Genomic DNA, 244048 nt, shown 5'->3' with positions numbered 1-244048 from the left:
ATATATATATATATATATATATATATATATATATATATAACAACTATATCAATGCAAATGCGAAATTTAAAAACGGAAACTAAATGCTGTGTAATTATAATTAGTGGGGTAGGGGGTGGCTAAGTGGCACAGTGAGTAGAGCACCAGCCCTGGAGTCAGGAGGACCTGAGTTCAAATTCGGACTCAGACACTTGACAAACTTACTAGCTGTATGACTTTGGGCAAGTCACTTAACCCCAATAGCCCTCCAAAAAGCAAAAATAATAATAATAATTACTGGGGTATAAGGCACTGTATCAGTTATTGATGTGTTGGTCAGTTTTGCTGAATGGCTTTTCTTCTTCCTTTTGTTATTACTTGTTATAAGAAGTGGCATCATGGTGAGGGAAGGGAGAAAGGATATGTTGGGAAATGAAGGTAATATAAAACCAAAAGACATTAATAAATATTTTTTGCAAATATGACTGCCATAAACAGGTATTTATGGCCGTTTAAGTCTGTTTCTTCAGAAAACTTTCCAATTTAATGATTTATAATGCTACAGCAACTGTGAAATAAAAATTTGGAATGGTTATGCACACATACGTGAAGAAAATATGACTTTGAGGGTAAATTAATATCTATATAGAGCTAGAGATCACAGTATAAAGCTTATGTGAGCATTACTACTTGTGTTGGAATAATAAAATGTTCGTAGGATTATAGCATGTAGAGTTTCAGAGGAAAGGACTTTAGAGACTGGCTAGTCCAATTTTCTCATTTTATAGAGAAAGAAACTGAGGCCCCAAGAAGGAAGGTAGCTTGATCAAGATTATGAAAGTAGGACTAAAACAGAATCAGGATTTTAACCAAGGTTGTCTGATTTTAAATGCTGCTCTAAATTCAAACCTGAGGTTTTTTTTTCCCCATTACAATTTACCATCACTGTTATAACTAAATGATAGGTTGTAACTCACTGTTGACTGAGTTTTTTTGTGTCCCTTTTCAAAAAACACACATCTCATGAACTGAAAAAAAAAAAGTATTGTAAGTACTTAAAAGCACTTAGCACAGTTCCTGGCTTATAGTAGGTGCTTAATAAATGCCTGTTCCCTTCCCTTTCCTTACTGGACCATAAGTCTGTCAGATGATAGATCAGTCAACAATGTTTTTGTGCCTACTGCATACTAAGTGCATAGGAAACCTTGACATATAGGTGTTTCTGCTATTTAATCATATATATATAGAGAGAGAGAGTCAGGGAATGTCTAAGTGCCCCTTCAAGTTGAAAGCAAAACTTAGAGTGCTAATTAGCCAAAAATAACAATTTATGTTCCCAAAATGAATTCTGTGATTGGAATCAGGCACTGGTCTGAAAGCATCTCTACTAAATAATAGCCTGATATAGAGTACATAAAATTCTATTTACCTAACATTCTATAAGCAGTGGGCTTGTACCTTTCATCTGTATTAAAAAGTCACTGAATCAGGAAAATTATATTCTCTTTTTTTTCTGGCCTAGGAAATATCTAGGACTGCAATCAACCATTCAGTAAATCTCTCACGTCTTCCCTTTTGTAAAGTGAGTTCAAAATGAACAAAATGATAGTGGATGTCAGTCAAAAATGTAAATTCTCACTTTTATTTGTATGGAAACTTGATTATTAATTCAGAACCTTATGGATAGTCAAGTCAATCTGAATTATATATTATTTTCTTTTGGTCTTGAATCTGTCTTTTCACAAATGATGCTTGATACAATGTCAAAAATGAAAGGGTTGCTCAAATGAAAATGGATAATATATTCTGTATCTCATTTGTGTTTTGTTATGTTAAAGGATAGACTAATACAAGCCAGTGTTTATATAAAAGGCATGGAGCAGATTATATATTTCTTTGTCTTGAAAAGCTAGGGAAACCCCTTTTTTGAATATTACATTTCTGAAGATGATATAATTTAGAATATGAATTCTTAATTTAGGTTATTATCAAAATTAAAACCTTCCTAAAAGTCTTCAAAAGGAATATGTGGGAAAAAAGACTTCTTTTAGGAAAATAAAAAGTCAAGGAATCAGGAAATTTGGAAATCAAGGTATCTTAATCCTTACATATTAATTCTTTAGTTGTCCTAACTAGAAAATAAAGTATAACTGTCTTTTTTTTTTTTTTGGCAGTGGTTATGGCAATTAAGAGTACTGGTTTTGGTCTGGGAATCCCTGACGACACCCAAGAAATACAGAACAGTGTAGGGGAAAGGTGGAGGTGGAACCAATGCAATCTTTCATGGGTACATACAATGAATAAGTCAGATAGCATTTTAACTCACTACATTCATCTCTCCATTGAGACACCAGCATAAACCTGGTTCTAAAGAAGACAGTACTGAAAAAGAGAAAGTCTCTTCTCCCTTTTTATAAGCTTGTATTATTTATTAATTCAAACATTCAGGTATTTTTACCATAAAGGTGATACACTAGATAGAAAAACTGTACCTAGATCTGGCCTCAGGAATGGTGCATAACCCTGGACAAGTTATTTGACTTCTGACTCAGTTTCTTCATTTGCAAAATCAGGATAATAATAGCACCTACCGTCCAGGGTTGTTGTGAGGATTAAACGAGATATTTGTGAAGTGCTTTGCACGCTTAAAAGTGTTATATAACTCTTAAAACAAATAATATACATAATAGCAGGAGAACATTGAGTTACAATGACATGTTCCTCTTTAAATATATGTTTGATAAGGAAAGAGGAGAGTTGGTTTTCATCTACTCACCAAAATTCCTTGTTGTCTCTTTCAGAGACAGAATTCTAGGCTACACCTATTGTTGTTCTGATGCATAAAGAAACTGGATTGCTACTTAAACTTCTGTCTTCTCTGATAAGATTCAAATAGAGAGAGGGGAAAGGAAGGATATTATCTAAAGCATCTATTTTGTTGAAATATTCCAATGCTGCTCTATTTCTTCTTGAAATTCTTGAAATAGAAATGCATTATTCAAGATGCCTAAAACCCCACATCTAAGGATCTAGATAACTCAAAATCTATAATAAATTAAGTTTCAAATTGCCTTGCTTCAATTTGCTCTTTAAAAAAAAGAATAAAAGAAGGCTAATTTTTTTTTTCTTAACAGAGGATGGTTCACTAGTTAGGAAAGGGATATATTTGGCAATAAAAGTGGTGAGAAACAAAATATATCAATAAAAAATTTTTAAAATTAAAAATAACATTCACAAAACCTAAATACAAGAGATGTAATTTATAAATCATTGAATGGCATACAATTTTTGATGCCAGACTTTATTTGAAATGACTAGCAACTGATATGAACCACCAAAATAAGAAAGGATGTACTCAAATCATCTCAATGTACTAAAAGTATTATTTCCTCACAATTTAGAAACTTCTCCATTAAGCTTGGCTATAAACATTTGTCCAAAGAGACAACAGGACAATTAAAAGTTTCCTGTGAGAACAGTAACAAGATCTTAGAGCTGTGGTCTTTGAAGTTTGAAATGCTTCCATGGAACTGCCACATTCTTCACCCCCCCCCCCCAGATGGGAAGATTTCAAAAGCAAATTCCCTTTTGTTTCCACTCTCCTTTATCCTATCAAGGAGAGACAAGCACTGATAGAGCTGATCAATGATTCGTTAAGTGAAATGCAGTCTGGTGCTTCCAACATAAATGACATTTGAAAAAGATTTATGTCCATTTTATTAATTCATTGCAGGCAATAAATAGCAATTGATGATGCCAATAATGCTTTGCCTATCATACTGTTAAAACTAAGATACTGCTGTACAAAAAGAAACAAAATTTCCAGGTCTTTTTTCTTTCATGTACACTCTCCCACCAGCAAATGGTATTGGCTGATCTTTAGAAAGAACAATAGGAAGATGTATGTATACATGCTTTACACATAATTGCCTTTCCTTTTATCAGAACAACTCTGTTTCCTAGATGTGATTCCTGAGCTGATTTCAGTGATCTTCGAAAGATGAAGGTGAATAGAAGAGAAGAGGACTAGAAAAAAGCAAGTATTCCCCAAATATAAAACAAAACAAAACAAAGAGGATAATGTCACTAATTTATAAGACAGTGAGATTGACTTCCATTTTTGGCTAAATTCTGGGACTTCTTAGCAGAATGGTTAGTGCACGTTATAATAAAGGAAATGATCACAAAGAGTCAGAGTAGCTTTATTTAAAACGGGTCATGCCAGACTAACTTCATTTCCTATTTTGACAATGTTACTGGACTGGAAAATCAGAGTTATGTTGGAGATGTGGTTTACATGGATTTCACCAAAGCATTTGACAAAGTCTCTCTTCCTCTTCTAGTGGACAGAATGGAGTGATGTGAGCTGGATAGAAAGGAGTGATGTGAGCTAGACAAAAGTAGAGTTCCTTGGCCTTGTGACTGGATTATTGCACTAACCTCCTAACTGCTCTGTCTGCTTCAAGTCTCTCCCTGATCTAGTCTATCTTCTGCCTGGCTATCCAAGGGATTTTCCCAAAGAGCAGATTTCATCATGTCACTCCCCCACTCAATAAACTCTAGTGGCTTTTTGTTGTCTCTAGGTTAAAAATAGAAACTCTTCTGTTGAGCTTTTAAAAGCCTTTTCAACTTACTCCAGCCTCATCATATATTATTTCCCTTGCCACGCTTCTAGGCAAACTGGCCTTCTCTCTTTCCCTCCCACACGGCATACCATCCTCATTCCTTTGCACTGAATGTACCCCATGCTAGGGAATGCACTCCCTCCTCACCTCTGCCTCACAGAATCTCCTCCATCCTCAAGATGTAACTCAAGTCAGTTACTATTTAGATTATACCCACCTCCCAACCCTCCAACCATTACACCCATGCATTAGCAGTTATTCTAATCAGCTGGATTAAACCTCACTCATTAGGCCCATAATTTATTTTGGAGATGAAATGGAATGTTGCTCAAAATATTATTGTTGTTATTGTTAATTGTTACTATTAGCAAGAATAGCTAACATTTATATAGCATTTACTATGTGCCAGATAGATGGCACAGTGGATAAAATGCAGGGCCTGAAGTCAAGAAGACTTGAGAGTTCAAATCTGGCCTTAGTCACTGACTAGCTGTGTGACCCTGGGCAAGTCACTTAACCTGTTTGCCTCCGTTTTCTCCTCTGTAAAACAAGCTGGAGAAGGAAATGACAAACTGCTCTAGTATGTTTGCCAGGTAATGAACAGTTAGACAGGACTGAAAAATGACTGAACAACAATAAAAATGTGCCAGACACTGTGCTAAGTCCTTTACAATTAATTCATTTAATGTTCACAACAACCCTAGGACATAGGTACTATTATTATCCCTATTTTACAGGTAAGGAAACAGAGGCAAACAAAAGTAAAGTGCCTTCCCTAGGATCTAATAGATAGCTTGTAAGTGTTTGAGTTCAAATTTGAACTCAGATCTTCCTAACTCCAGGTCCAACACTCTGTCCATTGCACCATGAAGCTACCCCTGAACTCTGATGTCTAAATCTAGCTCATGAACCATCACCCAATTTGAGGTCCCTTCAGCTCACAGCCTGTTTCATTCACAGGACTCTGACATTTGCTATGATTTAGTCACAATACATTAAGATTACAATGAAAAGGAAATAAATCAAGCATTCCTGTATGGAGGCATCTGAAAAAATTATTTAAACCTTCTTCCAGTTGCCATTCCACATCTAGAGGTGTGGATGAGATGCACTTGCCCATGTATGCCCATGTTTCATGAGAAAGAAAGACAGGAAGGAGCATCCATATTCCATCTCAGGATCATAGACTAGAAACAAGAGAATGCAGGGAAGATGGTGAGATCATCTTACCAGTTCAATGGGATTCACAGTAGTTGAGAGTTCTCAGCAGCCCTAGGATCTTCTCTCTTTGTGGCTCCTGGTCAGTATAGGATCCGAATCTGTCCTGCTTCATTGGCTTCCTGGGTCATCTTACTTTCAGGCAGGAGTGTGCTGGAGCCAGCTTAAACCAGGAGCTAATTGTCACATTTTCCATGTAAACACTTACACCTCAGAAATCAACAAATACTACAAATCAGGGTTTGATTTTTGTCTAGACTTAAGAAGTAACGGAGAAAACATTAATAATGCAGATTACATTTAGAAGTGTGCTGTATGTGCATGTTTGTTTCTCTAAGAACTAACTGTTAAACATTGGCCAGAACATCACTGATACAGGGCACCACAGCTCCAGGAAAGCCCAGACATGGTTTTGTCCCTTCTCACGTGGTCCTCGTCATTCATGTCTTTGGCAGCAAAAGTAATAGTGACAGCAGCCACTATAGCCACAGTCTCAGAGCTCCCATGTCTGTCCTAAAAGATACGTACAGCAAAGTTAAAAAAAAGGAAGACAGGAAGTCATGAATGAATGACAAAAATAAATGAATGAATTTAAAAAATCAATATATTAAGTACTTAACATGTGCTAAGCACAAGGAAAACATATACTAAAGCAAAGAGAGTCTCTGTCTTCTAGAAGTTTACATTCTAAGAGAAAGAGAAAGACAGCATATGAAAGGGAATGGTGACCAGGCAATCATATGTGGTTCATGTTACACGTTTGAAAAAGATTTGGAGGTTTTAGTAGACTTTATGCTTAATATGGGAAAACAATATCATATGGTACTCCAAAAAGTGAACACAATCTTGTGGTCATTGAGAGTCATAGTATCCAGAACAAAGGAAAGGGCAATTCTATAGTTTTTTATCAAGACCAGATTGCACATGGAAGATTGCATTCAATTCTGGATTCCACATTTCAGGAGGGTAAAACACTGGGTAGAAGAGAGCAACTAGGATCATGAAGGTCCATGAAATTATACCATATGCAGAACAGTCAAAAGAATTGAAAAGAGGAGAACTTGGGTTCAAATCCTGGTTCAGCTTGCTTACTTGCTATTTATATGAACTTAGGCAAGTTACTTAAACTCTCTGGGATTCAGAATATAAAATAAGGAGGTTGGGCTTGATGACCACATAAAATTATTTCTAGTTCAGGATTTATGATTCTCTATTTTCAAGTTTCTGAAGGTCTGTCACATAGGGAATAGATTTCCTTTCTTGGCCCCAGGCAACAGAACTAGGAATGGTGGGTAGAAATTTAGAGAGGAAAATTTACCATAAAAATAAAGAAAAACTTTCTAAAATATTACCCATAGCAAAAATGGGAATGTGCTTCCTCCAGAGTTAGCATGTTGCTCACATCAAGGAAATTCTTATTCAGGTCTATACAGGTTGTCCTAAAGTCTTCTCCAATGATTAGATTCTACTGTTTTCCCCTCCTCCTTACATCTGAAATGCTGTGAGATTCTATACTGATTAAAACAATAGTTTTAAAAATCCAATTTGAGTTTCAGTATTTACCTTTGTCACTACATATACTGCACCAAAATCACTGCCATCAGAGAGAGTGAGTCAATGGAAGATATTTCCATATAGGAATACAGGAGTATAATACAGACAAATAGATGTGGCAAGACAGTCATCCAAGGAGGAAGTTAGCTTCATGACTTCTTGACCCATAGAATAATGCTGACCATGGATTTGGGAAACCACTTACAAGCTGCAAGGCACCAGGAGTCACCTCTTTGTCATATGCATATCCTGCTGGTGTGTCTCATTTTTACTACACTCCAAAGTTAAAGCCCACACTTTCCATAGACCTGTGCGTGTTTATGGGCAGACTTTACCATGCTTCAAGTGTTTTTTTTTTTTTTTCCTTAAATTTCCCTACCCACTCGGGGGTTTTTTTTTTTTTTTTACCCTGGAATGACCCTCTGTCAGCCTACCCCCCTCCCATTGGTGGTTTCCTTCTATGCTTCCATTTTGGGGAGAGCAGCGATCCTTTGTTTTCCCCCAAGCTGTGCTTAGGACTCTTTGGACCACCATGATACTTTCTCACCCTTTTCCTTCAGATTTTCAGCTTCCTTCTATATACTGTCTTCTATTAGAAAGTAAGTTCTTTGAGAGAAGGGACTCTCCTTTTGCTTATATATTTATTCCCTTGAACTTAGACCATTGCTTGGCACTTAGTAAACACTAAATAAATGATTATTACCTGTCTTCCAGGCTTTGGGGAGAATGTTTAGTATCAATTATTCTTACACCACCTTAGTACATACCTTTGCTAAAGCAATTGGGCAGCTAGGTGGTGCAGTGGATAGAGAACCTGGAGTCAGGAAGACCTGAGTTCAAATCCAGCCTCAGACACTTACCAGATGTGTGATTCTGGGCAAGTCACTTAACCCTGTTTGCTTCAGTTTCCTCATCTGTAAAATGAGCTGGAGAAGGAAATGGTAAACTGCTTTAGTATCTTTGCCAAGAAAATCCCAAATGAGGTCACAGAAAGTCAGATGTGAGTGAACAACAAAAGACAATTAAATCTACTAGATGATTGTTAATAGAAAGCACAATGGTGGGGACTTGGGAGAGACAATATTAGAAACTCAGGACTTCAGGATTACTCCAGAATACTGAAAGTAATAGCCAATCCTGGAACGACCTCAAAACATGAGTATGAATGTGAGTTGGGGGTCTGAGCCACAGATCCAGTGGCAAAATGGATAGAATGCTGCTACACTCAGTCACAAAGACCCAAGTTTAAGGGTTCGCACTCCTGAGTGCTTCAAGCACTTACCAGTCATGTGACTTTGGGTAACTCACTTTTATGTCAGTTTGTTCATCTATGAAATGGGGATAATAACACTACCTCCCAGGGCTGTTGTGAGGAAAACATGAGATCATATTTGCAAAGCACTTTGCAAACCAAAAAGTACTATATAAATGCCAACTATTATTACTATTATTGCATATTTTAAAAAAAATTTTCTCATGACACATAGGGAAAAGCCCATGGAAAGCCTGGGCTTAAACATAGATCACAATCATCAAATACACAGTTTTGTTTCTAGGTTTATTTGTTGTTATCATACAGTTGTGTTCTTTGCTCCCTTTTCTTGGAGGAGGAAGGGATTTAGGCTTTGATACTAATCAATTAATCAATGAATATTTAATGAGTGCACACTATAGTTTGGAGGTGGGTAGAGAAAAGGTTTCATGCCAATGATTATGTGATCCACTGAGCTACAAAGAAGCAGTTCAATTTAATATGTTCCCAGGGGATCCTGCTTGTTCACTGGAGTCTCTTCAGACCTCTCTAGGCATTTGAATCCAGACCAAGGCAGCCCTTGGGGAAGTAATTCTCACAGAGTCAGCAACTGCTGCAGCTTCCCAAGGCTTCTTTGTATTATAAAAATGATTTAAACTAGAGTTATTTCACCCTTACCCTGGGCCCACTATAATTAGGTCTGATAGCCTTGATGTGGCCCAGGCTATCGAAGAGACACATACTTTTGCTATGAGCTTGGGAGATAACAATACCCAAAGATGTGCTGCTTCTCCAGGAAGATAAGCAGTATATAGCTGCTTTTACTCAAGCTGCTGAAACCCCAAAACGCTGCTATTACCTCTAAGAGAGAACAATGACTATTTTGCCTTTATTAAATGTGTTAAAGTAGATGAAGGGGCAAAGAAATGAGGAAGACAGGGAGAAAGCATCACTAAACTCTGATCAAAGCCAAAGAGGATGACCAGGATAGAGTTGTGGGATAAATGCTGGGATAAAATGTGGGATAAAAATCAGAGGACCTTGGGTCCCATCCAAATTTTGCCACTTGGTAGGTGTGTTATTCTAGGCAAATAATTTGATTTCTCTCAGTCTCTTCATCTGTAAAAACGAAAGGTTTGCGTAGTCATAGGGTCCCTTACAACTCTAAATTTATGTTCTTACTCAGACATGATTTGTACACACTTGTAATCCCTGTTCCTGGGGAGCTTGAGGCTGGTGGATCACTTGACCTCAGGAGTTCAGCTGGGCTAAAAGTCATTGATTGGGCATGCAGCACTCACTAATAAGGTGAGCCTTCTGTGCTGATTGGATGTGTGTTGTTCCTCCTTTTTGAAGAGGACCAATGACATTACAAAGGTAATCAGTCTTGCTTGTGATTGGTATTTAAGTGAAGCAGAACTGTGTAAAGTCTGTCAGCCGCACTGTCCTCCAGAGTCATCAAAGTCCAGTCTTCAGGTCCATGAGTGGTTACTGTATTTCCAGCCTGGTTAAGATAGGGAGACCTACCCTCAACAACAACAACCCCTGCCCTCTCAAAAAAAAAAAAATTCTATGATTCTTCCACTGGCAAGGTGAGAATCAAGGGCCAAAGGTCAAGGAGGTAGTATCTCTGAGATATACCACAAGAACCTGATGAAAAAAGATCACTGCATTGGTTTCTACCGCCAATGCTGCTACAGCTCCTGTCCCCCTGCCCATCCTTTTTCATGCTTCAGTTTCGGTGGCTACATATTACCCATGGAGTGGAATTCATAGAATAAGAGTATCACAGAGCTAGAAGGAACCTTGGGGATCATGTTATGTACCACCTTTATTTTTCAGATGAAGAAGATGAGATTAAGTTCTCTAGTCTGGCTTTCAAGATTCTTCACACTCAAGTACCACCTTCCAGTTCTCTTTCATGCTACTAAAGCTACATGTCATAATGGTAAAAGTAGAGTTTGGAAGATCTGGGCTCAAATACCTTCTCAAATACCTACTAGCTGTGTGACTCTAGGCAAGTCACTTAACCTCTGTTTGCCCCAATTTCTTCATCTGTAAAATGGGGATAATAATAATACCAACTTTATGAAGCTGTCATTAGGAACAAATGAGATATGTGTAAAATGTGTCATAGATCTTAAAGTGTCACACAAATGTAAGCTATTATTGTTGCTGTTATGTGATTACTATTTCTGTCCTGGTACTCCATACTTCCACCAAAGTGGAATACTCTGTCAAATAATCTGGGGCCAGCTGTGGTGAGAGATAACTAATTTCAGAAAAGTAAACTGAGACAGTGAGGAAAATGATGTCATCAAGAGCCATTTATCATAATTTGGTCATCCCATCTATTATGCTGGTCATCATACTATGCTAGTTTTCTGGTTTCCCTTTTTAATAAATGCTTTTGAGAGACAAAAAAAACATATCTGTATTGTGTCTGTTGTATTAATATTGTGAAATCTATGCTCTTTTGTGTTGTATCAACAAAATGGTGACTTCATCTCAAATCCCTCCTTTTCCATGAAGCATTCATTCATTCATTCATTGGTTCAATCAACGAATATTTCCTGAGTATCTATTGTGTGTAAGACACTGTGCTTGGTGTTAAAGAGACAGAGGGAAAAAAAAATAAGGAATGGTCTTTGTCTTCAAGGATTTTACAATTTATGAATATTCCAGCTAGCAGTAACATTTCTCTCTTTTGAATTAAGGTATACTGAGGTAGCACAAAATAATGGAGTCTTGGATGAGAACTCAAGAATTCTTGACAATGAACTCAAGACAATGCCTTGTTGCTCCCATATTCAATAAACTCCACTGGCCCCTATTACTGTCTTCATCAAATATGAAATCCTATTGGGCTTTCAGGACCCTTCATAACTTGCCCCTCCCCACACTTTTCTAGTCTTCTTATAATTTACTCCCCTCCAAATACTCTGTGATCCAGTGATAATTGGTTTTCTTGCTGTTCCTTGTATGTGGCACTCATCTCCAGACCCTTCAGCTTGTTCCCCCTGCCTGGAATTCTCTTCCTCCTCATTTCATCTTCCTGGCTCCCTTGATCTTCAAGACTCAGCCTAAAATCCCACCTTTTGCAAAACAAAACAAAACCCTTCCTGATAACCTTTATTACTAGTGCCTTCCCTCTGCTGAACATCTCCAATTTATCCTATCTCTTGTCTGAACACATTTGTTTGCATGCTGTCTCCCCATTAGACTGTGAGGTAGCTCCTTGAGAGTGGGGACTATCTTTTGTCTTTTGAAAAAAAAAATCCTCTGCACTTACTTAGCACAGTGCCTGGAATTATAGTAGGCACTTAATAAATGCTTCTTGACTTGATTCATATCACTCATGCTAAAGAGAGGAAAGAGAGAATGATGAATAAATTTTGGTTGAAGGAATTAATGAAGTAATAAAGCATTTATACTTACCATGTGCAAAGCACCATCTCTGGGCATACAAATAGGAAAGTGAGACACTTTTTGATTTTAAGGAATTCACATTCTAATTCAGAAGACAACACATTTGGAAGGTTTCAGCTTCAAGTTAGATGGAAAGGTTTCACATTCCTTAAGTTGGAGGCCAAGTAGGTTGGTAATGCCACATCTTCAATGTCATTTTTACTGATAAAGTCATATTAGTTTCTGACGCTGAACTATGTGACAGTACAATGGGTGGAGAGAAACTGCAATAGGGGCTAGATTAGCTCAACATATGGAAAAACTGTTCAGAGGTAGAAAGGTCTGCCTCATCAGATGGGGGCTCCCTATAAATGGAGGCTGGAAGATCGTTTGTTAAGGTATATTGGATTCCTTACTATTCAAAGGTTCTTTCATTCCAGTTTGTAAGAACCTAGTGGGTAAGGTCTACATCATGCCATGAATTTTTATATCATCCACGACCTAATCAAGGAATGACCTCATAACTAGGTGCTTAAATTTAATTTGCCTTCTATGACTCTGAGTCGGCCTGGCAGAGCGATATGGTTCAAGCCTTTCCTCTGGCACATGCTCTGTGACCTTGGCAAGACGTTTAAAGGTCTCAGTGCTCTGGGCATCTCTTTAAGACCAGGAACTGCGGAGGTGTTTCCTTACCCTGGAATTCCCAGAAGGCTGATGAAGAATGCTACGTGCCTCCTGACCAAGAAGTGATAGACTAAATATGTAGAAAGAGACATACTTTTTGGACGTGATCAGTGTGGGAATTTGTCTGGCCATGCATATTGGTTAGAAAGATTTTCTTTTTCTTTTTTAGGCGGCGGGGCTGGTGGGAGGGGAGGAGGGAGAAAAAATAAAAGCCAGTTATTTGAAAAACTACAATTTAAAAATACTAATGAAATCACAGGTTCAGTCCTTATCTACGGTTGTAATTCAGAACTGCAGTAAAGCCATGCTTTGATTTTCATAAAACATGTGGTGCCTTTGGAGTCAAAGATTTTTCTAAATAAAAAAAAAAAAGCGCCGTTTTTCTTCCTTAAAATCCAAGTCTCTAAACCACGAGTCGCGGCAGAGTTCACGCAGGTCTCCCTTCTCCACCCACCAGCCCCCGGATGCACGATGCCGGAGAAGTCAGAAGGCAAAGCGCCAGCGAAGTCTCGGAAGTCGCCGCCCAGGGCCAGAGCCAGCGAACCTGCAGGGCTCGCGAGCGACCACGGCGGCATCTGCACGAGCCTAGCCATTAGCCCCACGACGCGCGCGAGCTGCGGGGGCAGAGCGAGGACCGGGAGCGGGAGGGGCGGGGCGGGGGCGGGACCGAACGTGGGGGAGGGAGAGGAGCGAGCGGGCAGGAGGAGCGCCGCGATTGGAAGAGGAAGGACCCTGGGCAGCAGAGCCTCGGGGAGGCGGAGACAGAAGGTGGGCTAACGGGTCGGGTGGGAGAAGGGGCGGGCTCCGATTGGAGGGAAGAGCGTGGAGGGCCGGGCCCGGGCTCTCGCGCTCCCTTTCCCCTCCCCTCCCCTTCCCCTCGGGGAGCCAGGGCTGAGTGCCGGGCTTGGGGCGCCCCCTCGCCCCCGGCTGCTGCGCCGTTAGCTTCGGGGCGGGAAGGAAAGGCCGGGAGAAGAGGAGGAGGAGGAGGAGGAGGAAGAGAAAGGAGCGGGGGAGGGGGCAGGAGGAGGGAGCCGGGGCGCCAGAGGGCCGCGCGCTCTCTATCCCCCCACCCCCAGCCCCTGCGGCCGCCGCGGGTCCCCGGGCTCCACCAGCTCCGCGCCGCCGCCCGCACTATGCATGCGGACTGCAGGCCGGGATGGAGAGCCGGGGGATGGTGAGAACCCAGAGCAGCCTGTCGACGCTTCCCCCGGTCCGGGTCCCGGCCCGGGTGGCCGCCTTCTTCCTCTCCCCCTTTCCCTTCTCTTCCTCCTCCTCCTCTTTTTCCACCCCCCTCTTTCTCCTCCTTGTACTTCTGCTGCTGCTTGAAGACACCGGAGCCCAACTAGGTGAGCTGGCCGGGGCCGCCCCCTCCCCCAGCGGGGGGGTGGAGGAGCTGTGCATGGTGTTGGGGGTGAAGGTTGGGGGGGGGGGCAGCAGGGCAGCGTGAGATTGGGTTGGGGTGTTTTCCACACCCCTCTCCCGCCAGGCTGTAAGAGCCGCAGATGTGCGGTCTTTGGGGGAGATCCGCACGTCATCTCCCCGGGGGAGCGGGCAACTTGCAGCCCATGCTTGTGGTCTCGTAACTTGCTGCCCCGCATCAACTCCGGAGTAGAGGCGGGGGCAGGGATTCCTAACCTCTTTCGGGTCCTGAGCGCCTTTGGCAGTCCAGTGAAGCCTGTGCACTCCCTTCTCTGAGTAATGTTTTAAAATGCATTAAATAGAGAATATAACATTGCGAAGCAAACCAATTCTATTGAAATACAGTTAGTAAAATGTTTCAAGGAAATAAGTTCCCCGGCCTTAGGTTAGTAGGGAGTGGGTGTTGCCAGTTGAATGTATACAGTATTTAGGTAGGAGTGTGTCTAGTTGTGCCTGTGGTTGTGTGTACATGTGTGACCTCTGCTTATTTAAAAATTTTTTTTACATCAACAAGCATTTATTTACTTTCCAACCATCCATTGAAAAAAAGAAGGAAAAAAAATTCTCGCAGTAAATAAGCATAGTCAAACAACACAAATTCCCACATTAACCACATCCAAAATAGGTGTTTCACTCTTTATCTTGAGTTCATCACTTCTGTCAGAAAGTGGGTCCGTGCTGAGTTCTCAAAGTTGAAATTTCTTGGCTGTTTCTTGCTGGTAATGAAGCTAATAAGGACTGATTAATTAATCATTCTGGAAGAAAAGGAAGGATGGAGATCTACTCATCTTTCAGTAGAAAACTTAAAAGATAAAAGGTTTCAAAAGGCATGGAGAGGGTAATATCTGGAAGGGTTACAAAGTCAATTGATAAAAAAGATTGAATACTGATGAAACTCAAATCATGATAAAAAGTTTGGTTTCCTAAATCTAAGGCTATCTCTTCTGTACTTCCACATCAAACAGACCAAAAGGAGAAGTTTTTAGTTAAGAAGTGGTGTTTCCTACCCAAATTACTATTAAGACTGGTCAAGATTACTTTGGTCATATGCTGGTTTCAACCCAAGTTGCAGTGTTATATTGCTCTAATAAAGTTATTTTCCACATTAAGAGGCTAGCCAAATCTTTCCAAAAAGCAGCAAAACATTTTTTTTTCTTATTAAAATCTTTAAGAAATATATTTCAAGGGGTGGCCAGGTATCACAGCGAGTAAGAGCACTGGCCCCAGAGTCAGGATGACTTGGGATTGAATCCCAGCTCAGACACTTAGTACCTACCCATCCAGAAACCCCTGGCTGTGTAACCTTGAGCAAGTTACTTAACCCCAATGCCTTTAAAAAAAATATAAATACATATGTATATTTCGGAAGTAATCAAAACTGTAATGAAAACCTGCATAAAAGTTTGAAGGAGGAATAGGAAAGAAAAAGTAAAGGCTAATATTTTCCCCAGTTAAAATGATACTATGAGTTCTCTACTGAATTTACTCTTTGATAGACGTTTTAAGTTTTTTTGTATTGATTTCCATGCTTGAGTCCAGCTGTCATTTAAATGTTGCTCCCATTAGTTATTAGTGATGTGGACAAGAATTGTCATAAGCAGGTTTTTGTGGAGATGCTGAGATCTTGACAATCACAGGGTCATAGTTACAGAACTCAAGGGAACCTCAGAAAAGTGTTGTCCAACCCTTCATTATATAAATGAGGAAACTAAGGCAAACCAGGTGAGGTCTATAAAGCATGTGACTTGTCCAACAACTTCACTAGGTAAGTTTAGTATCAGACATTGGGTTTAATCCTAGGTCCTCTACAAGAGCTTCTTTTCATTGTATCAAATGATCATAGGATCTAGAGCTGGAAGGTACATCAGAGGTCGACTAGTTCAGTCTCCATTTTATAGGTCAAAAAATTGAGGCTCAGGGGTATTGAGTCTGTGTTGTAATAAAAATATGCATTTAGTAATATATAACAGATAAACTACTCTCTCCAGAAAACTGCCATATAGGCATTTTTGTACCCAATCTTGTGAGTTCTTTTGTTGTTGAGTTGTTTCAGTCTTGTCCTACTCTTCCTGACCCCATTTAGGGTTTTCTTGGCTAAGATATTGGAGTCGTTTGCCATTTCCTTCTCCAGCTCATTTTGCATATGAGGAAACTGAGGCAAACAGTAACTTGCCCAGGGTCACACAGCTAGTAAGCATCCGAGGCTGGATTTGAATGCGGGTCTTAACTTACTCCAGAGCTGGTTCTCTATCCACTGCACCACCTAGCTGCCTTCTTCTAAGTACAGGGTACTTATATTAGAAATCTTGAAATACTGAGGAATACATGTAACCTTTAGTGAATCATTTAACTTTCTTGCGCCTCTTTTCGTCATTGATGTAAAATGAAATGGACAGGCAAGTTTTTCTCCAGTTTTCCCCTTCCAGCCTTAATAGTCTGTCCTAATTTAAATAAGTCTCAGTCACTCTAATAGGAATGCTAATGTATAACATGTAAATACTAAACATTCCTTTACCACTACCACCTCCCCCCCCAAGAAATTAAGGAAATGTGATTGATTTAATCATCTGATTGTCTTTCCAGAAATGCTTCTCAGAGTAGAAAACAAAAAAGAAAAATGTTGGAACAATGAAATGGAAAGCCATTGCTTTTTCTATGGAGTGGATGGCTCATGCAGTCAGTTGCTAAATACTATTCCTATCTATACAGTATCTCCTGAATTGACCCATCCTGAGTTGATGCTAGCTTAATTTAGTATCCAATCACCTCTCACTTGGATTATTGCAATTGGTCTCCCTGCCACTAGTCTCTCCTCTCCCCACACTAGTGCATCCTCCATACAACTGACAAAGTGATTTTCCTTAAGTGCAAGTCCAAGTTTGCTACTTTCCTATTCTATAAATTCTAGTGGTTCTCTTTGCCTATAGGACAAAATATAAACTTTTTAAATTTGACTTTTAAAGTTCTTCACAACCTGGCCCTAACCTATCTTTCCATTCTTGTTATGTATTACTTTCTTTCCTGCACTCCATGATCCAGCCAGATTGACATTCTTTCTCCTGAGGTACATAGCACTCCATCTCTGATCTCTCTACATTTGCATTAGTGACTCCCATCCTCAAGTGAATCCTTCCTTATATTGCAATATAATTGCAATACCTCTGCAATTTATAATTATTCTCTTCTTTCAGGAAGCAGATTATGTATATACCACCTTCTACACAAGCCTTTTCTAACCCCTCCCTCCAACTTCTAATTCCCTCTCTTGCTAACTACCCTGTATTTAACGACCTTGTATTTATTTTGCACACATCCTCTCTCTATTCTTTAAGTACTTCTAGATGTACAGTTCCCCCATGGAATATAAGCTTCTTGAATACAAGAAATCTTTCAGTTTTTTCCTTTGTATTTACTGTGCCTACCAAACAAATAGCTGAAACTTTATAAATACTTTCTGATGACTGTATTTTGGGTAGAAAATAAAAATAGAATATAACTTGAACAAAGAAGGCTGGATGAATTCAAGAGATTGAATTGTAGGGGGGGAAGTATCCTAATTTGTGATGAAATTTTCCAGAATAAAATCAGTGGATGGTGTGTGAGATCAAGTAGAGATAAAACATGCTGAGTGAATTTGGTACTGTCAAAGTCATCTTTTCTCAATCTAGGCTCATTTTTCAAGGGTTTCAACTTATTTTTAAATGTCATTATTACTGTTGTGGAATGAGAGCTGGGTGGGACCATAGAAGTTTTTTTTTTTATCCAAATGGACAGTTGAGAAAACTGAAATGACTTACCAGGGAGAGAAAGGTGAGGGGGTTTGTACTGTGGGCAATGAACAAAGAAGCTTAAGGAGTTGTCAGAGAGGAGAAGACCCTGGAAAGAGTAGTTTTACAAAATCCCAGAAAGAGAATATCCAGGAGAAGGGTGGTCAGCAGTACAAATATAGCAAAAGAGGACAGGTAGGATAAGGCCTGAGAAAAGACCATCAGATTGGGCAATTAAGGTATCATTGGTTTACTGGCTAAGAAATAGAATGGTGGATCAATGGAATAGGTTAGGTACGCAAGACACAATAGTCAATGACTAGTAATCTACTATTTGATAAACCCAAAGGCCCCAGCTTCTGGGATAAGAACTCACTATTTAACAAAAACTGCTGGAAAAACTAGGAAACAGTATGACAGAAAATAGGCATAGACCAACATCTTATAGCATATACCGAGGTAAAGTCAAAATGGGTACCCAATTTAGATATAAAGGCTGATACTATAAGCAAACTAGGAAAGCAAAGAATAGTTTACCTGTCAGATCTATGGAAAAGGGAAGTATTTGTGACCAAACAGGAGATAGAGAACATTATGAAATACAAAATGGAGAATTTTGATTACATTAAATTAAAAGTTTTTGTACAAACAAAGCCAGTGCAACCAAGATTAGAAGGGAAGCAGAAAGCTGGGAAACAATTTTTACAGCCAGTGTCTCTGATAAAAGGACTCATTTCTAAAATGTATAGAGAACTGAATCAAATTTATAAATGAGTATAAGTCATTCCCCAATTGATAAATGGTCAAAGGATATGAATAGGCAGTTTTCAGATGAAGAAATTAAAGCTACCTATCATATGAAAAAATGCTCTAAATCACTATTGATTAGAGAAATGTAAATCAAAACAACTCTGAGGTACCACATCATACCTATCAGACTGACTAACATGACAAAACAGGAAAATGATAAGTATTGGAGGTGTGGGAAAATTGCAACATTTATGCATTGTTGGTGAAGTTGTGAACTGATCCAACTATTCTGGAGAGCAATTTGGAACGATGCCCCAAAGGCTATAAAACTGTACATATACCCTTTGATCCAGCAATTCGACTTACAGGTCTGTATCCCAAAGAGATCATACAAGTGGGAAAAGGACCCATATGTACAAAAATAGCAGCTCTTTTTGTTATGGTCAAGAATTGGAAATTGAGGAGATGCCCATCAGTTGGTGAATGGCTGAACAAGTTTTGGTATATGAATGTAATGGAATACTATTGTGCTGTAAGAAATGATGAGCAGGTGGACTTCAGAAAAACCTGGAAAGACTTAGAAGGACTCATGCTGAGTGAAATGAGCAGGACCAGGAGAATATTGTACACAGTAACAGCAACATTATGTGATGACCAACTTTGACCAGCTTTCCTCAGCAATGCAAGGATCTGAGACAACTCCAAAAGAATGGAATGGAAAATGCTATCCATATCCAGAGAAGGAACTTTGGAGTCTGAATGCAGATGGAATCATACTATTTATTCTTTTTCTTTTGCTGTTTTGTTTCTTCTTTCAAGTGGTTCTTCCCATTGGTTCTAATCCTTTTTTACAACACAACTAGTCTGAAAATATGTTAAAAATAAAAAGATATCATTGGTAAGTTTGGAATGTGGTTTCATTTGTGATGAGATTAGAAACCAGACCTGGAGGCCCTCGAGTAGCTGGTGTTAGGCGGTTGGCAGCGTGGGCCTGGGGTCCCCCGGGAGAAGCGGACATGTCCATCCCACAGGTGGGAATAGTTTCAGTTTTCCAGTGAAGATAAGATTCTCCTCTTATCATACTATTTACTAACTGAGATGTGTGATAGTAATAGGAATATAAAGATTCCCCTGTATTGGCTTGGTTTTCAAACTGATTGTGTTAAAACCCAGAGCTTGTTAATCTCACCTGTGGGATGGACTTGTTGATGTGAAAAGAAAGTCCTGAACTGGGAGGAGCTGGTGAGTAGATTTGGAGAGACAAGAGAGAGGCAGAAGAACTTTTTGGAAGCAGCACCTCGGGGAGGCAGAGAGAGAGAGGATTGTTGAGTGCCACTTTGAATTGCCCTGGACTTTTGAGACCTGCCCCCAGAGCTAAAAAAGGCTATTTTTGATGTATGATCTCAATTTTTAAAGTAAAGTAGGGGTTGAAGCCCTCAACTGAGAGAGTGAGGGGAGAGATTATTTTAAGATGCTCAGGAAGATACGACTTTGAACAGTTGCTGTATGCTGAGTAGGACAGAAAATCAGTTAAGGAGTAGTAGATTATATTACTCTAGTTAAGTCCCCAATGAAAATAGATAACAAATATATATATATATATAAAATCAGCATAGTTTTGTGACTTCCTCCACTCTGTTTTGCAGCTTGTGAAAAGGAACAAAACAGGAAGGTGGGGCTATCTGAAGTTACTGATGGGACAAAAGGAGCAGACTATTTGAGTTTAATTGATTTATCAAAACATTGACCTTGGGAAAGGTGGAAGGCATAGCCAGAGAAGAGTTGATACCTGGGAAAATACTTGAGGAATAGAGGGACTGATGCTTATGGCAAGGGTGAAGAATAGGATTAGGGATAGTGAGGCATAAGGAGAGTTAGAAAGATAAAATGTGATGATTGGATAAAGGGATTTTGGAGATTATGAACATGGAAGAGCTATGTACTTTCAGGTACTGGAGCGACCAAAGATATGACTATCTCTCTGTATATAACTGGGGGAGGAGTAGGTTATGGGAGTTGAATAGATAGAGGAACTGAGAAGTAGAAGTCCATTAGTAGGAAGGCAGAATTTGGAGTGAAGAGGGAAGGAAAAGGAAGGAAACAAACATTTACTAAGCACCTATTACATCCCAGGCACTGTGCTAAATACTTTACAAATATCTCATTTAATCCTTATAATAACCATCGGGGGTAGATGCTATTTGCTTCTAAACTTTGTTAACCTATAGGATGTCATTGAATTTTCCTCCCTCACCTTTCCAATCCAGTCAATTGCCCTGTTGCCCTGTCTTAGTTACTTTGTGTTCCTCAACGTCTTGCGTTATTCCCTTCAATCCACCTGAGTGTGTGTTTTTTTTTTTAACATGTTCAATGTTTGTTGAGTAATATACCATAAAACATGATTGTTTTATTCTTTCTCAATGAGTTGAGAATTTATTTGTTGAGTTTGAAATATGACACTACAGGACGCATTTTTATTTTGAAATAGCTATAATTTGATCAGCGGCTGAATCTAATTCATTCTAAGCTTCCCTTTCTGCCACATCCCAAAACATATTGTGTGGGATAGAAACCACTGCCAGATCTTCAAAATCGGAGTCTGAGTCAGAGATCAGAAAAGGTCTTTATTCTTTCTCATGAGAAAGGGCACAGTCCTTATTGCTCAAGGAACATCAGCCAGGGAGTGAAAATTGGAGAAGCTCAAAGGTTTCTGTTATCCTATCCCAACCCAGCCCACTCCCCTGTCCAGTCTCACTATTGGTGGGGTGAGGTGGGCTCACAGTCTCAAGCTAATTGGTGCAAAGCAATCTAAATCCTTCATTACCATTATTATTTGTGAATTAGTATCCTATCAGAGGATGGTGTTTTCCAATCCCTCATTATGCACCAAATTTGGAGACAGCCAATGAGAGTTACAGTTGACAGTCCTTTATTATCGTAATTATTCATTTGACTCGTGGACCCAATCAGAAGGAAGCATCCTTCAGTCCCTTGTGCATATCTACACACCAAATTGTGTAGGGGGGAGGCGAAACCAAATGAGAACCGCTAGTGTTTTCTTTAAGTTTCAGTTACCTCATTCTGGGGCCTGTGGAAACTTAACCCTTTGCTATCTCTTACAATATTAACATTTTTATAGTAAGTTGAGGATAAATAGTATACTTGAGACATATTGCCAACAACATTCTAGCAGTACTCATTGTATTGGGCAGTTGAATGATGATTATGAGGTGAACCTTGGTGGTAGAGGAATGATATAAAGTAATACAATATTTAGTAAGTATTTTCAGAAGTTAGCAGAATTACCTCATTTAAAGAAGAACTACAAAACTAGTATATGTCATTTTAAAGAGACTTTATTAAAGCTAAAGAAAATATTCTTGTCATAAGATTTCTGTATGTTTGAGGATTTGGGTCCATAGCGCCATGCTTTGCCTGCATATCATTTTGGAGGGAGTTAATTTTCCCTTAACTGTTTTCTTCAAAATTAAAAAGAAATTGTTTATATCGTCCTCTTTTTGAGAGGCAGGATGTTGTAGTGAACTGAGAGTGTCAGAGTCAGTATGATCTAGGTTCAAATTCCATCTCCCACACTGCCTTTGTGACTGTGAATAAATCACATAACTTTTCATTACCATCCTTGTTTCCCCCCCATCCTCCCTCCCAAGGCAACTCTCTTAAGATCATAAATTATGGAGCAGTTCCCAATCTTCATTAGTAGAGGGAATTTCTTCATCCATAATTTCCTTTCTGAAGTCTTTATATTCATCTTTAAAAAAAAAAAAAAAGGCACAGTAAGATTCCATTACATTCATATACCACAGTTGGCTTAGCTATTTTTCAATTGATTAACATTTTATTTCACTACAAACCATGCTGCTATGTTTTTTTGTGTATGTGCATATAGACTTCTTTTTGTCTTTGACCTCTTTTTGGGTAGATATCTAGTGCTGCATATATTTCTAAGGAATCTCTTGTTTCAGAATCTCTCAAGGATGGCCATTATAGGAGAAAAAAAATCTATTTTTTTCTGAGAGAAAGCCACTAGGAATAAATTCTTCATCACTAAAGCATAGTAAAAATTTTGAAATTCTTGTAAATATAGTAGAATTCACTTCTAGGCTATTATTCAGTGGAACTAAGACTTAAAAGTTTTGTCACTATTTTGGACTGGTTTTTGATCAATGAAATTTGTTCCTTCTAGTTAAGTACCTAGTAAAAGAAGGAACTAGCAAAAATAAATCTGCTTCTTTTCCTATAATAAAATCATTTAAAATGCAGAAATTTGCATCTATAGAACATTAACCATAGGCTTCATAGAATTAGAAATGGAAGAGACCTTTGAGTACATCTAATCCAAACTCCTTATTTTACAAATGAGGAACTTGAGGCTCAGAGACCTTAAATGACTGATCTAAAGTCACACAAATTAGTAGAAATCAGTGCCAAGATTTGAACTCTGGGTATTCTGACTGCAGACTGAGTGATCTTTTCACAGAACCATGCTGCCTCCCACTATAGTTATTAACTAAATAAAACAATCTGCTGGAGGATTTTTGACTGGGTTTTTGGACTATTTTCATTCTTTAGTGGAGATCATAGATTTGGAGCTGGCCCTCAGAGGGCATCTAGTTTAATCCTTTGAGAGAGGTGTAAGGATTTGCCACTAAGATATGATGCTAATGTATAATAAGTACTTGATGAAGATTGTACTGATGACCCATTTTGAGTTTTCTAGTAGTAGTTATTGGTTTTCACTGAACCTTGTGTCTTGTTTGGTAACAGAATACAATTTTTTGTTAATTAAAAGCCCAGTCAGATTGGGGACCCAAATCCATTACTTTGGCCCTATTGAAATCCAGGAATGGGAGAGAAGGACAAAAAAGTAAGTTAAAAACTATATACTACTAGAAAGGGATTTAGTTTATGGTTTTCTATCCCCTTAGAGAAATATAACACTTTTTACTCACTTTTAGAATTAAGAACATGGAGCATAAAATTTTACTCACTATAACAGTAGATCCCCTTGGGTAAAATTATTCTGTGGCCTATAACAGCAGTAACCAAAGTAATATTGTCCTAAGGGCTTGATAAAATCAAACTAGCTGCTGAGTTAGGACCCTAAGCTTCCAATTCTTATTCTAATCCAGTGTGTTAAAGAGCGAATTACAAATTAAAAAAAAACAAAAACTTAAGTATCTGTTGCTATTATTGAGTGTCATATATTGCAAAGTATACTTTGTCATTAAGGATTGCAATCAGATGTGTTTGATGACTGATTTGTGGAAGAAACAGAAATATATGTTGAGAATTCTATAGTATGATAATGCTTTGAACATACACATTTTAATACAATTTATTCATCCTGTTACATTTGGGTTTACTTGAAAATTCAAAGAGCTTAGACTCAAGCAGTTAACTGACCATCTGCTAGAATCCATGCCACTTAAACCATTATCTGGTTAATTTTACTTGGTAGAAAACGTTTAAAAATCTAAGTGAGAATATTGTAACTTGTTCACTGCAACAAATTTGAGACTGCTTTTTTACTTCAGTTTTCTGCTGCATGTCATCTAGGAAGCACTGAACTCCATCACACATTTCAGGACTTTCTTGCCATTACTTATAGACTGTTCATGCCTTCTTCCTATAAGCTTTTGAAAGTGAGAGATATAGTTTAATTATTGTCTTCATCATCATGCATGTAAAAAGGCCCTTTTCCATCTGTTCTGGCAGTATTTTGTTCAGCAAATACCTTATGTTAGAGAAAAGGGTTAGAAAGATTTGCATATATTATTTATTCACTCAGCAAGCATATATTAAGTATCTGCTATATCCCAGAAATTGGAAACACAGAGCCAAAAACTAAGAAGTCTTTTCCCTCAAGAAACTTGTATTCTGCTGAGGGAAACAACACATAAGTTAGTACAAACTATACATAAGGTAAATTAAAGTTATTTTGGTTGAGTGCTAGCTAGCAACTGTGGGAATCAGGAGAGGTCTCACATAGGAGGCTTAGGCTGAGCTGAGCTTTGAAACAAGCTAGGGGTTTTAATAAATAGAGGTGAGGAGGTAGTATATTTTATTGGGGTGGAGGCTATGAATTAGGGTTACTCACTGCAGCAAATTGAATGAAAGATCTCTGTGTGAGCTCAAGTTCTAAAATGAAATGATGAAAAATTTCCCCTACCCATTTAATTTTCTTCATTTTATAGCAAAAACCTCTTTAAAAAAGTGAATATGTGATAACTCACTTTTCTTGCTTAAGGAAAGGAAAAGAAAACTCATAATAAGACGTATGTGTCCAAATGGATTTTGTTGAAAGATATTCTTTACAATCACCATGGTCTTTTGGATCTGTGTCCAGATTGGGGTACTGGGGTAGTAATTCGAAATCATCTAAAATGGTTTCCCAGCTTTCCCCTTTTGTATGGGAAAAACCCCACCTCTGATGCTGTAGAGGTTCTTTTCTGTTGACACAGTTTGTTATTTGGAAGGTAACGTGGTATTGTCTATTACTTCTACTGCAAAATCTTTGCTTTGGTATCTGAATGCAGTAACCATGTAAAGGATTGTATTGCCAACAGAAGGGATATGGAAGCTCTTATACAGGTATCTCAAAAGTCTGTGTGCAGTTTTAAACTGTAATCATTTAAATACCTTAAGCTTTCATAGATTAAAACTACACCGAGACTTTTGAGATACACTGTATATGATTACAGGTGCTCTGGGGCCATTTGGGGTCAGCGGGCCACCTATCAATGAAGTTATAATTGGAGGAGTTAAGAGGAGGTGAACCTTTTGGTTCTAGTTTTAGGAAATAAAGAAAAAAAAGGGAGAAGCAATTATAACCATGTAGGTTTACAGTGAGTATATCACTTAATAAACTCCAGTGGTTTTGTGGGAAAATCAATAAAGTTGCAACGTTACCCTGTGCAGTGAAAGACTAGACTTGTTTAGACCAGACTTGTTTATTGCTTAACCCAACTTACTGTCTAACCCAGGATATGCTCAGCTTACTGATCCCAAAGACCCTCCAGGTCTAGTAGTCAGCATGCCTTGCTTCATACAGAGATTGTGTGCCTTATTTGGAGAGTAGCTTTCTGTTCACATGTTGGGGCCAGTCTGCTTCATTCATTTCCCTATGTTCCCTGTAACCTGAGCTCAAACCCTATAAATGTGTAACCCATAGAGGCTCAGAAGTTGTCCTTCTATTTAAGCTCTCCCTTCTGTCAGAAAGCTTAATAATTTTCCTCCCTCAGATTTTCTTAATCTGTAATTCATTCTCAGCTGACAATTGGTATCAGAAGTGGGATCCCTAGGGCTTGCTCTAAGTAGCCCTCCAAGACTCCAAATATTGAGTGAGTCTCTGGGACCAGGGAAGGTTAGAATGACCTATACAGGATGGATTGGCACTCAGTGAGTATCTTAGAACTGGGGAGGAACACAGTCAGGTCCTGGCTCCAGACTAGGTCTCATAGCTGGGGATTCCAGATGACCAGAATATGTGCTTCCTTGACCTGGGAGCTATTCAGGACAGATTAGAACTAGTCAGGCCATCCTTATCCACAAATCCTCTGAGAGTGATCACCTGAGGGTCCTGGTAGCAGCTGAAATCTGTTAAATTTGACTAATCCTCCAAGAGATTTAGCTTGTTCTCTGTGTAAGTGCTCTCTCTGTATCTTGCCCTCTCTCTCTGTATACCCCTCTCACTCTCTCTCTAGCACTCTCACTCTGTCTTTTCCCCTTAACTCTCCCTTGACTAATATAAATCGGACTGAAATCATATGATAGTTGGTAGCTTCATTGATAGCCTGATAAGCATGGCATCATGATCTATCTCTCAAATACAAGGTTGTGACCCATCAGGAGGGACCCTTTTATTAAAGATTTGTGTCTTGTCTCATTCTGATGCCCTTTTAGTTGATTGAGTCACTTTGACAATTTGTGTCCAATGTAGTCCTACATTCATCGACTTAGGACAGTCTCAGAATTATGAGGGAAATTTGAAGTGTATTAGTCCAATGAGTTGTTGACCAATGCCAGGTACTCTCGGGCTAAATACGTGAACTGCAAAGGCAGGGACTCCTTTTCTTCTTCCTCTTTTTATGCTCATGATTTTTCTAGGGAATTCCTTGTCTTAATATGTCTTTGATATTGTCTGTGGATTCTTTTTGCAATGAACCAATCTATCTCTAAGACCTCCCTGGGATGTCTGAGGAGATGTTTTAACTTTATGGCCTGTACACTCTAAAATATCTTTCACAGTGGCATATTTATACCATGGATGATCCTACTTTGCAGTTCCCTGTGGAATGCTCCTCTGAATAATAAAAATTAGTCCATCTGAAAGGAGCAATCCAGACCAAACAGCCTCATCAGATGAACACTCATTTTTTCTGATATAAGGAAGCAACCAAGAAGAAAATTCAGTCTGTTGTTTGTAGTCCTGAGGAAAATGAAAGAAGATTTAAGGAGGAGGCTTAGACTAAAAAAAGGAAATAACTAATTTGAAGGGCTGGCTAAAAGATAAAGAGGTATTATTGACAGCTGCCACAGAAGACTGTGAAGCACCTGCTGAGTTCCCCAGCTCCTTGCCCACTCTATCCCATACGTCTAAAGACCCTACCCTGTTCCCTGAGGACCTTCTGGGTCTATGATCTGGACTGTGGAAGATAACTCCTATCCCCAGGCTCTCAACCCTTCCAAAAATTGAGTCCTTGGATATTATAGGACATAATGGAACCACAGGAGATCCCTGGGACTCTTATAAACTCTGGCATAAGGCTATAAAACTGTGCGAACCCTTTGACCCAGCTACTAGGTCATTATCCCAAAGAGATCAAAGGAAAAGAAAAGGATCTGTACATATAAGAATATTTATAGTAGTTTTGGGTTTTGTGTGTGTGTGTGGTGGCAAAGAATTGGAAACTGAGGGGACGCCCATCAATTAGGGAATGGCTAAGCAAGTTAAACAAGTTATGGTATAAGATTGTGGTGAAATACTATTATACTGTAAGAAATGATGAGAGAGATGGTTTCAGAAAAACCTGGGAAGATTTGTATGAACTGATACAAAAGGCGATGAGTAAAACTAGGAGAACAGGGTAACAGCAGTGTTGTATTAATCATAAGCTCTGAAAGATTTAGCTATTCTAATCAGTAAGATGATCTACAACAATTCCGAAGGACTCATGATGAAAAATGCTATCCACTTTACAGAGAGAACTGATGAACTGAGTACAGGTTGAAGCATATTTTTTCTTTATCTCTTCTTTACAACATTGCAAATGTGAAAATATGTTTTGCATGACTTCATATGTATAATGAGGATCATATTTTTTGCCTTCTCAATAGGTGGGAGAGGGATGGAGGGAGGGAGAAAATTTGGAATTGTTAATAAATTTTTTTTAAGAAGATGTAATATTCAAACACACTTCCTGCTTGATGACTTTCTTCTTTTCCCCAAGAGCTTGTACCCTTCCTTCCAAACTACCTTGTTGTTAATTACTATGTATTTATTCCTTTTATATTTCTTCTTTATATACTTATTTAAGTACTTATCTATCCCATTCAAATTTAAGCTTCTTGCAAGAAGGGATTGTTTCATTCATTGTATTGTATCCATAGCACATACCATAGTTACTGGCACATGGGGAAGGGAAGGGAACAAACATTTAACACTATGTACCAGGAACCGTGCTAAGCATTTTACAGATATTGTCTCACTTGAGCTTAATAAATGCTTATGGATTGATTATACAAGATAGTAGACAATATGAGTATGAGTTTGACTATTGCTGAGAGTATTGCCTTGAATTATGTTTTGAACTTACTGAGTTTGAGATGCCTGTGGGCTATCTACTTGAAAGTATCCAGTAAGTATAGTTTGTGATGTTATACTTGAGCTTCAGAGAGAGATTAGGGCGGATCTATAGATCTGGAAGTCATCTACATTAAGAAGATAATTAAACCCATGGAAAATTCTGGTAACTAAGGAAGAGGGTGTATGGATAAGAGAAAAAGGCCCAGAAAAAAGCTTTGGAGTATAACCACAATGAATGATTATTAAGAATCAAATATTAGTATCATTGCGTAGTGCTGTGACTTGTATAGAGTAACATTTGAGCAATGCTTGTTGATCGATGAATATTGACATGAAGACCTCCATGATCATTATCAAAGTCTTGCTATAATTTTTTACATCAAATTTTATTTATTAAATGACAAGTTTTTAAAAAATGAAAAGTGTCAAGATGCCCTTGCTAATTTGTGGAATTAACCTGTTGTGGGAATGCTTTACTATTGAAAAAAACCAGTATTTCTCAACTACTTTAAAAAGTTTTGTTGTTGTTTTCCATTCATTGGTGAAGATAGATTTTTTGTTTTGAGTTTTCATTTCATTTGATCAGTGGTTTAATTTTTTTTTTAAAGCAATTGGGGTTAAGTAACTTGCTCAAGGTTACACGGCCAGTTATTTCTGGGTGTGGTGCTAAGTATCAGAGCCCGGATTCGATCCCCAGGTCATCCCGACACTGGGGCCGGTGCTCTTACTCACTGAGCCACTTGGCCGCCCCCAGTGGTTTAATTTTTGAAGATACCAAAATTACATTTGGCATTTATTTATCTTAATTCAAACTATTTCCCTTTTATTAAAAGTCCAAGTAATTATTATACAGACTAAGACTTAATAAGGAAAAACAAGTTTAAATAATATTTTATCAGAATAATCAAGTAGCAGTACCTATAAATCCTTAGGAGGTATGTTCTGAAACAGCACTTTTAGGGAACTTAATTTTCAGATTTTAATTGTTTAATGTCTATGGTCTTCTACTTTAGGAGACTTGAAGTTCTTGGAGACTGCCAGTGGCACATGAGTCTTGGGCAGGCCCTATTACAGGCTGAACTGGGATGGCTCCCCACCATGGGGGCAGGACTAATTCATTAAAATTTTTGAAATAACATTCTATAAAACAAGTTTGTTTGTGTTTTGGACTAGACCCCCAGTTTCATTGGTCTAGTGAATTCTTGGGGAAGAACATTTCCTTAACCAGTGCAAATCAGCTACTGTTTTATTATCATTTATAATCTTGAAGAGTTGAACAGGGCCCCTGTAAGGTGAAGTGCTGTGTTCATGGTCATAGGTGTAAAAATCTGAAGCAAACTCCATTCGCTATAGCATGTTGCATTTCACAGAGCAGAAAAAGAACAAAGTAGTCCTCAGACCTATAAGATTGCTTTCTGCTTCCACAGGAATGCTGGGAGAAAAGGAAGCAGAATATTCTAAGAAACATACAGTTCTTCTAACCATCCACAAACATTAATATAATTATTATTGCTTAGTTGTTTCAGTCATGCCCAACTCTTTGTGACCCCATTTGGGGTTTTCTTGGTAAAGATACTGGAGTAGTTTGCCATTTCTTTTTCCAGCTAATTTTACAGATGAGGAAATTGAGGCAAACAGGTTTAAGTGACTTGCCGAGGGTTATACAGCTAGAAGGTGTCTGAGGCCAAGATTTGAACTCAGGAATATGAGTCTTCCTGACTCTAGACCTGGCACTTTTACTGTGCCACCTAGATGCCAATTTAATTATTAGTACCCTTAATTTAATCACAGAATCATAGATATGGAGATGGAAGAGATCTTGGAGACCATCTGGTCCAACCTTCTCATTTTACAGATGAAAAAATTGAGAGTCAGGGAGATAAAAAAGCTAATCATACAGGTAAATGTCCAAGATAGACCTTGAACCTTGCCCTCTCACTCCAGAGAAAGTGCTCTTTCCATCATACCAATCTCATGTTTGGTTCCCCTACAGGATAAAAGAGAACGTTTCCATGTTTGCATTTTCAATGTAGAAGAAATTAAAAAAAAAAAACATAAAGATGTTGCCAGTGAATGGAAAGATATGTCATCAAAGATTTGATGAATAGTGTTGGCAGTGTTGATTTTATCACAAAATCAAAGGCAACCAGAAACATCATTTCATGTTTGAGATGCATCTGCCCTTGCAGTGCTCAGGATGAACAGAAACAGACCATCATGAATACAATATTTTGCAGTGTATATGTCAACAAATGTCATAGTTGAGGTGGACAAATTCTGTGATGAATATGACAAATTTTACTAAACTGTTAATGTGAAAGTGTGCAAAGGAGAGGACATCCAAACTTACTAGAAAAAAATTAGTTAAGGATCAGGAAATGAAAGAGGTCAAATGCTTAGTCTACTTATGAGTAGTATAACTGTCTACAATGTTAAGTACAATTCTAGACGTTCCTTTTCATAATAGCTATGGGTTTATTCATTTTACTTAGATTGTCCTTTTAGAGGGACAGTTTAGTTGATCTTCCTAATACTACTGGAAAACTAGAAGGACACCTGCTAGAAAACATGTGTTGAATTCTCTTGTGTTTTCTCTTGACTCATAGTAAAGCAGGGAGAAGCACCTGTTTTGTGGTGGCATTATATTCACACTTACGAATGAAGACCTTTCAAGAGGAATTTTGTCAGCTAAATCTTTAACCTGTTTTAATTTGCTTCTTTTTGACTGAAATCCTCCTTCTCACCTGCTAATCAATAACTAGGTCTAGTGACATTTATATTCTGTGGTGTGGTTTCCACAACAATTATCTCAGATCCATCTGCTCCTCATAATAGGCTGCCTTTTAAAAAAAGGAACCTGAAAACCTTTTCAAGCTACAGCCTTTTAAAGGTATTGTGGATGACTTAAAAGATTTTCAAGGATAATTTTGATTATGGGATTTTTTTTTCCTTTTGAGCTAACTTTAGAACCTAAGATAAACTATGAGCTATATGGATATCACTGAATAGTATCACACAAACAAATAAAATTGGATTGACTGCATGTCTTAATAGGCAAGAAAGAACTGGTTATAAATATGGAAATCATTTTAGAATCAGTTCTTTGTATATAGTAAGATCATTGACTATTATAGCAGAGGTCAAAATACAAAATGAGAAGAAAAGATAAAGATGGGATGAAGGCATTTTGTGAAATTACATCATCTCTAACTCCAACTTTTAAATAGACTGTGGCTTTTAAAAATGGAAAATGGACAAAAACAAGAAAATGACTTATTTTCATTTTTAGAGGTTTGAATAATCTAAAATAGTTTCCCAACAAGGGGTCCAAAAGAGCCTAGGAACTGCCTTATGTGGAAAACACTTGGCCTTTTTCTGAAGTGGAGAGAAGAAGCCAAGGAGACTACCAGTCAGCGCCAAGGTACAAATTTATTACACAACAGTAGAGGAGCTTGTTGGAAGTATCATTTCTTAAATTATTGAAAAGCATTTGAGGGAAAACTAAGTCTGTAGAGACAACTTCTACTTTAAGATGATGATGTGAAAGGTCATAGAGGTGCTTAGCTGTCATATATGTACTTTGGCAAAGATGTGCAAAGGATATTAGATGAAATAATGATCAAAAAATCTAAAGAAATAAAAGTTAGCTTTTTTTTTGAGGGGAGAAGGCAGGGCAATTAGGGTTAAGTGACTTGCCCAAGGGCACACAACTAGTAAGTGTTAAATGTTTGAGGCTGGATTTGAACTCTGGTCCTTCTGACTCCAGGGTCAGTTGCTCTATTCACTGTGCCACCTAGCCCCCTCCCCAAGTTAGCTATTTTCATCCATCCCATACAAAAAGACCATTAGAGGCATGTCCACTTTGGGAAAACAGACCTCCCAGGATAGCCAGCAAGAATACCAGTAAACAGACCGACAGCCTGCCTGCACTTGGGAACACTCCAGGGGAACCTGAAGTGCATGGCCCTCTGACCAGGACCCTGCTGGGGACCAGACTCCTGTTATGAAGTAAGTATGGAAATTCCAGGTCAGCTGGAGGTCTGTGGCTCTGAGCAAGGGTGCTCCATGGGAGGCAGGACCTCTTGGTGCTCTGATTACGGATGCTGTAAGGCAATGGTGCCACATTCAGATAAAAGCAGATCTTTGCAGCCTTGAATGTTGCCATCAGAGTTTGACAGCGCTGCTCAAAAGGGCCTGTAGTATGATGCCTACCTTAGAATCATCCCTATTAGCGTTCTTAGTACAGACACAGACTTGGAGGTTGAAGCCAGTGTCAGGAGCCATGGGGTCTGACCATCCCATCAGAGACTTCAGGAAGAAGCAGAACCTGACCTTGGCACAAAGTCCCAGGTAGGAACTGAGGCTAGAGTTAAGAGTAAATAGAAGACACTGCATGCAATAAAGAAACTCAGTGGATGAAGAGACCTACATAAATCCAGAAGAATGGTATAACTTCACAACATAGGCAGAGTCTTGGGGGAGGAGGAGGAATAGCTTGACTAGAAGGATTTAAAAAGTAGCTGGAAGGAATTTTTAAAAATGTTTAAAGTGAAATTAGAAGTGAAATGAGGGCTCTGGAAGGAAGAATTGGGAAGAGATTAAATAACTTAGGAGAGAAAGTAGAAAAATTTATCCAAATATCAAGCTCCCTGAAAATCAGAATTAACAGAACTTTGTGAATTCAGGAGACAATAAAAAAGTTAGAACAAAATCAAGATTGAAAAAAAAACAAGAAAATTTAAGGTATCTAATATCAGGTCAGCAAGAAATAATTGTCCACACAAAAACCTAGATGTTTTATATTAAGATATAATAAAAGAAAACTGCACAAATTTACTAGAACTTGAGGGCAAATAGAAAACAGAAGCCACCTGTTGCCTCTTGAAAGAAACAACAAATTGAGAACTTCCAGGAATGTCATCAGATAACTTTAGGGCTTTCAGGTCAAAGAAAAAGTACTGTAAACAGCCAGAAAGAAAATTTACAAGTGTCAAGTAACTGTAGTATGGATCACATAAAACTTTGACAGAAACTACTGTGTAGGAGATAAATTTTTAATACGATATTCCAAAGGGCAAAAGATAAAGGCTTATAACCAAGGCAAAACTGTTTAATCCTACAGGGGGAAAATGGATCTTTAATAGAATAGAGGACTTTCAACCATTCATGATAAAAGACCAGAGTTCAGTAAAATCTTTGCAATGTAACTACACAAAAATTATGAGGAAGCTAGACAGGTAAATACAACAAAATGAACTAAGTGGTAGCTATATGTCTATAACTGAAATGGGGAGAAAAGACAAGTGTTTCTTCAGAACTCACTTTCTTCAAAGATCAGTCACAGAGGGAGTTGAGAGTAAACTCTAGGCCTAGGGATGGTTTTGTTCTGTTTTGCTGGTTTTAAGAAAGAGGACGAATAAGGAATACACTAGGGAAGGACTAACTTTTTCATAATAGTGTTTGCAATAGAAGCTTACAAATACGGGGAGATGGGCATCTCATGACCCTCACGCTTAACTAAATCAGACAGGAGTGGGTTGAACACACACATATACATACACACACACACACACGCACATGCACACATATACTGTGTGTGGTGTAGAAATACATTAACTCAACGGAAAACAGGTGGAAACTGAAGCAAGGGGTGCTTAAGAGGCAGAGTGCCTAAAGTTGCCCAAATATAGAGTATTATATGAAGCATCTGTGATTTTATAAGTGAAGATTTCAGTCTGCTTCAGCACTAATCCTTAGCATTCAAATGACTTGTCAGCTAGCAAGTGTCAGAAACTAATCTGAACTCGTGTTCCTTGCTTTAATGCTATCACTACTTCTTGACCAAATATGTAACAAAGGAATTTGTGGCAGAAGCAATATAATTCTGAAGGTACCAAAAGATGAATTTTCAGGACATCTCAAAGCTTCTAAAAGAGTACAAAAGATTATTCATAAAGGGTACTTTTATCCCTCAAAATATGACATAACATTAGCAGCTACCAACCTGTATGCTTACTTTCCCTCTTTAAAATCTAAAATCTTTATGAAAACAATTTGTTCATACATTGAAAATAGTTTTGATGAAAAACAAACAAGAAAAAAAAGTTTTTTGAAGATTTATTTTCATGCCAGACTATATAGTTGCAAAAGGAATTATATACTGTTCTTTGATAAATATGATCATGGAGATAATTCTTTAAAATTATATAGTAGGTATCAATTGAGTCATGAAATTGGAAGACATGTTGGAGAGTTGATGTCCTGCACACATAACAAAAGAATAGTGTTTTTCTGTTGATCATGAGACTTTCCAAATGGAACATTAGAGGGCTTCCCAGATTATAATCAGTAGTCCTTTGGAAGAAATTAATTTAGCCATCTACACTGAATAAAATAAATGAAAAACATATGGCCTTGATTATGATGTGTAGTATGTCAGCTGGCTTATGGGAACCATTCCTTGCAGCACATGCAGATTTTCCTTGCCTACTTGTAGTCAGCTACATGGAACCTTTGAGGAACGGTATTGGGGGGATGCCTGCTTCTAGACATTTGGAGGAGTTTAAACTGTATCATGATGAAGTCTCATAATTGGCTGTTGAGCCCAGGAGATCTGATGACTTATTGGAAGAGCTATAAAGGGAGCATCCTTCTCATCTGCTTGCTAAATTTCTAACATCTAGAGAATCAGATTCCCTTTCCCTGACTTGACTGTCCAGAAAATCTTCTTTTGTAGATCCATATGCTAAGCTATCAGTTCATTTGGCTCAGCACCTAATTTGGAGACTTTAGTCATTACATAGTACAAGTCCCTCAGTTGTGAATAGCTGGAAGCAGGTGTTTTCCTCCACCCCTAAGCCTTCAAGTAATTTATGGGAAACAGGGAATATCTGTATATGGCCCCAAAGAATGGTTCCTTTAGGACAGCTAATTCACATTGTACTCATGAGGATTTATGTATCTTGACCCTACATGTGTCACCTTTGGAGGATGAGTGTTCAGGGGGAACTAGCATGTCTGGTGTGAAGGCTTGCCAAAGCCTTTTCTGGACTGCTGACTCACCTCTGGTGTCCACCTGGCACTCAACTCTCACCTTCGGCTCCAAGAAGCTGTAGCATGTGCACTGTCCACACCCCAGTAAGCCATGGTAACTGACAGGCCTCAAACCTTTTGGTGAGTTAGGGGAATGTCCATCCCCAACATGTGGACTTCCTCTGATGGAATGGGAGGATGAGATTTTCATTCTGGTGGCCATGAAGGTGACAGAAACAGGCGCTGTGGAGCACTTAGAGCTTACTTAGACATAGAAGATGCCAAGATCATCCACTATGTCCAGGCCATCACCAGTCATCTTGACTTTTTTGGTCTTGCCACTGGACTTAGATGACTCTGGAAGAGAGAGAGAGAGAGAGTGAAGACATTGTACAACTCTGCCTCACTTAAATCCAGTTCACCCCCAACTCAAGACAAGGATGGACAACATCACTTCGAGGAATTGATCATGCTTTTTATACCCTAGGCTTCTTGTGTCTCTCCAAACCTATTTTTAAACATTATTCTCCTAATTTACTATATGGGCATGACTTGTCTGATTGACTGAATAAATGAAAAAAGCATTTGTTAAGTGCTTACTATTTGCAGAGTATGCTGTTAGGTGGTACAGTGGATAGTGTTAGTCTGGCTTCAGGAAGACTTGAGTTTAAATCTAGCCTCAGACACTTCCTAGCTGTGTGACCCTGGGCAAGTCATTTAACCCTGTTTGCCTCAATTTCCTTATCTGTAAAATGAGCTGGAGAAGGAAATAGCAAACCATATCAGTATCTTTGCCAAGAAGATCCCAAAAGGGGTCATGAAGAGTCAGACAGGACTAAAAACAACTAAAAACCAACATTTGCAAAACGTCATGTAAAGCAGGAAAATAAGACAGTCCCTGCTCTCAGGAGTTCACGGTTTAATGGGTACAAATATTTTCAGCTGCACATCATATGGAAAGGTCCCGTTTACTCAGGTTTTAGTGGCAAATCAAATATAATGCATCTTCTAGCAAAATCATCAGGTTCTGATGCTGAATGCTGATGCTAACAGTGCTAAGGACTTTGGTCATGAAAGCTTTCTTTTCTGGGTCTTCAGTAGATGTCTGGAACACCTTTAGAAAGCAGTTACTGGGCCATAGGGGGCCCCCTCCTTCCACCTCAATTCCCCACCCCAATGTTTCTCTACACAGGGCAGGTGGTTACCTGGACTAATCAGACTGATAAGAAGAAATGGATTCTACCCCCATCCCCCAGGACATATATTCATTTAGGGAACCACAAATTAACATTATATTGTATTCTTATTTGTTTTGTTAAACGTTTCTCAATTATTTTTTATTCTGGACCTCCAGTGTTACTCCTCCGCTCAGGAGGATGCTGCTACACTCATTGGTCAGCAGTTGTTGTTGGTGATGAGGAAGGTAGGCCCGTTCTCCACAGGAATTGCTCCCCCCCAGTGATAACTTAGAACTACACTCCCCCAAAATTCAAAATTACATGTGACTGCAAATGCAAGGGAAAGCTTTACAGTGCCTCTTACAGAAGCAGCTTAAAGTACTGATATCAGTAGGGCATAAATCTCCAGCAAAGGGAAATGGGCTAGCCACTCTATAGAAATGAGTGATTGTGATATTCAACACTTATTTTGCTTAGCACATTTTTTTTGGGGGGGGGGGGATTATATATTTTACTTCCCTTGTGTCTAAAGAATATCCTAATCTTTTTTTTGGGGGGGGGCAGTTGGGTTTAAGTAACTTGCCCAAGGTCACATGGCTAGGTTTTTTGTTTGTGTGTGTTAAATGTCTGAAGCCTGATCCAAACTCAGGTCCTCCTGACTCCAGGGCCAGCGCTCTACTCACTGTGCCACCTAGCCGCCCCTTCTTTTAATCTTTACAAAACCCATTTAAAAAAAATCAAAACACAAGTCTCTCTGTGTTAGGAGACCGTGAAATAAGAGAAAGTGCCAAATCATTCATATCAGTTAAAGTCAATTTTTGGGTAAGAGAAGAGTTTTGGAGGGGTCTTCTTTTTGAAGTCCAGAGACTCAGGTATAATATATCTTTGATGTTTTTCAGATTATATTGAACAGTCAGAATTATGGAAATATGTATATAATTGTTGGTTTTGTAATAACTGAATTTAATGTGTAAGTTAACATTTTTATCATTATTTTAAGAGACTAACCCAAATCTAAAATTTTTATAGTACTTGTTCATAGAAATTTGCTCTTGTGTATTTTTACAATAAGGAGAAAAAAAAATCACTTCTTAAAGTGAGAGAGAAAACTAAACAAATTACTAAAGTATATATGTATATTGAGTTAAAAATCCAGCAGAATTTGGTAAGCATAGGACAAATAGAAATGTCATTCTAAAAATCTCTTACTCTAGGAGCCATCATTTTAAAATAACGTTTTCAAGGTTCTGTTGGAAAAGTATTTACTTGCTTCTCTCATTATGGAATTTTAAACAAAAGTGACTGCAACAGCTGGGAATTTTGGATTAACCTAAATTTTTTATCTTGTAGGTAAATAGGACAAAGTCCAACTTTGATAGCAGGGAATGTCACTTTTTTAAATGTTAGCGTCTTAGGTCTTCTACGTACATGTCCATTTTAGTTGTGACAACATAGTTTTCATTTCCAATCCAAACATTGCTAGAGAATATGAAATTTACAATTATTTATCAGCTACTAATTACCTGCCTTTTAAGAAGTGATACTATCACCAATGACAATACTATATATCTACATGTGTATATGCATACATATCTATGCTTATATATGTATATGCACACAGATATTTACATATATATGTAGATACATATTTGCACACACATACATATTCACCCACACATATATGAACAAATATCTTTTGGATATTTTTCAGGAAGTGTCCAGACTTAGTGAAGATTTTAGGAGGTATTTCACATGTGAATGAATTATTAATGTTGATGGTATCCTTTTGAATGTGTATTTTACTCTTATACTTAGAGAAATCCCTCTTGGATTTGCTTTGTTTTTTCAGTCACTAAAATGAACATTATGTAATGATAATATTCAGACCTTTATGTCAAGTTATTTTTGTAGCCTACATAGTAGAGTAGAAACAGCATTGGATATTGATTAGAAAACCAGAGTTCATCTTGGGTTTACCACTTAATAATACTCCTGGGACCTTGGCCAAATTTTCTGGCTTTTATAAAATGAGAATAATACTTGAGCTATCTCCCTCACAGAATTGTTAGGAAGAAAATGCTTAATATTATTATTATTAATGTGTGTAAAACTTTTTTAAACAGTTATAAAATATTGTTTAAGTTATTTGGAAAAACTTAAAAGGCTTTGAATAAATGGATCGATTTTAACCCAGGGTTTCTGTTTAGTACTGTGAATACAGTAATATTAATACTACCCATTTGTATTTTTCTGGTGTAGATAAATCTTTCTATATATTAACATTTTATTCTAAATTTTTCATTTTATTTGAAACCTGATTTAATTGTGTTATTAATTTTAATTGTGTTATTCTCTAGCAGTACAAATCACAAGCTATCTATGTATTCTCAGCTTCAGCTGTGATTTTTTCCATGTTCTCCCACAAATCCTTCAGAGGCCTTACTCTGTCTCTTAGGTTTTAAAAAGAGATATTTAAAACTTGCATTTCATATAAACAACAGCAAAATAAAACTCACAAACCCTTATACCTCATGACTTAATATTTTTAAGCTAAAAATATATAGAAGTATAATTGAAAGTTTTTTTTTTCTTTTTTAGGTGATGGATGTGGACACACTGTATTAGGTCCTGAAAGTGGAACTCTTACATCAATAAACTACCCACATACCTATCCTAACAGCACAGTTTGTGAGTGGGAGATCCGTGTGAAGGTGGGGGAGAGAGTACATATCAAATTTGGTGATTTTGACATAGAAGATTCAGATTCTTGTCATTTTAATTATTTGAGAGTTTACAACGGAATTGGACTCAACAGGACTGAGATAGGTAAGAATCTTATATTTTTTTTCCCTATAAATGTATTTGTAATGCTTCAATAGCTTGATTATTACTGGAAGGACTAGAATTTAACAATATTGTGTTATTTGAACAGAGGATTTGCTTTTACCCATAAGGCAAAGAAAATAGAGATAGGATAAAATTTTTTATTTCAGAGTAAATTATGATAAAATTTTTGCATCAATTAATACATACCTTCTCCTTCTAGTGTTAAAAATAATAAAATTTGACCTTTGGTTGTTTGTCTTATCTTTTAATTGTTAAGGTTTTGTTTTAAGGATATTCTTAGGGAGTTATTGGTATGAGTGTGAATATTTCAGATTTAGGTATTTCATTGAGAGAAAATATATTATTTTATGTTAGTTTTTCATCATCCTTTGAAAGCATTTTTTTTTTGTATTCCTAGTACTTAGGAGAGTGCTTTTCTCATAGTAAGTGCTTAATTAATGTTTTATTAACTCATTTATTGAAAATTGTACTGTTTTCCTTTGTGCCTTTGCACACTACAACTATCCTTTAGCTGTCAGAAGTATAGAAGTTAATCATCCAACCATCAGATTTCTTGACAGTTGATTGTATTTGTACTTAGAGTAGGGGGGCCATCTCTAGTTGTCCTGATGGATATCTGGCCACTGGACCCAGATGGATCCCTAGGATAAAGTGAGGCTGGTGACTTTACACAGCCTTCCCTCACTTAAATACAGTTCATATGCAAGTTATGGCATCACCTTCCTGATGCATTGTCCTCTTTGAGAATGAAGGACAAGCAAAACAACTTATAAGAAGTATAATTTATTCCGGGAGGTTCATTGGTATTATAAAGATATTAGGTGGAAAAATATTATTTATTTTTATTAAGAAATAAAGTGCCAAGATCAAAATCAGCCAAGAACTATTTCCCTACTCCCCACCCCCTTTTGTTTTTATAAGACTAAGATATTTGGTGTATCAACTTAGCTGTTGACTGAATAAAAATGAAAAAATGCTAAAATCACTGTGTGTGGACTTAAAGAGTTTCTTTCCTTGGGTACCTCCTATGAGTAAGGTTACTATACTTCTTTGGGTGCCATCTATGGGCAAGGCAACTATATATATTTGTGTGTTACAGGAAAGTTAAGACGTATGTAGAAGTGAAGAAGCCTCAGTTACCTCCTTAATTTAGAGCCTCTTTACTAGAAACTTACTAGAGAGCGGTCATCTTAACTGGTAATGACAATAATATCCTAGTTTTTTAGTTGTAATTTATGAAATTATTATTAAAGACAGATTTTTGCATTAAGAATTCATGTAACATTTTCCAAATTAATGATCTTTCCTGGCCCCCTTTGTGAAAAAGGTTAGTAGAGCTGCTTCTGTTTCACATTGAGAAAGTGTAGCATAGAACAAAAGCTGTTAACTGCCTCTGTCCCACAAGTTCAGCAGTACAGTTAGCAATAGAAGGTGTTCCCCACCTTTGTGAGAATGCTTTCTGTTTTTAGACCAGACTGGCTATGGGAAAGTGAACTCCACATTTATACCTCATCTTTAATTCTCCTAAATATGGTAAAGAACCAACACTTTTATATGAGGGAAAGCTGAACTAATCACAGGCTGTCTTCCTGGGGACATCTGATCCCTCCAGGATTTCAGCAATGCAATTCAACAAATATACACTAAATGCCTCTTTGTTCAAGGCATTGCTCTAGGCACTTGGTGATTCAAAGGCAAAAATTGAAATGGTTCTTATCCTTAAGAATTTGTATTCTGCTAGGAATATGCAGATTAGTACCAGACTGTATGATGGTAGAATAATAACAATCAGAGGATTTAGGAAAGGCTTTCTGTAAGAAGTGGCAGTTGAGTTGAGCCTTGAATGAAGCTAGGTATTCTAAAAGACCCAGGTGAGAAGAGAGTGCATTTGACATATGGGGGATAGATGGCTCGTGCAAAGGCAAGGAGGTGATACATGAAATGTTGAGTTTGGGGATAGCTAATAATCTGATTTGGCTGGAATGTATTGTATGTGAAGTGGAATGATTTGAAATATCTTTAAAGGCAAGTGGGAGTAGGATTGCAGAGGGATTTAAAATACCAGGCTTTGGAGTTTATATTTCTGTTACAACCCATTGGAAGCTAGTTTGAAGATCTTTGAGCAGAAGAGGCATAGTCAGACCTGTGCTTTGGGAATACTAATTTGACAGATGTGTAGTGAATGGATCAGAGAGGCAAAAGAGATTTTAGAAGAAAGTAGGCTGCTTCTTTCTCAGAGACTAGAGCAAAGGAAGAGAACATGATAGAAGCTGTAGGAGAGTTTTGAGGTGTCTTGTGAGGAGGTATAAGGAAAGACATGATAATCTCAGTTTTTTCAGTAAAGTAAGGGTGATAGCTTCTGTAAGAAATGGGACATAGGATGATTCTGAGGTTTCCAGGAGAGAGGGGAAGGTTTGGAATTGCCATTGTCAGGAGTGTGGCAATTATGTTGGATTGAATTGGATGAAGGAAGGCAATTGAGAGGCTATTTTGACAGTTCAAGTAAGTGCTAATGAACAAGAGTTTGAGTGGGGAGATAAGGATAGATTTGAAAACTAGATGAAGTATAATTTACAGGATCTTGTAGCTGACAGGCTATCAGATGGGAGAGAAAAGGAATATTAGGGATGACTTTGAGGTTGAGAACCTGGGTGACTGTGAGAATGGTGGTTCCTTTAAGAGACATAATAAGACAGTTTATGGGGCAGGTAGGCAGTTTTAATGAATTCTTTTGTACACATGTTGAATTTGTGGTGCCAACAGGTCATCTAAGTGTAGATAAATTCAGGAATGTGCTAGGGTCAGCTTGTACTGGCTCAGAAAGCTGACTTAAATTTTCAGTGTGAGCATTTATACCTCAGAAATGCTAAAAATCAGGACTTGATTTATTGTTTTGTTGATTGTCTAGATAAAGTGTTGAAGAAAATCTTAATTCAGATTAAATTTAAGTGTCATTTTTGGGGAGGGAAGGAGGCAGGGAGAGCAATTTACTATCACATTCCTGGAGCTAATCTAGCAAGCAACTGGGGAGGTGGGATTCTAGTTCAGGAGAGAGATGAGATTATGAATATAGAACTGGGCAGTCATCTGGATAGAGAAGATAATTGAATCAATAGGAACTGATAAGATCATCAAGAAAACTGGAGAGATAGCAAAGTCCCAGCACAGATCTTTGGTAAATATCTGTTTCATATAAAGGAGAAGATTGATGATGAACCCTCTGAAGAAGCTGAGATAAGGGCCAGAAAGGTAGGAGGAAAGAAGAGAGTAATGTCAGGAAAAGCCAATGGAGGAGAGTATATTGGGGAAGAGCGTTTGGTTGACAGTGTAAGAAGCTGTCCGTTTAAGAGATCTTGGTCGTCTTTGATAGAACAGTTTATTCGTGGTTGGCTTCGAGTACAGTTTGCAAGAGGACCAGAAACAAAACGAGTAGGCAGGTGGGGAAGAAATAGAGATTGAGCATGGAGAGCTCTTTTTAGGAGTTCAGAAGGGAAAGGGTAGAGAGATGTAGGATGTATGATGGTGAGGTCTAGTGAAGTTTGTATTTGGGATGGGAGAAAACTGAGTTTGTTTGCAGACAGTGGTGAAATAGCCAGTGGAAAGAAATCTCAAGATAAGAGAGAGAAGAGAAATGATTGTTGTGTCAAGCCCCAAGTGATGTGAAATAGAGAGTTTGGAAGAGAAAAGTCTTTTTCTTTCTCAGAAACTAGAGCAAAGGAAGAGAGTGTGGTAGAAGATGTAGAAGAATTTTGAGGTGTGTAGTAGGACGCATGAGGAAAGTCATGCTAACCCCAGTGTTCTTGGTAAAGTAAGGTGATAGCTGCTGTAAGAAAAGGGACATGGGATGATTCTGAAGCCTCCAGGAGAGAGGGGCAAGTTTTGAATAGCTCTTGTCAGGAATGTGGCAATCATGTCATTAACCTTTCATTTAAATAAAACCTCACGCTTTGTTCATAAAGTCTGATTAATTGAGCTCCCTCTATCAGTTAATTCAGTTGGTGTACAGGATTCCTGGTAAGGAAACTTCTTTCAGTGTATATTGGCTTCTCTCCAACTTAATTAATTGAGAGTTAACTTGCCCAGGGTCACATAGCCAATGTGACTCAGAGGTGCAGCTGGAACTTGGGTCTTCCTGAGTCAGGCCAGTTTATCTTGGCTTTTGTGCAGTTTATTTTTGACATATAAAATCTGGAAATTTTTATTGTCTCTAAGTTCTTTCTAGCTCTGACCTTCTAGAGATCTACAACTTTACATTTAAACATATTCAGTTTCATCTTGCCAATGTTCTAACTTGCTATGATCTGTTTGAATCTTGATTTTTATATCCAGAACTCTGTCCCACAGCTTTGTCTCATCCACAGATATGGTAGCATGCATTCTGTGTCTTCAAGTCATGATGAAAATGTTGAACAGGACAGGACCAAAGGACATAACCTTATGGCACTGTTCTGTTCAATACAGAACCTGTATCTGCTTTGTCATCTGTCTTTCAGAAGTCAGCTCCAGGTGTCCTAAATTGGACTTCTGAAAGCATTTCCCATACAAATGGTATTATGAAGTTTCATAGTATGATTCCATAGCATACTTAAGGTTCACTTAGGATTAAGACTTTTGGGCCATGTCTTAGAAACCTATCTTCTATGTGTCATATTGATTCTGTGGGAAAATGCTTTATAGTGACTTATATGTGAACTTCTGGAATGAATGCTGGCTGTTCCTAAATTTGGGACTCCCTGAGCTGGACAGTGCCTTTATGCAAGGGGCTTATTCGAACTTTCTCTGCTTCATTGTCAAGGAGCAAGGTGGTATTACCATTTTGGGAGTGGGAGAGAAGCAAAGCACAAAGATAACTTTCATAAAATAAGAATTTGGGATGCATAGGGGAATTGTGTCAAGATTATACAGTGCTGAAGACTGATGTGACACTAAGACCGCTTTATTTGGTAACTTATTGAACCACTTCTAGACCCAATATCTGTTTCTTAGGAAGGCAGTTTGATTTGGTGGAAATAACACTAAGTTTAGGAGTCAGATCTGAATTCAGGTCCCATTCTCTAGTCCCAGTTCTCTAAGCCATTGTGCACCTTGCCTGGCCAAGTTATATACTTCTCTGAGCCTCAGTATAGGCATCCATAAAATTAGTTGTTTTTTTTTTTCTTTTTGGAGGGGGGAATGCAGGGCATTTGGGGATAAGTGTCACAGGACTAGTAAGTGTTAAGTGTCTGAGGCAGGATTTGAACTCAGGTCCTCCTGACTCCAGGGCTGATGCTCTATTCACTTCTTTGGGGGTTTTTTTGCCTTTTTTTTTTGGAGGGCAATTGGGGTTAAGTGACTTGCCTAAGGTCACATGACTAGTTTTTGTGTTAAGTGTCTGAGAACGGATTTAAACTCAGGTTCTCCTGACTTCAGGGCCGGTGCTCTATTCACTGTACCACCTAGCCACCCCCCTCCCCCCAAATTAATTCTTTATATTTGTACATCCATGTACTATAATTTGTTTAGCCTTTCCTCAATGAATGGGAATGTATTTTGCTTTCTATGTCTTTACTGTAACAAAAAGTGCTGTTATAGATATTTTGGTGTATAGGCAACCTTTTGTTCTCCTTGGGGTATATTCTTAATTGTGGAATCTTTGGGCAAAGAGTATGGACATTTTTGTTACTTTAAAAAAAAATAATTTCAAATGGTTTGACAAGTTCTCGTAGTTCCATCATGTATTTGTCTTCCCATTCCTCCTCCAATCTTTTATTATCTTTATTTTTGTTTGTACTTTACTTATAATGATTTGTAGCAGTCTTTCATAATTTTGTTAATATTTTGAAATTCTTTGGATAATTATTTGTTCATATCCTTTGACCACTTAACGATTGGGGAACTGATTTTGGTCTTAAATATTTGTGTTCATTCCTTATATCTCTTAGGTATACTTATAGCTATTTTAAACAAACTTGATAGAGGTGTAGTACCCTATTGGGCACTTCTCTTCAATTCACTGAATGGGTTCCTCAGGGTCAGGGTACTCTGTGGGTCTGTGCTGCTAAAGCTATAGCTCACAGGCCCCCACTGATGTGTTTACCTTTCAGTAGTTAGCCAGAAGACACAGCTCAAAGTAAAAGTCATTTCCAAGAATATAGTAAGATGATTTGCATCCGAAGACTCTGCTATTTAATACTTAGGGCACGCCCTCCAACCAAAATACACACATCATCAAAAGGGAGATTCTGCAGATATAAAGATTACATATGAGGAGCTTGCATACATGAGTAATTCATGTTTTAAATGAAGCAGGACCACTGATGTTTTCTTACATTGTCCCCAGTGTCCCTTCCTTGCTGTGTGTGATATTTGGGCTGGATGTATTGCCTCTACAGGTTCACTGTACCCATTCTTTGCAGACATGTTCTTCCATTGGGTTTAGTGACTTGCTTTCTGCAAAGCTTGTTGCTGTCCAGGAGGACTATAGTTTCTGCCGTCTACAGCAGAGATATCAAACACACATCCTGCAGTACTACAGAATGCAGCCTGAACCAGAGTGAAATGTAATTGGGAATCTTTTTTAACAAAACAAGTAAAAATATTATGAAATATAGACGACTTTACTTTTTAAAACTGTCAGTATGCATCCCAAAATGATCCTTTTTTCCTCATTTGTATATGAGTTTGACACCGCTGGTCTATTGCTTTTGTTTGGCAAAACTGAAATTCTTTTGTAAGACACTGCCAAGACTTTTTGGAAAGAATCAGAACCTTTATTCTAGGAGTGACAGGAAGCCTTCTTAGTTCTGTTTCTTCAGTGCCCTGGCTCTTAGGTTGATCTTCATTTGAGGTCCCAAACTCTCCTTCCAAACTTTGACATTCTTGGTGCAGAATGAATGTTTAAGTTCAGAAAACAGTGACTTTAAATTCTCATTCCAGGCTATATACAAATTAGATATAAATGGAAAAGTAAGTTCGTTTCTGCTCTCAAGGAGCTCGTGTACTAAAAGCTATCAGCTATGTCCTTAAATTTACCCATTCCAGGCTTTTTGTTGTTTTTTGTCCTTCATCCTTGAAGAGAATCATTTCATCAGGAAGGTGATACCATGACTTGCAAGTGAATTGAATTTAAGTAAGGGAGGTCTGTGCAAAGTCGCCAGCTTTTCTCCTCAGGAACCATCTGAGTCCTGGCAAGACAGATCAAGACGACTGGAGATGCCCCCTCATCCCTCCCACCCTGTTCAGGCTATATGCAAGCTATATATAAATGGAAAAGCAAGACCATAGTCTAATAGCCAATAGCTATGAATCAGATGGAAGGTCACTATGGCCCTCAGAATGCCATGATGCAGAAGATAGTAAGTAATGCGTCAGGTTTAATGTCATTCCCCTTGATAAAACCATACACATTTTTGATGTTGAATTGTTTGATAGTGCAAACAGCTTTTGCTGGGGAGAACTTGGTTTTCCAGGTCTTCATTAGCTGGGGCTGATGAGCACCTGCAGAAGGAGTTTCCAGGTCTCATCTTCACGAAGTTTGCTTTCCTGAATGATGGCTACATGGAAGCAGGTCCTGGTCTGGTGTGGCTTGGCTCTGCTGTTGGCGGGAGTCTTGGGCTTTCTTGGCAGCTGGTCATTGGTTGGTATTGACAGTGACGAGGATAGTAGATCTGAAGCTTCATGGTGGTTGTGGGGGGCCAAGATGGAGGAAGGACACCTCCATTTCATCTGTGGAGAAATGATGGTCAGGATTGTAATTATGCTTTGACTTACCTGGCACATACTGCCTTCTATAAGTAACTCCTTTTTGCTGATGAGGAAGGAGCAGGGAGAAATTACCCTTTCCCCCTTGCTGCACTCTGCAGGAGGTGTTTTTGAGCACCTGGTCTTCCTAACTGTCTCAGACTTGGGCCAGCTTGGTTGATCTTCTGAGGCAGTTTTTAGAATAATGATGATTATAATGATAGTAATAATAATAAGTTAACATTTAAATAGGATTTAATTTACCATTATTATTTAATTTGATCCTCACAACAACCCTCGGAGGTATAGCTGCTATAATTATCCTCATTTTGCAGATGGGGAAACTGAGGCAGATAGATGAAGTGATTTGCCCAGCATTATACAACTAAGAAGTGTCTGAGGTCCAATTTGAGCTCAAGTTTCCCTGACTCCAGGCTCAGCTCTCTGTCCATTGTGCTTACACAGCACATTGTGCTTACCAGGTCCTTGGACATCTTTCATGCTCTTCATCTAGTAACTAACATCCTTTAATCCTTTAAGACTTGCACAATTTGACAGTAGGTAGGGGCCAAAATTAATGTAGGCTAAACTTCCTAAGGCAACAGATAGGTTAGACTAGACTGTCTATTGTTGTTTGCTGCGGGCCACATGAAGAACAGGACTGTGTGTAGTGGCAACCCTACATTTTTCATAGACCCAAAATCCTTTGACTGGCTGCATGTTGTGCAGGCCTGCTCTAATCCTATCAGCTTGATTGAGGAACTGATTCAGTTTGATCATTTGCTAACAGTGGCTCATTCTTTTATGTTATTAGACTGTTTAGAAGCTCCTTTATACTTTATTATTGAATGGCTTAAGAAAATTCTCCCAGTTTAGTCAGGAAATTCCCCTGGTCCACTTTCTTTGCACAAGGTTATTTCCACTGTCCTTCAGAGATGGAAATGTTGGAATAACAACATGAGATCAGATATTACAATGGTTCTTTCCACTGTGTTATTCTTCATTTAACACATAATTCATTTTTACCACACACATCAATTTACATTCAGCAGCTATAAAATCCTATGAAACCCATCTTTATTAAGCTTCTATTAGTTGTATAAAAGTGAAATACTTTAGTACTTGCCTATAGCTATCTTCCTGGGGTAATAAAAAAAATTCTGTTCTTTAATATTCAGTTCAAACCACTTAGTAAGACATGATATTTAAGTTGATCTTGCCTACAAATTGTTTGAGCAGCTAGGTGGTGCAGTGGATAGAGAGCTGGGCCTGGAATCAGGAAAACCTGAGCTCAAATTTGGCCTTAGATATTTAATAGCTATGTGACCCTGAGCAAGTCACTTCACCCCGTTTGCTCAGTTTCCTCATAGGTAAAATAGGCTGGAGAAGGAACTAGCAAACCATTCCAGTATCTTTGCCAAGAAAATCGTCCTACATGGAGTCACTAAGAGTTGAACATGTCTGAACAACAACAATACGTTATTCAAAGATATTCAGTAAGAAACAGTATATTTAGGGGCGGGTAGGTGGTGCAGTGAATAGAGCACTGGCCCGGGACTCAGGAGGACCTGAGTTCAAATCCAGCCTCAGACACTTAGCACAAAAAACTAGCCATGTGACCTTGGGCAAGTCAGTTAACCCCAATTGCCCTCCAAAAAAGCAAAAAAAAATAAAAATAGAAACAGTCTATATTGAGAGTTATTCCATCATTACTTCTGAATCGTCTTTGTATGTTAAGGTTAGAACTCTTCTGAGCATCTGTAAAATGCACTTGAAAGGGGCTTTCTTATTATCTTTGCATGCTTTAGTTTAATAAGTTTTAAAGTTCCAGAAAATTCTTACGTAGTAAGATAGAACTGTTTTTTTTTTTTCAAAATTTTTTAATGTTTTTATTTAAACTTAAAGTTTTTGGTTTCAAGTTCTATCCTTCCCCTTCTCCCTCTCCAGGACAGTAAGTGATCAGATACAGGTTATACATTTCCATATTAATCATTTTGTATAAGAAGACTTGAATAAAAGAAAAAAATGAAGGAAAATGAAAAGAAACATGCTTCAGTCTGTGTTCAAACAATATCAGTTCTTTCTTTGGGATTGTCTTGGATCATTGTATTACTGAGAATAGCTAAGACATTCACAGTTCTTCATTGAACAGTATTGCTGTTACTATGTACCAATGTTCTTCTGGTTTTGTTCACTTCACTATATATATCAGTCATGTAAATCTTTCCAGGTTTTTCTGAAATCATCCTGCTTGTCATTTCTTATAGCACAATAATATTCTGTTACAATCATATGCCACAGCTTGTTTAACCATTCCTCAATTGATGGGCATTCTTTCCATTTTCAAGTCTTAGCTACCACAGAAAGAGCTGCTGTAAATATGTACGATATAAATATGTACAAATATTGTACAAAAATGATCCTTTTCCCCTTTTTTTTGAATGTTTTTGGGATGTAGATTTAGCAGTGGTATTGCTGGATCAAAGGATACGCAGTTTTATAGCCCTTTGGGCATAAGAACTGTGTTTTTAATATCGATTGACCTCTGTATTTTAGTTGAGTTTTTTTCAGAATTTAGAATTTCTAATAAATTTACTGTTTGGACATCTTTCTTCACTTGTGATTTACTTTATGCTGACTGGATGCAGGGAGAAGTTTTTGGTTCATAGGAAAGTAGATCCCAGAGCTGAAAGGGACCTTAAAAGTCATTGATTTTATTGAATTGGAAATGAGGCAAAGAGAGGTTTAGTAACTTGTCCCAGGCCCCAAGGTGTAGTCTGTGTCTGAGGTGGGATTGTTAACTGTCTTCCTGACTCTCAAGCCTAGTGCTACATGTACTGCAGTTTTCACTTTTAAATTTTCTTAAGTGAGTAGCTTTTCTCTAGTATGATACATGATACATGATATAATTTCAGTTCATTGAGGTTCACTTTGTGTGATCTGGTAACTTAAAAGCATTTTTCTGTTTTGTTTTTTTTTATTGTTACCCAGGAGTGTGAGATAAATTAAGTATTTCTACTCTGCTAGTGTAATGTAGACTTGACAAGTAGGGATGATATGTCTGTCTTTGCATTCACAGCTCCACTTAGTGCTTTTTATTTGGTATCTTTTTGTAGTTACCTTTTAATAAATTTCACTCAGATCCTGATGAGTCTGGTTGAAGTTGTGCACTTTAATAAGAATCAGCTGGCTTATATAAATTTTTTTGCTTGGTATGACTTATCTTGCTTTTCAGCTGTTTCTAACTGGTTTGAAAATTTAATGTGCTGGGCAGTAACTTTAGGTTCCACTTGCTTTGCAGCTGACAAATTATAAAGCAGCTAATAAAGCCAAAAAATTGAAGTCATATTACAGTACTTTGGGTGGTGGTTGAAAGGAGTGTGAAATACTTCTGTGTTCCTATTTTCAAAAAATAGATTTTTATTTTTAGTATCCAAATACTTTCTTCCCTAGAATTTTTCACTAGTAATTCAATATTTAAGAACCCTAAGCCTTAAAATTTCTTTACTTTTTTCTCTTGTGGATTAAAATATAAAGAATGTTATTACTGCTACATGATTTTTTGGGGGGTGAGTGGTGGTGTTGTCTGTGTATATGCTAAGTCAAAACCTGAGCGTAAAAAAGAATCCATGTAAAGACAACTAGGTTAGGTTTGTACTCAGTGATTACCTGTCAGAATGGTATTTTTAAGAGTCATACCCCTCAAGGGGTTTGTATCTCACAGAATGGTAGAGGTACTGGCATACTAGAGAGGGGTGTCTGTTCTTTGCCTCTTAACCTTCTACAATAAGATATTAGGTCAAATCTCTTTTGGGGATTTTCAGAGCACAGTAATGTGTTCCCTTTGAAATGATGAAAATGAAATCCTACTATGGGAGATAAACAACGAATACAAATATTTTCATCTATGTAAAATTCATGGCATTATTTTTGTGTGTAGGTAAGAAAATTGGGCTGCAGGTGTCTGATCCAGATGAAAATAAACAGAAAAACAGTACAGTGTAGTACAGAAAGATGATTTACAATGAAAATGTTACTAGATTAATTTTCAAGAGCAGTACAGAAGTGGTCACATTATTTGAATTTGTACTATTTAAAGTTATGATTATATGTAAAATATGGCCATTGTTTCTAACCCAATGAAAAAAATTAAAAATAAACTTATATCTCTTTAATAATGTAATATGACAAGAAAGGATAAGAAGACTTTCTGATTAATTTATTACAAAGTAATAGAAAGCAGAATTTTTAAAAATAAAAAATTACCAAATATCATAAACTATATAGTAATATGACAAAATATTATTAAATATTTTCAGTAGTATAGACTGAACTGTGTTTTCTTTCTGTAAATCTTCATACATATATGTACTATCCCCATATCTCAAGAGAATTTGCATGCTCTCACATTCTTACACAATGTATCAAGTGTATTTGGATGACCTGGAGTATTTTTTTAAATCACTAATGCTTTAAAGTCAGTAATGTTGTCCTTGCAATATATTTCAGCTACTAGGCTAAAATAACTTGAAAACCATTCTTTGAAAATAGCATTAGTCATCCATGCTTTCTTTTTTTTTTTTTGACCACTAAATACCTGGAAAGCAATCAATAGTAATATTTCAATACCAATAAACAAACATTACTTTCTTATTTAAAGTCCCTTTCTGCATTACCCCCCAGTAAAAGTGTTAGGCCATCCTTAGGCAATTTAAAAGAAAATTCAGTTTTTTTCTCTTAGAATTGTGAGTTCTAGAAGGTAACCTTTCCCAGAAGAGACCCATTTTATCTAGATTAAAGATGGGTTTATGAGTGTATCCTCCTCCTTTGATTATCTTGTTCAGAGCATGATATATTTAACTGCCATGTCCTCATCTGTAGTGGCTGCCTCTCTAGTAATTTTAATACTATTCTATTGAACTCAATTTTGAAAGCAATTGAACCAGCCATGGCTTGCAGTAAAAGTTTCTTCACTATTCCACTTCATTCTCATTTTCTTTCACTGCCTTAAAGAAATTTGCGTCTTTTGATTGAGTGACTACTCTAAAAGCAGGATTTTTGTTGTTGTTTTGTTTGTCTTTTTGCGATCTTCAATCCCTACAGCTAAAAGCTTTACATTTCTATCCCTGTAACATTTCTATTTTTTCTGATTGTTTGCAACCCACAAAAAGCTGATGTAGCATTGCTCTTTTATTTACTTACATGTTTTTATAATATTCCACACAATGGATTCAGGCATCCTGGTATTCTTGTCTTATTTTTGAAATTAAAAGTAATGACCTGAACTACATTGGTAATCCAGTGAGAAGAAAAGGGGATGGATAAAAGATACATTATAGATATCAAACTGACAAGATTTGGCGACTATTCAATGTGGGAAGGGAAGAATAAAGAAGAGTCGATGATGATTCTGAGGATGTAAACCCCTATTACTGGAAGGATGGTGATTCCCCTTGACAGAAATAGGGAAGTTGGGGAGGGGGATGGATCTGGACTGCTGGAATAGCCTTTTTTTTTTTTAAACAGTTGGGGTTAAGTAACTTGCTCAAAGTTACACGGCCAAGTGTTTCTGGGTGGGTAATAAGTGTCTGAGCCTAGATTCGATCCCCAGGTCATCCCGACACTGGAGCCAGTACTCTTACTTGCTGTGCTACCTGGCCGCCCCTGGAATAGCCTTTTAATTGCTCTACTTCTTTTTCTTTTGTTTCTCCAATCCATCTCCCAGACAGCTGCAAAATTGATATTCCTGAAATACAAGTCTAACCCTATTACTCCTCTGATCAAGAAAATAAATTGGCCCCGGCTTGTCTTGTTTTGTCTGTAGGATAAAATACAAATTCTTAGGGCATTTGAGGCCCTTCATAATCTTGTTCCAGTTTATTTTTCCTTATTTCACATTATCATTATTATTAACAATTATAATAATTATCATTTCCATACTGTTACTTGCTATTCCCTGTTCTACTTTATTGCCTTTATATAGGCTGTCATATCTTCCCCACATTCCTGTCCCACCCACCCCTCCATCCACCCATTTCCCCCACATTGCTGGAATCCTGGAATGTTCTCCTGCCCTCATCTCTGGCTTTTGAAATCTTTGGTTCTGTTCTAGACTCCACTCAAGTGCCCCCTTTTATAGAAAGCCCTTCTGGATCCTCTGTTGTTAGCATTCTTTCTTCCTTTCTGTCACCACCCCTCAATTTAGACCTGGATGGGACCTTAGAGGACATGGAGTGTCATTTGTAAACTAAGGGAAGTGAAGCTGAGAAGGTTAGGTGACTTGCTGAAAGCAATTCTTTAAATACCTACTTTGTGCTGGCTGTGCTAGAGATGCAAGTACAAAAAATGAAATAAGCCCTACTTTCTAAGGACTTTACCTTTTTAACAAGTACATAGAAAAACATATGCTGTATGAGTATAAAGTTAATAAATACAAATGTATTCAAAATAGTTAAATAAAAGGAGTCATGAGCCGATGTGGGGAACAAAAATTTAATGCAGAAGATGGTTCTTCAATTTCATCTTAAAGGAAGAAGGACATTCTTTGAGGTGGAGGTTGGGAAGGAATGCATTCCAGACCAGGAGACAACCGAAGCACAGAGATAAGAAGTCAAGTTTTGTATGTGAGAAGGAAGTGTTGGGGGGCAGGGCAGCAAGCATTAGCCACCCAGGCATTGTGCTAATTGCATTACAAGCATTTTCTCATTTTCTCATCTTTTAAGTAGAATGCCAGTTTGGATAGATCAGTTTGGAAAGGGGTATAATGTTCAGTGAGGCAGGAAAGGGTCCATGTCGCTGAGGGATTTAAAAGCAAAATACAGGAGTTTGTTTTATATCAGAGGCAGTTGGAATCCCCTGATTTATTGAGTAGATCTGTCACATCTGCCTTTAAGGGAATCCCTTAGGCAGTTGTATGGAGGATGGATTGAACTGCAGAAGATGAAGCAGGAAGTCCAGTTGTAAGTAGTACAGGTAGAAGGTAATGAGAGCTTGAACTAAGGAGGGAAGATAATGAGTTTTTTTGACACCCAGAGTTTAAGGTGTCTCCAGGACATTTAGCTTGAAGTGTCAAATCTGTAGTTGGTAATGTAGAACTGAAGTTCAGATTCAAGTGAGAGAATGGGATAATTTTAGAAATCATCTGTGTAGAGATGCTAGTTAAATCTACAGGAGCTGATAAAGTTATTGAGAGAGTGTTAAGGGAGAAGAGAAGAAAGCTCAGGATAGAACCCTAGGGGAACACTCTCCACAGGTAGGAAACATGAATTATGTGCATAATATCCAAAAAAGAGATGAGAAGTAGTCCTCAGAAAGGTTGGAGAAGAGCCAGGAAAGAGAGTTAACTAGGAGGAGAGGGTGGTTAATAGTGTCAGAATCAATATTTGCATTTATTAAGCACCTACCATCCTCTGACCATTGTGCTAAGCAGTGTCAAATGCTACTGGTAGGTGGAGAATGATTAAGACTGAGAAGATACCATTGGATTTAGCAATTAAAAGGTCATTGATACCTTTGGAGAAGATAATTTCAATTGAATAAAGTTTGAAGACAGCTTGTAATGGATTAAGGAGTGAGAGAAGAGGAAATAGAAGCATTGAGTTTGATTGTGAGAGGGAAGAGGTCTTGATGGAATGGTTTGGTGGTCTAGTGAAGATTATATTTTTAAAGTATGGAGAAGACATAGGTCTTGAAAGGAACTAGTTGATAAGGAGAGGTTGAAAATTCCAGAAAAGTTGAGGGTGGAGTTGATGATTAGACTATGTAATCTGCTGGAGACTATAGGAAGATGGGATTAAGTGCACACATGCCTTTTGTACATAGACTGGGGTAAAAGATGCAAAGGGTGGGAAATGATATCAAGCAGTTTTGACATGAGAATGGCAAAAGGTAGCCATTTTTCTCAGTAAAGAGACGAGGTCCTCAGCTGTGAACAAGGAGAGGGGGCTTGAGTAGGGAAGGTAAATTTTACAATAGTGTTTTAAGGAGGGGTGATAGGGAATTAGAGAATAAATAAAAGGAATTCTTTGCTACATTGGTTGCCTAGTTGAGACCAGATAACACAAATTTATAATATACCCAGTCAGTGCAATTGAGCTTTCTTCTCATAGGTTCCCAAAGTGTGTGATGCTACCCCTTGGGGGATGCTGGAATGATCTAGGGGGGGCTGAATTTTTTAAATGATTCATATATATATTTTTTAAGTTAAAGGGTTAAAGACAGTAGATTTCCAGGGGGTGGTGCTGAGTAGTTTTTTTTTAAAGGGGGCATTAGGTCAAATATGTTTGTCTGCTTAACTTCTCAGTGACTAATGAGTAGTAGTAGTGGAAGAGGCAAATAGTGAGAGTAATAATCCAAGACAGGTTTGACTTGAGAAGAGCAGCGATAGGAGAAGGAAGCAAGGATCTCAAGAGGAGAGGAGAGTCATACAGGTTGAAATGGCTGACTGTTGGAGGAAGATGAACCCAGAGCCAGGGGTAATGAATTAAGAAAAGTGTTGAGAGGTAACAAAAAAGGACTGGAGGATTCAATCATCTGGAACAGGTTGAGATAGCGGTGAGGTATAGAGAAAGATGGAATGGTAAGTGGATGTGGTCAAGCCAGGAATGATACAGGTCAAGGCCTAGGTCAGCTTCTCCAGCTGGGTGGCTATTGGGGGCAACATGGGGCAGTGGTCCCCTGGGTTCCAGAGTAGGTGCTGTGGAACCATGCTACCCAGTATATAAGGCAGGATTTAGACTCTGGTCTTTCTGACTTCAATTCCATTACTTTGCATATATTTGCATTTAAATATCTTTGTACTTGCTGTTTTTTGATCAGCAACTCTTCCATTATTTCCACTGTCCAGTACAACATCTGGCATATTAAGTACTTGTTAAATTGAATTATTGAGCTTTTTTTAAACAGACATATCAGGGTTTATGTATAGAAGGAAATTAAAATGTTTTCCTTAGTAGTCTGTACACTTAATTCAGATGATACTTATGTTGTTTTAAACTTTTTCGAACTCATTTTTTTGGAATTGCCTTTTATTTTTTTATAAGAAAGCATTTTAATTTTTCTCTAATACTATTGATTTCCAGTAATTTCACAACTATTAAAAATCTCAAGAAGGAACACAATTATTTCCAGAATAAGTGATAAACCTCAGCATTTTTTCTTTTAATTATTTTAGAAAGATGATTTTCTTTTTTTTCAAATGCTTTATTAACTCCTGATTTACATCATTCATTTCCGCCAGATTTTGAGTTACAAATTTTCTCCCCGTTTTTCCCCTACCCACTGCCCCAAAATAGAAGTCCCACAGGATATCTCCTCCTCCAATCTGCTCTCTCCCATAATTTTTCCCATACCCCTTTCGATTTTTCCAGTGGATCTCTATGCCCCAGTGCCTGTATATCTTATTTCCGAATTACATGTAAAATAGCATTAATAATAGTGTGTGTATGTATATATATGTATATTATATATGTATATTTTAATATTTGATTTTAAAATTTTGAATTCCAGATTCATTCCCTTCCTCCCTTGTCACCCACCCTTACTGGGAAGATAAGCAGTTCAGTATAGGTTGTACATGTGTGGCTAATGCAAAACGATAACATAGTAGATATATTGTAAAAGACTGACTATATTTCCCTTCCTCCTATCCCACCTCCCACTTGTTCTATTCCCTACTTTGATCCAGTCCCTTTTCAAAAGTGGGTGCTTCCAACTTCTCTCCCCCCCCCAGCCTGCCCTCCCTTCCATCATCCCCCCTCTCATCCCCTTCCCCCGCTACTCTCCTGGAGGGTGAGATACCCTATTTGGTGTGTATTTTATTCTGTCCTCAAGCCACATTCAATGGGAATAAGGTTGACCCCTTCCCTTTTGCCTTCCTATTCTTCCCCTTCATTGTAACCATTTTCCCTTGCCTCTTCTATATGAAATAGTTTACCCCAATCTATCTCTCCCCATCTCCTCTCATTATATTCCTCTCACCTCTTAATTTAACCTTTTAAGTATCATTCCTTCCTGATTAAATTGGTCCTGTGCCCTCTATCTATGTATACTTGTAAACATATATACACACATTCACATATGTATTCATATGCCCATATACCCTCATATATAGACATATATATGTATGTCTATATATGTTTCTAGTCCCTTCAACTACTGAGAAAAGTTTCATAAGTTACAATTATTGTTTTTCCATGTAGGAATGTTAATAGTTCAACTTTGATAAGTTCCTTATGATTTCTTTTCCCTGTTTACCTTCTCATGCTTCTCTTGCTTCTTGTATCTGACTGTCAGATTTTCTATGCAGCTCTGGTTTTTTCAGCAAGAATGCTTGAAAGTCCTCTATTCCACTGAATGACCATATTTTCCCCTGAAACATAATACTCAGTTTTGCTGGGTAGGTGACTCTTGGTTTTAATTCCAGCTCCTTTGACCTCCGGAATATCATATTCCAAGCCCTTTGATCCCTCAGTGTAGAAGCTGCCAGATCCTGGGTTATCCTGATTGTGTTTCCACAATATTCAAATTCTTTCTTCCTGGCTGCTTGTAATATTCTCTCCTTAATCTGGGAATTCTGAAACCTGGTTATAATATTCCTAGGAGTTTTCTTTTTGGGATCTTTTTCAGGAGGTGATCAGTAGATTCTTTCAACCTCTATTTTGCCCTCTGGTTCTAAAACATCAGGGCAGTTTTCTTTGAGAACTTCCTGGAGGATGAATTCTAGGTTCTTACTTTGATCATGACTTTGAGGTAGTCCAATAATTTTTAAATTATTTCTCCTGGATCTATTTTCCAGGTCAGTGGTTTTTCCCATGAGATATTTCACATTGCCTTCTATTCTTTCATTTGTTTGGATCTGTTTTAACAGCATCTTGATTTCTCATAAAGTCATTAGCTTCCATTTGCTCCAGTCTAATTCTGAAGCAATGATTCTCCTCATTGCCTTTTTGAGCCTCTTTTGCCATTTGAGTGTATGTTTTTTTAGGTGTGATTTTCCTCAGTCAGGCTGTTGACTTTCATTTCATAATTTTCTTGCATCGCTTTCATTTCTCTTCCCAATTTTTCCTCCACTTCTCTTATCTGCTTCTTAAGGTCCTCTATGGCCTGTAACCAGCTCGTATTTTCCTTTGAAGCTTTTGGTGTAGGAGTTCTGACTTCACTGTCTTCCTCCTGTTCCATGCTTTGCTTCTTTTTGTCCCCAAAATAGGAGTCTAATGTTGGAATCTTCTGTCTGCTTTGTTTCCTTTGCCTTGTCATGTCGCCCCTCAGTCACTTGACCCCTGGGCTTTTTCCCACAGTAGGACTTTGCCACCAGACAGGGGAGCTTTCATCCCAAATGCTGGGGTTTTCTCAGCTGCTGGAGGTATTAGATTGGTGCCCTCTCTGAGGCCTCCACATGCTCTGGCAAGCTGGACATACACCCCAGGACCTCTGCCCTAGACTGCAATCCAGATCCAAGCAGGTTAAAGCAAGAGTGATTACCCCTCAGACTGGTGCTTGGTCCCCCTACACTCTGCAGGCCAGGAGCTGAAGCTGTCATGTGGCAGCCAGCGTCTCAGAGGCTTCTTGCCCTGGGGGCAAAAGCCATGCACTCCCACTTACTGGGTCCCAAAGTCCAGACTGCACTGACCTCTCACTTTGTCCTTCACATCTATGTGTTGATAAATCTGGAAACGGCCACGGCTACTGGTGATCTGGGGTCCCTCTGGCTGGTGGCTGGTCAGGCCGGTCCTGGGGCCAAAACCTCAGCTTGGAGCTGGGCTCAATTCCCAGAGCGCTGTGCTGGCCGATTCCTGCCAGCCTGCTGGGCTGTCCTCAGTGGGAGGTTAGCTTCTCTGTGTCATTTTGTGGGTTCTGCAGCTCCAAAGTTTGTTTGGAGTCCCCCTTTTACATGGATTGGGAAGGGTGGAAGGCGGGGCAGTGGGGAGGTCCTGCTTCTGCTGCGCCACCTTGACTCCGTCCCCCACAAAGATCTGGAATTGCCTTTTAGAGCCAGTTTACTAATCACATATTATTTGTCAACCACAGACATTTATTTAGCACTTACTAAGAGCCAGGCGCCATGCATCAAGACACTGTTTAGGTCCCTCACCTTTATTTTTTCTCATTCTTTCTTCTTCACTCTCTACCGCCCCCCATGCTCCTCCTTTGATCCTGCAGTCTGAGGACCCCCAGAAAGATGGCCCTTGTGAACTGAAACACCCCGGTGGTTGGCTTGAAACAAAAACCAGGAAGAAAGTCACTGAGCATATAAAAAAGCAAACTTACTAAAAGGTCATTTGTGTGATTTCTGTCTGCCACAAATAAATAAAATGGAGCACTGATTAGTAGAGAATTTGAAATTTACTGCCTTCACTGTCTCTTCTTTGAATGAGTTACTATTTATTTTTCTTCAATAAAGTTAGAGTTTACTTACCATTTCAAAGCTTTGAATGGCTGCTGAATATTAATTATAAATACATTGCTGATATCTATATTCTGTTATGTTATGCACGGTGAGTACATAAGCTAATATACTTTTTAAAATTTCTTAGGCAAATATTGTGGTCTGGGGTTGCAACTGAACCATTCGATTGAATCAAAAAGCAATGAAATGACAGTGCTATTCATGAGTGGAACCCATATTTCTGGACGCGGATTTTTGGCCTCCTATTCAATTACAGATAAACCAGGTAATTTTTAGTTTTCACAGTTTTTCACGTATTGCCAATTAAAAAAAAAACTTCTCTAAATAGTTCATAAGTTCAAGATGGAAGGGAGATGTTAGAGACTCTGTCAAAACTTTGTTCTGTATATTGGTGGTAAGAACAGTAAACCTCTTCCAGACACTAAAAATGTTGCATGCTATCCCATAAAGTATTATCTTCAACAGAGGAATACCTTTCAATCTCATGAAAAATCATAATATTGGAAAAGATTTTAACATAATGGAAATGTAAAACTTTTATTGTTTGGATATAAACATACCACTTTATATCTGTGACAGTGGTAAAATAGAGTATAATTTTTTTATAGAACTACAGGGGCGGCCAGGTAGCACAGCAAGTAAGAGCACCGGCTCCAGTGTTGGGATGACCTGGGGATCGATTCCGGGCTCAGACACTTAGCACTCACCCAGAAATAACTGGCTGTGTAACCTTGAGCAAGTTACTTAACCCCGATTGCTTTAAAAAAAAATAAAAATAGAACTACATTTATATTTATTTTAAAAACAAATTTGACTTTCTGTTTATTTTGTAAAATGAATATATGTAATGTTTATTCATCTCACAGTTAGTTGGACATTAGGAATACTGAGGACAGCTACATGGGTCACATAGGAATATCAAATGAAAGAAATGAAAGTACCAATGGAACCAAGAAAATGTGGCTTAGAAGCCATAGGAAGAGAGGATAAAAATAACAAGGACACAGGGGGTGGTCACAAGTGTCACTTGCTGCAAAGAAATTAAGGGGACTGAGAAAAGGCTATTGATTTTAGCTAGTAGGAGATGGCCTTTTATGAAAGGAAGACAATCTGCAAGGGTTTGTGGGAGCAGTTTAGATGTATTTATTAGAAAGATTACTATGAATATTGAGGTCAGAGAATAATGGCAGATTCTGGGAGGGATGGAGGGAAGATGGGAAGGGGACAGATAGAGCAAAGAGAGAGAAACTTGAGATTGGTATATTTTAACACTCAAAATGGGAAGACAGTGACATTTTTAGATTATGTGAGATTATTGAGGAATAGGATCAAAGTAATGATCTGGAAGTACTAGTAGGGGATAAGGAGTATGTTGATGCCTCACTTGTTCTTCTCCAAGGGAAGCTGGAAAGAGCAGTTTTTCTTTAAAGAAAGATAAAAGGGCTGTGTTATCCTTAATGGGAGGCCAGGATTCTGTTATGCAAAAAGACAGAGGATATGCTCAACAGAAAGTTTAAGATGAAGAATAGTTTACTTATAATGGAGCAAGAGGATTCCAGGGGTTAAAGAAAACTTTGAGAATGAGGGAAATTTGTGTAGAATATAGCAGGGGATTCTAAGCCAGAGGATGGGAGTGAACGTGAGGAGAGAGGAATAACAGTCGTAGGTGCTAGCAGAGCTGGGAGGTATTTGAACAATTGCCAAGTCTTGAACATTTTCTCATTACAAAATATCTTTTATCCATTACTTTTAGTATCACCCCAAAATTTCTACTTCCATTATTTTTAACTCAGAAATTCTTGTTTATGGTCATAATTTCCTGACCTTCTATCTTTCCCTTTGATTCCCTCCTTTATTTCTTCCTATTTTCCCATCCACCAGTTCTCTTCTGGCCTCTCTTTTCTCCCTTTCATAGCCTTGACCTCAAAGGTAGCCAGTTCAGTTTTGCACCATTTTCTATCTCTGAATCACTTGCCTCACTTGCTTTGTCATTCATTCCCTCTCAGTCTTTGGTCTTGGGTTACACTCACTATCTGTCTCCTCCAAAGCCTAACTCTACTACTGGAGCAAGTCATACAACCTTGCCATCTGTATCCATTACAGATTCACGTTCTCCAACATGAACTAGGCCCTAACCAGTCTATTTGAATCCTTTTATTCTTCCCTTAATGATTCCCCAGTATGACTCCCACAGTTGCTTTCTCAGACCTTCTTCATAAGTTTCTAATGCTGCAACAAAACCTTGTCTCTCAGCAAATGACCTTGACTTTTACTTTACTGAAAAAGTTGAGGTCCTTTGTTGTTTACTAGCTCGTATGTACCTCACCCTATTTACCTAGGTTAAACTCCAACTTCTTAAAATGGCTTTTCCCCTTTCCAAGATTAATCCATTTTATTTCCTTTATTGCTTGGCAGCCATTCTCTCTATTTTTCTCTCTCTTGAAATTTTTTACCTCTTCCTCTTTTTCTTTCTTTTCTTCAATTTCTTCCCATCTACTGACTCCAGACATGGTCACATATTCTCTCATGATTAAAAACCTTTACTTGATCCTGCCACTCCATGTTATATATAGTACTATTTCTTCCCAAATTTCATTCCCAAACTACTAAAAACCTTGTCTACTCTTGTGTCTTTACTTCCTCACTCTCCATTCACTTCTCAACTCCTTATACTTGATTTCTCAACCTTAATATTAGACTGAAACTCTTTTTTTGAAATTATTAATGAGCTCTTTAAAAAATTATGATGAACTCGATAAATATCAACAAACATGATCATTTCCATATGCAAAGAAGAATAGGTAAAAAGTATTTTGTATGAAACCACAAATCTTCACATACCTTGGATTTTTACACATACGCACACATACACATAAACATATATACATATAATATGTATATATGTAATCATGCTAGTTCCAAGTTTTTCCTGTTTGTGTCTCCTGAACCATTGCTGCTGTCTTTTGTGTATTTTCAGTGTTTCCTTGATGTTCTTTTCTTTCTTTTTTTCTTTGCATTATCATCATTTCTTCCTGAAAACAAAACGAAACTTCTCTTGAAACAAAAGAATATAGTTCTGCAAAACAAATCTATGCAGATTGATCTCTTAACTTCTAAATCTGATGGTCTTCTCCAAATGCTTATCCTCCTTAGACTTTATCCTTGACCTTTCTGCAGTTCTAACACTGTTTTGTTGATCACACCTCCAGGACATTCTTTTCCTGGGGCTTTGAAAACTTATTTTCTTCTCAGGACTCCTCTTTTCTATCTAACTGTTCCTGTCTCCTCCACTGTTCATCTTTCATCCAGTACCCTTGAAATATAAGTATACACAAAGTTTCTGTTCTGGATTATGTTCTGTATTCTCTTTTTATGCTTTCTCCTTTTGTGATTTCATCTGCTTCCATAGGTACAGTTTTTCTTTCAGCAAATATCCAGTTATGTTTTTTTTTTTCCTTAGGAACTATAGTCCTGCATCTCTAACTTCTTCTGGAGATACCAACTAGATGTCCCATTGGAATCTCAAAACATTTGCCCTATACTGAGTCCAGCAGTTTCCTCCACTTCCCTGAACTCATCCTTCCTCTTATTTTATTGAAGATTCCACTACCCTTCTTAATGACCCGGATTTGTAATCTCAGCCATTTTAGACTTTTCCTTCCTACACATCCATTAATTTACTAAATCTTGTTAATTTTACATTAATAATGTAATGTAAATGTAATAATGATTCTTTTTCCTCCACTCATGTGACTGTTACCTTAATTCAGTCCTTTATCACTTAGCACCCAGTGATTGTAATTACCTCCAACTTTATTTTCCTGTTTTCTAGTCTTTCCTTTTAATCCCTCCTTCCCATAGATAACCAGAATAGATCCTTTTTAAGGAACCAGTCTGAGGATATTCATAGAAGCCTCATTCAGGAGTGAATTGTGGGAAGGAAAGTTATTCCTTCAATTCAGCAAATACTCATTAAGCAGAACACTGAAGATCAATAGGAAGATTTAAAAAAATAGTTCCTGGCATCTAGAAGTTTACAATTTAATAGCATGCAACCTGAGTATTATAATCTAGGTGATAGTTAGACAAATAACTATAATACAAATTAGAAAGTGATTAACTGATTAGGAGAAGTCAAATAGGGAGTGGTCTCCTCTGGCTAAGAGGCTCAGGGAAAGGCTTCATTGAGAAATTCATAACTGAATGAAGAGAAGGATTTCTACAGGAGGGAGTTTTCTAAAGGACGGAGTTTGTTTCAGTCATGGAGTATAGCCTGTGCAGATACACAGTGATGGGAGAACAAAATGATCATGGAGTGCCTCATAGTCCACTCTGACTAGGATAGAGATGTTGTAGACAAAGGAAAATAATGTGAGATGATAAGCTTGGAAAAGTAAGTTGAGCCCAGATTTTGGAGGGACTTGAATGTTAGGAAAGGTCATTCATATGAAATAGTGTACGTTTGTAAACTATAAAGAACTATATAAATGTTAGTTGTTATTTTATGGTATAAGGCCCAGGGATGGGGAACCTATGGCCTCGAAATCACCTGTGGCCCTCTAGGTCCTCACGTGCTGCCCGTTCACTGAATCCAAACTTCACAGAACAGATCCCCTTAATAAAAGGATTTGTTCTATTAAAACTTTGACTTAGTCAGAAGACCACACTCAAGGACCTAAGAAGCCACATGTGACCTCCAGACTGCAGGTTTCCCACCCCTAGTAGGCATGAAAAGTCATTGATAATGTTTGAGAAGGAAAGGTATGTTGTTAGCCTTACTTATCAGGAGGATGGCAGCAACTGTGTGAACGGTTTGGAGAAGGAAGAGACCTAATGCATGTAGATCCAGTTAGGAAGTCCAGATAAAGAAAATTAGAGAAAAAAATCCAGATAAAGGATTAGTGTAAAGTAGAAAAGAGCAAACATAATATTCCTTTAAACAAGAGAATAGAAGTGAAAAGTTGAAGAAGTTCACATTGATTAACATGAATCTCAGTGAAATAAGAGGTGAAATCATTTGTTAAAAGAAAGAACCTTGATGTTGTGGGCAGCAGAAGTTTAAAGTAATCTTATTGGGAAAGTTAGAAATGAATAAAAGTATTTCTTTTCAGCTTTTGTAGGCTCATTTGAGTTTAGTAGTTAGCATAAATTTTAAGCATACCCCATTAGCCTTTCTTGAGAAATTCTTCCAGTAAGGGAAGGAAAGGGAATTAGTATTTATGTGCCAGACAATGTGCTAAACTCTTTACATATATTATCTTGTTTGATCCTGAAAAATTTTATTGTTAAGGAAATGCAGGCAAAAAAGGTCAAGTGACTTGCCTAGGGTTACACAGCTAGTATATGTCTGAGGCTGGATTTTAACTCAGGTCTTCCAGACACCAGAGCCAGTATTCTTTCCACTGTGCTACCTACCTAGTACTTAACAATTTGGAAGCAGTATTAGAGGGTGTTGGGGGAGGGGTAGAATTCCATTCCTTGTTGTTACTCCATTAATTACCAACCTTAGTTAACATGGGACTAAAACATCCCCAGAGTCCCAGAATCTCAGAGTTGGCAGGGAGCATATAAGACTCTAGTCTAACACATACTTATCCAGCAAGTAATCATCAAACCTTTACTTCAAGATCTCCTGATGTATCCCATTCCATTTTTTATCAGCTTTAATTGTTAGGAAACTTTTCCTTACCTCAAACCTAATTTTTTTGTTTTTGTAACTTTTACTGTCTGCCCCTGGGGCTCTGTCTCTTTTACTTTTGTACTCTCTGCCCCTGGGGCATAAGTCTCTTTAGACTTTCCCTATGGCAGCTCTTTCTAAAGCTAAAGATCATTATCATGGTCCTTACCCCAGCCCCCACCAAGTCTTCTATTGTCCAGGTTAAACATCCTCATTTCTTTCGATCAGTTCACTTAGGGAATAAACTTGAGGTCCCTTGCCATCTGGATTGCCTTCTCTCACCACCTTCAAGATTATCAGTGTCCTTCCTAAAATTTGGTGCCCAGCACTGAACACAACATTCTAGATGTGATTGGATCAGAGCGCAGAGTACATTCCAAGGGGGAGAGTTATTTCAGTAATTTACTCTGTGTTTAATATTGTGATTGAAGGGATGTGAAGCTAGAATAGGTAATGAGCTAGGAGGAAAGAGAGAGGGATCAAGAAATATTAGGTAAAATGAGAATGAAGACAGGTGTAGAAGAAGAAGACTTGTGGTATTTATGGAAGGGGAGGAGATCATGGTGAAAGAGTAAAATTTTGGAGTAAAGACTCTTGAAGCTGAAGGAGTTCAAGCAATAATGAGTTTCAGTATAAGCAATTCTACTCCAGCCACTGACATAGTCAGTAGAGTGTAGTTAGAAGTCATGAGAACTAAGGAGAGAGACCACTGTGCTATGTCTCTTTGGAAAACCTATTAATTGGTGAATTGAATAAAAGACCAAATTATATTTTGTATGAAGAAATTATCTTCCTGTTCTGTCTTCTATTATTTATTAACTAAGTAATTATAATAACTTTTATCATATTAAATTTGTTTTGAAGTGTGAGGGAAATATAGACTCAGGTTTTTCATTCTTTAGAGGCATATAAATCAGTGTCTCAAGCATGCAGAGTGCTCTGTCAGCTTTGTAAAATAGCTAAGTTGCACTTATAAAACTAGGAGAGTTGGTTACAAAAACTTTAAATATATTTTGATTATGTAATCGTTTCAGGTAGCTATTATGCTGTCATTTGGCTATTTTTAAAAACACAATTTTATGAGATTATATTTTATGCAGTAATATGTTCTTTGGATTGATTTGTTAGTTTTCATCTGATGATATTTCTGAATTTAAGTCAAACTAAACTTTTAAATAAATATTTCATCAAAGAAGTTATTAAATTTCCAGCCTTTTTCATTTTTCTCCCATTTACGACTTTACAGTTTTACTTAAAGTCTTGCTGAAAGAATATTTACTAGCATCATTAAAAATAATTGCTTTCGAAGTATAGAAGCTTTTCAGAAAATCTGATGTTTGTTGACTCAAATTACCTAATATTAGAATTGCTTAGTTGTGAATACAAAACTAGTAGAGTTGATTCTGAAAAATCAAAATATCAGTTTCATTGTTATGTAGTCAATATGGATATTTGTACCCAGACTTGTCTTATAGCCTGTGCTTCAAAAATGAAAAATTTGTCTGTTAAGTATTGTTGATTTGTCATGTCATTCAGTCAATAAACATTTACTAAGCACCTACTATGTGTCAGTCACTTTGCTAAGCACCAGGGATACAGAAAGAGACAAGAAATAGTCCCTGGCCATATACAGGATAAATAGGAAGTAATTAACAGAGGGAAGGTCTAGAATTAGGAGGTGTTGGGAAAGGCTTCCTGTATAGAGTTTTAGCTGGCTCTTGCAGGAAGCCAGGGAATCAGTAGGCAGAAATGTGGAGGGAAATTGTTCCAAGCATGGGAAAACAGCCAGAGAAAATGCCCAGAACCAAGAGATGGAGTATCTGTTCCTGGAACGGTCAGGAGGCCAGTGTCACTGGATAGAGGAGTATATGATGGGGAGTAGATATAAGAAGAATAGAAAAGTAGGAGGGGGCTAGGTTATAAAAGACTTCTAATGCAAATAGAGGCCTTTGTATTTGGTCTTGGAGATCATAGGGAGCCACTGGAGTTTTATTGAGTAGGGGGGTGACCTGATCAGACCTGTAAATCACTTTAGTGGTTAAATTGAGGATGCATTGGAGTGGGCAGAGTCTTGGGGCAGGCAGACTCCCACCAGCAGGCAATTTCAGGAGTCCGGGCTTTAGGTGATGAAGAGCTGCACTATAGTGGTGGCAGTGTCGGAGGAGAGACGGAAGCATATTCAAGAGATGTTATAAAGGTGAAATCCATAGTTCTTGATCTGGAAGGTGAGAAAGAGTGAGGAATATAGGATGACGCCTTGGTCAAGAGCTTGAGGGACTGGGAGGATGGTGTCACTCTCTGTAGTAGTAGAGTAGGAAGGCAGTGGGGAGGGGTTAGGAGGAGCAACAGGAAGTTCTCCTGGATCTGATGAGTTTGAGATGTCTACTAGATATTCAGTTGGAGATATAGGAAAGTCAGTTGGAGATACGAGATTGGAGGTTAGCAGAGAGACTGGGGCAGAAAAGATAGATTTGAGAATCATCAACTTAGAGATGGTAATTAAATACAAGGGAATGGATGAGATCATCAAGTGAAGTAGTAGAGGGAGAAGAAAAGAGAGTCCAGGACAGAACCCTGAGGGGTACCTACAGTTACAGGTCATCATGGTCTGAGTAAGGATCCACGAAGTCAGAAAAATTGGAAGAGAACCAGGAAAGAGTTTTGCCCTGAAAACCAAGAGAAAGGAAGAGACACTGTCAATAAGGAGAGAATGATCATCAGTGGCAGAGGCTGTGAAAAGGTCAAGAGGAATAAGGATTGAGAAAAGAGCTTTAGATTTGGTACCCAAGTAACTTTAGAAGGGGAAGTTTCACTGGGATGATAAAAGTCAGAGGCAGAATTGTAAGGGGTTAAGAAGAGAGAAAATGAAGGCAGCTATTGTAGATGACTTTTTGAGGAGTTTATCTACAAAGGACAGAAGGGACAGAGGATGAAAGTGGGGATAAAAGTCAAATGAGGGTTTTTTCAGTGTTTGGGAGCCATAGACATATTTGTAGGCAGTAAGAAATGAACCATTAGATAAGAAGAGATTGAAAATAAATGATAGAGTAGGGATGATATTGGAAGGGACAGAGTGGGATGGAATCACTTTAGCAGGTAGAGGGATTGGCCTTGGTAAGCAGTAAGGCCCCTTCATTGTGTCAGGCAAGGGGTGAGGGAGGAGAGAGTGGCAGAAGATACCTGAGTGATTGGAGATGAGGAAGAGAAATGAAGAGGGAACTGGTGGTGAATGGCTTCAATTGTTTCTGCTAAATATGAGACAGGGCTGATAGAGTGGGGGAATTGCGAGCCATGGGAGGTTTGGGCAAAAAGGTCTGGAAGAGCCCCTGTGGAGAGTAGGATAGTGAGTTGTTGATAAGGCAGCTATAGAAAGATTGTCTGGCAGTATTGAGAGCCCAGTTGAGATTGTATAAAAATAAATTTGTAGTCAGAATGGTTTTGTGATTTTCAGGATATATTTAGGATTTAAGAAAGCGAATGGTTAGAATGATCCAAAGATGAGGTTGGGCAGAGCATTATAGACAAAATGATAAAGGCACCTGGGGATTCAAGAGAAGAGAACGGTTTAATTGAATTGGTGACATATGGTGATTAGCCTTTTCTTTTGCGAAGAGTAGCTTCCTATCATAGGTTTGTAACATTTTTGCCTTCAAAACTCAGCAAAACAGGGGTGGCTAAGTGGTGCAGTGAATAGAGCTCTGACCCCGGAGTCAGGAGGACCTGAATTCAAATCCAGACTCAGACATTTAACATTTACTAGCTGTGTGACCTCAGGCAAGTCACTTAACCCCAATTACTCTGCCTTCCCCCTCCAAAAAAAAAGTTCAATATGAGAGTATCAACTACATCTTATACATCCTTTGAAATTTTTTTTTTTTAATATTTTTAAGCAATTGGGGTTAAGTAACTTGCTCAAGGTTACACGGCCAGTTATTTCTGGGTGTGGTGCTGAGTGTCTGAGCCCGGGATTTGATCTCCAGGTCGTCCCAACACTGGAGCCGGGTACTCTTACTCGCTGAGCCACCTGGCCGCCCCTAAGCAATTGGGGTTAAGTAACTTGCTCAAGGTTACACGGTCAGGTGTTTCTGGGTGGGTGCTAAGTGTCTGAGCCCGGGATTCGATCTCCAGGTCTTCTCAACACTGGAGCCGGTGCTCTTACTCGCTGTGCTACCTGGCCGCCCCGCATCCTTTGAAATTTTTAATAGAAATTACATCTTCAGCTTTAATTAAATACTCATCTACATCAATTAACAATGTATACATTATGGTACTAGGTAGTATGGCGGTCATTAGATAAAATGTATGGGGCACATGGGAGAAAATATTTTCCTGATGATCAAGAAACTTAAAATATAAATGCTGTTTAAATCATGCAGTATTTTCTTGAGTCTTTCTTTTAATAAAAGATTGAAGGTTCCTAAGAATTATACATTTTCTGTGAGACTGCTCTCTACCTTATTAATATGATTTTTTTTCATTTTTTTTTTCCAGATCTAATTACTTGTTTAGATACTGCAGCTAATTTTTTGGAGCCAGAGTTCAGGTATGACCAAATTTCACACTTTGTTTTATTTTGTTTTTGATCATACCATTTTGATCTAAACATTATTAAATTGATAGATTCATTGCATGATATCACCATTCTTCCAAGATTCTTGTATACTTAGATGAAAGTGTTCTTGCGATAGTTCAAAAAAATATGTTCCAGAGTCTACCTTCATTATAATATTTTGTATGTTTCTAAAATTGGAATTAAGATTAAGATGTTATATCATTCCTTCATAATAATCGTCTTAGATGGGCAATACAGGAATATTATTATCCCCATTTTACATATGAATAAATGGAGAAAAAGAAGGATGACATGAATTTAAAATTAGGAGAATTATTTCTTTAGAGCTTTGAAAAAACTTACAATGTAAGGGGAAGGTATAGAAATAATTTTAATGGGTTAAAGTACATTTACATATGTTTTATAAAGATATAAAGCCCTATTTTGAATTTGTGATTGATCTTTGGAGCTTCTTACTTTCAATGCAACTTATTTCTTTTTCTGCTTTTTACATTTTTAAATAATGTCATGTGTACTCAGTTTATTATCCCTTTAAGTGTGTGCCTTATAGGTAGTATGTCTATCCACAAAAGGTCTACCTCCCTAAATCCAAATTAAGAGTAACACATAGGGTTATTATGAACTGTTAGGTCTCTTTAATTGTACTTCAATTAGTGATATTTTAAATTTTTTTAAATTGGGAATTGGTTCTACTGTTTTTTTTTTTTACTTTGGAAGTTCACAAAATAAAGTGCCTTCTAAACAGATTAAATATTTTGTTTTTGTTTTCCTTAGGTTACCATTTTATATTCCTGATTGCCCTTTTTCAAAGTTTGTTGACACTTCAGTTACTTATTATTTCCAGATTTTGATATGATTTAGCCATTTACAGGGAGAATGGCAGACCATGGCATATAAATACGAACACTACTGACTTCTGATTTCCAAAGTGCAAGAATAGTGGTAGTCAGTTTTTTAAGTGGGTGAATGCTAAGTTTATGCATCACAGTTCATTAAATCATGTCATTTTAAGCAGGGAGAGGACGTTTAAGATGTAGCCGATACTCTCATATTTTATAGATTGAGCAAGTTAGAATGTTTTTCAAAATTCTTCAGTGATACAATAGAGACAGCAGGTGGTGGTGTAGTGGATAAACATCAGATCCTTACTAGCAGTGTGACTCTGGACAAATTGCTTAATCCGTGTTTGCTGTGGTTTTTCTCATCTGTAAAATGGGAATAGTAATAGCACTTACCTCCCAGGGATATTGTGAACATGAGATGAGATCATAATTATGTAATGTTTAGCCCAGTGCCTGGCCCATACGTAGTAAGTGCTCTATCTATGTAAAATGTTACTATTATTGTTAGCAATAGTGAATGACTGAGAACCATTCATACCACATTATTCTTATTTACTTTTTTTGGTAGATAATTTGGATTACTCTTTTCTTAAAAAACAATCAGATAAAATCCCTTTTTATTTTTATCAACAGTGCTCTTCTTTTTCCTTTCTAAAACTTTTTTTCTTATGAACTTAACCAGCGTCAACAAACATGATCATTTTCTTATAAAAAATAATTTTTAAAGAATTTCATAAATGAAACCATAAATTTCCTATATACAACTTGGTTTTAAGTATACATTAAATTTCACATTACAGCACCAAACACTGCCCTGCTTGGACTCCTCTCCTGTGTATTTTTAAAGCCCTTTCACTGACACTTTCTTTCATCCGTCACTACTCACCTACTCACCTCCACAACTCCCTCCTCCTCTAATATAGTAAAAGCTGTTCCTTGTAACAAATATAGTCAAAACAGGTTCATCCATAAGCAAGTCTGAAAATGTGTACCTCACTCTGCATCTCAGATCCATCACCTTATCCATATGTTCTTAGAAATGTATTGACTGTATCTCATAACATGAGATTCACAGGTGACTAGCGGCCATGGAGAAAATATGACTGCTGAGCCATGAATACTGTTTACAATTTAGATGTAGAATCAGGACACTTAATTGATTTAAAGTAGTGTTACTGACTGAAGATGTACCAGCACACACTCTTTAAATGGTTTTTGTCTTTCAGTAAGTACTGTCCAGCGGGCTGCCTTATTCCTTTTGCTGAGATTTCTGGAACTATTCCTCATGGATATAGAGATGTAAGTTGGATGTAGATTTTATTTTAAGAGTTCTACTTTTTTTTTAAAAATAAATATATTTTTTTTTAAAGTTCAGAGTAGGTGAGTATACATTTTTTGTACCTTTTTATGAATACTCTTTTTTAGGAATTGGTGCTTTAGTGTTTTTAATTTCCTTACTTCTGCTAATGGCAGCATTCTTCCAGTCACCAAAGTTTGCAACCCAGGATTCATCCTTGACTTTGCACTTACCTTTGCAAATCTAATAATTTCCATGCCTTCTCAATTCTACCTGCTAAACATCCCTTGCATTTGTCCCCTTCTGTTCATCACCTTAATCTAGGGAGGACTTCACCACCTTTTGTCTAGATTTTTGCTGTAGCCTTCTGTTAGTTATCTCCTCTCCCCACCCCCATTTGTTCTCCCTCTGCTCCATTCTGTCTTCCACATGGCTACCAGACTGATATTCCTAAAGTGCAGGTCTGCCTGACACTCCCCTTGTCAAGAAGTTTCATTGGTTTTCTCTTGCCTTTAGGACAAAATAAAACACTTTTGGCATGTAAAGCCTTTTGGATTCTAGCTTCACCCTATATTTTGAATATGATTAAATATTATATTTACTAATTGCTGTTCCCTGTGTAAAGATGTTTCATTTTCTGAAGAGGTATATTTGCAAAGACTGTCTTGCCTGCTTGGAATGCCCTTATTACTCACTAACTGTTGGAGTTTTTAGCACCTTTAAAGTTTTACCTCTGGTGCCATCTCCTTCAAGATTGTCTGCCTGATCCCCCTAGTTGTTAGTGTTCCTTGTGACCCCAAACCACTGGCTATTTATCTTGTATGTATCCTCTATTTACCTGTCTATGAACAAGTTACATCTGCCCAATAGAATGTAAACCCATGGAGGACAGGGAATGTCTCTTTTTTATTTTGGTGCCACCCCCCTGCCCCCAATGTCTAGGACAGTGCCTGCCATATAGCAATCATTTAATAAATTATTAATTGATTCAAATTGGTATGTATCTATATATATTATTCACAGAAAATTTGTCATATTTTATAAACCACAGACCAAACAATTAAAATAGACTAAATATGTTGTTTATAATAGAAATAATAAGACTAATCGTGAGTATTTTCCATTTCTTTTCCCCAAGTCATCTTCACTTTGCATGGCAGGTATACATGCAGGAGTTGTGTCAAATAATTTGGGAGGCCAGATCAGTGTTGTAATCAGCAAAGGCATACCATACTATGAAAGTTCTTTGGCTAATAATGTCACATCTGTAGTGTAAGTATTATTCTTGCTGTGTTGTGGATATTTATTGGGAGTGTTGGGGAGAGTTTATATTCTAGTAATAAGAAAGTTATACATATCAAATGCTCATAAAATAAACACTTGAGAGTAGCATACTTTTTACATATTTTATGTTTTTGTAAATCAAAGGTTCTTTTTGTGTCATGGATCTCTTTGACAGTCTGGTGAAACCTATAAGTTCATTCTTAGAATAGTATTTTTGCTTCTGAAAATTCAGAATTGAAGGAAGTACTAAATTTCTGTTAGATTAATGAAAAGTAAAGATCTAATTTTTTTTTCTCATTCAAATTCAGAGCTCCTCTGATGGTTATGGACTCCTTTGGGATTCTATAGGGAGCTTAGGTTAAAAACCCTTGTTTTAAATAGAGAATAAATGGATCAATATTCTAGTATGGTATTTCCAAAAGTCCCCTTGACATTTTTATGGAAGTAGCATCAATGAGAATCAAGATACCATGTTTCCCCGATAATAAGACACTGTCTTATTACTTTTTTTGGACAGAAAAACACCAGAGGGCTTATTTTAATGAACATTGACAGCAATGACATGTGACTCCTCTACAATTGCTTTCTTATACTCAACAGTATAGCTCTTCCTTTTTGTACTCATGTCTGGGGGTCAAAACAGACAGAATAATAAAATTATGACCATTAGTCCTTCTTTTCACTCCATCATGCCTCCTGAGTTCTTCTTTTTTCCTCCATCATGCCCTTTTTATCCTCCATCATGCCCCCTCACTCCCGCTTACATACCGGGTTTTTATGTTGTCCTGCCTCAGCTCTCCTTCGCGGCACTGCTCTCAATGGCGCCAGCAAGCAAATCACTGGGGAAGAACAGGATGACGCGCTCACTGCTGCAGCTCTGATTGGATGCAGCTTGGAGCGTGGTGTGCGTTTCACCGGGGGGGGGGGCGGTGCATACAGAGGGTACCGTAATGTAGCGTGTAGCGCAGGGGATCACCTTCACTACAGTAGCGATCTCAATAGGGCTTATTTTGGGGGGAGGGCTTATTTTAGAGGAATCTTACACAGTAAGGGGAGGGCTTATTTTCGGGTTAGGTCTTATTATCGGGGAAACACGGTATGTATGTTCTAATCATGACTGTACCTCTTGTGACCAAAAGTAATTGCATAAAGTGCTTTGTACTTATTTCCAATCAGTAAATAATATCACTTGAGGGATTTTTGAGGCTAAGCTAAAAACTCCTTCAACATTTAGTAAACATTTATTAAGCCCCTACTCTCTGCAAGGCCCTATGCAAAGTAGCAGGGGGCATTCAGTTATTTATGACATAATTTTTGCCCTTCAGATGTTTGTGGCATGAGCGATAAGACATGTGCACACCATCCTCATCCATTTATATATTACTTTAAAGTTTGCAAAGTGCTTTATATATATTAAGTCATTGAATCTTCCCAACACTGTGATATTGATATAGGTGCTGTTGCTATCCCCATTTGATAGGTGAAGAAGCTGAGGAAGCATTGATAGATTTAGAGCTTGAAGGGACCCCAGAGGTCATCTAGTAGAACCCCCTATTTTGTATGTGAAGTAACTGAAGCCCATACAGATTATTCATGTTGTCACATGGTAAATAGTAGAGCCAAGATTTAATAGCATTTACTTGAAGTGCTGTTAAATTAGACAAGGGTGTGACGTTACTGATTTGGTGAAATCAGAGAAAGCTTCACGGAGGAAGTATTATTTAAGCTGAACTTTGCAATACAGATATAGAGAAAGAAGACATCCCAAGCTCAGAAAACACCATGAGCTAAGGCAAAAAATTATAGGCATCAGTCAAGAGAAGTCATGTACTTTATCATGTGATTGGAGGAGAGAGTATGGTGAGGTAAGACTGGAAAAGGTAGGTTGGACCCAGTGCTACCTCCTTCAATAAGCCAGATTGTGGGGGGTCTTGAGAGATAGGAGTTTGATTTTCTTTTAATACAGGGGAAGGCCATTGAAGATTTTTTTTTTAAGTCATGGTATGATGTAATCAGTCATTCATTAGGAAATTTACTTTCTATAGGATCATAATATTTTACAACATGTAGGAAGAATTAGTAGTAGAGATCATATAATATAGTTCCTTTATAGATGACAGATTTGCTCGGGTTTTTTTACTCCAAATTCAATATATTTTATGCTATACCATGTTGCTCTTTTTTGTGCATTTATGTAGCATCTACAGTTCCTTGGCTCTTCTCCAAATATAGAAATAAGCATCCTTGCAGGTATTCCAAACAAGGAGATGTTGAGGTAGAACATTAGTATAGTAGAAAATTTTCCTTGTATAGATCGTGTCTTCTCTATGTATTGTCATGTAAAGAACACTTGGCTAAAATAAATGTGGTTAAAGCTTATTGAAACAAATCCCTTATCAAAGTTATCAAACCAATTTTTTATTTGAAACAAAAGCATTATATCACATCCTAATTGCATTGAGTCCACTTTCCCTTTTCTGTTTTCCTCTAGGCCCATAATACACATTTATTTAGTCCTTTTTTTCTGTTCTAAAGACAGATAATTTTCCAGTGTCCTTTGGAGAGTTATGGAAAGGATAGGACCTTACTTTTCAAGAATGGTTTGAATGCATTACTCTAGAAAGGGGTATATATTAGATGACATCTCAATGTTTCTCTAGTCCTATGATTTTACCACATTGTGAGATAATCATTAACTTTTCCCTTGCCTAGATTTACCTAAGTGATGTATATCCATTACTGAAAATTCCAAACCTAATATTGAATTGCAAAATCAAAACTAAAACTTCTTTTTGGTTCTCAATTTATATGGCCATGTTCTCAAGAATATCCTGGTTGTATTAAGAATCAGGTTTTATTCTGCCTGTACTAGTAAATAGTGAATCCTGCTCACTTTTGGTAGATTTCAAAATTTTTGGAGAAATGGATACTCAGTTTATTTTGTGGTGGGTTCTCCCAACCCCCCATTTTTCACTACATAATCTGAATTGTCATAGGCATTTTTTTTCCAGTTATAATGTCTGACGTTTTATTCATTAGAAGCAAAAAATACAGGGGAAATATTTTTTTCTTTTTTTTTCAGTATAAAAAATAATCTGGTGTTACATTAAAGCAGGTTTACTTTTGTAAACAGTGATGTGAAAAGTCTAGGTTTTCATGGACGTAGATTTGAATAAGTGCATTATGTGACTCGGTGAATTTCTGTCTTTTGTTTTCTGTAGGGGACAGTTATCTGCAAGTCTGTTTACCTTTAAAACTAGTGGTAAGTCTGTTATTGACTTTAACGTTTAATTAGAAATTAATAAAATGCCAATCTTAACGATTTAGGAATAATCCTGCATTTATTTGCCATGGTTTATCATTGAATTGACCAAGTACTTATGCAGAGATTTCTGCTTAAACACCAAGGAGTAAGTGATAGGGAAAATATAAAAGAAATATAAGACATATAAGACAAGAGCCTTTTTCTAGACAGGCAACTAAAACATGCAAATATGAAATTACTCAAAAACAACAATGTATGCATGCATGAAATGCAAGCCTGCTTTACTGACATATTCTCAGTTATGTATGTAAAAATGCTGAAAAAAATAATAAAAATTTATATATGTAGCGGGTCCCTAGCCCTTCTTCTCCCCCCCCCCCCAAACTCATACCTGTCACAGAGATCTCAGCAGCCAGAGGCCCATCTCTAACCTGGTGGCCACAGATCTCATATGTAGCCCTCCCTCACCAGTCCCAAGGGACCCTGTAGTCATAATTTTTACCTATTACAATCCACCAGAAAATATTTAACAAGTGTATGGTATGTGTTAGCCACTGTTCTAGGCACTGAGTATAATAAATATAAAGAACAAAGTAGTTTTTACTCCTAAGAAGCTTACTGTTTGCACTGCTACCACTGAACAAAGGTAGATTTAATCGGGGCTGGGGACCGAGAGAGAAAAATTAATTAGGAGAAATTTGCAGGGATTCAGAGGTCTATTACTTTAGTAGCTATAGTTATAATACTTAAGAGTAGGAAGTAAGGTATGTGAATTTTTGTAAGTGAAAATTAAGGCATGAGATACAATATTCTGATTAACAGATTAGAATTAAAATATATACTTTGATGGATCCATGATATCATTAATGGTTGTAATCCCTCCTCTAGTACAGTTCACCATCCTTAAGTATCTTCATTGGGATCTGCCTGACATGCTAGATGCCTTCTTCTGGTCTTTTAGTTACGTAACAAGTACTAGTGTAGTACTCTAGCTGTCATCCCTTGATTTCAAAATAAGATCAGCCCACAACCTTTTCCGGTCATTTATGTCTCAAGGATGTCTTTACTAACACATCTTGTACACAAGATACTGTTGGCCTTATGCTGTAGCCTGCTTACATCCCTTTTGAGTCACCTGTAGATTTGATTCTTCTCTGATAGTGTTCAATGATCCACAGCTTGTGTACTTTGTGTACATTAAATTTGTGTACTTTGACAGGAATGAGCAGTTTGGAATAACTGAGAGTGATGTACAATTGTCCATCTTCAGTGCATATTCAAAAAATGCTGCTTGAGTGGACAGATTGTCTAATTGCATATCATAAGCTTGGCAGTAGACCTTGGTTTTTCCTGGGTGGGTTATGAGTGCAGTCACTTTTGAGTGACTCTGAATCTCCCTGAAGAGATCCTGTCATGTTCCATGGTTCATGCAGTAAGCACCACGTCATCTGGAAACAGAAGTATGGTACACATCATTAACAGAGAAACTCTTTCATTTGCACTTTGCACAGTGAATGCTCCATGATACTGGTAAAACACGTGATGGAAATGTCTTTTTGTTCACATATCTATCAATAAAATAACCTTTAAAATTGGTCAAAAATAAAAAGTGGGGAAATGGTGGATGTTAGTGATCCTTGAAAGCAAGACCATTTGTTTTTTATGAAAGAGACTACTGAAAGTTAATCCTCAAGGAATCATTACAAATTTAATAGTTTAATTTAATTATTTTGCATACTAGTTTTTCCAAAGAATGATTTTACTTCCTCCAGACACAAGAAGGATGTAAATAGAAAAATAAAGAATTGATAAATTAAATTTAGCATCTTTAATGTTAGATGTGAGTGGTTTGAATTCCCATAAAATAAATTAGTATGTCACTTTCAAGAATCTTAATGTATAAAGTTTTAACTTGATTAAAATTGAATAGCAGACAGAAATAAAATGGAAGGTTGTGGCAGCAAGCACCCCAAGCCTCCCCAGAGTCGCTGCCACCACAAGTTCTTGGATCTGTTTTGATAAAGGAAAGCAACTCAAAATGGGTTAACAAGCTTACTTTAATCTGTCAGATATGTATCATTTACCTAGTTTAGGGGAAAAAGGTCAGCACCCCAAACTTCAGAATACACAGACAGAATTATCAAGTCAGAGAAACAGATCAAGTAGACATATTTCCAAACTGTCCAACCATTACATCCATACCAAACAACATCTGGGTTTCAAAGCGGGGGGGCTCTGGACAACGGCTTCCCAGAGTTTCATCAAATCACAGAACACTTCTCAAAGTGAGCCCCAAAACAAAGCCTCACATCAGGGCTTATATAGCCTTCTTCTGGCTCAGAGAATGTAACAACCTTTTGGACCCACTGGCCAATCAAAAAGTATCTGCTGAAAAACAAGCCTCCCACCCCAGGCTCCAGGTGCACTTTAGCCTAGGGGCAGGGAAGATCTTTAAAATTTACATTCCTATTATGAAGGTCCTTGAGAGAAAAAGGGGTATTTTGTTTTTGTGTCCTCAGTGCCTGTCCCAGTGCTCTGCATATACTTGGTACATATTTGTTGAATTGTAAATAAAGATCATCATCTAAAACAAAGGAGAACTTGCTCCACTCTACCCTGGCCAGGCTCTGTCTGGAAAATTGTCTCCAGTTATGGGCACCATATTTTACAAAGGATAGCCAACAGGGTGGTAAAGGCGTTGAGAGATGATTTGAAGGAACTGGAAAGTTCAGACTGAAGAATATAAGACCTAGGGAGGACATAGTTACTGTTTGAACATCGAAAGACTATCATGTAGAAGGAGGATGAAGAATGTTTCGGTTAAACCTCAGTAGACAAGTCTGGAAACAATTAGGCTTAATGTGATAGAAGGGGATAAAAGGATTTTATATAAGATTATATAAAATAAAAGGATTATATATAAACATAAGGGCTTGTGGCAAAGCTGAAAGGAATAGCATGTGTGTAACTAAGTTGCTAGAAATATTTATATGACAAATTTAATTTTTATAAATGTTTTGAAATGTATTTAAGTGGGTTTTTTGGTGTTTAAATCTAAGTTAATAGTAAACCATTTTAACTAAAAATAATAAAAGACAAAGTAAGAGTTGATAAACTTGACCCATGTAACATTTTCAAGCAAAGATGGTTCTTGAAGCAATCAGAAGTGATTGAGCTTTGATTGAATTGAAAATTTCTGTTTGTTGGATGAAAATATATTTGTTGGAGCAGCCAGGTAGCACAGTGAGTAAGAGCACCAGCTCCAGTGTCAGGATGACCTGGGGATCGAATCCGGGCTCAGACACTTAGCACACACCCAGAAACACCTGGCCGTGTAACCTTGAGCAAGTCACTTAACCCCGATTGCTTAAAAAAAAAAATCTTTGTTTCCTTGTGGGATAGAAACTTAAATTTTTACACTTTGGAACTTGTAGGTTGGAAACATGTATATAAATATGTGTAAGCCAAAATTCAAAATCTGACAGTAGTACAATTTCAATGCCTATTTTTTGTTTGTTTTTAAATTTGAGGATGTTATGGAACACTGGGAATGGAATCTGGAGTTATCCCCGATTTTCAGATAATAGCATCATCTGTGTGGACTGACTACACAGGGCAGCAGAATAGTTGGAAACCTGAAAAGGCTAGACTGAAAAAACCTGGACCTCCTTGGGCTGCTAGTGACACTAATAAATATCAGTGGTTACAGATAGATATGAATAAGGAAAAGAAAATAACAGGTAAGTGGCACCTCTTATTTAAGAACAAGTTGTAATAGTAATATTTAGGAACTCATACAGAAAGGAAGCTTCGAATGACACACTATAGTTTTCTCCTTGACTCTATTGTTTGGCGTTTTGATGGGTGATGTGAAGAACTGGGAGGCTTGCTTATAAAGTTTGGGGTTGATACAAAACTAAAAGGATAATAAGAACATTGATGACAGAATCAGAATTAAAAAGGATTCCAACAAGCAGGAGTTGATGGGTCAAAATACAGCTATGAAGTTTAACAGGGGTAACTTTAAAATATCTTGCCCTTAGGTCCAAAATTTTAATTATACAAGTGTAGACTAAAAAGGTCTAGCCTAACATGAATTATCCTATAAAAAAGACAAAGTAATTTTAGTTGATTGCAAGTTCTATGTGAATCAACAGTTGCTGTCTATTAGAATCGCTAATTCAGTCTTAGGCCTTATTAGTGGACACCTAGAGAACTGGAGTATATGTATTGAATATTAGGAACTACACTTTAATAATTACTGACCAATTAAGACTAGATTGATGAAGAGTCAATAAATTATTTATATGTGCAGTAATTAAAGAACCGGTTTTTGTTTTTTGTGTAAAAAATATTAATGTAATACAAATTAGTAATCACAAACATTACGTATACGAAAACCAAAAAAACATGATTGTATATTAAGCTATTCATTTTTATTATGAATGATGTTTTTTAAAGTATATGTTAATTTTTTTAAATTAAATTTTACTTTAATTAACAAAATTAATTTTCTCTCCTTATCTCCTGACCCATTGTATCAGCAATGCCATATTCACAATGCCTATAGAGATTACAAATATGCTGATATAATTATCCATCACAAAATACATCAGGTTTGCCATTTGGGGAAATAAACTAGAAAATTTATTAAGATACCAAAAGACTGAGTCCCAAAACCAGAAAGTGAAAGCCATCAGTGTAGTTATGATATTGGCACAGGTAGATAAAGTAGAAAGCACCTACATTTTCAAGCCTTTAAAACAGAACAGGCTACCTCAGGCAAAGGTCCTCCTCTCCCCACTCACAGCAACCACCCAGCGTCCTGGAAGAGCACTCCCAGCAGCTCCGGCCCCTGGCAGTGCTCAGCCGGAGTCCTAACTCAAAAAAAAAAAAAAAAAGGCCAACTCCCCCCACCTCCCACCACAAGAACCATAACCCGGCTTTTTTTTTTTTTCTTGCTCTGCTATGTCATGGGGCATGGGAGATCTTTAAATCCCATAACCCTTACACCCATTTGGGAAAAAGAAAAAAGAAAAAACCCTTATAACAAATCTGAATAGTCAAGCAAAATGGATTTCTCCATTAGTCATGCCCAAAAAGTGTTTATCTCATTCTACACACCCTTAGTCCTTCACCTCTGTCAGGAAGTGGGTAGCATGCTCCATCACATGTTGGAATCATGGTTGGTCTGATCAGAGTTCTTAAGTATCTCAAAGTTATTTATCTTTATCATGGTGTTGTTATTGTGTTCCTATATACTTTAATCTCCTCGTTCAGCTCACTGAACTCTTCATCAGGTCATAAAAGTTTCCCAGGTTTCTCTGAAATGGTATCATCCCTTTCATGATTTCTTATAATACATGTTCATTATAGAATAGATTAATTTTATTCATGTACCATTTGTTCAGCTATTCCTCAAGTGATAAGCATCCCCTTGATTTCTAGTTCTTTGATATTAAAAAAAAAAAAGAGCTCCTACAAATATTTTTGTATATTTGAAGCTGTCTCCTCACTGATCTCTTTAGGGAATAGACCTACTGGTGTGTCACCAGGTCAAAGGGTATACATAGTTTAGTGACTTCTTTTGGACATCGTTCCAAAGTGATTGCCAGAATGGTCAGACCCATAAGAGAAGATGTGTAACTAGTAAAAGAGAACCCTTGGAGTAGAAAGGACATAATTGGTGTCATAACATTGAAAGGCTGCTATGGGGAAGAGGAGAGTAAACTTGTCCTGTATTGTTCTAGAGGATAAGAGTTAAGACCAATGGATAGGATAAGGGAGAGGTGGGGTTTTTAAACTTTTAAACTTTGGTTTTTAAACAGTTTCTAACAGAGCTCTCCAAATGGAATGGCTACTTTTTGTAAAGTAAAGTGACTTTACCATCATTGGAAATGTTTAAGCAGAGGTTTAGATTGCTAAGGTAACAAGCTTTAATATCAAAGCATTATGCTAGGCATGGAAATTTGAGCCAAAAAGATCTTAGTGATCCTCTAGCCCAGGGTTCTTAACCCTGGGACCTGTAAATTTGTTATTTTTAATATTTGATTTCCTTTTGAATCTCATATGTTTTATGCATTTAAGAAGACTCCCCAAATTACTAAGTACCCTTGATCTAAGCAAAGTAGCTTATCCAGGGCCAGCCGGCAAGCAACAGAGCTGGAATTTATGCCCAGGTCTTCTGATTTTAAAATCAATGTCTCTTTCCACTTCTGCCTTTTGTCAAAAACACGTGTAGGTAAGGATAGATGAAGTTACTTCTAAGGTCCCTTCCAAATTTAAGATTGTGGTTCTGGTTCTTGGGGTAAGGGAGAGGAAGTTCAGTTGAAATTAGCACACTGGCAATTAAATGATATGGTTTTAACCTTTCCTCAGACAATACTAAAATTCTTAGAATTTTTAAAAGAAAAGTAGAGTTGATATTGTTTTACTATCCATTTCTTTTTAAAGTAATTTAACTGCTTTTTAATCCTATATTCTGATACAATTCCCTAAAAGGATAAGCCCTTAAACTCTTAAAGGCAAGTGTATGTTGGAGGAATGAAAAAGAACTTTATTTTCCATTTGTCTTAATTTTGTCAGTAAACATTGTTAACTTTATAAAGATTCTCTATTAGAAATAATGAAATTAGACTGGTTCAAGAAAATTTAGTTAAAGGAGAAATGGGTTTATTTTGCTTTGAAGCTTAAAGGTATCAACAAATCAGTTGAATGATTACATCTGTTAAATTTTATTACTTATTCTTAAATAGTGTGTGATCTCATAATCAAAATATATTTCATAGTAGGAAAAGACTTGATCATTTGTTATTGCTTGAATACTTCAGTTTTTGGAGGTTGGGCATTTATGAAAATAAACTTTAATGTTCACAGGCATTATAACCACTGGATCCACCTTGATAGAGCACAACTATTATGTGTCTGCCTATAGAATTCTGTATAGTGACGATGCACAGAAATGGACTGTGTATAGAGAACCTGGTATTGAACAGGATAAGGTAAAATTATTACTGTTTACTCTTTATTACAGATATGTTTACAAATAAATGCAGTATTCAGAAATGGAACATATATTGAGAATCTAGAGCATCTTTCTAAATGACATGTTGGATTAATTTTTTTCCTTTTCAGGAATGTTATTTCAGTAAGTTTGTACAAGTAAAAATGTAGATCAGTGTAGTCTCTATACATAATTAAAAATAAAGTCTTGGAGAGTTAGAGAGAATGTTGTCTTATATCTCCCTCTTCTGGTTATTTTGGGTAAAATATTAATCCTTGGCCTTTACCAACTTGATACAAAATGTTAAGTAATGTTTATTTTCTTTGGGATATATAATTGTCTAACACAGGATGAAATAAAAGTTCATGTAGACCTGTATTGAAAATAACTCATAGTACTATATAGAGATTTTGAAATCCATTCTGTAGACTAAAGACTAAAGTTTTGGTGCAGTGAATAGAGCACCAGCCCTGAAGTCAGCAGGACCTGAGTTCAAATATGACCTCAGATACTTAACATTTACTAGCCTTATGACCTTGGACAAGTCACTTAACCCCAATTGCCCTACCTTCCCCCCTCCAAAAAGCAAAAAAAAGAGAGAATAAGACAAGATATAAGAAAAAAAGAGGGTAATAAAGGCCTTATTATTAAAAAAGACTAAAGTTGTAATCAAAATCTGAAATTTAACAGCGTTGTTTTGATTCATATTATGTGTTTACATATATGAATTTCCTAATTTTTCTTACCAACTTTTTAAAATAGTTGATCAAATATTAGTTGAATTTATCATAGCTTTTATAATTGCATTTTTTAGAAAATAAAACCCAAGGGTAATTGAGACCATAATTTTCTGGCTTCCTATTATAGATTTAGAGCTGGAGGCCCAGAGAAATTAAGTGAGTCAGCCTACACTCCCAGGGTGCTATGTAGCAGAGCTAGGATTCAACCCAAGTCTTATATAACTCCAAATCCATAACTCTTTTCTAGTGTATATCTGACTGTTGACAATAGTTGTCCTGTTACTTTATCATACTCAGATTAATTACTTTATCATACTAAGATTAATTCTGCAGGTTAGAGGAATATTAAAAAAAAAACTCCATTATATTTCTCATTACTAGTAGATAGAATTGTTAAGTAGCTTAACTCCATTAAAAGAATGATTAACATGACTTTTTGTTTAATTAACTGATCCATAGCATCTTGCAGAATATATTCACAAATCTTTTAGGGTATTCGGAAGCTGAAGCCCATTTACAGAATTATAAAGCATTTATTAATCATCTACCACAAGCCAGGCATTGTGTTGGGTGGGGATATAAAAAACGGTCCCCACTCTTGAATTCACAGGCTCAGTGGGAAAGAACATGCAAACAGCTATAGGATATATTATAGAATAGGATAGGATATATTGTAGGATATTATATTATAAGATATTATAGGATAATTTAGAGGTATTCACAGAGGAAAGGCACTGATGTTAAAGAGGCCTGGGAAAGACATCTTGCGGAAGGTGAGACTTTATCTGAGACTTGAAGGAAGCTGTAGAAACTAGTACATGGTGAAAGAGAGTTACAGGCTTTGGAGGTCAACCAGTGAAAATGTTTTGAGTTGGGTTAGAGTATCCTTGTGCAAGGAACAGCAGGGAGGTCAGTGTCACTGGATTGTAGGAAAATGGATGGAGGGGAGGAAGGAACGGTAGGAAGGGGCCAGGTTATGAAGGACGTTACATGCCAAGCAGACGATTTTATATTTGACCCTAGAGGTAATAAGGAGCCACTGAAGTTAATTGAATGGGGGTAGAAGGGTGCCATGATCAGGCCGGTATTATGGTAAGATCAGTTGGATGGTTAAGAATGGATTGAAGTGGGGGAGAGATTTAAGGTAGGGAGATGAACCAGCAGACTGTCACAGTAGCCCAGGCCTGAATTGATGAGGGCCTATATCAAAGGGAGCATATACCAGAGATGTTAAGAAGTTTGGATCAGTAGGACTTGGCAAATGCTTGGAAACAGGGGATAAGAGAGTATGAGGAGTTCAGGATGACACTGAGGTTATAAATCTTGACAACTGGGAGGGTGATGGTACTGCCGACAGTAATAGGGAAGTTGAGAAGGGAAGGGGAGGGTTTTAATAATGAGTTCAGTTTTGGACATTTTGAGTTTAAGATGTCTGAGACAGACAATTTGGGCAGTTCGGTTGCAATATTATTTTATTTCATCCTCACAATAACTCTGGTAGAGGTAGGTGCTTCTTCCTGTTTTACAGATGAGGAAACTGAGGCAAACGAGTTAAATGAGTTGCCTAGGGTCACACAGCTAGTAAATGTCTGAGGCTGGATTTGAACTCAGGTCTTCCTGACTTCCATCCCAGCTCTCTATCCACTACTGCCACCTTGTTGCCCATAGATATACAACACTGAATGACTACCCAGTTTATATTATTTCTGTTGTACTACTGCTCCTGTTATCTCATTTATTCCACATTTAGTCTATCTCTTATAGATGCCCAAACTTTTACACCTCACCTTGTATTAGACAATTGTGTTACATAAAAAGAATAATTCGAGTTCAAGGTTTTCCACTCAGGTGATTTCTAAGGTCTTTTGGGATTTATAAGATTTGAGTCACAGAAATTTTTTTTCTTATGTCTGCAATGTGTTTGTAACACATATACCTCATAATTCTTTATTTATATATATTTTTAAAAGTTCTTTATTAATTTAACACACCTACTTATATGAATATACCTGCTGTCCCTCAACATGGCACCTGTTCCTCAGTCATACTTCTTTTTCAACCCCAGCAAAAATTATTGGGGACAGGGTCCCATTATTAGCAATGTTCTTCTGCTGCTACTCCCTCCCCCCTACTTCCCTCCATCTTTTCCCATACCTTCATCCTGGCTATTTACTCTTCCAGTGCCCTCATACCTCTCTCCACACATCACAAATTCATTCAGGTCCTCTTTGCCCTTGATGCTAGAGCCTTGTTCTCCATTCTTCACTTTCTTGTTCTAGATTCCCTCTTCTTGTCTCTGTACTCATTTCCTTTTTGATTTTTCTCTCTGTAAATCTTTCTCTAGACCACAGAAACTTTTAAAATTGTAAATATTATAAGGAGTAGATAGAAGTAATTTGAACTTGGGTGAATTTCTATTCCCAAAGCTGACATATCAAGAATCATGTTCTTGGTCACCCAGGTTGGAATTCTAAATACCACTTTCACTTAGTGTTCCTTAAAAAAAACAAAACAAAACCCCAGACTAGTATGATAAGTAGGTTTTATTGATGCCTTTTGCTTTTAGCTCATTGCTATTTCCTGATAAACTGTCCCCTTTCTTTGAAAATGCTTAAGCCAGCCAACCAGTAGTGACTATGACTATATTCAGATTTAAATTAAAATTCAAACTAAATTCAAAGTATATTCAAATTTCCCAGTTCTATTGCCTTGTACTATCAAAAGGGAGGGAGTGTTTAATCAGAACTCTTAGAAATATTGTCATAAATATTGATTAGTTATTCTAGTACTACGAGTACTATAACGTAACCAAATCCTGGGAAAATAGGTTTCCAGACTAGTCTGTAAAAGCCACCCAATTATTTGTAACCCTGTTTTTATGGTAGAAATGCTTTCCAAATGGCTTACTTTAGAGTAAATGTTTGGCACACAAATACGTGCATAAGCTGGGTACTGCTCATAAAAATTGTCCTCATGGTTGGATGACCCATTTATCAGGTATAGTTTAGAGGGGATTCCTTTTGGGTTACTGAGTTCCCTTCCAGCTCTCAAATTCTCTGATTCTGTGAGTGATCATCCTTATCATCTCATGCCTAAACTGTTGCATCAGTTTTTTTTTAATCTTTTATTTTTATACCACCTTCCTTAAAATTTTATTTATTTATTTTAGCAAGCATTTATTATCTGTCCTCCCCACTTTCCTTCATCTTACTTCCTCAATTGAACATTTAAAAAAAACCCCAATAAAACCTTTATAGCATAACAGATTCCCACAATGGCCATGTCTAAAAATTATTTATATCTACATCTATCTATCTATCTATCTATCTATCTATCTATCTATCTATCTATCTATCTATCTATCTATCTATCTATCTATCTTATCCTATCCTATCCTATCCTATCCTATCCTATCCTATCCTATCCTATCCTATCCTATCCTATCCTATCCTATCCTATCCTATCCTATCCTATCCTATCCTACCTATCTATCTATGTATCAGCATTCTAAGGCTAGCCCTTCTCCAGCAGGAAGGGAGTAGGACTAAATATTCTGTGAGGCCTGCACATTTGGTCTTCAGGAAATGGTGATTTTTTTTTTCATTACAGTCATCATCAGTATTTTAAAGCCTTTCAAACTTAAATTTTCATTAGTTCACCCTTCACTCTGCTTCAGTTCATTGAGGTCCTCCCAGTTTCCTCTGAAACTGTCCATTTCATCATCCCTTTCACAATATTCCATTTCATTCATTTACCATCATTTATTTATCCATTCCCTGATAAGTAGTTTAGGGCTATCATGAAAAACTGCAGTATGGATTTTTGTACACATTGGTCTCTTTCCTCTTTCTTTGGTCTGTTTGAAGAATAGACCTAGTAGTGTTATTGTTGGGTCAAAGGATAGGCACAGTTTAGTTATTTTTTTTAATCATACTTCCAGATTGCTTTCCAGAATGACTGGACCAGTTCACAACTCCACCAAAAGCAGGATTTTCCTGAAGCTCCTACAGCATTTGTCATTTTCTTCTCTTGTCATCTTTGCTGATTTGATGGATATAAGATAGAACCTCGGTTGCTTAATTTGCATCTCTTTAGTTATTAGTGATTTGGAGCATTTTTTTAATATAGCTGTTGAATGCTTTCCTGCCTCTCCTCCACCTCTTGGATTCTCTGGTTTCCTTTAACACCTAACTTAAATGCTTCCTTAAATCCCTCCACATGCTAGAGCTTAATTATTCTTCATCCCTTTTCTGTTTTATAGTTCTTTTTCTGCAGGTTTTTTCCAGTTAGATTGTAAGTTTCTTGTGGGGAAGGACTGTTTCTCTTTTTGGCTTTGTATCTCTACTGCCTAATTATCATCTTCCTGATTCTGCTCTCCAAAGCCAGAGTAAGGTTAATCCCCTTAAACATGAAGATCCTTCAGATTCTTTGGATAGCTATCATGCCCCTCCTATGTCCTCTATTCTTTTTTTTCTTTTCTTTTTGCTTTTTGGAGGGCAATTGGGGTTAAGTGACTTGCCCAAGGTCACAAGGCTAGTTTTTGTGTTAAATGTCTGAGGCCGGATCCAAACCCAGGTTCTCCTGACTCCAGGACCTGTGCTCTTTTCACTGCTGCCACCTAGCCTCCCCCTATGTCCTCTCTTCTACAAGTTAAACATCCCCAATTCAATTTTCATGACATAATATAGACCCCTTTATTATATTATTTGCTCTATGATTCATCAGTATTTTTTGAAACAAAAGTGTGTTTCATATTGATTTTAGGCTACTGTTCATGGTTACTTGTTTAGCATCTCAAGAAGTGTTGTAAGTTGGTTATTTGTCTTTGTGGAATCTGTAGTTAAGGATATTTTTAGCATTCTCTTTCTGTTGAATGTGTGAGTTTTGAGAAGTTCAGTTAGAAGTAAAACTTTATTCTCACCCGAATAGCTAATTTTCCTTGAGGTTACTTGTAGCCTGCCTTTACTGTAGATTAGTGGCTATTTTTTATTCCTAGACTACCTGATAACACCATCCAGTTGGAGTGCAGTCCAGCCTCAGTTATATACTAGCTCTGTGACCCTGGGCAAGTCATGTAACCTTTCCATTTGCCCCAGTTTCCTTATCTGTAAAATGAGAATGATAATAGCACCTATGTTGTGGGGTTATTCTGAAAATCAAATGAGATAATAATTGTAAAGAACTTAGCTCAGTGCCCGGCACATAGCAGGCACTATATAAATGTTAGCTATTATTTTTGGTCTCTTATGGAAAATCAGCTTAATCAAAAATGAATTGAGTTGAAAGAAAGGTATAATTGTGAGAGATGTAGAGATAAGGATTCATAAGATTTGGCGACTAACATTTTTTGTGTGTTTTTGATGTAAATGACTTTTGTGTTTTGTCAGAAGCTTTTCTGCATCTATTGATATTACTCACTTGTATCAATATGACATGTTCTATATAATTTTTAATGTTGAAATAAATTTCTATCTTTTGGCTAAGCCTGGAAAAAAAATTGACTGGGAAATTGTCTTGTTTGTCATTTTCCTGTAGGGGGAGACATATTTCTAGTGTGTGTGTGTGTGTATATATATACATATATATATCAGGTGAGAATAAAGTTTTAGTTCTAACTGCACTTCTCAAAACTCACACATTCAACAGATACAGAATGCTAAAAATATCCTTAACTACAGATTCTACAAAGACAAATAACCAACTTACTAAATATATATATATATATTTATATATATTGTATATTCTAAACTCTCACTTTTAGTTTTCTTAATTCATACTGAGGGATTACAAAAAAGCACATGAGCAAACAAAACTCCCCCTGCCCATGACGTTTAGTCTTTATGTAAACTGTTACTTAGAATTAAAATTAATGTGTTTATATCCCTGTAAATTGCTGGTGTAAGCACATTGGTATTTTTACTTCCAAGTCTTCTTCACTCTAATTAGAACCTTTAAAGCTGCCAATCCAAAAGTCTCATTAATTTCTCAGGTCATTTGAAGACAGTATGCATGTTCCATATTGAAAAGAAAATTATAAAGCATCTTGCTAGTTTTCCAATTATTAGTGTTCAGTGTTTTTTTTTTTATTCATTTTTTGTTTTGCATCACTTTCATTTTTGAATTTATACTTCCCCCTTTTCCTAGCCAGTAAACTATCTTTTGTAACAAAGAATAAAAGGGGGGAGTGGGGAGAGGGGAGGAGCAGTTCAAAAGAATTAACTAGCCTATTAAATGAGTCTGATAGTATAAGCAATGTTCCCCAGCCATGAACTCTACCTCTACATAGAAGGAAAGGGGGATCATTTAAAAATTTTTTTGTGGGGGACCAACCTTTGATATTATAAGTGCCCAGTCAATGTTAAGTTTTGGTTTTGATTTTTCATTTACATTGTTGGAATCACAATGTATATTGATTTCCTGGTTCTACATCTTTATTCTTCCTTAATTTATATAAATATTTTCATGCTTATCTGAATTCTTTCTATTTGTCATTTGTGAAGGAGCTATAATAGTCCAATGTTCTTATGACATACTTATTTATCCTTCCTCAGTTGTTGAGCAACTTCTTGGTTTCCAGTTCTTGCTACTTACAAAAAGTGCTATTATGAATATTTTGATTCTTTGTGTATTTTTAAAACTGTTTAGTTATTGTCATAGTTGTTGATTAGCTGTCATTAAGGACACAGAGAAAAAAGTAATGCATATTAAACCAGATCTTTGGAGTCCATATGATTCTTATTGGTATAAAACACAAATTTTTGGGTTTTTTCCTAGATCTTCCAAGGAAACACAGACTACCATCAGGATGTACGCAATAACTTCATCCCACCCATTACGGCACGTTTTGTTAGAATTAATCCTGTACAGTGGCAGCAGAAAATTGCAATGAAAGTAGAATTGCTTGGATGTCAGTTTATTCCTATAGGTAAAGAACAGTATATAGTTGTATGTGTATTTAAGTTGAATTTTGTTTTGTTTTGGCTAATCTTACCAAAGAGTAGAGGGAAAGTAGTTTCTGTTTTGAGGAATTATGATTGTATTACCTTAAACAGATGTAAAATTATATCATTTTGTCCTGTGAGCTTTCAGTTTATTTGACAGGATGTTTAGTTTTCAAATATTGTCATAAGTGACCATAAAATAAAGTGGGAGGTGGAATCTTAAGTGGTGAAATTGATGTTTGTGTATAGCTTAGAATTATTAGATCATTCTCTGTTTTTAGTTACATCCTACATATATAGCCTTTGTTTCTATCTGTAAAGTTGAAGTTCCCAAAAGAAGGCAATATTCATGTGTTTTGAAGAAACTAAACCATGAAACCACTTTTTATCATTACCATTTGCACCTGTGCTTTTGACAGTCTGGTACAGACAAAATTTTCTTAACCAAAAAGCTCATTAAATTCTTAGTAAACTTACAACCTCTGTATGAGAAATATTTGATAAATTAGTAGGCAAACTAGAAATCTGCATTTTTAAAAATGTGGGAACTCTTTCTGCCTTTGGTTATTTTAATAACTAAACTCTCTTTATAGGAGAAGACAGGTAACTTATAAGGCAAAATGAAGTTTTAAAAAGGCATCACAGTTTATATGTGAAACTCCTAGAAACTTAATTTTTTTTTCTAGGTAGTAATAATTGAGGAATTATGAGGTAGTGAAGACATAGTTAATGTTTGAGTCAGAAGACCTGGGTTCAGATTTTGCCTTTGACACACTCTTTGTATGATCTTAAGAAGTCACTTGACCTCTCATCACCCCAGGGAACTCTGAAGATTATGTAGTTGATCTTTATTTGTAGATGCAGTAAGCAGCTTACTTGGAGTAAGTTGAAATATACATTTTAGATGTCATCTACAGTAAAATCACAGATCCAGAACATTTAACTGCCTTATGGACTTTTCTGTTTTGTCATGTGTAGCACTAAAATAATGATCTCCAGATTATATTTCACTTTTCAGAAAATTGGAATTTAGAATTTGTATGTAATGCAAAATACATTGTTTTTCCTTCTGCTAAGTTTTTCTTTGAGTATTAAATTTTTATTTGTAAAGTAGTCTCCTAAAAACATTTTAAGGACTTGCAAAATCCTTATTTTTTAACTAAAAGCTAATTAAAAAAAAAAAAACTTCTTTCAAGGTCGTGCTCCAAAATTAACTCAGCCACCATTTCCCCGGAACAACAATGATGTAAGAAACACAACAGTCACTACACATGTAGCCAAAGGTGTGTATATTTTAAAGGTAATTGATTTTAGCAGTTTTTTATAGTCAGACTTGGTCCTTTCTGAAATAAGAGCATTTGACTGTAAAATCTTTTAAGCTTTTCCAAATGATTCTAATTTTAATTCATTTGATATTATGTAATCAAAACGGAATAAACTTTTAAAAACTATTTTTCCCCCAGGTCGTGCTCCAAAATTCAATCGGCCACTACCACCTCGGCATGGAATTAACTTTCCTCTGCAGACTGATCAAACAACAGCAACTCCAGATATCAAAAACACTACAGTAACTCCAAATTTAACCAAAGGTATATGTTCTGTAAGCTTTAGAAAATCACTGAACATGATTTTTTCCAAAGTTTTATAGATGAAAAATAATAGTATATAGGACTGTTTCTTAAAAGTCAGGGTTTTCAAGAGTATTTCAGGTACATTCTAAGCTTGAGCCCTTATTTTTGTCCTCCTTTCTCCTTCTACAAGCTATTCTTTTAGTAGTTGACCTTGTCTCATACTTAAAAATATTACTTTTCCTACTTTGGCTATATTACCCATTCCCGTTGTCTTAGGGGAAGTTTCTTTTCTCTAGCTTTTTTTCTGCATCCATCCCTTTGAACTTCTTCCAGGTTCATGTTCTCAATTCAGTTCAGTAAACGTTTATAAAGTGCCTACTTTTGTACTACAGGATGCTGTGCTTGATAATGGGGATTCAAAAACAAAAATGAATCAGTCACTGTCCTCAAGGAGCTTTCATTCTACTTATAGGATAATATAGATCCATAGTATATAGACATGTAAGGAGACATTATGTGTTTACAAAATAATTGGGGAGTGGGACATGGAGTGGAGACCACTAACAACTGGGAGCATCAGAAAGGCCCCATTTAGGAGACGACACCTGGGTCCATAGTTGAAAGAAGTCTGAGATTCCAGGAGATGGAGATAAGTAAGGGAAGCAAGGGATATGTATGGGAAATATATATAGGACAATTTGACTAGAACATAAAATGGATGTTGTAGAGCTTCTTAAAGTATAACTGACATAATTCCTTTCATAGTCTCTTAATTGTGGACTGCGATCTTTCTTATATGTATAAAAGCACATATTTTCTTCTTACAGTTTTGAAACTGCAGATTCTGCCTTTCCTAACTCCTGGGAATGTAAAGGGATTCATATTGCTTCCTAGAAAATATATATACATGCATGCACACATATATAGTTATATTAAAAATTGAAATCTTTGTCTCCATGTTAGGATTTTAGTGTTCAGAAAAGTTTATCCTCCATCATATAGACGTTCTGAGTTAGTATTCTGTTGTAGAAATCCCAGGAAAGGAGTCATAGGAATGTCTATAAGGCTTTTAGTTCTCATTCTGAGAAGACAACTCATTCTCTTAGCACTAGCTAGGCAGTTTTAGAGATAGCAGTCCCTGGGAAGACCATGTCCACATTAATGCCTGCTTATGTAGATTTCATTGCTTATAGCTTTTTTTTTTTTTTTACCTCTAAAGCCATTTGAGACGGTATCCTTTTTCCTCAGTTAAAGCTTCATGGTTAAGTATTCTTCTGCATTCAAACAGCCACATAGCACCTAAGATAAATAATAGATACATTACTCATTATCTGCTTTATTTGCCTGCCTTGAGTAAATTGGGAAATATTCTAGTCACATAACAGGATATGCCTCTTGACCAGTCTCTGTCCTCAAAGATCCCAAAGTGTTTAGCATAAATAGAAATAGCAAATAACATTTTGCTAGTGTTGGGTGTTTGGGTATTCCTAGAACACCCCAAAAGAAAGGAACATTCCTAATACATGTCGGAGATGACACTTCATACTTTTCAGAAGGCGAAAGCTAGGAAGTCATCTGAGTAGGAACTACCACACCATCATATCACTCCAGTCTGGGCATGTGTTTGTAGAAATGCAGTGCTCTCCTCCTGTCTTAAACTGCTGTAAAGAACAGCCTATGATAAATTTCTTTTGGATGCATAAGTCTTTTACGTGGACTTTTTCCTGCTTTACCCTGTAGTGCAATATTGAGTTATCACATAATTACTCACTTGGTGAGAAGCATTTACCCACAGATATAAAAATATAAATGAGTAGGAGAAACTGATCAAGTCTCCTTATTTAAAACTCATTAATACTTATACATTAAGATTCAACCCATATTCCAACAGCTGTATTGAGTAGCCTTAACTTAGCACAATGCAAAGTAGTGTAATGTGATTTAAATTACGAAAGATAGGATTGAGCCAGATGGTGAAGGATTTTAAATGCCAGACAAAGGAGTTGGTATTTTATCCTAGATGTGGGATAATGAGGTGATAGATGTAGAGCCGGAAGGGAACAGAGAGGCCATCTAGTCCTGATCCTTCATTTATAGATGAGGAAACTGAGTTCCAATAAGTTTAGGTGAATCACACAAGGTCACACAGTGATTACTGAGAATTTGAATTCATATCTCACTTCAGAGAGAGCTCTTCTAGACAGGAGAGTGAAATGGCCACATTCTAGTGTTTTAGAAAGATTATTTTGGCAGCTGTATAGAGAGTAACTTGATAAGAAAGAGACCCTTGCAGGGAAAACAATTAGTGGATTGTTTGTATTAGTTCAAGTAAGTAATAGGTTATAAGGCCCTGAACTATGGTGGTCTTTTTGTGGAAAGAACAGTATATGAGATGTTGTGGAAATAAGGTTGACAAGACTTGGAAATTAACTGGATAGTTAGAGATGAGGAATTGAGGATGTTATGAAGCTTGATGACTAGAACCTTGATGGTGGTACCCTACACAGAAAGGGAAAAGTTTAAGGAGAAAGATTAGCAATTCTGTTTTGGACACATTGAGTTTTAGATGCCTCCAGGACATCCAGTTCGGAATATCCATAAGGCAGTTGATGACATGGTCCTAGACTTCAGAGAAAGACTAGGGCTAGATACAACTGGGGATCATCTGCATAGAGATAATAATTATTCCTATGGAAGCTGATGAAGTCACTGACTGTACAGAAAAAAAAGAGGATCCAGAACAGAGCCATGGGGTATACACTCAAGTTAGGAAGTGGCATATGGGTGTGCAAAAGAGAGAACCAGGAAGGAGCAATGTCATAAAACCCAGAGAGGAAAGAGTAGTCAGCAATGTTAAATCTTGCAGTGAGGTCTAGAAAAGAACATCATAATTAGCAATTAAGAGTTAATGGGGAGCTTTATGGGCATTGGGAGGGAGCACTTATGAAGGATATGTATAGTTAGTGACTTTCTTGCATAATTCCAAACTATTTTCTAGAATAATTGAATCATTTCACAATTCCACTGACAGTATAGTAGTAAGCCTAGCTTCCTTCATTGTGGAGAGGGGACCCACCTTCCTTGTTACCACTAACAACAATTGCTGACCAGCTACCACTGGCAGGCAGATTGGTACAGAAATCTGAAGTGGTAGCACCTCTCAGACCACTAGACCTGCTTTTAGCCCAGCCCTCATAGTCATCATCCAGGGAAGCAACTTGTGTTGAGAAGAGGCCAGCCATCCCCACCAACTATGAACCATCTGCTGAACACAGAGCAGGCAAGCCAGCCTTGCTGAAGCAAATGGCATCCTGAGAGAGACAAAAAGCAGCATGTGGCAGGCAAGTCAGATCACCCAACTTGGACCAACATCTCCCCTCAGATGCTGGTGGAGGCAGTCTAGGATCCATCATTCTGGGAAGCAGTGGAGATGCAGCTAGTAACTACTTCTATAGGGACTGTAGCCACAACGACTGGACACCAAGAAAGTAAAGTTCTTGCCACCAAAATCCTTGGCTTTGTTAAAGGGTTCAGCATCAGAAAGGGTGCCATTTTATCAGTGAAAATGTAATTTAAAAAGAGGTGTTATGGAGGTGGGGCAGAGAGTTTCCCTAAACTTTAGTTTCCTTAAAACCTTTTTCACAGTGACATAAAAAATATGCCAAACTGAACTCTGAGTGGGAACATCAAGAAAAAGTCATAGTATATCATGTTTCTAGCCCAGAAAAGCTTAGGAAGACAAAAAAAGATCTGCAGACACTGGAATCAGGTCCAGCTAGGAGTGCAGCAGTTTATAGAGGCCACAGAAATGGCAGCCCAGTGCCCAGGGACAGACAGTAAGGGTACTAAAAAGCTGGACAGAAAGAAGTCTCCTGAACTAGCATTGGGAGATGGAATGGAAGCCATCTATCAGCTCTGATACCCATCCCCCAGATCTGGGTCACAGTTCCAGGGTGGAGAGAAGTGGTCACAGTCATGAGGGAGCAGGTATCCTACCCAGATAAGAACCAGAGCACAGATCAGTAGGATAACTATACCTATCTCCAGATCACACCACTTTGGAAAAACCAAAAAATTTCCTTGCCCTGAGGTTGAACTGTGAAACCAGCAGAAGGACATATAAGAGACAGAAGTTTAGGCCAGACACACCCCTACCCCCACTCCCACCCCACCAGAGGTGAGAAGAAGCCAACACAACAAAGTACAAAGTCAAGAAATAGGCTGGAAAAATGAGAAAGCAAAACAACAAAAGGATCTGACCATAAAAAATTACTTTGGTGACAAAGAAAGATCAAGACTAACTAAAGAAGACAATGACTTGAAAACAACTACAAGCAATGCCTTAAAGAACAAGTGCAGATTGGATAGAGGTCCAACAAGAATTCCTAGACCAGTTAGAGAAAGAGATTTTTGAAAAGAGCAAAAGAAATTTTTTTTAAACCAAGTAAGAGCAGTAGAGAAAAAATTGGGAAAAGAAATAATCTTGCAAGAAAATTATGAAAAGAGAATTAACAGCTTGGTAAAAGGAGGACACAAAATACTGAAGAAAATATTCCTTAAAATTAGAATTAGTCAAATGGAAGATAATGACTCTGAGACACCAAGAAACAAAAGAGTCAAAAGTTAAAAAATAGAAGATGTGAATATATCATAGGAAAAACAACTGACCTGGAAAATAGATTGAGCAGCAATAATTTAAGAATTATTGGAGTCCCTGAAAGCCATGATCAAAAAAGAGCCTGGCTATCATATTTCATAAAACTATAAAGGAAATTACCTAGATATTTTAGAAATGGGGAAAATAGAAACTGAAAAAGTCCACCAGTTTCCTACTGAAAGAAATCCTAAAATGAGAATTCCTAGCGATATTATAGCCAAAATCCAGAGCTCCCAGGTCACAAAGAAAATACTGAATGTAGCCAGAAAGAACTAATTCAGATTTCATGAAGCCACAGTCAGAATGCACAAGATTTAGCCACTACCATGATAAAGGAGTGGAGAACATGGAATATATTTCATACATATTATAAGGTTTTTATACTATATAGTGCAGAAAAGTAGAACAGAAAGTCTAAATATTAAATGCATCTTTTTTTCTGAACATAATGCAATAAAAATTACATTCAATTAAGGGCCTTGGAAGCATAGATTAAAAATCAATTGGAAACTAAATCACCCAATCCCAAAAAATGAGTCAAAGAACCAATCTAGAAATAATCAATTTCATTCCAGATAATAACAGCATTGAGGCAATATGCCAAATTTTGTGGGAGGCAGCCAAAGTAGTACTTAGGGAGAAATTTACATCCCTGTCAGCTTATAGCAGGGAGGGTATGAGCAGATCATCTAAAAAAAACCCCAAACCTAGAAAACCAAGAAATTAAAAACCTCCCCTTAAACATCAAAATAGAAATCCTGAAAAATCAAAGGAGAGATTAACAAAATTGAAAGTTTAAAAAAAGCAGCATTCCCATCTGATTTACTGCTACACCCTAAGGAATATGGAACCTTTTCATCTAACTTGCAGCTGAATCCTGTGAGCTCTTTAATACTGGTCATTTCAAAATGTTTTTGGAGTTTTTATATGATTTGAGGTCCCAGGTATGTTGTGGTATATTTTTACTTTTTAAAGGAATTAAACTTAACAATTAGATAATCCAGATATTTGTATATTTATATAAATATATATTAAGATAAATTTGTGGTGTATCAAAATTAAAGTTAACAATCACTAGCTTAGATATTAATGCTCCTGAAGGCAGGGAGATAGAAGAGATTATTTAGTTTAGAGAGCCCTTCCACATCCACAATTTGGTGATTATAGGAACAAGTTCTCACATGATGAATAGTATTTACTATACTTTACATATATGTATATTATTGAAGAAAAAGAGATGAAAATGTGGAAGTAGAATACCGTGTTTCCCCGATAATAAGACACTGTCTTATAAATTTTTTTGGACAGAAAATCACCAGAGGGCTTATTTTCAGGGGAGGGCTTATTTTAATGAACATTGACAGCAATTTTAATAAACAGATAAATGTGAACAACAAAAATGTACCTTTATTCAATAAGCAGATTACTGGGGAAGAACAGGATGACGCGCTCACTGCTGCAGCTCTGATTGGATGCAGCTTGGAGCGCGGCGTGCGTTTCACCCGGGGTGAGGGGGGGAACGGTGCATACAGAGGGTACTGTAATGTAGCGTGTAGCGCAGGGGATCACCTTCACTACAGTAGCAATCTCAATAGGGCTTATTTTGGGGGGAGGGCTTATTTCAGAGGAATCTTACACAGTAAGGGGAGGGCTTATTTTCGGGATAGGTCTTATTATCGGGGAAACACGGTAGTAATAGTAATAATAATAGTTAATATTTATATAGCACTTACTATACACCAGGAGCTGTTAACCACTTTTCAATTATCTCTTTTGATCCTCACAACAACTCTGAAAGATAGGTTCTATTATTATCCCCATTTTACAGATGACTAAATTGAGACAAACAGGCTTAAGTGACTTCCCCAAGATCACACAGCTAGTAAATGTCTGAGGCAGGATTTGAACTTAAGTCTTCTTGCTCTAGGGATGGTGCTCTATTCGCTATACTAGCTAACTGCCGACTAATACTGTTGTTGTTCAGTCATTTCAGTCATGTCTAACTCTTTGTGACCCCATTTGGCATTTTCTTGGCAAAGATACTGGAGTGGTTTGCCGTTTGCTACTCTAGCTCATTTTACAAAGGAGGAAACTGAGGCAAACAGGGTTCAGTGACTTTCCCAGGTTCACATAGGTAGGATGCCTTTGAACTCAAGTCTTCCTGACTCCAGGCCTGGAGTTCTCCACTGTGCCACCTAACTACTCAAGCCTATAATACTAGACCTTCAATAAAACACTCTCCATTACTGCATGGTATCCTATGTAGGGTGGATTAAAAGAAAATGTAAAAAGATCGAAAACTTCATCAGTAGGAATGTTTTTGTAAAATGTTTTGAGAATTCTTGCAGACTGTTTTCTGGTAGTAGCTTGCTAAGTACTAATGTTGTAGACTATAGTTAATCACCTAAATTCTAACTTTACTTTCTTCACTTCAATGTCTTGGCCATATCTTTCACCAGACATTTCAATAATGCATTCTTCCCAAAATTTGAATCCATTGTCTTCCTTTCCTCCCATAGTTGCTAAAACATGCTAATTCTCAATTCTGAGTAAATTTGAAAGACATCCTTTTCTTCTACTACTTCTTTTCCTCTGCCATCTTGTCTTCTTTCTTTAAACAGTTCATTTGGTGGTTTCAGCTCCCGTGAATTCAGATATCATCTCAATGCTGATGATTCTCAGATCTACTTATCTAACCCTAACCTCTCTGCTGATCTCCACATGCCTTTCAGGCATCTTAAACTTTAACATGTCCAAAACAATTCATTGCTCTCACCCCAATCTCTCCCTTTCCTAATGCCCCTATTGCATTTCAGGGGACCACCATGCTACCAGGCACCCAAGCTCACAAGCTAGGTGCCTTTGTTGACTTCTCTCTTTTTCTTACCCCATATATCCAGTTTGTGCTTCACTCCTCTGTCACTGTCACAGACGCTCATCACCTCACACATGGACTATTGTGGGAGCCTGCTGGTTGGTTTCCTTGCCATGAGTTTTTTCCCACTGCAGTCCATCTTCCACTCATTTGTCAAAGTGAACATTCTAAAGTACACATCTGACTGTGCCATCTCCCTACTCCAATCAGTTCCTCATCTCCATCACCTTCAGGATCAAATATAACATTCAGAATCCTTCGTTGTCAAGCTTTAAGAGAGTACTGTCTCCAGAGAGTCTCTGCCTCTCCTTCTGTACCTCCTTGTCATCTCGCAGCTTTCTGAAGTTTGACTTCCAGCCCTACCACTGTCCCGAGGGTTGCCAGGGACAGCCGATTCAGTGCTCTTTTCTCAGTCTTGATCCTCCTTAGTCATTCTTTAATGTCCAGTCTTTGGTCACCTTTCTTATACACTCTCTCCTGCCACACTTCCATATCAGTGCTTTCTCCTGGTTTTCTTTCATCTTTTTTGATTGTTCCTTCACAGTTGTCTTTACTGGTTTTCTTGTTCCTCCCACACCCTAGACGTAGGAATCCCTCACAGCTCTGCCTTTGACCCCCTTGTCTCTCTATACATTCTCCCTTGCAATGTCATCTACTTTATGACCTCAGTTATCACTTCTATATAAATCACTTCTAAATCTGTACCTTCAGCCACAGTCTCTCCTCCAACTTCAGATGTGCTCTCGGACACTGACTGGCTTTGTTACCTTGGGCAGGTCACTTCACCTGTGTTTGCCTCAGGTTCTTCAACTGTAAAATGGGAATGATAATAACACCTACCTCACAGGGTTGTTGTGAGGATCAGATACACTTAGCACAGTGCCTGGCATACAGCAAGCACTGTATAATGCTGGTTATAATGATGATGGTGGTGGTGGTGAGGAGAAGGAGTTATATTTTGAGGTACATTTTCAATTACTTTCTGAATATCTACACCCCAAACTCAAATGTGTTCAAAATTGAGTATGTAGGACTTAAAGTTAAAATTGGTCTTGTAGATCATCTGGTATTAGTACTCTCATTTTAAAGATGAAACTAAGACCTAGAAAAGTGATTTTCCTAAGGTCACCCATGCGACTCAACCATGCCAAAGTCACAGAGTTCAGATTTTATTTTGACTCAGGTTTTTTGACACCAAATCTAACGTTCTTTCCACTGTGTCATTTTCTCCATATCTACTTCCTTATTTTTGTTTTTGGCTCTTTTTTTTATTCTTTTCTCACTTTCCCTTCCCATATCCAGTTAATCACCAAGTCCCGACTCTTCTACTTCAACAATGTCGCTCATGTGTCTCATTTTTTTTCCAATTCTACTTCAGCCACTTTAGTTCAGGTATTCATCTCTCCTTGTATAGACAAGTGCAGTTATACAGTAGGCTACAAGTTGTTCTTGTCTATTATCCATCTCCTCAATCCATCCTTCATGCTCCTACTGAAGTCATCTTACAAATGCACTGCTCTGGTAGATTCACTTGTCTGCTTAAAAGTTTTCCATAGATCACCATTACTTGCTAAGTAAAAACTTTTTTGATATTCATGACGCTTAATGCTATGGCTCCTGCTTATAATTGCAAGCTTATTTCGTGCTGTTTTGGTTACCATGCTACATGTGGAAGCAAAACTGGGTCAACTGCTTTCCTTTATTATGTCTTGCCTGCTTTGTGCAGTTGGGGTCCATGTGGTGACCCTCTTTATATAATGTAGTGATTTATGGTGAACCTTTTTGTATCTCTCAGGACATTCTTTGTGTACTATTCTCTTATGTAATTATTTTCATAATAACTTTGTTTTTAGTTATGGGTGAATTTCCTTTTCTTAGATTGTAAACTTCTTAAGGGCAGGAAATTTTTGCCCTTTGAGCCGGTAAGATTAAGTCTCATCTGTCTTTTCATCTATCTGATAGCCCTTCCTATTCTATCATGTCTTGAATCTTCCCTAGTACCTTCCTTCCCTTCTCCAGGCCAGCCTTCTTCAGTACCTTCAGCTAATCTTCATATAACATTACCTCAGGGACCTTCAGTCTTGACTGATCTCTTCTACATATACTTCAACCTATTAATGTTGTGGAAATATGGCACCCACAACTGAATGCCATGCTTCAGATTGGATTAGCCAGGGAAGAGTTCTATAGTATTATCACCTCTTTTTTCCTGGGCACTATGCTTCTTTCAGTGTGAACTAAGGTTGCATTAGCTTTCTTTGCTGCTATAGGACACATTACCCCCTTCAGGATTTATTTATTTATTTTTAGTTTCCAACATTCATTTTGGAATCATCCACATGATTTTGAGTTTCAAATTTTCTCCTCATCTCTCCCTTACCCCCCACCCTAAGATGGCATGCATGCCGATTACCCCTTCCCCCAGACTGGCCTCCCTTCTATCCCCCCATCCTCCTCTCTTAAACCCTTCCCCCTTAATTTCTTATAGGGCAAGGTAGATTTCTATACCCTATTGCCTGTATATCTTATTTCCCGGATGCATGTAAAAACAATTTTTAACATTTGTTTTTAAAAATTTGAGTTCCAGATTCTCTTTCTTCTTCCTTCCTCACCAATTCTCTTTGAGAAGACAAACAATTCAATATAGGTTATATGTGTGTAGTTATGCAAAACATTTTCCTAGTAGTCATATTGTGAAAGACTAACTATATTTCCATCCATCCTATCCTGCCCCCCATTTATTCTATTTTCTCCTTTGGTTTTGTCTGTTTTCAAAAATGTTTGCTTCAGACTATCCTCTCCCCCAATCTGCCCTCCCTTCTATCATTCTCCAGTCTTATCCCCTTCCCCCTACTTTCCTGTAGGATAAGATACCCAATTGAATGTGTATATTATTCCCTCAAGCCAAATCCAATGAGAGTAAGGTTGACGCATTCCCTTTCACCTCCCCCCTCTTCATCTCCATTACAGCATCTTTTTCTTGCTTCTTATGTATAGCACACATTTCTTAATCATAAAACTGTCATATCTTTTTCAGAACACCTGCTGTCTAACCAGGTTTCTTGTTTTGTAATTGTGAAGTTGGGTTTTTTTATATCCAAATATAAAACCTCACATGTACATTTTTGAATCTCATTGTGTGTGTTAATAAGTAAAGCCTAGCTATTTTATGATTCCTTTAAGTTGACAGAGGTCCTTCATACCTTGTAAGGTAATGAGGTATAAACATTTTTTGTGACTTCCTTTATACTTGACTCATCAGGGCCTGAAAGGCTGATGCCTTTACTTATGCAATTAGACCACTCCCAGTTTTCCACTTCTCCATTTTTTTTGAAGAGGTCACTAAAGGTATGAGCCATATCAGCTGTGAATTAAACCACTAAAAACTTGAAAGTAACAAAACTTTGGCATGATTGTCTCTGTTACCTGGGGGAATCCATTTCTCCTGAGCCAGGCCTAGTTCACACCTGTTCAGTGATTTAGGCTCATAATTAGAATGTAATGAAAACCCTCCTAGATGATAAAAATACAATAAAAATAACTTTTCTCATGGTAAGATCAAGGGGTCGAGTGGAGTAGTGTTTACCTGAATCTAACTAGAAAACGAATACTTCTTGATCTTATGAGAAACTGCAAGGGCTCAGTTCCTCATAAATGACCTTTTATTCTTCAGAGGACAAGGAAGCCAACCAAACAATTGGAGCTGTAGTTCCCAAGACCAGTCAAATCCCAAGGACAGCCTCCCTGCCTTAAATGGGAAACTTGCACAGCTTACAAAAAACAGGGGCTGTTCTTACCATGTCCCAACTTTTAGTCGTAAGATCTCAGAATTTTTCTAGGGGATCTTCCACCACTAAAATACTCTTCAGACAATTCTTACTATATATGCAATATCAGAAGAGGAACTTAATAAAACAGTGAAAAGATATAAATACAAGCAATTGTCTAAAAAAATAATCTGTGCAACAGGGTAATGTTAAAGGCAGTTCATAGTGAGTCTCCTGATATAAAAAGAACAATGATGGAGCAGCCTCAAGAACCTCAGATGAACAAAGACAATACTATCTCCAGAGCTATCACTGTTTTCATCATAGGTCCAGGTCATCTATAGCATAGTTGCTAAGAGCAGTCTGTTTCAGGGCCCACACTGCTACCCAGTCATCAGAAGGATGATACCAAATTTGGGACCTTTTGGAGATCCCATTTGGTGAGGGTTGACAGTGATGAAGACTCCTTCTCACCTGCATCTAGAAACTGAAGTTAGTACCAAGTCCATTAAAAGATCATTTTCTTTCCAGGTGAATTTTTGTTTACCATGATTATAAAAAGATAATCTCATCTCTTCCCACACCATTAAGCAAAGCACTTTCCAATAATTCTACCCCTTGGTTCTTAGTACCCTTTCTGGAAGGAAATTGCCCAGGCCATCAGAAGGGACAAGAAACTTGCCAATTAACTCTTACCTTCCTGGGTTATATAGTACCTTCTGTTGGGACAGAAACCTCAAAGCCTAAGTTACTTAGAGGATAGAATAAGGAAAGGCTGGAGGAGAGAGTTAACTGGGACTATGTCTAAAAGCAGTTCAATGTTATAACATAAGTCTTCCAAAAGAATCCAAGAAATTACTGCATCCAAGAAACCCTTGGACTTGAAAGCCCTTCTCTTGAAGAGTAGTGATTTGTCACAGGCACACTGTTGTTGAGTTAAAATGAGGATTTGGGACAGAGGCAATGGTGATGGGTAGACTATAGGAAAAAAAGAAATGTTTGGTAAAAACTTCGGTGGTGGCTACTTTGGCAGTGGACTTAACTAGCACTGCAGTCCCACGTCCTGAGTAAGTGTCAGTTGCCGTAAGGGCAGATCTTTTACCCTGACATGGAGAAAGAGGACTAGTATAATCAATTTGCCAGTAAAATTTAGGTCAGGAGCTCAAGACTTTCTCACACACCAGTTCTCTCCTTTCCAGGGCCCTCATTCCTGAGAGGGAGTATCCTTTGTTATTTGACTAATGGTCTCTGACACAAGTTCAAATAGCTTTCTCATGAAGAACAGAGCTGCTAAGGAAACTAACAGAATGGCCTAGTAGGCAGGGATCCTTTGGATTATTAAAGGAAATAAAGCATTGTACCTGGGACTAGAGGTCTCAGTCTTAGCAAAGTTACATCTAGATCATGAAAGGCAGTGACACTGGAGAAGCCCAGGATAGCACAGTGTTAAATATCATTTCCATTTAGCAGTAGAAACCTCATATGCCAGACCCATCTCAGGAACCACTATTACAGGATCCATTTTTATCACCCAGTTCATAAAAGGCAACTCTGGACGAAGTTAAATGGTGTATGTGACTGTATTTATGGCCTCTGCCAGTATGTGGCCTTACCTAGCCAAGTTAGCATCACATTATCAATAGAATTGTGCACGTCAGTATCCTCTGGAAGTAATTAAGGCCTCTTTCAGATCTCTATTCACCAACTTGAAGAAGGATGGTAAAGGTATACTCTTGACTTTCATTATCTTCCTTCCCTCTGCATTTCTGCCCTGTGCTTTAGCTGTCTTTGTACTCTGGAACTTGCCTCAGTGCCTGTCACCTTTGAACTCTGGAACATCCCTGGGCCAGGCTCTCAGATTGGTTCCTTCCCCTTCACCTCCACCTGATTTCCAGCTCTGTTCTGTGCTGTCTTCTCATGTTAGAATGTAAGCTTCTTGAAGAACTATCTTTTTTGTTTGCATTTGTATCTACTGCACTCAGCAAAGTGCCTGACATAAAGTAAATGCTTAATCAAGGCTTATTGATTACTGACTAACTTGCCTCAGCCATGGTAATAGAGGAAAAGGCATTAATGAGATCATTAACTTGCATGGCACCTGCCTGAGACCTGTTCTGCCTGGGGCTCCACCCTGATGAGGTCATAAATGGCCACTGCATAAAACAGTTTATTGACTTCTCCTGATTATTCACTGCAAATAACCCAGCTGTTCACTTTCACCAGCCACTAGGGGCTATTCTAAGGGGAATTTGTGTAATGGGATACTCTAACCCCCTTCATGTCCAGTATTCAGGAGGAGATCTCTTTCCTTCCACGCTAGGGACTGATTTATTTAATATTAGTTATCAGAGATGGTTCAGGCAACTCCAAGGGCTTCTATTTAGATGTACCCATAATAACCACAATAATAGCTGCTGTAAGTGCTAATATAGGTAGTTACCTCTAGAAGCTCATATCCATGCCCATGGTTTGCATATTCTCAATTAGCCCCCACAACTGTAGCCTATATATAATCCTCTACCTATCTTTACCTGAGCAAATGTGCTCCTTCTTTTGAGGGAAAAGATCACCGAGGTCCTCTTTATACAATATCCAAGTGAGATTAGACTACCCCACTAGACTTTCAGGGGCTCCTGATAAATAATAACCTGTCTGCCAGTTATATGTTATATTACAGGCAGCAACTTGTTGTATATATTTGCCACTCCCTTTCCAAACCATTGTAATTCAGGCATATGCCTTCAGCCCCCTCAGGGTACAAGTATTTAAAACTACCCCAGTATCAGAGGGACCTCTGTCTTTAGTTAGGAGGACTTGTCCTGACCCTCAGATCTGTATAGGTAGAGTTGACTGGTTTGGAATGGTCAAATAGTGTAGAATAGGGCAAAAGGACTCTTCTTGATGTGACCCACATAATAATTTCACTAACATTCCCATATACTGTCAATTATCATGTTTATTTTTTGTTTCAAAGACCATACCTAAGGCTTCTTATGAGAAAGGTTATTATTACTCTCTGCCCAACTAATGTGGGCACAGCAGGCACAGCACATCATCCCCAGAGGGACAACTGTTTGGGCTAACTCAGTCTTTTCACTAAAATTTCATGGATTGATCTGCCTGGATTTGTGTGGTCAGAAAAAAAGCCTGAAGTTGTTCAGGTGGAGCTCTGCCAGAAAGGATCTTATTGTGTCTAAAAGAGACAGGGAATGGGAGTCATGGTACAAGGCATAAGTCCAGTCTCCCAAATCCCTCTGTTTTAAAATATTTATTCCCTTCTCTGCTCTCCCCCATGGGGAACCACTACAAAGGAAAATCATTGTTGTGAGACCAAATATGCAGAACCATCCCTCTCCCCATTTTAACTGTGGGGGAGAAAAAGACAAATAAAAATCCCCATCTGGCTTTGCAAATACAAATCTACTATAAGCTCTCCAGGAGATTCTGCAACTGACAAAACTGACAAACGCCGTTCCCCCTCCCCCCCCGCCCCCCTTGGACCACTGCCCTTATTCTGATGAGTTATTTAGCTTTTGTTTAAGCTTCTATAGCCTCCCAAGTTCTTGTGTAGTAAAGATCCTTCAAACCCTATAGAGGAATTTCACTCCCAGGGAGGTAGAATTCCTGGAGAAAAGTAATGGGATAGGCCTGAGGCTCTCTTGCCACAGCTGACAAGCCTTATTTTCACTCATATTTCTGTTGCCTTTCCTAATAGCCCTAATTTTAGCATCAAGATATGTGGGTCAGAGAACATGTTTCCCATCTATAGCCAGTCAGCTTGCTATTGCTAGATCCTTCTCAGCCTTCAAGGCATGGCATTTGACAAATCAGGAGGTACATTCTTATCTAGCTATAATTACTAAATATGTAAACTGTTTATTTTTATTTTCCTTAAATCAGCTATCTTGCTTTTCAAGAGCCATCAATAATAAAAGCAGGGAATGGTCAATTTTGTAATGATTCTCCCCATTCAATCAAATTTCTTAAGGTAATCTTACAGAGTTGATGGGAGCAGCTTCCTTATCCCAATGAGAGGGTCTCCCATGCATGCCTAAAATCACTCTAGGTACACATCTAAATCCTGTCTATCCTGCAGGGCCTAGCTTGAGTTTCACTTCCCTGAAGTCTTAAACAGCCACATATGGATTCCCCATAATGGTTTCACTATTTATTGCAGGTAAATGATAATAAACATCATAATTCACCTTTACATAGTGCTTTGAGTTTTACAAAGCATTTCCATTCTCTAAACTCTCTGAGGTGATAGTGTACATGTTATCTCCATTTTACAAATTAATTTTTTTAAAGGGCTTAGAAAGACTTAGTGATTTACCCTGGTTAAATATCTGCTAAATGTTTGAAGTAGGGTATGAACCCAGGTATTTCTGGTTCTAAGTGAGTGTTTTTTCAGTATATCTGTCTTTTCTAAATACAACAGTAGTTTCTCTAACCCTATTGCAACAAACTTTGACTAAAAAGAAAAGGAAAAGAAATGAGCTATGAGAGAAAGAATTGGAAAGGGAATTAACAGCATGGCACAAGAAGTAAAAAACTTTTCAAGCAAAAACCTCTATGAAGATGAGAATGGAACCGTGAGCTCTCCCACTCATTGTGCACTTACCTCCCCCCTGCCTCCAGGTGCGCCACCTCCTCCTCTCTCGAGGGAAAAACTTGCCACTTCAAAGTTTGCCTTGGATGATGATATTGCCACTCTCATTGTTGACAGTGGCTCTGGAATGTGCAAAAGCTGACTTTGCAGGAGACAATGCCCCTCAGGCTCTCTTAGACTCTTCCATTGTTGGGTACCCCAGACATCAGGGTGTGATGGTGGGTATGGGCCAGAAAGACAGCTATGTGGGGGATGAGGCCCAGAGCAAGAGAGGTATGCTGACCCTGAAGTACCCCATTGAACATGGTATTATCACCAACTGGGATGACATGGAGAAGACCTGGCATCATACTTTCTGCAGTGAGCTCCATGTGGCCCCTGAAGAGTAGTACCCTGTGCTGCTCACAGAAGCCCCTCTGAGCCCCAAAGCCAACAGAGAAAAGATGACTCAGATTATGTTTGAGACCTTCAACACCCCAGCCATGTACGTTGCCATCCAGGCTGTGCTGTCCCTGTATGCCTCTGGTCCTACCACTGGTGTTGTGATGGACTCCGGTGATGGTGTGACCCACACTGTGCCCATCTATGAAGGTTATGCTCTTCCCCACACCATCCTCCATCTGGATCTGGCTGGCCCTGATCTGACAGTCTACCTCATGAAGATCCTGAGTGAGAAAGGGTACAGTTTCACCACCACAGTTGAGAGGGAAATCGTGTGTGACATCAAGGAGAAGCTGTGTTATGTCGCCCTAGACTTTGAGCAGGAGATGGCCACTGCTGCATCCAGCTCCTCTCTGGATGGTCAGGTTATCACCATTGGCATTGAGAGGTTCCCAGAAGCTCTCTTCCAACCATCTTTCTTAGGTATGGAATCCTGTGGAATTCACAAAACTACCTTCAACTCAATCATGAAGTATATTGTTTACATCCTTAAGAATTCATATGCCAATACCCTATTGTCAGGTGGTACCACCATGTACCCAGGCATTGCTGATTCTGCATCCTATCTCCCAGCACAATGAAAATCGAGATCATTGCCCCACTTGAGTGCAAATGCTCTATCTGGATTGGAGACTCCATCCTGGCCTCTTCTTCCACCTTCCAGCAGATGTGGATCAGCAAACAGGGATATGATGAATCTGGGCCCTCTATTGTCCACCACAAATGCTTCTAAATGGACTGTTTGTGGTTTTGTTTTTACTGTTTTATTTATTTATTTTTGTCAAATAGTGTGACATGGTAATTGCCCCTCCCCCCCAAAAGAGATGTGATTGGCATGGCTTTATTTGTTTTGGGTTTTTTTTTTTTTTGGTTTTTGGTTTTTGGGGGTTTTTTTTGGTGCTTGAATCCGGATTTAAAAACTGGAATGGTGAAGGTGATGAGCAGTCTAAGGATGTTGGAGGCAAACATCCCCGGGGTTATACAGTGCGTCTTCAGGACTCTGATTATACATTTGTTTTTTAATAGTCATTCCAAATATCGTATAATGCATTGTTGCAGAGTTACATGCCTCAGTGAAGGCTGACCTCTGCTAGAGCGAAGGAGCAACATAACAAAGATCCAGATTTGGGGGGGGGGGAGGTACTAGTATTCCTTTAAATGTAAATTATGTAATCCTTAAAAAAAATAAAAGTTTTATCTTCCACCTTAATTTTCCTTTTTTTAAACATTGTCAGTCATATTGAATGGCCCCCTGAATTCCCTCCCTGCCCCCAACATAGATGTGAATGAGGACTTTTATAGTCTCCCTGCGAGTTTTGAGATTGGTGCCAGTACTTGGGGGAGGGGAGGAGCTTTACCTTCACACTGACTTAAGACCAGTTCAAATAAAAGTGTACACGTTAAAGAAACAAAAAAAAAAGAAAATGAGAATGGATCTGATAGAAACTAATGATTCTATGAGACAGGAAGAAACATTAAAGCAAAGTCAAATCTGAAAAAATTTGAAGAAAATATAAGGTGTCTTATAAGAAAAACAGCTGACCTAGAAAACAGATTCAACAGAAAAACTTTTAGGATCATTAGACTACCCAAATGCCGTGACCAAAACAAGAGCCTAGACATTAGATTTCAATAAATCTTAAAAAAAAAACAAACCTACTCACATCTCTTAGAACCAGAGGGCAAAATGTCAGTAGAATTCACAGGCCACCTCCTGAAAGAAGCACTCAAATGAAAACTCCCAGGAACATTATAGCCAAAAAATAGCTTTCAGGTCAAAGAAAAAAAATACTATAAGCATCCAGAAAGAAAGGATTCAGGTACCAAGGAGCCATTCTCAGAATCACACATGATTTAGCAACAGTCACGAGATACAGGAGCAGAGATCTTAGAATAGGATATTCCATAAAGCAAAAAATGTAGGCCCATAGAATAACTTAATCTAAGAAAATCCTCCCTACAGGGAGGAAAAATGGATCTTTAATGAAACAGAGGACTTCCTACCATTCCTAAAGAAAAAAAACAGAACTACATAGATACTTTGAAATTCAAAAATGGAAGTGGAGATGCATGTATCCCTTCTGAACCCTATTATCATCTTGGGTCAGAGATGGAGTCTAATTAGACAAGGACTAGGAGTGACTCTAGAGCCTAGGTCTTGATGATCTGAAGAGAAGAATAGACACCTATACAAATGAGGAAGGGGGGGAGGGGGAAGCAGCTGATACTTGAAACTTATTCACTAGAACTGGCCAAAGAAGGGGAAAATATACATAGATACAGTTGAGTACAGAAATACTTTTCACTAAACAAGAAAATAGGAAGCTGTAATGGGAATATAAATTTATGTTGTTGCCATCTCTCTAAAGTTATATTATGTAAGATCTTCCCTGCCCCTAGGCCCTTTGATAGGCTTAAATGCACCTGGAGCCTGTGGTGGGAGGCTTGTTTTTCAGGAGATACTTTGTGATTGGGAAGTGGGTCAAGAGAGTTGTTATATTCTCTGACCCCAGAGAAGGCTATATAAATCCTGAATCCTGAAGCTTTGTTTTGGGGCTCACTTTGAGAAGTGTTGTGTGATTTGACGAGATAAGACTGTGGGCAGTCATTGTTGAGAGCTCCCCGGCTTTGAAAACCCAGATGTTGATGCTTCCCTCACTGGTAACTGATTAGGTATAGATGTAATGGTTGGACAGTTGGAGGCCTGTCTGCTTGATCTGTTTGTTTCTCTGTCTTGTAATTTCTACTTGTAACCTCTGTATACCCTGAAGTTCAGGGTGCTGACTTTTCCCCTGAAGTAGGTAAATGATATTTTTGATTGATTAAAGCAAGATTGTTAACCCATTTTGAGTTGCTTTCCTTTAGAAAAGCAGATCTAAGAGCTGTGTTGGCAGCCATTCTAGGGATTGCTGCTATGGAAGCAATGAGGTTTGTGTGTGTGTGTGTGTGGGGGGGGTGTATGGAGATTAGGAGGGTAGATTTATGGAGGGATTTGCCCTAAGCCAAACAGATTTTAATTTAGGGCATACAAAAATATTTATAGCTCCTTTTGGGGTGGCTAAAGGTGGGAATCTGAGGAAGTCCCCATAAATCGAGGAAAATGACTGGGCAAATTATGGTATATAACTTTTTGTTTTGGGGGATTTTTCTAATAGCAAACTGCTTCATCAATAATCTCTAATGGAGATCAAACAACATAATATATAAAGTAACCAGTGTTCAGAGAAAGGCTAATGAAGGTCTTAAAACTGAAGTTTTTGAAGGGTAAAACATAGGAGGTTGATTACTGGTTGTTTTTCTTTTAAAGAAGTTAAGGGAAAGAAGATAAAACACTAAATATTAACAGTAAAGCCTTCTGCAAAAGATGATGTGTAAACTGAGTCTTGAAAGATACCAGAGATTCCAAGAGGTGGAATGAAGAGGTGAACTTTCTAGCATAGGGGACAGGTAGTGAAAAAGGCATTTGTGAGGAATGTCAGAAAGGCTAGTGTGAGTGTACTGTATCTAGCAGAAGTGAGAGGGAGTGAGGCAAGTAGGTGGTATAGTGGATAGAGAACTAAAACTGAAGTTAGAAAGACCGAGTTCAAATTCAGCCTTAGATGTTTAATTGTACAATCCTGGGCAAGTCACTTAACCTCTTTGCCTCAGTTTCCTTGTTTGTAAAATGGGATCAAAATAGCACAAATTTAGAGTTACTGCACAGGATTGTTGTGAGGTTAAAATGAGCTGACATTTATAAAGCACTTTGAAAACATTAAAATACTATGTAAGTGCTAGATAGTTTATTATTATTATAACTGAAAAAATAGGAAGGAATCGTGATTTGAAAAAATTAAATTACAAACAAAAGAATTTACACTTGATCCTAGAGTTAATAAAGAGCTGCTGGAGTTTATGGAGAATAGAACTTCAGGAATTCTTGTGCTTTAGACAGAAACTTTGGCAGCTGTGTGGGGGATGGTGGGAGCGAGGCAAGGAGACTTCTTTTAAAAAAAAGTCTTTTGCAGTAGTTTAGGCAGAAAGTGATGAAGGCCTGATCTCCAGTAGTGGTTCTGTAAGTGGGAAGAAGAAAAATATGTGAGAAGTATAGAGAAAGAATAATGAGATTTGGCAGTTGATGGTATGTGTGAAGTGAAGGTTGTGAATCTAGGTGACTGAAAATAATAAAACATAGTAATGCCTTCTACAGACAGGGATTTTGTTTTTTTAAAACAATTTTATTCTATTTTCAGTTGAAATTCTCTCCTCTCTCATCCCTCATCCACTGATAAGAGGGGGGAAATAGAACCCATTACAAATATATATAGTAACATAAAAGCAAAAAAAAAGAAGAAAATATGCTTCAGTCTGCACTCTAAATTCATTTTCTCTGTCTGGAGATGGATAGCATGTTTCGTCATGAGTCCTTTGGAATTGTGATTGGTCATTGTATTGATTAGAGTTTCTAAGTTTTTCAGAATTAATCATCTTTACAATATTTTTGTTGCTGTATAAATTGTTCTCCTGGTTCTGCTCACTTCCCTCTGCATCGTCTTCCCAGGTTTTTCCAAAACCTTCCCCTTCATCATTTCTTATAGCACAATAATATTCTATTGAATTCATGTACCATAACTTATTCAACCACTCCCCAGATGATGGACACCCTTCCTTTCCAGTTCTTTGCTACTACAAAAAGAGTGGCTATAAATATTTTTTATCTTTTGTTGATCTCTTTGGGATACAGACCTAGTAGTGTTTCTGTGTTCAAAGTTTAATAGATTTGGGGGCATAGTTCTAAATTTCTTTCCAGATGATTGGACTAGTTTATAGTTAAACCAGCAGTGCATCATTGTACCTATTCTCCCGTATCCCCTCCAACATTTATCAATTTTCCTTTTTTATCATCTTAGCCCATCTGATGGTTGCAAGAGGATACAGTTTTTTTAATTTGCAATTCTATAAATAGCAGTGGTTTAGAGCATTTTTTTTCACATGGCTTGATTTCTTCCTCTAAAAACTGCTAGAATCCTTTGGTCATTTACCATTTGGGGAGCAGATCTTATTCTTGTAAATTTGACTCAATTCCCTGTATATTTTAAAAGTAAGACCTGTATCAAATAAACTTATGGCAGTGTTTTCTACCTAGTTTCTTGCTTTTCTTACAGTTTTATGCACATTTGTTTGCACAAAATCTTTTTGTAATCAAATGATTCATTTTAGCTCCTGCAAACCTCTCTATTTGGTCATGAACTTTTCCTCTGTTCATAGATCTGACAGGTAACTTCCATGTTCCATTAATTTTCTTATGCTATCACTCTTTATATTTAAATCATGTACTTATTTTGAGCTTATCCTAGTATAATATATAGTGTGAGATGTTGGTCTATGTATGGTTTCTGCCAGTCTTCTTTCCAGTTTTCATTCAAGTTTTTGTCAGGTAGTGATTTCTTGACCCCATAGCTGCAATTTTTGGGTTGGTCAGAACGCTAGGTTACCATGCTCATTTGCTTCTGTATATATTGTGTATCTAATCTGTTCCACTGATCAACCTCAGAGAGAGGGAATTTTTAAGATTGTGTTTTTAGGGGTAAAAATAATGAGCTCTGTTTTAGAAATGTTGAGTTTTGAACATTCAGTTTAAAATGTCCAAAAGGTAATTTTTGATGTAGGACCCAAACTCACAAGAGAAACCAGAGGTGGATATGTATAGATCTGGAAATCATCTTTATAAACATAAGACCAATTCCATGGGAGCACTTGAGATCACCAGTGGGCTAAAATAGAGAGAAAAGAGAAGAGAGCTCAGAACCTTGAGGTACTACTCCCACATATATGTATTTATATACATATTTATACATTTTTTACATAATTAATATTTATTTGTTTATCCAAACAACCTAGAGCAGGAGGTAGAAAATATTATCCCTTTTTATGAATGAGGAAACTGAGGAACCAAAACGTTTTTCAGGCCACATACCTAGGCTAGTAATTGTTCTCAATCTTATCAAAGATTAAGAAGTGTTAAAAAACAACTTTTGATAAAAATTGAGAAGGAAGTAGTCTGAAAACTTTAACCTCGCTTTTTGATGCAGTTGCTTTCTATAGGAATAGTAGTAATCTTAAATTACTCCATAATAGCAGCTCACATCATAAATACAAATAAAAATATAAAATATTATTATGAATTTTAATAAATTATATAACATGTATAAAATATGTAAATTATCTATTATGTAACAAATTATTAAAATAGCACTTTGAGGTTTACAAAGTATTTTACATATATTATCTCATGGGATCCTTTCTACTAACTTTGGGGTGGATACTATTATTATTTCCATTTTACATATGAGGAAGTGAAATCTAGTTTCTATTTTTTATTATTATTAAAGTTATTTTCTGGGGGCAGAAAATGCTACAGACATCAAATACATATAATCATGCATAAAAAATAAAATAAAATTTGCCTGCTTAGAACAACTATTAGAATAAATATTAGATTATACAGTGGACTTGATGCTTGTGTGGAAGAATTTTAACAGACATGATGTTCAGTTGCTGTGTAAATTGTTATTAGTAGTATTTTTTTTAACAAATTTCAGATGTCGCATTGGCTGCTGTCCTAGTCCCGGTTCTGGTCATGGTTCTCACTACCCTTATCCTCATCTTAGTTTGTGGTTGGCATTGGAGAAACAGGTAATGTAACTGGTGTGTTTGATTCAAAGATGTCAGTACATGTAGATACTGGTCATTTAACTCCAGGCCTTCTGACTCCAAGCCTAGCCCTCTTCCCATTGCATTGCATTGCATTGCAAGGATTTGTTCTAGCCATAAAACGCCAAGGAAAAAACAAGTCTATTCGATGGTAGAAGGTAGCTTGTATTGTTTCCTCATAAAACTAACATTTTATTATACTTTCACCAAATTATTAAATAGTGTTATGATTTTGAAAAAGTAACATCATTTCTGTTTTCCTCATTTGTAAAAATATAATACAATCTTTCTTCCAGCTCTTTACAAGGAGAGTTGGGGGGAGGGCACATTATGTAATATTAAATAAACCAGGAGCAGAATGTTTAAAGATGTCTCTAAACCTCTAGATTAAGATGTTACAGAAATAAGTAAATTAAGACCATGTAATTCCTAATTAAAACATATTAGGCTGAATGACACTGTTTTCTAGAGCACTGGGCAACAGAAGAAAACATTTGTCAAATTGAACCAAGCAAAGAAGAACCAGAGGCAAAAGACAGGCACTTGTATTCTTTTTCCTGCCACACATTTTATGACTTAATAAAGACCCTATCTTATTCTCCACCCTTATCCCAAGAAACAAACCCAAAACAAATACTAACCCTTGTCTACACTCTGCCCTCCTTAAACTGTGTACAAGGTGGCAAGACAGGGAGTGTTTTTATTTACTCAGTTTCTTGGCCTCTAATTTTCATTTCTTCATCCTTTTTAGGTTAGTAGTTCTAGGAAGGAGAAGTGGGATTTGGGGAGAGGAGAGCAAAAGGGGGCACATTGCATCTTTTTCTGAAGGCTTATTGTATTTTGTTACTTCTTGAGATTCCAAAATGCAGTTTAGCCATCATCATAGCAGAAAGCTTCCCTGGGCAATATTTCAAGTGGAATTTTGTAGGCTTAATAATTAACTTTCTTGTATTTATGCTGCAATTGAAAAAAGTTTTAGGAATAAATTTAATCTATGTGTTAATTTCTGGGTTTGATTTTTTTGGTATGTGTGTGTGTGTGTGTGTATGTGTATGTGTGTCTTTCCAGAAAGAAAAAAACAGAAGGAACATATGACTTACCTTATTGGGACCGTGCAGGTAAATAATTAAAGACTTTATTTTCAGCTGTCACATAATTACTATAAAATATTCATATCCTCTGGTCTTTGGCTAAAAACAAACCCTTGATCCTTACCTTGTATTCTATAAATGGTATACCAAAAACAAACAGCTTATATCTAGCTTAGTTTGTAGGAGTCTGTCATGGTCGGTGGTACTACTTTTTACTTTACTATTTCACTCTCCCTACATCTTCCTTAAGTAATATGTAGAGAAGTAGAATGAAAGTAAAGCCCTGTAATACAATTCCTGTCCTTTTTCATCTCAAGAATTTGATCTGGTATTCCTTCTTAGAGGACTTAAACCTCTGGAAGAAATTTGATTGCTCTGATCTCTGAACTGTCTCCAAAATGTGCAAAAGGGCAAGATTTACAGTAATTTACCTTCATTTTCCATTACCTATTGTGTTCTTGGGAAGAAACAGCAGTTATGTTTAAGAACATTGTATGTATATATGAGAAAGTCAATTCTAAGTTCCTGTAGCTCGTATTAAATGGATGATCATTGAAAACAATAGCTCTCAAATGTTTTGATTGCAGACCCCTTTATATTTCTTTTTTTGGAGGGCAGCTGGGGTTAAGTGACTTGCCCAAAGTTACATGGCTAGTAATTGTGTGAGGTCGGATTTGAACTCAGGTCCTCCCGATTCCAGGGCCAGTGCTCTATTCACTGTGCCACTTAGCCGCCCCGCAGACCCCTTTATATTCTTTAAAATTATTAAGGAACCCCCAAAAATACTTTATGTGGATTATATCTATTGATATTTATTGTATTATAAATTAAAACATCTTAGTGTTACTATGAAAATAGTTTGATCCCTCAGACTCCTGAAAACCTCTGGGCAACATTTTGACAACCAGTGATCTAAATAAATGTTTAGGATACTTACAAGTTGGAGATTACCTAAGAATAACATTGGTAGTAGAAGGATTGTTGATTGTCCTTTGTGAAGTAAAGATTACAAAGAAGTCACAACATTGATTGGTCCTCACTGTCGCAACCTAAATGGCTTCACTTTTCTTGTTGCAGCGTCTGTTTCAGATCTTTTCTTTGCTCCCCAGTCTGCCTACACCATCACTTTTCTCCCTCTCACAGTAGATTTCACCTCCACTTAACCTAAAAAATAGAGCCTGTCCATCATAAGTTTACTCCTCTCCCCAGTTGTGTACCTTAAATCCCCTCATCCCCCATTCTCTCTTCCTCTATTCCATTGAAGTCCCTTCTTCCTGGCAAAGGCCAGTTCTTCTAATTGTGTTCCTTATCTCATGTGCTCCCTTCTGCTGGGAGACTGGTCCTCCTGATCATCCAGTCTCCCTTAACTGCTAGCTTGAGGTGGGGAATCTGCAGCCTGGGGGCCACATGTGGCCCTCTAGGTCCTCAAGTACAGCCCGTTGATTGAATATAAACTTCACAGAACAAATCCCTTTAATAAAAGGATTTGTTCTCTAAAACTTGGACTCAGTCAAAAGGCTGCACCCCAAGGACCTAGAAGGCCACATGTGGCCTCAAGGCCGCAGGTACCCGACTCCTGTACTAACTCCTTCCAGTATGCCCAGATTTCCTCTCTCTCTCTTTTTTTTTTTTTTTGCTTTTTGGAGGGGGGAAGGCAGGGCAATTGGGGTTAAGTTACTTGCCCAAGGTCACAAGCTAGTGTTAAATGTCTGAGACTGGATTTGAATTCAAGTCCTCCTGACTCCAGGGTTGTGCTCTATTCACTGCACCACCTAGCCCTGCCATTTCCTCATTCTTTTAAAAAAAAAAAACTTTCCTGAACCCTCCCCTTCCCTCAAGCTGTTGTTTTACATCTCTCCTGCCATTCACAGAAAAACTTAACTATGCTTGTATCTCCATTTCTTCACTTTTATCTTTATTTCTTTCCATTCATTTCTCTGTCCCTTGCAATCTGGCTTCCAACCCCATCATTTGGCTGAAACTCCTCTCTCCTGTGTGACAAGCAATTATGTTGTTGACCACTCCCTCCATTTTCTGGAATGGGCTCTCTCCCCTTCCCCCCCCCCCTTTTTCTGGTGAGTTGATCTCTCTTGGTTCATCTTCTTCCTCTCTGACTGTTCCTTCTCAGGCTCCTTTGCAGGGTCATCATCGATATCCTGCCCTATTATGTACAGGTGTAATCTAGGACTGTCAGGGGCTTTCTCTCTACATTGTCTCTTGCGGTTTCTTCAGTTCCATTGGGTGTAATTATTATCCCTATGAAGATAACAGTCTCCGATCTCTCCTGCCTTTTCCTATTTTCCTAACAGTACTCCAGTTCAGCCCCTCATCATCTTTCACCTAGACTGTCACAGTAGTCTCCTATTTGGTCTACCTGTTTCATTTATTTATATAAGGTATTTATCTTCAGTCTGTTCTACAAGCTGTGAAAGTGATATTCCTAAAGCAGAGGTCTGACCACATAATTTCTCTGTATCAGAAGCTCCCTCTTTGTAGTATCAAATACAAATGCCTCTATTTAAATCCTTTTACAATCTGATTCCAATTTTTCAGTTATTCCACTTTCCTCTCGCTTCCGTCCAAGTTGTTTCACTTGTTCCCTTTGCCCACTATCCCATCTGTCACCTCCATGCATTTGCATAGACTGCCATATCCCTTTTGTAAACCTTTCATTACCCATCTGTAGCGCCACCTCCTATGAGAGGCCTTCCGTGATACCCCACTCTTTATTATCCTTCCCCAAATTGTATTTACATGCATAGTTCCTAGCCATAGTCATTTAATAAATGATTCAGTTAAACATTTTACTAATAAGAAAACTGAGGCTCAGAGAGAATAAGTGATTTTCCCAAAGTCACATAGGTGTTGAGTAAGAGGCAGAGCTATGACCAAGCCTAGGTTGAGTCAGAATTGTCTCCATCAGATTTAGAGTTATTTTAGAGATGATTTAATCCAGTGGTGTCAAACTCAGAAAGATGGGTTTCCAACAAGTGTATTTACTTAGAAAATCCAAAATTAATCATGTTTAAGTTGTATTTTGATTTATTTTATTAAGCACTCCTAATTATATTTTAATCTGGCAGCACTGGGGAGTTTTGCAGATCCCATATGACCCAAGCCCTTGGATCTAGTTCTACCTCCTAATTTTACAGATCTGCAAACTGAGGCCTGGAATGGCCAGATGAAGGAATGGCTTGGGATCATATAGGTGGTTAGTGTGAGGACCAGGATCTTTAACCCTGAGCCCAAAACGAGTGTTCTTTCAGGGGACGCCCACAGCCCTCTCTAAAGGGCTCTTTCCAACGTATGTGCTGTTTTTTCAGCCCATCACCATGTCGTTTTTTCAGTGTTAACCTGTAAGACTGTTTAGGTCATTTTCGTTGGAAGAAAATGCATGAAGATAAAACAGCCTTCAGATTTTTTATGCTTCTCCCTAGATACATGTGCATGTCAGTGTGCATTTCCCAAGTTAAGTTTTTAGTAGAAAACGTATGTAAACTGTTCTAACTTAAAACTTTTTATCTTAATGTGCTTTAGATCCTATGAAGAGTGCTGATCCTCATCTTGGAGGATTTTAAATTCTAGTGACAGAAATGTTACTTCTCTTTAATATTATTACCCTTAGCAGGCCATAAGCTAGACCTTGAAAACCATTATCATGGAACTTATCTGAAGAGTTTGCTTATAGTAACATTTAAGCCATTTGTACTAGAGAAAGACATTTTTTGCATAATGTTCCATCTTGCTTGAAACCCTAATGAAGGTTGGTGGAAAGGAATGAAGCAGTTTTTCCCGGCCAAGTCACTGGAACATGAGGAAACTCCTGTTCGTTATAGCAGCAGTGAAGCTAGTCATTTGAGACCAAGAGAAGTCACATCTGTGTTACAGACTGAAACTGCAGGTAACTACTTGGAAAGATGTGTGGGCAAACCCTGTATAATATTTTACAATAAAATCATTGGTAATTTATAACAAGATCCAACTGTAATATTATAAATCCTGCAATAATATTATTTGGCTAATTACCCACATTTAGCATTGTGATAAAGCCAAGGATGCCAGTGTTACTCCTCTAGTTTTACCCAAGATCATATTTTTCAGGAACCTAGTGTTTGTTGGGATATCACTATAGTTTTAGAGCACGCTGTATAGTATATCATCAATTGTATAATCATGGGAATCAGGCCATTTTTGTTTAAATTTCTTCTGGTCAAAGTTAGAGTATAATAAATTTTCAATCTTTCAGATAAGGATATCTGATTTTTTTTCATGTTCCTTTTATTCAAGGAACTTGAGTTGAAGAAGGTAAGGCAAAGGGGTCTTCATCCATAGCCCTACCTTTGTCTTTGAAATAAATGACCTTTTATTACATGTGTGACCTGGGCAAATATGGAAATAGCTCAGACTCAGTGGAAAAAGCAATGAATTTGGAGCCAGAGGACCTGGTTTCAAATCCTGTTTCTGTTCCTTTGTATATCTGTTTCCCTATGACCTTGGATAATTCACTTAACATCTCTGTGCCTCAATTTATTCGTTTATGAAAAGAGGGGGTCAGACTATATGACATCCAGGGTTCCTTCTGTCCTTTTCTCCCAAAGTATTTATATTTATTAACTACCAGGATCTATAACTATTTGAAATGTTAAGTATTCCAGAAAGGAAAGAAAAACAAATGATGTGCTTATTGATTGATGTTAGTCTTGTTCCTATAAAGCATTGTAGAATTATAGAAATGCAGAATTGGGAGGCACCCATGCAGCCTCATTTTACAGATTAGGAAATTGAGGCTCAAGGGGAGTGATGTGAACATGTCCAAGAAGAAGTTGTTGTTATATCTATAATCTTATACTGATACAACTTTAGAGGTCATCTAGACCAGTCTCTTTATTGTATAGCCAGAAACACACATTATTGACAAAGCCCATTTTAAGAATGCTTAGTACAAACATTTTCAAGAACTATAAGTTTTAAAATTTAAACATTTTAAATTTAAGCATTATATTACCATAGCATCATTATATATGTGTGTGTATGTATGTGCGTGTGTGTATAAATATATATACACACACCCCATACATACATATATTCCAAAACATACATCCATTATATTTCCATCATATTATAACATATCTCCAAGAATATCTCATGTGCATAATGCTGTTTTGGAAAGGTTTCACTGTCTTGAAGATGGCAGCTATAGGAAGGGCTATATAGCACATTGATTGTTTTCAGTGGCAGCTCTGTGACAACACAGATAATTTGCTTTCTGGATAATAGGTTGTATGAGTGAGTCTTTGCTTCTATTTTATGTTCTCACACAGAGTATGCTCAGCCATTGGTGGGAGGAATTGTTGGTACACTTCATCAGAGATCAACCTTTAAACCAGAAGAAGGAAAAGAAGCAGGCTATGCTGACCTTGATCCTTATAATTCTCCAGTGCAAGAAGTTTATCATGCATATGCTGAACCACTGCCTATTACTGGCCCAGAATATGCTACACCAATCATCATGGATATGTCAGGACACCCCACTGCCTCAGGGGGAGCACCCTCTACATCCACCTTCAAGGGTACAGGGAACAAAGTCCCTCCTTTAGTGGGGACTTACAGTAAACTCTCTCGGACTGACAGCTGCCCTCCAACACATGCAGAGTATGACACTCCAAAAGGAGGGAAACCAGGACTTAGTGCCCCAGATGAGATGATGTACCAGGTACCACAGGGCACCCTCCACACAGCTGGAAACAAAGGGGAAGTGTCTGGAGCAGGGAGGGAAGGAGAAGGTGACATTTTTAAGGAAATCCTTTGAAGGTGATGCCACTTTTTCCAAAGCATCATTTTTAAAGCACATTGAATTTTTTTGTACTAGTCATGGTAATATATAAAAAAGTCTTATCAGTACCTATCACTGAAATGATTAAGGGAAGATATTATAACTGAGGTACAGGAAACTACTAATCTGGCCATTGTGCTCTGAAGATATATGCCACACAATTGTTGATGATTCCCTGTTCATGATGTAATACCCTGTTTTGTTACTACTGTAAAATGCGATACTCTTTAAAGTCATAAGAGAGCTCCTCAGATGCACTTCAAAGAATTTAAAAGTCACTGAGATGGAATATTTATTACTGATGCTGCAGGTACATTAACGGCTCTGTAAGCCTTACTAGTAATGATTGCTAATGGTACTGTTATGGTAAATGGCTTGAAGTTCTTAAGATCTGCTTGCCAAGGTGGAAACTATCCCGATTTCTCTCCTCTGGTTCCCATGGTATCATTTCTGTGTTTATTATTTTTAAGTTTATAATCCTGTAATATCTATAAATTACTTTTAGTAACTGTCCTGTAGATCTGAATCTTTAGTGAGATAAATCTACAGCTTTAGAAGCTTTTAATGGCAGATGATACAATTTATCATCCTTGCTGATTTCTTCTGAAGCATGATCTCAGACTTCTCTTCATTTGGCCAAAAGCTGTGGTTGTCAGTCTTCTTATGGGCTTTGTTCTGAGCGTCCTCAGTGGGTTCTGCTTGGGCAGCCTAATGAATATGGATCCTCTGCAGCACAGCAGCCACTTTGTAGCTGAGAAAAGTTATGCAGCAGGTTTTTCCCCCCACTCATATGTGCAATTGTATCAAAAGGTTTGTAAATGAACCTATGTGACTTGCTAGGAGAGGAGTTAAAAGGTTGTGAAGAGAATGTTAATGGGACCCCAGCTGATGTTTGTCAACAGAATGAAATACATCAGCACAGACCACAACTCAAATAATACATTTTAAGTTGTATAAAAGTGTGTATTTTTTGGATTTTTGGCAAGTCAGTCAACTCTCCAGTATAATTTTTAAAAATTTGGTCAGTGATTTTTTTTTTTTGATCAATGATTCTAAACTTAATTTTTTTAAATGGCAGAATATGACATTCTGTAGTAGATAACAAATGCAGCATTTTTCCAGTCCCCTTGTCCTGCTGCAATGTGAAAGGAAGATTAATGATACTTTAGTATGGGAGACAAGGGGTGTCCCAAAGGTCTGAGTACAATTTTAAGCTATTTACTATCTTAAAATAGTTTATAACTGCAATTTAGGCCTTTGGGGCATTCTTTGTATCCATTGATATAGAACTGTGTGTCACATCTAATCAAGTTAAATTTTATCTGAATTGATATTTATTGGCAGTATTTCCCCCTCACCATAGCACATGCTCTTTCCTTGAAGCCAAGGCTTACACTGGGGAAAATCAGAAGTCATCTTTACATTTTGTTTCTGACCTAGATGAGGAGAAAACTTTCCAAATTTTTCATTCTTTTGACCAACTGAATGGCTTGGTGGAAGTGGAAAAAGGTACCATCTCTGTCTCTGTCTCTGTCTCCTCCCCTCTTCCCTCTTGTGGGCCCATATCTGTGATTCAGCTTTGGATTTAAAAGATGTTAGTTTCACCTTGTCTGAGTCATCATATTCTTATCACACCAGTGTAAACTGACTAGTAAAGTTGCACAGTATTTTTATTTTTTTGTTTTGTACATTTCCAAATATTTAAGCAGTAGTATTGTGGAAACTACAGATTTTGTTTTTAAGGCAGCATGGCATAGTGGATAGTGAGTAGCAATTTCTTGAAATCAGGAAGACCTGGGTTTCAGTCCTGCCTCTGACGTTAGCCATGTGACCCTGGGTGAGTCACTTAACATTTTTGTTAAGTTACAGCTTCCTGGCTGCAGCCAATGCTAACACTTTAAGATACAAAAGAGTTTCCCATCTCATTGGCCCCAGAGAGTTTCCTTACCACAAGTTCCCTGTCTATACAGATGAAATCATAGGTCCAGACCAAAAAAAAGGATGTATTTCACTTGTTCTTTAATTAAAAGTTAACTTTCCTATGTTAGCTTTACTTTGATTTGTAAGTTATTATAACAAAAAAACATGAGGCAAAATTTATTTATTTTTAACTTGAGGTACCAAATTACAGCTTGAGCACATTTAGAGTAGAAAGCAAAAATGTTGGTAAACGTAAATATGAATATGGATAAACATAACTGAATTAAGTCAGCCCTTTTCAAGCAGAAAAGATGAATGCATCACTACTTAGTGCTTTCTGTGATGCATAAGAAGGAGAGATTCAGTTCTGGAACTGTGCACATAATAAAACCTTTTAGGGATACATTTTGAGCTGTTGAACTTGTCTGTGATTTTGTTGATTATTTTTCCTCATGGTAATGAGATATACATCTGTTTTGTTTTTAAAATTGCTTTATTTTCTTTAAAAGCTTACAGGGAAACAAATGAACTGTTTTTTATATTAGATTTTAAGACTTGACTTTTATATTGAAGATTTTTTAACAATTTGATTCATGTTTGCCAGTTTGCTGTCTTCAAAATAACTGAGATGATTTTTTAATGTCTCCTTATTTTGTGGTGAAACACTTTTTTACGTTGTGTTTCGATGTAAAACTTTTTGGGGGTAGGGGACAGGGGATATAAATTTTCTGTTAGATAATCCATTTAGGTAATTTCATAATGGATTTTCCCAACTTTGTACGTGTGTTATATACCTACATCTGTATGTGGCTTTGAGACAATCAAATGGCAACCATTTTTAGCCAGACATCCTTTTGTACTTTCTTATTCAATACATTTGGATTTCTCATTCAATATGTTTATTTATAAGTTTTTAATACTTAATGTTATTTTGTTTGAATTTATCACATTTCCATGGAGACCAAAACTGTGTTAATATAATAGGCCTAGAATCTAGTAACTACTAAAAGAGTAAATGTTGGTCTAACCATTTGACATAACCACACTGACTTAGCTGTTACTTGATCTTTTCAGAACCAGCACAGTGAAAGCCAAAATTTTGTGAATTCTACTATTTAGTGCTATAAATCCACATGGATCCTATTCTTTTATGCAGGGTCTAATCCAGTTAAGTACACATTTCACAATTTGTACTTTTCATTTAAAAATTGCTTAATTGACTGATGGAAGAAAATCCTCAAGTAAAGAATTTGTGACAGAAGTGACAAGTCCCAACATCAGGATGTGTTAGTGCTTTAGTTTTTCTGATGGAAGTGAACTCATTTGATTAAGAATTAAGCCCCACTGTCTTGCCTGAACACCCAGGTTATCTGGAAACAAAGAACTGTCTGGAAGAGAGATGGGGCATATATAATGGGTCACCATTAGACAAAATTGAGAGATTTTGTGAGAGGATGAATTAATTCACTGAAGCAATAACCTAAAAATGCACCAACCTAGATAGTTCTGCCCTTGTCTTTAGTCTGGCTTTAACATGAAGTCCTAAGCTGCATTAGTCAAAGAATTAGATACCACTGTTTAGGTGGCATAATTTTTAGGCCAGCTTTGGCACCATTTCCAATTAATTTTTATTTGTGCCAAGTTATGTTTTCTCTTTTGACACTGGGAAAAGTGGAAGCAAAATATTCATTGAAATATTTTTTGGAGAATAAGAATGGTTTGAGGATCAGCTATAATTCTCCCAGAATGTACTTTTCTTACCTCAGCATGGACTTGTAGTCACTCTGTATTTGTATATGTTGCTAGAATTTAGATTGTATAAATAAAATTCTATGTGTTCATGTTGTTTCTAATAAATTATGTACATACCATGCTCAAGTTATTTGTGAAGAAAATGGTGGACTTTTCATAATATTGAGAAAACTCTGGCCTGATGTATCAGAAGTCTCTTGTTCAGTTCCTTTCAGACTCTTCTGGACCCCATCTGGGGTTTTCTTGGCAAAGATACTGGAGTGGTTTACCATTTCCTTCTCCAGCTCATTTTACAGATGAGGAAACTGAGGCAAAAAGGGTTAAGTGACTTACCTAAGGTTACATAGCTAGAAAGCGTCCAAGGCCAAATTTGAATTTGAGAAGATGAGTCTTTCTGACTCCAGACCTGATTCTCCATCCACTTCACCACCTAGTTGCGCAAGCACCAAGTCAGAAAGGGTTTTCTGTGTGCATGTAGCAGTACATGTCTTCCATGAATTAAGGGATCTTCTGGAAAAAGACAGATGCTTATCTAGCTTTTGAAATAAACCATTACACTCTGACAGTTGAAACGAAATTTTCCAAATCAGTCAGTGCATCTCACAAAGCTTGATTTAGACTTGAAATAACATCAAGTCCAATGAACTTATTAGCTTATATTCTAACTGAATTGACTTGCTATTTCAATACTCACTTATTTGTAGAAACAAAGAGATTTCAAGCTTGTTAAGTGCTGGGGAGAGGGTGGTATTACATTTGCATATACTTTTATTCTTTTTTTTTCTTTTTTTTTTTTTACTTTTTTTTTTTTAAAGCAATTGGGGTTAAGTAACTTGCTCAAGGTTACACGGTCAGTTATTATTTCTGGGTGTGGTGCTGAGTATCCGAGCCCGGACTTGATCCAGGTCGTCCCGACACTGGAGCCGGTGCTCTTACTCGCTGAGCCACCTGGCCGCCCCTAAGCAATCGGGGTTAAGTAACTTGCTCAAGGTTACACGGCCAGGTGTTTCTGGGTGGGTGCTGAGTGTCTGAGCCCGGGATTCGATCTCCAGGTCGTCCCAACACTGGAGCCGGTGATCTTACTCGCTGAGCCACCTGGCCGCCCCATATACTTTTATTCTTAAATTAAAATTTATCCTCTCTCTCCAATAAGTAATATTGTCATTGGGTGAGCAACGAGAATCGCGATGGTAAGGTACTTTGTACTTTGCTCTGTTTTCCCCATTCTTTTCATTGATAAATCTCCTTTTAAATCTCCCCACCCACCCCCCGAATTATACTAGTGTGCATTCAGAGATGGTAATAAGGTTGTTAAGCATTGCCTCTTGAAGTGGTTATGTCTGTATATGAAATATATTTACATTATTCATTGCTACTGTTAAACCTGTTTAAATGGATGAAATCCATTCATGGGGCTTCTGGTCATCATTATAATTTAGTCCCAGAATCCTTGTTCTAAATCAAACTGTTATGCACCAAAACATCGATTCTCCAAAGTGTTGTTCATGCCACTGCTTTCTTCCTCCAGGCCCCACTATTTATTATGTAATTCCTGATTTCACTCTCCTGTTCTCCAAACAGCCTGGAGTAGAACCTAGAGGTTTATATTATAAACATTTTGTCAAGAACAGCACAGCATTAATTTCCTTATTACCAAAATAATTGTCAAAACTGGAAGAAAAGGCTGAGGAAGCTCTACATACATAAACTGATAAAATAGAGAATTATATCTTAATTTTTCTTTCATTTTTTTCCATCCTGATCCTCAGTGATCTAAAGGATGATGTGTGATTTTCCTCTACAGATTTATGATCTAATCTAGCAAATTTACTCATTGTACACCTGTTCCATAGAAATACAAAATTAATGTTAAAAGAAATTGAACACACTAATATCCTAGAGAACGGGTTCAACCTTAGCATGAGGATAAATGTATTTAACACTACTTTTTCTTAATTTAAATATGCTTTTATTAAGCAGCTACTATGTACAAATCACTGTGGGGAGACACATTAAGAAGACTTGGTCCCTGCCTCAAAAAGCTTACAATCTAATAAAAGGGATGACATTTACATCAAATAGAAATACAAGGCCACAAAAAAGGGCTTAAACACAGTTGTGGTGCTATGGAGGTAGAGGTAACTTCAGAGTGGATCTGGGAGGAATCGTGGATAAAAAAAATTTAAGTAGACAGAACTGATGATGTGGGCAGGACATATTAGGGTAGAACATAATGAGTAAAAATATTAAAGTGGGAAAGAACAGGGTATTTCGTTCAGTGGAATTCCCTGACATAAATTATGAATTATTCTATAAGCCAATGGAAAGTCACTGAAGAGTTTTGGAGTAGAGAATAACAACAAAAGAAGTGCTTTAGAAAGAGTAATTGTAGTAGACTACATGGTGACCAGAGACAGAAGGTAGTTGTCTGAAAAAAAAAAAAAGGTACAAGAGAAATTGTGGTAGTGAAATAGATAGTACTTTGCAAATTACTGGGTTGTGGGTAAGAGGAAGAATGTGAGGGTGAAAAATTATGTGAGAGATCCAGGGACTTCAAGCCAGGCAAATACTGTGAATTATTAGATTGTCTTCATCTATTGCAGCCATTTTGAGGGATACTGAGGTAGACCAATTAGGATGCTGAAAGCAGGTCATCTTTATTACAGGTACATTTTTAGCTGATACAAGGGAAGGCTTAAGGTATAAAAGTGGGTAGGAATAATCAAGGATACAGCTGAAAAAATCCCCCAGATCACTAACAAGATGATTTTTCAGGCTATAGACAGAGAAAAGGGGATTGATGGTCCACAACTAACCCATCCAGTTATGCCAAAATCATTATTCAAACTAGTTCAGAATGGATATAGCTAGTTTGTCTACAGATCAGGGAGCTCAGTAATACAGATAAAGGGAGGGATAGGTCTTCTTCAAGTGCAATTAATTGGTTTTCTATCAGCAATATCACAGAAGCCAGAGACAGGCCACCAGGTGAAAATAGCATGGGCCTAGAAAGTTTACATCATGTAAAGTTCTAAGCATCAAAGACTCAAGAAAATCAAACAGGAGGGGAAGAAAGGGAAGAGGGAAAACATGCCTAGATCAGAGAAAACCTGTTGCAAGAAAGGCAGTCCCTAAAAGAAGTATTTGTATGACTACAAGAGTTTACAGGATGGCTTTTGTAACATTTTGAAGAAAAACCCAAAACTAAAATCAGTTTTCATTCAAGTATTTTTCCCATATAAGTTTTCATTCAAGTATTTTTATAATTTACATTTATAATTTTGAAAACTTTATTTTTCATCCTAATGACATCTCTACTGTAAACTGAAATGAACTTCTCCAAATGCAGAAATACCTTACCATGGCCTTCCATGATCAAGGTTGGCTTAGAGGAGAAAAACAATAGAGACTAAAACAAAGAGAAAGTTATGGCTATTGAGTTAATTTTGGCCAAAACACAGCTCTGAGTCAGAGATACAAAGATTGTAAATTGAAATCTCTAGCTGACTCAGATAAAAACTTTAAATTCCATAGACATCATTGCTTTCTTCTGACGATACCCAGTCCTATCTCATCAGGTAGTCTAACTCTGAGAACATGATTATTATTTGATTGAGGTATTTGAACAGAACTGTCGAACCACCCAATCGTCTTGATACTTAGAGATTTTAGACTTCTTCCAGATGATAATTTAAAGTTAAGATGTTTCATTTGAAAAATTGAACTTTCAGGATATGTTAACATTTGCCCTGGTATCTTAACTGTAATTTGTTTTATTAAATATATTCACAGAATGCAACTGCTGTTAAATCTAGACCAGAAGACAGTAACAGACTCAGGACTTGTACACTTCCTAACAGTGATACAAAAATTGAAAGACATGCTTTACAGAAGTAGCTTGACATTTTAAAAAATAAACTCAAATTTTATAAAAAAAATAAAAGACTGATGAAATATCAATATCTTGAGAGTCTTTAGGGTCAATCTTTTGTCAAGTTAATAACGAAGTTTTTTTCTATGATGTTCTTTAAGAAAATCTGTTCTGCAGTTATGTTGTGGTATTCATTCTGAAGACAAAGAAAGAAAAAGCAAAGTTATAAATTGTTGCCATTCTAAAACAAAAATTACATGTCTGCCAGAATATGAGGGAAGGTCTAAAAGTAAATCTCTCTAGTAAAGTATTTATCAAAAAATCACCAAAAGCCAGTTTTTCTAAAAGAGTATATTTACTATATCTTTTTCATTTTGTCATCTTTCAAACTCACCTTTTCCATTCATCCCATGAAAAATCACTTATTTAATTTGATAGGACCTAAACCAGCAAAAGGGCAGCTAAGGTGGCACAGTGGATGGAGCACCGGACCTGGAATCAGAAACACCCATCTTCCTGAGTTCAAATCCAGCCTTGGACATTTACTAGCTGTGTGACCCTGGACAAGTCACTTAACCCTGTTTGCCTTATCTGTAAAATGAGCTGCAAAAATAAATGACAAACCACTCTAGTCTCTTTGCCTAGAAAACCTCCAAAATGGGCTCATGAAGGGTCAGGCACTACTGAAAAACTACTTAATGACAACCTAGACAAATGGCTTGCTCCCATTTTCCCTGAAAAAAGAAACTGTCCAGGTTGAGAAAACAGTGAAGAATTTTGATTGAAATGGAAAAAAGCATTATATACTTGAGAGCTAAAAGAAACTTTAGGGCCTTCTAGTCCAACCCACCCCCACCTCATTCTATAGATTAAGAACTGAAACCCAGAGATATTAATTGACTTGTTCTAGGTCACATGAGTAATACAGTCAGGATTTGAACCCAGATCCTCTGGCTCCAAATTTACTGTGCTATGCTGCTTCTTGAGCCAGCTGGAGGCAAATCAACAGAAACATTTAACTTCTTTCTATGCTCTGAGCATTATGCTAAGCACTGGGAATATAAGACATGCAACGATACTGCCTTCAAGGAGCTTACATTCTAATAAGGGAGACTACATGTAAGCAACTATGTACATATGTACACACAAGATAAAGAGGTCACCTTTCTGAAATTCCCATTTAGACATTTTTGTTGTTAAGGGTTAAATAAATGACTTGCCCAGGGTCACACAACTAGTAAGCGTCTAAGGCCAGATTTGAATCTTCATTCCAGGCCGAGTGCTCTATCCACTGTCACTGGGAGAGAGGCAGGGGGTGGGGGCGAGTGGGGGAGAGGAAGAGCAAGAGGAAGGATGGAAGAAGGAAAAGGCTCTGGGGGATGGGGTATAGCTGTGGAAGAGTAGAAAGAATCCTGGGTCTGCAGTCAAGTGGCCTGAGTTAATAGGATTTTGGTTGAGAAGAGACCTTGGATGTCCATCCATTCCTTTCATTTTACCAATGAGGAAACTGAGACTTCATGATTTGTCCAAGTTCACATAGCAAGTGACAAAGACAGGTCTTTTGATTCTAAATCCATTTTTTTTTAAATGCATATAATCACAGCCAGCATCAATGGTTAACCCAATGATTTATCTTATTTTATAGGGAGCCAACAGAAGTTAGTATGGTTTAAAACTAAATTTTTGTTTTTTGTTCAGTTTTGTTCAGTCATGTCCAACTCTTCGTGACCCCATTTAGGTCTTGGCTAACATACAGGAATGATTTGCCATTTCCTTCTCCAGCTCATTTTACAGATGAGTAAGGAGGGTTAAGTGACTTGCCCAGGGTCACACAGCTAGTAAGTGTCTGAGGCCAAGTTTGAACTCAGAAGATGAGTCTTCCTGACTCTAGGCCCAGCCCCCTATCCACTGCACCACCTAGCTTCCCTAAAATTACATAGTCCAATCTAATCAAAATAAGGTTCCTTTAGATGTGTTTGGAAATGATCTGAGGGACTCAGATCATTATCTTCATTTTTTTAAACAAGCCATGTTGTCAGTGGGTCACTCTGGGCCTGTTGGTTATAACTGTTGGAGATGTGCCCAGACCCAGGCTCAATGGTGTTTTGGGATATACTGGGGAATAAGGTCATTCTGGGCTCAGCTGGAGTGTGGTTTTTCTCCTCAGCCTCTGAGACTGTCACTGATGATCACAGAGCTTATGTTATCTCATCCTACAGAACAAGAAAGCAGTAGGACAATGAAGTCTGGACAGATTTCATCTGCAGAATGTGGCCAAATAACCCCCAGATCCTCAAGAAGAGTTATTCATAATGAAACTTCCCTAATCTACACAGCCGGTGTAAACTTGTAACATCCAAACCCGGAGAACACCATTTAAGGGACATTTCAGAGCTCGGACAACAGAGCAGCACTGAATCCAAACCCTTAACAAGCTTCACAAAATGCAGCCAAATGTCAGGCAAAAGACCTGTTCTCACTGAGCACATCCCTCTCGCCCAATCCATCCCCCAAAGGACCACAGGGAGGCTTGCCTTCCTTACCGTGCTCATCAAAGACATAGTTGTATTCCCATAATAATGCAAAGGGGCATTTTTATCAGTAAAATTGTATTTAAAACCTGCTAAGTGAACTTCATGGCATATGTAAAATGCCAACGTGATGGCGATGATCCCCGTTGTTGGGTGTTTGGGTTTCTAAAAGCAATGAGAAACAGGGTATAAAGGGCTTGTAACCTGCAAGGAAAGTCTAAAACAACAGCCTACTTAGTTTTAAAGCATATTGGAGTTGACGAATCTTATCTTGAACAAGAAGCATTTGCCACAAAGGAATTTAAACACATCCTAAACAATGAAGGTCACTATATGCAATTACTGTACTTACTTAGAATAATTCAAATCCCACAGGACTCATTAAAAAAAAAAACAACTTATTTTATTAAGATACTTTCCTGGGCTAGAGAAATAGCATGTATCTGTGTCACCATATACTGGTAGTAATGAATGGGTAATTAGCAGATTAACTGCTATTCAACATTTGTGTTCCCAAGATAAATCATTTATCTAGTTTTTGAAAATATTTTTCAGTTTGCCTATGCAAAACTTGTGAAATTTAAAACCACATTTTATTTAATATTTGTGCCTTGATGGTCAGTCATTAAGGGGAACTAACAATGCAATACCAGTTCTGCAAACATACATGGATTCTAGATTGGGGGCAGGGATTTTCTGCATCTGAAAGGCAGAGTGTGCCAATCATCACCTGATAAAAAAAAGTATAAAGTTACCAGTATAACACACATAATTTTCTCATTTTTAAAAGAGAAATATACCTTTAAATTTCAGAGCATTTCACCAAGACGTCCTGTTGGAAGGGACATGGTCTTGACTTTCCAAGTTTATTTTACCAAGTGAGTTTTACATTTCAGTGTTGATAACTAACTTCTCTTGTCATGGCATTCAAAGGTGAATACAGTATATGAAGATATTTTTGTTAAGTATTATTCACTTCTTCTTTTGCAGTGAATCAAGGAGTTTCCTTTCTGTTAATGTGTCATACTAATAACCTAAGGGAATCTGGTTGCTTCTTTAGAAGGAGTTCTAGTATATTTATACAATTTAAGAAAGCTTAATTGTATATGACGGGAAGAATTTCTTATCCCAAAAAGTTTGATCATGCTTATAACTATATTTATATGTGTGTATATATATATTATATGTATACTTATATAGAGTGTATAGGTATATACTTATTTATAAATGGTATACATATGCTACTGTGTGTATTGGAAAACTTAGACAAAAATATAAATTTAAAAAGAATGAGATAGGGGCGGCCAGGTAGCACAGTGAGTAAGAGCACCGGCCCCAGAGTAGGGATGACCTGGGATGGAATCTGGGCTCAGACACTTAGCACCCACCCAGAAACACCTGGCCTTGTAACCTTGAGCAAGTTACTTAACCCCAATTGCTTTAAAAAAAAATAAAAAGAATGAGATAAAGATGAATTAATATTGATCCTAGATTCAGTAGGGGACCACTGAAGTTTATTGAATAGAAGAATAATGTAGTCAGTCCTGCACTCTGGGAAAATCACCATGGCAGCTAAATTATTGTATCAGTCCAGGTGATAAGGGCCTGGATTAAGGTATGGTGGCTGTTAGTGGACAAAATGGGAGTGATGAGAGAAATATTGTGGAGACAGAAATGACAAGTGGCCACTGATTGAATGTGAGAGGGGGCATGTGAGTCAAAGGGGACACCAAGGAGACAAACCTAGGTGACTAGAAGGATGGTGAAGCTGAGAAAAGGCACACATTTAGTAATTGTTCTTTGCCCTCAAGTGTTACTTATAAATAGCACCTGATTTTTAAACCATTTGTCCAAATTGTAGTGGAATTACTTTACCTTAATTGTAAATAGCTAAGTTTCAAATGTAAAAAGTATTTTTTTTTCTTTACCAGAATACAGATAAAAAAATCAAACAAGGGGTGGCTAGGTGGCGCAGTGAATAGAGCACTGGCCCTGGAGGACCTGAGTTCAAATCCGGCGTCAGACACTTAACACAAAAACTAGCCATGTGACGTTGGGCAAGTCATTTAACCCCAATTGCCCTTCAAAAAAAAAAATCAAACAACATGGAGGCAATAAGATCTGTGATGGGTATTTCAAATCATCCATGCCTGCTTATACAAAATGATATGACAATACAAAATGAAAAGGGGGAAGGCGGGGCTTTGTCATCACCCCATCACTGCCCCAGAGCCAAAACTTACTTATTTAGGGGAGGTGGGTGGCAAGGGGGTTGTGTGTAAAGTAGGGTACTCTTAGAAGATAAAGCTAAATGTGGCTGTATTAAGAAAAACCTCATGTTGGCTATCATGGGGAGGCTGTTACATGACCCATCTTCCTATCATCCACTGAATGGTTGCATATCTCTTGGGGTCAGGCCACAGCCCCCACTTTTGAAGACCAATGATCTAGACTAGATCAAAGTCAAATAAAGTTCATTATTAGGTGCCCTTTCTTTGCCTTCTACCCAATATGCCATGTGTGTATTTACATAAAACAATATGTATATAATACAGAATAATGTCATATTATGTATTATAACACATTATTAATATTATTATGTTATTTATGTATTATTTTACCATCCATAAGAGCTAGAAGGAATCTCAGAAGCCATCCCATCCAGTATCTTCATTTTACAGATGAGGAAACAGAGGCCCAGGGAGTGTTAAGGAGAGATCTTGGACCTATGGGGACCCCAGGATAATTTCCCCATGACTTAAAATCTTTGGCTAGGGAGGTGTCAGGGGTAGTTGGAAAGGAGGTACACTGAGGATGAGGAAGACGTACAGGACAATGAGGGAAGCTCATCTGATAGACTCCTTATTCTTACTAATTAAGAGTTAGGCTCACTTCCTTCTGTCTGCTGAAGTCGTATCAAAGCTGTCAGAAGCCTTTAAGTTCCAGTGTCCCTGGGCAAAACTTTTGTTCACCCCACTCTGTTGATATACAATGATAAGGGATCACGCTGGAACAGACCTTAGAGAGCATCTAGTCAAAATTACTCAAATTCCTCAGTTGATGAGAGAAAATTGAAAATGGGGTTCAAATCTAAGTCTTTTGATTTTAATTCCATTTCTTTTTGCTTGTGTCATATTGCTGAAGCCCAGTTGGCTTAATAAGCCAAGAAGAGAGAAATCAATGAAAATCCTTCCCTGAGCTGGCAAGACAGAGCGCCCATTCTGCAACTGCCTTTTGCCATCAACTTTTACTTATAAATAAGCCTCAAAGGGGCAGCTAGGTGGCGCAGTGAGAGTACCAGCCTTGGAGTCAGGAGGACCTGAGTTCAAATGCGGCCTCACTTACTAGCTGTGTGACCTTGGGCAAGTCACTTAACCCCAACTGCCCTACCTCCCCCCTCCAAAAAAACAAATACATAAGCCTCGAAATTTCTAAACTGCCTGAATTATGAAATTGAAATATTTTACCTTAATTGTATGTAGCTGAGTTTTCAAATGTAAAGTTAAATTTTTTCTTCTTAGCAGACCACAGATAAAAAAAGCAAAATATAAGGATGTTTATTTTGCTGATACTCTAACAAATGGGTCAAGATTTATTTTCATATAGTAACCCAGTCTTTAAAGAGCTAAAACTGCTTTAGCCACTGTTTGCAAAGCACTTTTCTGTAGCACGGTTCAAAGCAATAATGATAATGATAGCATTTATACAGCACCTACTATGTGCCAAGCACTTTACAAATATCTCATTGTCCTCAGAACAACCCTAGGATGTAGGTGCTGTTAGCTCCATTTTATGATTCAGGAAACTGAAGCAAAAAGGGGTTAAGTGATTTGCCCAGGATCATACAGGTCGTAAGTGAACAAATCCACATGTGAACTCACTCAACTCTTCTTAACTCGTTCACTGAGCCGCTTAGCTGCCTATGAGAATCTGAGAGGCAAAGCGATGTGGTGGACAGGGCATTCAACCTTGATCCCAAAAGACCTGGATTCTTATCATACCTCTGCCCCTAGTCATTTGCTCTGCTCCGTTAATTCCTGTGCCTCAGTTTCCCTATCTGCAAAATAACAAGACTGGGACAGATATATGGCCTCTAAATTTCCTTCTAGCTCTAGATCTATGAGCCTAGGACCCATCAATATGGTTCTGGGTTAACTCTAAAAGTTCTGGCTGTTCCTGTTCTTCTGATTTAGCTCAATCTAGGGACAACCAGGGGACAAAAGACCAAACTAAAAAGGAAGGAAAAATTAAAAAAAAAAAATGGATTATACGATCCATACTTATTCCAAAACGTCAAAAGATCCATCACTTTATTGGTGTGGGCATTCCTTCCATTCATGCAGGTTGTGTATGCCCCCCAACGCTGTAAGGTGCTATGCTTCCCCCCCCCGCCAAAGTCACCAGCTAGCTCCCAGCCTTTGGTCAGGCACTTTACCCCTCTGAAGTTGTCTCAGCTTAGCTCTTCCTCAGCTCAGAAGCACACAGCCCATCCCCTGTCCATAATCAAAGCTTCTTCCATTTTGTAGGAGAGACCCATGATCTACACACATTGACCAGATGTCAGGGTGGAGAATTAGTTGATCTTTTTGCACACACATATATTTCTATGTATATAAATATATATGTCCATATACACACATACATGTATGTGTGTGCATATACATCTATATATTTACACATTTAAAACAATGCAAATTGTTAAACAATAAGTGAAAAAGTCCCTACCTCCTTTTTGGGAAAAGTTGTAGGAAAATGAAGCATATTGAAAGCAGCTATTCTTGTAATAATAGGATCTAGGATTCTGATTTTTTCAGGTTTATAGATCAGATTTAAGGCTGGTTTCTTCCAAAAATGATTAACCTCCTAAAACAAAACAAAAAAATATAGCAAAATAACTGACCTTTAAAAATATTTTTAAAATTAAAAAAAAAAACCTTTAGACCAACTTACTGGTGTGATTCCAGCCAGCAATTCCCACAACCACTTCAAGTCATGGGATTTGAAGACTGTAAGGATGGCAACAGAATTAGGGTCATTGTCGGCTGGGTTTGTAAAGACAGATTCTGGGTAAAAAATCCGGAAAGTTGTTCTTGTCCCAACATCCTCTTCATGTCCTCTAACAGGTCCATCATTTATTCTGCAGAGGAAATTCAATGTTACTGTAAATCTGCCCTTGTCCTTTACCATAGCATGAAGAGATTTCATAGTAACAGGACCTTTAAAAACCATATGCAAACCAGCCTGGGTCACCCCACTTGTGAGGCACAAAACAATCTCTGATTTCTTAAATAATGGCCCAGGAATTCCCTTAATTGCTTTCCACAGGCAAGTAATTACCTCTGTGACCCTGAAGAGTGGGACTGTTGGTCTGTACTTCTTTACTGAAGGCAGGGATGTGCCTTTTGTTTCAGCCATTTAATTGTCAAGTTGGCACTGACCATTTCTAGAGGACAGAACTCTGAATACAGAAAATTTTGTTTGAATTGTATAGTTTGAATATTTTCATTTCTGTATAATTTAAAATGACCTAAAGGGCCAGGGGAGGGAACTTCTCATTTGCTTGGAAGGTGATATGACAAAAGGACCCTGGCTGTGGGGTGAAAGGGCCTAGGTTCAAATCTTGCCTTTCAGGCAAGCTGGTTCCCCTGTGGTTCCTAAGCCAAGTCATGAACAACCTCCTCGGGCCTCAGTTTCCTTAAGCACCCACTACTGTGCCAGACATAATACTGAGTGCTGAGGATACAAAGACAGGTAAAAGACAGTGCAGTCCAACTGGGGAGACGACATGCAAATGATGACATAAAAACAAGTTGCCTGTTGCCCAGTCATTTCAGTCTTACATGTTAAGATTTTTGTGACACCATTTGGAGTTTTCCTGGTAGAACTGAAGTGGCTTGCCATTTCCTCCAGTTCATTTTACAGAAGAGGAAACTGAGGCAAACAGGGTTAAGTGAGTTGCCCAAGGTCAGACAGCTAGTATGGGTCTGAGGCTAGATTTGAATTCAGGTCTTCCTGACTCCACATCTGGAGCTCTATCCACTGCACCACCTGGCTATTACCACCCTCCCCCCCCCAAAAAAAAAAGAGTCAAAAAAACCCTATATACAGGATAAATTGGAAATTCACTAATAGAGGGAAGATATTAGAATTAAGGAGGATCCGGAAAAGCTTCCTGTAGAAGATGAGATTTTAGTTGATACTCGAAGGAATCCTGGGAAGCCAGGAGGCAGAGTTGAAGAGGAAGGGCATTCCAGGCAAGGGAGACAACTAGAGAAAATGCCTGGAGTCGGGAGATGGCTGTAAAGTGAGATGTTGGGCTAGAGCACCTATGCAGCACACTTGGGTTCTAGCTGTAGAATTCTATGCTCCCTTTATTTATTATTTGTAGAAAATTATAACCAAAAAAAATTGGTTACATTTGAAAGGGGCTTTAAAGGTCATCTAGTTCAGCTCCCTCCCACCCCCCATTCTGCAGAATGGTGAAATGATTTGCTAATAGAATCCTTACCTACTGCCTCCTAGGCCACTCTTTTTCCATTTCCATCCCTGTGTTCTGAAACATGCATGATCCACATGGTCCCCTACAAGAATACATGATCCACATGGGAGCACAGGATTGGACTAGTGTTTCTGGTTTTTGTTTTCTGTCTTTTGGATTTGTTTTTAGAGTATTTGAAACGAAGTAACTGTGACCATAGCACATAATAAACCAGTTAAGGTATTGTTCTGTATTAGTACTGTTCTATAGCTGAAAAGCAAAGTCACCTGCCCCGTTTTTCTTTTGTTAAAAAGCATCTAACTCAGAAAAACAAATGGAATACTCAGGTTTCTTTAATGTTAAGCTATGACATCTTCTCTGAATATACTTTCACTGGTAATTAATAATCTTTGACTCCATGGCATTAGACTTTTACCTCATTTTATGCAACAGGTATGTTGTTTCATTTAGGGATAAGGTTAATTTTGATAAATCTAGAATCACTAACTTTAAATTTGGAAATCCTTAAAATTTGGAAACCCTGACCAAATTGTTTTAAGCCAATACTCCCAACATCATATGTAAATTGAATGTTTAATTGGGAAAAGTTTACCTATAAAGTATATTTAGATAGGGTAAATATTGACTGACCTAAATGCTTGGTAAATTAGGATTTACAGTTAATCTGATTATGATTTTATGAGGGTCTTTTTATTTCTATCCTCCTTGCTGAAAAATCTTTACATAGCATTAAAATCTGAAACACCAAATAGCCAAGAAGCAGTCTGCTTACACCAACAACAATAACAATAATAGAAAAACCTGGAATTTCATCAATTCCCAAATTAAACATTATAGCATTCTGACAAATATTTCTAATAAAATCTGACATTTTAAAGGTACAGAAATATAAATATTGCATAAAAGACATCTTAATTAAATACTTTTAACCACTAAATGGGAAAGGGGCTATTGAATCATCTGTTACATAAGATTTCTTTTCCACATAATTTGTTATACCCATGGAAAGAGTCCTCACAGTACAAAAATGAACAATAAATCATGGTAATTTAGTGAAGGTGAAAGATAACAACATTCTAGAAATTGTCAATACTAAGAAAATTACAGCAAATCTCTAGGGGATAATGAATGGGAAAAGGTTAGTATTTAAAGATCACTTGCGAATACACAAGTCAAGAACTGTCCTTCCTCAAGCAGTTCTGAAACAGAATGGAAAAAATGCACTTACCTTATTATCACATCATAGGAGTCGATTTGTTTTCCCAGTGTCTTATTCTTTAAAACTGCACCATTACCAACAACAATACATTTTTTACAGGGAACTCTTGAAAACATAGAAATAACAGAAAGCAATGGATTAAATACCTAGAGATTCCCTTTTTTTGTTTGTTTTTTTTGTTTGTTTTTTGGAGGGCAATTGGGGTTAAGTGCCTTGCCTACAGTCACAAGGCTAGTTTTTGTGTTAAGTGTCTGAGGCAGGATTTGAACTGAGGTCCTGCTGACTCCAAGGCTGGTGTTCTATTCACTGAGCCACCTAGCTGCCCTTGGTTATTCTTTTAAAGACCCAAAGCAAAGTTGCAATAACAGTACATACAGAAACAGGAAACCAGTGCCATATGGGATATGCCAGCAAGAAAGAGGATGTTGGCAGGAAGTAGTTACCAAAAGAACAAATATATTCTGTGTTGATTGAGAAGACAGGGAGGTTATTTGTTTTAGAAACCACGTGAATCAACTATACACATACACACACATACACACAGTACCAATTATTTTGAGCATTTCATGACCATATGATGAATATAGGCCTAAGAGAGATCTGGATCTGGTTGCATAAGCATTGACTTTTAGCATTCTTCAATGTAGGTTTGCTGTTCAGTTATTTCAGTCATGTCCAACTCCTGGTGACCCCATCTGGGGTTTTCTTGGCAGAGATACTGAAGTGATTTACCACAGAGGAGGAAACTGTGGTAAAGTGTCCCAGGCCAGATCTGAATTCAGGAAGATAAGCCTTCCAACCCTAGGCCAACAATCTGTGCCACTTAACTGCCCTCAATCTAGGTTAGGCCTTTCAAATGTGACACTAAATGAAATCTCTTATTACAAAAGTAAAAATAGGTGCTATGTGATACTTCTCAGTATCACACAGAGTCAATTCACTGACTATACTTTCATTTGTCGCCTAGGGAGTGATCAAAAAGCTGGAATTACATTCACATTACCTACCTCACATGTAGGAGGGCTCACAGTACTTTGTAGATCACTGTTATGTGAAGGAGCTTTGGAATCATCTAACAGTCAGTTGCCATCATTATTGGAGGAGTTACTGAACTCAGCTATTTATGAGAAAGACTAGCCATAAATTTATGACCTATGGCTTGAAAGAAGCTGATAAAATCTATGTGTGTGTGTACACGCATAATACAAGAACCTTCTGATGTTTTTGTGAATAACATTTGCCCATCAATTATAGAAATTTAATTTGAAGCAATAAACCAGGATTAGAAGTCCAGATTCCTAGGGGCAACTAGGTGGCAGAGTGAGTAAAGCTCTGGTCCCGTAGTCAGGAGGACCCAAGTTCGGTTCCGGCCTTAGACACTTAACACCCAGACACACACACACACACACACACACACACACACACACACACACACAAACTAGCTGTGTAACCTTGGGCAAGTTACTTAACCCCAATTGCCCTCCAAAAAGGCAAAAATAACAGAAGTCCAGATTCCATGACTTTAGGGATTTTAGAGTTTTAGTTCACCTCCTTCATTTTACAAATGAGGAAATCATGCCTCAGAAGGGTTAAGTGACACAGGGAAAGAAGGGGAGGGGAGGGGAGAGGAAAGAAGAAGAGAAGGGAGGAAAGGGGAGGGGAAAAAGAGGAGAGGGGGGAGTTTGAAAGACAGAGAGAACATTCACACCAGGTCCTTTGACTCTAGAGCCATTACTCATTCCACTAAACTATGCTATTTTTTCTTGAGAAAGGACATTATTTTAAGGTTTTAAATATTTACATGTACTTTCAACAGTGAAAATGGTCCACAGAATTTTCTTTTGCAAAGTTAGATTCAGAGATTTTTTTGTTTCTACTCCCATTGCCCAAAAGGCTTGGAGTGGGCCCCCCCCCCCCCACGGGGGAGAGACAGAGAAACAGAGAGAGACATAAAGAGTGTGTTGACATATATACACATATGTATACACACATATATGTATATCACAAACATAATAATAAATCTTTCAAATGACCTTTAAAATAATGACCATATGTTCTAAATCTGGCCTAAATTGCAGATGCTACAAAGTCAAAAGAAACTGTCAATTTTATTTTACAGGAAAAGGGTAGCAGATATAAACTCTTTGACAGTGGCTTAATGGTCAATTCTAAGCTCTAGCTATAACTAAGTTTATCCTGTAATAGCTAATGTATCAGCAATTTTAAAATCTTTTTAGGTGGGAGGAGAGGGAGTATAGTGGATCATGAAGTACCAGTGCTGCAAACCTATACCAAGCTATGAGAGATTATAAAACAAGGGAAAAGAGAGCTGGGAGTAGAGAGGTGACACAGGAGAGCACAATGTTAGAAGACCCATCTTCATGAGTTCAAATCCAGTCTCAGACACTTAGTAGCAGTGTGGCCCTGGGCAAGCCTTTAGCCCAGTTTGCTTCAGTTTCTTCATCTGTAAAATGAATTGGAGAAGGAAATGGCAAACCATTCCAGTATCTTTGCCAAGAAAACCTCGGATGAGGGCACAAAGAGTCAGGCATGACTTAAAAAGTTTGGGTGGGGGGAGAAAAAGAAACTTGCTGAATATTCTGGATCCTTATATTAAGCCTCTCAGATATTAAAAAAATTAGCTTCAAAAATGTCTATACTTTATACACTTATTTTTAGCTGGTATTTGCTACCCACTCAAACGTATCTTACCCCAAGTTTCTCCTGCTGAGAGTATAGTAGAAGGAACACCAGACTTTCAGGTAGAAGACTTGAGTCTGAATCCCTGCCTCTGCTACTTGCTAGGAGAAGGAATAGTATTTGTTCTAGAAATTAATCAAATAAGCATGTGTTTGGTAATGTGATCTCTTTTTAAAGTATAGGTAATTCCTAGGTGATGAAAATTCTTTATAACAACATAGGTTGGCACCTTCTTTGAAACTTAGAGTCAACATATATATATATAGCCTATATTGAATTGTTTGCCTTCTATATGGGGAGGGGAGGGGCAGGGAAGAAGAAGGGAGAGAAATTTGGAACTCAGTTTTAAAAATGAATGTTAAAAATTGTTTTTTACATTTAACTGGGAAAAATAAAATACTAAATAAAAAAAGAGAAAAAAGGAAACAAGAGTCAGAGAGCAATATATCTTCAAGGCCATACAGCCAGTATGTGTCGGAGGAAACGCTTAAAACCCAGTTCTTTCTGATTTCAAGGGCAGGTATACCATGCTACCTCTCCAAGCAAGCAATTATGCACCAAGCATTGTGCTAAACACCAAAAATATACGTCAAAAGTGAAAGTTCCCCCATTCAAGGAAATTACTTTTTGTTGGGTGATATGAGCAGAGATAAATAACATCAGATACAGAGTAATCTTGGGCTGCAGAAGAAAGCAGTTTGCTGCTGGGAGAAAGAAGGAAAGCCTCATGCAGAAGATGGAGTCTGGATTCAGGGGAGAAAAATCAGGATTTCCTGAGGCAGAGGAGAGAAGGGAGCACATTCCAGGTATGAGAGAGAACCACTGTGAGTTATGGAGGTAAGAGGACCGTAGTGTGGGAACAGCCACCAGATGGCAAATTTGGTAAGGTGCATGGAGGGGGGTGATGTGCACTAAGGCTGGAAGGGTAGGATGGAGTCTCATTGTGAAGGGCTGTAAATGCCAAACAGAAGAGTTTATATTTGATCCCCTTAAGTTTAATGAAGAGAGGGTGGGAGGGCAGACTTCAGCTTTAGGAAAATTGCTTCGACAGGTAGGTAGAATGTAATGGGGAGACACCAAAGGCAATAATAATTCAATTAAAGTTAATGGACATTTATTAAGCACTTACTATGTACTAGGCACTGTGCTAAGCACACAGAAGATATAAAAAGAGGCAAAAGACAGTGCCTGCCCTCAAGGAGCTTACAGTCGAATGGGGGAGACAACACGCAAACAAATGTATACAAAGCAAGCTGTCTACAGGATAAATAGGAAATCTTTAAAGAGGGAAAGCACTGGAATGAAGAAGCATTACAGAAGTCTCCACAGAAGGCGGGATTTCAGTTGGGATTTAAAGGAAGCCAAGAGTTCAGGATCAAAGTGGAGGACAGAAGAGCGTTCCACAGGCGTGGGAGATGGTCGGAGAGAGCCGCGGGCCGAACAGCCAGGAGACCAGTGCCGCTAGATGGAAGAGGACTGGAAAGGCAGGTGGAGGCTAGGTTAAAAGGGCACTGAATGCCAGAGGATTTTATATTTGATTCCGGAGATAATATGAAGCCACTAAAGTTTATCAAGAAGTGGAGTGATTAGAATTGCATTTTAGGAAGGTCACTTTAATAACTAAATGGGAACTGGAGTATTGCAATGGAGAGAGACACAAGGCAGGCAGAACAGAAGGCTGCTGCAGTAATCCAGGCCTGCATGAGAGCGGGGGCAGTGTCAGAAGAGAGAAGGGGGTGTATTCAAGAGATGTCACCAAGGTGAAATTAACAGGCCTTAGCAATAGCTTAGATATGGGGAGGTGAGATACAGTGAGGAGTCCAGGATGGCAAGTAGCTTGTGAGCCTGAATGACTGGGAGGTGGAGTCTAAGGGAAAAGACCGCGAGTTCTGTCTTGGACACATTGAGTTTAAGATGTTTCTTGTACATCCAGTCTGGAATACCTGAAAAAAGACAGTTGGAGATATGAACCTGGAGGTCAGCAAAGAGTATGGGCCAGGAAAGATAGATTTGAGATTCATGAGCACAGAGATGAAAAGTAAAGCCATGGGAGCTGATTTATCACCAAGAAGAGGGTGCAAGATGGAACCCGGACACTGATGTCCTGAAAACCTAAAGAGAAGAGAGTGTCAGTGAGGAGAAAGAGATCCATAGTGTGAAAGATGCAGAAAGGTCAAGGAGAATGAGGATCAAGAAAAGGGCACACTGGATCTGGAAACCAAGATGAGATCACTGGTCATTCTGGAGAGAGCAGTTTTGATAGAATGATAAGGTGGGAAGCCAAACTGCAAGGGGTTAAGAGGAGAGTGAGAGGAAAGACAGTGGAGGCACCTATCATAGATGGTCTTTTTAAGGACTTTAACTACCAAGGGCTGAAGAGAGATAGGATGATAGTTATCAGGAACAGAAGGATCAAGAGAGGGTTGTTTCCACGACAGGGGAGACATGAGTGTATTTGTAGGTAGTAAGTGATGAGCTGGGAGAGATTAAAAATAAGAGAGAAAAGAGATGACAGAGGGGGCAATCTGTTGGTGGATATAGGATGGATTAGGATCACTTGAACAAGCAGAGCGGGTAGTGTCGGTAAGGAATAAGGCCACTTCATCATGTGAGCCCAGGGGTGAAGGAGACAGTGGCAGAAGGTACCTAAGGGATAGATGAGGAAGAGGGGAGAGAAGAAGGCCCTCACAGCAAACTACTTCATTTTTTTCCATAAAATGAGGGGCCTGGTTCTCAGCTGGGAGTGAGAAGCCAGGGAAGTTTTAAAGAGAGATGAGTTTTGAAAGAGCCACTGTGGGGAGTGGGATAGTGAGTTAATGGAGGATGAGCAGGACTGTCTAGCAGCAGCGAGGGCCCAGTGGAGGCTGTGTAAGTCAAATCCATAGTGGACCTAGTCAGAACGGTTGGGTGATTTTCTCCACCTATGTCCTGCACACAAGTATAGGTGCAAAGGCGATTCATGGTGGGAATCATACAAGGCTGAGGCTTGGCGGGGTTCACTGGTTGAGGCAGAGGGGTTGGAATACTTCTTGTTCCCCACTGCCACCTCCAGGTTCTCCTCCTTTCTCCTTCACTCAGGAATCTCTCTTCCTTGGAGGTGGCACATGAATCAGACAGACAATAAACATTAAAATAAACTGCCTAATTGTGTCAGGCACTGTACTAAGTGCTGGGGAGACAGAAGGAGGCCCAAGTCAGTCATGGTCCACAAGGAACTTATAACCTAATGATTTTTGTTGTTCGTGTTCATGTCCAACTCTTCATGACCCCTTTTGGGGTTTTCTGGCAAAGATACTGAGTGGTTTGCCGTTTCCTTCTCCAGCTCATTTTACAGATGAGGAAAGTGAGGCAAATAAGGTTAGGTGACTTGCCCAGGGTCACACAGCTAGGAAATATCTGAGGTTGGATTTGAGCTCAGGAAGATGAGTCTTCCTGACTCCAGGCCTGGCACTCTACCCACTGTACCACCTAGCTGCCTCACAATCTAATGATAAAATACTAAAACACTAATATATGTAGTACAACTTCTGCAACATCCCTAACCAGTGACAAAGCATTCCTTCTTACAAACCCCCTGGCTCTACTTTGCATTATCTTTTTTTCTATTTATTTATTTATTTTGTTTTATACTTTCAGGTCACTTCTCACATTTTAGGAAGGGCCTTGTTATTAAGCCAAAAAATATCTGGGGAAAAGGTTTGGTGGAGGAAACTCTGAAGATACGATAACTATTTTCAAGTGTTTCCTAAGATCACAGCTTTAGAGCTTTGAGAACTTAGAAATCACCCAATCTAGCTTCTTTTTGCAAGTTTGAGGAAACTGAGGCCAAGAAAGGTTAAGTGATTTGCCCAAGGTCTCTCGGGAAAGGAAGAGACAGGATTCTCACCCAGGTCTTTTGACTCCACATCCACCCCTTTTCCCCACTGCAACATGCTTCCTTTGCTACCAGTGCTATATAGAAAGGAGTATTAGACTTACTTTCTTGGACACTGAGGGTAAAACTAGTAGCAATGAATGGAAAGATACAGAGGCAGAGTTAGACTAGATGACCTCAGATTTCCCTTGCAATGCTGATTCTGGTGATTGAACAAAGCTGACCATTCCTTTCTGAAACAGTTCTAACTATGGAAAAGTTCTTTTTCTTGGCAAACTGAAGCATATTCATAGCAAAGCAATATAATGTAAGTTCTTTGAGGGCAATGACTGTCCTGCTTGCTTATATTTGCATCTCTAGCATCTAGACATATGCCTGTCACATAAATATTTAATAAATTCTCTCTCTCTTTCTCTTTCTCCCTTCTTCCTTCTTTTCATCTAATTTGCTTCATAGTCTTGATCCCAACAGTGACCAATGGTTACACATTTCTCTTAATACAGAGGGTACTGATGTAACTTAACTTTATTATTTATTTAACTACTATTTTGTGCATTGCATTTTATTTTGTTTGGGGGGCTAGATTTGAGAAAACAAAAAATACAAATTAAAGTTTACTGAATCATATAAATAGATTTAACTTTTCAGAGTTATATCAGAAATACTAATCTTTCAAATCCAGGTATTTGTAGGCATAAAGAACCCTTTTCATAACTGGTGCATTAAATGGGTTAACTTTGTTTTAGTGATTATTGATGCTATAATAGAAAAACCATGGCTGTTAAAGTTATTGAGGCTGGACAGCAGGGCCAAAATGAAGCTTGTTTGGGCAAGAACAACTGATACCCCACCTGGTGATGAAAAGGAAACTGAGGACATAGCTCCCATTACCTTCCTGGACCTTACCTGCTAAGGGATATGGCAAGATTCCAGAATTCTATGTCACTGGAGTGGATAAGGAAAAGGGAGAGAAAAGAAAGGGGAGGAGGAAGAGGAAATCCTGGAGAGGGTGAAAAGGGGGCAGATCTACTGTACTGAAATAAATTAATAACATTTGGGGGCATTTGGGAACATAGTAGGTTATGGTTTTTGGTTAATATTAGAGGGATCTCTGGCTGTGATTGGACACACTGTGGGACTTCAAAGGAAAATATAACAAATAACATACTAGATAAGCAATACACTCTCAGTGTCTTCCTAGTCCATAGACAGGGAAGTTTAGTTTTAAAGATAACTTTTTCTTTGCAGAAGAATTTCCTTTTTTTAGTGAGAGCATGAGACAGAGAAAGGAAGCAAATGAGGGGGAGAATCTTTCTGTGCTGGGGTTGTGTTCAGAGATAGGTATTTGCAAAGAGGAACAAACTTGAGTTGTTTTTAAACTTTGGGAGATTATTCAAAACGGCTGAGGATAGGTTGAGTATAAAGCTTATTTCCTTAAAAGGCCAGAAAAAGCAATGTTTTCAGCTTTACATGCATATATATGTATATGTATTAATGTGTATGTATGTGTACATGCATATGTATGTATATTTGTGTGTGTTTATATAGACAGGACTTGTGATTTGATTGGTATAAGGAAATCTCAAGTGAGGAAACTCTTGTCAATATAGAGTACAATTTGTAGTGCAGAACTATCACTGTCAAATTAAGAACTGACAAAGCATTCCTTCTTACAAACCCCCTTAGCTCTACTTTGCATTATCTTTTTTTCTATCTATTTATTTAATTTGTTTTATTATTAACTTTCCTTAGATTCAGATGGTAAAGCACATAGGGGAAAATCAGGAAGACCTGAGTTTGAGTGGTACCTGTGATACAAATTTACTGTGTGATCCTAGAAATATCACTTAACTTCTAGTGGTAGGTGGGACAGTGGACATAAGCACTATGTTTGGAGTCAGAAAGCCCTGAGTTCAAATTCTGATTCAGATACTTACTACCTGTATGCCCCTTGGCAATTCACTTAACCTCTCTTGGCCTCAGTTACTTCATATATAAAATGGGAAAAATAATACCCCCTACCTCACAGGGTTATTATGAGATAATTCATGTCAAGTGTTTTGCAAATATTAAAACACTATGTAAATGCTATTATTACTATTACTCTACAGAGAAGCTACAGATGTCCACTGGTAGAAGAAGTCTACTTAAGGTCCTTTTAGGACATACCCCCAAATCTCAAATAGCAATAACATCACAGTAGAGAGGCAAAGCTTACAATCTTCTTTAAAAAAGCCTAAGAAAGAGTAATGTTTTCATCTTAGAGTGTACTTCTATAACACAGAGATAGGGACCAAACTTATAATTTCACTGTTATAAGGAACTCCCAAGTGAAGAAACTACCTCTGCCAGTGCGGGTTGGCACCTCCTGTGCAACTCACAGATTTGGAGAACTGCCGAGAGCACAGAGGGTCACACAGCCAGGATGTGTGAGGAGCAGGAGCCGACCCCAGGTCCCTCTGGCTGGGAGGCTCTCTATCCACTCTGCCATACTGCTGTGCGTGTGTGCATGTGTGTGTGTGAATGTGTAAGCATGTATGTGTGTGTTTGTGCGTGCATGTGTGCATGTGACATACAAACCTAGTCTCAGTCCCTATTCTAAGGAGCCCATACTCACAAGCATTGTAGAACTCTATGTCATCAAGACTCAACAACGATTAAACAATTTAAAACATTCAAAACCCCGAAGGAAGTCAAACTTTGTTCTTATGAACATGGAACACAAAACATAGATACGATCAACACTTACTCTACTCTCTGTCTTGTTTCTCTCGGGAACAACCTTTATGTTTGTTAGGTAGGATAGTTAATCTTTGGGATGGGGGGAGGAAGAGAGAGAGTGGAAAGGAGAGAGAAAAGGAGAAGTAGGAGAAGAAGAGGATGAGAGGGAGAGACAGAGAGATGGACACAGAGAGACTGACAGAGACGGACAGACAAATAGCCAGGAACAGAGACAGAGACAGAGAGAGAAGTCCAGGAGAACAGGTAAGGAGGAGTAATGTAGAAGCTGGTTAACCACTTCTACCTCCCTGCCTCATAATCTTCCAGGAAGGGCAGGATGCTGGGGAGCCTAGTACAAGCCATGGGTTACACTAACAGTACACACTTTCCATTTGGCTCCCAGGAGAAGGGAATCATGGCTTCCCCTAGGAAAAATTCTGAAGCAGATGCTTCCTTAACCTCTCTCCCACTTATCTCCACCTCCACAGGTGACTAGTGCCCTCATTATCAACTCCCTGAAGTTCCCCACCCAACCCTATCAGCTCCCAGAGTGGTACATGCTCCAAAAATATGTTCTCCTCCACCCCCACCACATTAAAACTCCCAATCCTCAGTGTTAGAAGGAAAGCATCAATGCTATGTATGACTGATAAACAGCTATATCCCTTTCCCTGAACCCTTTAATGATCCAGTGGTATCTGACTGCGTCTCTAATTGTTAGAATTTCAGACAATGGGAGAGAGGTCTTTTTCATAAGATCTTAGCCTTCCCTTTGACCTAATAAATTACAGCACTTAAGAGTAAAATAACATCCTGTATTCTGCTAATAACCAAGGCCAATGAGGCAGAAGGACATGGAGAGCGGAGTGTCTTATTCCAGTCTAGTATTTCATATCAAAGAAGTCTTCAGTGTCATGCCCCTAATCTAAAGCCTGTGACTGTGGGGTATTCATGGCAGCCCTAACTCTCATCCTTTTCTCTTAAGAGTTAGGAACTGATTAAATGGATGACTCAGGCATGCTGACCCAGACATAGACAAGACCCAGTCCTGGTAACTAACGTCATCACTGGCAATATCCCTACTCTGAATAAGCGCCATTAGATCTGAGAGTTTGTCCCACAGGATCTGAAGAGGCAGGCAATGAGAATGTCTAGCCTTGGGTCATCATTATTTTAAAGTCTCCCTAATGCACAGACATTTTTTTAATTAAAAAAAAACTTTGCTTCCATATCATCTATATAATAAAATACAAACTCACTAGCCTTTCTACTAACTAGAAATTAAGACCTTACATAATCCAGTTCCAACCTATCTTTTCAAATTTATTCCTCTTCCTGCCCTGATTTCTGTCAAACAGAACCTTTGGCTACTTCTCCCGACTCTGTGCATTTTGTCCAGGTTCTCTGCTGGAATACACTCCTGTTCTCAATGCTGCCATTCCCTCCTCCTGAAGTGATCCCTGCCTACTGTCCCCTGAAGCTTTACCCTCCTGCAAAACAAATCGAGAGAAATCATACAAAATATCTTCAAACCTTTTTTTCAAAAGACCACTTGAAAAATTTCCCGTCCCAGTCAAAAGCTCCCCAACAAGACTTTTCCTGCACTACGAGAGTATGAATTTGCCTTTCTTCTAACACTTAGTATCCAGGAATTCCAGCAACACCATGGTTCCTTGAGTGATTGTAAAGGGCTCTGAACACCTTCAGTACAAGTCTGCTGCTATAAACATGAGATCCCAATGAAAGACAATTTCTGTTCTTGGGTCACTGGAATGGTTCACAGCCTATCACTAAGAGGTCCCCCTGCCCCAGCTTTTTACAACAAGCCCTTCTCTATGGTTTTGACTTATGCATTGTATCTGTGGTATAGCCATCCAGTTTGGATGCCAGACAAGCCCCTTGAGGGTTGGGGCTATACTTAATTTATTTTAGATTCCCCTTCCCTAGTACATGATATGGAGCATTATATATACTAGTTCTTTATCAATATTTTAGAATTAAGGAATGGTATTCAACATGAGTTATCTATCTCTGGGGGAGGGAACATGTAGCTTTGAGGCCACATGTGGTCCTCTAGGTCTTCAAATGCAGCCCTTGAACTGAATCTAGGAAAGTTCTGCGAAGTTTGGATTCAGTCAGAGAGCTGCACCTTTTACTGGAAAATTCAAGAAGGCACCTGCCATTTATCTTGCCTACTATACAGTAGCACACCCAGAAATTAATGACACGAACTATAGATTGGAAGATATGTAGGGGGAGGAGAAAAGGAGTTATCCTGAATTGATTCTGAAAGTGCAAAGGGAGAAAAGTACATTTCTTCATGGAAGAAAAACAGAGCCATTTACTAAGTAGCTAGTATATTCAAAGATAACTATGCTAGTGTATGCCAGGCAATGGGAGTTGCCTAAGAAAGTCCTACTCAACAGCATCTTGAACCTAAGAAACTTTTCATGGTAAGTTGACCAAAAAGACCAAGTCTAAACCTATATTTATTTTATAGGACATACTAATGAGAGATTACTAGTCCATCCAGTGAACGAGCTAACTTCAAAGGGGACACAGTTATCTGGGCTAGTAAAACTAGTGTTCTCCCAATGACCACATATTTGAGTTGTAAATATCTGAGTAACCCAACCAGAAGGAAAGACCATGTGTTAATCTGCCATTCTCCACTACCTGTCCCACCATCCTTATCTTCAGATGCCTGATACACATTTCTAGTGAAAGACCTAAAGTTTATAAATGAAACTTTCAAAAGAGAAATCAGGGAAAATACATTAAGAGTTACAACAGGGCGACTAGGTGGTGAAGTGAATAGAGCACTGGCCCTGGAGTCAGGAGGACCCGAGTTCGAATCCCGCCTCAGACACTCAACACAAAAACTAGCTGTGTGACCTTGGGCAAGTCACTTAACCCCAACTACCCCTCCAAAAAGCAAAAAAAAAAAAGAGTTACAACAAACCACAATGCCAACAACTACAGCTTGAACATGATTTGAGGTTAGCAAGAGAATTTTTTTTTTTACTTTTTGGAGGAGGGAAGGCAAGGCAATTAGGGTTAAGTGACTTGCCCAAGGTCTTATAGCTAGTAAGTGTTAAGTGTCTGAAGCTGGATTTGAACTCAGGTCCTCCTGACTCCAGGGCTGGTGCTCTATTCACTACACCACCTAGCCACCCCAGTTAAGAGAAATTTTTTTAAATCATGTTGACAATAGGAGGAAAATTTTCAATATCTTTCTAGCTACTCCATACTTCCATGAATGAACCAGATGGGAGAATTCTAAGTGATACCTGCAGAAGAATTCACAACTTTAAAATTCCCTCATCATTAGTTCCTTGGGTATTAATGTCAAATTTAACATTTTCTAGATCAGACCTGCACAGTAGGTAGGTCAGTAGGTAGGGGCCAAAATTAAAACAGGCTAAACTTCTTTGGGGTCATAGATGGGTTAGACTAGAGAAAGATTGACGATGGCTCCTTGTTGCAGGTCATGTAACAAACAGGAGAGTGTGCAGTAGCAACCCCTACATTTTTCATGGCTGCTGGACATCCTCTAATGGGCCACAAGTGGCCCACAGGCCATGTTATGCAGTCCTGTTCTAGACCATCAGACTTTCTTGATTTAAAATAAATGTTCAGATGTGAAAGGGAGACAGCTGTAATATAATGGAAATAACAATCATTAGTGGGTGTGAGAAGACTCCAATGGTGTCTCTACTACTAGGTATATAATCTTACACAAGTTGAGTTTTCTCATCTGAGAAATTGATTGGGTAAGCTTTAAGGTCCCTGCCAGGGCTAGCACCTATGGAGTTTATTTTTTTGACACACTCATTTGTTTCAGATTTGGGCTGTGGCATATTTTCTGTAGCAGCTAAGTTTTAGGGGCAGTTAAAGCTTCCTTCTGTTCCAAAGCCATGATCTCTCCCCGCTAAGACCAATAAGTTATCTCAGAGGAACATGCCCCTGAATGTAAGAAAGAGAGAAAATATGGATAAAGTGAACCAAAGTCATGTCTAGAATGGAAAAAAATGCACATTTACTATTGCTGATGAATGGATACCATTACTTTTGATATATTGCTAAAATCTGAATGACTGAACTTCAAATTAGTTTGTAAATAAATATGAAAACAAAAAAAAATAATTAGAACAAAAAGGGTAAGATACCACCATTTTTTCCACAGAAGACTGAGGCAGCCAAAAGTGGAACAGAAACAAATGCCTTTCTTAAAATACCTGGTAAAAATACACTGACAAATCAAACCCTTGGACCAGGACTATAAACATAGTACTTCCTCATTTCTCACTTGCTTCCGGAGTAAACAGCTTAAAAAAGTTTCTTGCTTCATCCAGTACATTGGAACCCTGTTCTTGAACTGAGCATTTAGTTATACTAAAAATTACAAAACTGAAGATATAACACTAGAAGAAGAAAATTAATGGAAAAACCTTCATGTAAAATAATAGTAAATCAAGGACGGTTAAGTTTTATGAAAGATCTATACTCAAATCTTTAAGAAAAACACTTTGCCATTTTGAGGGAGAACAATGTTTTCTTGCATTCATTCAAATGAGAAACTTCTATAAAAGAGATTGGGGAGACACTCTCAACAATGCCCAAGAAAATGCTCTCTAAGCCTTCTCCTTAGTGCCAGAAGGGAGAACATCAACTCTGAGCTTTGTTTAGGAGTCTAGAGAAGCTAGCTGCTGGTGAAACACTATAGTTGAAGACAAACAATTTTAAAGGGAATCACTGTCTGGTTTTCTTGGGCCCAATGGTACAGGTATCCTAGAAGTTATTAGTAGCAGCATGAACTTAAAGCACGGGAGGGGCTGATGGTGGGATAGACATATATACATATATGCATATATATGTGTGTGTGAGTACCTATGCACATGTGTGTGTATTATACTATATATACAGATTTTCCCATTCATTCTTTGTCCTATGTATTTTACACGACCAGGAATAGGCAACGTATATATTATAAGAAAAGCAGTTGCTCTGCTGGTGAAAGAAAAATTAGTGTTCAGTAAGTGGTGGTAGTACTACCATTACTACTACTACTACTACTACTACTACCACCACCACCACCACTATTATTACTATTGCTACAACTACAAGAACTACTGCAACTACCACTGTTACTACTACTATAACTACAATTAGTACTACTACCACCACCACTACTACTACTGCTACAGCTACTACTACTAAGCGGCTGCCTTTTAGTGTTTTACATGGTTTATCTCATTTGAAACTCACAACAACCCTGGGAGGTAGATGTCATATTATTAGCCTCATTTTACAGGTGAGAAAACTGAGTCTGAGAAAGATTAAGCAACTTACCTCAGGGCCATAAACTTAATAAGTATTTGAGGCAGGATTCAAACCCAGGTCTTCCTAAACTCAAGTCCAATGCTCTCTAAACAATACTTACATACCTAGGTACAGTACATATCTATATGATTCCAGAAGTCTTTGCACAGTTTGAAATTCATAAAATCTTAAAATTGTACTAAAGTATCAAACCCAAACTCATTTATAACTTCTAAATTAATTTACTGTGGACATAAATACTATCAAATACCCATAAATACAATTAAATTTCATACTATATCTTAGCTAAATGAATCAGACAGAAACAATAGGTAATGAACTCACTTGTCAGATTCAGGAAACAGTTCACAACTCTGAAGTTTTGAGAGAGCAAGGTAGAAATGATGCACTTTAAAAAAGAAAAAATTGGGGCAAGATTAAAATACTGTTATTGTTTGTGCATTAAAATATTTTCTCCCTAGTGTAGCTCACATATGGTTTATTCTAGTGAGAAGGCAGTGAGTCAGTTCACAGCCGGAATCAATTTCACGAATGTTCCATGTTAACCACGCCATTTAGAATATCCAATGCATTCATTCTTCATAATTTTTATCTTGAACAACACCACAAGTGACAAAACCTGATAACAATCTAGTGATTCTGATCCAGTTCCTGTCCAAAAATGACAATCAATATTCATGGAGCTTTAAAAGCTACTACCTCTAGGTACACTGACAAATTTTCTATTGATGTTAAACTTAGATATAATGACATCTATGCCTCATTGGAATAGAATATAATAAAATTAAACCCAGAAAATGAATGGACCTTTAAGTCTTAGTGATTTTCTTTGTATCCATTTTACTTTCTGTGATCCTTGGTCATAAAATCTTCTCTTATATATGGATCTGATGGGTAAGTTTTGCATGCTCCCCTAATCTGCTTATGATATCACCCTTTATGTGTAAATCATGTAGCCATTTTGACCTTATCTTAGTATATGGTGTAAGATGTTGGTCCATGCCTAGGTTATCTACCAAACTGCTTTCTACTTTTCCCAACAACTTTTGTCAAATGGCAAGTTCTTGCCCCAAAGGCTTGGATCTTTGAGTGTATCAAACACTAGATTACCATGGTCATTTACCACTGTGTATTGTGGACCTAATTTACTATTCCACTGATCCACCACTCTATTTTTTAAATAAACACCAGATTGTTTTTACAATTACTGCTTTGGAATATCGTTAGAAATCTGGTACTGCTAAGTCACTTTTCTTCACATTTTTTCCCATTGATTCCCTTCATATTCTTGACCAAAAGGATGAAATCCAAGCAACTCTGACATTCCAACCCAATCCCATCAAATTGGTCACAAAGCTGACAAGTATGGAAAATGACAAATGCTGAAGAGGCTGTGGGAAAACAGACACATTAATGCATTGTTGGTGGAGCTGTAAATTGGTACAGCCATTCTGGAAAGGATTTGGAACTAAACTGCAATCTGTTTGATGTAGCAATATCATTACTAGACCTACACACTGAAGAATTCAAAGAAGGAAAAAAGTACTCACATGTACAAAAAATTATTTAGAATGGCTTTTTTTGTAGTGGCAAACTATTGGAAACTAAAGGAGTGATCATCAATTGTGGGATGGCTACACAAAATATGGATGTAACAATACTATTGTGATGTAAGAAATAATGAAAAGAATGGATTCAGAGAAACTTGGGAAGATTTCTATGAACTGGAGGCAGAGTACAGTAGCAGAACCAGGAGAACAATTTATACAAAAGCAACAACAATGTCAATCACTCAGTCAATAAACATCTATTAAGCATCTACTATATGTCAGGCACTGTGCTAAGCACTGGGGACACAAAAGACAGCCTCTGCCCTCAAGGAGCTCACAATCTAATGGTGAAGGCAAACAAATACATATAGACAAGCTACATACTGGGCAAATAAGAAATAATTAACAGAGGAAAGGCAGCAGAATTTAGAAGGTTTGGGAAATGAAGGGATATTGGATGAGACTTAAAAGGAAATCAAGGAAGACAGTAAGGTAGAGATGTGGAGGAGAGCATTCTGAGGATGAAGAACAGCCACAGAAAATGGCCTGGGTGGAGAGATGGGGTGTCTTGTTCTAGGAATAGCAAGGGGGTCAGCGTGTAGTGGACTGAAGAAAATATGGTGAAGAGTAAGGTGTAAGAAGTTCCTGGAAAAAGCAGAAGGGAGGAAGAGTTGTGAAGAGTTTTAAATATCAGACGATTTTGCTTTTGATCCTGGAAGGAAGCAATAGGAAACCACTGGAGTTTATTGAGTTGGGAGGGTAACATGGCCCAACCTGTGCTTTAGGAAAAGCACTTTGGTGGCTGAATGGAGGATAGATTCAAGAGGGAGAGACTTGAAGCAGAAGAACCACCAGCAAGCTATTCCAATAGTCCAAGCATAAGTTGATGAAGGTCTGTACCAGGGTAGAAGCAGTATCAGAGGAGAGAAGGGGGCACATCAAACAGATGTTGCAAAGGTTGAAGTCTTAAGGTTTTGACAGCAGATTAGATATGGGGACAGGATGAAACAGGAATTGAGGATGACACTTAGACTGCCAAACTGAGGGACTGGGAGGACAATATTGTCCTCAGTAGTTATAGGGAATTTAGGAGGGTGAAAGGTTTAGGCAGGGGTGGGGAACCTGCAGCTTCAAGGCCACATGTGGCCCTCAAGTTCTACAAGTGTGGCCCTTTGACCAAATCCAAAAGTCACAGAAGAAAAGGATTTGTTCTATAAAATTTGGACTCAGTCAAATGGCCATACCCAAGGACCTAGAAAGCCACATATGGCTCAAGGCCACAGGTTCCCCATCCCTGGTTAAGGGAAAAGGTAATAAGTTCACTTTTTACATACAGACAATTTTGAAAGAATTGAGAACTCTGATTAATGCAATGACCAGTCATGATTCTAGGAGGCCAATGAAGCTACCCCCTCAGAGTAGATATGGACTTAGCAGACTGAGGCACTTTTTTTGGATGTGAGCAATGCAAGAATTTGTTTCATTTTTCTATGCAGATGTAACAAGGATTTTTTTTCTAATTTTTTTCCCCACTGAGGCAGGGAGGGAGGTAGAGAAGAAGGAAGGGAAACAATTTTGTTGTGGTTAGTAGAAAAAAGTGAAATTACATTAAAAAAGAAATAAACCAAGGAGAAAAACAAGATGTGTTTCACTGTAAACAAATATGAACTTTCTTTTTTAAAAAGTGTGTTATCTCTCTTCTATACTATGTGTATGTGTATGTTATTTTCCCAACAGATTGGGAATCATTAGTTTTATGTAAATGTATGCTATATTCAAGAGATACAGACATACAAAACAGAATGTAAATAGTTGTTAAAATTCATTTTCTTTTTTTCCAAATACCTGAGTCATAATGAACTAACTTTTTTGGGGGGTAGAGGAGAAGGTATCAAAGAAGTATTACCACCTTGATTTTTCCTTATAGATATAAACATTCTCAGGGTTTGTTATAAATAGTGTTATTTTTTACCTAAAAGCATAGTATTAACATTACTAATAGTCTCTCATCCTTACTGAATCTAACATGGTAGAATCAATAACACTCTACTTCTTTCTGTCCCCTTCTGAACTTCCTTTGCCTCTTCTTTGTGTTTTTTATGGTTTCACTGATGTTCTTTTCTATTTGTTTTGCGTCATCACTACTTCCACTTTCCCCCAAAACTCCACTGCTCCCAGAGCGAAGATCTCACTTCTAACAAATAAGTATGAGCAAGTAAGACAAATTTGTGCTTGTATTGCTCCCACCTAAAAATACAAGTCTCTTTGATACCATCCCCTCCCTGCAAAGAGGGAATCATTCCTCCTCCTAAGGCTTCTTTAGTCCTCATTCATCACGGTGTCGATCAGAGTTCCTAATTCTTTTAAACTTGTTTTTCTTTACAACATTATAGTCGCTGTACAGTGTTCATTTGGTTCAGCTCACTCCCTTCTACATCGGTTCACCCAAGTCTTTCCAGGTTTCACTTGCCTGTCTTTTTCATCATTTCATTCGGCACTTATATTTCATTGGAATCATATGCTGTCTTCAACTACATCTAATTGATGAGCAATTAGTTTTCCAGTTTTTTGCTACGGCAAAAAGTACTGCTTTAAATATCTCTGTACATATGGGTACCTTCCCCTTTGTCTGATCTCTGGCAATTCTACCTAGTGGCGTTATCATTGACTTGGTGAAAACTTTTGAGATATAGTTGCAAACTTTTTCAGAATGATTGGGTCAACTCACTTCAACCACTAGCACGTTTAGTGTGTTTGTACTTTCATGTCCCTTCTAACAAATATTAATAGTATTTTATTTTTGTCATCTTTGCTAATCTGATGGGAATGAGGTAGAAGTTGAGAGCTGTTTTCATTTGCATTTTATGATTAATTTGGAACATTTTTTCCGAGAGCATTGATGGCTTGACTTTTTTTCTTTGGAGAACTGCCTGTTTATATTCATTTATCAATTGGGAAAATAGTTCTTGTTGGATTCCCTACTTATCCCAAATATCAGATCTGTATTAGAGGTAGTGCAGTAGATAGAATGCTGGATCTGGACCTGGGTTCAAATCCTGCCTCAAATACTTATTGTGTGACCCAGGACAAGGCATATGATTCTGTCTCAGTTCCTCATCTGTAAAATGGGGATAATAAGAGCACCTACCTTCCAGAGTAATTGTGAGAGACAAATGAAATAATATTAGCAAAGTGCTTTGCAAACCTTAAAATGTTATATAAACGCTAGCCATTATTAATTTTGCTACAAAGATTTTTTTTTCCAGTAGTTCATTTGCTTTCTAACTACAATAATCTTTTTTTTTGAGGGCAATTGGGGTTAAGTGACTTGTCCAAGGTAACATGGCTAGTACTTGTTAAGTGTCTAAGGCCGGATTTGAACTCAGATCCTTCTGGCTCCAGGGCTGGTATTCTATTCACTGAGCCACCTAGCCGCCCGAACAATAACATTTTTTGTGCAAAAAATTTTAATTTTATATAATCAGAACTGTCCATTTTACTCTCATGATCACCTCTTCACCTTGTTTAGTCAGGAAAATACTTTACATTATTTTAATTTTTCAGACTAAAATATCTTGTGGTCTCACGACATCATTTAGTTCTGTTTTGTCAATTCTGTTTCTCAGAAAGTAATGTTTTCCATTTTCCTGTCTAACCTTTCTTTTCTCCCTCCCATGCTTTCCTCAAGAGCTCCAATTTCATATTTTTCTCTCGTTTCATTCCTTCTAGCCACTTTTGGAGTCCTTGGGACAAAGCCTCTGCTTCTTTTTTCACAGGGTACTATCTTCTCCTGTGTTTACCTCTTAGACTTCTCTTAACCCATCCTATTTCTGCACTGTGTTCATCATTTTCTTCAGTTTACTTGTAACTCTAGCTTCAATTTCTAGATTGGAATTTTGTGTTATAACTAGACTGTGCTCTCATTCTCTTAGAAGGGTGGCAGGCCCACCTTGGTTCTATCCGCTCTTTAGAATGCTGCTGACAGGGGACAGTTAGGTGGCACAGTGAAGAGGGAACCTCCCTAGAGTCAGGAGGACCTGAATTCAAATCTGACCTCAGACACTTGACACTTAGGTAGTTGTATGACCTTGGACAAGTCACTTAACCCCAACTACCTTGCAAAAACAACAACAAAAAAGCATACCCCTTACCCCCCCCAAAATGTCATTGACATCCTTGATGAGACTGTAGGACCAGGCCCAATCCTCTGTCAGAACCCCTGCTTGCTGGTTCTCTTTGGTATCCCAATGAAGGGCTTGGCCTTGACCCACACTTGTCTCCTTCTTAAAAAACTCTCCAACCTTTGGTTGGCTCTGTTCCCTGCTTTGGCCCTGGGAGGCCCCAACCAGGCATTATTTGTGGGTTCTGCTGTTTACTGTCCAGGCAATGCAGTGACCCAATCTCTTCGTGCCATTCTGACAATGACTTCTAGGGAAGTTGGCATCATTCTCCCCTGGCTTATGTCCAGTTCATGTCTACGGGTTTCTGGCAGCCATCCTGAGAAGTCTGATCATGAGACTTTACGTTTAGGTCTTGAAGAAGACTTATTTCTCTTTGGTTTTCTTTATCATTATTCCTCCTAGTACTTCTTTCAGAATTTTGTTAGGTTTCTCTAGGACCTTTCCTACTGTAATCTTCATCTTGAGTACTTCTGCATTTTTTCAACTGGGAAAAAAATCTTATACTTCTTACTTTAAAAATCAGTGGACCAGGTGAAATTCACAGCATAACAGTCAGAAGAACAGGGGAGCGGAAGTACAGAAATTGAAATTCCAGTCACAGTTCTACCATCAGCTAGATGACCTCTGGTTAGCTGGTTTTTGGTCTACTTGGGAACTATGATTAATGTAATGACCAATCATGATTCTATAAGGCCTACTTCTGGTCTACTTCCTTCATTCATGAATGAAAAGGATCCACACAGATCATATTTAAGAACCTACCCATTTTTACAATTTTATGATTATATGACTAAAAATTTATAATTACAAAATATTTTTGAAGCAATTAAACTTTAGAAACTTGACATCTTAGGAGACTGAATAACATTTCTTACTAGAACTAAAATCCTTAGAGGATCTTGTAATTGCTTTATTTAAAAAGAGAAATATCACATGCAATTAGTATATTCATTGTATGTAATCAACTCCTATTTCCAAAGTAGTTAAAGTAGGCTGGAATTTCGGCTATGCTAGAGCCAGCTTAGTGAAAGCTAATTGTTTAACCTTCAGTGTGTAGGTGAGTACTACAAATTGAGTTTTGATTTATTATTTTAATGACTATATAGACCTAAGAAAGTAATAGAGAAAATGTTAATAATATAGACTAAACTTAAAAGCAGGTTGTATTTTATTCAGAGATCCAATTAGCAAACATTTACCAGCCTATCCTTAGATGAAATATATGGTCCATATTTATATTACTGATTTGCTTAATAAATAGTTTTTCTGCAGATAACAGAATAATAAACTTTGGGGACACATATCCAGCAAGTTCCAAACTAATTCTTGGAAAGAAATTTCCCAGAAGCTACTGAACCATCAAGGATAGGTAGGTGGTGCAGTGGACAAAGCACTGGTTTCGGAGTCAAGAAGACTTGAATTCAAATTCAACCTCAGACGCTTACTGTATGACCCTGGGCAAGTTACCTGACCTCAATTACCTCATTTTTTAATCTGTAAAATGAGCTGGAGAAGGAAATGGCAAAACATCCCAGTATCTTTGCCAAGAAAACTCCAAATGGGTCAGGGAGAGTTGGACACGATTCAGGTGACACAACAAAAACAAAATGAATCATCAGACACCTTGATATATCCGAGAGGGGAGGATAATTTGATTGGCATCATTTAACAAGTGTCACAACTGTCATTTGAACAAGGGTTATAATTTTCATCTTGCAGCTGAATAAAAATAAATCGCCTCAACTCCTAAGTGAGAGTAGCCAAAATAGGATACAAAAAACAAAAGCTTCCACTCTAAATCTGACCTTTTAGTCTCTTATTTAATATCATCCTGCCGGAGTAATGGCAACATTCCACATATAGCTGTAGCTACTGCGTCTACTCATGCTCCGGGGTGGGGGGTGGGGGGGAGGAGTTGTTAAGTGATTTTTCTTTAGTGCTTTAAGATTTAACAACTACTTAATGTTCATAATCTCATAGTTTGCACAACAGTCTTATAAGTGCTACTACTATCTCCATTCTCCAGATAAGGAAACTAAGTTTGGTGAGAATTGCCTTTCGTCATGTTACCAGTAAATATAAGAGTTAGGATTTGAATCTAGGGTTTCTTGATTTCATGCCCAGTGTTCTTTCCACTAAATGCCACGCTAATATCTCTGAAAACATAGGCTGAAATATGCTCAAATCTTCTCTGAAACATTAGAAGATTGTTGTTCAGTTGCATCTGATTCATTGTGAACCTGTTTTGTGTTTTTCTTGGCAAAGACACTGGAGTTTTCTGCCATTTCCTTCTCCAGATCATTTTACAGATGAGGTAACTGAGGCAAACAGGGTGAAGTGTCTTGCTCAGAGTCACACAGCTAATAAGTGTCTGAGGCCAGATTTGAATTCATAAAGATGAGTATTCTTGACCAGGCCCAGCACTCTAACCACTGAGCTACCTTAAAGAGAAAAATTTGCTTAACAGAGAAGATAAATAATATATAAGTTGGATGTCATTTAAATATAATTTTCATAAACTATTTTAATAACTGAATAAGAAGAGAATTACTGACCTGATTTCTTTACCCCATAGGGTAGTCCAAGCTTTTCACTTTCATGAAGAGTAGCTATCATTTTTAAATCATTAGTACACATGAAAGGATATATTCCACGAAAGCTAAGGAAGTGAAAAAAAGGTTGATTTTATTAAATACTATAGCAGCTTAATAAAGTCAACTTACAATATCTACATTGTATTACTTTACTGTGTTTGAGTCAACAAGTCAAGTCAGGCTTAGTATAGTTTAGGATAGTTTTGGGCTTAGTATAATTTTAAGCTATTAAAGCTTAATAGATTTAAAGCTTTAATATTAAAAGTTAATAGATATTAAATTAATATGACAGTGAAAATGATTACTATCAATTATTATCAATAATAAAACTTTAAATTTTGATATACTAAATTAAAAATTAAAGCTTTTATTAAAGATTTAATAATTTTAAACTTCATTAAGACTTTTTGGACAATCTGTCTATAAACTTTGTTATGTACTTTGTAAAAATAACTGTATATATATGCAAATATAGACACACACATATATATATACACACACACACACACACATTTAAGCTAAGAGGTGAGATGATTCCTACCAAATCAAAGGGGATTAGTGCTAGGAATAACATATGCAACCAAGTCAAAACAATTATGACTATGATTCACATAGAATGCATTCAAACCATGATATTGTTATAGTAAAGGTAAAAATATCCAATTATAAGAAAGAATAAAGATAATAGCATATGCATGGTTAGAGCCTCTCCAACATGGCCAATTCCAACAAGCTATTGACTGTGAAATATAGGGAAATAGATAAATAAAAATATACTGATGGATTATAAAAATTTTTTATGGAGGTTTAATGAATATAAAGCAAGTAGCACAATGAGGAGGCCAAAAGAGCCCAGAAATTGTATTCTTACAATACTGAAAAACCATGGGAGCCAAGTATAACAGATGTGGATTGAGAAAGATTAGAAGTAGCATTGCCCCCCAAAGAGTGAGAAGGACTGAAAGGGGAATCATTCAAAGAAAGTCTGATATGAGATCAAATTAAACCATTTCATACCAAGAATATTAAAGATGGAATGAAAAGGATGAAGAGCAAAAAAACAGAACAGCTCTGATATAATTTTTCTAACAAACCATTAGCTTTATCTAGTCAGAGCAGAACTACAACATTTAGCCTTAACAGAGAAGGATGAAGAGCTGAACTTGGTAAACCATTAAACACCAGAGTAACACGATACTGTGCTCCAGCCACTGATGCTAGCGTTGATCCGTTCTATGAAGACTTTCTAAAAATAGTAGCCCCAAAAGACATCATCACATTCATCATATGGGAGTGTAATGCTAAAGTAGGAAATCAAAAAAATAATTGGAATAACGGGCAAGTTTGGCCCTGGAGTACAAAATGAAGTAGGACAGAAACTAGATTTTGTCAAGATAACTCACTGGTCATAGCAAATAGTCTTTTTCCCCAACCCAAAAGGCAACTCTACACATGGATATCACCAGAGGGTCAAAATAAAAATCAGATTGATTATATACTTTGCAGCCAAAGGTGGAGAAGCTCTATACAGTCAGTAAAAACAAGACCAGGAACTGGTTGTGGCTCAGATCACAAGCTTTTTTTTTTCTTTACAAACTTTAGACTTAAAATTTTAAAAGTAGGGAAACCCATCAGACCATATAGGTATGACTTAAATAACACCCCTTATGAATATGAAGTAGAAGTGATAAATAGATTTAAGGGATTAGACCTGGGAGATAGAGCTCCTGAAGAATTATGGACAGAGCTTTGCAATATTGTACAGGAGACAGCAACAAAAAACATCCCAAAGAAAAAGAGCAAAAAAGCAAAATAACTGCCTGATGAGGCTTTGCAAATAGCTGAGAAAAGAAGAAAAGTTAAAGGTAAAGGAAAAAGGGGAAAATATACATGTGAAGGCAGAATTCCTGAAAATATCAAGAAGAGATAAAAAGGTTTTCTTAAATAATCAATGGAAAGAAATAAGACAATATAATGGGAAAAGTAAGAGATCTCTTCAAGAAAATTAGAGATATCAAAGGAACATTTCGTGCAAAAATGGCCATGATAAAAGACAAAAATGGTAGGCACTTAAGAGAAGTAGAAGAGAATAAGAAAAGGTGGCAAGAATACACAGAAGAACTATACAACTATATAAGCATGATCTTAACACTATCAATGTTTATTATCTAGAGCCATACATCCTGGAGAATGAAGTAAAGTGGGCCTTAGGAAGACTTGCTAACAATAAGGTTAATGGAGGTGACTAAATTCCAGCTGACCTATTTAAAATCCTAAAAGATGATGCTGTTAAAGTGCTGCAGTCAATATGCCAGAAAATTTGGAAAACTCAGCAGTGACCACTGGATTGGAAAAGGTCAGTTTACATCCCAATCTGAAAGAAGGGCAATGCCAAAAAATATTCAAATTACTTAACAACTGCACTTACTTCAAACACCAACAAGGATATGCTTAAGATTCTGTAAGCTGGGACTCAGCAATATGTGAACTTAGAATTACCAGCAGTGCAGGCTGATTTTCAGAGAGGTACAGGAACTGGAATTCAAATTGTCAACATTAGATTTTGGAGAAAGAAAGGGAATTTCTGAAAAACATCTACTTCTGTTTCATTGGCTACAGTAAATAGGTCTTAGACTGGGAAACAATTTTTACTGCCAGTGTTTCTGATAAAGGCCTCATTTCTAAAATATATAAAGAATTGAGCCAAATTTATAAGAATACAAGTCATTGCCCAATTGATAAATGGTCAAAGGATATGAACAGGCAGTTTTCAGATGAAGAAATTAAAGCTATCTATAGTCATATGAAAAAATGCTCCAAATCATTATTGATTAGAGAACTGCACATTAAGACAACTCTGAGGTACCACCTCACACCTATCAGATTGGCTAATATGACAAAAAAGGAAAATGATGAATGTTGGAGAAGATATGGGAAAATTGGAACACTAAAGTACTGTTGGTGGAGTTGTTAACTGATCCAACCATTCTGGAGAGCAATTTGGAACTGTGCCCAAAGGGCTATAAAACACTGCATACCCTTTGACTCCATAATACCACTTCTAAGTCTGTATCCCAAAGAGATCAAAGAAAACAGAAAGGGACTTCATGTACAAAAATATTTGCAGCAGCTCCTTCTGTGGTAGCAAAGAATTGGAAACTGAGGGGATGTCCACAGGGAATGGTTGAACTTTTTTAATTTGTATTGTATGATTATGAGGGAATACTATTTTGCTATAAGAAATGATGAGCACGATTATTTTAGAAAAACCCACGAAGACTTACATGAACTGATGCAAAGTAAAATGAACAGAACCCAGAGAACATGGTACACAGTAAGAACAATATTGTAATGATTAAGTCTGAGTACAGACCAAGTAAAATTTTTTCACTTTATTTTTCTTGCTTTGTTTTTTCAACATATCCAACATGGAAATAGGTTTTGCATTATTTCACCTGTATAACCAATATTGCTTGCTTTCTCAGTGGGTGGAGAAGGGACTAAAGAGAAGAAAATAATTAAAAATTCAATTTTTTTTTAAAGAATGCTAAAAATAAATTATAAATTTATTTAGAGGAAAAAAGCATAGGAGAGTGACTTAAATCCAACATCTTCATTTTAAATATGAGAAAGTGGAGGACAAATAAAGTTAAAAGGTCTGTCCAAGGTCACAAAAGGCAGAGCCTAGATTCAAACCAGTCTTTTCATTCCAAATTCAGCTTTTGAAAGTCTTCCTGTTCTCCGTTAACAACCTTCACTGAAGATATCCTTGATCTATATGCAGATTGCTCTCATAAAACTTTATATATGTGGGAAAGTAAACTTGGCAATAATGGACATTTTCTTTATAGATTTTTCATCATTAATACAGTCAGAGATTTTTTTTTCCCCATGCCTTTTGTATCTTCCATGCCTTCAAATACTTTGTGAGTCATTCCATGGTGCCCTTCAATATCAGGTGATCTCCAGCACAGCTCTTTTCTATGTATACTTAGTCTAATACTGTTGCTTTCCCCATAATTTTTTCTTTAGTACCATTTTTGCACCCCCTGCCTTTCTAGTCTCAGTACATCCCATGCTCCCATCTCCTCCCTCACATATTCTTTGATACAATCTCAAACAAGACATCCTTTCTCTTGTCCAGGCATTTTCACTGCCTATTCCCTATACCTGGAATGATCTCCTCCTCCCCTTTTCCTCTAGGATCCCTTGGCTTCCTCTAAGTTCCAACCAAAATCTCACCTTCTTACAGGAAGCTTTTCTTGATCCCTCTGCATTCTAGCACCTCCCCTCTGTGGATCATTTCCACTTTATCCTGCATATAGCTTGTCTGTATACAGTTGTTTGGATGCTGTCTCTTCAATTATAACGTGAAGTCCTTAAGACTGTGGCTGTCTTCCTCTTCTTTGTGTCTTTAGTGCTTAGCACAGTGCCTGGCACTGAAGAGCGGCTCAGGTTCTGACTAACATGTTGAGGGCTGTGATGTTTCAGGCCAGCAGTGTTGGCTCCATTTTCCTTGATGGTGTTAAAACTTTGTTATAAAAATCTTAGCCAGTCTTTCCAAGGTTTCTTCTGTTTCGTGTCCTTCTATTTTCATCCTTGAATACCTGTAGGATGATTTTGCTTATGTGGGTCTCTTGAAATATACTACTAAATATGACTGCTAAGCTCTTTTGTTTTGCTTAGGTTTCTCTTTTGTAGGTGGGAGGATTCCATGGGAAGTAAAAGAATTTTTTTTAAAGTTTCAAGAAAATATTTAATTTAAAAAAATTTGAAAGTGGGATGATTAAGAAGTATGGATAACTGACCTTTAAACAAAGGGAAAAACATAAAACTGTAGTTTCTAACCACTTTATATTATTTTAATCTTTAGAGTAGGGAATTTTTCATTACTATTTATTTTGGATTCACTATACGGATATAACAATTAAGGTAAATAAAGGAAGGAAAAGACTATTTTTTATAAATTCATTTTATTTCCTTATACTTTTAGGAAGATTAATTAACATTCATGATTCAATTAACATTCTTTACAATGAACATCATGGCAAATTTATAAGCTTGAAAGTTAATCTCTGAAAGCAAGAAAGAGAAGAGGTAAATTAGGGAATAACAGAACAGCAGAGAGATTTTTTTTTGTAATTCAATTTTATTTACATATATATGTATATATGTTCTAATATATAATTAATTTATTTTTAGTTTTCAACACTGACTTTCATAAGATTTTGAGTTTTGAATTTTCTCCTCCACCCTCTCCTCCCAGTCCCCAAGATGCCATGCAATCTGATATAGGCCCTACTTATACATTAATATTAAACATATTTTCACATTAGTCAAGATGCAAAAAAAGAATTAGAACTAATGGGAGGAACCACGAGAAATAACAAACAAAACAACAAAAGAAAAAAGGAGAGCAAATAGTGTGCTTCCATCTGCATTCAGACTCTTTCTTTGGATGTGGATAGCATTTTCCATTGTGAGTCTTTTGGAGTTGTCTTTGATCCTTGCATTGCAGAAGAGCTAAGTCAATCAAGGTCAGTCATCACACAATGTGGCTGTCACTGTATACAGTGTTCTCCTGGTTCTGCTCATTTCACTCATCATCAGTTCATATGAGTCTTTCCAGGTTTTTCTGAAGTCTGCCTGCTCATCACTTCTTATAGTACAATAGTATTCCATTACAGTCACGTACAACAACTTGTTTAGTCATTCCCCAAATGATGGACATTCCCTCAATTTCCAATTCTTTGCCACCACAAAAAGAGGCGCTATAAATATTTTTGTCCATGTGGATCCTTTTCCTGTTGTTATGATCTCTTTGGGATACAAACCTAGAAGTGGTATTGATGGGTCAAAGGGGAGAAATTTTTTTTAAAAGAGAAGCTGCCACATCAACAAATCCTGTATAATCTCACTCAGACAAACATACACAAATTTCAGATTTCTTTAGAAGAACTCTCTACAAAGCTAAGAAGCAACAGGATATTCAGGCTCTTCCTTGTGTACGTCTGGTTGATAGTGTTACAATGTGACTATTATTTGCCTTTGCCTTAAAACAAAGGAATACAAGAAAAACGACTCTGAAACAAAACAATGACAACATCACACATTTCCCTTTTGATTTTTACCTTAGTAGAGACTCAAAAGCGGGCTTTGATGAACAAGACAGCACTGGCGACCTTTTCATTTCTATAACTCGTAGCCTGTGAGACAAAAACAGGAAATAATTGATTGACTAGTAGCCTACCAAAAGGAAAACAAATCCTTTTCTAACCTCAGTAACTTCTCTTAGAATTAATTACTTTGCCCATCCCAGAACTATGATTTCATCGTTGTAAGGAATTCTCTCTAATAACGCAGATAAGTAATAATTCTTCTTCCTATTAGTGTACATGGCTGCAATTCCACGCATCTGCAGACATGATTAAAATATAATTGGAAAATATTTAACAAAATAAATAAAACATGATAGAATAAAGATAATGTTAAGTTGTGGTTAAGTCAATATATGGCCAGTAGGGATTATTACGTACAGTCTAGTGGTTCCTGTTTCTATTTGAGTTTGATACCACTGGTCTGGACTGGCACCAAGAAATTAAGTAACTTACCCAGGCTCACACAGACCATTCTATATAAAAGGCAACATTTGAGCCCATGCCTTGAATCTGAGGCCAGATCTATCTGCTACAACTGGTTCTGTTGTCTCTCTTCTATTAGAACTGCCCAATATATATCACATATCCTCTGGGTATTATCTAAGAATTTGTAGCATCTATTATTTTATTACCATAAGTGGAGGGAAGAGGGCTGGATAACTAATCACCTCAAGAATTACCCTAGTAATGGCCTAAACTAAGGACAAGTAGAAAGTGATTTAATTCAATTCAATAAGCATTTATCAAGTGTCTACTATGTGTCAGCCTAAATGTATCATTAGGTTTCAAATAAAAGCTAAGAAAGAACTTGTTAGGACTTGATGCTGAACTAAAGAGCTTACATTAATGCTTCTTTTCATGCAAGAGGAAACTAGAATTTAATTTATTTCAACTTAATAGTCAAGGTCACACATGCTCTGCATTTTAAAGGTGATTGAAATCTATTTTTAATCACAGATCTCTGTGCATGGAGATGGGAAGAAAATGTTGCTCAAACTAATGCCATAATAGAAAATTCTCTCTGGAGAAGTTTTCATTCTATCAAAAGTGTACATAAATGTTCAAAGCCCTCAATACGTGATATTTCAAAGAAGATTCACTGTATCAAAGAATTTTGTATAAAGTGGAAAAATTATATTCATGAACTATCTGAGGTCCAGTGAATCACACAAATATTGTAGTTTCATCATCCTGAACATCATAGGTTTCCAAAAGGAATTTTGAAGTGGAGGCAAGAAGTAATTTGAAAATTATTTTTTCATTTTTCCACTTATTATACTTATTACCATACCTAAAGATGTACTGCTCAGTTTCTTCAACATAAAGTTATCAACATTTAATTCAGGTTTCAGGGATGAAAACATCATTTGAAGATAAATTTAGATTAGTTTTGACTCCCATCAATACCACAAAGTCAAAGAAGCTACTCCTCCAATAGTTCAAGTAAGCCTAGAACAACAGCATAAAAGTATAATCTGCACCCAGGGCAGCTAGGTGGCAAAGTGGATAGAGTGCCAGGCCTGAAGTCAGGAAGACTCACTTTCATGAGTTCAAATCTGGCCTCAGACATTTGCTAGCTGTTGACCCTAGGGAAGTCATATAACCCTATTAACCCATTAACCTCAGTTTCCTCATCTGTAAAAAAAAATGAGCTAGAGAAGGAAATGGAAACCTCTCTACTATATTTGCCAAGAAAACCCCAAATGCAGTCATGAAGAGTTGGACATGACTGAAAAATAAGTCAACAAATAATTTATATCATAAGGAGTTGAGGCTATATCTTTTGTAACCAATAATATAATGTGGTAAATTTTTACATACATTATGAATCATTACAACAAATGTGTATTGTGGGCACTGCAATTATTATACCATTACACAGAGAAAGAAGTTGAGGCTCACAAGGATTAAGTGACTTGCAACTCTTACAGGTACATAAGAAGGAGTGCTAAGAAGTATATCTTGGTCTCCTTACTCTAAATCTCATGGTCCCTCCATAATACTATTACTATGTTATCTTTCTTCCCACTATACCACACTGCTTCTTGCTTTGTTTTTAAGATAGTCTGTTGAGGGGCGACCAGGTAGCACAGTGAGTAAGAGCACTGGCTCCAGTGTCGGGATGTCCTGGGGATCAAATCCGGGCTCAGACACTTAGCACCACACCCAGAAATAGCTGGCTGTGTAACCTTGAGCAAGTTACTTAACCCTGATTGCTTAAAAAAAAAAGATAGTCTGTTGAAATACAAAGTTCTATTAAGTAAATGTAACATCTTCAGTGGACCTACTTCTACAATAGAGCTAGTGTTTTTTTTTAATTACAATTAATATATACATGGACATGAAGAGAAATTAAGGAAGTCCCTAGTGATATTTATCTCTACAAAAACCTCATTTAAATGCATATTTACAATAAATGAACCAATCAGGGTGTTTTCTTTCAACAGAAAATAACTTACCAACTGATATTCTCTCTCCACAAAATACAATGAAGTACATAATAGAGAAAGATACAACTCAGAATTATGAAAACCATGTATCCTCTCATTGCTAGCACTTCTGAAATTACAATACATGAGAGTTAAATGTTTGGTAAATCTATTGTGGCCTGAAAGAAAAGAAAAGAGAATCATGGTTATTACACCAATACAGGTATAAAGAGGATCTAACCTAATCATCAATGAACACATAAGGAGAAAATTCAGGAAGAAATAACAATGAAGAGATGTATACATCTCAGAAATGTCAAGGGAAGAGCAAACATGAATTTTTCATCATGTGATAGAAAACAAATAACTATATGGAAGCTTTACTACTAGTTTCCTATATTTGGAGAAAAATATTTCTCATGGAATGATGTTTTCATAGTAATCAACATTAGGTCATGACATGAAACTTGAGGAGAGTGTAAATTCTGTTCAAATTATGACTCTGCCACTAATTAACTCTGTGACCGATAAATCAGTACCCCTCTCTAAACACCAGCTTTTGCATCAATAAAATGAGGAGTTGGATTAGATGCCTTCTAAATTTCCTTCTAGATCTAATGTTTAATGAGTTTGCAATTAATGTTCAAAAAGTATTCTTTTTCCACAGCAAGTTAAAGAAAATCTTTCTGAAATTAGTGAGTCTTCCATTGCAAAAAATATATATTTTCTTATTTATGAGCTTGATATGATTCTTTAAAAAGCTAATTTTATAATTTGTTCCTTTTTAAGTTTCTACTTAAGGATTTTAAAGTACAACAGGAAAGGAAACTACTGAAAACATTTCTAATTTCTAGAATTAAATTTTACATCATTTTTAATGTCTCTATTACTTAATTGATGATGATGCTAGAGTCCTGGGCCTAGATCAGGACGCCTAGCGTTCTCCTAGTTGTGTGATCCTGGGCAATTCAATTAATCTTTGCCTACTTCTGTTTCCTCAAATGTAAGATGGAGATAAAAAAGCACCTATCTTGTCAGGGTGGCAGACTCGGGGAGGCAGTGGTCAGAAGCAACAGAGTGGGAAGAAAGGATGAAAGGAGACAGAAAAATAGGGTGGAGGGAAATACAGTTAGTAATCATGAATGTGAATGTAAAAGGGATGAACTCTCCTAAAAATGAAAATGAATAGAAGAGTGGATTAAAAACCAAAATCCTACAATATATTGTTTACAAGAAACACATTTTGAGCAGAGACGCACAGAAAAGAAACATAAAAAGTTGAAGCAGAATATATAATGCTTCAGCTGAAGCAAAAAAAAACCAAACAAAAAATCAAAATGAGTAGCAATCCTGATCTAAGACAAAGCAAAAGCAAAAACAGATCTAATTACAATACAAGGAAGGAAACTACATCTTGCTAAAAGGTACCATAAACAATGAAACAATATCAGTACTAAACATATATGCAACAAGTGATATGGCATCCAAATTCTTAGAAGAGAAGTTAAATGAGTTACAGGAAGAAATAGATAGCAAAACTATACTAGTGGGGTACCTCAATCTCCTCCTCTCAAAACTAGATAAATCTAACAGCAAAATAAACAAGAAAATCAGTACAGAGGTGAATAGAATTTTAGAGAAGTTAGATATTATAGATCTCTGGAGAAAAGTGAATGAGGACATATACCTTTTTCTCTGAGTGGTACATGGCACCTACATAAAAACTTACCATGTATTAAGGCATAAAAAGCTCATAATCAAATGTAGAAAAGCAGAAATATTAAAGGCATCCTTTTTAGATCGTTATACAATAAAAATTACATGTAGTAACAGGCCATGGAAAGATGGATTAAAAATTAATTGAAGGGGCGACCAAATGGCGCAGTGAGTAAGAGCACTGGCCCCAGAGTCGAGAGACCTGGGATCGGTTCCGGCCTCAGAATCTTAACACCCACACAAAATAAATGGCCGTGTAACCTTGAGCAAGTTACTTAACCCCAATTGCTTAGGGGTGGCCAGGTGGTATAGTGAGTAAGAGCGTCAGGAGACCTGAGATCAGTTCCAGTCTCAGATACTCGGCACCCACACAAAAAATAACTGGCCACGTAACTTTGAGCAAGTTACTTAACCCCAATTACTTTAAAAAAAATTGGAAACGAAGTAATCTAATCCTAAAGAATGAATAGGTTAAACAACAAATGATAGAAACAATCAATAATTTCTTCAAAAAAAATGACTAGAATGAGATAACAATCCAAAATTGGGATCAGCCAAAGCAGTATTCAGGGCAAATTTTACACCTCTAAATGGTTACATGAATAAAATAGATCAAGAGCAGATCAATGAATTGGGCTTGCAATTAAAATAACTAGAAACAAAATGGATAATTTTGATTAGATTAAATTGAAAAGCTTTTGTACAAACAAAACCAATGCAACCAAGATTAGGAGGAAAGAAGAAAACTGGAAAAGAATTTTTTACAGCCAGTGTCTCTGACAAAGGGACTCATTTATAAAATATATAGAGAACTGAATCAAATTTATAAATGACTATGTCATTCCCTAACTGATAAGTAGTCAAAGGATATGAACAGGCAGTTTTCAGATGAAGAAATTAAAGCTACCTATCATATGAAAAAATGCTCTAAATCACTACTGATTAGAGAAATGCAAATCAAAACAACTCTTAGGTACCACCTAACACCTGTCAGATTGGTTAACATGACAAAACAGGAAAATTATAAATGCTGGAGAAGATGTGAGAAAATTGGAACACTAATGTATTGCTGGTGGAGTTATGAACTGAACCAACCATTCTGGAGAATAATCTGAAATTATGCCCAAAGGGCTATAAAAATGTGCACACCCTTTCACCCTACAATACCACTTCTAGGACTGTATCCCAAAGAGATCATACAAATGAGAAAAGAACCCACAAGTACAAAAATATTTATAGCATCTCTTTTTGTGGTGGACAAGAATTGGAAATTGAGGGGATGCCCATCAACTGGGGAATGGCTGAATAAATTGTAATATATGAATGTAATGTAATATTATTATGATAAAAGAAATGATGAGCAGGCCAACTTCAGAAAACTCTGGAAAGACTTATATGAACTGATGCTGAGTGAGGAGAGTAGAACCAGGAAAACAGTGCACACAGTTACAGTCACATTGTGCAATTACTAACTTTGGTAGACTTGGCTCTTCTCAGCAATGCAAGGTTCTAAGACAAATCCAAAAGGCTCATGATAGAAAAAACTATCCACATCCAGAGAAAGAATTATGGAGTCTGAACTATTTGCTCTCTCTCTCTTTTGTTTCTTCTTTCTCGTGGTTCATTCCATTGGTTATAATTCTTTTCTGCAACATGACTAATGTTTAATGTGAAAGTATTTGTAGAACCTATATCATATTGCATGCTGCCATGGGGTAGGAAGGAGTAGGGAAGAGAGGAAGTGGGAGAAAATTTGGAACTCAAAAGCTTGTGGAACTGAATACTGTAAACTAAAAATAAAGAAATTAATTAAAATAACTAGAAAAAGAACAAATTTAAAATCCCCAATGAAATACCAAGTTAGAAATTTTGAAAAATCAAAGGAGAGATTAATAAAATTGGAAGTAAGAAAACTATTCAACTAATAAATAAAACTAAGAGCTGGCTTTATGAAAAACAAACCCAATAAAATAGATAAACTTTTGGTGAATTTGATTAAAAGAAAGAAGAAAACCAAATTACCAGTATCAAAAATAAAAAGGGCGAATTCACCACTAGAAATTAAAATGATTATTAGGAACTATTTTGCCCAATTCTATGCCACTAAATCTGACAATCTAAGTGAAATGGATGAATATTTACAAAAATATAAATTGCCAAGATTAACAGAAGGGGAAATAAAATGATTAAATAATCCCATTTTAGAAAAAGAAACTGAACAGGCCATCAATGAACTCCCTAAGAAAAAAATTTCCAGGGTCAGATGAATTTATAAATTAATTCTACCAAACATTTAAAGAAAAATCAATTCCAATACTATATAAACTATTTGGAAAAAGAGGTAAAGAAGTCCTATCAAATTCCTTTTGTGACACAAATGTGGTGTTAATATCTAAACCAGAAAGAGCCAAAGGAGAGAAAGAAAATTATAGAACAGGCCTACACAACTTGTGACCTGTAGGCCACTTATGGCCCTCGGGCTGCTTACAAGCATGTCAAATGATTTCCTCTACACACAAAGGATGTTTTCCTCTACATTTTTCTCAGGTTATAGGAAATCTTTTGGTGTGCTACAAGCTTCCCATGAACTGCAAGTTATGCATGCCTGTTATAGACCAATTTTCCTAATTAATATTGAAGCAAAAATTTTATATAAAATATTAGCAAAGATATTACAGCAATTTATGATGAGGATAATACACTATGACTAAGTAAGGTTTATACCAGGAATGCAGGGAGGGTTCAATATTAGGAAAACTAGCAACATAACTGACTATATCATTAACAAAACTAAGAGAAATCATATGATTATTTCAATAGATGCAGAAAAAAACTTTTGACAACATACAGTTAACCCATTCCTATTAAAAACAGTAGAGAGCTTTCCTTAAAATAATAATTAATATCTATCCCAAACTATCATAAAGCAAACTATCATAATGGGGAGGAGCTAGAAGCATTCCCAATAAGATCAGGAGCACAACCAGGATGCCCATTATCAGCACTATTATTAAATATTATACTAGAAATGTTAGTTTTAACAATAAGATAAGAAAAAGAATTGACAGAATTAGACTAGCAATGAGGAAACAAAACTATCACTCTTTGCAGATGATGTGATGGTATACTTAAAGAATCCTAGAGAATCAGCTAAAAAAACTACTCAAAATAATTAACAGTTTTAGCAACGTTGCAGGATAGAAAATAAATCCACTTAAATAATCAGTATTTCTATATATTACCAACAGCGCTCAGCAAGAAGAGATAAAGGGAGGAATCTCATTTAAAATAACTGTATACAATATAAAATATTTGGTAGTCTACTTGCCAAGACAAACCCAGGTACTATATGAGCATAATTACATAATACTTTTCCCACAAATAAAGTCGGTTCTAAACAACTGGAAAAATATCAATTGCTCATGAGTAGGCCAAGCAAACATAAAAAAATGACAATTCTATCTAAATTAATTTATTCAGTGCCATACTTATCAAATTACCAAAAATTATTGTAGTATAAATTATACAACAATATAAAGATTATATAATAATATATAATACAAATTATAATATAAAATTATTTTATAGAGCTAGAAAAAATAACAAAATTCATCTGGAAGAACAAAAGATCAAGAGTAGCAAGGGAATTAATCAAAACAAATGCAAGGGAAAGTGGCCTGGCCATACCAGACCTAAAACTATATTATAAAAGCAGAAATCATCAAAACTATTTGGCACTGGCTAAGAAAGAGAGTGGCAGAGGAGTGGAATATATTAGGCACATGAGACACAATAATAAATGATTATGTAGTAATTTACTGTTTGATAAACCCAAAGACTCCAACTTATGGGATAAAAACTCACTATTTGACAAAAAAGTGCTGGGAAAACTGGAAAATGGTATGGCAAATATTAGGCACAGACCAACATCACACATCCTGAATGTGTGATAAGGTCAAAATAGGTACATGAGTTAGACATAAAGGGTGATTCCATAAGCAAATTAGGAGAGCAAGGAATAGTTTCCCCATCAGATCTGTCAAATGTCAGATCTATGGAGAAGGAAAGAATTTGTGACCAAACAAGAGAGAACATTATGAAATGCAAAAGAGAACATTTTGATTACATTAAATTAAAAAGGTTTTGCACAGACAAAGCCAATGCAACCAAGATCAGAAGGAAAGCAGAAAGCTGGGAAACAATCTTTATAGCCAGTGTTTATAATAAACGTCTCATTTCTCAAATATATCAAAAACTGAGTCAAATTTATATGAATAGGAGGCAGGTTAGGTGGTGCAGTGAATAGAGCACTGGCTCTGGAGTCAGGAGGACCTGAGTTCAAATGCAGACTCAGAAACTTAACATATTTACTAGCTGTGTGATCTTGGGAAAGTCAATTAACCCCAAATACCTTGCCTTCCCCGATCCAAAAAAATTTATAAGAATATAAGTCATTCCCCAATTGGTAATGGCAAAAGGACATGAATAGGCAGTTTTCAGATGAAGAAATTAAATCTATCTATAGTCATATGAAAAATACACTGAGTCATTATTGAGCAGAAAAATTAAAATTAAACAACTCTGAGGTACTACCCCACACCTATCAGACTGGCTGATGTGACGAAAAAGGAAAATGATAAATGTTGGAGATGTGGGAAAATTGGAACATTAATGCATTGTTGGTGGAGTTGAGAACTGATCTAAGCATTCTGGAGAGCAATTTGGTGCTGTGCCCAAAAGGCAATGAAATTGTGCATACCCTTTGATCCTCCAATACCACTTCTAGGTTTGTATCACCAAGAGAGCATTAAAAAGGGAAAAGGGATCTACATGTACAAAAGTATTTATAGCAGCTCTCTTTGCAGTGGAAAAGAATTGGAAATTGAGGGAATTTTCATTAATTGGTGAATGGCTGAACAAGTTGTGGTATGTGAATGTAACGGAATATTATTGTGTTGTAAGAAATAATGAGCATGGGGATTTCAGAAAAACCTCAAAAGACTTACATGAACTGATGGTGAGTGAAGTGAGAAGAACCAGGAGAAGACTGCACATTGTAACAACAACATTGTGTGACAATCAACTATGATTGACTTAGCTCTTCTCAGCAATGCAATGATCCAAGACAATTCCAAAAGACTCCTGATAGAAAATGATATCAACATCCAGAGAAAGAACTATTTGAATGAATACCAAAACATACTATTTTCATTTTGGGGTTCTGGGGGGGGTTATGGCTTTTGTCCTGTTTCTTCTTTTGCAACATGAGTAATATAGAAATATATTTACATGATTGCACATGTATAGCCCTATATCAGATTACTTATGATCCTGGGGAGGGGGGATAGGAGGGAGGAAGGGAGAAAAAAATTGAAATTCAAAATATCATAAAAATGAATGTTGAAAACTATCTTTACATGTAACCGCAAATAATAAAATACTATTTACAAAAAAAAGCAATAAGCAGTTTTGGTCTGTGTAAAAATTACAAGGAATGGCATGGAGAAATGGACATTTATCTGCTATCACAGAATGCTCTCAGTGAACTGAAGTAATTGCATGACCTCAACTAAATAAGCACAATAGTCCAACAGACATCAGGACATGAGCATTCAAACAAGCACAAGTGATCTCAAAGGAACTCATCTGACTTGTAATGACATACTAGAAAAGAGCCTGTGCAACTCGAGTCTAACACAAGAGGAAAATGTTCATTTTTCTCTAGTGGATCCCTGCAAACTAGGGTATTCAAGTATAAGAGTCCTGGATAGAGAATCCCTCTAGTGGGTCTTTGCAAATGCTAGGGGCCCAAAAATTATCCTAGAGGAAGTTTTGTTGGGACAAATGCCCTTTGAAGTATGTTAGGAAAATAAAGTCAGCAAGTGCCTCAATAATACAAGAGAAGAATAACAAGCACTCTTACATTATGTTGTCACACAATTCCCCTATGTTGTTCCACAATTTTTCAAAGAGCCTTTTTGTTAATGGAATATTGTATTTTTTAAAATAAAATTGAATATTCTTTTATTTGAAACACTTTATGAAACTTCTCACACCCAAATTATAGAAGAGGTTATAATTTTTAATGGGTGTTAATAGACTCAACTGTCATCCTTACAGGGAATAAATTCTGTGAGCACAGTGGTGTAAACTCAAATAGAAATGGGGACCACTAAACCATACATAAGCATCCCCATGAGTCTTGGGAAACATACTGATTTAGAAAGCCATATATTATCTACTTTTATTATAGTTCTTAAAACTTTGTCCTCTCTGGCCTCTGCCTCTTCCACCTGTTCTAGCTCAGCAGCCTGGTGGGGCTTCCTTCCTCCCTCCTTCCCCTGCAACCTCCCTCCCACCGGCCACCCTGGGCACGAGAGATACTTATCAAATAGGAGGTGAAGTCATTGAGAGACATGTAGCTTCTTTTACCTGACTGGACATTAATACACTTTTAGTGTAATTGATTGAATTTTGGACTTACCATGGTCATTGTAAATTTCTTACGAGCAAAGTCAGACTCCCAGTGTTTTTATACAAAGATACTACATGTTAATCCTATCCATGCATTTTCCAATTACTAGATTATTATTATTATTTTTTGGCTTTTGGAGGGCAATTGAGGTCTAAGTAACTTGACCAAGGTTACACAACTAGGTTTTTTGTGGGGGTGTTAAATGTCTGAGGCCGGAACCGAACTCAGGTCCTCCTGACTCCAGGGTCGGTGCTTTACTCACTGCACCACCTAGCTGCCCCCCTAGATTATTTTCTTAAGTCATATGATACCAAGGTATGCCATGAAAATTAAGTTTTTGTTCACAGTGATGACACTTATTTGCAAATCTTTTGTGAGAAATAGGAATTTAATTCTTCAGTACTGTGTAGATGGTTTTTGTGTATACTCATCAATTACATCTAGACTTTCTTTTTTTTTTCATTTTTCAAATGCATTGTTTACTTCTGATTTACATCATTAATTTCTGCCAGATTTTGAGTTACAAATTTTCTCCCCGTTTTTCCCCTACCCACCACCCTAGAATAGCAGTCCCACAGGATATCCCCTCCTCCAATCCGCTCTCTCCCATATCTTCTCCCATACCCCCTTAGACTTTTCCAGTAGGGCATGGTGGATCTCTATGCCCCAGTGCCTGTATATCTTCTTTCCCAATTACATGTAAGATAGTATTAATAATAGTATATATGTATATATAATTTTAAACATTTGATTTTAAAACTTTAAATTCCAGATTCATTCCCTTCTTCCCTTGTCACGGACCCTTACTGGGAAGATAAGCAATTCAGTATAGATTGTATATGTGTAGCTAATGCAAAACACTAACATAGTAGATATATTGTAAAAGACTTACTATATTTCCCTCCCTCCTATCTGTAATGGAAATGCAAATTTAAAGATCTTCCCTGCCCCCAGGCCCTTTAATAGGCTTAAGAGACTCTGAGAACCTTCCCTGATTTGAAAATATACTCACTCTGCTTCCTAATAGGCTGAATGTGGTCACATGGAGCCTGTGGCAGGAGGCTTGGTTTTCAGGAATGCCCACACCTTGATGCTGTGTGATTTGGCAGTGGGTCAAGAGGGTGGTTACATTCTCTGACCCAGGAGAAGACTATATAATCCCTGATGTGAGGCTTTTCTTTGGGGCTCACTTTGAGAAGTGTTCTGTGATTTGATCAAATGAGACTCTGGGAAGCCGTTGTTGAGAGCCCCCCAGCTTTGAAAAACCCAGATGTTGATCTGGTATGAATGTAATGGTTGGACAATTTGGAAACCTGTCTACTTGTTTCTGTTTCTAATCTGTTTCTCTGTCTTGATAATTCTGTCTGTATACTCTGAAGTTCGGGGTGCTGACCTTTTTCCCCTGAACTAGGTAAACTATATATATTTGACTGATTAAAGTAAGCTTGTTAACCAATTTTGAGTTGCTTTACTTTAGCAAAGCAGATCTAAGAACCTGGGTTGGCAGTCACCTTGGGGACGCTGGGGTGCTTGATGCTACACTATCCCACCAGCCACTTGTTCTATTCTCTACTTTGATCCCGTCCCTTTTTCAAAAGTGATTGCTTCCAACTTCCCTCCCCCCAGCCTGCCCTTACTTCCATCATCCCCCCTTTCATCCCCTTCCCCCTACTCTCCTGTAGGGTGAGATACCCCATTTAGTGTGTATTTCATTCCATCCCCAGGCCAAATTCAGTGAGAATAAGGTTGACCCATTCCCTTTTGCCTTCCTGTTTTTCCCCTCCATTGTAACCCTTTTCCTTTGCCTCTCCAAATGAGATAGTTTACCCCATTCTGTCTCTCTCCATCTCCTCTCATTATATTCCTCTCTCACCTCTTAATTTCCCCTTTTAAGTATCATCCCTTCCTATTAAGTTGGTCCTGTACCCTCTATCTATGTATACCTGTAAGCATATATACACACACTCACATGTATTCATACGCCTGTATATCCTCCAACATAGACATATATATTCCCTTCAACTATTTTCATACTGAGAAAAGTTTCATCAGTTATAATATTGATTTTAGATGTAGGAATGTTAACAGTTCAACTCTGATCAGTGCCTTATGATTTCTTTTCCCTGTTTACCTTCTCAAGCTTCTCTTGCTTCTTGTATCTGGATGTCAAATTTTCTATTCAACTCTGATTTTTTCATTAAGAATGCTTGAAAGTCCTCTATTCCACTGAATGACCATATTTTCCCCTGAAACATGATACTCAGTTTTGCTGGGTAGGTGATACTTGGTTTTAATCCCAGCTCCTCTGCCCTCTGGAATATCCTATCCCAGGCCCTTTGATCCCTCAGTGTAGAAGCTGCCAGATCCTGGGTTATCCTGATTGTGTTTCCACAATATTCAAATTGTTTCTTCCTGGCTGCTTGTAATATTCTCTCCTTGATCTGGGAATTCTGGAACCTGGCTATAGTATTCCTAGGAGTTTTCTTTTTGGGATCTTTTTCAGGAGGTGATCAATGGATTCTTTCAACCTCTATTTTGCCTTCTGGTTCTAAAACATCAGTGCAATTTTCCTTGAGAATTCTTGGAGGATGATTTCTAGGTTCTTTCCCTGATCATGGCTTTCAGGTAGTCCAATAATTTCTAAATTATCTCTCCTGGATCTATTTTCCAGGTCATTGGTTTTTCCCATGAGATATTTCAGATTGCCTTCTATTCTTTCATTTGTTTGGATTTGTTTAACGTCATCTTGATTTCTCTTAAAGCCACTTCCCTTTGCTCCAATCTAAATCTGAGGGAACAATTATCCTCATTGAGCTTTTGAGATTCTTTTTCCATCTGGCAAATTCAGCTTTTCAAGGCATTCCTCTCCTCATTGCCTTTTTGAGCCTCTTTTGCCAATTGAGTCAGTCTGTTTTTTAAGGTGTGACTTTCCTCAGTCAGGCTGTTGACACTCATTTCATAATTTTCTTGCATTGTTCCCATTTCTCTTCCCAATTTTTCCTCCACTTCTCTTATTTGCTTCTTAAGGTCCTCTATGGCCTGTAACCAGCTGTAACCAGTATTTTCCTTTGATGTTTTTGGTGCAGAAGTTCTGACTTCACTGTCTTCCTCCTGTTCCATGCTTTGATCCTTTTTGTCCCCAAAATAGGAGTCTAATGTTGGAGTCTTCTGTTTATTTAGCTTCCTTTGTCTGGTCATGTCACCCCTCAGTCACTTGACCCCTGGGCTTTTTGCCACAGTAGGACTCTGCCACCAGATGGGGAGCTTTCATCACAAACACTGGGGTTTTCTCAAGTGCTGGAGGTATTAGCTGGGTGCCCTCTCTGAGGCCTCTACACACTCTGGCAAGTTGGTCATGCACCCCAGGACCTATACCCTAGACCACAATCCAGATCCAAGCTAGTTAAAGCAAGAGCAATTAACTATCAGACTTGTCACTTGGTCCCCCTACACTCTGCAGGCCAGGAGCTGAAGTTGCAATGTGGCGCCACAACAGCTTCTCACCCTGGGGGCAAAAGCTGACACACCTACTGGGTCCCAAAGTCCACATTGCACTGTCCTCTCACTTTGTCCTTTGCATCTATGTGTTGATAAATCTGGAAACGGCCACAGCTGCTGGTGATCTGAAGTCCCTCCGGCTGGCAGCTGGTCAGGCCCACTCTGGGGCTAAAACCTCTGGCTCAAGCGGGCGTGGGCTTGGTTCCCAGAGCGCTGCGCTGGCTGATTCCTGCTGGCCTGCCAGGCTGTCCTCAGTGGGAGGTTTGCTTCTCTTTGTCATTTTGTGGGTTTTGCAGCTCCAAAGTTTGTTTAGAGTCCCCTTTTACATGGATTGGGGAAGGTGGAAGCCGGAGACCCACGGAGGTCCTACTTCTACTCCGCCATGTTGACTCGCCTACATCTAGACTTTGACTATGTCATGAAACATGCAAATATATTTTTCACTGAGAGCAATACGCCACATCAAGAAATAGCACACTGAGCCTTCTCTTTTATTTGTGAAATTTTCCAAAATTGCTCTTAAAATAGCTTTAATTTTTATTTACTAGATTTTTTTTTTTTTGCTTTTTGGAGGGCAATTGGGGTTAAGTGACTTGCCCAAGGTCACACGACTAGCTTTTGTATTAAGTGTCTGAAGCTGGATTTGAACTCAGGTCCTCCTGACTCAAGGGCCGGTGCTCTATTCACTGTGCCACCTAGCCACCCCTGCTAGATGTTTTATCTATATTTTTTATTAAATCAGATTCTCAAAATACTTGGATTTCTTTTGATGTTATATACTTGTATATGATTAATAACATATTAATAATTAAAAAGGAAAAAAATCATTAAACATTTCCCAATTATATTTTAATTCAGTACTGGTTGCAGGTAGTGAGTGTGACAGCCCTGTGATACAATATATTATCCATGTATAATAAAATGAATTCTTTAAACTACATCTCTTACTTCATCTGTACAAAATCAGAATCTTTCAGTTTCTCATTTAATTGATTGTGAGAGAATGAGAGAATGATGATGGGCAATTCTTCTCATTAAGTTAATTGCAAGTTGAACCATTTTATGCTGTTCTGAATATTTTTTCTTATTTTTTGAGTTTTTACTTTAAAAAAAATGAACATGAATTCAGTTTCATTCCCTCCTAGCTTCCCTCCAAAAATATAAAAAGAAAACCAACAAAAACCTTGTAAGAAACACACATAAAAATGTCACAAATACAGAAAAGTGGAACTATGAAACACATCCTTTGCCAACCACAATGTAACAAAAATTATATTCAATAAAGGGTCATTGATGGAAGAATTAAAAATTGGAGACAAAATAAAAATCCTAAAGAATTGATGAGTCAAAGAACTAGCAATTCTAAATAGCAGAGGGAAAAGTAGCCACATCAGTGGGGGCTTGTTAGTGCTAGAATTAGGATTTGAGTTAGGATTTGAATCCAGGTCTTTCCTAACTCCTACTCTGAATTTCTATCCACTACACCAGGGCTTGACAAACTATGGCCCAAAGGTAAAAATGGATTTTATGTTTATATATTATGCAAATGCCAGTGTATTTAGCTTAAAGACAATAATTTGCCTACCCCTTACTACACAATACTGTTTCTTGTACTAAAAAATACTGTATTATTATTATTTTAGAGAAGAGCACTCTAGCTTTTGAAAGATTTAGGATATTAATTAAGAGTGAAATGAGCAGTACTCCTGGTTACAAAACTGAGGGTTTACTTCTCTAAACAAAACTTGATTCCAGTCTATGTAAATGGGTAGATTAAATTGGCTAGTTCAATAATATAAAAACTGAGAATATACTTTGTCAGGTAAATAAACTAAGAGCCCCAGAGTAAATCAATTTTGGGAAACAAAATGGAAAATCATGGTATATAGCTACACTGACTTCAGATATTTTTAAATATCTAAAACAATTTCTAATTTGCTGCTGAAGCAAAATATTATTTGTAATTCAGGGCAGAATGACAGAACAGTGTTCTGGAGTCAGTACCTACTAGCTCATGAAAACAAATTACTAATTTTTCAGGAATTTGGTGCAGAGTTCAACCATTTCCTGTACCAGCAATGTTATTTGTTGGTACAAAAACACTGGTGTCAATCAAGTACAGCAGAGAAAATTATCAATGTATTACTGTCTACATTAAATAACTGAATTTAATATTGAATATTTGAAAGCAAACAACTGAATTTTGTTCTGATGGTGCTAATATATATTGGGGAACAAATTCTGTAGCTACAAAGTTATTAGAAATTTTTCCTAAAGTCATTATTTGGCACTATTTTAAGTCACCGATTCAATTATCATTTGATTCAATTATCAAATTGATCAATTATGACAATTCAATATCTGATGTAAAGTAAATTAATCATTTAAAATATTTTAAATTTAAATTTACAATATAAAAGTATTTTAAAATAATCATTTAAAATTTTTTTTAAATTATTTAAATTAAAATAAAATAAAAATATTCTATTTTTTCTAATCTAATAAAAAAAAAACCAAACCAAGTGAGAAACTGTAGCTGAAGAACTTGAAATTAAAATTACTAATAATGCTTGATTAGTGGGACCAAGATGGATTGTTTTTGTACTTTATAAACTGCTACTGCTGGGGGGCGGAGCCAAGATGGCAGAGTAGAAGCAAGAGCTCATCTGAGCTCCTCCATGAATTCCATCAGTAACCTCTAAAAAGGGAATCTGATCCATTGGGCGACAGGGTTTGGCAGATTCCCAGTCCAGGAAAGTGTACACATAGGACTGGGCAAAGGGAGCCCAGAGGGCACAGGTTGCCTCAGCAAGGACTTGAGACTAGATCATAGCAGAGCAAGAGCGAACCCTGAGTTGGCAGACCTCTCACCATGGGACAGAGGATTTGTTGGAGCTGGCTAAGACAAAGTACAGGGCCCATGGTAGCGACAACAGCTTCTCCTGGGACTATCAGCCTACAGCCTGGATGTTTAAAAACCACCTACCTGAACTTCTGTGAACCAATATTACAGAGTAAACTCTAGCTGTTCTAATCCCCCTCCCTGACCCTGAAAACTCAGAGATTATTGTCCCAGTGTAAAATCCTGAAATAGAGGAAGCAGTGGCAGGCTTGGGAGTCCTGTAGAAAGGGTGCAACTGAAGCTGTGCCCAACCTGAAGTGAAGGGTGGGAGAAGTCCCAACAAACCCTATCTCAGCTGACCAGCAGGAGATCCCAAAACCCAGGGGGGTGGAGCCAGCAAGCACTAACACCAGAAGCCCAAGTGTACCTTAATACAATCAAGGAAATCTGCAGACACCAGCGTGGCAAGCTGCCAGTTGCTGAGCCTGCCTGAGCTCTAGCCCAGGGGCACAGAGGAAGAAACCTGAAATGGCCAGACCATCCCTACCCCACACTTTACTCTGTGAGCCTTAGGGTAACCCAGGGAAAACACTGAGAGTCATGACCTTGGCCCGTCTAGACACCCAGAGGCTACAGTACTCAAAGTCAACAACCAGGACCCTAGCTCCCAGCTTGAGAAGCATGAGTCAGAGCCTTCTGTACCCCAGAAGCAGAAATCCACTTTAAAAGACAGGAAATAGGCAATGACAATGGGCCAGAAACAACTTGGAAAGGGAAGAGCAAAGATGATTGAATCCTATTATTGTGAACAAGATATCCAGGAGATACCATCAACTCTATATCCACATCTGAGACCACAGAAAGAAATATGAACTGATCTCAAGCCCAAAAAGCATTCTTGGAAGAGCTCAAGAAAGATTTTAAAAGCCAAATTAGAGAGGTAGAAAATAAATCAACCAATTCTTTTTGTTTGTTTGTTTTGAGGGGCAATTGAACTCAGGTCTTCCTGACTCCAGGGCCAGTGCTCTATTCACTGCACCAACTAGCCACCCCAACCAATTCTTTTAAAATTACATTGGCCAAAATGGAAAAAAAAATCTCACTGAAGAAAACAATTCCTTAAAAAGTAAAAATTGTGAACTGGGACAGGAGGTTCAAAATCTAACTGGAGAAAATACTTCCCTAAAAATGAAATCTGAACAAAACAAAAAGGAGCTTCAAAAACTAACCAAGGAAAATAATTCACTAAATATTAGAATCAGTCAAGTCAAAGCTAATGACTCTATGATGCATCAAGGGTCAGTCAAACAAAACTCACTGGAAAAACAACTGACCTAGAGAACAGATCCAGGAAAGAAAATCTAAGAATTATCAGTCTACCAGAAAGACACAATGAAAAAAACAGCCTGGACAACATACTCCAGGAAATTATCAAAGAAAACTGTCCTGAGGTCCCAGAATCAGAGGATAAAATAGTTATTGACAGAATTCACCAAATTCCTCCTGAAAGAGATCCCAAATTGAAAATTCCAAGAAATATAGTAGCCAAATTCCAGAATTGTAAGGTCAACAAGAAAATACTGCAAGCAGACAGAAAAAAAAAACAATTAAAATATCATGGAACTACAGTCAGGATCACACAGGACCTAGCAGCTTGCACATTAAAAGATTGGAGGGATTGGAATATGATATTTCATAAGGCAAAAGAGCTTGGACTGCAACCAAGAATCAACTACCCAGCAAAACTGAGCACAATCTTTCAGGCAAGAAGATGGTCATTCAATGAAATGAAAGGACTTCAGACTTTCATGACAAAAAAGCCAGAGATCAATGGAAAATCAGATCTCCAAACACAAGACTCAAGAAAGAAATAAAATGTTAAACAAGGAAAACATACACACACACATGCATGCATGCGCATGCACATAACTTTTGATACAGTAAGAGCAAGCTGTTTACATCCCTATATGAGAAGCTGATACCTGTCAAAATTGAGATTTAAACAATTATCGAAACATTTAAAAGGGATATACATAGATAGAGGGTGTGGGTATAAATGAACTAATGTGACGATAAAAAACCTTATTAATGGGGTGCAAAGGGATAGTAATGGGAGAAAAGTAAAAGAGGAGGCAGAAGAGGCATAAAAACATACTACAGTAGAGGAAAAGAAGGGAGGGACCCTGATGAACATTATATGAACATTAACTCTCATTGGTTTTATTTAGTTCAAGGAGGGATTAACATAATCAGTTAAGTTTAGGATTCTAATGTGAAAAGACACAAAAACTCATAGTAGAGGCAAAGGAGAGAGGAAGCGCTGTATGAAATTACTCTCATTGGTTTAGGTTCAAGGAGGGAATAACATACCCTGTTAAGTATAAAAATCTATTGTGCCCTACAGGCAGTAGGAGGAGTAAGGGGGGAAAAAGAGGGAAGCTAGGGAAATAATAAGGGGGAAGGGAAAACTGAGGGAGGCGGGGGTCAAAAGGAAAACTCTAAAGGAGGGGAAGTAAGAAGGGAGAAATAAAAGCATAAAAAGGGGAGGGAATAAGAGGGAAAAGGAGGGAAAGACACAGTTAGTAATCATAACTGTGAATGTGAATGGGATGAACTCCCCAATAAAATGGAGGCAGACAGCAAAATGAATTAAAAAACCTAATCCTACAATATGCTGTCTACAGGAAACACATTTGAAACAAGGGGATGCGCACAGGGTAAAGGTAAAAGGCTGGAGTGGAATATATCATGCTTCAACTAAAGTAAAAAAAAAAAGCAGGGGTAGCAATACTTATTTCAGATAAAGCAAAAGCAAAAATAGATCTAATTAAAAGAGATAACGAAGGAAACTATGTCCTGCTAAAAGGCACCTTCAAAAATGAAACAATATCATTACTTAACATATATGCACCAAGTAGTATAGCATCCAAATTCCTAGAGAAGTTAAGGGAATTAGAAGAAGAAATAAAGAGCAAAACTAGACTAGTGGGGGACCTCAACCTCCCTCTCTCTGAACTTGAAAAATCTAACCTCAAAATAAACAAAAAAGAAGGAGGTGAATAGAATTTTAGAGAGGGCAGATATGATAGATCTCTGGAGAAAACTGAATAGGGATAAAAAGGAATATACCTTCTTCTCAGTGGTACCTTCTAATGTGCTATAAACAAAAATTGACCAGGTACTAGGTCATAAAAGCCTCACAATTCAGTGCAGAAAGGCAGAAATATTAAATGCATCTTTCTCAGATCATGATGCAATAAAAATTATATGTAATAAATAGCCATGGAAAGACAGACTAAAAACTAATTGGAAACTAAGTAATTTAATCCTGAAGAATGAGTGGGTCAAACAAGAAATTATAGAAACAATCAGTAACTTCATTCAAGAGAATGACAATAGGGGTAGCTAGGTGGCACAGTGAATAGAGCACTGGCCCTGGAGTCAGAAGTACCTGAGTTCAAATCCAGCCTCAGACACTTAACAAAAAAACTAGCTGTGGGGCCTTGGGCAAGTCACTTAACCTTAACTGCCCTCCAAAAAAGCAAAAACAAAAAAGAGAGAGAGAATGACAATAATGAGACAACATACCAAAACTTGTGGGATACAGTAAAAGCAATTCTTAGGGGGAAATTTTGTATCCCTGAATGCATACATGAATAAAATAGAGAAAATGGAGGTCAATCAATTGAGCATGCAACTGAAAAAGCTAGAAAAAGACCAAATTGAAAATCATCAGTTAAGTACTAAATTAGAAATACTGAAAACCAAAGGAGAGATTAATAAAATTGAAATTAAGAAAACTATTAAATTAATAAATAAAACTAAGGGCTGGTTTTATGAAAAAAAATTAATAGACCTTAAATCAATATGATAAAAAAAGAAAGAAGAAAACCAAATTACGAGTATCAAAAATGAAAAGGGTGAATCTACCTCCAATGAAGAGGAAATTAAAATATTAGGAATTATTTTGCCCAATTGTATGCACATAAATTTGACAATCTTAGTGAAATGGATGAATATTTACAAAAATATCAGGTGCCTAGATTAACTGAAGCAAAGTAAATTACTTAAATAACCCCATCTCAGAAAAAGAAATTAAGCCATCAAAATGGATAATTTTAAGTATATTAAATTGAAAAGTTTTTGTACAAACAAAGCCAATGTAACCAAGATTAGGAGGGAAGCAGAAAATTGGGGAAGAATTTTTACAGTGTCTCTGATAAAGGTCTAATTTCTAAAATATGCAGAGAACTGAGTCAAATTTATAAGAATACAAGTCATTCCCCAATTGATAAATGGTCAAAGGATATGAACAGGCAGTTTTCAGAGGAAGAAATTAAAGATACCTGTGAGCATATGAAAAGATGCTCTAAATCACTAATGATTAGAGAAATGAGAATCAAAACAACTCTTAGGTACCACATCTCACTGGTCAGATTGTCTAAGATGATAAAACAAGAAAATGATAAATGCTAGAGAGGATGTAGAAAAATTGGAACACTAATGCACTGTTGGTAGAGTTGTGAACTGACTCAACCATTGTGGAGAGCAATCTGGAACTATGCCCAAAGGACTATAAATAAATGCCTACCATTTGGCCCAGCAATACAGCTTCTAGGGTTGTATCCCAAAGAGATCATAGAAGTGGGAAAAGGACCTGTATGTACAAAAATATTTATAGCAGCTCTTTTTGTGGTGGCCAAGAATTGAAAAGCAAGGGGATGCTCATCAATTGGGGAATGGCTAAACAAGTTGTGGTATATGAATGTAATGGAGTACTATTGTGCTATAAGAAATGAGGAGCAGACAGATTTTATAATAACATGGAGAGACTTACATAAAATGATGTTGAGTGAGAAAAGCAGAACCAGGAGAAATTTGTATACAATTACAGGTATGTGTAATGACTAATTTTAATAGACTGGGCTCCTCTTAGCAAGGCAAGGTTGTAAGACAACTCCAAAAGACTCGTGATGGAAAGAGATATCCACATCCAGAGAAAGAACTACAGAGTCTGAATGCAGACTGAAGCAAGCTACTTGCTCTTTCTCTTTTTTTTGTTGTTTTGTTTCCTCATTCTCATTGTTCACTTCATTGGTTATAATCCTTCTTTACAACATGACTAATGTTTAATGTGAAGGTATTTGTAGATCCTATATTTGATTGCACGCCCCCATAGGGGGTTTAGGGGGGGAGAAAATTTGAAACTCAAGGGATCGTGGGACTGAATGTTTTAAATTAAAAGTAAATAAGTAAATTAAAAAAAAAATAAACTGCTACTGCTGTATATTGTGTATATCCCATACTCTACATGAATTTTTCTCATTCTTCTTATTCTGATTTGGCAGAGATTAGCTAACATTAAGTTCTTGCAAAACCTTGTCCTAATTATTTTTCTTAAAGAAGTCAGCTGCATTATAGTCAAAATTAACTAACATTCAGAAAGCATGAAAATCAAATGTTCTATGAGAGTTTGGGAGAATTTTAAGTTTGGTACTTGAAAGCATGAATCTCATATTGAAGATGTGATTAAGTCAAATAAGTTTAATGATACCTCACTGAATAAAAATAATATATTTAATGCTCTTCCCAAGAATGTTATTAGAAAACAGAATTCAAAACATGGACTTATATCTTTTATCAGATAGAAATTACTAAAACATTTAAAATTATTTTGGTTTATTAGAACTATCTACTTAGCCATGTGAAGAACTAATTTTACTGTATATAGCTGGTAAAAAAAAACCATAATTTAGGTGAAATTTTAAAATATGAATTGATAGGAACAATTTTAAATATTTTGTAGATAATAATATAGAATCAATGTTCCAATCCCTACAACTACACAAAAAAACTAAAATAGTAGTTAGTACTACTGTAATCAACAGTGACAAGGCTGAAAGAGGTTTCAGATTAATGAATATAAACTGTACTAGGGGTAAGAAATACTTTAATGGTAGATGTCATCTACAATTTAATGGTAATAAATTGGGAAAAAAGTTAATCAACTGGGATGGAACTCCATTTGTTAGATCAAGGTTGAACTGCAATCATAGCTTGGCTATAGATGTAAGAGTTTGGCAAAAAAATCAACAAAAGCATTCTGTAAAAACCATTATCTCTATGGAATTTACAATAGAGAGTTTTATATATTTTATTATTATCTGTACATTTTATGTCATTCAGTAAAATTTGTGATAATCTTGTGACATTGGATATTGTAAAAGTAATGAAATTTAAAGATCCCCTGTATTGGATTGCACCTACTGGTGAAGGCCAATGCTGTTGTTGTAGAGGTCCTAGAACCTTGCTGTTGGTTCAGAAGCCATGAAAAAGAATTTTCTTGTTGCATATTTACAGAAATCCTGGAAGAGGGTTTTGCTAATGTTTTCAGGGGTCCTAGGATTGTTCTGCAGACAGAGAATGAATTAATGAGGACACTGGCAATGTATCTTGTGGCCTTGCTAAGCTTTGTCTCCCCAGGACCAAAGATTTCTGAGAACCTGCCTTGGGTCAAGATGAAGAAAAGACCTCTCTTTGGTTACTAAATGCTGTGCTTAAGCTTGTTGTAACTCTGGGGTAGATGGCCTATTCAATTGTGGGAATTTTTTTACTTTTTTTGTGCTCTGGGACTGACCAAATGAATTGCTTATGATTGGAAACTAATCTCTATTTGAGAAGAGGGGCTTTGAGGTTGACTAAATGAATGTACAGCCTAGGGGTAGAGTAGTATTTAGAAGAGGGACTGTGATTGACTAAATAAATGTAATGTCCAGGGGTGAAGTAGTACTTGGAAATTATTGAATTACACTTGGTGAATGCTGTATTTTTAATTATGCTATATTTTTATTTTCTCTGTTCTTAATTTGTCACTATATAAAATGGTGAGCAGCTATGCTGGTATTTTGAACCTTGGGAAGTTGCCTTTGCTTGGCATTACAGATATACATACAATTGTAAAACATTCACCAGAAAACCTCTGTATGACAGCCTAGAAAAAGGGTGATTATATAATAAAGTACTGACTGATAATAAATAAATCATCAACTATTTATTAAAAGATGCAGAATATATTCAAGAAATAACAAATCAAATAGAATATACAGTTTGAAGATACACCTATCTAAGCTACCCTGTAATTTCCCTTCATAAAAAGTTTTTAATAACCGTAAGCGCTACATTTTTATTCAAACTGACTGTCCTACTCTATCACCCAACACATTTCAAACTACCTTCCCAACCATCTTCTTGTGCTTGCTCAGAGAATTCAAATTAACTCTCATACCTGCCAAACAAAACATAATTAGAATAGCAAGATGATGCCAAAACATATGATACATTCCAAAGACAAATATAAACAGTGAAATCAATAGGAACTTTGAATGTAGATGCTTACATGCTGCTTATGTAAGGAGAGTAAATCTGGCCTCTTAGGGAGTGGAGAGAAGACTTGCCTCAGAGCTAGGTGCATCTAGTTTAAGACTTGCCTCTGACACAGATTAGCTTTGTGAACCTGATGCAAGCCTCAGCTTGTTGTGGTGGTGAGTGACTCTCTTAAGATTAAAAATCACTGAAGATTTGATGATCCATCTGCCTTGGAAGAGGGAGTTTCCATATCAGGATTTACCTATGCTAATAAAATCACAAGTCTAGAGGAAAAAAAATTGACTTATCAGGACAGGAAGTTATCTGGTCATGTACCAACTGTGGGATAACTGATAGAGAGCTAGCATGCCACCTTGTGATGTCAAAGGACCCAAAAAAGATCCCCTAGGGCCCTGAGAAAACTGACCATGGAGGGCATGGAGAAAAGCAACATAGGATAAGATGGAATAATACTGATGATAACAATAACAAGAAGTATTTACATAGCACCTACTACTGGTGAGGTATTTTACACATATTATCAGACCTTATCCTCACAGCAATTCTGTGAAGCTGGTGCTATTATTATCGCCTTTTTACAGTTAAGGAAACTGAGGCAAAGAGAAGTTAAGTGACTTGCCGAGGGTCACACAGTCTTTACATGTGTGAGGCCAGATCTGAACTGAGATAGATAAGGTATAGATCTTTGACCTAAGACAGAAGTACCTACCCACATCAAAGAGAGTCCAAATGCTCTAAAGTTTATCTCTAGTCTAGCATTTCGATATGAGGAATAAAGTTATTTCTACAATGCTGCAAGAAACAAAAACAAAACTCACACTATAACTCTGGTCTCAGCTGCCAATTTGTAAAATGATTATATCATCACCTGTCTTAGAGGGTTTTTAGAGGCATAAAACGAGTTCTTTTTAGAAGGCACTTGAGGACCTTCTCAGATCTAGGCCCTTCTCCCATCAGCGTAAATAGCATCATTATTGAATTAGTTACTGATATATTACATAAAAATGATAAGCCAAAATACATGGAAAGAAATTCAGGTTAGGAATACAGCCCATTTAATCTGTGGCAGTCAGGGAAGGGAAGAGGATGGAGGGGAATCAGAGATTAAAGTTTTAAGGCATTATTTGGCAATTAATATGTGATATCTGTAATATGAAAATAGAGTAGTTAGAGCTGGAAGAAATATTTCTCTCCCAAGTATAACCTCCTAGTTTTACAGCTGAAGGTAGTGAATCCCAGATAAATAAGATATTTGTCCAAGGATACTAAGCAACTGTTCTGGAATTCTAGGTCTTCTGATATATAAATCCAGGGCCATTTTTGCTATACTGTCATGGCTTCTACCCTAGGATATGCTGATGAACTAAAAATTAACTGTAAGGTATACATTTAAAACTAAATTTATGATTGATGCACTTCCAAAAGCATGACTATCTACACTGCTACACTTGGTATCACTGCTGGTCCCTAAATGGCAGATCTCAGAAGAAGGGCTTAATGCCTTAAAAAGAATGGATGCTAGCCTTTACCGAAACTCTCAGTCATGGCTCCATATTGAATTGTACATACCCGTGTTTCCCCGATAATAAGACACTGTCTTATTATTTTTTTTTGGACAGAAAAACACCAGAGGGCTTATTTTCAGGGGAGGGCTTATTTTAATGAACATTGACAGCAATTTTAATAAACAGGTAAATGTGAACAAAAAAATGTACCTTTATTCAATAAGCAAATCACTGGGGAAGAACAGGATGACGCGCTCACTGCTGCAACTCTGATTGGATGCAGCTCGGAGCGCGGCGTGCGTTTCACCCGGGGTGGGGGGACGGACGGTGCATACAGAGGGTACCGTAATGTAGCGTGTAGCGCAGGGGATCACCTTCACTACAGTAGCAATCTCAATAGGGCTTATTTTCGGGGGAGGGCTTATTTTAGAGGAATCTTACACAGTAAGGGGAGGGCTTATTTTCAGGATAGGTCTTATTATCAGGGAAACACGGGTAGAGACTAGCAGTGACTGCTTAAAGTGCATGGCAACACTAAAACAGTCATCATCTTTGTTGAAGGAAATGGGTGCAACCTTTTATAAAGTGATAGAGGCTGAAGGTCTATATAGTTATATAGACTCACCTAAATAAGTGAGTTGAATTAATTTACTAGATATGGAATCTTGGAATTAGTTCTTGCGATTGTTGCATTGGGGGACCTGTACACAAATTAAGTTCCATCTAACCATGAATGTTGGCTAATCTAGTTTTGGCTTTTTAAAATGACTTTTCCTGACCCTATCTCCTCACCTTGCACCTGAAAGTGAAAACCAAAGAAGGAAGATGTGTTTGGGGGATAAAGAATAAGCCAGATAGTCAAAAGCAAAAGGTTTGTGAAGGACAGTATTAGAAGAGAAGACTTGAAAGATAAACTGAGGACAGTGTGTAAAGCTCATCTTGTCACCTCCTGCATGAACCTCCTCCACATGTATATTGTCTGGTCCAGCTTTCAAGGAGAGAATCTTCTCTTGATGGTGTTAAAAGACAGATTCTTAAGATATCTGGAAAAGAGAAGACATAAATTACCAGAAAAATTAAGAATATTCATTGCTGTTTAAAAAATCAACTCAGAATATTAACAGCTACCAACCGGTATGTCTAGTTTCTCACCTCTACAAAATCTTTGTTAGAATAATCTACACCTATATATCAAGGACACCCTGGACAAAGAGGTTTCTGTTGTTTTTCTGTTGTTTCAGTCTTGTCTAACTCTTTTGTGACCCCATTTGGGGTTTTCTTCAAAGATACTGACTGGAATGGTTTGCCATTTCCATCTCCAGATCATTTTAGAGATAAGAAACTGAAGCAAGTGGGGTTAAATGACTTGCCCAGAGTCACACAGCTAGTCTTAGGACAAATTTGAACTCACAAAGATCAGTCTTTCTGACTCTGGGTCTGGCACTCTATCCCCTGTGCCACCTAGTTGCCCCAGCGAAGTGATAGGCATTTGCTTGTTTTTGCTTTGTTTTGTTTGGAAGGGGGAAGGCAAGACAACTGGGGTTAAGTGACTTGCCCAAGGTCACACGGCTAAGAAAGTGTGTCAAGTGTCTGAGGCCGGACTTGAACTTAGGTCCTCCTGACTCCAGGGCCGGTGCTCTATTCACTGTGCCACCTAGCTGCCCCATTTTTGTTTGTTTTTAAGAGGCAGGTATTTGAAATGATAATTCATAACAGGTCACACATCTTTATAGTTGCGTGACTGATGGAAAGGTGAATAGAATACAAGATTCCACTGTGCTTATTATTTGACTCTAAAACAGTTTTTGATTTGGTGGAGCAAAATGCAACTTTGAAAGACTTTCCTCCAACGAAGTATAACCTATGTAATACGCTAAAAATCATGTAAGGTTTCCTAATAAGTGCAACAGAGATAACCTTGTAGGTTTACCTTACGATTATTAATTTCAAGAAAGGCATAAAACAGGAAAATATTTGTTCTCCAAAATTATCTGTTACCGACATGGAGGATGTCCCACACACAGTCCAAGAGGAAGAGAGTTCCCCTCTAGATAGTAAGGCCTTCCAGATGCTCCTACTGGTGAATCACGGTGGGCTAACTATAATTGCTAGAATGCTACACAGACTTATGAATGAGATCCACAAACACACAAAGAGATTAGGGTAAAAATCCATATGGGGGATCCAAGAGGGTAAAGAATGTTTAATGTTCAGAACAGTATATGCAATTATATGGGCAGCCTACTGAACTGGTCCAACTAACTACATAATCTTCAATCAATATCCCCATCTCAGAAAAAATTTTTAAAAAGTGATAGATGAAGCTATAGGAAGATGAGATGTCCAGGGGAAAGAGTAGGAAGGACCAAACCTTAAAGAACGCCCACCTTTAGAGGCGGGGCAGAAGAGGCAACAAAGGAAACAGAAGGAGTTGATGTTAAGAAGAGAAGTAGCAGGAGAGAATACTATCATGAAAACTAAGAAAAAAGATAAAGTTTTAAAGGGGGGGGGGGGTTAATCAACTAAGGTTATTTTCCCAACCTCCCACTCTGAAACTACCCACCCCTCCCATTGTATCCCAAATTGCTTTCATTTTGAATCTTTTCCCTTTCCATTCCTTCAATCTTCTTGCACTCATTGAGACCTGGCTCCTTCCTAATGACACAGACTTCCTTTCTACCCTTTGCAATATTTTGTGGCTATATTTTCACTCATATCCCTTGATTCACAGGTCAAGATGGGGAACATTCCTTGTTCCCCATCACAACTTCCAAGCTCTTCCCTCAATCTCTATCACCTTTCTTTTTTTGAAGTTCATTAAATCAATTAAATCCACATTTACCACCCAATCTGGTCACAGTTATCTATTGACTTCTAAGACACCTGTTTCAGTTTGGTTCAGTCTTTTTTTTTTTAAAGCAATTGGGGTGAAGTAACTTGCCCAAGGTTACACGGCCAGTTTTTTTTGTGTGGGAGCTAAGTATTTGAGGCCGGAACCGATCCCAGTCCTCCCGCCTCCAGGGCCGGCAATCTTACTCACTGCGCCACCTAGCCGCCCCTTGGTTCAGTCTTTCTCTCCTCTCCAATCCCAACCTGCATTCTAGAGTATTTCAACCTAAAATACTGATGCTGCCCTAAATGCCCTATCCTCCCAGCTCCTCGATTTAATTAATTTCCCACGACTAATTCCTCAACCTTAGTTGAGTCACAAACCTTAGCTCAGTCACAAAAAGGGTCATCCTCTTGATCTTGCCATCACCCACAAGTGTTCCACTTCTGTGTTTGTGAGCTCTGAAATTTTCTAATCTCATCAAATCTTTTTTTTAATTTAATTTCACCTCTCCCTCTGCCTTATAATCTCAAACCCTGCTCTTCATCCTCACTGAGACTTCCAATTCTTCAATGAATTATTTCTTTCCTAGGATACCTTCTCTCAATTATTGTCCTCCCTTTCCTATCTTGACCCTTTGATGAACCAGTCCAACTCTACACTCTCTTCTTCTCTTGATTCTCTTGCCCCCTTATCACATCACCTATCTTTCCAACTTGCAATCCTAGATTACTCCCACCAACATCCCACTGCCTTCACTTCTAATAACATACTGCTAAACAAAGCTGGAGGAAATCACGGAACCATGCTGACTAGATCCACTACAAATTTATATCATATAATCTCAACTGAGGGCTCAAAGAAGCAAGACAACCTTTTTACCCCTCCCTAACTGACTCATTATCACACCACAGCTGCTATTCTAAATCTTTTCATTCCTTCTCAAATCTTCCATAAATCCTGTCCCACACCCTCTCTTCACTCCCCCCTTTTCAACCTATTTCATTTAAAAAAGTGAAGTCATTTCCCAGGGGTTTCCTCTTCTCCACACAATTCACAGATCCATCTACCACTGACTCTGCTGCCTGTCTCCTGTCTCATATGGTTAAATGACTTGAACACATCATGACAATGAAGTATCTCTTCCTATCTCCCTATTCCTTTTGAACAGCAGGTCCCTATTAACTATTTCTGTTCTGGGGAGATACTGTTTTGTTTTTGTATCCCAAGTACTTAGCACAGCACCTTAACAATTACCTGTAAAATTAAATTGAATTCAGTCTTTCAGAAGTTAAAGGTCATTTTCCTTGGCAGAGAAAACTGAAATAAAATAAAGAGTTGAGCAGCTCTGCCTCTTTTTCTGCTACAATGATCCCATTCACCCCATGCAATGGCCTTATCCTTTCTCTGATCTTTCTCTTCCTCCTTTCAATACTACTAAACAAACAAAAACAGCCCTTTCTCTAGTCTTCAGCATTTTCTCAGGTAGTCTAGACTTATTCTGAGCTTCACAATCCTAATACTCTTCCGACAGAACCACACTTAATTTTCTACTCATCTTCTGTGACCTTCCTTTGCTTCCACTGTCTATACATGACACATCTACTTGTATTCCCACATTGCTTTCTTTGTCAACTCTCCCAATCTCTCTTTATCAGGATTATTTCTGTTTCTTTAGAATTTCATTCTAGAGGGGCGGCCAGGTAACACAGCAAGTAAGAGCACCTGCCCCAGTGTCAGGATGACCTGGAGATCAAATCCCTGGCTCAGACACTCAGCACCACACCCAGAAATAACTGGCTGTGTAACCTTGAGCAAGTTACTTAACCCTGATTGCTTAAAAAAAAAAAAGAATTTCATTCTAGAGAACTTCCCATCCAGACTAGGCTGACTTGTATTTCAGTCTATGGAATTCATCATTTCACAATACTCTGAAAACTGGTCTCTGAAAATTTCCAAGATGACTTATTCTCAGATTCCCTCTCATCTTACCATAAATTCTAAGCTGTTAATACTCTTTCTCTCCACAAATTATCTTGTTTATACTTAGCACAAGTAGTTAACTAGCACAAGTCAATTAACAAAAGTGATCTGGAAAGCTAGCTGAGGTGTATGAAAAGGATGATCACCTTGAAAAAGGGCAACAATATATATCCAAACTACCTACTTTTATGACATCTTTTGTGCCTATGACAAGTCACACAAACCCTCTGGGAATCTGTCATTGCCTCATCTATAAAATGGGGGAAATGCCACATTACTCTTCCTTAAGACAGGAACTTATTTGTACCAAAGGATCTCTTGAGGTCCCGTCCTGCTATAAGTTGGGCAAGTAGAATACTATTCGGACTGTATAAGTTGTGAATGGTTAAGAGAAACAATGGACCTCATTTGATCAAAGACTAGTCAATGGTCCATGTGTAATTTTGGCTAAATGAAGCGTACAGATCAGAAAGAATGAAAATTTAACTTTAAGAAAAAAACATTATTGTCTTTCCTGCAAGTGTAATACATAATACATACATGTATGTATATAAATATACATATATACATGTAATATCACATTATTATATATGTATGTTATATAATACATACACACACTCAATTGAGTATAGAAATCTATCTTAACCAACAGAGAAGTAGGACGGAAAGGGGATAAGAGCAAGAGAGAGTGATAGAAGGATGGTAAATTAAAGGAGGCAGTGATCAGAAACAAAATAGATTTTTGAAGGGAGACAGGGTAAAGAGAGAGAGAAGAAATAGAAGAAAATAGGATGGAGGGAAATACATGGCAATCCTAACTGTGAATGTGAATGGAATAAATTCACCCATAAAACAAAAGTGGAGAGCAGAATGGATCAGAAACCAGAATCCAACTATATATGTTTATAAGAAATACACTTGAAACAGAGAAACACACTTAGAGTGAAAAGAAGTGGCTAGATCATAATCTTCAGCTGAAATAAAGAGGAGAGTGAGCAATCATAATCTAAACAAAGCAAAACCAAAAATAGACCTAATTAAGAGATGATAAGCAAGGTAACTACATCTTGCTAAAAAAAACATAAACAATGAAGTAATATCAATATTAAACATATATGCATGAAATGGCATAGCATATAAATTTTTTAAAAAATTTATTTATTTATTTACTTTTAGTTTACAATATTCAGTTCCACAAGCTTTTGAGTTCCAAATTTTCTCCCACTCTCTTTCCTCCCACTCGCCCTACTATGGAGGCATGCAATCCTTCATTTCTACAGACACCTTCACATTAAACATTAGTCAAGTTTTAAAGAAGGATTATAACCAATGGAATGAACAAGAAAGAAGTAACAAAACAAAACAGAAAAGAGAGAAAGCAAGTAGTTTGCTTCAATCTGCATTTAGACCCCATATATCTTTCTCTGGATGTGGATAGCCTTTTCCATCATGAGTCCTTTGGAGTTGTCTTATAACCTTACATTGCTGAGATAGCATCTAAATTCTTAAAACAAAAGTTAAATGAATGTTAGGAGGAAATAAATAGTAAAATTAAGATAAATCTAACCAGAAAATAAATTAGAAGGAAGTTAAAAGATGAATAGACTTTTAGAAAAGTTAGATATGATAGGCCTCTGCAGACAACTGAAAGGGAATAAAAAAGCGTATATCTTTTTTGTCAGCTGTACACCGTAACTTCACAAAATGTGACCATGTATTAGGGCATAAAAACCTCACAAACAAATGCAGAAAAGCAGAAATATTAAATGCACCCTTTTAAGACTATAATGCAATAAAAATTTGATAAAGGGCCTTGGAAGCATAGATTAAAAATTTATTGGAAACTAAATTGGAAGCTAAAAAGAATGAGTGGGTCACCCAATCAATAATTTCATTAAAGAGAATGACAATAATAAGACAACCTACCACAATTTGTGGTATGCAACCAAAGCAGAACTTGAGGGAAAATTTATATTTCTAAACATATACATCAATAAAAGAAAGTTAATCAATGAATTGGGCATGTAACTAAAAAGAAATCCTAGAAAAAGAAATTAGAAATCTCCAATTAAACACCAAAATAGAAATCCTAAAAATCAAAGGAAAGGCAACAAAAGTGAAAATTTAAAACACTAATGAATTAAACTAGGGATTTGTTTTATGGAAAAAACAAATAGATAAACCATAAGTTAATTTGACTTTTTTTTTAAAGAAGAGAACCAAATTACCAGTATCAAAAATGAAAAGGATGAACACACCACCAACAAGGATGAAATTAAAGAAATTATTAGGAGTTATTTTGCCCAATTATATGCCAGTAAAAGTAACATTCTAAGGGAAACGGATGAATATTTACAAGAATATAAAATTAAGAGGAAGAATCAGAATACTTAAACTTAAAATATCTTAGAAAAATAAATTTAACAAGCCCTCAGAGAGCTCTCTAAGAAAACATTCCTAGGATCAGATGGGATGAATTTTATCAATCATTTAAGGAAAAATTAATTCCAATTCTAAATAAACTACTTGAAAAAATAAGTAAAGAAGGAGTCCTACCAAATTCCTTTTATGACACAAATATAGTTTTGATGCCTAAATCAGGGAGAGTAAAGATAAGGAAAACTGTAGGCCAATTTCCCTAATGAATATTGGTGCACGAAATTTGAATAAAATACTTGTAAAGAGACTATAGCAATATATCACAAGCATCATACACTATGTCCAGGAATGCAGGGCTAGCTCAATATTAGGGAAACTATATTCATAACTGACCATATCAATAACAAAAACAACAAAAATCATGTGACCATTTTGATAAAGAAGATTTTGACAAAACATAATACTCATTCTTATTAAAAACACCTGAAAGCATAGGAAAAAGAAACCTTTCTCAAAGTGGTAAGTAATATTATCTAAAACCAGGAGCAAAAATTATCTGCAATAGGGATAAGATAGAAGCCTTCCCAATAAGATAAACTGTGAAGCAAAGATGTCTATTATCACTACTATTCTTGAATGTTGTGCTAAAAATGCTAGCTATAGAAATAATTCAAAAAAAAGAAGAGGCATAAAAATAGGCAACAAGGAAACAAAACTATCACTCTGCAGATTATTGATGGTATGCTTAGATAACCGTGGAAAATCACCTAAAAAGCTAGCTGAAACAATTAACAACTTCAGCAAAGTTTAAGAATATAGAACCTACATAAATCATCAGCATTTCTATGTATTAGAAAGAAAACCCAGCAAGAAGAGATAGAGAAATTCCACTTAAAATAACTGCAGACAACAAGGAAATAGTTGGGAGTCTATCTGCCAAGACAAACCCAAGCATTATATCAACAAAATCACAAATCACTTTTTTATGCAAATAAAGACAGATCTAAACAATCGTAAAATATTAATTGCTTATAGGTAGTTTAAGCTAGTATAATAAAATGAAAATTCTACCTAAATTAGTTCACTAATTTAGTGCTATATCATTTAAACTACCAAAAAACTGTTTTATAGAGCTAGAAAAAATAATAACTAAATTCATCTGGAAGAACAAAAGCTCAAGAATACCAAGAGAATCAATTTTTAAAAACGGTATGGATGTTGGCCTAGGAGTATCAGATTTCAAACTATATTATAAAGCAGTAATCATCAAAACAATCTGGTACTAAGAAACAGAATGGAGGATAAGTAGAATAAATTAAGTACACAATGCACAGTAGTAAATGACCATAGTATTCTAGGGTTTTGATAAACCCAAAGATCCAAGCCTTGGTGGTTAACAACTCACCATGTGACGAAAATTGCTTGGAAAACTGGAAAAGTTTGGTAGAAACTAGGTATAGACCAACATCCCACACCATATATCAAGATACCATCAAAATGGGGACATTATTTAGATATAACAGATGATATCATAAGCAAATTAGGGTTGTATGGGAAAATTTACCCAATAAGATCTATGGGTAAGATAAGAGTTTATGACTTAACAAAAGATGGAGAGGATCACTGGAATAAAATAGCTTTTATTACATGAAATTTAAAAGGTTTTGCACAAACAAAATCAATGAAGCCAAAATTAAAAAGAAAATAAACTAGGGAAAGATTTTTGTATCAACTTTTCTCTGATAAAGGCCTCATTTCTCAAACTCAGTCAAATTTATAAAAATAAGAGCCATTCCTCAGTTGACAAATGGTCAAAAGATAGAAACAATTTTCAAAAGAAATTAGAGCAATTAAGAGTGAAGAGAAAAAAGACTGTCTAAATCACTACTGATCAGATAAATAAAAATTAAAACAACCCTAAGGTAGTATCTTGCCTATCAGATTGGCTAACATTCCAGAAAAGGAAATACTAAATTCTAGAGGACATGATGAAAAACAGAGACATTTATGCTTATTTGGTGGAGTTGTGAACTGGCGTAACCATTCCAGAGAACAATTTGGAACTATGCCCAAAAAGGTTATAAGACTATGCATACCCTTTGATTCAGCAATACCATTGGGAGGTCTTTATCTCAAAAGACTGATCAAAAGGGAAAAGGTCCTCTCTGTACAAAAAATATGTATAGCAGTTCTTTTTATGATAACAAAGAACTGGAAACTGAGAGAATGTCCATTAACTGGGGAATGGTTAAACAAGTTGTGATATATGACTTTGACAGAATACTATTGTGTTCTAAGAAATGATGAAAAACCTGGGAAGACTTACATCAACAGATGCAAAGTAAAGTGACCAGGAAAATTTTGTACACAGCAACAGCAACACTCTAACAGTGCTCATTGTAAAAAAATTTAGAGGCTCTGATCAAGAGAACGATCCAAGGCAATTTCAAAGGACTCATAGTGACCCATAGCTATCCACCTCCAGAGAGAACTGATGAACTCTGAGTGTTGATTGAAGCACACTTTTCCCTTTTCTTTATTTTTCATGACTTGGGAGGGCCTTTATTCTTTTTCTTCTTTTCCTTCCTTCCTTCCTTCCTTCCTTCCTTCCTTCCTTCCTTCCTTCCTTCCTTCCTTCCTTCCTTCCTTCCTTCCTGCCTTCCTTCCTGCCTTCCTTCCTATCTTTCTTTCTCTAACTGGTATGGAAGTATGTTTTTTTCATGACCCATGACTTCACTTGTATGATTAATATTGTATTGCTTGCCTTTTCAATGGGTAGGGTAGGAAAAGGTGGATGAAAGGAAATTTGAAACTTAAAAACTGTTTTGAAAGAATGTAAAAACATTTTTAAATGCAATTAGAAAAAAAGGTGATTTGCAAAATGTTACTCAAAAGTTGCTGGTAGACCTAGTTATAGGTTACAACTACTAAACTCCTGATATTTCACCAAAACAAAATATTTTTTGAGAATGCTCATTTTTAACCCAACCACTTCCAATAAACTTTCAACCTATATGTCAACGATGTCTCTAAACAAAAATGAAATAGAAATTCTTAGGTAAACTATAGTGGATAAACTCAGACAACAGAGGTATGGATAGTTTATAACAACATGTGATACAAAACCTGCTCTTTTTCATTAGGGAGAAGAGGAAGAAGAAAAGTTCTCTTCCTGAACCACCAAATTAACTCCCCGAACAAGTTAGATTAAAAGCCTACCAGGCAGAATTGCCCTTCATCAGCCAAATCCAACTTTCTAGCTTTATGACGTCAAGTAAAGCAATTAATTTCTCTGTGAGTTTCCTCTTCCATAAATGGTGATATTCAACTTTATAGGATTGTTGTAAGGATAAAATGCAAATATACACACACACACACACACACACACAAATAAAGATGCAACAGCATGAAGTAGTTAAGTAAGGAAAATAAGATGGAAATTTAAAGAAGGTTTAAACAATCCAAAAACCTTATTTCACAGATAAAGAAATGCTGCTGGAGCTTCTGGGATTGGTCTCAATTTTAACTACTTGTCATCTGAATTTTGACTTGCTTTAAGTATAAACACAAAAATAACTGATATTTATATTAATGCCACTTGAAAAGTAGTCTCTTTCCTCCTTTAAATAAATACCATATTAAAGCTCTGCTATACTGTTTAATATGATTTTAGTATATCCAGAATCAGAACCACAACTAGAAGTCTTTACACCTGGAGCAAGAACCAAAAAGCACTTGGGGGCAAATCCCACAAAATATACATTCAATAGTAGGCATAACTGGGATAAAACCCCAAGGGGAAAAGGGGACCCCAGAATACTGGCATGGGTCTCTCCAACCACATTTCTCTTGTTCTAGACATATGTATGTACATGTAGCATATTTGGTTAGTGTGAGTATTCATTTTTAAACTAAACCTTTACTAACTATTCAATCATAAAGAGCATTATTTTTGTTAATCAAGCTAATGAAACTAATACTTATTTTTTAAATTTACCACTAAATTTAAAAGATAAGGCCTAACATATCACTTTTTTTGTGTGTGTATATATATATACACACACACACATATACATACATATACATATATACATACATAAACATATATTTTGCATACAACATTCTATACCTTAAAACTAGAAACGAAGGACATATGCTTAAAATGCAAAGCTCCTTTTTAAAGAAAAACAAAATGAAACAACATCAGGGGTGTGTGTGTGGGGGGGGGGATATATCCTGTACATACCCATGTGCTTGGTTAGAGATCTTGGATTTCATTGGTACTCAGAATTCCTCTTGAGGGAATTTCCCCTATTAATATAAATCAACAACTTTTCTGCAAATGTTTATGCTATGAGTTGCCTGGCAGCCCTGAGAGGTTAACTTATCCAAATCACACAAGCAGTATGAATCAGAAGTGGGACTCTTGAGGCTACCTTCCTACCCTCATTCCCTCTATTCTATTCTGACTGATTATTAATAATAAGGAGCTCTACTGTTTCTCTGTTGCTGAAGGACTGCAAGGTTATCAGTGCCCCATAAATTTGATTCCCTGGGAAAAGTTGCTTTGCTCTACTTGAAGCTCTTCCTAGGAATTAAATCATTATTCAGTGGACTGCAACTTCAATTTTTAAGTGAAATTCATTAAGAAATAAAATTCACTTAATAAGAAATCACTTTAATACAAACTTCATTGAAATGTACCAAATACGAAAATAGTTGCAAAGTGCATAGCACCTGGTATGTAGTAGGTGCTTAACAAATTCTTGTTCCCTTCCTCCACGCCCACCCCCACTTCATAGAGGCAAATCTACCTGACAGTCTACAGATGATGTAGGGATGGCCATGTACTAGAAAATCTACTTACTGGTTTTGAGGCACTAGATAACAAATTTTTGTGAATTCATATTTTAAGTTTCCAAAATTTGAAGGGAAATTTTTGATTCAAGTACTGAAGGAATTTGTCTACAAAATTCAGTCATGTCAAAATGTTCCCCAGGGGAAAAGTAACCATAGAATATGAGGGCTAGAAGAGGCCTTAAGAATCATCTGGCATGACTACCTCATTTCACAAATTAAAAGAGCCAAAGCCTGGAGAGGCGATGTAACCATGAAGTCTTACAAGGAGTAAGGAGAGGGGTAGACATCACCTACGTGTGTCCAAGTCCATTACCCTCTAATCCAGAGGCAGTCTCTCTTGCTTGCACCAGAATACATTACCTTTCCATAACAGTAATCCACCCTCCTGTTCTCTTTCTAGAGTAGTATATGCCCTAAGGTTCCCCAGACAAGATTCCCCAGATAAAAGAGTGTGGTACAAAATCTCAGAGGTGGAAGGGAAGGTGAACGTTATGTTATTTAATTCAATTCCCTCATTTTCTAGACAATAAGGTTGTGACCTATGAGAGATTAAGTGACCAAGAGTTCATGACAAAGTCAAGACCAGAACCCAGAAACCCTCTCATGTAGTGCTTCTTAACCTCATTTTTTTTTTGTCGGTCTCTTTGGTAGACTGATGAAAACTGAACCTCTTCTCAGAAAACTGTCTTTAAATGAATAAAATAAAATAGAGTTCATAGGATTATGAAGTAAACTAATAACCTTGGAACGCAGTTGGTAAAGTATTCTAACCACAGGCTGAGAACCCTTGAACTAGAGACTCTTCTAATAGGGGTAAGAGGAAGAGAACAGTGTTTGTCCTCAAATAGTTTTACAGTATTATTCCTGAATAACATGGGTGGCACAAGTCATCAGGGGACCAACCACCATGTCCACCTCGTGGCTTCCTTCACATCTCAGCGAAAATCCCACTTTCTTCAATAAGGCTTTCCTAGTCCTCCTGCATGTGAATGCCTTCCCTCTGAGACCACTCCCCACATCTCCTTAATAGATCTTTTGTGTACACATGTTCCTATGTTTTACCCCCGTGAGAAAAGCTCCTTGAGAGCAGGGTCTGGGCTTGATCTTTCTTTGTATTCCTAGCACTTACTTAGCAGAATGCCGAGTACCCAGGAGGTGCTTAATAAATGCTAACTGATGGGCTGACACCTATGTTCCCTTCCAGTTTTGACATTCCATAACTCTCAATACAGATAGAAGCATTGCTTTTTTTAATTGCTATCATTTTACTACAGTGTTAGTTTATATAGAGAAGCAGCAACTGCATAAAGAGCCAACCTTAAAGCCAGGAAGTTGTTGCTTCACTTGTATCTGACTCTTCATGACCCCATTTGGGGTTTTCTCGCCAAAGATACTGGTTTTCCATTTCCTTTTCCAACTCATTTTAGAGATGAGGAAATTGAGGCAAATAGGGTTAAGTGATTTACCCAGGGCCACACAGCTAGTACATGTCTAGAGCTAGATTTGAACTCAGGTCTTCCTGATTCCAGACCCAGCACTTTATGATATGCTGCACCACTGTAATGGTAAGGGAATTTGAAGATATTCCCCACCCTTAATGGGCCTCACTTGGAGCCTAATAAGAAGCTTGCTTAGGGGAGGCTTGTTTTTCAACACACCTTTTGTTACTTTGTAATTAGGCAGTGGGTCATGAAGGTTGTGATGTCCCCTGACCCTGGAGAAGTCTGTATATATTCCCTGAGTTGAGGTTTTTCTTTGGGGCTCACTTATGGGAAGAGTTGTGTGATTTGACCAGATGAGACTCTGGGCGATCGTGGAACCCCGAGCTTTGAAATCCCAGATATTGGTGCTTCTCTCTCTGGTAACTAACTGCATGTATGTAATGGTCAGACAGCTAGAACCCCTGTCTGTTGGTCTGTTGAACTGTATTTTTTCTCTGCTTGTAATTTCTGCTGGTATTTTCTGAAGTTCAGGGTGCTGACTTTTTCCCTTAAACCAAGTGAATGATATATGTGTGTATGTATGTATATATATATATATATATATATATATATATATATATATATATATATATGTTTGATTAAAGTAAGATTCTTAACCCCTTTTGATTGCTTTCCTTTACAAAAGCAGATCAAAGACCCTGTGCTAGCAGCCATCTGGGGTATGCTAGGGTACTTGTTGATACAACCACGTAGCTTCTCCAAAGCCAAGAAGACATGGGTTCAAGTCCTGCTGCCAACACATATACACTGTGTGACCCATGACAAGTCACTTAACTTTGCATCTGTTACCTCCCAATGCCTTCCTTTATAGAGGGCAGAAACTGGCCTCTTAGATCACTGCATTTTGCATCTTTTGTCCTGCCTGGTTTCAACCCCACAGAACAAATTACCTCCTGGTGTCCCATTCCTGTTCCTGTGCCCCCTCTCCCCACTCCTTCCTCCTTTTGTGTGTTGTCTTCCCCTTTAGAGTATAAGCTTGTTGAGGGCAGAAACTTTCTTTTTATTAATTGTATCCCCAGCTTTTAGCACAGTGTCTGACATGTCACACACAATTAATAAACACTTATTGGATTACTGGAATAGATTTAACTACTCAGTGCTTTTAAGTAAGTCTCTAACATTAAAAGTTACACAGAAAGTGCCAGTCTGGCTTAGTAAAGGGAGTATGGTACTGGGAACCACAAATCCAGTCCCTCTCTTTTTAATTTACAGACTAAAGTAGTAATCATACAACTACTATGACTTGTCAGAGATGTCACAGAAGAGCATTTTTATTTATTTATTCATTGGATTAGGTAACTTCTATTCCAGCTGTGTTCTAACATACACATACCATCATCATCTTATGCCCTCTTTCCCTAACTGTTATTTTATGTCCTTCCTTTTCAAAAAGGACCAATGATATCATGACAGATCTGCACAAAGTTGTCAGGCTCACTCTCTCTTTCAGAATCGTGCAAATCCATTGACAGGACAAAGGCCAGGATAACTGGTGATGGCCTGGGATTCAGGACATGACCTCAGTGTCTTTGATGTCTGACCAAGCTCTAAGTGCCCCACAACACCGGCTTCAGCCCCTTCATGGCCAATGAATCAAATTGTTTTCAACAGCCCATTCCACCAGAAATCTTTGCATGCTTGGAGTAGACTTCTCCTTAACTCACCAACAAGTCTGAGGTCTGTTGTTTACCCTCAACCTAATTTAGCCCATCTGCCTAGATGGTTTTGTACAGCTTTGGACCCCTAGCACCTAGGAGAGTGACTTGCCCACAGCAATCGTTTAACAAATGTGTTGAAGAAACAATTATAACACTTATTAAGGTAAAACCTTTAAGATTAAAAAAAAAAACAGGTCACAGCAAAGAAGTGATTCAAAAATTTTCCAAGATGAACTTATGATGAAATAACACAAACGCTTTGTAACCTTTAAAGTGATATCCAATTACAAAATATTATCATAAAAATGCAGGGTCCACACAGGAATCACGTGGCCCACAGTGTTTGGATTACCTGGATCTTCTGGTTCTATCCAAGCATGGGGTAAAATCTCTAATGATCAGAATTATAAGTTAACTAAATATCAAGTTTCTGTATGACACAAATAGTAGCTTATGATTTCATACACTGAATATCGAATTTTAAAGTATTAGAATACAAAATACACTCGATACTAACCCTATAGTGAGTATAATTTATTTTTTCTCTGAGGACTTAGAAGTCACCTCAATATTGTGAAGGCCTCTGAGTCTTTGGATAGCATTATCACAGGAATAATACTGAATAATAAAAAGTCCATCTGGATTCTAAATAAACAGGAGCTCACATAATGTAGCAGTCATTTTGTAAATGTATCATTTACCTTATGGAAGGGGGCCCAGCAAAGCTGGCTGTGAAGAAAATCCTATTTTCTCATTTAAGTTTATTATGAAAAGCAGAGATGTATTATATTAGAAAAGAAATTTCCCCCACAGATTCTGAAGTCATTCTGGAGTCTGTTTCATAGCACGCAAGGCTTTGTAAGCCAGACATCAACAAGACATGTACCACACCACAGACCTACTAAAAATAAGAATTTCTCCCACATTTAAGGATTATTTCCTAACTCAGTGCTTAAAGTTTTGCAAAACTTGGATCTCTTCTCTTCCTCCACATATTATAATTACTAAGAATGTAGACAAAAGGCAGTCTGTTGGTCCTGCCCAAATCTGAGATCTTATCATTAGGACCAGGTGGTACAGACCTGTGATTTCATCAGGATGGTAAACTCTCTTCATCAACATAGGCTAGCTAGTGGTCTATATATAACCTGTAGGTTTAGAGTGACTTAGAGTATTGAGAGGTCATGTGGCTTAACCATGGTCACTTTAATCACTATATAACACTGCCTCTCTGAATTTATAAACCCCTAGAGATAAGAGGAATTCATTTTCCAGTGTCTGTCTCTGTCTCTCTCAAAGTCTAAAATTTTTTCTTAGGGGTTTGATTTCTTTTTTCTTTGCAGTCAGAAGAACTTCATAAGTGCATTACCAACAACTTCCTCTACACCCCCCACCCCAACAATGTGATGACATGCCAGTTAATTTTGAATGGCTCTAAATTATCCTGTTACTGGAAAGGTTCCTGTCTCTCTTCATCACTGCTTGATTAAAAAGAACTCTGTTCAACAATCAGCTCATCACTCAACAATATCATCACTCAAGCAATGCATAAATAAGGAGCTATGAATGCCAACTGTTTATCACTATCACGTAGGATGACCTGTCCAAAGTTCAAATGTAAGAGGGATTCTCAATATACAGAGATGTTCTCCAAATATTTCTGTTTATGGACAACACTGTGTTAACTGCATCAAGACCTAGAATTCACAGGACCTTTTCAATAATATCCACTACCATTCAAAAGAGACCAACCCAGTAATACACAAAGGAAAAATAAACAAAAGGATAAAAAAAGCATATTATTCAGGCAGCCCACTGAGTAGGTCCATTCATATATTTATCTTGGACGTGAGGTGCAGATGAACAATGAATTCAGCCCATAATTAAAGCAGAGGAAGCAGGCTGTTTTCCTTTTGGGAAACTCTACTACACTCATAAATAGTCCCAAACTGTTTGCTTTCTGATACATAAGCCCATTAAAAAAAATCAGTATTTTCTTTCAATGATGTTATTTGGTCACAACTTCTGAAGAATAAAAATTTCAAAGATGAAGAATAACAAAGAGGTATACTATAGAATAACTAGCTTGTTGTTGTTTATTCATTTTCCATTGTGTCCAACTCTTTGTGACCCCATTTGGGATTTACTTGGCAAAGACACTGGAGTGGCTTGCCATTTCTTCTCCAGCTCATCTTACAGAGGAAGAAACCGAAGCAAACAGGGTTAAGTGACTGCAAAGAGTGATAGTTTTGATTCCTCATTGCCTAGTCTAACGACATAAAAAAATGACACCTAAAACAGGAAGAGTCAAAACAGAGAAAGAAAATTATAGACCCATTTCCCTAATGAATATTGATGCAAAAAATTTTAGATAAAATATTGACAAAGAGATCACTGCAATATATCACAAGGATAATACACTATGACCAGGAGGGATTTAAATCAGGCATGCAGGGACGGTTCAGTATTAGGAAAACTATCAGCATAACTGACCATATCAATAACAAAACAGAAATCATGATTATCTCAATAAATGCAGAAAAAGCTTTTGACAAAATACAGACCCCGTTCCTATTAAAAACAATAGAGATCATAGGAATAAATGGACTCTTCCTTAAAATGATAAGCAGTATCTATCTAAAACCACCAGCAAACATTATATGTAACGGGGATAAGTAAGAAGCATGCCCAATAAAATCAGGGGTGAAACAAGGATGCCTATTATCACCACTATTGTACTAGAAATGTTATCTTTAGCAATAAGAAAAGAAAAAGAAATTGAAGGAATTAAACTAGGCAATGAGGAAACAAAACTTATCACTGTTTCCAGATATGATTGGTATACTTAGCAAAGCCTAGAGAATCAGCTAAAAAACTACAATGAAATAATTAACAACTTTAGCAAAGTTGCAGGATATAAAATAAATCCACACAAATAATAAGCATTTCTATATATTACTAACAAGGCCCAGCAGCAAGAGATAGAAAGAGAAATTCCATTTAAAATAACTGTAGACAATATAAAATATTTGGGGGTCTGCTTGCCAAGACAAACCCAGTAACTGTATCAACAGAATTACAAAACACTTCACAGAAATAAAGTCAAATCTAAATAAATGGAAAAATATCAACTGCTCATGGATAGGCTGAGCCAATATAATAAAAATGACAATTCTACTTATATTAATTGACTTGGTGCAATACCAAACTACCAAAAAAATTATAGTGCTAAAAATAGATTCATCTGGAAGAACAAAAGGTCAAGGACATCAAGAGAACTAATGAAAAAAATTCAAAGGAATGTAACCTAGCTATAGCAGATCTAAAACTATATTATAAAGCAGCAATCATCAAAACTACTTGGCATCAGCTAAGAATTAGAGTGGTGAATCAATGGAATAGATTAGTTAACAAGACACAGTAGTCAATGACTATAGTAATCTAGTGTTTGATAAATCCAAAGACTCCAGGGTTCTGGGATAAGAACTAACTATTTGACAACAACTACCAGGAAATCTGGGAAATAGTACGGCAGAAACTAGGCACAGACCAACATCTCAAACCTTATACTAAGATAAGGTCAAAATGGATATATGATTTAGACATAAAGAGTGATACCATAAGCTAATTATGAGAGCAAGGAATAGTTTCCCTGTCAGATCTATGGAGAAGGGAAGAATTTATGACCAAACAAGAGACAGAGAAGATTACCAAATGCAAAATGGACAATTTTGATTACATTAAATTAAAAAGATTTTGCATGAGCAAAACCAAATGCAACCCAGATTAGAAGGAAAGCAGAAAGATGGGAAACAATTTGTATAGCTAGTGTTTCTGATTAAGGTCTCATTTCTCAAATATATCGAAATCTGAGTCAAATTTACAAGAATACAAGTCATCACCCAATTGATAAATGGTCAAAGTATATGAACAGGCAGTTTTTAGGTGAAGAAATTAAAGCTATCTATAATCATATGAAAGAATGCTCTAACTCACTATCAGAGAAATGAAAATTAAAACAACTCTGAGGTACTAAGTCACATCTATCAGATTGGCTAATATGAAGAAAAAGAAAATGATAAATGTTGGAGAAGATGTGGGAAAATTGGAACACTAATGCACTGTTGGTGAAGTGAACTGATCCAACCATTGTTGGATGCAATTTGGAACTATGCCCAAAGGGCTATAAAAATGTGCGTACCCTTTGGTCCAGCAATACTACTAGTAGTATCCCAAAGAGATCATTAAAAAGGAAAAGGATCCACACGTACAAAAACATTTACAGCAGCTCTTTTTGTGGTGGCAAAGAATTGGAAATAGAGGGGATGCCCATCAATTCGGGAATAGCTGAACAAGTTGTAGTATATGAATGTAATGGAATACTATTGTGCCATAAGAAATGATGAGCAGGTGAATTTCTCAAAAACCTGGAAAAACTTATATGAACTGATGCTGAGTTATGTGAACAGAACCAGGAGAACATTGTTCACTGTTAACAGCAACATGATGTGATGATCAACTATGACAGGCTTAGTGCTTCTCAGCAATACAATGATCCAACACAAGTCCAACAGACTTGTGTTGAAAAATTCTAGCCACATGCAGAGAAAGAACTTTGGAGTCTGAATAGAAATGGAAGCAAACTATTTTTTTTTTGCTTTTTAGAGGGCAATTGGGGTTAAGTGACTTGCCAAGGTCACATGGCCAGTTTTTGTGTTAAGTGTCTGGGGCCGGATTTGAATTTGGATCCTCCTGACTCCAGGGCCGGTGCTCTATTCACTGTGCCATCTAACTGCCCCCTGGAAGCAAACCATTTGCTCTCTTTTCTTTTGTTGTTTTATTTTGTTTCTTCTCATGGCTTCTCCCATTAGTTCTAATTCTTCTTTACATCATGACTAAAGTGAAAATATGCTTAATATGATGCATAATTAGAACATATATCAGATTGCAAGATGTCTTGGGGAAGAGAGAGAGGGAGAGAAAATTTGAAACTCAAAATCTTATGGAAGTGAATGTTGGAAACTAAAAATAAATTAATTTTTAAAAAGAAAAAAATTAATGTTGAAAACTATCTTTACATAGAATTGAAAAAATAAAATAACTTTAAGTACAAAAAAATTCTCTTGTTTAGAATGCAAGAAAAGAAAAGAAGAAAAAAAAAGAACAGTGTCTGACAGCTGAATATAAGACAAAGTGGATCCTGAAAGTATCTCTTGGTTGGAGCCAAGAAGCCTGTCCGGCATCCTGGAGTCTGCTAGCTAAATCAAATTACAAATTAAAGGGTTGGGTTTTTTTATGTGAAAATCAATTATATTCCAGTCCATTCAAAATTACAAGTAAATGTCTAGATTATCATCTATTTTCTCTCATCTGAGTGCTTCTGGATAATTCACTTTTCCATTTCAAAAGTCTTAAAACAACTGTAAGAATAAACTAGGGAAATTAAAAAAAAACAGAGATATTCATGCTATATTTTCATACTTAGGTGTCGTAACTGAATATATCAAGTTTGGCTTCCATACTTCCCCAACTCACCAAACCTTGAATTCAATGGCTACAGAAGACCTGATACCTTTGGAACTAACCAAACTGTTGAGAGGCCATAACATCTGCATGTGACATTAAAAAACAGCTTAAGTGGAAAAATCAACCAGTCTCCCATTCATATGCTCAGTGCTCTTACACATTCTTTGAACACTGAAATTGGACCCTGAATTAAAAACAGTGCAAAAAAATCAGTACCAAGTCCAAAGGATGAGTTCATAAATTATTCATGTGTGAAGTGTAAAGTAGAGCCCTACTTAATCAGACCAAGCTGTAGAAGTCTTAAACATCAATAATTGGTCAAGGATTTCTTAAGCCATTCTAGAATTTAATAGGTAAGAGAAATTAAGTGACTTGCCCATGGTCACAAAGCTAGTATGTATGAGTCAGAGGTAAGATTAGAACCCAACTCTTCCTGACTGCAAAGAGGCACTAGGTGGCTCAGTGGATAAAGCGCCACGCTTAGAGTCAGGAAGACCTGTTATCTAGCCTCAGACACTTAACTAGCTATATGACCTTGGGCAAATTATTTAATTAACCCTGTCTGCCTCAGTTCCCTCATCAGTAAAATCAGAAAGAAATGGCAAGAAACTTGTTGTCTTTGTGAAGAAAACCCCAAACGGTGCCATGAAGAGTTGAACACAACTAACCAATTTCCTGACTGCAAATACAACATTCACTAAATACTATGTTTGCTGATCTATCTGAATCACTCATTGTTATAGTAAATAGAATTTTTGTTACTTTCCAGGAGGGTAATAACCAATAAGGATGCAATTTGGCAATGCCTTTACTACTAGATGTTCAAAGAATCTAAAAGGCATAGGGATGTGTTCCAGGACATGGATTCCTTTCCACAATTCATCAGGATTCTCTCTGCCTCTCCCCTGCTCCCTCTCCCTCTCTCCTTTTCCTCCAGAAGAGGAGGATTGAGGCTGCCCTGTCTCTAAGACTACAAGGGATACTCATTGATCAAACAATAGGTTCACAGCCCAAACTGGAGAGTTAGCTTTCCAATACCCAGGCAAATGTGTCAGGACTAAGATCCTCTATCTAACCAGATCTAGTCAATGGTTTGTCTTTGAGGAATCTGAAACTGAGGTACCACCACTATGACCATCTGTAACACCAACAGAAAATGCAGATTGGTCTCTTTCCTAATTCTAAATTGAGAATGGCTTTTTTTAGGGAAAAAAATTGTTCATGGAGATCACTTGTGTTTACATGACACAAAGTATTGCCTAGGAGAGTTCGTATCATGTTGACTAGATAAGAATTATTTATAATTAACATACAGATCCAAAGCCTAAGCAGGACTGATCTTTACTTAAGTACCTGAGCTTCTAAAGCACTCAGAAATAGGTTGTACTTTTAAAAATATAAACAATTTGCTTCTGACAATCATGATACCATTTGCATAAAATGTTCCACTTAAGAGACATCTAAACATTTAAAAGCAGGAGGGATGGAGACTGTAAAGAATAAGAAGTTTAAAATCCTAGACAAATTATGAGGGTGGGGCACAAAATGTGGCACAGCAGAGTAAGAGCTATGTATGAACAGGATTAGGGGGTGGGAAATTTATGCTGCCTATGCCATATGCCTATGCCAAATCATAGGTCAAGGAGAATCTTCAATTTTTTAAATTCAGAAATTAAAAATCTTATGACACATTGTTTATTTTCTCGTGCATTTTCCTCAACTTCCAAATGCATTCTGGTCAATATTTCACCATTGCCCTCTCTGAATCTTAAGAATTTTTGTTCTAATAGGCATTGTTAGTGCAAATGCATTGTCCTCAGCAAAGCTTATTAGTCAGTCTCAAAGGCAGTCTCATTTTAATAATAATAAGATGGGATTTGGATAGTGATTTTTTTTTCCAGGCCATAGAAAGCTTTTTACAGAGAATGTGGAATTTGTCACCTCATATTCAATTTGTAGTTCAGCATATACACTAATAATTTAAATTTACAGAGATGTCTTTTTCTAAGCTTACAAATCAAAGTTCTAATTATCTAAAGAGTCCCTAGGAGTTAGTTAACCTAGTCCAGACCCAGTTACCCTGGGGGTACCTATTTATTTTCATAGGCCTTGGTGTGAAAAGTCTAGGAATGAGTTAAGTCCCACAAACTGAAAGTCAAAGTTAGCTATTTTCTCCTTAAAATAAAGGAAGTTTTCCCAGCTAGGCTGGGCCTTCCAGAATTCTAAGCTTCATGGAACTAAAGTGCAATTTCAATAATCATTTCATGGAGAAAGGGTACAACAAGAAAATGAGTTCTACTGTAGGGCTTGGTTTTTGAATGTGATCATTTGAAACGGCTAATGGTGGCATAAAAGGTCAGTCTGGGCAGAGCACATGAAATAGGAGAATACAGCACACGAGATTAAAAAGGGGGCTCTGTAGTCCAATATTCTGAGCAGATTTTGAGTGTTCTCTGAGTCTCTCTGAAGCAAAAATTAGTTCTAAATTAGAGGAGTTGTAGAGGTTTCTGGTATCTACTTTCCCAAAAAAAAAAAAAACCCAACAACTTTAAATAAACCCCGTTTTTAAATGAAGAAAATCTGTGTGTGCCGTTCTTTTCTGGTAACTGGATTGATGTGGAGGTTGGGGTTTGTTATCCAAAATAACAACCCACAGGAAAGGGATGGGGCAAAGGAACGCGTTCAAAGACAGCAAAAGTGCAAGTTTTCTGCTTACATTATAATTAGCTGCCCGAGAAAATTTGCACGATCACTCCTTCTCCCTCTACCCAAATTACCGGGACGCCTTTTTTGTTTTATTTTTGTGACTCTAGCTACACTGCAGTAGGCAGAAGAATTCTTTTGGAACCTCTGACAGAACAAAAGTTTCTTTCTTTTTAAAAAGACGACCAAATGGAGATAGTAGTTCTAGACAGCGGGAGCCTTCTGACAACCTATATGTCACCTGTCAAGTGTTTATCTCCCCTCAAAATGAAAAGGGGTCTGGGGCACGCCCACGCCCCCACGCCTGTTCTGGGCGCCCCAACGTTACACGAGCTAGAGATAACGTAGTTGAGCCTCCCCCTTCAAGTTGGCCTGACTCAGGCTGTCCCGTTAGGTCTTTAAAGTCTGCTCTCTGTCTGTCTGTCTCTGTCTCTGTCTCTCTCTCTCTGTCTCTCTCTCTCTCTCTCTCTCTCTCTCTCTCTCTCTCTGTCTCTCTGTCTCTCTCTGTCTCTGTCTGTCTCTGTCTGTCTCTGTCTCTTTCTCTCTCTCTCTATCACCGTCTTCTCTCCTAGGGAACCAGCACCTAATGCACTCGCTCTGCCCAAAGTTCACTGCCCTTTCTCGCCCTCCCGGATTACTGCGTCCCGGGGGTGGGGGTTAAAAGGTGGTCCCTTCTTTTCCGGCCCCCAGTCCTTTCTAAAGCTGACCCGAGACTAAGGTCTTCACTGAGCATGGATTTCAGGTTCCCGGACCGGGGAGGGGGAAAGGGAGGGAAGAGAATGCCATTTACCTCTCCGCACCAAATCTCCTCCAAACTCAGGGAGCCAGCTCTGCAGAAGGCTGGCTGGCTCCTGAGGAGAAAGGGCAAGAGCGCGGGGCCGGAGTCCAGATGCAGGCAGGGTGAAGCTCTGAAACCTCCACTAAAAAGTCCCCCGCTCCCAAAGGGGAGGCCGACACCCCCGGGCAGCCAAACAGCACACAACCCCCCTGCCTGGAGGTTTGATTCACTGCGTCAAAAACCCAGAAAGGAGAAAGGCGACGGGCTCCCAAAGCCCAGACGCCTCTGGTCAGGCCGTTACCTCGCCTTCCCTTGCCCGCTTGTCGTCCTGGACTCTTGTCCGTGACTTCTGCCGCATAGGAGCACGGAGGTTGCAGGCGCTGGGGGTGTTGGACTGCGTGCGCAGGAAGACAGAGAGGGCCCCAGGCTGGCGTCCTGGGGAGGCGTTCGACTCCCGCCCTAAGGGAGGCTGGAGGCGCCTGGAGCGGGGGTCGTGGTGGCCGCCTCAGGTCTCTACGCAGCACCCACCTCTCTCTAGAGCTCCCCCGCAGGCTGGGAGTCCTCAGGTCCCCGGGGTTGCCCTGGACCTTCCCTGGAGTTAAGCCCAGTTATTCCTCCGTGCCCCTTAGGGAAAAGGGAGTAAAGCTGCGGCCCCCACCGACGCTGTGGTAGGGCAGCCGCGGCTAGAATTGCAGCTCTTGGAGAGGAAAACCAAAGCTGCGGGCTAGGAGAGAAAACGAGGGAAGAGAGGAGCGTACAGTACCTTGTTTCGGCTCTGCTTGGCGTTCTCTTCCCTGCAGCAGCACCGGAAAATCACCGAGAAAGCTGCTTGATGTCGGAGGCGGAGTGCGCCTTCAGGAGAGGAAGATCTGGTCCTACCAACACGCGGGACTTGGCCGCAGGAGCCGAGCACCTGGAGGCGTAGGCAGCGCAGGGGCCGAGGAGGCTTTTTGCACACTGGGGACTCTTTCAGGCGTGAGACTGAAGGAGGCGGGCACTGTGCCCTGCCAAGAAGAGGAGTAAGATGAAGGGCGTATCCAAAGTTCCCCAAGGTCGTTCCTAATATTTCACTTGACTGACCTCCCCCCCCCCGCCCCGCCCCCGTAGGGAGGAGTTGGGGGATACATTTTAAATCAGGCAATATGCTTATTTTCCAATTAAATCCAATTAAATCAGGTACCTCTAGGGTTGATTTTTCTAAGTAATATTGTTACTCCTTCTCTGGGTGGAGTTTTGAGTGCAGTCCAACGGCTTCAATTTCTGAAAATCTAGAAAAGATTTTCAGTATCATTTAACTACATTAATTGCACCCTAAGTGCTAAAAAAAAAAAAACATACTTGTTTGACTTCAAAATCTCTAAAAATATAGTTAATATATGGGTGACAGAGGATCTGTAGAGCCGGGTGGGCACAATGGGAACTTATACCCGACACAGTATAAGAAAGAGTAGTCCGATTCTGGTGTCAGAAAATTTAGATTTTACAGATTATCTAGCCTGACCCCTTTATTTTACATACTAATATGCAGTCCTTGGGTCAGAGAAATGAGGTGAATTTGTTTAATACTGTTCAGGTAGTAAATGTTCAGTCTTTACGACTCTTTTGTGACCTCATTTGAGATTTTTTGGGGTTTTTTTTTGGCAAAGATACTGGAGTGATTTGCCATTTCCTCTCCAGCTTATTTTATAGATGAGGGAACTGAGGCAAACTGGGTTAAGTGAGTTGCTCAGGGTCAGATAGCTGTCAAGTGCCTGAGGCCAGATTTGAACTCAGGAAAATGAGTTTTCCTGACTCCAGGCCTGGTGCTCTATACACTGTACCACCTAGCTGCCCTCAGGTAGTACATAGTAAAGCCCAATTTGAACCCAGGTGCTCTGACTAAAACTCCAGTGGTCCCCCTTCCCCATATGAGTTTACCAGTAAGACCAGATCTCATTCAAATGTCATTCCTTCCCTGCCTCCCCTACTCTTTAGTGTTAACAAATAATTCACATTTGTGTGTGAGTATATCCCATTTCCATTTCTAAAGACTTTCACAATCTTATGAAATAGATAGGGTTGGTATCATTTTCTCTTTCAACACATGAGTAAACTTATACCTAGAAATTTAAAAGAACTGCCCAATCATACACTTATTAAGTGAAGAAGATGGGAATTAAGCCTAGGTCTGCTGCTTCAAAATCAAATGCACTTTTCACTATAACTACGCTGTATTGCCATTTAATTCTTTGTCTACATACAGAAACAAGAAGTGAAGGTAAGTAAATCAAGTTTGTGTTTTTTCTGGCACGTGTCAGGAGATTGATTTCTCTTACAGATTGATTTACACAAAAACTATACAAGACCAGAACATGTCTTGAGACCAGATTTGTGGTTGTTTATGGAATTATCCTTTTTTTCTCCAGGAAGAACTATACTCAAATCATCTACCAATAAAATGTCTATAGCTTTTAGCATTTTGAAGGGACGGGGAGACTTTCTAACTAATACAATTACATAGTGTTTTCCATGGCTACTTTTACATAATGATTTAAGATTTACACAGAGCTTTGTAAATATCTCAGTTACTCCCATAACAACCTTCAGAGGTAGGAGCTATTATTATCCCTTTTTTTAACTGAGGCACAAATAGATTAAGTGACTTGACCAGGGTTGCAGAATCAGTGTCTGAAACTGGATTTGAATTCAGTTCTTTAGTCCAGCTCCAACACTTAATCTGGTATCTTTAAAGAGAATGATGTATATTTTGTCTACATACTAATGAGTTTGCTAAAAGAGCCACACAATTTCAGTGAGGAGAGAGCCTCCTTACTTCCATTACTTCCTTATCTACCAATTTCCATCATTCAATCTACACACATCTTTCTCCTAAACACACATTTTATATAGATACATACGCATCTGTCATTCCTTTCTCTCTGTAATCTATTTTAAAATTAGTAAAGAGCAACATGAAAACTCTAAATAGTGACATGCCAAGGTTTCTTTCAAATAACATCAGTGTCCAGATGTTGGTTGGGAAATAGTTTGTCTCAACTTTGTATGATTGTGTTGCAATGTAGAGTTTATGAATCCTCCACATTGCATCCAGTCAATTATTATATTTTAAGCAGAAGAAATAAATGATACCATGTTAATTCCTGTGCAAGCAGAAGTGGTTTCTTTTGTGGTTCCTAACAATAACTAATACACTATGGACTAGTATTACTTTTGATCAAGGTTTTTTATTGTTTTCATTCTAAAATTTTGCATAATTCTATTGTTTCAAGAGTTGTAAAAGAAAATTAAACAAGAGATAAAATCTCAGATTCAATTTTTTTGATTGATAGTGAAGAAAAGTTGACCAAGGAAAACAGTGGTCCTGACTCCTTTACTATTAAAAGCTTGATGACAACAATGTATTTTCGTGTGTGTGAGAGATATTTTATATAATATATGTGTATATATGTATAAATAGTTTGTTGTTCAGTCATTCCTGACTCTTCATGATCCCATTTGGAATTTTCTTGGCAAAGATACTGGAATGAAGTGCCATTTTATTCTCCAACTCATTTAACAAGTAAGGAACTAAGGCAAACAGGGTTAAGTGACTTGCCCCAGGATCACACAGCTAGTAACTGTCTGAGGTCAAATTTGAACTTGTCTTCCTAATTCCAGTCCTGGTGCTCTGTCCACTGTACCACCTAGCTCTGTGTGTATACACATAAACTCAAATATATGTATACACATATACATATGTATATTTAAAATTATTATTGTAAAAATTAAGTTTATCAAGCATAATTTAATGATTCAGAAATCAAAGAGGTGAGTGTGACATCTCAAAGAAGGATCCATGTTCCTTCTGTCCCCCTCCCAAAGATGATGAAAGGAAGTCTAAATCTAAAATTAGAAAGTTCACAATGAGTTACTACACACAGAGCTTTAGTCCCAGTCATAGTTATCTTACAATCTTAAATTAAACACTCGAGGTAAACATTTACTCTCCCATAACCTGGCTGGTAATATCTGAGATTTCTGTAATCTTTCTCTAAAGTGAAAGTAGAGGGAGACCTCAAGCCATCTATCGCTCCAGCAAATCTAGAGGAATATACAGTTGTGATGACAGCCAGATGACTGAGTGGACAGAGTACATTGGTCCTGGAGTCATAAAACCCTAGTTCAAACCATGCCTCAAACACTTCTCTGTGAGGTAGGCTGGTCATGTAATCATTTCTATTTTATAAATGTTTATATATGAGGAAAGAGACTTGAATTTACTCTGTATATATTTGTTTGGTATTGACATATATACATACATATATATGTATGCACATACATATATGTGTGTGTGTGTGTGTGTGTGTGTGTGTATGCTATCTCCTTTTAGAGGCAACTATGTAGTACAGTGGATAGAGTACCAGGGCCCAGAGTCAGGAAAACCCAAGTTCAAATCCAAGCTCAGATATTTAGTAGTTGTGTGGACCCTGGGCAAGTCATTAAACTGTCGGCCCCAGTATCCTCAATTGTAAAATGGGAAAAATAAGATGAGATGATCACTTGTAAAGTACTTAGCCCAGGACCTGACATTTAATAGGCACTTCAAAAATTTTCCTTCCCCCAATCTTGGAGCTAGTAATACTTAGATTCAGGTCTCTGCTGACACATAATAGCTGGGCGACCATGAAAAAGTTACTTAACCTCTCTGAGCCTTGGTGAACTTTCTAAGACTGTTAGAGATGGGTTGCTCTATAGTAGGTGAAGAGAGTTCCTACACAGAGTAATATTCGACATATTCACATAAAAATCACATGGATATTCAGAAAAAAGTCAATTACTATAAAAATAAAGTAATGCTGGTTAACTATGTACTCAGTGCCAAAAGAGAAAGTTTTGGGTCAAAGGAGACTATCACCTATGCTCTATCTGGGCCTTACTGGTATTTTCCTGTACTATATAAAGTAAAAATAATACAATGCTAGCTGAAACCTTAAGGTTTTCAAAGCACTTTACTTAATCTAACTTTATAAAAGTTAACTTGTTTGAAGTTATATGATGAAGGAAAGGAGGGAGTTATATGAAGGAAGTAAAGGAGGGAAGAAAAGAAAAGAAGGCCTCATTGGGCATAAATAAACCATTTATGAGAGCCCCATCATTAGGGAGTCATGCCATCCTGAAGTATCACTGTAGGGTTGGAGGGGAAGTTTACATGCATAGGAAATATATCTAAGTTAAAGCTACTTTCTGGTCCAATTGTGGCACAGTAGGGAAGTGGTTAGACTTGGATTCAGGAATAACATAGATTTAAAACCAGAATTATTATGTCTGACATTTATTGGTTTTATGACCATGGACACAAAGTTACTAATTTTTCTCAACTTCAGTTTTTTCATCTGTAAAATGGAGATAATAGCATCTACCTTAAAGTCTTGTTGTGAATATTAAATAAGACAATATACATAAAGAAAAATGCCATATAGATGCCAATTATCATTACAACAGGGGCACCATGGCATAGTAGACAGAGGCAATCCTTGGGTCCAATAAATGGGCTTATTTGATAATGGATAGAACATATAGCCCCTCCAGGTTATGAAGTTACAGATGAGCTGTAGTGCAGAGAGGAAAGAGCACTGGCTTCAGAGAAAGAAACTTCAAATCCTAGTTTGCCTAACTCCTACCCATGGATCCCTGGGCAAGTCACATGAGCTGTGTGGGCCTAATGTTTCTCATTTATTAAAATGAAGGAGGTATACTATATGACCTCCATTCCCATCCAACTCTAAATCTATAATCCAATTATCTTCAATTTCTTTTTTTAAATCCAGAAATTGATAAAAATCAATAAACATGAACATTTCCATATTCAAAAGAATGTGTGGGAAACCTCTAATCACAATTACATATACTTGTGTTTTAAAGTTATCTATTACATTTAATACAGAAGTTCCAATAACATCTTGCTTGCTTGCCTATGTAGGATAGGCGGGATGTACATTCCATAACTTCTTTAGCTCTTCACTTCCTTGGCAGGGCTGGTAACTAGACTTAAACCCAGCAGTCTACCTCTTGTCAAAGTTAACTCCACAGACAGTCAACATCCATTTAGTAAGTGTATAGGATGTTCTAAGTCTGGACTTACAAAGAAAGTTAAAAGTCCCTGTTCTAAGGGAGCTCAGAGTCTAATGGGGGAGACAACATCCAAATGACTATGTATAGGTAAGAGATATGCAGGATAAATTGGAGATTACCAGTAGAGGGAAGGGGGATCAGGAAAGGCTTCTTGTAGAAGGTGGGGTCTTAGCTGGGGTGTGAAGGAAGCCAGAGAAGTTAGGGGCAGGGATGAGGAAGAAGTGAATTCCAGGCATGGAGAAACAGTGAAATTGTATGGAATTGGGAGATGTTGGGAATATCTTGTTTCAGGAACAAGGAGGAATAGCAAGGAGGCCAGTGTTATTGGCTAGCTGAGTACATGGCAGTAATGTGTAAGAAGACTGGGAAGGAAAGAAGGGGCTATTTTATGAGGGGTTTGAATATCAGAGAATTTAATATTTGATCCTAGAGGTATTGAGAAGCCACAAATCATAGTCACATAGTCAGACTGACAATTTAGAAAGATCAGACAGCTGAGCAGAAGTTAGACTTGAGGCAGAGAGACCAACCAGCAAATTTTCACAATAGCCTAGGTATGAGGTGATAAGGGACTGTACCAGGATGGTGGCAATGTCAGAGGAAAGAAAGAGGCATATTATAAAGACAAAACAGACAGCACTTAGCAAGAAATTAGATATAAGGGGTAAAAAAAGTGAGAAATCAAAGATGGCACCTGTTCTCCTAATTTGTTTATAGTATCAGCCTTTATACCTAAATTGTGTATCAATTTTGACTTTATTTTGGTTTATGGTGTAAGATATTGTCTCTGCCTAGCTTCTGCCATATTATTTTCCAGTTTTCCCAGCAGTTTTTGTCAAATAGTGATTTCTTATCCCAGAAGCTATTTTGGTTTATCAAAAAGGAAGGGTGGCAGTCTCAGGGCAAGGAGGAGCGCTAGCATACCAGAGTTTGTGGCCACAGTGGGGCAGGGACCTTTCTCACACTTCTACGGCAGAAAAGAGAGCTTGTGGTCACTCCCAAACAGAGCACTAGCAAGGAGAGTAGTCAGTGCACCTCTCCTTAGATCATGCCACCTTGGAGAAACTGAAAACTTATAGTATCTCTGAAAACAGCTGCACAAAACCCCTGAAGATTGGGACAGTGTGCCCTCTACCCTGGAAGCAGAGCCCCACTTTAGCAAAGAGTAAAAAGTCAAGAAATAGGCTGGGAAAATGAGCAAACGGAAAAAATACTGACTATAGAAAGTTACTATGGTGACAGGGAAGATAAAACACACTCAGAAGAAGACAACAAAGACAAAGCTCCTATATCCAAAGCCTCAAAGAAAAATATGAATTGGTCTCAGGTCATGGAAAAGCCCAAAATGCATTTTAAAACTCAAGGAAGAGAGGTAGAGAAAAAAAATGGAAAGAGAAAAGAGAGTGATGCAAAGAAATCATGAAAAAAGAACAGCCAACTTCATAAAGGAGACACAGAAAATACTGTAGAAAATAACATTTTAAAAAATAGACTAGGTCAAATGCTAAAAGATGTCCAAAAAACCAATGAAGAGAAGAATGCCTTAAAAAGCAGAATTGGCAAAATGGAGAAAGAGGAACAAAAATTCACTGAAGAAAGGAACTCTCTTCCCGTGCCAAGATGGTGGAATGAAGAAGGAAGTCTTCAAAGCCCTCACAAATTCCCCTCCTAAAACTAGAAGACCATCTAAGAATTGATTTAGAAGCAGGGAAGCAGCTTATCAGCCTGTTAGGAAAGGTCTGTCTCACTGTAGTGGGAGGGAAAACAATGTCCAAGGGTAGCAATTGCAGCCAGCCTTATAGCAGGAGACTGTCAGCAAAGCTCTAAGCCTGGGAACAATCCACCAGCAAAGTCTGCCCTCCAGAAAACTAGCAATCTCCTAGGCAAGTGAGTAATATGTGAAGCACAGTAAGGCCCCACCCCAGTGACTGCAGGCCGCCCCCCCCCCCTCCCTCCACAATCAGCCAGGGAGACTTTGACCCTGTTGCTAACCAGGAGTGAGGCCCCCTCCTGGGGCTGGCCAACATCAAGACCCTGCCCTTGAGAGACCCTGTTTCAATAGCAACCCAGCAGCAAGACCCTACCCCTGGAACAGGCCAGCAACTAAACCCCACATGCAGGAGAGGCCAACAGGGAGGCCTCAACCCACAGTACAAGCCAGAAGGGTAGCTACCCTCCAGAGAAAGCAAGCAGGTAAGCCTAGTAAAAGCCATCAGTAAGACCCAGAGCCTCAGTACAAAAGGCTTAGGACCAGAGTCCAGTTCTCACATAAAAACACCAAGTCACCAAAAAAGACCAAAAAATGAGCACAAAATTAAAAAAGAGCTTGCCTATAGAAAGTTACTATCATGATAGGGACAATCAAAGCATAAATTTAGAAGAGAACAATAGTTTCAAAATGCCTTCATGTGAAGCCTCAAAGAAAAATGTACTGTGGTCTCAGGCCCAAAAATAATTCCTAGAAGAGTTTAAAAAGGATTTTAAAAAGCAAATTAGAGTGATAGACAAAAAACTGGGAAAAGAAAGAAGAGTAATGTAAAAGAATCATTGAAAAAAAAGGCAATAGCATGGGAAAAGATACACAAAATTTTACTGAGAAAAATCTCTAAAAATTAGAATTGGCAAAATGGAAAAGGAAGTACAAAAACTCACTAAAGAAAATAATTCTTTAATTAAAATTTAACAAGTGAAAATTAATGATTCTATGAGATATTAAGATATGATAAAAAATTTTTAATTAAAAAACAGAATAAAATATGTAGTTCCTCATTGGAAAAAATACCTGACCTTGAAAATAAATTAAGGAGAGATAATATAAGAATTGTTGGACTACCTGAAAGCCATGATAAAAAAAAAAGCTTGAACAACATCTTTCAAGAAATTATCAAAGAAAATTTGCCTTATATATTAGAACAAGAGGACAAAATAGAAATTGAAAGAATCCACCTGTCAGTATCTGAAAGAGATCCCAAAATGAAAACTCCTAGAAACATCGGAGTCAACTTCCAGAGGTCACAGATCAAGTAGAAAGTATTGCAAGCAACCAAAAAGAAACAATTCGAATATCATGCGACTATAGTCAGGATAACACAAGATTTGGCAGTTTCTACATTAAAGAACAGGAAGGCTTGGAATATGATATACAGAAGGCAAAGGAGTTAGGAGTACAACCAAGAATCACCTATCCAGCAAAACTGAATACAATCTTTCAGGGTAAAAATAAACATTTGATAAAATAGAGAACTTTCAAGCATTTCTAAATAAAAGACTAGAACTGGATAAAATATTTGACCTTCAAATATAAGATTCAAGGAAAACTTTTATAAAAAGTTAAAAAAGAAACAAGAAAGAGAAAATCAATAACATAAAAGTCTTTATATTTCTATATGCCAAGATGATATGTATAACTCTGAACAATTTTATTACTATAAGAGCAATTAGAAGGAGTTTATGTAGATAGAGGGTGTGGATTTAAGTTGATTTCGATGGGATGACACCCAAAAACAAAGTCAAGGGGTAAGAAAGAAAATTTCACTAGAAGAAGAAGGAAGGGGAGATTGAATGGGGTAAAATATCCCACGTGAAAGAATTATTATAATGGAGGGGAAGATGGTATTGGAGTAGAGATTATAAAAGGGAGGTTATATTAGGGAAGGTTGTGATCAGAAGTATAACACTTGTGAGGAGGGAAAGGATGGGGTGTAAGAGACAATGGGAAGTGAAAAATAGCATGGAGGGAAATACAGATCTATCATAACTACAAATGTGAATTGGATAAACTCACCCATTAAATGGAGATAGATAGCAGAATGGATTAAAGACTAGAATTCTACAATAAGTTGTTTATAAGAAACATGTTTGAAGCAGAGAGATACACACATGACTAAGGTAAGGGCCTGGGGAAGAATCTATTGTTCTTCAGCTGAAGCAAAGAAAGCAGGGGTAGCAATCATGATTTCAGACAAAGCAAAAGCAAAAATCTAATTAAAAGAGATAAAGGAGACTATATCTTGCTGAAAAGTACCACAGACAATGAAGTCATATCAATATTAAATATATATGGATCAAATGGCAGAGCATCTAAATTTTTTAATAAGTTGAATGAGTTACCGGAGGAAATAGATAATAAAACTGTATTACTGAGGGACCTCAACTTTCCCCTCTCAGAACTGGATAAATCTAACCAGAAGTTAAGGGGGTGAATAAAATTCTGCAAAAGTTAGATATGATAAATCTCTGGAGAAAATTGAATGGGAGTAGAGAAACCTCACAAACCAGATGCAGAAATAGGAAACATCCTTTTCAGATCATAATGCTATAAAATTACAATCAGTAATGGACAATAGAAAGAGAGGTTAAAAATAGTTGGAAATTAAATCATCTAATTCTAAAAAACAAGTGGATCAAAGGACAAATCATAGAAATAATAAAAAATTTCATTAAATGACAAAATGAAACAACATGACAAAATTTATGGGATGCAGCCAAAGTGTTACTTATTGGAAAATGTATATCTTTAATTGCTTACATCTATAAAATAGAGAAAAATCAGATAAATGAAATAGCCATGCAACTAAAAAAACTAGAAAAAGAACAGATTAAAAATCTCTAATTAAACATCAAATTGGAAAGCCTGAAAATTAAAGGAGAGATTAATAAAACTGAAAGTAAGAAAATCATTGAACTTTAAAAAAACCTATAAGCTGATTTTACCAAAAAAAACACAAAATAGATAAACCATTGGTTAATTTGATTAAAAAAGGAAAGAAGAAAACCAAATTACTAGTATCAAAAATGAAAAGGGTGAATTTACCACCAATGAAGAGGAAATTCAGACAATTATTAGGACTTATTTTGCCCAATCATATGTCAATAAATTTGACAATCTAAATGAAATGGATGAATATCTTCAAAAATACAAATTTCCCAGATTGAGAGGAAGAAATAAAATACTAAAATAACCCAATCTTAGAAAAAGAAATTGAACAAGCCATCAGTGAACTTTCTAAGAAAAAATCCCCAGGACCAGAAGGATTTGCAACCAAATTGTATCAAACATTTAAAGAACAATTAATCCCAATACTATATAAACTATTGGGAAACATAGGTGAAGAAGGAGTTCTACCAAATTTAGGACACAAATATGGTGCTGACACCCAAACCAGGAAGAGCCAAAACAGAGAGAAAAAAATATAGGCCAATTTCCCTAGTGAATATGATACAAAAAATTTAAATAAAACACTAGCAAAGAGATTATAGCAATATATCAGAAGGAACATACACTATGACCAGGTGAGATTTATACCAGGAATGCAGAGCTGGTTCAATATTAGGAAAATTATCAAAGTAATTGACCTTATCAATAACAAAACCAACAGAATTCATATGATTATCTCAATGGATGCAGAAAAAAAACTTTTGACAAAATACAGAACCCATTCCTATTGAGAACACTAGAGAGCATAGGAATAAATGGAACTCACCTTAAAAAGCTAAGTAATATTTGTCTAATACCATGAGTAAGCATTATCTGCAATGGCAATAAGCTAAAAGCTTTCCCAGGACAATCAGCTGAAGTAAGGATGCCTATTATCACCTCTGTTATTTAATATTGTACCAGAAATGTTAGCTATAGTAATAAGAGGAGAAAAAGAAATGAAAAGAATTAGACCAGGCAAAGAGGAAACAAAACTCCTTTTTTGCAGATGATATGATGTTATACTTAGAGAATCAACTAAGAAACTACTTGAAATAATCAACAACTTCAGCAAAGTTGCAGGATACAAAATAAACCCATATAAATCATCAGCATTTCCATATATTACCAATAAAATCTAGCAGCAAGAGATAGAGAAATTCCATTTAAAATAAGTATAGATGATATAAAATTCTTGGGAATCTACCTGCCAGGACAATCCCAGAAACTATAACTATAAAACACTTCTCAAACAAAGTCAGATCTAAATAATTGAAAAAATATTAATCGCTCATGGGTAGGTTGAGCTAATATAATAAAAATGACACTTCTACCTAAATTAATCTATTCAGTGCCAAGCCAATCAAACTATCAAAAAATTATTTTATAGAGTTAGAAGGAATAATAAAATTCATATGGAAGAACAAAAGCTCCAGGATATCAAAGGAATCAGTTAAAAGAAATGTGAAAGAAGGTGGTCTAGCTCAGGACTTCTTAAACTTTTTCCACTTGAAACCTCTTCACATTTTGGCAGAGTTCATTGGTGTTATGTGCCCTTCCCTCTTCCCTTCTTCCCTTCCCTCTCTTTCCTTCCCCTTCCACTCCCCCCTCCCTTCCCTTCACTCCTCTTCCCTTCTTTTCTCTCCTCCAAGCCCTACACCAAAGCTGAGGCTGTGCTTGAAATTTGGTTTATCTAGAGGACTTGGGGTATAAAAAATCCTAGCCTATAGGAAATTGGTGTTCTTGAGACCTGCTAGAGCTCTCACTATACTTTTGGTCTTTTTAGGATGTAGTGCTGCGGTGCCAGCTAATGTTAATTCAGAGGCAGAGGGGAGTGACATCTGTTTTTGGTAATTATATCCTTTTAATCCTTTGTTTCCAACACTGAACCTGAATCAATGAACTGTCTAAATTGGGCCTAACCAGAATATTTGGTGTTAGTATTGAATTTCTGTAGCTTCAAGGTTAATTTTGTGGTTGAACTGGGGGAAGGGTAATTTGGGAGAAAAGGAGTTTCACATGATTGAATGACCAGATGTAAGAGTTTTAGTACCCTGTGGCTAAAGCACTTTCAGGTTTAATGGGAAACGCTCAGAGGGCCTTGCTAACCTGGTAATATTAGCCAAGTAGGCGATTAAGGAACTTAACAAGGAGATTAATTATATTGCAAAAATCAGCACCCTCTGGCCTTTTTAAATGGTTTTTAGAAAAGTTGGATTTCCAGCATAAGAAAAGTTAAACAAATTGTGTATTTAGTAATTGGATAAAGGTGTAAATCTTCTTTTGGTTTGTAAAGATTGGTGAATTTCATAACCACATAAGTGAAAGGGCAATACTCTTAGTGCTGGAGACTACAAAGAGGCAGGTAAGAAGCGTGGCCTCTGACCCAGAGGGTTAAGACTAAAGAATGTGTTAAATTCTACTGATATTTGGGGCTATGAGAGATGAGAATTGGGTACTGTCACTAGTGGTAGGAGAGCCCCAGACTTATTCTGTTATTATCTCTACCAATTCACCCCACCTCATCCACATGATTTGTATCACGAAGGAGCATGCAAGACTTCACTTGGGAGGATGCAAAAAGTTAAAAAGCAACCTACCAAGTCAGTACAACAACGGTTAATGAGGGTATGGTCTGATGACAGCAGCTGTCACTTCAGAGTTTCATGGTCTTGGGCTGCTCAGAGAAGATTTAGTTTTGCAAAACCAGTTAAATCAGAGACCCTGAATGAAGTCTTTCCTTTGCATATTTGAGGTGGCTAAGATATGACCTAGCACAGGAGTGGGGAACCTGCTGCCTTGAAGCCCTCTAGGTCCTCAAGTGTGGCCCTTTGACCCAATCAGATGCCGTTGAAGGGCCACACTTGAGGACCTAGAAGGCCACACATGGCCTCGAGGTCTCAGGTTCCCCACCTCTGACCTAGCCTAGCCTCATAAAGATGAATTCCCTCTCAAATTGGGATTAATCTCCCTAGTGGAGGTTAACAAGAAAAGGGGTAGAATTCTTTTTTTTTTTTTGGAGGGCAATTGGGGTTAAGTGACTTACCCAAGGCCACACAGGTAGTAAGTGTGTCAAGTGTCTGAAGGCAGATTTGAACTCAGGTCCTCATAACTCCTGGGCCGGTGTTCTATTCACTTCGCCACCTAGCCACCCCCCAAGGGGTAGAATTCTTAAAACATAGGAATTTGACAAATTGGATTTATGCTGTACTCCCTATTTCCACTTATGAACATTTGTCAGGAGCAATTAGATACTGCCTTCTAGGAGAAGTCCCACCTGAGTAGTATCAAGCTTTAGTGATGGTTCTCCTCAGCTGTATCACAATCCAGGTCTGAGAAGACCAAATTGTGAAATATGAGTGGGAGATGGGGCTTTCTGGGATAATAGACTGCCCACATAAGTAGGTGATCTCTGTATAATAGGGGGAGGTACTGTGCCCATTTTGTAGGTGGAGAGTGATGCCATCCTTTTCTATGAGAATTAGAGGTGTGGCTCTTAACATAAGGCATTAGTGAAACTATATCATGGTATCTGGGAATGGGGGCAGTAATGTTCCTTCTGCCCCACCCAAACTTAGAACTTCCTTGAAAAACCACCACCTACTTAGTCATTTGGAACTGCTCATTTCCTTGTATCTTTGGGGAACTTGGAATGAGTCCACTTAAGTCAAGGACCAGGGCTTTACCTGAGGTATGGGCTATTCTAACTACAAGACTATGGGGTGATGAGAGGTCAAATACCTGAGATACAGTGGCTGGGAAAGGTAGAGGAGAGCATCAAATATATAAGGTGTTCCTAGATATCCTCAGTCATGGTTGTTTTTATACCAGTGGACCTCAGTGAGTCCATAGAGCACCCCTTCCCCCCATCCCATCTCTCTATTCAAGTGGAGATGGGAGGGAGGCCCCCTGTGTCAAGGTCACAGGTGTGATAGGTAATCAGGCTCAATGTATTATGGGAATGAATATTTATGAGTTCTTAGGAGTCAGTATGAATACTTAAAAATAACTACTCTGCCAATTATTGTTGGTAAGGCAAAATGGAAACTTACAGAGTTTCCTTAACCATTCATGACTATACAAAATAAGTGTTATTCTTACCATACCTGGGTATTGAGGGAAAATGGAGAGTAAAGAGTCAAGAATAACTCCAAGCTTGAAAACCTGGTGACTAGAGTGAAAGAGCAAGATAAGGATTGAACCATAAGCCAAGTAAATATTCTCTTGGCTAAATATCACCAGTTCTTTCAATGGCATGGTACCTCTCTCTCTCATTATCTTGTGTCAAGATATTAGGAGAGACCCTATTTTCCATAGCTTAGACCCAGCAAACAGGCTGTGTCCTGAGTTTGGTATAATAACATTCCTTTGCACTCACCCTCTGGATGATCTTAGCCACAGTGAAATCCAAGAATTGTTTCATGTAATTATCATATTACTTTGACCAGCACCAGGTGTTCTCTGAACTTGGACAAGCACCTGCTATATCCATGCTCTGGTCATGAAGCCCTGCTATGAATCAAACTTGTCACATTGCTGCTGTTATCCCTCATTGTCAGAGCTACAGCTCACTGCACAGCCATTGGTATAAGTATTGAGATTTGGCCCCATTAAAGTGTGTCCCTCTCCCCCCTGCTCAGGGTCAGGGCCCTGGCACATGTATCCTTGCTTGCAAGCCGTTTCCCTCACTCTGACATTAGACTTCTGTTTGATTCCTGACTCTCCTATATCTTGCATGCTTTGTATCCACAGGTTAGAAGCTGGTTCAATCCAGTTGACATCAATTGGTGACAGCAGTGGGATTAGACACAGAACTGGCCATTGGACTCTCTGGTACCAATGGGAACAGGCTAGGTACCACCAAACTCCCACCTTGGTTGAGTTCACCATTCTTCATGAGGAAAATTCCAGGGCCCCTCCAGTGACCTGGTTCATCTTGGCTCACTCTGGTAATGATATCCTTTCTTAAACGGCACACCTCTATTTGGCTTCTTTGTGTGCCTTCACTGGTTGTGTACTGCACACCTCTGTAAAACTGTAACTTCACTCTTCTTGTCCCTCTGCACACCTCTGTTGTTTTGTAAACTGCACACCTTTGTAAAGTTGAAACTGTATGCTTCAGTAACTGTGTGCTTCTGTATGGATTGTACCTGTGTACTTTGTTAAAACTATCTGTGTCTATATCTTTCTTGTCGTTTTGTCAAATGTCTATGTTGTGTTTGTGTTGTGAGCTAAATTCCGTTAGATAGAAAGATTTAAAATGCAGACAGCCTAAAAAACTTCTAATGACTGTTTCCAGAGAGCTTAGAACACTGGGAAAGATTAATGAACATTCATATTTGAAGCAATTGTCCCAGTAAGCAGGACTAACTTCCACTTTAGGCTTTCTTCAGGAGATTAGGTTATTAAAAAAAGAAAAATCTGCAAGAGATTTTTTTCTATCATTTCAGCTTTGGCTGTGTTGGAATTATAGAGATCAAGTCAGATGATCAAGTAGAACTGCTAAAAACATCTTGGTAGATTAAGGAGTTTGGAAAGTAATCATTTTAAGACTGCAGAGAATTCCTGGGTAATTCCAGGAGCTCACTCCCTTCTGTACCACTCTAGAATTCATTTTAAGGAAAAATAAGGATTAAATTTTATAAAAGTTATAAAAGTAAATGGCAAGATTAATAGCTTCATCATTGTAGGGCAATGAAGGAAGACAGCTAGTTTGATAGTAATCCCCAGAATGAAGAAAGAAAAAAAAATGTAAATGGTTTGGACCTTACAGCAACTTTTTATTAACCCTTCCTTGACATTTCTGATCATAAAAAGAGAAAATATGATTTAAACCAAAGAAATTCCTGTGACTCCCCCAGGTGAAAAAGCCTCTTTCTATTAACCCTTCTCATCCCAGATCATATTCCCATATAGGTGTTGAGAAAAAAATTCTGGAAAAATGTAGGGAAACTTGAATTACGTTATGGTTGCAGAAATTTATTAACTGTGTAGTATTAGACAAGTTATCTTATCTCTGCTTATCTCAGTTTCCTGATCTGCAAAAAGAAAAATAATAGTGGTACCCATCTGCCAAAGTTGTTATAAAAATCAAAATAATTGTGAAGTGCTTAACAATGTGACTGGCATATACTAAGTACTACATTATTATTTCTTTAATTGAATGCAATTATTTCATACCTGATAACTCTAAAATGGGTTTAAAATTTCAAAGGTACTAAGATCAATGATTTTTATATGTGATAAATTGGAAATGCTATTGATGTCATCTGAAATTTATTGTTTGTGTTATCATGGTATTTCTAAATTCTCTTATATTATGAAATTTGGGAGACCAATGTAACATAAATGCTGTGAAATTAAACTACTTTTTAATCTGGATGCTGTTACAGATGAACTGGGTTTTTAGATGGATGTGATAAAAAGAAATATTTAAAAACTGTTAAATATTTAATGAGGTATAGTTTATTATAAAGTTTCATAAGTACAATACTAAATCTATTAAATAACAGACCGATGCCAGAATATCTCTGAGTTACCTCAATACCTAGGTATGGTAAGAATAACATTAATTTTGCATAGGCATGGATGGTTAAGGAAACTCTGTAATATAAATAATATAGTTTATTATAAAGTTTGGAGGAGCCCTGGAGTTTTACTCATGAAGAATGGTGAATTCAACCAAGGTGGGAGTTTGGTGGTACCTTGTCTGTTTTTATTATATGTGTGTGTGTATTTATTTGTGTGTGTGTGTGTGTGTGTGTGTATATATATATATGTGTGTGTGTGTGTGTGTGTGTGTGTATTTGTATGTATATAAATGTCTGAAGCCCCAGAATATGATTAGTTTTAATTTATAAGTAAAAGATTAATGAAATGTTAACTGTTAGGGAAATATCTGGGAAGATATTCGAGCCCTAAGTTGTTGTTAGTAAAATTTTTCTATCTAAGTAAAAATTCCTGGTGCTATAATTTACTATTGCTTTGAGCTTTGATTATAGGGATAGTTGTCAGAATGTTCACGAAGCCAATAGTAGAAAATATTGTGTGCTGCAGTCTGGTGCTGGTAAAGGTGGATGTCTTTACCTGGGAACCTGTAATAGTAATGGAATTTGAAGATCCCCTTGTATTGGCAGGTACTTAGCACCTTTTTTCAAGTTCTTGAAAAATCAGAAGTAGCTAATACCTTGTTTAAGCTATTTAATGAACAAAGAAGTAGTTAACACCTTGTTTCAAGTATTAAGATCTAGAACTTATGAATCCCACAGTGGGAGAAACATCCTGTTGTAACAGGAAGGGGTGGAACAGGGAGGAGCTAATACCTTATATAAAGAAAAACCCAAGCTAGAGAGTTAGAACTTCTGGGAGCAAGCAGCATGGAGGCTGAGGAGCTAAGAAATGAAAAGAGAAAACATTTTGAGAACAGAACTTGTTCTAAAAGCTGCTGAGAACTTCTAAGGGCCAGCTGGAGCTGCCAAGAACTTCTGAGGGCCAGCTGGAGCTGCCAAGAACTTCTGAGGGCCAGCTGGAGCTGCCAAGAACTTTTGAGGGCCAGCTGGAGCTGCCAAGAACTTCTGAGGGCCAGCTGGAGCTGCCAAGAACTTCTGAGGGCCAGCCAGAATGAGAACTGAGAAGTGAGAATAAAGAAGAACTGGAAGGAAGCATGACTGTGGTGCTGGCACTCTGTCTGTCTGTTTTGATGTTACTTTGTCAGATTCATTTGTTGATAGAGGCCTCAGACCTTGTTGTTAGGTATATGTTGATTTCACAGGCGGAAAGTGAATTGAGGAGGATGCCAGCAATGTGAACTTTTGTTTAGCTTTGTCTTCCTAGGAACAGAAACTGTGGGAAGGGGAACCATGGAAGCGGAGAGATAGGCTCAAGTCAAGATGAAGAGACCTCTCCTTGGGTATTTAATGCAAACTGAGAAGATTATGATTTAGTAGGGGTGGAGAACTTTGACCTCTATATTTAGATGATTGAGTTAAGTACTTACTAATTAAGGATGATTGGAAACTAATCTCCAATTAAGAAAAAAGAAGACTTTTTGATTGAAGAGATTAAGACAATGTGACCTAGGGGTGGAACACTTTTGACCTCTGTACTTTGTGTCAATTAATGATTGAATTACATGAATGTACTTTGTTTAAAACTATATGACCACTTTGGTGAAAACTATGTGACCACTTTAGTGATAAGTTGTTAAGCCATAACATTCTGAATGCCGTATTTTGATTTCTGTGAATGTTTTGCCTTAATTTGTTACTGAGTAAATAGAGAATTCACTGTACTGTGTAATCAGAACATTGAAAATTGTTAACTGCAGCAGTCCTCTGGAAAGCTCCTCATGTTTGGCTTTACAGAAACATCTGGGTGATGACTTTGGCATGGTAAGATTCTTCTAACTATTTCTCCATTGTGCTATTTCCTTTCTGAAAAGGAAATTTCTCCACCTAGTTAATACTGAGCCTTGCTTTTAACACCCTGTTGGCTACATGACTGGCTGTCACATATGACTCATGCCTAGAATCAAACAGAGCTAAGGGAGGTTTTCCTCCTATTATAATATATGACATTGTTATTACTATGTCCATTATTTCCTTTTATCACAAATTTCTATAATCCAGAAGTTTTATAAGTATAATACTAAATCTATTAAATGATAGACTGATACTAGAATATCTCTGAGTTACTATAATAGGATACAAGTATGAACATCTTACAATTTTAACCTGTGCTTGTAATCACATTATGATATAGGAATGATATCCTCCCAAGCAGAAAATGATTAGACAAAGTAATAACACAAAGATGCAATGTAAAAAGTTCTCTAAATAAATGGAATAGCAAAATTACCAAAAACAGATGTTGCTCCCCTCTGCCTCTGAATTAACATTAGCTGGCACAGCAGTACTAGATCCTAAAAATTTTGAGTAAAGCAACAGGTTTTCTCTAAGAACTATATACAGATGTATATGATTGGCTTCCAAATTAATCTGTCAGGAAAATTTAGGATTTGAGTATGTTTTAGTAATAAATTCTCAAAATTGGAATTAGGATTTCACATATAAATTGTATTGATGATAATAAAGAAAGTGAAATTATTTTCCCATTAGTAAAATATTTGTCTGATAATTTTAAAAGACAGAAGAATTCATTTTACAGTTGGACCCTCATAAATTTTTAAAATATTCTTATATCAGGTACAGGATTTAGGTAAGGATAGAAGTAGCAAATGGTATACGAATTGAAATTCTCTGAAGTTTCAAAAATAAAAACCAAATTTAAATGATATTACTAGCAGAATTATCTAGGAACATCTAGATTTGGAACCAGAGAAATGGAACTCCCTTTAGAGCTGTCTGGAGAATAAAGCCTATTGTCCAAGAAAAGATATCTAGGGACTAGGTAACTATATAATGGGACTCAGTTTGTGCTGATTAAATGGATGTTGAGACTGAGTTACAAGGAGACTTACTTTCTGATAGTATATATAATTAAAAAATAAAAATAACTAGTCAAAATTGCACCAGGCATCATGAATCATTAGTGGTCAAATAGAGTACATAGCATGATAATTATTAAAACTGTTACAGATTCCATCTGTATGACAAAGGTAAAACATTTAAAAGCATATCAATGGGAATCAACTTATTCAAGCAAGTATATTAGGAGACAACTGTATAGGACCTTAGAGCCAGGGGACAGGGGTATGCTGGAGCCAGCTCCTATGGATAAGGTGGTAAGAGCCAAGGGTTAAATTTTCATTGTGATCATTTACACTTCAAAAAATGACAAACACTACAAATCAGGGCTTGATTAATTATTTTGTTCTTTGTGTAGACTTAAACAAGTGACATAGAAAAATGTTAATAATGCAAATTAAACTCACAAGTTTGTCTTATATACTCTACTCCCACCCCCACCCCCACACATATACAGAACTAGTTGTTAAAAATTTACCGTATTCTTTGTTAGGGGTCATTTAATGAAATCCCCTCATTTTACAGGGATCCAGGGCCCAAAGCAGATAAAGACTTGCTGATAATCACTAAGGTTGTAGGTAGAAAAATGTATCTCTAGCCATATGCTTTTTTAAGCAAAGTGAGGGTTTAAAATACCACAGTTCTTATGGTTTTTAATTGACTCAAGAAGTTTAGAACTAGGGTGGGGGCGGGGGGAGGAAGACTCCTAGTCCAACCTTCTTCCTCCATAGATAAGCAAATTGAGGTTCAAGCAATTAAGAATCAGAACAACGTTTCAAACCCTAGTTCTCTGTCTCCAAATACAGTTCTCTTTCCATTTGATATAGTTAAGAAAAGCTGTTCCTTGGGGCCGCCATGTAGCACAGCGAGTAAGAGCACCGGCTCCAGTGTGGGGATGACCTGGGGATCGAATCTGGGCTCAGACACTTAGCACCCACCCAGAAATAACTGGCGGTGTAACCTTGAGCAAGTTACTTAACCCCAATTGCTTTAAAAAAAAAAAAGCTGTTCCAAACCTCCCCAACTTCATCCAACAATACTGCCATGACTCTCTCTGTAAAAGGGAGTATCTTAACTGAATGGCTTTGTTCTCTAGATGCTGTTTAAAATGAAAAATGTGGCCTTTAGGGTTGTGTGATCAACAGGATGGTTGAGTACTCATTTTCTCTGGTCCCCTCTAAGGAGTAATATGCACCAGATATAGATCAATTACAGCTGAATCAAATAGACAAGATAGAACCCTGTCAAAGTAAAAACCTTTTGAATTAATGCTGGAAATTGCTGATCCATAAAGAATTCATTCAGCCCTCTTGCCCTTCCAGTCTTCAGGCTTCTGGCAGAAACATGTAAACTAACATGAAACCTATATGGGGATTTCACTCCTTCAAAGACTTGTCACATCTCATCCTCTGTCCACTCTCCTACCTTAACACTGATTTTTCTGAGTCACTTGAAAAGATAAGGGAAATTGGGCTGACTTATAGCTGAAGTGGGCCTCTAGTCTCTAAGTTAGAGGTCCACAAGGCTGCAGGGGCATTGTCCAGATATCTTACAATACTCATCCTCCCCCCAACCCTGTAGAAAAGTGATTCAGTTCAACCAAAGAAGGAAAGGAACAGGGTAAAAGAACAAATCACAGAAAATTATGTGAAAGACCATGATGGGGTAATGAGAACATATCCAAATTTTCTGGAATAGAGCTAAAACAGACCTCAGGAAAAATGTATACCATCCCCAAAATATACATTAACAAAATGGAAAAAGAGGATTAAAGAATGCATTTAAAAATTATAAAGCCAACAAATAAACACAAAATAAGTACAAAAGAGGAAATCTTTTAATTTAAATAAAAATACATAAATGAAAAATCCCAATTAGAGCTGATAAAAATTAAAACTGTTTTTTAAAAAGAACTAACAAAATAAACAAAAATTAAAAATAATTAGCAAGCAAAGTGAAATTATAGTAAACTCAGAAAAAAAAGAATGATAAAAACTAATTATGTGGTCATGAGCTAATAAAACTGAGTGCTCAAATAGACTAGAGGATTGCCTACAGAAATATAAAATGCCCAAATTAACAGAACAACAAATAAAGATGCTGAATGATCCAATTTAATAAAAGGAAATTGAATGAGCTGGGGTGGGGGTGGTAGGGATGCCAAAGAGGTGGGGGAGGGAAATCTTCTTGTTTCAGACAGATTAACAGGAGAATTCTATCTAACTTTAATAGAACAATTAATACCTACACTAGACAGATTATTCTTTTTTTTTCTTTTTGGAGGGCAATTGGGGTTAAGTGACATGCCCAAGGTCACATGGCTAGTTTTTTTGTGTGTGTTAAGTGTCTGAGGCCAGATCTAAACCCAGGTCCTCCTGACTCCAGGGTTGGTGCTCTATTCACTGTGCCACCTAGCCACCCCATTATTATTCTTAAAAATTGACAAAGGAAGCACTCTATCCAACTTCATTTTATGAAATGAAGATAGTACCACTTAAAATGGGGGTTCTTAGGACCTTCCTGATTCTAGATTTAGGATAATAAAATAAAGCAAAGAAAGAACTATAAACCATTATTGCTAATGAATATCAATTCAACATTATAAAATAATATCTTGATGAAAATGACAACAGCAATTCATTGAAAAAAAAATCACCTACCAAGACCAACTTGTATTTATGCCAAGGATACAAGGATGCTTCAACATTAGGAAAACAACATTGAAAAATAAAAATATACCACCTACATGTTTCTCAGTAGACATGAAAAAATCTTTGACAAAGTACAATTTCATGCTAAAACTACGAAGTATTTGCATAAATAAAAAGATCTTTTTTTTTAATGTGGTAAAGATCCCCGAACCAAAAGCTACAAAATATGGTGCAATGTGGAAATACTAAAAGCTTCCCCAATAAATGCAAGAGATGATCTCTTTATCCACTATTATTTGACTATTCTAGAAATGTTAGTAATAAGACAAAAGGACAAGTAAAGCCATACAATTAAGCAAATAGGAGACAAAACTATCATTACTGGTTGAAGATGATGTCTTACTTAGAAAATCACAGGGAATCAGTAAAGAAATTTAGACAATAGCTTTAACAAAGTTTGACATACAACATGAACCCACAAAAAATCAATAGAATTTAAATAGTATAATAGTAAAATCCAAGAGCCAATAAATATAAGGGACGTCCCATTCAAAATAACTACAAAATGCACACAATATCTGAGAATAGACTATCAAAGATCACTCACTACCTGTACAGCTACAATTAGAAAATTATTCTTTTTTTTTTTCCTTTTTGGATGGCAATTGGGGTTAGTGACTTGCCCAAGGTCACAGGGCTAGTAAGTGTTAAATGTCTGAGGCCAGATTTGAACTCAGGTCTTCCTGACTCCAGGGCTGGTGCTCTATTCAATTCACCACCTAGCTGCCCCCACTCTTTATTTCTTTAAGAATAATTTTCTGGGGCAGCTAGGTGGTACAGTGAATAGAGCACCAGCTCTGGAGTGAGAAAGATCTGGGTTCAATCCAGCCTCAGTCACTTAACACTTACTAGCCATGTGACCTTGAGCAAGTCACTTAACCCCAATTGCCCAACCTTCCCCCCTCCAAAAATTAAAAAATAAAATAAAATAGAAAAATCACAAAATAAAAAAAATAAAGAGTAACTGAAATAGATGGAGAAAAATTTGCTGCTGATAACAGGGCAATGCCAATATAATATTAGATATAACAAATATAAATAAAATATAATAAAATTGACTATATTATCAAAGTTGATTCACAAGTTTAGTCCAACAACTAAAGGAATCCTTTAGAGAGCTAGATAAAATAACAAAACTCATTTGGACAAACAAAAGCTCTAAAATAACAAAGGAAGTAATGAAAATAAGAAGCCATTCAGAAGGAATCACACTTCCACACTTCAAGCTACATTATAGGG

At 37.4% G+C, this 244048-nt stretch overlaps 2 protein-coding genes across 9 annotated transcripts; one reads left to right on the top strand and one right to left on the bottom strand.

The window, feature by feature from the left end:
• The first annotated feature begins 13714 nt into the window (after positions 1 to 13714).
• Positions 13715 to 126621, top strand: DCBLD2 (discoidin, CUB and LCCL domain containing 2). The gene is made up of 16 exons (XM_069063843.1): positions 13715 to 14066; positions 39291 to 39518; positions 59792 to 59929; positions 69833 to 69884; positions 71983 to 72055; positions 73192 to 73325; positions 76559 to 76599; positions 80133 to 80342; positions 83479 to 83603; positions 91120 to 91270; positions 92483 to 92569; positions 92750 to 92875; positions 115788 to 115881; positions 116968 to 117017; positions 120754 to 120891; positions 122312 to 126621. Exons 1-16 carry the CDS (start codon positions 13877 to 13879, stop codon positions 122797 to 122799), a joined length of 2325 nt encoding a protein of 774 aa, XP_068919944.1. The 5' UTR covers positions 13715 to 13876; the 3' UTR covers positions 122800 to 126621.
• Positions 126622 to 128441: 1820 nt separating this feature from the next.
• On the bottom strand, positions 128442 to 220897 carry ST3GAL6 (ST3 beta-galactoside alpha-2,3-sialyltransferase 6). Of its 8 annotated transcripts, none has more exons than XM_069063847.1 (11): positions 220570 to 220896; positions 196534 to 196630; positions 172196 to 172295; positions 169710 to 169784; positions 163540 to 163643; positions 155578 to 155641; positions 140625 to 140720; positions 137848 to 138034; positions 137623 to 137760; positions 132910 to 133062; positions 128442 to 130562 (listed from the first exon to the last, which is right to left on the bottom strand). In XM_069063847.1, the coding sequence occupies exons 3-11, from the start codon at positions 172282 to 172284 to the stop codon at positions 130476 to 130478; spliced, it is 993 nt and encodes a 330-aa protein (XP_068919948.1). In that variant the 5' UTR covers positions 172285 to 172295; positions 196534 to 196630; positions 220570 to 220896; the 3' UTR covers positions 128442 to 130475. The 8 variants fall into 8 exon arrangements, with proteins under 8 accessions (XP_068919948.1, XP_068919946.1, XP_068919947.1 ...); XM_069063845.1 differs by having other exon boundaries at positions 172196 to 172344; positions 220570 to 220895; XM_069063846.1 differs by lacking the exon at positions 220570 to 220896 and adding an exon at positions 220108 to 220553 and having other exon boundaries at positions 172196 to 172344.
• Positions 220898 to 244048: the final 23151 nt, after the last annotated feature.

The sequence above is a fragment of the Petaurus breviceps genome, unplaced genomic scaffold (assembly GCF_028583685.1).
Source record: "Petaurus breviceps papuanus isolate PSGF00001 unplaced genomic scaffold, PetGlider_PUasm1.0 90603, whole genome shotgun sequence".
NCBI lineage: Eukaryota > Metazoa > Chordata > Mammalia > Diprotodontia > Petauridae > Petaurus > Petaurus breviceps.
This window is presented reverse-complemented; position numbering and strand designations above follow the sequence as displayed.

Bases quoted from the DNA above. Each gene is read 5' to 3' on its own strand.
- DCBLD2 (XM_069063843.1), top strand. From the start codon at position 13,877: ATGGAGAGCCGGGGGATGGTGAGAACCCAGAGCAGCCTGTCGACGCTT. The intron at 39,519-59,791 runs GTAAGAATCTTA...AAAATTTCTTAG, and splicing joins ACTCAACAGGACTGAGATAG to GCAAATATTGTGGTCTGGGG. The intron at 73,326-76,558 runs GTAAGTATTATT...TGTTTTCTGTAG, and splicing joins AATAATGTCACATCTGTAGT to GGGACAGTTATCTGCAAGTC.
- ST3GAL6 (XM_069063847.1), bottom strand. From the start codon at position 172,284: ATGAGAGGATACATGGTTTTCATAATTCTGAGTTGTATCTTTCTCTAT. The intron at 155,642-163,539 runs GTCAGTAATTCT...TCTTTTTTAAAG, and splicing joins CTATGGGGTAAAGAAATCAG to TGCATCATTTCTACCTTGCT. The intron at 138,035-140,624 runs GTAAGTGCATTT...TTTCCTCTGCAG, and splicing joins TCCTATGATGTGATAATAAG to AATAAATGATGGACCTGTTA.